Genomic DNA, 249,261 nt, shown 5'->3' with positions numbered 1-249,261 from the left:
TTGATCCAGTACCACTGTCAGGTAACAGGGCTACTCTTCATCTTCAAAATAAGGGAATTTGTTCAAGGTCTCATGACTCTTTGGGGGTAAAGTTAAGGACTTGATCCTCGTCCAGAATCCTTTTTCCTTCACCATTTTCAGTGTCTCAGTGAAGGGAAATTCCCCCCCAGATGCAAATACAACCTCAGGCCAGCAATGGATATTCTTAAGAACGGAGGAAGAATCTGAAATGGGCTGTCCCGTAATATATGTTATTTTAGTTAATCTTCGGGAGAAGGCAATGGCACCCCACTCCAGTATTTGCCTGGAGAGTCCCATGGATGGAGGAGCCTGGTAGGCTGCAGTCCATGGGGTCGCTAAGAGTCGGACACGACTGAGTGACTTCCCTTTCACTTTTCACTTTGATGCATTGGAGAAGGAAATGGCAACCTCAGCCCTATAAAGTAGGTCTTATCCCCATTTTCCGATGAGGAGTCTAAAGTTCATAGAGGTCCCATAAGTAGTAATTAATAGAGCAAGGATTTGTTATTAGACTCTAGAACTGGAGTTTGTCAGGTTCCAATATTGTCTGCTTTAACTTAGACCATGAGACATGCCCTTCTGTCTTGTCTTGTTGAGTTTTTTGTTGCTTTCCTATAATCCTCACTCGGTTAACACTTAACTCTGGCAGATGTCTCTGGTAACAAGTGGCCCTCTTGGACATCAAATAAAATAGTTGCCTTTCTTCATTTCAATTGGGTAGAAAGGAGTAAGCTGAGGAAGGGGATACTGAACTGTGTTCAGGAGTGTGAAGGGGCATTACTCAGTGTTTCTGAAGAGGGAGAAACAGGGTGGCTGAGATTTGGCTTAATTTACTTTTCTTATTCAGTAAATCTCAGTTTCTGGGTTCGATCCCTGGGTCGGGAAGATCCCCTGGAGAAGGAAATGGCAACCCACTCCAGTGTTCTTGCCTGGAGAATCCCATGGACAGAGGAGCCTGGTGGGCTACAGTCCACGGGGTCTCAAACAGTCGGACATGACTGAGCAACTTCAGTTCTTTGTCAAATATAGGACCTAGTGAATAGAAAGCATGTGAAGGTTATAGATGGATCTCATAGGGGCAGTTAAGTACAAATAACTGTAGAGTACCTTTAATTTATACCTAGTGGGTGGCAGAGATCAGAAGTGGCCTGTAGAACTTTTTAGAAGGAAGATATTCCTTCTACTTTGGGTGCTTAGGGAGAAGGCTTACAGGATTGTGACACCTGAGTGGCCTTAAAAAAAAAGTAGAAGGGAACATTATAAGCAAAGCAAAGGCTTTCCACTTCAGTATGACAGATTGAACACATGGGCTTTTTACTCCCTCCAAAACCCCTTTCAAATGTCAACAGAGGAATTTTTCGAAAAAGGCACGTGACTCGATGACAAGGAAAACAAGGTGACAGCAATGAATGAGAGACATCAACATTTTGGAAAAAAAGTAAATGGAAAGGTGAAAGTTGAGCTAGCAGAGCAGAATGAGATGGGCTGTACCTGCTGGGGTGGTTGTTAACAAGAAGCAAATCAGTGTGCCCTTCTGAACCCAGAAGAGGCTCAGGAGAGGGGGTACAGATTGGGGCTGAGAACTGGGGTTGGGGGAGAAGGGAATCAGAGATGTGTTTGAGAAAAAGCCCCCCAGGTCCTTTATCTGATCGAACCAAGTGATTACTCCTATTTTCTCTGCGAGAAATAGGAGCTTTAGTCTCTGGAGAAATGGTGTGGAGGCAATTTTCAAAGAACTACTTATAAATGTTTCCTAAACCCAAAGGTTGTGAATTTCTAGACTGACAAGAGTCAGTGAGTGCCCAGCACAATGAACAAAAATAGCACTGTGAAATCTCAGAACCTTAGGGAAAGTATAAACCTTTAGAACCACTGGATTTAGTAGGAGACATGGTGGGGATGAGGAGAGGGCAATGGCATCCCACTCCAGTACTCTTGCCTGGAGAATCCCATGGACGGAGGAGCCTGGTAGGCTGCAGTCCATGGGGTCGCTAAGAGTCGGATACGACTGAGCAACTTCACTTTCACTTTTCACTTTCATGCATTGGAGAAGGAAATGGCAACCCACTCCAGTGTTCTTGCCTGGAGAATCTCAGGGACGGGGGAGCCTGGTGGGCTGCCGTCTATGGGGTCGCACAGAGTCAGACACGACTGAAGTGACTTAGCATAGCACAGCATATGGTGGGGATGAGAGTGAGGGGCTAGATTGAAAATGAGGAATAAAGTGAAAGTATATGAGTGGCAGGGCTCTGAATGTCAGCACAACTGACATAGCCCCTAGGCCAAAACAATTGCAGACAAAAGGCCTACAAATACTTACATTTTTGTTTCAAAAAAAAAAGAGAAATCCATCTTTCCCCCACTCATAACCCTACAGTGATCACTTGGTTGGATCAGATAAAGGACCTGGGGGGCTTTTTTTCATACACATCTCTGGTTCCCTTCTCCCCCAACCCCAGTTCTCAGCCCCAATCTGTACCCCCTTCTCCTGAGCCTCTTCTGGGTTCAGAAGGGCACACTGATTTACTTCTTGTTAACAACCACCTCAGCAGGTAGAGCCCATCTCATTCTGCTCTGCTAGCTCAACTTTCACCTTTCCATTTAATAAGCCCTATACATGGACAGAATTTACAATTAGCCTTTTAGTATTTCACTCTTAAATGTGAATAGACCATTAAGGGCCACCGGACACAACTGAAGGGACTTAGCAGCAGCAGACATGGAAGAAACTTTGCAACATGAAAGAGATCAAAACAAACAGAAAATTGAAACCAAGGAATTCACAAAGTAGCTTTCTGAAAACTTTAGGGAGGAAAATGCTATAATTCTCAAAGCTCAGAGAAGATATTGTGTCTTTGAATAAATGCTATGAAAAGGAAAAGTTGGAGAATAAAAGAATTCTTAGAAATTAAAAAAATAGGTAAATGAATTTTTTCCTACTGGAAAACTGGAGGAGTACAAAGCCAAATAGGAGGGATATTATACTACTTCCATCCTTATATACTTACTGAGTTTTTAATTGTGACTATTTTACCTGTACGATTAGATAGGGGAAAGGTTAGAAATAAGAAATCTTGCAAAAAGGTGAAATCATTTAAAAATGGATGATAAAAAAGGATCAATCCAGAAGGTCCAGCATCTAACAGGAGTTGCAGAAACAACAGGAAAAAAATGGTAGTAATGTTACTAAATAATTTAAGAAAGTATTGTTGAACTTCTAGGTGGGAAATGCTCACCCAATGCCTAGCACAGTGAATAGCACCAAGGCATATCACCAAGAAATTTGAGAATCCCCAGGGATAAAGAGTACTTCCTAAAGACTTGCAAAGAGCGTTAAAAACAAGTCCTGTACAAATGCTTAAGAAAAGAGATCAAAGTGATCACTTATAGCAACACTGGAAGCTAGAAGACAATGGAGTGACTCAGAATTCTGAAGGAAAATTATTAATACTTGAAATGCAGAATCATACTCTCATCTTTTCAAGTTTCTCCCCAATTAAAAATCTTTTTTTCAAAACTTTTTATTGAAATATAGATGGTTTACAATGTTGTGTTAGTTTCAGGTGTACAGCAAAGTCATTCAGTTTTATACATATTAATATATATACTTTTTCAGATTCTTTTCCATAATAGTTCACCCCAAATTTTATTTCTCATGCTTTCAAGGGAAACTACCAAAGGATGTGTTTTAATACTATTGAGGAGCAAATTATTGAGCAAACGGATCCAACACAGAGGAGAGGTAAAGAGGGTTCAGAGAATGATGCAAAGAAGTCCAAGGCTGAGAGCTGTTCACAGACTGAGACAGCCAGCAGTGCGGACCAGAGCAATGGAATGGAAGGGTCCAGAAAAGAAAGCCAATGGGTTATCTAGTACATTTAACTGAATTAGTAAAATACGAATTGAGAAGCTATTAGATTATGTGGAAAGACTTAATGATAAGTACACTATATAAAAAAGCAAATGCAAGAGCAAGGCAATGATTAATGCCAGAAAGAAAAGTTGGAAACATTTATAGTCAAAATGTCAATGCTAAGTACTATATTTTCTTAACCAAAATCCTAAGAGGTTAGGGGAGGTGGAGCAAAGGTAAATCCATCCATCAAAATTGGAAATCAATAAACAATGTCTAGAATGCATAAATCAGGGCTTCCCTGGTGGTCCAGGGGTTAAGAATCCACCTGTCAATGCAGGGGACATGGATTCAGTCCCTGGCCCAGGAAGATCCCACATGCCTTGGAGCAACTAAGCCCATGTGTCACAACTACTGAGCCCATGTGCCTCAACTAGAGAAAGCCTGTGCACAGCAATGAAGATGCAGCACAGCCATAAATAAAACTTCTGAAAGACTCACAGAATGTATAAATCAAGAAGTAATATGAGCTTAAAAAATGTACACTAGGGTGGGGGTGGGGAGGGAAATGAAACGACTGCTGTTAAACGTTTTCTTAGTATTTGTCTATGCATGCATATTACTTTGATAAAAATTTAAAGGGAAGATGTGAAATGAAAATATATTCATTGTGTGAGCAGGGGCTGACAAGTAGGTTGAACAGATTTAAGTCAAAACTTTGTTAGGATACAATGAAAAAAAGGCTGTAGAGGTTAGATTATAGAGAGCTTTGAATATCATGCTAAGGATATTTGGAAAGTACTGCAAAATGTGGAGAGGTTTCTAAGCTGAAGAGGTATCTGAAAGGTCCTTAATCTTGAAATGTGTATTTGGCAACAGTATACAAAATGGAGTGGGAGGAGCCCACACTTGTTACTGTGGCCTAAAAGGACCTATGTGGTCTGGTCCCAGCCTACCTAATTGACACTCATCTACCACCATCATTGTAGTCACAATGACCTTCTTTTTGTTCTTCAAATTTGGCAAGTTTATTCTTGCCTTAGCCCTTATGCTTGTCTGTCCCTCTGCCTAGAATGCTCTTCCTCCGGACCAGACCTTCTTATAGCTGCTTCCTCACTAGTTCTACGTCTTCAGGCAAATGGAAGAGGCTTTGTCTGACTGCCCATATTACTGTTTCCCCTGTTACTATCACATCACTCTGTTTTACTCTTTTTCATAGCATTTGTCACTCTGAAGTTATTTATTTACAAGCCTGTATGCTGCTACAGTCCATGGGGTTGCAAAAAGTTAGACACTACTGAGCGACTAAACACTGTGCCTCCTTCCAAATAAGTGAAGAGCCTGAGAACAGCCTTATCTGCCTTGTTTTGCTCTTTCATGCAGTATGCCTTGCACATAGTAGGCATTCAGTATTTATTAAACAAGTTACCTAAAGCTTAGGCATGAGGAGATCTGTTAGAAACGATTATACTTAGCCCTGGCTTGAGACTTCATGTCCCAGTCAGGCAGGCATCTTCATACTTAAGCTCATTCTGCATTCAGTCCATTTATTAAATCACTACTTCACACTTAGGTACTGAGGTTACAAGAAGGAATCAGAACTCGATCTTGTTCTGTCCTTAAGCAGTTGTCGGGTAGACTCAATGACAGCAGCTATGCTTCTCAGCAGACCCTAAAAGGCCAGGTCGATGAGGTCTCTACCCTCCAGAGATACTTGGTCAGAACCCTTTCTCTGGGAAGCAAAGCAACCCCTACATTAACGCCTCCCTATCTGCAGAGGAGCAGCCGATCCCCTTGGGTCCAGAGCCAGGGCCTTGAAGAGTCCGGAAACCGGGCCATCCTGGAGAGAGCTATCCATCCAGCCCCTGGGGGCGTAGGCGACTGCCGCCACGCTCCCCCGGGCCTGGGACCGGAGCGCAGGAGCCGAGCACCGCCTGGTGGGTGGGCGGGTTGTCCGCGGGTCCGGCGGAGAGCCAGGCCATCTGCCGCGAGGCCAGAACGGCTCAGCGGCAGCCGGGGGCGGGGCCGCGCCGGGGCGGGGCGCGCTGGGGTCGGGGGCGGGGAGTGGACCGGACCGCGGCCCAGAGCCGGGAGGGCCGCTGCAACCGGAAGAGTCGCCGTAGCCAGCCGAGCCGGGAGAGTGGGGAGCGGAAGCGGCGGCCGCGACCGCGGCAGGCGGCGCTGGGACCCGGGAGCGGCCGGAGAACAAGGGAGCTGGCGCCGCGGCCGGCCGCGGAGCTGGGCTGAGCCGCTGGGCCGCGCCGAGCGCCGCTGCCGCCGCCCGAGAGGCCCGGCCCGGCCTCCCGAGCAGGCAGCGCGCGGGCCGCCGGGCCCAAGGCCGGAGCCATGGGCGAGACCAAGATCATCTACCACCTGGACGGGCAGGAGACGCCGTACCTGGTGAAGCTGCCCCTGCCCGCCGAGCGCGTCACCTTGGCGGACTTTAAGGGCGTTCTGCAACGACCCAGCTATAAGTTCTTCTTCAAGTCTATGGACGACGATTTCGGGTGAGGATGGCTCCGCCTCGCCTCCGGGGAACCCCGGCCACTCCGCTTCTAGGGGCCCACTCGACCAGTTTGGACGCCCCCCTCCCCCTTGCTACGCTGGCTTCTAGCCCCACTCTGGATTCTAGGGGCCACGCGGCCATTCGGCCCCCGTTGGCTTTTTCAGAGGCTGGACTTTCAGCCCCTCTAGGAGCTCCCCTTTCCCCTCTTGTTTGGGACCCTGGCCCCCTAGTTTAAAGGGGACGTTCAACTCCCTAAGAGCAGTCAGTTCCAGCTCAGTCAAGCTCCCTTACCTCCTCAGAAACCAGCGGCCTACACAAACAGACACACCCCCCCACCCCCACCCATTGCAGATCGCAGTCCCCAGCCCTCCTGCCAACGGAGCCACCTTTCTAGCAGAGACTCAGGGTGTTTGGCACTCGGCCTGCCTTCTCCATCTTTTCAGCTCCACAACTCCGAGCCATATTTGGAATATGGAGCATCTAGGGGCTATGCTGTGGGACCTTGAATTGGCTGGGGGTTGCTCAGGCTGTAAACTAAGGCCTGCAGCTCTGATGTTTACTTAGCTGTCTCCCCTGTCCCCTGTGGGCCATTCGGGATGTTGTCAGGGAGCAGGGCGCCTCACCCCCGAGGAAGAGTCCCCACTAGCCCAGGTGCAGATTCCCTTGCAGAACTGGGGCCTCTTTCCTCCAGATGGTGGCCAAGGAGGAGACCTTGGAAGAGGCCTCAGAGCCTGAACGGGCGAGCCAGGAAGGGTCTCTTGGTGTTCATCCTCCCCTCCCTGACGGAGTCTTCTTCCCCCAGCTGCTGGGCTTTGGACAGGCGGAGTTTGGAAGCAGTGACTTCCCCTTTAAGAGGGGATGGAATGTTGGAGCCGGATGGTTCTGTAGCAGCTGGCCTGGGAGGGGGAGCCTGGCTGATCCCCTCACTCCCCGCCCCCCACCCCCAACTCCCAGGGGACTGGGGAGGGGGCGGCCCCCACACTAGCCTGCCCCGCGGTAACTGGGCACTGGGCCTGAAGGCCTGCGGGAAGGCCTTCCTGGGCCCTCCAGGCCTAAAGGCCGCCTCTCCAGCCGTAGCCTGAGCCTACAGTGCTCTTTAGAGCCAAGGCCCAGAGCTGAGTAAGGGGAGACATTCTTCTCCCTGGTGTTCATCACCCTGGCTTCTCTCCAAGGCTCCTAGCCCTCCTGGCTCTGGGATGCTAGCACCTTCTCTGTCTTCTGCCTGGCATGTTTTAGTGTCACCTTTCCCCCTGGAACTCAGGGTTTGATGATCCCATGAGCTCATATGTGTGAAAGTGCTTTGTAAGGTGGGAAGTACTATGCAGCTTCTAACTGTTCTTGATTCTGTTGCTGTTCCTGCCTTGGGGTAGAGTATTCCTGGTGTAGTAATGATTATCTGGCTTCAGTCCAGAGACAGACACCCCTGATTGGAAGATGGTGAAGAAGGATCCATCTGCAAGGGGTGGGAGTGGTGAGGGGACTGGGGGAGATGCCTTGGTCTGTTAAGGGAAGAGTGGAGTTAGAAGAGACCAAGATACTGCCTCAGGGTATGGAATAGGGGAAAATCAGCTGGAGTCCAGTGGGGCCAGCCTGGGGCCAAGTGCCTTAAAGGACTAGGTTAGGCCTGTGTCTCTACCCCCCTATTCATCCCAGAATACACTAGGCCGAGCGCCCCCACCTCCTAAACCTAGACCTCTGTGGGCCACCTCCTACTGTCCTCAGGCTGCTGTCAAGCCAGGCCTAACTGAAGTCATAGAGGGCTCTCATTACATCTACTCATTGTTGACTTAATATCTTTGAGTCCACTGTCAGTCCACTCACTCTTAGTTTGACCCAATCAATAATATGGAACCACAGGTCTGATTTTCTATTTATATTTCTTTCTAAACTATGTTTAAAAATATTTAACTCTTGAGTTAAACATTCATTCAGATACTCCTGAAATCATCTTGCATTCATCAGTGGTACTTGAGCTTGAACCATCTTTTGCAAAATATTAGAGAAGGCCATTTTAGCAATGTTGAAAACAATGGTAAAAATGAAGTAGAGGAGATTGATCATGTTTATACCCAGAAGAATTAATGGTGAGGAGACCTGGTAGGGCTATCTTGTCACAGATAACTAATAGCTGATGAATGTGTATATCTATCAGAGCAGGCAATGGCACCCCACTCCAGTACTCTTGCCTGGAAAATCCCATGGACAGAGGAGCCTGGTAGGCTGCAGTCCATGGGGTCTCTGAGGGTCGGACATGGCTGAGCGACTTCACTTTCACTTTTCACTTTCATGCATTGGAGAAGGAAATGGCAACCCACTCCAGTGTTCTTGCCTGGAGAATCCCAGGCACGGGGGAGCCTGGTGGGCTGCCGTCTATGGGGTCGCACAGAGTCGGACACGACTGGAGTGACTTAGCAGCAGCAGTGTATATCTATATTTCATTTATTAAACTTTTTATGGTGCTTATAGTGTGCAGACACTGATCTAAATGACTTTCACATCTTTACTCATTCAGATCCTCTTAACAGTCCTGTGGAACAGGTAGTAATATCTTCAATTTATAGATGAGGAAAGTAGAGCACAGAAAACTTAAGTAACTTCCTTATCCTAGGTCACACAGCTAATAAGTGGCAGAGCTTATTAGGAACCTGGCTCCAAAGTCTAAGGCATTAATCACACAACTGTAGGTATTATTATCACCATCACTTAACAAATATATCCTCTCTGAGGAATATGCTGAGCCTCAGCAAACTGTGGAGGTGACAGGGCTGCCACCTATCCTAGCCCCATGATAAGGGGTCAGGCAGGGCCCTGTGACCCCTGCTGACAGATGGGGAAGTGGGTCAGGGAAGGAAGGCTGCTATCTCCTCCAGCTCTCCAGGGTCACTCAACCAGGTTCTGGTGTATAAGGTCTGAGGACTCCCAACCCCAATCTGGTCTTCAGAAATATTTGTCAAGCTCAGGGTAGGCCCGGTCCTCTTAAATTATTTGAGATATAGAAATAAACATTAAACATTTTCAGCACTGAGGAGATGGTGGATGGGAGAACAAGGTACCACCACTAGAGGAGCCGTGAGCCGTGGGAGGAACAGCATGGGCCACAGTGTTGCTCGTGTTGCTCCCGGCTCCACATCCCACACTGGCCCGTCTCTGGGCCTTCTACCTGGGGTACTTCTCTTCCCTGATCTTCTCCAGGTCCAAATTCTTTCCTCTGGGTTGTACTTTTGAAAGTTATATTCCTATTTATCCTTACACCTACTCTGGTCGTAGCCAGGATCCTATACTTAGTAATACTCAGCAGATGTCTGTCCAGTAAACACATCTGCTGTCTTTACAGCTCTGATCGCTTCCACTTGCAGTATACTCACATGAACTGTGTGCATTGGTCAGTTCCTCCAAGAACAGGGCAGGTTCCAGGTCTGATGCTTCTTGAGCACCATGCAATGGCGAGCACAAAACTTAAAGCCCACTGGGCTCTTGGCAAAGGCTTTTTACTCCATTGAACAATGAGTGATAAGCAGATGTTTGGTCCCTGCCCTTAGAAACTTACACCTATTTAGAAAGAGAGTATGGATCCTGCAAAAAATTGACAAAGTTATTAACTAGTTTTTAGTGTATGTCTGGCCTATGTCAGGCATTTACAAATCTCACTTACCAGGATGAGAAAAGGCTTGGAAAAGTTAAGAAAATTCTCTAAGAGAGGAGGGCTAATAAGTGGCGGAATTGGAATTTGAACCCAGATTTGTCTGATTCCACTTGGTATGTGTGTGTATGTGAGTGTATAAGTGCTGTGGAACCCTGAGCCATTCAGCTTCATGGTGGGAGGGGGAGGCCTGTCTGAAGTCCCCCAAGGCTGCTGAAGATCAGCTGATCATTGTGAGTCAGCAGAGCCTTGGTGACCTGTCGGTGACCCCCAGAAAGAGAGGAAACATCTGTAGTGTGGAGCTGTGTGGTGGGGCCTCCAGGGGGAGGGGGTGGTGGGGACCCAACAGCAGTTTCCCACCACAGGGGTGCTGAGACCCTCTCCAGAGAAGGTTGCAGTCCTTGCCCCATGGCCCACATACCTCCTTTCAATTTGAGCCCCAATTCCCATGGGGGCTACAATCTTGGGGTCCCCTGCAATCAGACTGGCTAGTGTGTCTGAGCTATGTCTGTGTCTCTGTTTTCTAGTCTGTTCTGTCTCCAGGCTTTCTGTCGTGCGCCTACGCAGGATGATTTGAGCTGATTTCTTGGGGTTGCTGTGGGGTTGGAAACGTCGGAGGAGTCAGAGCTGAATGGGAGGGAGGAGGGCATGCTCAGCCTTTGAACTTGGCTGTGAGTCCAGGAATGTGAGCATCACTAGGAGCCAAGCACGTCCCTAGCTCTGGGCAGGAGCTGCTTTAAGAACATGGGGGGACTGGGCTTCCCAGACTCCTTCCTGTCTTCCCTCTCTGCTTGGAGCTCCAGGCACATGTCTTCCTCTTGCCCTGGATCACAGCTTTCTAGTTCTGTGCTCCTGAGATGTCTGATGCAGTCTGGCAGGGGGTGGAGGGGAGGTGGGGGTCAAGCTTTTCTGTTCCCTTTCCTGGCCCCAAACTATAGTTATAATCTGACTTCTTGCCTCACTGATGCACCAGGCCAAACTGCACACCTGAGACTATATGCTGCCTGCCTCGCCTATACCCCGCATCACTGTCTCCCACACCCCCACCCTCCACACAGACCCACATCACCTCCATCACTGTATGGAAAATAATGTGGAATACCCTGGGAAGAATATAGGCTTTGGAGTCGGACGAGCTTAGAGTGGAATTCCAGCCCTGACATCTAGCTCTGTAACCTTGAACAAGTTTCTAATTCTTTCTATTTCCTTATTCATAAAATCAAGATCATATTGTCTATACAGTGAGGCTGATGTGAAGATTATACATTCTAACTGTAGGGGGATAAGATGGTATAATAGGTAAGAATAAAGGCTTTGGAATCAGGCTGACCAGGATTCATATTCCAGCTGTTCATTAATTATGTGACTGTAGGTGAATTTCTGAACCTGCCGAGCCTTGGTTTCCCCATCTGTATCTATTTTACAGCATTGCTGAGAATATTAAATGAAGTGATACTAGTAAACTGCTTAGCTTAGTGCTTGACCCATAGTACATGCTCAGTAAATGAAGGCGGTTGTTACCAGTGTCATAGTGGCAGTGGGGGATGTTTGGTAAATGCCTTCTCCCCTTCTCTTTTCTAATTTCCTTCAATTCCTCATCCACACCTCCCAGAAGAATGTCAGGATTCCCAACTGAGAAGAGGACAGTGATAAGGGTGTGTTTTTTCCTAATTTCGGTTCAGAGAGAAAGATAATATCTAGCACAGGAGAGCCATGTCGGGGGATGAGTACCACTCTTGAGATTCTAGGGGTGACTGCGCTCAATGGGGACAGAGATTTATCAGGTGTAATTTGCAGTCACTCGATGGCCAGGAGAATGCCCCAGGAAGGCAGCTGCCCTGGGCATGGCTGGTGTCCTTCTGGTGGTGATAGAGATCTGTTCCTGGGTCACCCCCCCGCTCCCATTTGAACAGGCTTATGCTGGTGGTTTGATTCCCAGTTCAGGGTAGAGGAGCCCCTGAGAACTGGGGTTGTATTTCCCACCCCAGAAAGCTCACTCTGACACCCTCCTTTCCCTGCAGAGTGGTGAAGGAGGAGATCTCGGATGACAATGCCAAGCTGCCCTGCTTCAATGGCCGGGTGGTGTCCTGGGTAAGGACCTCGCCTCAACCCTCTGTCCACCTGCATTCCTGCAGTGAGCTGGATGGAGGAAAGGCATTGCTGAGACCGTGGTTTGATGCTTCAGTATCTGAATCTTCCTTGAGTTTTCTAACTGAACTCTCTCACTGCAGATTCTATAGCCTTGGTGAAAAGTCAGAGAGTGGTGGGAAGGGGGGAAAGAGACAGAAGTACACACTGGAGACAAAAAGCGTCTCCTATGTCCTTTGTGGCACTTGTCACGTGCCGACGTCTACCTTGGACCTCTGACCCTTGTTCTCTGCCCCCATTCCATTTTGCTAGCCCATGTGTTTCAGCCTCCTCGTCATCTCAGCTGATCTTGCACAGTCCCGTCTCTTCTCCCTCCATGTCCCCACTTCATTCTTCCCAAGTCTTCATGCCCTGCCAAAAGCCAGCTAGCCCCTTTTCCCTGGGGCCTCTGTGCCCCAGTACCCAAGCATCTTCTCCCCATCAGCTGGTGTCGGCTGAAGGCTCACACCCAGAACCAGCACCCTTCTGTGCTGACAGCCCGGCAGAACTGCCACCGCCCATGGAGCGCACAGGAGGCATCGGCGACTCCCGGCCCCCATCCTTCCAGTGAGTGTGACCAGAGGGTGGGGAGAGCCCCTGGGGGAGGGCTGCCTCAGCTCAGCTTAGCTGGAGGAGGGGGCCCCCAGCCTGCACCCTCCCCCACCGAGTCCTCTCTTCCCTACAGCCCTCACGCTGGTGGGGGCAGCCAGGAGAACCTGGACAACGACACAGAGACTGACTCCTTGGTGTCTGCCCAGCGAGAGCGGCCACGCCGGAGGGACGGCCCAGAGCACAGTGCGTCCTCCCTGAACCCACACCTTCCCCACCCCCAACATCTCTCCCTGCCCCTTCCACCCAGCTACCCAACTCTCTGCCTTCCTTCCTGAGCTCTGGATAGGCCTGGCCCCAGTACAGCCCCTGGCTCGTCCCTCTCCCCTCCTTCTCTCCTTCATCAAGCACTGTGAGCCCAGCTGCCTCCATCCCCTGCAGCAACCCGGCTGAATGGAACTGCCAAGGGGGAGCGGCGACGAGAGCCAGGGGGTTATGACAGCTCCTCCACCCTGATGAGCAGCGAGTTGGAGACCACCAGCTTCTTTGATTCAGATGAGGATGATTCCACCAGCAGGTGGGGCTTTGGTATCCTGGGTACTATGGGATAGGTGACCCGTAGGAGCCCTGAACCCTGAGGATGCTGGGCCCCTGGGGGGGATGTGGGCTTTGTGGTGGGGACCCGGTCCCTGCGATGCCTCTTATGGGATAGGACTGGGCCAGCCTGGTGGGGAACGACTGTGGGCCCCACAGGTTCAGCAGCTCCACAGAGCAGAGCAGCGCCTCACGCCTGATGAGAAGACACAAGCGGCGGCGGCGGAAGCAGAAGGTTTCCCGGATTGAGCGGGTATGGGGCCAATATGCTGGGGTGGGTGGAGCAGACCGAGCCCCCCTGCCCGCAGCAAGATGAGAGTTTGTGCTTCCTTCCTTCGATCCCTTCCCTTGGGTCAGGGTATAGCATCCTAGAGGGGAGGTGGTGCTGAGGGCTAGCCTTGAGGAAGAGCTCGGTGGGAGCAGTGAGTTCCTGCCACCCCTGCCTGCTGCTCAGGGCCTCTGTCTATTCCAGTCTTCGTCCTTCAGCAGCATCACGGACTCCACCATGTCACTCAACATCATCACCGTCACTCTCAACATGGGTGAGTCTTGTGAAATGACACTTTCCAGCACCTGCTATGTGCCAGACACTGGGAGTGCAGAGAGACACATGATATGTTCCCTTCCCTCAAGGAGCTGTCTTTCATAAGCATTAACTGCTACATACACTGATCCGTTCAGTATCTCACGATCAGAGCTATGACAGAGATAAGCACTATGGAAGCAGAGAATGGCATCCAGGAAGGCTCCCTAAAGTGATTCTGATGCTTCCCCGCTTCCCGCTTTCCATCCCTTGCATTCTTGGTCTCTGATTTCTGCCCTAGGTGTTCTTCTTTAGGAGGTAGCAGGATGTAGTGAAAAGAGCCCCAACTTTGGAATTTAAATCTGAGTTTGAATCCTAACTCTGCCACTTCATGGCTTAGAAAAGTCGCTCAAATTCTCTGCACCTCAGTTGTCTGCTCTGTAAAACAGGATTGAGTCCCTGCCTCATAGCCAACAAGGATTAAGTGAAAGTATGTTTGAGTATGCAGAATACAGTGCCTGATTCAAGTTCAATAAATGTTAGTTCTTGTCCTTTTCTACCCTTTTCTAATGAAGGGCTTAGAATTTGGGTAGGAACGTTGTTCCTGTCTCAAGTTCTTATTACTCCCTGTAGAAAAGTATAACTTCTTGGGCATCTCCATTGTGGGCCAAAGCAACGAGCGTGGTGATGGAGGCATCTACATCGGCTCCATCATGAAGGGTGGGGCCGTGGCTGCTGATGGACGCATTGAGCCAGGAGACATGCTGTTACAGGTACCATTGCCCACCCTGGGTGGTGGTATGGATGGAGACGGGGAAATGTCCACACCCTCTGTATCCTGATTCTTGGTATGGGGAAGACCCCCAGCCCGCCAAATTTAGCTTCCCTACCATCTCCCCAACACAGCTGCATATTCCACTCCTGGTCCTTTTTCCCAGGTAAACGAGATCAACTTTGAGAACATGAGTAATGATGACGCGGTCCGAGTACTTCGGGAAATTGTGCACAAACCAGGGTATGGATGGCATTGGGGAGGAGAGGGCAGATATTTCTGGCTAACAGGGAAGGGGCTTGGTTTGGCCTCCACACATCCTGCTCTCACTAGGGACACCCTTGCTTTCAGGCCCATCACCTTGACTGTAGCCAAGTGCTGGGACCCAAGTCCACGTGGGTGCTTCACACTGCCCAGGAGTAAGTGGATGGGAGACTGGGCCCTAAAGCTGGTGCCTAGCATATGTGAACCCTGTCTCTCCTTCCTTCTGTGTTACCCTGAACCTCACCCCTACCCTATAGGGCCAGGCAGTGGGCAGGGCGGGTAGTCCCTGACTCCTCATCCTCCCCGCAGGTGAGCCCATCCGGCCCATTGACCCCGCGGCCTGGGTCTCCCACACCGCAGCCATGACCGGCACCTTCCCTGCCTACGGCATGAGCCCTTCCCTGAGCACCATCACTTCCACCAGCTCCTCCATCACCAGCTCCATCCCTGACACAGAGCGTGAGTGTCCAACCCTGACCCCTGGGCCCAGCACAGGACTAGCTGGAAGGGACCGATGAAGGCCCACCTGGAGACTCTTGCTTGAGCATCCCAGGGAGCTGGAGAGGAGAGTCGGTCTGTTCCAGCCACCTCACTCTCCAGTTTCCCTCAGTGGACACTGACCCTCACCAAACAGTTTGCTTCTGAGCCTGTACTGAGCACCCATAAGCCTCAGTTTCCTCTTGTAAAATGGGACTGATGATATGCACTTTACCAGGCTTCTGGGGTTTAATGAGAGGATACAAGTAAAACATCAAGCACAGTGTGTGGCATAAAGTAAGCGCTCAGTAAATGACTGCCTTTCTATTATCACAGCATACATTATACACTGGGCTAAGCACCTTCATTTACATTATTTAATTCTCCCTTCAAATATCCCTGTAAAATAGATATTAAAGTCCCTATTTTTACAGAAGCGGAAACTGGGTGTCCAAAATGTTGGTAGTTTGCCTGACATTGGTCCATGTTATTAGGCAGTAGTGCTGGAATGCAAACTCCTGTGTACTTGACTCCATAGCCCCTTTCTGCCTCACCATTCTACCTCCCACCCCCAGGCCTAGACGACTTCCACCTCTCCATCCACAGTGACATGGCTGCCATAGTAAAAGCCATGGCCTCCCCTGAATCCGGGCTAGAGGTCCGTGACCGAATGTGGCTCAAGATTACCATTCCCAACGCTTTCATCGGTGAGAGGGCCCCATGGTGGGATGAAGGATGGGGTGGAAAGTGGTGGGGCGGGGCAAGCCAGGACCCAAGAACTCCCTTGGGCCACCCCTTGGAGTTGGAATCAGCACCAGCCTCATGGCTCCTGTGAGGTCAGAAGAGCCCAGGTCTGGTGGGCCTCCCAATCAAGTGGCAGCCTTGCCCTCAGGCTCGGATGTGGTGGACTGGCTGTACCACAACGTGGAAGGCTTCACTGACCGGCGAGAGGCCCGCAAGTATGCCAGCAACCTGCTGAAAGCCGGCTTCATCCGCCACACTGTCAACAAGATCACCTTCTCCGAGCAGTGCTACTACATCTTCGGCGACCTCTGTGGCAGTACGTGCCTCCCCAACCTCCTTGCCCTGTCTCCTGGTTGAAAGTGGGAGTTGCCTGGTTGGATGTTGCAGCAGACTCTAGGGAACCCAGATTAGGGGGCAGCAGAGCTGGGGGAGCCTCAAGACCTGACAGTTCTGTGCGGTAGAGGCAGAGCCCAGACCAGTTCTTAGGCAGAGCCCAGACCAGTTCTTCTTCACTGCCCTGCCCAGCCCCCTTGGGGCTGGCATTTTCTGAGTACCTGCTCTGTGCCTGGCACCATGCTGGTTGTTTCTAAAGCATCATCTCACTCTCACTCAATCCTCACAACCTCCCTAAAGCCCTTGGGGAGATGATTCTGTTTTCAGATGAGGAAACTGAGACTTATATAAGGTAAGTAGTCCACTCCAGGTTTCACAGCTGGAAGCAGAGAAGTGAGACCTTGAGTCTAGGTCTTTCTGGCTCCAGAGCCTTTGTTCTTCCCACATCAAGGCTGTCCTAGGTGTATAGTGCTGCAGAAACATTGCCGCAACAAGGCCAGCCAGAGTTCCTAGCCTTGGTTCCTGCTCACCCTCACAGCAGATTCCACTAAGACAGGAACTGGAGCTGGCCTGAGGCCTCAAGTCCCCAGCTTCCTCAGACCCCTGAAGCTATGCCTCACACTGAAGCTGGAAAATCTGACAGGGCCAGCCTGTAGAGGACTGTGCAAGCTGTATCAAGGGATCTGGACTTGATCGTGAGACAGTACAAAGCCAGTGAGGGTTCTTAAGCAGGAGAAGTCTGCAGGGAAGCCCCATTCTCCAGAGCCAGTGGACAGCCTTTGGAGAAGGGAGTCCTTAAAACAGGACAGCAAGGCTCAAGATTGGGAGCTGAAGCCCAGCCTCAGAAGCCAGTTCTGCCTCTGCTTCAGCTTAGGTTCAAGGGACTAGAAAGGCTGTTCTTGTGGAGTACAGGTCCCTGCATGGGGGGTAGTGTCCCTGGCCCTCAGCAGCTCCAGCATGGCCCCATGGAAGAGGAGTAATAGATGCATAAGACTTTGGAATTAGACAGTTCTGAGTTCAAATTTTAGTTCCACCCTTACTATGTGAACATGAGTAAGTGACACAGCCTCTCAGTGCCTCAATTTCTTGATCTGTAAGATGGAGTTAATAGTAAAACATATCTCATAGGTTTGTTTTGAGAATGATATAAGCTTAATGTATATAATGTTTTTAGTGCCATGTTTGGCCCACAGTAATTGCTCTAAAAAAAAAAAAATAGCTTACCCATTTATCATATATTTAATTGATTCTAAGAAGAACATTTTTTCACATTTCAATATCTGAAATTGGAGTGCATCTTATAATCAGTGACTCCTTAGACTCAATCAAATATTATTATCATCATTTAGGAGAAGGCAGCCCTGGCCCCAAACCTTCAGAGGTACATAAAGCTTCTCAGGATAGCTGTGGCTTTTGCTTAGAGATACTGTGAGATACTGTCCATCCCAGGGGCATTCTGGTCTTCTACCCATGGACCAAGTCACCAGAAGCCGAGCTCAGGGAGATGCTGGCAGAACAGGCCTTTTCCTTTGTACTGGCCGAGGTCTCCTCAGCTGGGAATATGGCAAGCTCAAAGGGAAGAGCTGGGGACTTGGGTAGCCCAGGAGCACACAGTCACTGCCCATGGAACGACAGCCTCGTGGCTGAAGTAGTCACCAAGTCAGCTGCCTGCTTCCTCCCCCCACCACCACTCATGCTAGCTACTGGCCTTGACCAGTGGATGGTTTGGCTGGTAGACTTCATCAGCTGCCTCAGCTCCCTCTCCTGATTCCTCCTCCCATATAAGTTTGGGTCAGGTCCCTTAAGGGCTGGGATCAAAGAGCTCAGTCTGGATCCAACAACTGGCCCCTAGGGCAACTACAGCTCTCTCACAGCTCTGGAACCTGGTACAGATGGGGTGTGATCTTAGTCCTAAGTGAATGAGGAGGGCAAAATTTCACCTAAATTTCCCGAAACTACTCCTTTCTTACTAATGCCCTCATCTGGAAAGGTAAAGTTAGCAACTCTGAGCTTCTACAGTTCAGGTTGACCTCTTCTGGCTGGTCATTTAACCTCTCTGGACTTCACTGTACTCATCTGGGAAAAAAAAAATGTGACTAAACATACCTTCCTCATAGGGTTGTGGTAACATTTGCATAAGATAAAGTGCTTCATATTGTGCCTGATAAAGGCCAGGTGTGCAACACCTGGTGGCTATCTGGTATTTCAGCCTCCCATACTCCCCTCCCTACCTTTTACCCTCGAAGCGAACTGAAGAGAAAATTGCCAAATAAGAATTTTGCCCCTTCTTCCAGCCCACTGAGGAAGCAGGAGAAACTGGGCATCTGACCATCTGAAGTGGTGACTCGGGACCTTCCAAGGGATGGTTTTCTCTGGGCCTGTCTCTGCAGGGTCTCCCTTCCTACCACCTTTGGAGGGTGGCAGAGGGGGTCTGAAGGAGTGAGGATCTCTGGCCTATCCCTCCTCCCATTCTGGCAGCCACTGCTGTCGCTGTCTTCCCAAGCACATCCACCCGACCTAGGCGGGGGATCTCTCTGCTGACTAAGGGTGCGGAGGCATGGGACAGAACCGGCTCATGTGTCCTCGGCTTCCCTCCACAGACATGGCCAACCTCTCCCTCCACGATCACGACGGCTCCAGCGGCGCCTCCGACCAGGACACGCTGGCCCCTCTGCCGCACCCAGGGGCCGCTCCTTGGCCCATGGCTTTCCCTTACCAGTACCCGCCGCCCCCACACCCCTACAATCCGCACCCAGGCTTCCCAGAGCTGGGGTACAGCTATGGCGGGGGCAGCGCCAGTAGTCAGCACAGTGAAGGTAATGAGGAGAGGGCCACGGGCGAGCCCCAGGCTTCCTCCGCAAGCTCTGAGTGTCTCCCACCCCGTCCCTGCCTGTCCCCTGCAGGCAGCCGGAGCAGTGGGTCCAATCGTAGCGGCAGCGACCGGCGGAAGGAGAAGGACCCTAAGGCCGGGGACTCGAAGTCGGGCGGCAGTGGCAGCGAATCGGACCACACGACCCGCAGCAGTCTGCGGGGGCCGCGGGAGCGGGCGCCCAGCGAGCGCTCGGGTCCTGCCGCCAGCGAGCATAGCCACCGCAGCCACCACTCGCTGGCCAGCAGCCTGCGCAGCCATCACACGCACCCAAGCTACGGCCCCCCTGGGGTGCCCCCTCTCTACGGGCCCCCCATGTTGATGATGCCCCCACCGCCCGCGGCCATGGGGCCCCCGGGAGCCCCTCCGGGCCGCGACCTGGCCTCTGTGCCCCCCGAACTGACCGCCAGCAGACAGTCCTTCCGCATGGCCATGGGAAACCCCAGTGAGTTCTTCGTGGATGTGATGTGAGCAGGGCCCCTCCCCCACTACCATCCTACCCCGCCCCAGGCTGGCTGCGTTCCTCTCTCCGTCCGTCTTTTTTATTTTGTCTGGTACCTGAAAGGGAAATAAATGGAACTAAATCCAGGCGCGCTAACTGCTCGCTGGGTGCAGCGAGGGTGGGGTGCACCCACTGATCAGCAATGCAGCCCTTAACCTGCCACCGGCCCCAGCTTGTCCCTCTGCCCGCTAACTGCTGCGCAGGACTTCCCAGGATCGTTCATGTGCCCTGGGACTCAAATGGCTAGTGCTGCTCCTTACCCTCCCCCAACCCCCCTCCACACACATTTCAAGAATTGACCCCAGAGGTGCCCTTGAAGACCTGCACACCCCTCTTCCCAGTTCCTTTTCACCATTTAGCAGCATCATCCCTCTATTAATCTTGCATGCATGCCAGTTTCTTGATTTTTTCCCTTAATACTAACACCAAAAAAGACTTGCTTCATCTGCCCCTCCTCCTAACTGTCCCCACGTACTGCCTCAGCCCTGCACCCTAGAGCTGCAGTCCCCTCCAGTAACCATCCATACTAACCCTACCTGTGCTCAACCTTAGCAGAAGCCCAGAGGGCCCCCTCAGTTGCTTGAGCTGCTAGCAGATCCCAGGGAGCATCTCTGCTCTACACCCAAACCTATACCCACCCCATGCCTGCTCCGTGTGCTGGTTCCTTCAGACCCCTAACCCTACTAATCAGCAGGCTCATCTCACCTCTGGGCTGAAACATTTCTTTTCTTTTCTTTTTTCCTCTCCCAATTTTTCCTGGGCCTGGAGCAGCCAAGAATTTCGGGCTGTTTGACTTTCTGTGAGTCCCCAGCGAGAGGAGGCCCAGCCTCTGAGGAGACCAGGAACCTTGCTTCAGCAGCCCCTCAGGGCTTCCCAAGGATATTCAGCCCCCATACCCACACTTCAACAAACACGTCAAGTCACTAGACTTCTGAGAATCACCCCAGCCTCTCACCCACCTACGAGAGCCTCTGTTCCCCTATCCCCAGAGAATTCTCTGCTCTCTCATTCCCTCTCTCCCTTTTTCTCCCTCTGTGTCTGCCTGTGTCTGTCTGTCTCTCTCTCACACACACACGTGCCTATGCAAGTTCACTTAAGCCTCAGGGCTGGTCCCTGACCAGAGGGCTGGACCCTCTCTCCCAGTCCTCTCCCAGGTTGTGGGGCTGGTCCCCTGACTTTTTTCTCTTCATAGCCCTCACACCTCCCGCATATGTCCCCATCATCTTCCTATCTGAATAAAACCCATAAGCTGGACTCAGCACAAGATACCCCAGGCAACTAACAGATTGTTCTCATTCTGCCCTCCACACCCTTCTGTGTTTTCACAGTCATCATGATAATTCAGAGCAAGGTTGGGCAGGAGGACTTCTGGGACTTCAGATAGAGTGCCAAGTTTTGTGGGGTGGTTTTTTATGTATTTATTTTTTTCTTAACCTTATTCTCCCATTTAAACAAATCACAACTTTCTCTATGAGCCTCTTCTATAAATTCTGGCTTACCTAGGCTTCCATATTTTTAGACCTGGGGTGTCAAGAGTAAGATGAAGTCCTAAGCTCCCAAGTTTTGGTGTAAACCAGGGTAGGGGTATTTTGGCATTCATTCATTTAACAAATATTCCCGGGGTGGGGAGGGTGGGGCAGGGTTGGTGCATAAGGGCTGTGTTAGAAGTGTAACTCAGTCATGTCTTCCTTCTGGGAGCTCTAGGTTCGCTCCCAGCTCAGACCATGGTTGCCTCTAGCCACTACTATGGGGCTGCCTCCTGTACTTCTCTTCCTCCTCTGGTTCTGCCATCTCTGACTCTCTTGAGGATTCTTCCCTTATTGCTCATGCCTTCAGGGTCCCTGTATTCCATCATTGGTCCACTTCTCTTTCCTCTCTATTTGCTCCCAAAATAGAATCATCCATCCTGATGTCAACTGCCATTGATATGCTGGTGATTCCCAAATATATATCTCAAGCCCTAACTGCCCTTTATCTTTAGATCTGTATTTTTATCACCCGCTGGATATCTCCTTGGACATGTCCAGATGGACTCAACTCTTTCTGTCCCTACTGCCAAGTATGTTCCTCCTGAATTCCAACCCTGGTTACATTCATCACTCTTCATAGGCTCACCAGCTAGAAACATTTACGGGCTTAAATTCCTTCCCATATTTTACTAGTCAGTATATCATATCCATTCCACTCCAAGTTTTCTTGTTTTTGGCCCTTCTTCTCCCCTCTGCCTCTACTCTAGTTCACAGGAGCTTGGGATTTGGAGTCAGGTTATTCTGGGTTTGAATCCCAACTCTACTACTTTTTGGTTGTGTGATAAGAGAGTTATTTAATCTCTGAGCCTCAGTTTCCTCATATATAAAATGATAATAATACCTACCTCACAGGGTTGTTGTGAGGATTTAAATTAGATATTGTACGAAAAGTGCCTAGCACAGTGCCTGGCACACAGTAGAATAGGTGCTCAATAAATGGTAGCTATTATTATTACTACTACTATTATTATTATCATTATTACTTACTCTAAATTGGTAGAGGGGTAGGGTATGTACTGAGACTTCCCTGGTGTCTCAGACGGTAAAGCGTCTGCCTACAATGCGGGAGACCCAGGTTCAATCCCTGGGCTGGGAAGATCTCCTGGAGAAGGAAATGGCAACCCACTCCAGTATTCTTGCCTGGATAATCCCATGGACGGAAGAGCCTGTTAGGCTATAGTCTATGAGGTCGCAAAGAGTCGGACACGACTGACTTCACTTTCTTTAGGGTATGTATTGAGGACAAAGCTCCTAGAAAGGTAGGAGTAAGCCTTGAGTGCCGGTTCAAGAATTAGACGTGCCTGTATTCAGTCACTTAATGGCTTAAGACTGTGACCCTGATCTGTAGGAGGTCAGATTTTCATCCTGCCATATTCTGGTTTCTAGCAGGAGAATGCTAGGAATAGTAGGATATGCAACTAGTCTTGCCCTTTCTTGCCCTTGCTTCCTCTCATGATGGGCTCGGCCCTGCCTAAGGAAGGCAGAATGGTATCTCTCCCTACAGAAAGAGAAGAGCCAACAGATGTTCTTCAGGTCCTGCAAGAGCCAGGCAGGCCTTTCATGTGCTAGGATTGGCTCTGCCTCCTCTTAGCTTGGATGTGAAGGTTATTCATCAAAGAAGGGATTTCAAATACCATGTCCAGTTAAACTCAACTTGCCAACAGTTTTCTAAGCGACATATATGCCTGTCAGTAGAAGACACACAGGTCCTGACCTTGAGGACCTCATAGTCCCACAGGTATATAGTTGAGGTAGAACACAAACATATTTTGAAAAATTTTAGCTTTTCTTCTAAATATTTGATGCCTTACTCCCTGCCCCCTACCTTAAGTCTTGATTCCTGGGAAAAGGCTCATGTCTAGAACAAATATACGATGCAAAAAAGCTTGGGAAAATCAGAGGTGATGTTATAAAGCAGTTAACTCAGCACAAACACTTATACTGCCAGTCCTGTGTGTGTGTGTGTGTGTAAGTAAAATGACAATCAGTCCTCGGATTCTGTCGAGACTGAAAGGCCTACAGCAATCCAAGGCTTAACAGATGGGCTTCAACAAACGGCAGTAATCCTCTGAGGCTCTCACAAACTCTGAAAGAGGAACAAGAGGGATTGCAGAGACTACAATTCCCAGAACGCTCAATGAGGAAAAGGAAGTGAGCATAGCAGCGTATTGTGGATTGTGTATTTCGGGTGGGGCCGAATAAAGCCCCTCCTACTCCTCGCCCAAGGCACGCCTAGCCCCTCCTTCGAGTCTCGAAGGCTGTCGGTAGTTGTAGTTCTACCAAACCTAGGGGAGCGTAAAATTTTAAGAGATAAAGCCGAGAGACCTGTCGGGATTTGTAGTCTGCGCCGTCGGCGGATGCGCACGCGCAATTGAGGCCGGGGCGGGGCCGCAACACTGCAGTGAAAGCCGAGGCAGCGGGCAGGCGAGCAGGGGGCGGGCGGACATCTTGGGATCCGGAGAGTGGCCGGGCCGGCCGAGCAGAGGGCCGCGGACACTAGGTGAGCTCGGGATCTGGCCGTACGGGGTGAGGGAGGACGCCTCCCTGGCTGCCCAGCTTTGCCGTTCACTGCACTGCGCTACGCGGAAAGCAGCCCACACCCGGGAGTGGCCTCAGGCTTCAGATCAGAAAGGGAGCTGACGGCGGGGCGGGGGCGCCCTGGGCGCGGTTGCAGGACAGGCGTGGAGCGGTGCCCTCCACCTGACCCGCCCGGAGCTTCGCTTGAGAGGGAGACCCTCCTGGAATCCTCCCAGACAGAGACGCCGCGCGGCGGCCCCCTCCCTGAGATCGTGACAACCTCCTAGCCCTCGGCGCCTCCTCCTCCCGGGGCAAGGACAATTCCCCCATCCCCTAGGACAGTGACACCTCTTTGTGCCGCCTCCTTGGACTGTGACAAGCTCCCCACTCTGCGGCACCCTCTCCTTGCAGTCGAGTGACAGCCCCCGCATGCCGTGGAACCATCTTTACCCGTGATGTCCTCCTCCCCGGGGCGAAAAGCCCACCACCCGCGCATGCTTATACACCTGCATACCACAGCAAGCTACGTCTCCTCAGCTTTCCCTTATTCACCACTGTTAGTCTCACCCTGCTGTTTTTTCCTCTTCAAAGCCGTGACCTTTGCCATACTGGAAACTCTTTTCTCCAGGTGCCCCCACCAGCTCTGTTGCTGCTCTGGGCTCACCTGAGTACACTGCCTGGCTGTTGCTGCCAGTCTATCCCTTAACTAAATATTCCTTTCCTGACCTGGGCCCCATCTCTGCTTTGATGCCCTGAGCTCCCTACCACCTGATCCCTGTGAACTTCCTTCTTTGCCCAGGGCTCTACCTCCATTTTGCGCTTTCTCTCCTGGTCTCTGGGACTGAGGAATGGGAAGTGTCCACCACTTTGAGAGACTTCTCATTCTCTCAGCCTGGGACACCTTGACTGCTATAGTAATACACTTTATTTTCCAGTTTAGAAACTGAAAGTCTCCTAAACTGCCCCTCTTGTGAAATTAACACCAAGGCTAATCCAGGAAATCTAGAATTAAATTAACCCTTTTTCTCATTGCAAACAATCTAAATTAGTTGGACCCAAATAATTTAGATAGTTCCGGGATTCTGCCCCTTGTTTTTAGGCATTCAGGTCAGAAATGAATTATGTTGCAGGTCTGGAATCAGAATTTTCACTGGAAGGATCTCTTGATCTTATGAACCTGCTCTCCCCTTTCTCACAACACCCCTGTATTCTTATTTACTTGGGAGCTGAGGAGGAGCTTCTCTATTTAAAATAGAGGTGGTCAGAAATAACTAATAAGCTGCTTGGGTCACTGAAATGTAGTCTGTCAGGGCTGGGGCCTTTCTACTCTGCTGTTTTGCTTGTTTATTTGACTGCCTCCCAGGCTGGAGCAGCACTCCTGGGTTGATGTCAGGGCCTTAGGGCTCTCTTCTCTCCTCCCCAATCCCTGCACACCCTTTTCTAGAATGTTTAGACTTTTGTGAATTAGAGAGCCAGAGGTTCAGGCCCTGCTGCCTTCTCTGAAGGGTAGTGGAGCCTGAGAGACTAGCGCTCCTAAAGTTCTGCCTGGGGGCCCCAGGCCTGAACCAGCTGGAGTAATTCCTACCGCCATTCCTGCAGCCGCAGGCAGGCCTTTGCAGTGACTCACCAGCTAGAGCCTGATTGAGAGTCAGCACAGGAAGGGGCCTTGCTGAGCTCAGCGCTGTGAAAGGGGGAGGGGGCTACTCTGGGCTCAGTCCCAGGAAAGGGAGGGTCAGAATGGCCTTAGAATCCTGGGCCTAAGTCCCTCTCCTTTTCTCCCTTCCAGTATGGGATAAACAGGAACTGGGGCCTGGTGAAAGGGAGGGGCTTGGCTGAGAGGACTGTAGGGTCACTTGCTGTAGGGTTGAGTCAGGAAAAAGGCCCAGCCAGTGACTTGGACAGCCCCTTAGGGGACAGGGCTCAGATTCTGCCGCCTTCCCTTACACTGCCCCCATCTATCCTAGGTCTCTTCTCAGAGCGATGGGCTGCGAAGACTGAGCTGCCGCCATGATTGGAGGCTTATTCATCTATAATCACAAGGGGGAGGTGCTCATCTCCCGGGTCTACCGAGATGACATCGGGTGAGTGCCCTGGCTGAGCCAGCTGTGCCCCCACTCCCATCCCTCCTCTCCAGCATGCAGGGCCAGGTCTCTTTCTCCCAGAGGCTTGATCTGGACTATTCCCCACCCCTTGCTGCATCCTGGATGCTCAGCTATTACAGCCTGGTTCCCACTAGGTCTGGTGGTATTGGCCAAGCAGCCAGTTGCTGGCCACTCAGTGGGACGTGTGAAATGGCAAGACCCCCGCAGTCCTAGGAACTCCTACCCTTGCTGCCTCCTGTTCCCTGTAGTGACAGACCTAGTTGCTGGAGATGAGTGCTTTTGCTTGAAGGGTTGATCTCTCCCTTGAGAAGGGAGATCTGTCTCTAGCGGGTGGAATTAGTGGTCAGGCTGGCAGTACTAATCTAAGTCTTGCTCTCAAAAGCCCTTCTTGTGGTGAGAGCCTTCACTGGACTTGAAAGCCTCTTCAGGCTGCCGAATCTTCTCCCACTCCCTTTCTCAGGAGTCAGGCTGCTGACTCAGCTGTTTTCAGTTCCTCTGGGCCACTCCAGGAAGAGAGGTGCTGGGCAAGCCCGAGGCATTCTCTGGGTCACCAAGGGATGGGCAGGGAGGCTGTGCTGCTTTTCTGGTCTATCAGAGTAGACCAGGAACAGCTCCTTGTCTGTCGTCAGACCTCTACAAGGAGACACAGCCTCACTTTTTCTGCCCCACCTGCATGCCACTGACCTTCCCTGACAGAGGGGACTTGTCCTAGCCTCAGGAGCTCTGATGAGATTAGGTTCCTCTGGTTCATGCTGCCCTGTTTTTCTTCCTGGAATTGCTTAGACTAGACAGTCAGAGATGGGCCTGCTACAGTGGCTCCCAGCTTCGTGGCTAATGGGGATAGCCTGGCCTTTGTGCCTGTTTGTTGGCTGGTGGTGGGGCATGAGCTAGAGACATGGCAATGCCTGGCATGCCTGTACCCATCCACACCCCTCCTCTGGCCCTAGAGGGCCTGGCTGAGCCTACCAGGGCACACACTGTCTTGCATGCCTTGCTGTGCTCTGCACCCCTTGCCTGTTGCCCATCTGCTTCCGCCGCATGGTGTGTGCTGCCCACCCCAGTGTGTTGTGTCTCTAACCCTCTCTCTCGTTACTGTCACTCTCCTCTTCTCGGTGGCGTCATTTCTCTCATCCCATCTCATTGGCTGCTGTAGCAATAGGTAAGCGGCCTGTCAAGCTGCTGCCCAGGCACAGGTGGGTGGGGGGCCCTGCTCCCCCATCGCTGTTCTCTTCATTCTTTTTTTCATCCCTGAACTTGCCCTGGAATTAGATCCTGGACAAGCATGGGTGACCCAGCTCTGTGACCCCTTGGCTTTTCCCTCAGTATATTAGAGCCCTCTCTGAAGGCATGCTGGCTTTGCTACCTTCTGGAGGACTCAGCCTTCCCTGCTGGTGGAAAGACTGGAGAAGAAGCAGGGTCTCTCTCTTTTCTGGGCCTGGAGCTTACTGAGAAGCTATAGAGGTGGAAGCAGGGAAACTGCAGCCAGGCATGGGAGTCAGGAACATATTTCTCTAAATCCGATAGACCTTACTTTATTATCTGCCCTACTGTCATTGCCACTTGACTTCCTGTCTCTCATGGCCAGATGTCAGCCTGGCTCTGGCCCTTCTCTTGGGCCCCTGCTGGGAGGAGTCTTAGAAACTGGCCCGACAGTTAAGGCATTGGCTTTCGAGTATGTGTCAGGCTTCAGCAGAGAGGAGGGTGGCTATTTGTTAGCAGCTGTGGTTGATCCCCACGGAGTGAGGTTTGCCTGTACTGAGCAGCCTCTGTGCACTCTTTTCTCTCAGGAGGAATGCAGTGGACGCCTTTCGGGTCAATGTTATCCACGCCCGGCAGCAGGTGCGCAGCCCCGTCACCAACATCGCTCGCACCAGTTTCTTCCATGTTAAACGGTCCAACATCTGGCTGGCAGCTGTCACCAAGCAGAATGTCAATGCTGCCATGGTCTTCGAATTCCTCTATAAGATGTGTGACGTAATGGCTGCCTACTTTGGCAAGATCAGCGAAGAGAACATCAAGAACAATTTTGTGCTCATATATGAACTGCTGGATGGTGAGGCTGGTGGGGCAGTGGGTCCAGGGTGGGAATAAGCCTGGTGGGGCCTGGGCTGGAGGTGGGAGTAGGTCTGAGGCTCACTCCAGTGCCCTCTAAACTTTGTTTCCTATATGGTCTTTTGAGCCAGGAGGACAGTCCAAATCCAGACCTAAAGACTGATCTGAAGTGAATACAGAAATAGGCTAGCGAGTAGAGGTGGGGGAAGACCGAAAGGTCTTTTGGTGGCTGGTCCTCCTGCTGTTCAGTTAAGCACATTTCATTCTCTTAACCTTGTGGTTTGGGCCTTACTACACTGACTGTCCTACCAGCTTTCCATATCAAGAGCTGCCTCAGAGCCTGGATTAGGATGTGATATTGCAGGTTCCTCTGGATGCATTGTTTCCTCTGTAGGGTATGATTTAAGTGAACTGAGTCCTTCCACCTTCCCACATCAACTCTCTGTATTTTAAGGGCTTAGGGCTTCTGGACTTCTTACCCACTGGCCATGTGACTCTTCTGATTTTTTTTCTATTTGAAAAAAATGTAATGTTTTAACTGTTTTCTTATAAAGCATATATTCTAGAGTAAATGCTACAAAGCTAGAAAAACCTTGCTGTAGATGATGCTACAATGTCTTTTAGAGCTATGCTGGCCAGATGTATCCAGGCTGCGGGGATGGGAAGTAGGAGCCTTCAGCTTTTTCTAGGAGCTGATGAATCCCTTCCTTTTGCAGAAATCCTAGATTTTGGCTACCCACAGAACTCGGAGACAGGTGCACTGAAAACCTTCATCACCCAGCAGGGGATCAAAAGCCAGGTACTCATACTGTCCAGGCTATAGTCAAGGTGGAGCCCAGCCGCCCTTCACCCCGGCTGGCCCGCAGGCCTTTTCTGAGCTGACTCATGAGCCCATCCTTGATAGGAAGTGCTGGCCTGAGCCTTCTGCCCTGACTGCAGGCCTGTTCTGCTCTGTGTGGCCTTCTCCCACCCCTGGAGCTTGCCAACTCAGCGTCTCTGTTACTGGGAATACAGCGCAAGCAGTTTCCTTCTATGTTGCGGGGAGTGGGGTGTGGGCTGCTCTGGAGGCTTGATATTCCTCAGGAGGAGAGAGCCTGGGCCCCCATCTAGGATCCAGGCCTCATAGCCTTCTCCTTCTTTTCTGCCTGCCTCTTCACATCTGCACTCATCTGCTGCTTCCTGTGGGCACCGTGTTGGCTCTGTGTTCTCCAGCATCAGGTAAGCTGTTCCCTCAGCTTCCACCCTTGCAGCTTTGCTTAGTTTTCTCCAGGCCCTGCCCCATGGGGGAAGATGGGTCACACGGTGTGGACTAGAAGGCTGAGGGGATGAGGGTGGAGTGGGGATGGAGATAAGAGAATTGAAGGGGGCGAGGAGTGAGGCCTTGTTGTTTGTCTCTGTGCCCCATGTAGACAAAAGAAGAGCAGTCTCAGATCACCAGCCAGGTGACCGGGCAGATTGGCTGGCGGCGGGAGGGCATCAAGTATCGTCGGAATGAGCTCTTCCTGGATGTGCTGGAGAGTGTGAACCTCCTCATGTCCCCACAAGGTGAGGGCCCTCGCGTGATGAAGCTGGAGGGGAGCCAGGGCAGGATATTGGTCCTGACTCAGCTGCTTCTGGTTATCTGTCCATTACCAGGGCAGGTCCTGAGTGCCCATGTGTCAGGCCGGGTAGTGATGAAGAGCTATCTGAGTGGCATGCCTGAGTGCAAGTTTGGAATGAATGACAAGATCGTCATTGAGAAGCAAGGCAAAGGCACAGCTGATGAAACAAGCAAGAGGTGCCCGAAGCAGGGTAGCTGGTGGGAGAGGGTGGACCTTGGACAGCTAAGCAGAGCCTGGTGAATCACAGGTTCCTTCTAGATTGCATGTCTGCAGTAACGCAAACTCTCACTTCCCAAGGGTGTGCTTGGCTGGTTGCTCTTGGTATCTGTGTTGAAGAGATGAGGGGGTTGTCCTCACCCTACTCAGAGTAAGCCCCTTTTTTTGGTCCCAAGGACCAAGATTCTTCTGTACATACTGATGGCCTCTGCCCAGTGTGCCTGAAACTTTTGTGTTCCACACAGCAGAACTCGCAAAAGATAATGAGTTTGCAAAGCTTCCACTCATCCATAACTCTAGGAAAGGGACCCCCAAGTGAGAAACCTGCATTCTGGCAGCTTTCCATAGGTTACAGTGCAAGCCTTGTCCAGGCTGTTGCAGCCTTTGTGGGTGGGGTAGTCTCCCAGCCCGACTCACTGCTGCCATCCTCGTATACCAACAAGACCTTCTATCCCTGCTTGCAGCGGGAAGCAATCAATTGCCATTGATGACTGCACCTTCCACCAGTGTGTGCGACTCAGCAAGTTTGATTCTGAACGCAGCATCAGCTTTATCCCACCAGATGGAGAATTTGAACTCATGAGGTGCCAATGGGGTGTGAGGAGCAGGGGTTGCTATTGGCAGAGAGTGGGGAGAGGGGGGAGGACAGGCTCTGCTGTGCCAACCTAAAGCTGTCACACCCCTGAAGGTATCGCACCACCAAGGACATCATCCTTCCTTTTCGCGTGATCCCACTAGTTCGAGAAGTGGGACGCACCAAGCTGGAGGTCAAGGTGGTCATTAAGTCCAACTTCAAACCCTCACTACTGGCTCAGAAGATTGAGGTGAGGATAAGGGGCTTAGGGAGGAGGAAGCACTTGTCTCTAAGAATAAAGGCAGGTGATGTCAGGATTCAACAGAGCTCCCTGACACGTGTGTCACTTCCAGGTGCGGATCCCAACCCCACTGAACACTAGTGGGGTGCAGGTAATCTGCATGAAGGGGAAGGCCAAGTATAAGGCCAGTGAGAACGCCATCGTGTGGAAGTGAGTCTTTCCTTCATGAGGGCACAATAGGGCTCAAGAAGCCCTCGTGTACCCTCTTGTTAAGTGTCACCTTTTGTGCGCGTACCTGTGTGTGTGTGTGTATTGGGGGAGTGGGGGTGACTGCTTCTCCTGGAGCCCCTGGTTGTGTTCTCATCCCTTGTACCTCTGTGCAGTTGTGCACATGCCTGCACTGGGGTTCATGCATGCATGCTTTGTCACGATTCTTTAATGTTTCCCCATTTGCCCTTGTACCTTTGTGAAGTAGAGAGCAAGGGATAGCTTGGCCAGGTGTCTAAGCAGAAACTGCATGCAGCCCGCAGTGCTAAAGGAATAACAGACCCAAGGTTTCATAGCAAGAGGTTATCAGAGTCCTCACCACCTTGCCTTGCCCTGGCACCTCCCCTGAGCTTCTGGGTTCTTTTCCCCCCACAACCTCCTTAAAGGGGCATCAACCCCCCTTGAAGCTTTTCTTAGCTACCAGGGGCCCGTGCTGCCTGTTGACCCTGTGTTTCCAGGATCAAGCGCATGGCAGGCATGAAGGAATCGCAAATCAGCGCTGAGATTGAGCTGCTGCCCACCAACGACAAGAAGAAATGGGCTCGACCCCCCATTTCAATGAACTTTGAGGTACGGCAGAGAAGGGGCCTAGAGCAATGTGTGCTAGGAAAGACCTTAGAAATCCTTCCAGTCTACCTCTGCACCTACCACCTTGCTGATGATGAAACTGAGACCCCTGAGAGGTGATTTCAATTCACAGACCCATTCCTTCCCCTGCAGGCTTCCTCCTAGAAATTGATATTCACACTGACAAAAATCTTTGACTTCCTTTGGCTGGTCATAAAACAATTCTTAGGAAAAACTGAGATTGCTTGCATGCTCAGTAAGACACAAGACAGGAAAACGGGCTGACTTTGCTTTATGCACATTAAACATGTAATTTTTTCCACCTTACTGTTTAAGTCCATAAAACTGAGCAGGATAAGTATATTTTAAGGTAGGTCTTTGGTTGCTGTCACCTCCTGATTAAAGGAACTGATTCAGGTCATCACAGGCAGGGCGTGACTTCAAACCCAAATCATAGATTGCTAGTTACGCTTTCTTCTTTAGTAGCCTCTTAGAGGACCCCTCACCATCCCAGCTTCCCAGAGCTTCTTTCAGGGTCCCAGTCATTCAAACCCTTTTAGTAGAGAGATGAGGTAGGGCAGGGCTGTGGAACTTCCCCAAGGAGACTGGCTATGAAAGGAAGGCCACATCCCTAACTGGAGCTATCCCTTGCCCAGGTGCCATTCGCACCTTCTGGTCTCAAGGTGCGCTACTTGAAGGTGTTTGAACCGAAGCTGAACTACAGCGACCACGATGTCATCAAATGGGTGCGCTACATTGGCCGCAGCGGCATTTATGAGACCCGCTGCTAGCTGCCTGGTGGCCGCTAGCCCACCTCCCCACCCACCCTCTTCCACAGGTCTGGGTGCCCTTGGCCACCACACATCAGTGTCTCCTCCCTTCTGCTTTGCTGCCTGCCCTTTGCACTAGCCCCCGAGTCTAGGTCTGGACCAACCACATTGCAAGTGGGACTGGTGGAGCAGTCCCTGGACTCCCTGAACGGGGTGGTTTCAGAGGCTCCTGCTCCACCATCCATCTGCCTGCCCTAGCCCACTGCCAGGCTCTTGAGTTCTGTGACCAAAGCCAAGTGGGCTCCTTCTCCTCCCCTCTCCTATGGCCACATCTCTGGAGTGGGAGGGTTGGCTGCCCCTCACCTCGGAGCTCCCCCAAAGGCCAGTAACGGATCCCCAGCCCTCAATTCCTACTCTGCTTTGGGATAGTGTGAGCTTCATTTTGTACACGTGTGACTTCGTCCAGTTATAAACCTAATAAACTCTGTAGAACGGAGCTGCTGGCTAAGTGTTGAAGTGGGAGCTACAGTGGAGAGGGTTTGGTGGGACTGCCCCTCCCCTGTCTTAACTCAGCCTTGAGTGGAATTCTCTTCTAAACTCTTTTGTCATATCTTAATTGTTATGTCCCTCAGGGCCAACCAAGCCCTTACCCTGACAGGTATTTCCCCCAGAACGCCCTCTGATAGCCTCAAAGGCAAGCAGCCCCACCTGGCCCCAGTTCCCTGAAGGTAGAGATTCTTAACTAAAATCATCCTCAGTTTTAGGCAGGTATTTTTCTAATTAGCAGAGATTAAGGAAGGTGTACATTTGGTCTTCCCAGCCATCCTTAGAAACTGACTGACTTCTTAATTTTATCCTCTTCCCAGTTATTCAGGCTTCCCAGACCTAGGTGGGTATGTTGTAAAAAGGAAAAATTTCACTCTTCCCGGGCCTCTTACGGGCTGCCCCCGCCCCCCGTGGCTGAGGGGTTAAGAATTCACCTGCAATGCAGGAGACTAGGCTTTGATCCTGTGTCAGCAATATTCCCTGATGGAGGAAATGGCAACCCACTCCCAACCCACTTCCAAGCAAGAAAATCCCATGGACAGAGGAGCCTGGCAGGCTACATACAATCCATGGGGTCACTGAACAGGCAGGCAGGCCTCTTAGATAATTCCTCCCTCCATGCCTTCCCCTTGCCAAAGAATTGTGTGAACAGGACCCTGAGGGGAGTGCTCCATATTCTGCTAATGTGTTGGAGCAAAGATCTGCCATCCCCAGTTTTCCCTTGCTTGGTCTCTGCCTTTTTAAACCTAAGAAATCTATTAAGAGAAAATTTCAAACAAGTAGAAAATATATAATGAACTCCCATCATAGTGGTTCAACTTGTGATTAGCTCTTTAATGTCACATCCAATCTGTGTTCATGCTTAATCCAAGTGTCCTACAAAAAAACTGTCACAACTTACATCTGGATCCAAACAAGGTTCCTTGATTGGTGGATGCTTCTTAAATGTTAAAAGCCACAGGTTCTCCCTCAGCTTTTGCAGTGTTGAAGTAACCAGATAGTTCTGTAGTTTCCGTTAGAATTCCACTTTCCCTGTGTTTCAAATAAAATGGAAATCTTGTAATATTCCTCAATGACAAAACGATGAATGGGTGTGACTTTGACAATTTTGGAGCCAGTTTGGAAGAATATTCACATTAAATGTGAAGCGGTAGCATTTTGAGGAAATGCCTAACTTCTACCTGAGGGAAACACTGAAAGGCAATAGCCTTTTAGGGTCACTTACTGAGACTCAGGTTGCGGAGAAGTCTGCTTTGGGTGTAGGTTGGGAATAATAAATACTAATGAAATTACACAGACCTTGTCGATCTGGTTTTCTTGCCCACTGGCGGTCAGTGAGGTAGTGCCCGGGGGTGATGGAAGACCCAAAGGCCGTTATTCGCTTAAGTCTGTTGAGCTGTCAAGTGTGAGAGGTCGCGGGCGGGCTGGCTACCTGATCAAGACAAGCAGCCCGTAGGGCCTGAAAACCGAACAAAATCCGCGACTGCACAAAAAGGCGCCAGAGGCTTCTGAGAACTCAGGCACCAGCGTGAGTCAGCAATGCTCTCAGCGGGCTCCAAAATGGACAAGCACGCAGCGGCTGACGCGCTTCTGGGGAGCATACAGAATCTAGCAAGGCCAATGTGCTTTATCGACCGCCCTTCTCGGGAGGTTCCCTTCATGGCCTGATAAACCGCGAGTTTCCCTGCACCCCGCCCTCGCCGCCTGCAGGATCTCCACCTCCCAGAAGCCTGTGAGAACCGCACATGTGGCTAATTCTTTCGTGGAAAAAGAGTCGCGCAAGCGCAGAGAGTGCGTCTCGGCATAGACTCTGAGCGGCGCTTGCGTACGGTACCGCCAGCTCCGTTTGCCCCGCCCACCGGGCTCTGCGCACTCCGCGCCTTTCTTACGTCACCGTTTCGCATGCGCTTTTGAAGGAAGGGCGAGCTTTCGGGGGACCGGTAGGGGGCGGGCTTTGACCGGGGTCTCACAGCGACTGCGCGGACGGGAGCCCGACTGGAACATGGCGACTTGTGCTGAAATCCTGCGGAGCGAGTTCCCCGAAATTGATGGACAGGTCTTCGACTATGTGACGGGTGAGCCGAACCGAATCAACGCGCTGGGGATGCCGAAGTGGAAGTCAGGGCGGGGGGAAGTACTAAGGCAGAGCAGTGGCGGGGACCGCCGCTAGGCCTCTCCTCTGTGTGACCTCTTGTCCCGAGGACCAGTTGGGTCTGGAGCCCGGACTGGGGCCGCAGTACGGGGACCAAAACTACTTGTATGTCCACCTTACCTGGTATCTTCCTCGTGTCTTGACATGCCCTCCCTAGGCGTCTTGCACAGCGGCAGTGCGGACTTCGAGTCTGTGGATGACCTGGTGGAAGCTGTGGGGGAACTGTTGCAGGAGGTGTCCGGGGACAGCAAGGATGACGCGGGCATCAGGGCCGTGTGCCAGCGCATGTACAACACTCTGCGCCTGTACGTGCCAGGGCAGGGGGATTCGTGGGGGAGATGGGAGAGCGGACGGTCAGGTGACAAGACGTGAGAGAAGAAGGTCTGATGGCCATAGAGCTTTTTCCTCCTCTTCTAACCCATTGCCTTCTATCCCTACCCTCAAGGGCGGAACCACAGACGCAGGGAAACAGCCAGGTGCTGCTAGACGCCCCCATCCAGTTGTCAAAGATAACAGAGAACTACGGTGAGAGAGAGGGAAGATTGAACTAGCTGCCCTACGTCCTCCACCCCCTAGCCATCTGCCCTCTGGGGCTCAGGACTCTTGGTGCCTCTTTCCACAGGACAAGGTTGTAGGAGCTAGTTGATATCTTTACTGAGGGCAAATGAGCCATTAATAAAGAGATTAAGATTGGGGAGGTCTCCAAGCTCTTGGGTGTGGTAGGACCCATGGGTCTTGGAACTGGACAGTTTTAGGTTCACTTCCCAATTTTGCAGCTTACTAACCTACTGCATGATCTTGTAGGAGTTGCTTAACTGCTCCTAGCCACTGTATCCTTAATCTGTGAGTTGAGTTTTTAAGTGTTGAGAGAATTGATACCTATCTCCAGGATTTGTAAAGCTTTCCTTTAAATGTATGTGTCTGTGTCTGATTCACGTTAGCCACTGAAAATGTTAGTTTCCGTTCCCTTAGGGAGAAGGTGACTGCTTTTCTTATCGCTTACAGACTGTGGCACCAAACTTCCAGGTCTGCTAAAGAGGGAACAGTCCTCGGTGAGGAGGGAGAGGAAGAAGAAAGGGAGGGGTCTGTGTCTATGGTGGGGGTGAGAGTTGACTGTTTCTAAGTATTGGAGTATATTCCTGGGGCATTTCTGATTGACTTTCCCTGAGTCCTTGAGCCTACACCATATGATGAAATGCATTATGTTTGGACCCTTAGACGGTGAATGCAAAGAAGCTAGAGAAAGCTGAGGCTCGATTGAAGGCAAAGCAGGAGAAGCGCTCAGAGAAGGACACGCTCAAGACCAGCAACCCTCTGTGAGTTAGTGAAAAGGGCTGAGAAGAGAGCAGAGCAGTCCCTATTGAGATGGAAGGCTGCTTGGGAGTGCTAAAAGCCATCCATTTCTCCCTTTAAGAGTCTTGGAAGAGGCATCAGCCAGCCAGGCAGGCAGCCGAAAGGAAAGTCGGTTGGAATCATCTGGAAAGAACAAATCCTACGATGTGCGAATTGAGAACTTTGATGTGTCTTTTGGAGATAGGTGAGGGAGTGGCTGTGGGGGAGTGGGGCTGACTTTTTTTTTTTTTTTTTTTTCAGTTAAAGGAGAATTTGAGCGGTGAAATGGGGCTACAAATAGTTAGGTTTCTTGTGTTATACTTGCTGTGCAGCTATCTCTAGAGCCCCCTTTGTCGTCTTCCTGCTACCCGTGCAGGGTACTGCTGGCTGGAGCAGATGTGAACCTAGCATGGGGCCGCCGCTATGGCCTGGTGGGTCGGAATGGGCTGGGGAAGACGACGCTGCTAAAGATGCTGGCCACCAGGAGCCTGCGGGTTCCAGCCCACATTTCCCTGCTGCATGTGGAGCAAGAAGTTGCTGGAGATGACACCCCTGCCCTGCAGAGTGTGCTGGAGAGTGACACGGTGCGAGAAGACCTCCTGCGTCGGGAGCGGGAGCTCAACGCCCAGATTGCCGCTGGCAGGTGAGGGCTCCCTGGGACGGGCTGACCAGCAGCAGCTGTGCTTCGCAGAGTGCCTGCCATGCTGGCACAGTCCGCCATTCGAATACCCATCCTAGTAAGCAGCAGGGCTTAGAGTTTGGCTCAGTGGTGCTGTGCATTCCTTGTTCCTGGCATGGTGCCCATTGCCGTCACTGCTGTGAGCAAGTCCTTCCTGTGCTCTGTTCCTGTCCCAGCAACAGTGCAGCCAGTAGCCTGCTTTGCAGCTGTCCTGAGGTGCAGGATAAAGTAGTAAACTTCTCCCGCTCAGCCTGATGGCTCTTCCCCCCATTCCTAGGGCTGAGGGTTCACAAGCTACACAGCTGGCAGAAATCTATGCCAAGTTGGAGGAGATCGAGGCTGACAAAGCACCTGCCAGGTATTTAAAATTCCCTTCCTTCGTTCAGATTTTATCTTTCCTTTCTGTTACCTGTTCCAATCAGGTTCTTTGATTTCTTTACTCCTAGAGCATCAGTCATTCTTGCTGGGCTTGGCTTTACCCCCAAAATGCAGCAGCAGCCCACCCGGTGAGTGGCCCTTACCATTCTTGGCTCTGAACACTGTTGACTGTGCCTCTGCCTCTTCTCGTGAACACTCGCCCCTGATGCAGCTCTGTCTCTTTAGGGAGTTCTCAGGTGGCTGGAGGATGAGACTGGCCCTGGCCCGGGCTCTGTTTGCTAGGTGAGTCCCCTGGACCTGTATGTGGATACTATGGAAGATGAGCTTGTCTCTTGGGAGGTGGCGACAAGTCACTGACCTGAAACCTCAAACCATGCATTCTTATTTTCCATAGGCCAGATCTGCTGCTGTTAGATGGTGAGTTTGAAATGCGGCACCCTGACTTTGGGGTGCAGAAGGGTGGCGTTGTCCAAGTTTCCAGTTCTCCAGCCCTTCAATCCCAAACATGTCCTCCCCCGCTTTTCCAGAACCCACTAACATGCTGGATGTAAGGGCCATCCTGTGGCTGGAGAATTATTTGCAGGTGAGTGCCTCCAGGTGTGGAGCAGGTCTGGGGAGTGTCTGCCTCCAAGGCCTCTGGGGTTTGGGAGCTGATTGCCCTCCCAAACCGGGCCTGCCATCCTGTGACCCCCTCAGACGTGGCCCTCCACAATCCTGGTCGTCTCCCACGACCGCAACTTCCTGAATGCCATAGCCACAGACATCATCCACCTGCACAGCCAGCGGCTGGATGGTTACCGGGGAGACTTTGAGACCTTCATCAAGAGCAAGCAGGAGCGACTGCTCAATCAGCAGCGTGAATATGAGGCCCAGCAACAGTATCGCCAGCATATCCAGGTGGGAGAGCAGGCAGGACTGGGGACCCGCCCCATCCCATGGGTACTAGAGTCGTGGGGGGTGAGGGAGCTGAATATGCCTGAACTTGTCCACTTGCAGGTTTTTATTGACCGTTTTCGCTACAATGCCAACAGAGCCTCCCAAGTGCAGAGCAAACTCAAGATGCTGGAGAAACTGTGAGTACAGTGTCCCTGACTGGGCCCTGACTCCTCTCATTTTGTAGGGAATGCCTACAATTCTCATCTTAGCCTCCCCTTCTAGATCTCTCCTTTCCTACAAATCCACTTTAACTTCCTTCACTGCAGGAAGGCCCCTGTTACTGCTCTTGGAGAGCTCATCTTGCCTCCAGACCTTGGCAACCATCAGTCTACTTTCAGTCTGTATATATTTGCTAATTCTGAACATTTCATATAGACAGATTCGTCCCTGTGACCTTTTTTTTATGTCTGGCTTCTTTCGCATAATGTCATGTTTTTGAAGTTCATCATGCAGCCTGGATTAGTACTTCACTCCTTTTCCTGGCCAGATAATATTTCATTGTACAGTTACTCCACATTTTGTTTAATGATTCATCAGGTGGTGGACATTTGGATTGTTTCCCGTTTTGGGCTGTTAGGAATAATAATGCTGCTATGAACAAGTTTTTGTGTGGACATATGTTTTCTATTCTCCTGGGTACATAGCTAGGAGTGGAATTGCTGGGTTATGTAATAATTCTATGTTTAAGATTTTGAGGGATTGCCAAACTTTTTAACAGCAGCTGCACCATTTTACGTTCCTATCAGCAGTATATGAGGATTCCAATTTCTCCACCACTTTGCCAGCATTTATTATCTGTCTTTTGAAGTGTAGCCCTCCTAGTGGATATGAAGTGATATCTCTTTGAAATCTTGATTTGTATTTCCCTTGTGACTAATGATGTTGAGCTTTGGAGGCATTTTTTACTGAAGTATAGTTGATGTGCAATATTATGTGTTTCAAGTGTACAACATAGTGATTCACAATTTTTAAAGATCATGATCCATTTTTACTTATAAAATATTGACTATATTCTCTGTGTTGTGTAATAAGTATATCGTTGTAGCTTATTTTATACCTAGGAGTTTGTATCTCTTAATTCTTTACCCTAGTCTTGCCCCTCCCTCCCTCTCCTCTACCCACTGGTAACCACTGGTTTATTCACTGTATCTGTGAATCTGTTTTTTTAGATTTTATTTTTTTAGATTTCATATATAAGCGATATCATACAGTATTTCTTTTTCTCTGACTGATTTCACTTAGCATAGTCTTCAAGTCCATTTATTACAAATGGCAAAATTTCATTCTGTTTTTATGGTTGAGTTGTTGTTCAGTCACCAAGTCGTGTCTGACTCTTTGCAACCCCAGGGACTACAGCACCCCAGGCTTTTCTGTCCTTCACTGTCTCCCAGAGTTTGCTCAAATTGATGTTCGTGAGTTGTTGATGCTGTCTAACCATCTCATCCTCTACTGCCCCCTTCTTCTGTTGGCCTTCAGTCTTTCCCAGCATCAGGGTCTTTTCCAATGGATCGGCTTTTTGCATCAGGTGGCCAAAAGTATTGGAGCTTCAGCCTCAGCATCAGTCCTTCCAGTGAATATTCAGGCTTGATTTCCCTTAGGATTGACTGGTTTGATCTTAGTAGTCCAAGGACTCTCAAAAGTCTTCTCTAGCACCACAATTCAAAAGTATCAGTTCTTTGATGCTCAGCCTGTTTTATGATCCAACTCTCACATTCATACATGGCTACTGGAAAAACCATAGCTTTGACTCTACAGACCTTTGTCAACACATTGTATATGTGTGTGTATATGTATATCCATTCATCTGTGGATGGATGGACACTTAGGTTGTTTCTTTGTCTTGGCTATTGTAAACAATATGGCTGTAAACACAAGGATACGTGTATCTTTTCCAATCAGTATTTTTTTTTTTTTTTCCGGTTATATACCCAAAAGAGTATTGGAAGTTTAATCTTAAAGCAACATTTCTAGACATACAGGTTACGGTAGGGGAGCTTAAAATCGTAAGGCTTAGGATCTTGTGACATTGAAACATATAGTATATTAACTGGGAAAACAAAAACCTACCCCCCCAAAAAAACCTCTATTCTTTTCAGCATATGTATTACTTGTATGATAAGAACAAATCCATTTTTTAAAGTCACAAATCTAGTCTGTCTCCTCTCTCCTCAGACCAGAGCTGAAACCTGTGGATAAGGAGCTGGAGGTAGTGATGAAGTGAGTGTTGGGTCAGAGGGGCAGGTGGGGAAGCTCTTGTTTCTGGGGCTGCCCTCAGGCTCATCATCCCACCTCCTGCAGGTTCCCCGATGGATTTGAGAAGTTCTCACCACCAATCCTGCAACTGGATGAGGTGGACTTCTACTATGACCCAAAGCACGTCATATTCAGCCGTCTCTCTGTCTCTGCCGATCTTGAATCCCGCATCTGTGTGGTATGGCTACCATCTCTGTTCTGTGAGCTGGGACTGAACTCTCCCAGTGTGGAGATTGTGTTGTGGATTGGTCACGTGGGAGGGAAGGTCCACAGGAGTAGGAGTCAGAGCCTGGGCTGAGGACTTCACTGTACTTGTCCTGGTCCCTCTTCCAGCCTCACAGGGCCACTCTGCAGCATAGATAGAGAGCCTGGCCTGTGGTGTTTTATAAGTACTTAGAGCAGTACTTTATCTTACTGGTCTCAACTCTGAGTGTCCTCCTAACTGGAACATAGAGGAGAGAGCATGGCTCAGGGTCAGACTTCGGATGTTAACTCTGCTCTTTCTTAGCTTGGTTACTAAGCAGACTTCTCATTCTTAAAAGAGAGATAATATCCAGCTTGCTCTGCTATTGGGAGAATTAATTCCCTTGCACTTAGTGGGTACTTGGGTATTGGTCCCCTTCACAGCTTTACTGTTTCCTTCATTTTTTCTCTACAGTTACTTAAAAATATTTTTTTTTCGTTGTTGGAGTCATTGGGACTACCTGGGATCTATTCTCATCTCCTCTGCTTCTGTATCACACTCAGGGATGCTCTTTATATACTCATGTGTTATCTTACAGGTTGGGGAGAATGGGGCTGGGAAGTCTACCATGCTGAAGTTGCTTATGGGGGACCTGACACCTGTTCGGGGCATCAGACATGCTCACAGGTAGGGCCCACACCTCCGCTTTCCAACCCCTCCTGTGCTGTAGCTACACTCCTTTATGGTCATTGCCTTCCATTCCCTCTCCTCCTTCCCATCTGTCTGCAGGAATCTGAAGATTGGCTATTTCAGCCAGCACCACGTGGAGCAGCTGGACCTGAATGTCAGTGCTGTGGAACTGCTAGCACGCAAGTTCCCTGGTGCGTTAGGGATTTGAGCTGAGGAAAGAGGGCTGGACCTGACACCTCCCCCTAGGCTTACCTTGGGTTGCTGAGTTTGGGTATAAGGATGTGGGAATTGGGGGTGGGGCTGGGTGGATGGTGAAGGGAGGGAGTTGGGCCTGGTACCCATACGGTGGGGTGGGGCCTATTGCAGGACGGCCTGAGGAGGAGTACCGTCACCAACTGGGCCGGTATGGCATCTCTGGAGAACTGGCTGTGCGCCCTGTTGCCAGTTTGTCTGGGGGCCAGAAGAGCAGGGTGGCCTTTGCTCAGATGACCATGCCCTGGTGAGCCGCCTTGACTAGAGCTTTGCCCTCCACTTTCCTGCTCTTGCCCAATGGAAAATGATTGTCTTGCCTTGGTATCAGAGCTCATTTTCTCCCAGCCCCCTAACTTCCCACCTTTCTGGGTTCTGCCTTCCAGTCCCAACTTCTACATTCTGGATGAACCCACAAACCACCTGGATATGGAGACCATTGAGGCTCTGGGCCGTGCTCTCAACAACTTCAGGGTGAGTGTACCTTCACACTGCCCACTCTTTCCTGGGCCTAGCACGCCTTTGGGCCCCTCTGAGAGCCCCACGGTCTCTGTCTTTCAGGGTGGTGTGATTCTGGTGTCCCATGACGAGCGCTTCATCCGGTTGGTGTGCCGGGAGCTGTGGGTGTGCGAAGGAGGCGGCGTCACCCGGGTTGAGGGGGGATTTGATCAGTACCGAGCTCTTCTCCAGGAACAGTTCCGCCGTGAGGGCTTCCTCTAGGGCCACGAGGCTGAGGACTGTGCCCAGGACATGGACTGTCTTTCAGACCCCTGGGCCACCATGTAGGCAGCCATCTCCTGCCACGAACTTCCCCCAACTTTGGGGACAGCCTTATTCATAAATCTCTCTTTTTGACTGGAGCATCCTCTGCACAACCCGGGAGCCCCACCTAAGGGTCTTTGAGGACTGGTCCTCCAAGGGGAAGGGAGTGGGGGCGCTGCCCTCCCACTGCCCCAGCTGTGACTGGGCTCTGAGTGGCCACTGTGTAAATTAAATATCCCTGCATCTCTCTTGCTCACTCTGCTGCTCCTGGTGCAGGGCTGCAGTGTTCGCCCATGGTTAAGGAGTGCAGTCTCTGATTTGGCATTTTCCTGTGACATTTGCGTCCGTCGTTTGGAGGAGGCCATGGAAGCATCAATGTTGCCCCTGGGGGGAGATGTCATCAAAGCCGCTGGGGGTCGACCTTGCAGTGGACCAAGCTTATAATGAAGGGCAGTGTATTCCATCACTGCAGTGCTGTGCTTTCCAGCCAAGGCTTAGCTAAGGGGTCTGGGTTCTTCTGTCTCAGCCCCACTGCTTGAGCGAGTAAGCTGATTCTGCAACCTGGCCTCAGACATGGTTTGCCAGCTGCTTTCTCCAGTGATCTCTGGCCCAGGCTCACTCTGCTTCTCTGAACTGGACCATTTGGGGCCAAAGAGAAAAGTGAGAAACTGTCCCCATTTTGCTTGAGTGGTTTTGTGTTCCTTATTTTTTCTCTTAACCACATAGGAGAGGCCTGGGAAGTAGGGAATTGAGAATGGGGTCTAAGGCAAAGAAAATGAACATCTTGGTTTCAAATTAACCAGTGTTTAAATGGGGAGAGGGGGTTGTATAACAGAAGTAGTATGATTTATAAATATTATTTCCTGGATACTCAGCCACTGTATGTAATTGTCGTGCAGAAGACACTAAAATTGCTTTCCTCTTAATGACCGGAGAAACCAGCATCAACAGAAGGAACTTGTCAGCTTCGTGGAGAATTGTCATCACAAAGTTCAGCCAAGGGATCTTAACCCAGCCACTGCGGGTCGTGTGATACAGGTCACTGGGGAGGAGACACCTGTCTGGGGGTAAAGGAGAATAAAGCTGGAAGGCTCTGCACCAGTGGACTGCTGCACAGCCAGCAGGAAGGGTCACTAAATCTTCCTGCTTCCTCAGCCCCTGTCTCAGGAGTCCTCAAGAGGTGGTGTTCTAGGCATGTCTGTGGCCACATGCATGCTCACGGTTCCAAGGACCACAGGCCCCATCCCTCTCTTCCAACCTCAGACCTGCATGTGGGCCAGTTGGGTCCATCCGGGGTAGGGTCTGTGCATCCCTGTTCGTCAGCCCCTTCACCCCTCACCAGCTTGTGGTCCCTGTCTGAGTTTTCCCAGTTCTTTAGAGTCCCTGGAAATGCCGCCGAAGCTTCAGTGGCAGAGTGTTTCTTTGGAGGTGGCTGTGTGTGTGGAGAGCAGTGGAATTGGATCTGTGATCAGATCCCAGCACTATTACTGGTAATAGAAGGGCTCACTTATATTAATTAGCTGGGTAGCCATGACAAGTCGACCTTTGTACACCTCCATGGGGTCTACATAAGCACTCAGAGTGATTCCTCTCTGTCCAGTCTATGATTTGGAGGGCCATCATAAGAAAAAGCAGTACATTTTTTTCTGAGTGACTCCAGAGTAGACAGGTTTGGGTTCAAAGGAAGGAAAAACTTTAACAACTCAAACTGCCTTCTTACAGTTCCCAATCTCTGGAACTGTTCAGCCCCATGGCTACCTAAAGAAGGGCTCTTTCAAATAGGAGGCAACATTAGATGGCCTCTAGGCTGGCTCGCAGTTTTATGATTCTATTAAATAAGAGCCTGTATGTGTGACAAATACAGACCTACACTGCAGACCTTCAGAAAATTAAGATGAGTGAATTGCAGCAGTTGAGAAAGACCCTACAATAAGTATGTAAGGTGAATTTGGGGGAATTTGGGGCATTTGGGAGTTGGGTAGAAAATTTGGGCAGTGTCAGCCTGCTCTCCCAAGAAACACAGCAGAGAGAAGGGAGGAATCTGACACAGGGAAGCACCCCCTTCCACTCTAGAGAGCCTTTCCAACTTCTGCCCCTGGGAGGCTGGTTCTTCCACCAGAGCCTTAACATTCAGGAGCTGGCCAGGTTGAAAGGCCTCTGCAGTCCTGGCCTCCTTGCTTCTGCTGGCCTTACCACACTCCAGTCCCTCAGGCAGCCTCGCTGGTCCCGTGTGGGAGGGGGAATGCAGAGGGATCATAGATCCTTCCATACAAGTCTACACAGCAATTGAAGGTACCAGTCAGTTTATTTCAACATTGGAATTGCTGTCAAGATTTGTGGGATAGAGACAACTTTAGGTACGTTCTCACTGGTTTCCAGGCAAATGTAAGCCAAGAAGGGACCATTTACCCTCACTGGCCATTCTCCAGCCTAGTTTGTCATTTAGAACCTAACATCCTACTAAGAGGGCTTCCCTGGTAGCTCAGCTGGTAAAGAATCTGCCTACAATGCAGGAGACCTTATTTCAATTCCTGGGTTGGAACAATCCCCTGGAGAAGGGATAGGCTACCCACTCCAGTGTTCTTGGGCTTCCTTGTTAGTTCAGATGGTGAAGAATTTGCCTGCAGTGTGGGAGATCTGGGTTCAATCCCTGGGTTGGGAAGATCCCCTGGAGGAGGGCATGGCAACCCACTCCAGTATTCTTGCTTGGAGAATCCCCATGGACAGAGGAGCCTGGCAGGCTACAGTCCATGGGGTCATAAAGAGTCGGTCAGAACTGAGCGACTAAGCACAGCACAGCAGCAGCATCCTACCAAGAGCCACCTTCCAGGCCTGGGTCAGGCTCATCCTCAGATGGCAAACCAAACAACGCCAACATCAGAGCACTATGGCTTGTCACCAGCCTGAGCGTGTAGACTGAATGTCGGAGTCTGGGAAATCACAGGCTAGCAGGGTGGGCCCCAAACCTGGCTGAACCTGGAATGATGGATTCCCCTCAACCTGCCCACCTCCAGGCGGGTTTCCGTGCACTTTATGTGTCCCTTACTGTAAGCTGCTTGCCATTAGCCTTGTGGTTCCCACTTGCCTGGATATCTTTGAAGCCCAAACCCTGGCTTGCTCATATTTGCATCTTCTGTCCCTGTCACAGTTTGGGTTCCCTGGAAAGCAGCTTGAAGAGATTGCAATGTGCAGTGCTCCAGATTGAGCAGAAGGAGAAGTTGGGCTACAATGCAGGCCCAATGAAGGCTTCAGTCAACCCCACATGCTGGAGCTGGCAGAGGTGTTCTGAGTTGAGGCAATGGGTCCAGCCTTATTCCACCGAACTGAACAGTCTGAGTGTTGGCTGCCACTGGGAGGAGCAATGACATTGGAAGAGGACGTTTCATCAGCTGAGGCAGTTGCGCTTAAGGGGTGACAGCTGAGGACTCACTGCCATCGGTGTTCAGCACCCAGTGTGCCAAGTCTTTTATTCCTGGAAGCTCATCAGAGCAACCACTCCCATGCCCAGCACGTGAAGAAGTGCTCAGTAAATGCTTGAGCGGACTTCCTCGGCAGTCCAGCAGTTAAGACTCTGCTGCTACTGCAGGGGATGTGGGTTTGATTCCTTCTTGGGGAACTAAGATCCCACATGCAAAAGCTTGAGAAGTGAATATTTGGGGGAAATTGAGAAAAAGTAGGGAATGACATTGGAGAAGGAGAGCTTCCAGCCCTAAAGCCACAGGGTCAGAGCAGCAGAGAGGTGCACAGGCAAGGGCTTGTGGGCTCTGCCAGAATGAGGAAGGGCTCCTTTTTCTGGGCCAAGCCTTGATATGAAAGCTTTGGGACATGATATTATGGAGGTAAATTTTTGTTTTCTAATGTCTCCTTCTTTCAAGAGAATTGTTAAGAAAATGACAGTCGTTATTGAGCTCTTGTTACATAACTGGCACTGTAGTTGCTTTACCTACACTAAATCCTCACAACCCCCCGCACTGGGACATTTGTCCCCTTTTTTATAGATGAGGAAATGGAGTTGATACAGTGGGAGGATACAGGATCATCTGACTCCAGAGCATAGCTCTGAGTGGCCACACTGCCCTACTGCTCAGCTCCTAGTGTGACATGCTGAATAGTGAGGATTTATTAATTCTGTCACTTAAAACTCATCATTAATTGCATGGGACGGGAAGTGAGGGGTTTGAAGATGCTTCTCTCAGGAGAACAAGCTGATGAGTAAGGAATACCTCACACAATGGCTGACACAATCTAAGTGCTCAGTGATTGGTTCATTAAGTGATTCAAAATGTGTGGTATAGTGGGAAAGTCATGCACTGGGATTAGCCTAGCTCTCCCACCGACTGCATGTGTGCTAAGTCACTTCAGTCATGTCCAACTCTGCAACCTTATGGGCTGTAGCCTGCCAAGTGCTTCAGTCCATGGGATTCTCCAGGCAAGAATACTGGAGTGGGTTGTCATTTCCTCCTCCAAGGGATCTTTCTGAGCCAGGGATCGAACCTGCTTCTCTTGCATCTCCTGCACTGGCAGGTGGGTTCTTTACCACTAGCACTACCTGGCAAGCCCCACCACTGACTGCATCTTAGGCAAATCAGTGTCTCCAGAGTAAATTATCCTTATCCATAAAATGGGCATAATGCAGTTTATCTTGCCCATTTCATGGGTAGGAGAAAGGGTTAAATTAGATAAGTTCCTGTGTAAATGGAATAATTTTTTTTAATAAACTGTAAAATGTCATAGATCCAGAGGGTGTCATTTCATGGGAGGAGTGAGAAGACAGCAGCCTGGAGCCTCCTCTGGAGTCAGGCAGACTCTCACGAGCACAGACAAGCACTCCAGGCCATCATCAAGATGATGGCCCCAGGAGGCCCACCCCACAGTCCTCATCTGCTAAACCAAGAATCAGAAAGCCTGAATGCAGGAGCACAGCATGAAACTCTGCCTGGAACCCACTGAGTTGCATGGGGAGAGGCAGAAATCACCATGCAATTTCAGCCCATACTAATAATATGTGTAAGTCATACCCTGTTGGTAATTCTAGGTTTCTCTTTTCTTTTTGTTAAATAAATGGGTGGTTTGGAAGTGACTTCTGCTGCACTGTATAAAGGGAGACCTTTGAAACCCTAAATTAAAATAAATATTTGTCAACCCATGCTGCAGCATTTTTAACACCAAGGAATGCTTTCACAAATGTTCTCTTTCAGTCTTGTCTCCTCGATAATCTTGTTATATGTGACCCTTGCTGAGTTACTCCCATTTTATAGAACAGAAGCTTGAAGTAGAGAGATGTTACATGTCTTGCTTAGGTTCAGATACCTCTGTGCCTGCAGAGATGGGGTGGTAACCGAGGTATCCAGGTCTCCAGCCTTCTCACATCTTCCGGATCGGCTGTTCTCAACTTTGCTCTACAGCTATTCATACAGTGGGCGATCTCTTATCATGCATGCCGGTGAGTATGCCCAGGGTCGTGTGCCCTCCTGTCCTTTTAGGAAAATATTTTGAACCCAAAATGAGGGGGCCAACTGTGACCCTATTTTAATTTGCTTTAAAGTTATAAATTAGGGAGCAAGCTCTGGAGTCAGAACTACATTCAAGTCTGGATCCTATTATCTAATAGCTCTGTGACCTTGTCAAATTAAGCTTCTCTGTGCCTCAGTTTCCTCCTCTATAAAATGAGAGTAATAATCCTTTCAGGGCTTCCCAGTGGTTGGGAATCCATCTGCCAATGCAGGGCACAAGGGTTTGGTCCCTGGTCTGGGAAGATCCCACATGTCATGGAGGAACTAAACTTGTGCGCCACAACTACTGAGCCTGTGCTCTAGGGCTCCCAAGCCCCACACTGAGCACACTGAGCCTGTGTGCTGCAGCTACAGAAACCCACGTGCCTAGAGCCTGTGCTCTGCAACTAGAAAAGCCACCTCAGGGAGAAGCCCACGCACCACGATGAAGAGCACTTGCCACAACCAGAGAAAGCCGTGTGCAACAACAAAGACCCAGCACAGCCAAAAATAATTAAAAATTTTTAAAATGGTCCTTACATTGTAGGGTTATGGTGACTATTAAATCAGATAATATAAGCAAAACTCTCATCATGGCATTGCAGGCAGTTTCTTTATTCCTTGAGCCACCAGGGAAGCCCTCCATAATGGTTAGCCATTACGATGATTATTAGTGGCGACCTCCACCACTTTACTGACTTTTATTGAAATGTTGCTTACAGTGTCCTACAGCTAAAATCCTCTGTGTTTGGTCATGGTGCTTCAGTCAAAAAGACAGGTACCCATGCCTCCTGTTTTGTGTCCTTGAACCTAGAAGGACCTTTTCTTGGATTCTTCTTCCACTGAATAAATATTTTCTTTGGATTCTTCTGCACACACTCACATGCCCCTCTAGTTCATTCTGAATGTTCTATATTCAATTTGTTCCCTTACTCAATACTTGGTTCCAGGTTGGTGACTCCCCATCAGTGTAGGAGTCTAGGGGTTTTTATTTTGACTGATTGAGACCTTTGGGCATAGTCGTTCTGAAACTCTCACCACCAAGGATTTCTTCCTGTTTCTTCTGCATGAACTCTACTCTACCATGCGGTACACTCAACTTGGGAGTAGAGTTATCTTAGTGTAAAACTAGTAAGAGTCAACAAACAATGGTTGAGATGTAGAAGCCATTTAAGAGTTGGCAAATTGTGGTTTGCTGGTGTAGGTGTGTTTCAGGGTTGGGGGCACATTTAAGAACCATCAGGTTGATGAGTGTACATTAGCCAAGGAAGAACACAAGTGATTTGAAGAGCACATTAAATATGCTTCAAATCAAGAAGGCCAGAACCCTGCAATGGACAGACCAAGAATTGCTCAGTGGGGGTCCCCAGACCTGCCTGAGAAGAAGCAGGCTCTATCTTGTGGCTCTTCCCTCTGGCAGGTCTTGTCCTTCACAGACATTGAATGTCTTAGTCTGTCAGAGCTTGACACCACAGGCCTCTGAGCTCCATTTACTAACTCCACCACTCCATTCTAACTTTATCTGGTTTCTTTGGCTTGTGACTTAGTTTGCATGACCCTTCTCACCCACAGAGGATGTACTAACCAGTAAATATGGATTTTCAGGGCCCCTATTGACTGCGTTTCTAGTGATAAGTTAATAAACTGACACCTGGTTTATACTTCAGTCTCTTCTGAGTTTCAGTAGTGTGAGGCAGAAACCCTTGGCTTGATCCAACAATGATGATAATTTATCGGGCACTATGTTCCAAGCTTTATTCTAATCACTTTACATGAATTAACTTGTTTTATCCTCACAACAAACTAATAAGGTGTGGATTATCTGCATTTTATAAGCGAGTAAATGGAAATCCAGAAATGCTTTAAAAAACAAAACTAAATTAAACTTGCCTAGGTCTACCCAGCTCCTGAGTCTCTGAGCTGGGGTTTGCCCCGAGGTCAGAATGGGCCCAATGTCTAACACAGCAGGACACCCGACCATGTTGGCGTTTAGGATCTGAGTGATAAGGAGCAGCTCTGTGCCATGATAACCTCAGCAGGTACTGAGGCCCTAGGGTAGCCACACCTGCCAACCCACCTGGAGCATACCATTGCATTTGGAAAAAAATTTATTTGTGAAACAAACCTAGTTTGTTAAATAATTGTTTTCCCTTTAAAATTTAATCAAAGATGGGACTTCCCTGGTGGTCCAGGGGCTAGGACTCTACACTGGCAATGCAAGGGGCCCAGGTTCAGTCCCTGGTCAGGGAGCTAGATTCCACATGCTGCAACTAAGACCCTGTTCAGCCAAATAAATAAAATATTTTTTTAAATGTAATCAAAGACCTAATATGGTACTAATCACAGTTTCTGATAAGCCTTTGGTAATCACACTTGCTGACCTGAGTTATTTCATTCCAGCGCCAAGAAAGAAACACTCTGTTTAATTTAGCTTGGACACCCTTCAGTGACAAATCAAGGTAGACCGTACCAGGAAAATAAACAGAAATTAGAACAATTCCTGATAAAGGGAGAAGGAGCAACATAGTATGTCTCAAAGGAACTTTCTTTTTTTACTTACTTTTTTCTTTTTCTTCTTTCTGTATAAAAACCCTTTCCTTGAAATAATCTCTCATAATGTACTCTGCGTATAAGTTAAATAAGCAGGCTGACAATATACAGCCTTGACATACTCCTTTCCCAATTTGGAACCAGTCTGTTATTCCATGTCCAGTTCTAACTGTTGCCTCTTGACCTGATACAGATTTCTCAGGAGGCAGGTCAGGTAGTCTGGTATTCCTATCTCTTAAAGAATTTTCCACAGTTTATTGTGATCCAGACAGTCAAAGTGGTCCACACTTCACTGTAGTCAATAAAGCAGGAGTAGATATTTTTCTGGAAGTCTCTTGCTTTTTCAATGCTCTGATGGATGTTGGCAATATGATCTCTGATTCCTCTGCCCTTTCTAAATCCAGCTTGAAGTTCATGTACTGTTGAAGCCTGGCTTGGAGAATTTTGAGCAGTACTTTACTAGCGTGTGAGATGAGTACAATTGTGGGGTAGTTTGAACATTCTTTGGCATTGCCTTTCTTTGGGGTTGGAATGAAAACTGACCTTTTCCAGTCCTGTGGCCGCTGCTGAGTTTTCCAAATTTGCTGGCATATTGAATGCAGCACCTTCATAGCATCATCTTTTAGGATTTGAAATAGCTCAACTGGAATTCCATTACCTCCACTAGCTTTGTTCATAGTGATGCTTCCTAAGGCCCACTTGACTTCAAATTCCAGGATGTCTGGCTCTAGGTAGGTGATCACACCATTGTGGTTATCTAGGTCATGAAGATCTTTTTTATACAGTTCTTCTGTGGATTCTTGCCACCTCTTCTTAATATCTAATGCTTCTGTTAGGTCCAAACCATTTCTGTTCTTTATTGTGCCCATCTTTAAGAGATCTGTAGTCTTTCCCATTCTATTGTTTTCCTCTATTGCTTTGCATTGATCACTGAGCAAGGCTTTCTTATCTCTCCTTGCTATTCTTTGGAACTCTGCATTCAAATGGGTATATCTTTCCTTTTCTCCTTTGCCTTTAGCTTCTCTTCTCAGCAATTTGTAAGCCCTCCTCAGACAACCATTTTGCCTTTTTGCATTTCTTTTTATTGGGGATGACCTTGATTACTGCCTCCTGTACAATGTCACAAGCCTCCGTCCATAGTTCTTCAGGCACTGTGGCAGCCATTAACTCTCTCCTTAGTGTCTTTCACTAAACAGAAATCCTTAATTTTGTAACATTTTATTTTAGAGTAATTTCAACTTGGAGAAAAGTTGCAAAATACAACAAAGAATTCTGCTCTTTCCTTCAGCTGGATTCCTAAATTATAACACTTTGCTGCATTCTCTGTGTTGGGTGTATGTATGTATTTTTTCCTAAACCATTTATGAGTAAGTTGTAGACATAATGTTCCTTTATTTCTAAGTACCCAATATGTTGTTTTCTAGAAACAAGGACTTTACTTACATAACTACAGTATAATTATCAAAATTGGGAAATAAACTTTGATACAGTAATATTATCTACAGATTAGATACTAATTTATCCAAATGTTGCCATATATATCAACAATTTCCTTTATATAAAAAGAAAAAATTTATATGTTTGATTCAGGATCATACATTGCATTCAGCTGACCTATCTCTTTAGCCTCCTTCAATCTGAAGCAGTTCTGTAACCTTTCTGTATCTTTCATGACCTTAACATTTTGGAAGAGTACAGAATATTCATTTTGAGAATGTCCCTCAGTTTTGGCTAGTCTGGTGTTTCCTTGTGATTAGATTCAGGCTGTGCATTTTTGGCAGGAATATCACAGAAGTGAGGCTGTACCTTCTCAGTACATCTTATCAGGAGGCATGTGATGTCAATTTGTCCCATTACTGGTGATGTTAACTTTGATTACTTGGTTAAGGTGGTGTCTGCCAGGTTTCTATGCTTTAAATTGCTATTTTCCCCTCTGTAACTAATAAGTATCTTGTGGAGAATAAATACTTAATTTTTGTATAATCAAAATCATCAACGTTTTGCAACAGTGATTTGTTCTTTTGAAATGTTTTAGTCCTTCCCTACCACCCCTACGTAACAGATTTTCTGCAACATTGTTTTTCTATTAATTGTATAGTTTTATTTTTCATATTTATGTTGTGAATGGTCTAGAATTCACTATGTATGTATTGTATATGAACATGGTTTCACCTTTTTCTATGTAATGAACCAGTTTTTCCAACATTATCTACCAAAGAACCTGTCTTGTTTCCTGCTGTGGCTTCCACCTAACCATACAACAAGAAATATTTTTTGAGGGAATACTAATGAACTAAGCCATCTTCCAATTTGGATTTCAAACAGGGGCTGGGATTTTGGGTATTAAGCTTGAGATAGGCTATGCAGGTGGTGCAGTGGTAAAAGAATCTGCTTGCCAATGCAGGAGATGTGGGTTTGATCCCTGGGTTGGGAAGATCCCCTGGAGGAGGAAATGGCAACCCACTCCAGTATCCTTGCCTGGAGAATTCCATGGACACAGGAACCAAGCAGGCTACAGTTCACGGGGTAGCAAAGAGTCACACACGACTGAGCATGCACCACACAGGCAGGAAAAAACACTTTTTTTCTACACATAAGTCTCCTGAAACTCAAATATGAGTGTGTAGACACTTCTGAGGTTTGAGAAAACACATCTACTGGCCCCAAACACAGGGAGAAGGTAACTGAGTTGAGCTTTGCAACAAGTGACCTGGATGCAGAGCATTTTCTGAGATGCTTTCCCTTCAAATTTACCCTCTCCCCACCCCATACCACCACCTTCAATAAAGGTCTTTGGCACTTTGGGCCCTAACCTGGACAGTGTTCTCCTGACTTGGGGCGGGGGGAGGGACAAGTTCAGTCCTCCGTCCTGGGCCAGCTCAGAGGAAAAGCAAAAGCCTACGGGCTAGGTTGGTGGTGGCCAAGGTGAGCAGGTATTCTGGACAGGGACCTCAGTAGCCCAGCGGACTGCTTCACACAGAGATTAGAAGATAGGGTCAATTTCAGTAATAGAGTCAGTAAGTTTTCTCACGTTATCCCTCTAACTGAGTCAGCCAGCATTGGGCATCCACTGTATGCCAGGGCCCATGGTGGAAAGAGTGAGTCACTCCCAGAGGCTCTCATTGGCTCAAGAGGTGAATGTGAGCTATAGATTCAACCACTTGACCTGTCCCATTCCCTGCCTGGGCCCCGCTGGCTCCCACCCCTGCCCACTGGCTGGGCACAAGGTCTCCTGTTCTCCACCTGGTTCTCCACCTGTCCTTTTATTTCTTGAGGTCAGCCAAGACTGATGGGAATTTTCAAAAGGAGGTATATTAAGGGATTTAGGAAATTTAAGTGAATATTAACTAAACGTACTGTGATAATTGTTTTGCAATATGTAAATATATCAAATCATTGTGTTGTAGGACTTCCCTGGCCTGGTGGCTCAGTGGTAAAGAATCTGACTGCCAATGCAGGAGACAATGGTTCAATCCCTGGTCGGGGAGAATCCCATATGCTGTGGAGTAACTAAGCCCTTGCACTACAACTACTGAGGTCTGCGTGCCTTAGAGCCCCTGGTCCGCAACAAGAGAAGCCACCCCAACAAGAAGCCCAGCTACTGCGACAAAGAGTAGCCCCCCCGGTTGCCACAACTAAAGAAAAGCCCATGCAGCAACGAAGATGCAGCAGCACAGCCAAAGATACATAAATAAAATTATTTTTAAAAAATCATTGTTGTACACCTAAAACTAATCCATTGGTGTATGTCACTATATCTCTATTTATTTATTTTATTTGTGTGTGTGACTGTGCCACGAGGCATGCAAGATCTTAGTTCCCTGACCAGGGATCAAACCCATGCCCCCTGCAGTGGAAGCGCAGAGTGTCAACCACTGGACCTCAAGGGAAGTCCCTCAACTTTTTAAAAAATTCAGTATAAAAAAAGATTTAGGGAAAATCAAAGAGAAATAAACCACAAAATAAACATTAATAAATTTGTATTGTCTGTGGTAGCAACTGTATTGTCTATCACAGTAGTCTGTGGTCTGAGGGCAGACCATCTGAGTTCAGCATTCTGGCTCTACTGCTTTATTAGCTTATCATGAACAAGTTACTTGTCTGCATTTCGTTTTCCTCACATGTAAGTAATAGTACTTGTCTCTCGAGCTATTTTCATCATTAAAGTAGGTGACTGATTCATGCATAGTGCAGTGCTCGGCCAATAGTAAGTGCTTGACAAATATTAACCTAGAGAAAACAACAGCAGCAACAAAGCACTCTTACTTGCCCTTTCCTTAGTTTTTCTGACTTCATTTTTTGGTGAGCTGATCCCCCTGCTTCCTCTTCACTGCTTAACTCCCACTTAGGATTCCACTTACATGGCTTCCCCGCTCAACCACCAGGTTAGTTGCTGCTCCTAAAAGCTCCCAGCTAAAAGCTCTTATGATATCCCTGTAATGCAGCCCTCATCCTAGCCTATGGTAACTGTGTGTTTGCCTTCTTCACCAGAGTGTGAGCCTTCCAAGACAGGCTATGCCTTTGTAGCTCTCTATCCACCACGTCCTCCCCTACACCTGGCACACAGCAGAGCACTCAGGCTCCAAGCCATTGTGCCTAGAATCTCCTCCACCTCCTGAAACCGGGTTCTGGGACCCTCTGGGTCTGTGCTCCCCTTTCTGGTCCTCAGCCACCTGCCATGCTGCAGCCCCTCTATCAGCATGCCTCCCAGCTGGGCCTCAGAGCCCCTCCACAGAACCCCATCCTCTCCAGGGCCTGGCTGCCTGCACCCTTACCCCATCCTGCAGGACACTTTACACCTCTGGTTGAGCTGCAGACCCACTTCTCACTCCATTTGCCTCAGCTTAGACAGCCTCCCCAGCAGGAGGATCTTAGGGCCAGCCCAGCTTCCAAGCAAAGCTTGGCTTCTTCCAGAGTGTTTTCTAGTCTCTGACAGAGAAACCATCTTCCTGGGACACTGTTTTACAGTCAAGCTTTCCTCAGGAACCAAGACAAGGATGTCTTTTTCCATTTCTGTGTGTTTGAGGACCCTTAATGACTGTTCCCTGCAGCTTCATGTTTGTACATGTAGCTCTTGGCTTGTTCACAGAAGGGGCAAAGCACCAAACACCCATGAGGAGGTGGTCACTTGCCTGGACTTCCATGGAGCCCTCAAGGTCAAGGCTGGCACTGCCTAGGGACCTGGAGTCCCTGGAGGGCCCGTCCACCCAACCCGCACCATCTACCATTTCTCCCCAAGCCTGGTAGAGGAACATTCAACTCTGAATGAGGCTGGGAGAGGGTTCAATAGAGAAGGCAGAAGAAAGGACATGCAGTCAGGGCTTAGACAGTGTGGAAAGAATAGGGCTGCTACTCTGCTGGAGCTCCCAGTGAGCTAGGTCATTGTGATGTTGGCTATGCCTTCTGTATCATCCTTGTGCATTTCCACCCATGAAGTTCCCTGGGAAAAGGCTAAGCTGTTTCCACCATGCTAAGTGGTTTGAGCAAGTGAAAGGCTTGAAGTGAGGGGTTCAGTGCTCAAGAAGGCAGAGGATCTCCCCCTGGGACCAGTGTGGAATAAGTGACTAGAATCAGGATAGAGTAAATAGGGAGGAGTGAGAATGCCGAGCTTAACTTGAAAGCCCACTCCCCACTGACTGCCCCCCACCCCCAGGTCTCCCCAAGCTCTCTTTGCAGAAGTTGGGTGTGGCCGCTGCAAGAAAGTTTGCATGGGTGACACCAGACATGGTCACTTTCCCAGGGCTCTTGGGGGAAGATTTTATGGACTTTCCTAATCTTTTGCAGCATAACACTGTCAGTCCAGCCGATAACAAAGCAACCTGATTACAGGCTGCCGGGATGTTTTCTCCTGCAGGTGCTGCAGTGATGTGGTTGGGGTGGAGGTCATTTCTATGATGGGGGCAGTCTACAGCCACCAGAAGGCTCTGCAGGTTGAAAGGCTTCACTTCCAAGGTGGTGGGCAACTGAAGGTTCCTGGAAGTTATAGCCTGAGAGGGCAATCCGCCAACCCTCCCCATCCCCAGAAAAAAGTGAGGAGATGGCACTGCAGTGGTGGGAAGGTTGGCAGCTGGAGGGGGAAGAATCACTGCAGTGATGGGAATCACTGCATGGAATGGACTGAAGTGGTCACACGAGCTGAAGACACCTGCAGGATGGGGAAGGTTTCTGCAGTGATGAAGGAGCACTCTGCAAAGGAAAGGGTCGGGCTTTTGGGACGGGGGTCCTATGGTGATGCGGCCCTGGGGTTCGCTGCAGTGATTAGGGTCTCTGCAGTGATGAAAAGTTGAGCCATTGTGGGGGTGAGGGGTGAAGAGGGTAGAGGTGGGATAATCGGGGTAGCTGGAGTTGCTGCAGTGCTGGTTTGGGGGAGCCTGCAGCCCTTCTGCTGCACCTGCAGAACGCCTCATTTCCTGAAGGATAGAAAGGGAGGGGCCTCAAAGGCCCGGGTCTCTCACTGATGCTGGGCTGTGCGGCGGCGGGGATGCGGCTCCTGCACTGCGGTGCCGGGTCTGGCTGGAGCTGCAGGGGCTGGAGCGGCCGGGGCAGGCGCGGAGGCGGTACCGCGCTCGAAGGGGGCGGGGAGCAGCAGCCCCGCCGCAGCGGCGGGCGGGGCCGAGACCGGCTGGAGGGGCGGCCTTCCGAGCGGGGGCGGGACCTGCACCCTTAGGGCCGACGCCCCTGTGCGGACCCAGAGCGGTCGCAGCGGTAGTCCAGAGCGGGCGCCTCGCAGGTGTCCAGACTGAAGGAAGCCCGGGGCGCAGAGGCAGCACCACCCACCCCAGTCCTGTCGTGCCGCCCAGAACTCCGCAGATGACGCGACGGTGAGGCTAAGGCTGCCCGCGGGGAGGGGGACGATCCCTAGACCCAGCCCGCAGCATCCCCTGACAGTTCGGCTGTGGGGGCAGCGGCGACTGCAGCGCACACCCCACCCCCAACCCCCATCCCAGATCAGTTCTACCAGGATGGGGAAAGGTGCGCTGGACAGATCCTATGGAATCCCCCGATCACCTCTCCCGCTCTTGCTTTCGTAAGATCCCTTCCTTTCCCTTCCCACTTTGTTCTTCCCAACTGAACCCCCTCCACTCCGGCCTGCAGCCCGTCTCAGCGCCCCTCTCAGTTGAGGCGCCAGAGAAAGACTGCAGCCCTTTGGCTCCCCATCCCACTCCGCCCCTGCTAACCTTTACTGGACTAGGTGCATCCAGAAGGATGCTGGCCCTTTAAACCATTGCTCCCCACCCAGAGCATCTTCCGTATCTCCACCCGCGCCACTTCCAACAGCTGGCAGCCGCGGGGAGCCCCGGGGGGCCGGCAGGTACTGGGGTGGCGGTGAGGCCCGGGAGGGGGGTAATGGAACAACTGTGACACCCCACTCCCCCCACCCCCGCCGCCCCTCCAGGAGCCGGTGAAGGGACTGCTGCGCGCCCGGAGCTCCAGTTAAACATTAACCCTCCGCTCCCCGGTCTCCGTGCTGCCTGCAGCTGCGCTCCTCCCGGGCTTCCCAGGTAACCGGCGACGATGCCCATCTCGCCACCACCCCCACCCTCCATCCCCAGTTTCCCTCCCTTCGACACCTGTCCGCCAGGTCGAGCCCCAGGGCTCAGCCTCTCGCCCCCAGCAGGTCCTTGTCCCCGTGCCGGAGTTAAAAATCTCCCCGCCGGTTTTCAGGAGGGTGGGGCCGGGGGCCCCGAACTCACCCTGAGCACCCTTCATAGAGCGCTTCCTCCCCCAAGGGCACCATGCCCGGCCTGTACTGCCCCTCCAGCTGGACGCCGCTGCCCCTCACGGACTCCTGGGTCCGGGCCTGCGCCAACGGACCCTGCCTCAGCCTGCGGGCCCGGCTCACCTACCACAACCCGCAGCCGCAGCCGGTGGACGGTGAGGCCCGGGCGGGGGGCGGGGGGTGGTGGACAGCGCCGGCCTGGCAAGGTTCAACATCGCCTGTGCCCTCATCCCGCCCCAGGCGTGTTCGTGTATCCTCTGGCCGAGGCTGAAGTGGTTTCGGGCTTCGAGGCGGAGGCCGCGGGACGGCGCGTCTCCTTCCAGCTGCAGAGTCGGCGCCGCTCGCAGGCCGCCTGCTGCAGCGCTCTGGGCCCCGCGCTGGGGGCCTCAACGCCCCGCCGCTGCGCGCAGGGTGAGTCCCGGGAGCTCCCCGCCCCATCTCCTGAAAGCAGACGCACTGTGCATCCCACCCCTCTGCAAGCACCCGCTCTGCATCCCACCCCTCCCTGTCCCGTCTGCCCGCCCCTCTCTCCGTCACTGTTTTTTCATTGATTCACCCTTTCATTCGACCATAGAGGACTGGGCCCCTGACGCTGACCAGGTGCTGGTAGGATGTGAACCAAGCCTGATCCGAGGCTTGCAGCCAGGTGGACAGACACAGCAGGCAGTCCACAAGGCTCTTCCTCCCCTCTGGAGCTTTAGCTCCGGGGCCTGGGACGGGGGTTTTGGTCATCTCTGAGTCCCAGCATTTCTCAAAAAAAGTGACACAAAGGGGCTCAGAGAGTGCTGGGGGAGGAGATAGAAGCCCTCCCCTAGGATTCCTGGCTCACACTTCATTCTTTTATTTATTTGTGCATTCACTTGATTCCTGCACATGGGGTTTACCATCTGGCTAAGAAGAGGGACAGAATGTAGTGGTGCTGAGAGTTGGCACAAGCCCAGCAGGTAGTTGGAGGATAAAGGGAGCTCTGGGCTGAGGCCTCAGGAATATTTCAGAGGAGGTGAAGCCAGCATTTGACTGAAAGGAAGGGTGGGATGTATTAGGAAGGTTGAGAGGAGAGAAAAGGCACTCTACTCAGGGGCAACGGTGTAAGCAAAGGTTCAGAAGTAAGTTATACAGGGTAACGGTGATAAAATGCCTCATGTCTATAGTGACTCACGGTTTCAGTCACTGGTGTCACCTCCTTTGAATCCAGAGAGGAACGTAATGCAAGTGTTGTTCTCCTTCCCCCTCTAACAGATGACAAGAGAAACAGCAACAGCCTTTTACATAGTGGGTGCTTCCCGTACATTGTCTCATTCATTCCTCACCACAGTCATATAATTATGACCCCCATTTTATAAATGAGGAAACCAAGGCTCCTCTAAACAAGACAGTTACTAAACAAAAGACAGAAGTCACAGAGCAGAGACTCAAAACCTGACACTGTGTTCTCTTCACTGTATCAGGCTGTCCCAAGCCTCAGATGCTGGAGATAGAAGCCCCTTTCTTCCTTCTTACCTTCATTTTTTCCTTCCATTTTTTTCTCCCCTTCATTCATTCCGCAAGTATTTTTCAGAAGAATGGGTAAATGATCATCCTGGGGAAATGAGGCCCAGGAGGGCTGTAAAGGTAGGCTGGGGCCTGACCACGTAGGGTCTTGACTTCCACCTTAGACACCTGGCCATCTTCCCTTTAGCAGCAGCGATGCTGCCCATGATGTCACCAGTCCCCAAACAAACCCCTTGGTCTAAGTAAAATGGAATACTTGGTATGCAAATGTCCTCTAACCAGCTTCCAAATAGATTACTGTTCCTGAATTCCTCTTGGGCAGAAAATTCTGTAGCTACAAAAAAATAAATAAATAAAATTCTGGAGCCACAGCTAGTGGGCAGTGGGGAGTCCTCAACCCTCAACCATTCATGAGCAGGGTATTTGTGATCAGGGAGGGTCCCAGGCAATGGGAGATGTCAATAAGCATTCTTTAGGGAAATGAGGCCTACAGGTTGAACAGGCTGGAGCAGGTAAAGAAAGAGAGGCAGAGGGTATGGGTCCCACAGGACCTTGGGGGTGGTGTGGACATCCCCCTTCTCCTCCTCAGCTCTCCATCAGCAGTGATGTCACTTCTGCCTTTCCCAATGACAGCCAGATCCTCTGCCATCAACTTGCCTCTCCTTCTACCGCCATTCATCTCACGCCTCCATCTTACATCACCAATGCCCTGCATCCTTCCAACCTCACAAAGTTCTCCTTGCCCAAGCTCCCTGACTCTGTGCCTGCTCCCACCCTGTATTCCCCCATCTCCTCTGCTTCCAGCCCCCTCTGATCCCTTTCCTCACTCATAGGTCATCTTGTCTTGGATCTGGCCCAGGCCCGGTCCACGCTGGTGCTGCCCACAGGCCTCATCGCCGCGGCCGGCACCATGACAGTGACCCTGCGGAGCAGCCGGGAGCTGCCCTCCAGGCCTGACGGGGTGCTGCGCGTGGCTCTGCCCTCTGTGCTCACCCCTCTGGCCCCACCAGGCCCACCGGGGCCCCCCAGGCCTCCGGGGCTCTGTGACGACAGGTTGGGCCTATGGTGATTCTCTTCGTCCCTCCCTCGGCTTCTCTGGGTCTAGTGCGGGTGAGGGGGCCTTGGCAGGGTGTCCTGGGGGATTGGCAGGGTGGGGAAGGGCTGAAGCCAGTCAGCCAGAGGGGCTAGGGACCCTGGTAGTGGCCGAGTGACCCTCCTCATGTTCCTTTCCAGCCCCACCAGCTGCTTCGGAGTGAGCAGCCCTCAGGGTGAAGGGCCAGCCTGGGAGGAGTCAGCTGCTCCTCGGGATGTGTTCTTGGGCCCTGCCCGTTGCCCTGCTCCATACACCTTCTCTTTTGAGATGCTGGTGACTGGGCCGTGCCTGCTGGCAGGTGGGTATCCCTCCCAGCGTAGCCGACTGGGAAACAACTCAAGGCTCAGGGATGGGAGGAACACAGTACAAAAAAGATGGGGACCTAAGACCTAGGAACCTCTAGTCTCCCATTGGGATCATCCGCTGGCTACTTCCACACAACACTCACATCTGTAGGTTTAACGATGTCATTTCTTTACATTCCACTCCACTCACCAGTAAGAAGAGCGATGCTTACAATGAGACCAGTCCAAGTGATGAAGTTGAGTTTCCTTGTGAAAAGGTGGAGGAGGATGTTAAATCAGCAGTTGGTTGATATAGAACTGTTTGACCAGCCAGGAACACACCTGGGATTTCCCCTCCCAGTCCGTGAAATCAGGCAGACCCCACCTTGTCTACCCTATAGATTGGACTCTGAGAGCTGAGCTGAATCAGTCATGATCCTGCCCCCTGGCCCCCATTATTGTCTGGGAAGGTGATATTAGTGCTCTTGGGACTGGCTTAGGATGGCGTGGTCATCACCTCTTCCTGCCTCTACCTCCCTCAGGACTGGAGAGCCCCTCTCATGCTCTTCGGGCTGATGCCCCACCTCATGCCAGCTCTGCAGCCACCATCTGTGTCACACTGGCAGAGGGCCACCGCTGTGACCGGGCCTTGGAGATCCTGCTGCACCCCAGTGGTGAGAGACTGGGGCACATGGTGGGCCAGTGCTGCCTGCTTCAGGACCACCTGGGGAGCATTTTTCAATGATTTCTGGGCCCAAAGCTAAACAATTGAGTCACTGGTGAGGGTGGGCCCGGCAGTGCAGGGAGACTGAGCCTGCAAAGTTTTCCCAGGATGGTGGGGCTGAGTGCTTGGGATCTAAAGACGGGAGCTTCTCTGATGGAGCTGTGTCCCCTCCTCCCCAGAGCCTCACCAGCCCCACCTGATGCTGGAGGCCGGCAGTCTGAGCTCAGCAGAGTACGAGGCCCGGGTGAGAGCCCGCCGGGATTTCCAGAGGCTGCTGCGAAGGGACAGTGATGGGGACCGGCAGGTATAATGACCTGGGGTCCTGGCCTCACCTCTGGCTGCATTAATGCAGGAGGAGCAGGGGAGCAGGCTTAGGTTGGGATGGGCAGGAGGCCTCTACTCTCAGTGGGAGCTCTCAGTAGCTGCTACCACTGAGACAGGCTGATGAGTACTATCACAGGAGGCCCACACAAGTCTCCCTGGAACGTGTCTCAGAGGATGGGGCATAGGACTGTCACAGGCAGAGGACAGCCACCTGCTTCTGCCGTTGCCTTTATTCAGATGACGCAAAAGGGTGCCCCATCTGGGTGGATTGCATGGACAAAGGTCCCAGGGCTAGGTCCTGCTGCCAGCCCAGGTGGGAATTTCAGGAAGCCTGGCCCAGGATGACTCGGGGCTCCCGTGCTCAGGTGTGCTTCCTGCAGCGACGCTTCCACAAGGACATCCTGCTAAACCCCGTGCTGGTACTGAGCTTCTGCCCGGACCTGAGCTCCAAGCCCGGACACCTGGGCACAGCTACACGGGAGCTCCTCTTCCTGCTGGATGGCAGTAGTGTGGCACACAAGGCCTGTGGGGCAGGGTGTGGGTGGGCTGGGGGTTGGGTGAGGCAGTGGGTCTAGGTGGGCTGGGGGCTGCCTCTCAAAGACACACACACACACACACACACACACCTACCTCTCTCCTTCTCATACTCACACACATGTGTTTCTCCCAGATTACAAGACCCACCTCTCATACATAAAGTCTCACTAGGTCACACCCAATCCCAAACCCCAGGGTTCACATGCACCTCCATGGCCACGTGCCCAAATGTCTCTCACAGGAACTCAGAGTTTCCCTTGCACACTGGGGTCTCTCTCACAGTCACACACAGGGCCTTGCCCAGATTCCCTCATCTGGCCCCTCATCCCTTGTTGATCTTGATGCCAGTGGGGCCTGCCTCACCCTGCCCTCCCTGGCCCTCCCCAGGATGCCATCGTTTTGGCTGTGAAGTCACTCCCGCCCCAGACGCTCATCAACCTTGCCATGTTTGGCATCTCGGTGCAGCCCCTCTTCCCAGAGAGCCGGCCTTGCAGTGATGTGAGTGTGACCTAGGGATTTGGGGGTCAGTAGAGACATATCAGGGGTTTCCCAGGTGGCACAGTGGTCAAGAATCCACCTGCGAATGCAAGAGATGCAAGGGACGCAAGTTGGATCACTGGGTTGAAAAGATACCCTGGAGGAGGAAATGGCAACCCACTCTAATATTCTTGCCTGGGAAATCCCATGGACAGAGGAGCCTGGCAGGCTATAGTCCACAGGGTTCACAAAGAGTCAGAAACACCTGAGTAACTGGGCGTGCACACACAGAGTCCTCCCAGCCCGCTGTGCCCAGCCCAAACCTTCTTCCCCCAGGAAGCTGTGCAGCTGATCTGTGAGAGCGTTGAGACGCTACAGGCTGTAGACGGCACCCCGGACGTGTGGGCTGCTCTGGACTGGGCCCTGGGGCAGCCCCAGCAAAGGGCCCACCCTAGGCAGCTTTTCCTGCTCACCGCTGCCTCCCCCATGGCCGCTGTGACCCACCAGACCCTGGAGCTCATGAGGTGGCATAGAGGGGCAGCCAGGTAGGATGGAGTGGGCAGAGCCAGGCTCCTGAGATTGGCCCCCAGAGAGGGCTACTGAGGCCACAGCTGCTCCCCTTCTCTTGTCAGGTGCTTCTCCTTTGGATTGGGGCGTGCCTGCCGCCAGCTGCTCCAGGGTCTGTCTGCTCTCAGCCGGGGCCAGGCCTACTTCCTGAGACCTGGGGAGAGGCTGCAGCCCATGGTGAGCTTGAGCCTGGGCCCTGCTCCCTTCTCCTCAGGGTCCTTCTCCCAAGTGGCACTGAGTCTGAAACAGATCCTGGTCGGGTTGTGAGGTCTCCGGGCACCCTGCTGTGGGGTGCTGCAGGAGGCCAAAGGTGCGGGGGACATGGCCTCTGACTACTCCCCAAATCTTGTCCTAAGTTTTGTCCTGGTACTGAGCCATATCTTTGAAAAGCCTTGCCCCATCCACATGGCACAGGCCAGGAGGACAGTTCACACCAAGCCTTGAGGACTGAACACTCCATCTCCTTGCTTGTTCCTATCCCCATTCCTCCCCTTGACCCAGCCTGACCCTGCCCTGCTTGCCTCAGCAAGGCGCTGGGCGGATAGCGGCACCAGAAGGGTGGCCTCCCCACTCCACCGGCTGTGTGGCACCTCTTTCTCTTTCACGGGCTCCCTCTGGTCATTCCTCACAGCTGGTGCAGGCCCTGAGGAAGGCACTGGAGCCCGCGCTGAGTGACATCTCTGTGGACTGGTTTATTCCGGATGCAGTGGAGGCCCTGCTGACACCCCGGGAGATCCCCGCGCTCTATCCCGGGGACCAGCTTCTTGGTTACTGCTCACTCTTCAGGGTGGACAGCTTCCGGTCCCAACCCCCGGGGGTAGGCCTGGGTTGGGGGGCGGTGGGAGGTGGGCCTGGGATGGCTGAAGCCCCTGTGTCTCTTCAAAACCCATTTCCTCTTCCCAGTGCCTCTCTCTGCCAAACTCATCTACTGCTACCCCCTAGACTTCCCCAGGAGGGACCAAACTGGGTCCCTCAAGGTGACTCAGCCTGCCCCCCTCATAAGATCTGCCACTGAGCTGTCCTACAGAGTGATGCCTGTGGTCACTGAAGCACACAGAGAGCAGCACCAGCATTAGCTTTGAGGTTTTTGTTGAAACCTGATCATTGTTTCACACGGTGCCCTACAAAAAGCAACATCTAGGAGAAGGCAATGGCACCCCACTCCAGTACTCTTACCTGGAGAATCCCATGGATGGAGGAGCCTGGTAGGCTGCAGTCCATGGGGTCGCTGAGAGTCAGACATGACTGAGCGACTTCACTTTCACTTTTCTTGCCTGGAGAATCCCAGGGATGGGGGAGCCTGGTGGGCTGCCGTCCATGGGGTCACACAGAGTCGGACACGACTGAAGTGACTTAGCAGCAGCAGCAGATTATTTCCTGTAACACTCATTTCCTGTAACACTCAGGGCCACACAGAGCATCGTCTTGATGAAATCTCAGATCCCAATTCTTCTGTGTACTGACCATTTGATTTGGGGCAAGTCAGTCAACCTCTCTGAGCCCTTTACACTGACTTTTTTCATAGGGGTGTTTTAATTAGAAATTCATGACTTGCACGCTGTTGGTAGGATACTTGACGCAGAGGTGGAGTTGGATAAATGAGTTATTTTTATTAGGAAAAGCTTTATCTTTCTAGAAGAACCAATCATACTAGCTCCTTTTTGATTGGGAGAGCCATAAGATGGACTGTTTGCCTTTTTTTCCTGGCTGCCAGGAAGCTCAGGGCCAAACCTGAAGCCCAGTCATAGCAGCTCTAGTAACGCTCTGGTCAGCATGTATGTTTCCTTTCTTAGTACTGGGTTTTAATTTCTGCTTTATAATCTTTATTGCTTCTTGCAGTGAGCCATCTTAAATCCTGTTTGGAAAAAGATAGAGTGTATAACTATAATCAGCTTTTTTTTTCCCCCTCAATGTCTATCCCTCTCCAGGGCCAAGAGCCTGGCTGGCAGAGCTTGGGTGGCTCGGTGTTCCCATCCCCAGAGGAAGCACCATCTGCCACCAGCCCTGGCACTGAGCCCACTGGCACCTCAGAGCCACTGGGAACAGGCACTGTGTCAGCAGAGCTGTCCAGCCCGTGGGCTGCTGGGGACTCAGAGCGGAGTGAGTGCCTGGGGGTGTGTGTGTGTGTTAGAGGGGAAGTGGGTGGTGGAGAGCCCAGGGCTGGGATCTGCTCTCCTGCCTCTCCATAGGTACTGATGCTCTGACAGACCCAGTCACGGACCCCGGACCTAATCCCTCTTCTGACACAGCCATATGGCACCGCATCTTTCAGTCCTCATACATCCGGGAGCAGTATGTGCTCACCCACTGCTCTGCCAGCCCAGAGCCAGGCCCAGGCTCCACAGGCAGCAGCGCATCCCCTGTCTCCCAGGGCCCGGGCTCCCCTGAGGGCAACACTCCCCTGGATCCCCCTTCTCAGCAGGGCTGCCGAAGCCTAGCCTGGGGAGAATCTGCCAGCTCCCGCTCCTGCCCCCTGCCTCCATCTCCACTGGCTCCAGTCAAGGTGAGATTCAATCCACATCCCACCATGTATCCAGCAAACGTTTATTGACCGTTGGCTGTATGCCATAGATTGTGCAGTGGTTACTATTAAGTCTACTTGAAAAAACAGATAGGTAATGATGATATATAATGATGATACCATGTGACACATGTTGACAAGCACAGAAGCGTGACATTATGGGGGCTCAGAGTCAAGGTGACTAACCCTGTCTGAGGGAGTCAGGAAAGCAAGAGCCTCCTCTGGAAGAATGGGGCATAGAGTGAGATGACACAGGGAAGGGGGCCAGGGGCCAGAAGGAGCCTGGCCTCACCCCTAAGGGTGGTGAGCAGCCATCTAGGGCTTCAGACAAAAGGGCATGTGGCTACTCATGTATGTATGTCTGATCAGGCCAGGAGCTCTGCACTCCTTGACCAGTGGACTCCACTTCTCATGTGCAGACTGGGGCTTTGAGTGCTGAGGTGCTGGGCCGTCGACGCAGAGTGGCTCTGGTTGGCCGAAGCCTCTCATCCCCCCAAGGCCGGGTGAACCCAGTCCCAGGGCGCCCCCGGCACCCCTCTCTAGGTGTAGTACCTGATGGGCCAGGCCCTGAGCCAGGGCAGCAGCTGGGACAGGGCTTGGATGACTCAGGTAAGGGTTACGGGGGAGCTGGGTTTTGTCACCCAGGAGACTGTGGGGAGGTGGAGCCCAGGGCACCACGTGGCCCCTGCTCCTACCATTGTTTCTCCCCAGGAAACCTGCTCTCCCCAGCCCCCATGGACTGGGACATGTTGATGGAACCACCCTTCTTGTTCACCGCTGTTCCCCTCAATGGGGAGTTGGCCACTCCAGCAGCAGCACAGCCTCCCCAGGCTCCACGCTGCCATGTGGTGATCCGGGCCTTGTGTGGGGAGCAGCCCATGTGCTGGGAGGTGGGTGTTGGGTTGGAGACGCTGTGGGGGCCTCAGGATGATGGCTCCCTGCCTCCGTCACCCCCCGAAAGAGATAATGCTTGGGACCAAGCACTCCATCGACTGACAGCAGCTTCTGTGGTTCGGGACAATGAGCAGCTGGCTCTTCGAAGAGGGGGTGAGACCAGGGCTGACCGGGGTGAGTTCCTGGTGGGCGCAATCAGGGCTCAAGGAAACCGTTCGGGGCAGAGAGTGGCAGAGGCATAGGTCTGTGTGATCACTCACTGTACCTCACCTTGCTCACAAATGATTTGAGGCAGCTCACTCACATTATCAAGAAAAAAAAAATTAAGCAGGGTAATGTGGGGAGAAGGGATAATAAAAGGAACAGAAAATTAGGTTATATTAAAGATATACACTATGAGGTTATGTACCCTTGCAAGCAGGGGACCCAAAACTGGTCAAGTTTCCTAGCAGCCAACAGAAAGGGAATTTCATCTTGTAATGATTCACAGTGCCCATAATGTAAAAACAAATCTGTCATTTAGAAGATTATTAAAGTTAAAATGTCAGTTCTTCAGTTGCACTAGCCACGCTTCACATGCTTAGTGGAGACTCGAATAATACATACTGGATCCCGTGGCTACCACACTGGATCATGCAGATGCAGAATATTTCCATCATTACAGAAAATTCTACAGGGCAGTGCTGAAATGAGGGGATGGAAAAGGCACCACTCAATGCTTCCTTGGGGTTGTGTCCAGAATGTTGCATTTGTGGGTAGCCAAGGAGCCTAGCCTTGCTAATAGAAGGTGGTTGAGCATTTAGCCTAACTGCTTCTTGTCAAAGTTGAGGAGTCTGAGCTGGCCCCAAGAAGGAACTCCGTTCTGTTCAAAAGTGGAGAGAGGGCTGGGAATTCCCTGGCGGGCCAGTGGTTAGGACTCCATGCTTTCACTGCCAGGGTAAGGTTTGATCTCTGGTTAGGGAAGTAAGATTCTACAAGCCTGAAGGTGCTGCTAAAAAAAAAAAAAAAAAAAAAAAAAAAAAAGACAGAGGAAGAAACCATGGCATTATGGGAGTAGAGTTTTTTTTTCTGTGAGCCTCTTTGTAGAGAGTGGGTGGTGGGCATGCACCCCCTCCCAGCCCACATGCTGCTGCTTGGTTTCGTAGGTCATGCCCGGAGGTCCTGGCTCCGAGCCCTTCAGACAAGTAAGGTCAGCTCTGCCCCTTCTTGCTTCACCTGTCCTGTAGCTGTGGACGCTACCACCAGGGAGGTCCTACCCTCAGCCCTGCAGGTGCAGAGCTCAGGTAAGCAAAGGGTCTCCCAGGGGACCTCCCAGGAGCCAGTTCTCACCTCACTGGCCACCCTCCCAAACTTTTATCTTCTGTGCCCATACAGAGCCAGCTGAACCTGCAGGTACTCCTCCTATCTCTCAAAGCCATGTAGATGCAGCTCCTTTCCCCACAGTTGTCCACTCTAAAGGTAACACTCACATTTGAGGAAACAGAGTAGGGAGCAGCAGGCTTAGGGACCACCACTGAATGGCTCCAGTCAGGACTGAAGGAAGACTCTTTGGCAGGTGGCTGGGGCCCGGACCAAACTGGCAACTCCAGTTCTGCTTTGGGGGACCATGCAGCCCCCATAGGAGGGTCTCATCGCCCGCTTCCCCGGCCTCCCTCTCGGATCAGCCTAGGCCATTGGAAGTCCAGAGGCCCAGACAGCCACAGACCCTGCAGCCCCAACACGGGCCAAGTCAATGACAGCAACAGTGAAGGCAGCGGCCACGACTACCTGCCCTTGGTGAGGACTCGGGAGGTGGAGGGTGGCGCTGCCAGGGCCAGGGCACTGTCTCAGCTCGCTTCTCCCCCCACCTCCTCTCTCCTCAGGTGCGCTTGCAGGAGGCGCCCGGCTCCTTCCGCCTGGACGCTCTGTTCTGTGCAGCGGTGCGCATCTCGCAGGAGCGCCTGTGCCGTGCCTCACCCTTTGCTGCGCACCGGGCCAGCCTCAGCCCCACCTCGGCCTCCTCTCCCTGGGCACTTCTAGCCCCCAGCGTTGGCCAGGGTGGCAGCGCCACAGCCTCTTGCAGCCCGTCCCCCAGCTCGGGTTCCGAGGGTCCGGGCCAGGTGGACAGTGGGCGGGGATCAGACACTGAGGCCTCAGAGGGGTCGGAAGGGCCTGGTGGCGCTGACCTGAGGGGCCGGACTTGGGCCACGGCTGTGGCGCTTGCGTGGCTGGAGCACCGCTGTGCGGGGGCCTTTGGCGAGTGGGAACTGGCAGCTGCGAAGGCTGACTGTTGGCTGCGGGCGCAGCACCTGCCCGACGGCCTGGACCTGGCCAACCTCAAGGCTGCAGCCCGTGGTCTCTTCCTGCTGCTGCGTCACTGGGACCAGAACCTGCAGCTCCACTTGCTGTGCTACAGCCCCGCAAACATGTGACGGTCACCCACTGCTCCGGCTGGCACCCTCCCCAACCAACTCAAAGTCACTGCCACCCAGAGCCGGCCTCTCGGTGCTGGGAAGGGGTGGGCTGGCGACAGCCTGTCCCCACTGCTTCTCATTCCCTCCACAGAATCCTCCTGCCCCCACAAAAAGTGCCTGCCTGTGCTCTCTCTCGCCCCTCCCACCCTCTACCCCTTCCCCTCTGAGCTCTGTGCAGTTGCAGCAGAAGGGGAGAGAGCCACAGCCCCCAGATCCTATGCAATAAAGTGCCTCTTGGGACTGTCTTAATGAGTTCTTTATCTGCCACGTGCCTGTCCCTCACAGCTCGGTCCAGGCACCTCCACGGAGGCTGCAGAGGAGACTTGGTTTATTGGGAAGGGCAGAGTCCATCCCCATCCGGGGTCCCGAGAATGGACTGGAAGAGAACAGCTGGGTCTCAGTGGGCTTTCTTGCTGTGCGGGATGGTCTTGGGGAAGGGCTGGGGGCCCAGCCAGAGCTGCAGCAGGATGACTGCATGGCATGCATGCAGGGCAGCAGAGCTGCAAGACGTGGATGGGTATGTGTTCCAGGAGAGCTCGATGAGCCCCAGCACCAGCAACCTAGAAAGAAGGGAGAAGCTCTGGGTCTCATCCTGTCTCTAGACCTGCAGCTCTTCAGCTCCCCACTGCCCCTCCACGGTCATGGCCTTGGGATGAGGAGTTTCCCACCCCTGTCCTCTCCCCCAGGGTTGTCCCAGCCAGTACCTGAGCAGGTGAGTGAGCCAGCGGGCAGGCATGGCCCACAGGAGGTAGGGCAGTGTGTGGAAATACCAAACGTAGAACTGGTAGTGAAGGGAGCGGCTGAAGCAGATGCCAATGAAGTTGGAGGTGAAGAGGGTAGAAACAATCTGTAGGTGGTGGTCAAGGCCAAGGGCAGGAGCAGAGGGGTAGGGAGATTTCAAAGCAGGGGGGGACAAAAGTTTGGGGGGGGTCTAACAGCACCTGGCTCTGTAGTTCCTAGATACATACTTTTGGGCAAATTTCTGAACCTCTTTGGACCTGTTCCTCAGTCTGTGTGGAGGCAATAAAATCTAGAGGTGTAAGGCCTAGGGAGCCATCACTCACTAGCTGTGTGACTTTGGCAAATTACTTAACCTTTTAAAGCCCTAATTTTGTCATCTGTAAAATGAGGATAAAACAGAGTTTCTTGTGAGCTTTAAACATACGTAAAGCTCTTAAGACAGCGCTAAGCAGAGGGTGCTCCCTCATAATGGTAACTCAATGATATTTAGAATTAAGAATAAAAGATACTTAAATATGTAAAGTGCTCAGCACAGGGTTTGGTACAGAGTAGGAGTTCTACGAATGGACCCTGTAGCTATTACTGGAACCTCCTTTCCCTCTCCCAGAGCAGCAGCTGTCCAGGGTTAGTTGACCAGGACCCTATCTGCACCTGGAGAGGGCAAGACTTACCTTCCCATGACTTAAAGGATATGGTTGGGTGTGAGGGGCTGGGGTGGAACCTTCCTTTTGGAGGGATCCTTCAGCAGCGACAGGATACCTTCCCCTGTCCTGGGGAGAAACCATTGAGACAACTTATCAAACCGCCATAGTGGGCCACACGGAGCTCAACGTGTCCCCAGGCAGCCCCTAAGGCCTAGGCCTTTCACTCTTTCCCCCACGTCTGCCCAAGGAACTGCCCTGCTTTCTCACCTGTGCCACCTGCAGAGCGCAAAGAGCAAGAGCACGGTGAGGTGGGCAGTCAACAGTGCCAGGTGGAAGGCACGATGCAGGAAGAGGGCCTCGGGGAGAAAGCGCCAGTTCACTGTCCAGCGGAAGAGAAACTGGCGGCCAAGGTCAAAGGAGCGGGATAGGTAGCCGACGGGGTTCTTCAGCAGGAAGGGCAGCCCTAGCACCACCTGAGGATGAGTGTGACATCAGCAGAGCTGCCCAGGCTCACTCTCAGCTTCATGCTAATCACTGAGGGGAGGGGAGATAGGGTATAGATCCCAGAGGTTCCCTAATTGCCACTAGGAATAGCAAGAAAGCCAGCCCACCCAGGCAGACCAAAATCTTGGGCCAAAAAGGCCAAGGAAGGACATAATAACAGTGCTTTATATTTAAATTCATCTAGTCATAAATGTGCACAGCTAGAACGGTTCTCTGAGACCATCTAGTTCAACACCCTTGTTTTATAGCTAAAGAAACCAAAGTCTAGAGGTGGTGGCTGTCCAGATCAGAATCAACTCCAAAACTCTGTCCCCTGGCTTTGAAGATGTCTCAAAAACGAAAGGAGTCCAGACAGAGTGGCCGCCACTTCATCAGAAAGGGGACAGGGTAGGGAGGGAATACCTGAAGGACAGCACAGATGCCCAACTTGGGGAGGGCCCCACGGAGGCCAAATTTTGTGAGGAGAAGGAATAGTAATCCAGGGGCGAAGAGCAGCACACTCATCTTCACAGAGACTGCCAGGCTGGAGTGGATAGTGGGGAGGAAGAGTGAAGATCAGCTTCATCAGGGCCATGTACCCCTGACCATCACCACAGCAGCTCCCTGGTCCCTGCCAGCAAGCTCCAGGCAGAGGGTGAGCATTCATACTCAGAACCGCTGGAGGGGTTAAGGCAGCCTGGGAGGAGGCTGGGATAGGGAGATGATACATTGTCTCTACATTCAGGCTGAGCCGCAAATAATACATTGAGTACTTAGTAAGTGCAACTGACCAACTCCAACCACAGAAGCAGCCTGGAGGAAACAGGATAGGAAGAGGGTGGGGATAGGCGCCTGGGGATGGAGACTTTCTACACATCCTGGACTCGCAGGATTCGAGTGCGGCCCTTAACTGATCTACACTGTCTGGCCACTCCCTTACTCCTGCTGCTGCAGAAAACTGGGGAGAAAATGATGGAAATACAGAAAATGAAAGAAGGGTTCACAAGGGAGGGGTGTTGACCTGAAACAGCAGCAGCCCCAGCTCCAGCGCTGGGCCAGCAGGAGGTTGACACTGAGGAAGAGCAGCACCATGGCCACTGGATCATTGAAGAGCCGCAGCACAAAGATGGAGTGGACACGATAAGAGGCACAGCACATGAAGAAAAAGACGAAGGGAGGTACCTGAGAGGTGGGCACAGTGGGGGACAAGGTCAGCGCACCAACCCTGAACCGTCCCCACTCCCCAGCCCTCGAAGTTTGGGGGCCCCTGTTCCTGGTGGTGAGAACTCACCTTGCAGGTCTGGTGGTAAATCAAGAAGACAAGCAGCAAAGTGGCCAGGTAGAGCACAGCAAAGATGTGCTGGGCCATGCGGATGTCAGCGCCTCGGTCAGTGGCATAGTAAAGCCCCATAAAGATGTACACGAAGCCAGCTGGGTACCTGGAAGAGAGGGAACATGAGTCCAGGTCAAGCTACTCAGCCTGGCATCCAGTCAGCCCCTCCCATCCTCGCTGAACCTCCGATCCTACTCACACAAGAGGTCCAGTGTCACCTTGCAGTTGAGTGTAGTCATAGGTGCCATTTATGACGCCCTCTACCTCAGCCATGTAGGCTTTCCAGTCAATCTCTGTATCTGCAAAAGGACAGGAGGGTGTGGTTACTTTGTGGTCCAGAACTGCTCTGCCTTACTCCATCAAAGCACAGAGTTCCAGCTCATTCTTGGGATTTCTATCATAATCCCTTCTCTAACTGATCTATTCTCTGCATGAACCCAAGTATCTCAAAATCAAACATGTCTGTAATGGAACTCAGAACTTTCCACTCCAAATGTGGTCCCCTTCCTGGGTTCCATGAATGGCACCATTAACCTCTCACTTGCCCAAGCCACAAACCTGGGAAACATCCTTGATACTTCTCTTTCATTTCCAACCCTCAGTCACCAAGTCCTGCCTCTTCTTCATCCTAAATATTTGTCTCATCCTTCTCTGCTCAATTTGGGTGTAGCAATCTCTAGCCTCAATGGTGCAATAGCTCCCTAATTAGGCTCCCAGCTTCCACTTTCACTGCACTACATTTTATTGTCCACCCTGCAACCAGAGAGCTCATCCTATAATAGAAACATCACATTTCTCTGCTTAAAACCCTTCAGTGATTCCCCAAGGCTCTTCGATAAAGACCAAGTTTTTTTATTATTTCCATTTTTAAAGAGAAAATTATGAATCAACGAGGTTAAGTAACTAGCTCAAGATCAGTAAGCTAGGAAGGGAAGAGTTGAGATTGGCACATATGGAGCTCTAAATTCTTTTTCTTGAGCTCTAAATTCTTAATCATCATACTATCTCCTTAACACAGCTTAGAGATTCCTTCATGATGTGAAATCTCATCTCTTAGTACTACCCTCACTTGATTTGTGTTCCAACTCTAATTATTTCATTTCTTCAAAGGAAGTGGACTTTCTTTCAATGGGAGCTCTTTGGAACAAGATTCTCTCCTAGAGTATAATCTGCCCCCTACCCCTTTCTCTCTTTCCTCAAGGAACTAGCTCTTATTGTTGGAAAAGGACTCTAGGAAGCCTTCTCTGACTCCTCAAGTCTGGCTGAAGTGCCCACCTTTGTCCATTATAGAACTTTGTCTAGTACCATTATGATGAATATAATGTAATGTAATTTTCTGTTAACTTATCTTTGTCCAGGTCTGCATACACAAGTAGGAAATCTGTCTATCTTTTTCACCACTATACCCTTGGCACCTAGTATGGTGTTTAGCCATATAATAAGCACTCAGCAAATATGTAGTGAACTAACTGTCTTTAGCAAGTAAGCTTGAAATCCAGTGCTTTCTGCCTGGAAAGGAGTGACCAATAATGCCGAACTGACTGTAACAAAATGCAATCACAGAGAAAATACTTCGAGACCTCAGAATTCAACAGATGAGGAGACTGAGACCCAGCAAGGGATGTGACGTGTCCAAAGCCATAGAGACAAGCAGTTGTTGCTGCTGCTGCTGCTAAGTCGCTTCAGTCGTGTCCGACTCTGTGCGACCCCATAGACGGCCTCCCACCAGGCTCCCCCATCCCTGGGATTCTCCAGGCAAGAGCACTAGAGTGGGTTGCCATTTCCTTCTCCAATGCATGATACTGAAAAGTGAACGTGAAGTCGCTCAGTGGTGTCCGACTCTTAGCGACCTCATGGACTGCAGCCTACCAGGCTCCTCCGTCCATGGAATTTTCCAAGCAAGAGTACTGGAGTGGGGTGTCATTGCCTTTTCCGGAGACAAGCAGCAGCAGCCATTAATTTAGACCCAGGTTTTATGGAGGAGATTAAGATCGAGTTTGGTTTTCTGTGGAGCAGACTTTGGATTTGGGTAAAAGATATTGGTCTGCAATTGATGGCTGAATGGATCAGGGGTCTAAGTTTGAGTTCCGAATGTGGGTCCCAGTTTTGACTGGGGGTTCGGTCTCCCTCCCCCTCCTCCCCTCCCCCTCGGCGCACTCACATGCCACCCTGTGAATGACCCAGAAGGTGATGCCCACCTCCGCCAGGCAGAGGCAGGCGGCCACCAGCAGCGTGTAGCGCGGTTCCAGCAGCAGTAGGCGCCGCTCTTGCCAGGCGCGCCGCAGCCACTGCCCGCAGAGTCCTGCCGCCCGGGTTGCGGGACCCTCCCGGCCGCGTTTCCGCAGGCCTGCCGCCATCTTGCCGGTGCGCCGCTCTTGTGGGCCCGCTACCCCGGAAGCCCGACTCTTTGGTACTTAGGTTCCGCTCCCAGCGCCACGTGTCCCAACGGACTGAGCGCAGAGTTGTCTGAGTCCTTTTTTACGCCTCGAAAATTTCCTGCTTTCACATCTGTCTTCTCTGATGGAGTGCACATTCCATACGAGCAGGACTAGTCTTACTCCTCAGTACATACTTAGCCCTGGGCGCAAAGGCGCTAATGTGAATCGAACGTTTGCCCAGAACAGTAACGTTACGTTTCTTTCTGACCGCGCCATGGTCTTCCGCACCTCCCCTCCCCTGCCCAGCATAACACTTCGCCCGTGTTGATATCTGCGTTCATGCCCGTCTTCCCTGGAGAGCAAGACCCGTGTTCGCACTACTCCCGCCACCCCTCAGAGCCCTCCGGGTGCTCAAAACTGGGAAGAAATGAATCTTTTATTAACATTCAGGCTTCTTAATGCAGAGAGCTTGTCAAACTGAAAATGAGGTGGGTAGTGACGACCCGGAATGTGTGACACCATGAGTGTGACTCTCAGAAGTCAGTGAGCAGTGCATCCAGAGAATTCAGCGTATGGACGATACTACTTTCCCACCCGGAAGATTCTTTCCCGAACGCTTAGCAGAGGACGGAAGTTCCACGTGTTTATGTTGAGCAACTTCAGATGCCGGGCGGAGACACAAAGGCCACGCCTCCCACATGCCACCATTCTCATTGGCTACATTGGAGCACCACGCCCCGCCTAGAGGTGGGTGCCAGTTGCCCTCACTGTCCGGCAGCCACAAGCAATGGCTTGTCTGGGGCCTTCCGCACAGGTGCCGGAGTTACCGGAGAAGAACTGCGGGTACCGCGAGGTCCAGTACTGGGACCAGCGATACCAGGGCGCTGCCGACTCTGCCCCCTACGAGTGGTTCGGAGACTTTTCTTGCTTCCGTGACCTCCTAGAGCCGGAGTTGCGGCCGTTGGACCGTATCCTCGTGCTAGGTGGGTAGTTGCGGGGCTGCCCAGTCCAGGTGGAGATGGTTGGACGGGCCCCGCCCCTTGCTCTGCTTGCCGCTCTCCGAGGACACTCCAGTCAGAAGTCAGGATCCAGTACCTTTAGAATCTCGGCAGTATTTCACCGGGGCAAACAGGAGCCAAGAGATTCTTAGTCCCGGGACCTTCAGGGGAAAGACAGTCTCTCTGAGTCTGAAGGTGGTAGGTGACCCATGACCCCGTTACGAACCCTGGGGAGGCCGCCTCGAGCACTAGCGAGTTCAGAGGACCTAGTTCAAGTCCCAGCGCTAGTTGACTGTGTGATTTAAGACAAATCATAAACTCTGAGCCCTGAATTCACTTCTAGGGACTGCGAATTCAAGTTGGATAAGGCACGTGCGTTCACCTTGAGCGGAATGCCTAGCGCTTTTCTGTTTGCGCCACTGGGTCATTGTCTCCTAGAGAGTTCTCTCTTGACTCTCCAGACTAACTGAAACTTGGTCCTCTGTCGTCCCGCTCCCCCTCTTCCTCCCCCGCGCCGTGTGTAGTGAGGATGAGGATAGCGCCCTCTGACGGGAGAGTGCAATCAAGATTGGTGTGATTGCCCAGAAGGGGTAGGGCTTCCCTGGTGACTCAGACAGTAAAGAATCCGCCTGCAATGTGGGAAACCTGGGTTCGATCCCTGGGTTGGGTAAATCCCCTGGAGGAGGGCCTGGCAACCCGCTTCAGTATTTTGCCTGGAGAATCCCCATGGACAGAGGATCCGGGTGAGCTATAGTCCACGGGGTCTCAAAGAGTCGGACACGACTGAGAACAGGATGGGTCTCTGAGAGATCCAACTAACCCCGACCTTGGAATTCTCTTCCACTGCCAGCCTTGAGGGCTCCAGTGAAGTTTGATTAAGTAACGGATTTCCTCCCAAAATCTTGATATTTTTAAAAGCATGTGTATGATTAAGTGAAATATTTCACATATGTGAGATATTTATATGTAAATACATGTAAAGCATAAATAATAACTCGAATGTGTGTATATACCCTACTCAGTTTGAGAAACAGAGCATTCTTCAGACCAGAAAGCGCTTAAGAACTTGGACCCTGGAGGCAGCCAATTATGTAGGGATCTTGGCACATGTAATCTTAGCTGTGGAATCATGAACAAAATCATGGAATTGTAGCTGTGGATCCTGGACAAAATACTTAAATTTATGTGCCTCCATTTTCTCAGCCTTTAAAAAAAAAAAGAGTACATACTTACAGCTTTTAAGATGATTAAGTGAGTATGAAAGATACCTAGAAAAATGCCCAACAAAATTAAAAGCCTTGTATATTCAATGTTTTCTGTGTGGGCCCCTAAAGCTCTTCCCCCCAGAGGTTAAAAACTCTCTTGAATTTTGTGCCTTTAAACCATTACATTTATTTATAGATTTAACATAGATCTATGTTTTTCAAGCTTTAGTGTAATAACCTGGAAAACTGGACTCACTTTGATTTTCTAATTCTAGGGATGGTCTAAGGCTGGTCCCAGGGATTTGTATTTTCAACAAGCCTGCAGGCTGATTCTCATGCTGGTGATTGGCAGAGAAACACTGCCTTAAATTCTGCCTGACTAGGAGGTATCCTTTTCTGGATAGAGGAGGGAAATGTCTAAAGATCAAAAAGAAAAACTTTCCAGACAGAATTCCTAAGATCTAAGAACAGGACCCACAGCTTGGGGAGTACCCTATGTCACATTTCACCTAAAAAAACACATTGAACACCTGATGCTAGGGAATGTGGTGGGCCCTTCCTAATTTATTTAATCCTCATGACAATCCTTAGAAGTTAGTGAAAAATATTATGAGACCTATTCTAGCTTCAGATCTGATCAGATCAGTCACTCAGTCGTGTACGACTCTTTGCGATCCCGTGAATCGCAGCACGCCAGGCCTCCCTGTCCATCACCAACTCCCGGAGTTCTAGCTTAGGGTTCAGTAAATTTTTTCTGAAAACTGCCAAGTAGTAAATATGTTAGGCTTTCCAGGCTGTCACAACTGGAAAATGGTGATGGCTGCTGTAATAGTGTCTTCTCTATGGAGCTACTGGGAAAATAAACTGAGATAATCCTTATAAAGTACTTAGCGTGAGACCCAGTGTTCAAAAACTGTTAGCTATCATTATTATTATTGAAAACGGGAGTCAGAGAGGCACTTTCTCTGGGAATGCTCAGAGAAAGAGGACCTTGCCTGAACACTTGTGTGTCTAGTCCCTGTGGCTAGGTTCCTCATTGCAGATGAGTGTATGTGGCTGCCCAGTTTTGCTGTCATTATACTTCTCTGGTTCTCACTTCTGGCTTGACTCCAAGCTCTGTAGAATCTTCTGATTATATTTTTGTCTTAAGTGTGTATTTCCTATAGAGACACAAGGGACTGACCAGAGGATTGACTGTCCAGACCCCATGATGGCTATTTTTCCTGTTATAAATTAGTGAACTGGTAATCTGGTTTATACTTCAGTCGCTTGGTGTTGGGGATAGCATTCACATAGCTCTGGGCTCCCATATGATGCATTCTTGGATCTTGGATCCAGAGCTCTGCTTCCCTAAGGCCCCACCTAGGGAAACAGTAGCTGTTCCAAGCCTCATCTTAGTTGTTAGTCCCAAGTCACTGCTTTGTGGGCATAAAGTGGCTCTGTGGTCAAGTTTTGTTTTCCCTCCATCTTTAATAAAGTTGTCTTGGAAGATGCCATTCCTGTACCAAAGGGGACAATGGGTCTGTCCACAGTTTGACAGAGCACTGCAGGCATATGAGGTCAGGTGTTGGGTGATGAAGGCATTGTGGGTCAGAGAACTTAGTGGGATTTCAGCCTGAACTGAGTTAGGGTCTCCTGCTCAGTCATCCTCACCTCCTGTCCCAGAGCCTGTTGTGGTTCCAGTGTTGGGAGGCACACATTAGGTTTTCCCAGGCAAGACAGTACTCTTCCTGTTTCCCAGAGTCTGAGGAACACAACAAGGGCAGCTGAGGACCAGTCAGCAGTATCTGGCATCTGTCCAGGTGCCAAGCTCTGCCTGCTAGATTAGGGCTATCCCAGCAGCTTATTTTGTGATCCTCTTAGGGAGGCAAATGGGGATTAAAGGCAATCTGATCCCCAGATCTGGGGATCCCCATGTGAGGCCACCAAGAACTGTCATCCAGGCCTGTTCTTGGTGATACTGACCACAAGAGGGCCTAGAAGAGACCAATAGATCTTTGAGGAAGACCATGCCCATTGGGCAGTAGGTCCACATCCACTCCTCTAACCTCCACCCTCCCTCCATCCCTTTGGGACTGCTTCCCAGAAACTTCCCACCAGAGTGTTATGATTCTTCAAGACTCTTGATTGGTTGTCAGTTCACCTGAACCTGTTAGCCCACCCACCTAAGGTGGGGGGACAGGGACTCTCCCATGTGCTCCTGCAGCCTGTCCCTATTGAAACACTTATCACATTATGAGGCAGTTGCCTGATTACACATCTGCTGCCCTCACCAGAGCATCAGCTCCTTAATGACAGGAGCTCTGTTCGTCAAGAGAACAACAATATGTGGTGCTCAAGCGTACATGAAGAAATTATTGGGTTGGCCAAAAAGTTCGTTTGGGTTTTCCTATGTTATGGAAAAACCCAAACAAACTTTCTGGCCAATCTAATATAGGCAGTCATCTCCACTGTGTGTCCCCACTTAAGTTTCCCCTTCTACTTGTTGATTCTGCCTTAGAAACCCAAGTAAGATAAAAACCCCTAACATGAAGTCTTCCCATGGTTGATGTCATCAGAGGAGAGATTAGGAATTAGGATAATAGTAGCGTTATCCTGTTAATAATACTACATGCCAGTATTATCCCCAGGGCTTCCCTGGTAGCTCAGTTGGTAAAAAATCCACCTGCAATGCAGGAGACCCTGGTTCAATTCCTGGGTCGGGAAGATCCGCTGGAGAAGGGATAGGCTACTCACTCCAGTATTCTTGGGCTTCCCTTGTGGCTCAGCTGGTAAAGAATCTGCCTGCAATGCAGGAGACCTGGGTTTGATCCCTGGGTTGGGAAGATCCCCTGGAGAAGGGAAAGGCTACCTACTCCAGTATTCTGGCCTTGAGAATTCCATGGACTGTATAGGCCATGGAGTCACTAAGAGTCAGACATGACTGAGCAACTTTTATATTATAATATTGTCCCCATTCTGAGTCTGAGAAAACTGAAGTTGAGAGTTGAATGACTTACCAGGGCTTTATGACTAGGGATATCAGAACCCAAATCCTTGAACTTTTAAGTTCAGAGCTCCTACTCTTTGGGTGTTTTAGTTGTTAAATTTAGTGCATCACATCCTGTATGTAGGGTAGGTATTGTTGTCTTCATTTTTCTGGCAAGGAAATCCAAGTTCCTAGTATGTAAACAACTTGCCTTAGTCCACACAGCCAGGAGTGATAAAGCCAGGACATGTGCCCAGATCTGTACGACTCCCGGGTTCATGCTCTTGTACCATGCTGCTTCTCCCTCAGTACAGGAGCCTTTGGGCTTCAAGAAAACAGGCCAAGAGTGGATGGATAATTGCGGAGGTGAGAACCAAAGCTAACTAGACCTTTTGTCACCCACCCCTTCTCACCCCAGGCTGTGGAAACAGTGCCCTGAGCTACGAGCTATTCCTTGGGGGCTTCCCTGATGTGACCAGTGTGGACTACTCATCAGTAGTGGTGGCTGCCATGAGGGCTCGGTATGCCCACGTGCCCACGCTGCGATGGGAGACCATGGATGTGCGGGCACTGGGCTTCCCTAGTGGCTCTTTCGACGTGGTGCTTGAGAAGGGCACACTGGATGCCCTGTTGACTGGTGAACAGGATCCCTGGACTGTGTCCTCTGAAGGTGTCCACACTGTGGACCAGGTGCTAAATGAGGTGAGGGAGCAACAAGGGAAAGAGGGCTATTCAAGAGCTGGGGAGGGATTCCCTGATAGTCCAGTGGTTAAGATTCCTCGCTTCCACTGAAGGGGGCATAGGTTTGATCCCTGGTTGGGGAGCTAAGACCCCACAGGCCGCAAGGCCAAGAATAAATAAATAAATATATATATATATATATATATATTTTTTTTTTTAAAGAGCTGGGGATGAAGGGTTAAGGTTTTAGGAGACTTGAAGAACTTAGAAGCCAGAGGAGGCATGGTTTGGAGCAAGTAGTGGGTCACCTTCAGGATTCTGGTTACCTGAAGGAAGAGGATGTTAAGCTGGGTCAAGATTATAGGGGGCTGGAGTGGCCAGGCTCCCAGAGGTTGAGGACTGGATACTGAGTTATCACAGAGATGAGGTTGTGGCCAGACCCCAGATAGGGAAGGTCAGCAGTTGAGAGGAAAGCAGTGCCCCCTGCATCTGACATCATTCCCATGCTCCTACCTATCTAAGATGTAGCCTGACACCCATGGAACAGCCAGAGGCAGAGAGGGAGCCTCAGCCTTTTGCCATGGAAAGCCCTGAGCTACTGGATGCAGGGTATAACCTGAGGTCTCACTGGGAGGGGATCTGGTGCAGTACTGACCTTTAAGAACCTGGAGGTGGGCTTCTCACCAATGGCTTCTCTATCTGCCTTGCAGGTGAGCCGAGTGCTGGTCCCTACGGGCCGGTTCATCTCATTGACCTCTGCTGCCCCCCACTTTCGGACAAGACACTATGCTCAAGCTCATTATGGCTGGTCCTTGAGGCATGCAACCTATGGCAATGGTTTCCACTTTCATTTCTACCTCATGCAGAAGGGCAAAGAGCTCAGTGTGGCCCAGCTGGCCCTTGGGGCACAGATCCTCTCACCCCCTAGACCTCCCACCCCACCCTGCTTCCTCCAGGACTCAGATCATGAGGACTTCCTCAGTGCCATTCAGCTGTGAGGCCATAAACATGGTCCTTCAGCCTCCCTTTCTGCTCCAGGCTCAAGTATTTGGTATTCCTGACTCAGGGCGGTCAAGTCCAAGGTGCTCACACCCCAGGGGCATCATGTCTAATATAGAGCTGATGGAAGCAACCCCACATGAAAAAAATACAGGTTCAGACCTCTCTTGGATTCCCCAACTGCCTCCCCCACCATATTGAATCACCAGTAATTCATCTCCAGCACAACCCTTCTGCATGCCAGCCAGACTTGGACACTTACATCCCTGGGGCCTGTTATTGACCCCCATCCAACCTAGATTAATTGACAGAAGGCTGCAGACTTTGAATCTAGATTGCTTCTGACCCCAGCTCCAGCCCCAACTCTGGTGACCTATCCTGCTTAGGTTGTATTATTACCCAAGGAGACCACACTATTATGGTGTTTCCAGGCCAGACTGACCTGCCTTTTACTTGCCAACCCTTCTTTGCCAGTAACATGCACCTGAGATTCCCAAGTACCTTATCCCCTCCCTAAAAAGAACTGGAGCCGTTTGGGGCTGACTTCTTAGCAAACCAAAGCAGCAGCTACACACACACACACACACAGGGAGGTCTGTGTTTATTCACACACTCCTGGTACAGTGAGGATGGAGGAACATTTACAAAGGACACCCCCAGGGGTTGAGAACATCTCCAGGGCCACAGGTGTCATCCAAAGATGCAGTGCAGCCCCTGTTTGGAATCCTAGGGGCAGGACGCAAAGGTCCAAGGTAAAATCAGACCTGGGCCCTTGGAAGGTGATACCTTGAGGGGAGGAGGTTTGCCAGAGAGCCGCCTGGAATCAGGCATGGGCAGACTGGTCATGTGGTTGGTTACCATGTTGGGGGCTTGTCCCATCCCAGCCTCAACATCCATCCTTTCTGCCAGGCGCAGAAGAGCGTGGCCGAGACCATGGGGGGCAGGGCATGAACCATGAGGGGAATTAGTAAACAAAGAGTCGGATATAAAAATACAAATGTGCTGAGGAAGTCCCTTAGAAAGAGGCTGAGGCTGGGGTCACGCTAGACAGGGGTAGGGGTGAGGAGCGGCTGGGCTCAGAGGGGTGGGAAGCTCATGCAAATACGCAGCCAAACATCCCTGGCTGCGCGCGAGGTCCGACACCGGCAGGCAGTCGGTTTGCAGACCAGACCTGCCGGAGAGGGGCGGGGCAGGGGAGCCGTGCGGGAGGGGACGGGCCGGGGATTGAGGGCCGCGGGTCTCTGTCCGTTCCGGTGTGCGGGGTGGGGCTGCGGCCCGAGGTTCTAAAGTGCAAGAGCGCGGCGGCGGGCTCCGGGCCGGTCCGCGCCGCCGCTACCGCCGCCGCCGTGGTGCTGAAGCGGACAGCTCCGGAGTGCCTGGCGGCGGCGGCGGCAGCGACTGCAACCCAAAGGCGGCGCGGCCCTGCAGTCCCCGCCCGCGGGCGCCTGGGCCGGGGCGGGGGGCAACGGCAGCCGCATCGCCGGCCCGCGCTCCTGGCCGCCGCGGGGCTGGGCCCGGAGCCCGCCGCCTGAGCCGGCGCGTCTACACTCCGGACGGCGGCTTCTCCCCCATCCCCTTCAGCACGTCGTCTATCCGGTCATCCTCGATCACCACTGCGCAGGGAGAAAGCGCGTCAGCCGCGCGGCCTCGGGGGGCAGCGGCGAGAATTGGGCCCCGGGTCCTCGCGCCCCACTCAACTACTGCCCGTTGCCCAGAGACGCCCCAGGGACCACTGTGCTACAGTGCCCTGTCCATCTGCTCTTTCCTGCCGATTCAACCCAAGGCCGACCCCCAGCTCCCATAGACCCGCTCCTCTCTTTGCGGAGGAACGCCCCTCTTCCTAAGACTCCAGCCGTTCAACCTTCCAGTCCAAACCCTCCCGCTGCCTGAGCTCTCCTACTTCCGAGCTGATCGGAAAGCTTTTGCTCATGGGATCCCCCTCTTCCACCCTCCCTTCAACAGGATCCCCTCCTCAACTCGAATCTCCATCTATTCCAGCCCTCTCCCCAACCTAACCTTGTGGTTTCAACCCCTCTTCCGATCCTGGCACCAACAGAGCCCCTTCCCCATGCAAACAACCAGGACAACCGAACCCCCCGCCCCCCTGCCCACTCTCCAATGGGCATCCCTCCCCTCGCGAAGATTCTTCCGTAGCATACACCGACTCAGCGTTTGATCCTGTAGAAGCGGCCAGTCGCCCAACGTCCCCACTTCAGGCAGCCCCGAATGCCCTGGTCGGCCCCTCCCCCTCGCCCGTGTGCCAAGGCTCTACTTCCAGAGGTGGCGAGCATCGAATCCGGGGCACTGCGTTCCCAGGAGAGGGGAAGAGGGGGACACAACACTGCAGCAGGGACCACCCTCTACCCGCCACCCCCCTCCCCCAACCGCGGCTGGCTGCGCTGGTCTGCGGCAAGAGCTGAGGGCGCTTGGCGGGGAACTGCAGCCGGGGGGCGCCCGGGGAAGGATTTCTGGGTCAAGCGGCGACTTCGGGTCCCGGCCGTGTACCTCTCTTGGCTCGGCCGATCTGGCCCAGCTTGGGGGGTCGCTTGGCTTGGTTGCCCGCGAAGAAGGAGTTGGTGTCCTGCAGGCGACAGCTGAAAGAGAGGTCAGAGCCCTCGGGGTCGGCGCCGAAGCGGCCCATCTTGTCCTCGCTGTAGGGCAGGATCTCGGACATGGCGGGCGCGGGACTGCGGCGGGGCGCGGGCGGCGGGCTAGCTGCCGGACCGGCCCTCGCTCAGCAGGGGAGCCGGCGGAAGGATGAAGTCATGCAGCATCCGGGGCTGCGGAGCCAAGCGGGGCCTCCTCCCCCGCGCCTCCGCCTCCCCGGCCGCTGGGCAGGCGGCGGCGGCGGCGGTGGCGGCGGCGGGGACCGGGCGGGGGCGGTGCGCGGGGGGCGGGGGCGGCGGCGAGAGCGGAATGACGATGAGCGCCCTACTGCCGCAGAGCGGGGCGGGCGGGGCGCGGGGAAGGAGGGGCGGACACCGGCCAGGGGTGGGAGGCAGGGAGGCGGGCCGGGGGTGGGGTGGGGTGTGTGTTTGTGTGTGTGCCGGGACCCGAGCGCCTCCGGCTTTCTGCGGAGATACGGGATCGAAAATGGGAGGGTCCTGCCATTGGCGGGATTGGCGCCTGGGCGAACCGTATCGGCCACAACGGGTGCAGGATCTGGCGGGGAGAGGCGGGACTCGGGGGAAGGCAGGAGCGACCCCGGCATGCGAGGGGCGGGAGGAGAGTCTTGCAGACAAGCTCTGAGATGCTTCTAGAGGCACTGGGAATTGGGGAGCGGGTCGGGGCCGGAAGCAGGGCCAGCATTCGAAGCTGGGCGGACACCGGAAGCGTGGCGGGGGGAGAGTCGGATACGCGGGAAGGTGTGCGGGAACCCGCAGGACGCAGGAATAGCTCAGGCCAATGGATGGTGTCCCCACCTTTGGCGCGCTCTCGTGTGGGATTGCTCTTCGGGTCTGAAACTGTTCATCTGGAGTCTGTTTCTGTGACCGCCCTCTGTTTCTGTCTGTGCCTATTTATTTGTCAGTCTACCTCGACGTCTCTGTGTCTCTGCCTTGGTGACCCATTTCTTTTTGTGTCGTAGTCTTTGTCTACGTCTCTCTTTTTTAAAATTTAAGCTATAATATTTTGAGAAAGACCTTTGCCTTACACAGCAGTAAAAAATTATGTATTGTACATTGCATGAGTATGTGACCAACTCTTTGCGACACCAGTGACTACTGTAGCCCGCCACGCTCCGTCCTTGTAATTTTTCAGGCAAGAATACTGGAGTGGGTTGCCATTTCCTACTCCAGGTGTCTACGTCTATCTCTTAAGTGTCTCTGTTCTTTTATATCCATGCTTGGGCTCTTGTGTGCCCCTGGTGGTACTTGGGGACCTCAGGAGCTGGGAGAACCGCAGGGCGCGGCGGGCGCTTTGAGCCCGAGTTTCGGCGCCAGCAACAGGGCTGGGGGTGTAGGTCTGCCTTGGTGCGCGCGTGTCGGCCCAGTTACCGAGACTCCTCCAAGGAGAGAGCCGAGATTAGTGCCGAAACTCGGGCTCAAAGCGCGCGCTGCGCGCTGCGGTTCTCCCAGCCCCAGAGGCCCGCGCTGCGCTAGCAGTGTAGGAGGAATGAATGACGGCGTTTCGGTGGGGGGGGGGGGGGGGGGGCGCGCTGGCTGCAGGTGACGCGGGGAAGCCCGGAGCGCCTGAGGACGCGACGCGCGCCGGTGAGTCCGGAGGTAGAAGGGGAGGGATAGAGGGCGTCTCCGCCCTGGGTGCTGGGGATCACGTGACAGTTCTCGCCGCACCGAAGACCACGCACCCTCGTCTCCCTCCTCCTCTGGCAGTCAGCGGCGGCGTCACCTGCTTGCTGGCGGGCTGGGGCTCTGGCGCAATCTCTGGCCTTGGGGGAGGGAGGTGTCGCACATTCGGTGACAGTGACGACAGCGCTGATAAGGATAATAACCATCCGAATAATAATCCATACTCAAGGCGAAGGGTTCTCTACCGTCGCCGAAGCCCATTTCCTCTTTCCCTCTAAATCACATAGCTGGTGAGGAGCCTAGTGCTGGGTCTTCTTCCTCCAACAGTTGTTAGTTCCAAGGACACAAAGGCGAATGCCATCATGGCTGCTCTAGGACGAGGCTCGGGAGTGCCAGAATTGCCTCTGTACAGCCTCACTCAAGACCAAAGACTTGAATGAAATTAAAGTTGTTCAGTCGTGTCCTACTATTTTTGACCCCTATAGTCCATGGGGGAGAAGGCAATGGCACCCCACTCCAGTACTCTTGCCTGGAAAATCCCATGGACGGAGGAGCCTGATAGGCTACAGTCCATGGGGTCGCAAAGAGTCAGACACGACTGAGCGACTTCACTTTCATAGTCCATGGGATTCTCCAGACCAGAATACTGGAGTGGGTAGACTCGCTTCTCTAGGGATCTTCCCAACCTAGGGATTGAACCCAGGCCTCCCGCATTGCTGGTGGATTCTTTACCAGCTGAACCACCAGGGAAGCCACCTGTACAGCCTCACTCAAGACCAAAGACCAAAGGCCTGTCCCTATCAAACCCTGCTCTGCTGTGTCCTGGTCTCTGGGATGAGGGCTGGAGCTGGAGGTGGAAGCCCTGCTGGGTGAGCAGAGTTTCCAGACCTGTAAGGACAGGAGAAGCTGGAGCTCAAGGTTACTAGGGGAGAGGCCAAAGAATTCCATCCCTACTGGAGGTTGTTCAGCCCTGGGTTCCAATCCAAGCTCTACCACTTCCTATGTGACCTTGAGCAAATAGTTTTCTAATTGACCCCACAATTATTTTTTTTAATTAGTTAATTGGTACTCCTAACATTTTAGGGAGATATGGAAAATCACACAAAATATTTCATATATACCATTCCAATCTTTTTCTCATGTATTTGTATAACATGCATACATACTTCGCTGAGCCTCCATGTTCTAGTGTGAAGCCTAGAGATGATAGAGCCTACACTTACAGTTTTGTAGAAGAACTTGTTTTAAGGTGAAGTGACTTGTCTCAGGAGGTAATGCACTGCCCCTACCAAAAGTGATCAAGGGCCCCTCTGGGTTCTTGCCAAGAATAAGATGAGAGCACTGGGTGGGGAATTGAAACATTTCTGGTTTCTCCTCTCAGAATGAGAGAGAATGGAGGAATAGCAATTTTGGAGTTTATTTGGTTAGTTCCTTCTTAAATAATCTTACTTCTGTAAGACACATGCTGCATTGTGATTATGGCAAAAGACATAAGTGCAAAATTGTAAAGATATAGTAATACATGATTCAGCTATGTTGTGAAAATTTGGAGTGAGTTCATTTTTTTAAATAATTTTATTTATTTATGGCTGCACTGGATCTTCACTGCTGTGCGTGGGCTTTCTCTAGTGGTTACTCTCTAGTTCTGTTGCATGGACTTTTCATTGTGGTGGCTTCTCTTGTTGCAGAGCACTAACTCTAGGCACAGGGGCTTCATCAGTAGTTGTGGCACTTCTCAGCATGTGGAATCTTCCCAGAGCAGGAATTGAACCCGTGTCCCTTGCATTGGCAGGTGGATTTGTTAACTAATGGACCACTTGGGAAGTCCAGAGTGAGTTCTTTAAATTATGATACTCTACTTAAATCTGATGTTCTGCGTCCCTGTCCATGAGATGAAGATTCATTTTCACAGGTAAAGTGAAGTAAAGTTTGTTTGGATTGTTCTGACAATGCATTGAATTTCTTTTGAAAGCCCTTCAAAACCTACTAGTGGGGAATCCATACGTTCTCAGCAGAATAATATGCCTTTTGACAGTTGAGTATTAATGACACTTTTATTTAAGCGGAAACCGTAGGCCTGTGTAGTGAGCTGGACAGGGTCTCCCCTAAAACTTATGTCTACCTGCAACCTCGGAATAGACCTTATTTGAAAATAGGGTCTTTGCAGATGTTAATTAGTTAAATTAAGCTAAGGTCATACTAGATTAGGGTGCAGCCTTACTGGTGTCTTTGTAAGAAGATGACAAATGCACAAGACATATACACGCTTGGGAAGGCCTTGTGAGGAAGCAGAGATAGGACTGGTGTGGCTGCAAGCCAAGGAACACCTAGCATTGCTAGGAGCCACAAGAAGATGGAGGAGGCAAGGAAGGATTCTTCCTTAGGGCTTACTGAGGGAGCATGGCCCTGCCTAGATTTTGGACTTCTCACCTCCGGAACTGTGAGAGAGTAAGTTTCTGTTTTTCTTTTTAGTTTTTTCTTTGTTCTTTGTTTGTTTTCTGGCTGCACCCCAAGGCATTAGTTCCTTGACCAGGGATCAAACTTGCTCCTCCTCAACTGGAAGCACAGTGTCCTAACCATTGAACTGCCAGAAAATTCTAAGTTAAGTTTGTAAGTTACAAGTTTCTGTTTTAAGCCACCCAGTTTGTGGTACTTTGTTACAGCAGTCCTATTAAACAAGTACAATGTTACAAGTATTTTGGGGTCATCCTTTTACATCTCTCATGATCATGTCTCTCCTTCCTTAAGCTCTCTGGGGACCCTTTGCTCTCACCCTGTCCCTCAAAGAAAGCCTATACCACGAAGGTATTTCTGGGATTCTTCTTTTTAGCAGAGGCTGATAAATCACAAAAAAGAATGAAGCAGATCTGTGTGGATTGACATGGTAAGATCTCTAAGACCTGTCAAAATATCACCAAATAGCAAGTGTAGAGTGTGATTTCACATGTATGAAAAAGTATACACACATACCTATGCACACTTACACACACATACACAGTGTATTTAGATAAGTAAATACATGTAAAAGAAAGAAATATATACCAAACTGCTGCTGCTGCTACTTCTAAGTCACTTCAGTCATGTCTGACTCTGTGCGACCCCATAGAAGGCAGCCCACCAGGCTCCCCCATCCCTGGGATTCTCCAGGCAAGAACACTGAGTGGGTTGCCATTTCCTTCTCCAATGCGTGAAAGTGAAGTCGCTCAGTCGTGTCCGACTCTTAGTGACCCCATGGACTGCAGCCTACCAGGCTCCTCCATCCATGGGATTTTCCAGGCAAGAGTACGGGAGTGGGGTGCCATTACTTTCTCCACCAAACTGCTAATAATGGTTATCTCTGAGAATGGTACAGGGATCCTGGCAGAATGAACTTCATCTTTTATTCGATATACTTCTAGAGTATATTACATTTGCAATAAAAGAGTTTTAGTGATTTTTTTTTTAAAAACTTTTGAAACCAATGATATAGTCCATTTATCAAACATCACACTCTGACCTGAGACAAATCAGTTGACTTAAAAAGAGATTCGTGGTTAAGAGCATGGAGTTTAGATTCAAAGCAAGAATCTTCCTTCTCCTTGATGTGTGACCTTTTTAGGTATGTTATTAAGTTTCTCCCATCTGGACAATGATATTGGTAGACTCTATCTTACTGAGTCATCATGAGGATTGAGTAAGTTAACATTCATAAAGTGCTTTGGTAGTGCTAGATAATAGAATTGTTAGCTCTTATGCAGGAAAGCATAAAGAAGTTAAAAGTAACCTCATCATTAGATACATTGATTAACATTTTGTTGCATGTCCTTTCAATCTTTTTTTTAACCTATGCTTTTATACTTTTTTGCTTCACAAAAATGAGATTTTATAATTATTTCTCTCTCCCACTTAACTCTATATGGAGACCATTTCCTGATAGTATTAACTCTTTTCCATCATTTGTAAATGATGGAATGTTTGGATGTGTGTATGGATGTTTGATTTATTTAACAAGACCTCTACCTTTGGACATTGAATCCCCTCCCATTTTGTTATTATAGATGGTGCTGAGATGAACATATGGTATAGGAGAAAAACGGCCCAAATATTTTGTAGCTCTTCCAGTCAAGAAGTAGACTCTTTTTCTCCATCCCTAAATCTGGGTGTGATCATTTGACTTGCTTTTCTCAGTGGGGACCTTAGCAAATTTGATGCCAGTAGAGGCTTGAAAAGTGTTTATGTACTGGGGCTTGCATGTTTTTGGTTGCTAGGAATTCTGATACCACCATATGAAGAAGCCTGGGCTAGCCTCCTGGTGAAGGAGAGACCACACAGAGACTGGGCCCAGTCATCTCAGCTGAGGCCCAAATATGTAAATGAGGTCATTCAGCTAGGCCATTCAGCTCCTGGTGAGCTGACCCAGACCTGAAGAACCATGCAATCAACCTACTGAACATGAAAAGTAATAAATGTTTGCTATTTTAACCCATTAAGTTTGGGCAGTCTGTTATTCATTCAAAGCTAATTGATACAAACATGCTATAGATAACATGCTTATTCCTAGAACAATTTCCTAGAATTCGACTTTCTAGGTAAAAAATTATGTACACATACCTGTTGATTCATATTGCCAAAAAGACTATGTCAGTTTATAAGCCACCAGCAATATATGAAGAGGCTTACTTTCCCCATCTTTGTCAACACTGAGTACTAATGTGTGTGTTATCTTCATGACTATACGGTTCTTATAAGTTAACACATAAAACATTTTCCATTCCTTCTCAATTCACAATCAATTTAGAGAAAAACTGACCTCATAAAATTAAACTTATAGGAAAATAAGAGCAGAAAATAGAAAAATAATAGAATGAGAGGATAAAACAGTCAAATATTATAAACACAGAGGAAGTAAAATAGAGTTATATAAAATAGAAGAATCTCCAAGCCTATGATACATAAGGCACTTAACATGTAGTCAGGAATAGTTGTGAACCTGATGAACTATCTGGGTTATGAAAGAGGCATGGAAAGGAAATATCCATTTAGGCCAAACCTAGTGAAACTGGAAATACTGTATGTAGAAGTACCAGCCTCTTTCTTACGTGGTTGCATTTAATTTTCACAGCAATACACTGAGTAGAAACGATCCCACCTTGATGAAGAAGAATGAAAGGTCAGAGCTTTCAAATAAAGATTATATACCTGATAAAGAATGGAGCCCAGATTTGAATCCAGGTCTGTTTGGCTTGAAAACTATGTGCTTCCCCTTATTCTTCCAGAGAAGATGTAGCAGAAGACTAGCAACTAATGTTGGGAGGAAGTATGTCCTCCTTTTGATTCATATTGCCAAACTGCTCTCCAAAGAGGAGTCAGATTGCCTGGCTTTGAATTTGAATTTCAGCTCTACTACTCACTAGCTGTGTATCTCAGCCTCTCTATGCCTCGGTTTCCTCACCTACAAAATGGCTTCATAAGCCATTTTGTGTGCCATGAAGATAAATGAGTGTGTTGATGTAAAAATACCTGGAACAGTGGCTGGCCATGGCACAGTGCTATATAAGCTTGCTACTTACAGCATGGTATTACAACAGCCATGGGACTATTTCTATGAGTCTGTTGCTGGAAAGTCCTTATACAGAAGTTTGCTTCTACTCACATGGCCATGTCATGGTGGGATTTTCTATATGACAGGACTGACCCTGTGGCCATGTTTCCCTCCATCCAGGCTTGGAGGAAGTGGGAGAGGTCAGCAATGTGATGCCACATAGTCATCTTATTGAACATGAACTCCAGAGACTTGTCCCGTGTGGACAGGAGAAGGTTGTGCTGCTGCAGACCACAGTGCGGCTGGATGAGAAAGTTCCTTACTCAGGGAACCCTTGATTAACCTAGAACCCATGTTCCCATCTGGGAAACAGAACAGGCTTCCTCCAGCCATACAATTCTCATTTCCACCTATAGGATTTTAATAATAACTACACCAACAATAACAATAGCAGCGAGAGTACCCTTTATGTGCCAGAAATTGTCCTAAGAATTTTACAAGTATTGTTTCATTTAATTCTCACCACCATCCTTTGAAATAGGTACTATTCTTATTTCCATTTTACCAGAGAGGAAATTGAGCCTGGATCCAGAATCTTTCATCCTAACTATGACACTGTACTGCCTCTTATTTGAGAACATGCAGTTTTGGGGTGAAAAATGCCAAAAGAAAGAAATCCAGCAGTTTCTCAGTCGTACATCATCTACCCTTTCTTAGCCACAAGAGCATTTCAAAATTGTTCGAGATGCTCACAGCAAGATGTTTGAGAACTGAGGTTAGAGTCAAGACACGGGTGTGGATTTGCTGCCATTCCAAGCCTTCTCAGGTCAAATCCGAGAGAGGTGGGATGAGGATGAGGCACTTTTAAAAAATTTGTGTGTTTTTAAAAAAAAACAAAAACAAACGACCAGACACTCTTCAGTGAAGCAGACTGCAACACCACCAGGCCTGATTAAGGAATGACAATATGGAAGGCAGATGGCAGATGCATAGACGCCACACTATTGCCTTTCAGTTAAATATTGCTTGGTGTTTTTTTTTTTTCTTGTAAACCTCCCAAATAAAGTGGTTTGCTTTTCTCAAGTTAGAAGTGTTAGCTCGTCTTTTCTTTAAATATCTGTCATGGCTGCTTTTTTCCCTGCCGATTTGTCACCATCTGTAACCCTCCCTTTGTGAGATGATCTGATGACAACAATTATCTTGGAAAGTAAAAGTGCAGTCTTGAAGCAGCGTGTAAGGGTGGACTCAGAGTGTGCGCAGTGTGTGTATGCTGCCCAAGCACTGTGTGTGTGTGTGTGTGTGTGTGTGTGTGTGTGTGTTGACTGTGTGTCCGGAACCTCAGGGCAGAACACACGTTGTCTCTGGGTGCCTGGTAAGTGTATACCTTTTGTGTGAACATGCAGTCTGTGCGTGGTGTTGTGTGTGTGTGTGTTTGTGGACCGTGTGTTGGGCTGAGTGCCTGCCTGTGCACTTTGGGTCTATGTGCTCCCTGTATAGATACGGTGCTGACACCCTGAATGTGGGTCACCTCGGGCGTGCTGCTCTGTGTGTGTTGGCTGAAGAGGGGCAGTGCGGACAGCTGGGGGAAGACGTTCCCCTGAGAGCGTAATTTCTCAAAGGTGTTTGAAGGGGATGGGGAGGGCCTGCAATTTCGGGGATTGAGAAGGGTTTTCGGTCTGGGTCAAAGAAATGTAAATTAAGGGAGGCTTGCAAGAGGGTGTTGCTGGGATGGGGTGCTGACCACAAAGCGGGGAGGGAAACTCGGAGCTTCTGGAGGGCGGGTGGCTCTGGCTGGGTGCAGCTCTGTGGGGCGGGCCGCGGGAGCCAGGACCGGGCGCCGGACTGATGGCGGGGCGCGGCCGGCGCGCTCCTCCCCTCCCCCACCCCTACCCGGAGCGCCGCGCCGCGGGGGGAGGGGGGCGCCGGCAGGCGGGGGCGGTGGCGATGGCGGGCGGCGGCGGCGGGGGCCGGACCCGGGCCGAGGCCACGGCTTGGGCGAGAGCCAGCCGCCGGGAGCCCTAAGGTGCCGCCGGCCCCGACTCCAGCATGAGCGTCGCGCTGCAGGAGCTGGGCGGCGGCGACAACGTGAGTGCGGGCCCCGGGCTCCGGGGGAGAGGACCAGGGGTGGAAGGAGCGGAGGGGCCCGCGGCGTTGGGAAGCGGCTCCGGCTCGCGGACTAACTTGACGGGCGGGGGTCGGAGGGACCCAGGCTGGCTGGAGGGAAGGGGCCCCGCACTTGAGGCAGGAGGGGCCCGGCCGGGCGAGGGGCGCCGGGGCAGGGCCGTGGGCGCGCAGCCCTCTCTGCCTGACCTGGGTCGGCGCCCCGACTGTCTGGCAGATGGTGGAGTACAAACGCGCCACGCTGCGGGATGAAGACGCTCCCGAGACCCCCGTAGAGGGCGGGGCCTCCCCGGACGCCGTGGAGGTGGGCAAGGGGGTCTTCCCTGTCTCACCAGGCCCCCCAGCCCTGGCATGACGCCCGGCACACCCAGGAGCTCTCTGGGTTGCCCTGGAGGGTCACTTGCCCCCACCTCAGCTCCATCTCTGGCCTCTGCGCTAGGACTATGGGTGAGGCGACTCTAAGCCATGACGTTGCACAAAACAGGCTCAGGGCTCAACTCAGCCTGCCTCGTTGCCCCTGTGCCCCGAGTTAACCCTGTTAGCAGTCTTTGCTCCATGGCTCTGGAAACTGCCTGGGCCTTCACCCTCCAGGAGGACTTCTGTTGTCCGGTCACCCACCTGAAGCTTGCTACTCCAGGTCCTCCTCTGTTCCCCAGGCGGGATTCCGGAAGAGGACCAGTCGCCTCTTGGGGTTGCACACCCAGCTGGAGATGGTCTTGGCTGGTGTCTCTCTACTGCTGGCTGCCCTGCTTCTGGGTTGCTTGGTGGCCCTGGGGGTCCAGTACCACAGAGGTAGGTACTCCCACTCCTGTCACTAGCCCTCCTAGCTGTGGGGACTCTGGAGGCTGATGGGAGGAGACCTCTGCCAGCTGTCCTCTGGGCTCCCAACCTCCCTGTTGGGAGGGAGGGCCTCATGGCCCGTCGCAAAGCATTTGCCTCTCCCAGACCAACTGACTGTCCCCTACCCTCCCCACACCCCACCCCTCATGTCCCCTGCCACAGACCCATCCCATAGCACTTGCCTCACAGAGGCCTGCATTCGAGTGGCTGGAAAAATCCTGGAGTCCCTGGACCGTGGAGTGAGCCCCTGTGAGGACTTCTATCAGTTCTCCTGCGGAGGCTGGATTCGGAGAAACCCTCTACCTGATGGGCGTTCTCGCTGGAACACCTTCAACAGTCTCTGGGACCAGAATCAAGCCATCCTGAAGCACCTGCTTGGTGAGTGGGCCTACCAGGGAAGCGTTGTATCAGGTACGTGCTTCGTGCCAGCACAGGGCTCGGCACTTAGTAGGTACTCAATAAATGTCCAGGAATGAATAAGGGGATGACTGCCAGCCCTCCTGGGATAGGGATGCAGACACTGGGGGCTCCTGAATGGTGGAGTTGGGTTGAGGGAGCAGATCTCTGAGGACAGTGAAGGAACTCTCTGAGCACTGGAGCATCGCTGAGGGGTTGTAGACACCAGGGAATCTGTTGGGCTTTGAGATCTTTCAGAGTCTCCCTGGACAGGGGATAGGAAGCTCTGCTTTGCTGCGGTTGACAGTCTTCCCATGTCTACATTAGGAGCAGTGCCCCCTTGAGAAGACAAGGAGAGGGATCAAGCAAGGATCCAGACCCCTCTCAGCAGTTAGCATGGTTGCCACCCAGACCTGTGTTCTCTCTGACAGAAAACACCACCTTCAACTCCAGCAGTGAAGCTGAACGGAAGACGCAGCGCTTCTACCTCTCCTGCTTACAGGTGGAGCGCATCGAGGAGCTGGGTGCCCAGCCACTGCGAGACCTCATTGACAAGGTAGGCTCCTAGGGTAGGCTGTGGGTGGGGGAGCAAGACAGGCCTTGGGAGAGGATGTGGCCCCAGAGAGCTTTGGGGGCCTTGTGCCAGAGGTGCCACCATGGTCTCCACTTAGATTGGTGGCTGGAACGTTACGGGGCCTTGGGACCAGGACAACTTCATGGAGGTGCTGAAGGCAGTAGCAGGGACGTATAGGGCCACCCCCTTCTTTACTGTCTACGTCAGTGCCGACTCTAAGAGTTCCAACAGCAATATTATCCAGGTACTGGGCTGGGGAAGGGCGGGGAGGGACTTATGGACTATTTGCTGAGGCCACACTCCCTTCCCCTGTGATGGGCTGGCTGGGGTGGCCTCCCTGCACAAGAGTCCAGATTTCAGGGGGAGGGCTCACTGCTTATCTTACTATTGCAGGTGGACCAGTCTGGGCTCTTTCTACCCTCTCGAGATTACTACCTAAACAGGACCGCCAATGAGAAAGTAAGGAGGATTCTCAGAATATCCACCCGACACCCTTGTTGAGTTGGGCTGATCCCTGTTTACTTTTCCTTTTGCTCAGGGTCAGAGTGGGGAAGGTGAGCCCATCCTGTCTCCCAGCCAACCCCCTTTCTTTTTTTTTTTTTCTTTTCTTTTAATGTATTTATTTTTGGCTCCACTGTGTGGGCATGCAAGATCTTAGTTCCCCAACCAGGGACTGAACTCGTGCCCACTTCCCTCAATACCCTGACTCCCCCAACACCCCCACCCCACCCCGTGCAGTGGAAGCTCAGGGTCTTGACAACTGGACTGCCAGGGAAGTCCCCCCTTCCTTCTTCTTTCTCTCTTCATTCTCCTCTCCCTGCATTCTTCCCTCGCTCCTTTCTACCCTTTCCTTCCTCCTTTCTTCTTCTCTTCTTTCCTTCTTTCCTTTCTCTTCGTTTTCCAGGAAAACACTTACAGGTACCCATTGTGAGGTGTATACTTCAAAGCCTCTGTCACAGGATGCTTTCAGTGCAGATGGGTTCATGGGCCTGGATAGCTGAGAGCAAGGCTCACAAGAGGGGCCTCTAGGGCTCAGGCGAGATCCAGCAGCTGGAGAAGTTTTCCTCAGGAGGTTGCATTTGAGCCAGGCCCTGCAGAATATCTCAGGCTGGGTGAGGCATGCCGAGTTTAAACAAAAGTGTTAAAGAAGGAAAATCTAAGGTGTGTTTGAACAACAGGAAGGGGTCCAGTTTGGCAAAGTGTAGAGCTCAAAGCAGATGAGAGGGTGGAAAGGTGGGTAGGGACTAGTTATTGAGGGGACCTGCAGTGCTACACTGAGTTTACTGTATAGGCCCCAGAGAGCCACTGCATGCTCTGGGGCAAACCAGGACTGCCCCAGTGAGCAGTGCTTTGGGAAGGCAGTTTGGCTGGGTGTGAAAAGTAGATGCAAGAGAGGGAGCCTGGAGATCAGTTACTCAAAAGTGTCTGCAGTACTCCAGGCTCTGAGTCTCTGAAGACCCAAATGGAGGAAGTGGCAGAGGGAAAATCAGGAAGGGGAAGATGCAAGAGACATACGTGTGTGCTAAGTGGCTTCAGTCATGTCTGACTCTTTGTGACCTGGTGGACTGTAGCCCACCAGACTCCTCTGTTCATGGGATTCTCCAGGCAAGAATAGTGGAGTGCATAGCCATTTCCTTCTCTAGGGGATCTTCCCAACCGAGGGATCGAACCCTTAGTCTCCTGAATTGGCAGGCAGGTTCTTTACCACTAGTGCCATCTGGGAAGCCCCACAAGAGACATAATTAAGTCCAAATCATGAATTGTTAATGCCTGGATGTTAGAAGAGAGGAGATGAAAGAGGAAGAGATAAAGATAGTTGAGGCTGTATGCCAGAATAATGGTGGGATGGAGTGGTCCTTAGAGAATCTGGGGTATTTACAGGGACAACCAGTTTCAAGCACATTGTGGGTTGGGTGTTGCTATCACAGGAAAAGACAGACTTTGAAGTCAGACCTTGATTTTAATCCCAGCTTGGCAGCTTGGTGCAAGTTGATGAAGGTCTCTGAGGCTGTTTCTTCATTTGAAAAATGGGGATCATAGCATCTACTTCATTGCGTGCTTGGGGACAGTAGGAGGGTGCAGGTATATGATTCTGTATGTGGCAGACACTCGAAGTGGGAGCTGCCTGTTTCAGCGATGTGAGTGTGAGGGAGCTGGGCACCATCTCTCTGGAGAGGTCAGCGGGCAAGTATGAAAGTTGAGTGGGGTCCTGAAGAGAGTACAGGCCTGGAGGGAGCCAAAGGCTTGAGGGGCCTCTCCTTAAAAGCCTAGACAAAGGCTTAGGAGAAGTGAGAGAGAGGGCAAGACTGAGACTAGAAAGAAGGAGATCCTTGTATTTCAAGAGGCAGAGAGAGAAAGAGAGACTTCTGTGGAGCAAGGCAACCAGGAAGGGCTTTGTGCTTCTTCCATTCACCCCCAAACATTACTAAGCATCCCTCAGACAGACCCTCTGCTAGCATGTGGTGAACAAGACACTGCCATTCAGTGGAGAAGGCAGGAAACAGGACGCACGCAGCTGTCCTGTGAACAGTTGCTGTTAAAGGAGAAGTGTGGCAATCTGAGAGTCCTTTAACAGAGAGCCAGCCTGGTCCTAGGGTGAGGGTAGGCTGTGGAGAAGAGAGAGAGAGTCTGGGCAAAGGAAGCGGCTGATGCAAAAGCTCTGAGAGGGGACAGGGTATGTCTTGTTGACAGATTAGAGAGGGGAGTGGGAGGGGAGAGTGGACCAAGTCCTTCTGGACAGGTTGGTAGAGTCCTGTTATACATAAACACTATGGGTCAAGTTTAGCATTGATCCCAAAAGAAATGGAAAGAGAATCTCAAAAGTGGGGAGTGGTGTGGAACAGATTTGTGGTTTTCATGTCACCTGAGTCAGGGGAGGAAGGAATTTTGAGAATTCAGGAGAGAACCACATGGTCGACTCAGCTTTTAGTGTGATAGCAGTTTTCTTGAGTAGGAAGTCTGTGATTACATCTTGGGGAAGCTGCAGTGCCAGAGGTTTCTTATCCTATCTTATCTGCAGAGTTCAGGAAAGTCTCAAAAGTAAGTCTTGGGACTTCCCTGGTGATCCAGTGTTTAGGACTCCATGCTTCCAATGCCAGCGGCCCAGATAAGATCTTGAAAGCTGCATGGTGTAGCCAATAAATAAATAAACAAAAGTAAGTCTTAAGCAGAAAGTAAGGAGGTAGGGAGAGAGGGGTGAGTTGGGGAGGGGTTGGCAAGATCACTGGTTGAACCAAACATCCCCCTTAGTAGCTGGGATGACTGGAATTGGTACTCAGACTTCTTCTGACATCAGCAGCAAGGAAGAGGGGAGGTGGGATAAGGGAGATACTTTGAAGTGCAGAGAATGGAAGAAGAGATGGCCTTTGGCAGTTAAAGGAGCCCAGGGTGGGGCAAAAGTGGAAGTGGTCCCTGGGAGGTCCATAGGAAGTCAGTGCTGAGCAGGGCTGAGGGTCTGTGTACAGGATTTCATCCATCAGTCAACAATATTTATTGAGCACCTACGATGTGCTAGATGCTGTGCTAGAGCCTGAGAACACAGTGGAGAACAGAGCACACAGCCCCTGCTCCTGTGCAGCTCATGTGGCAGCAGGGGCTGAGGCGACATGAGTTTGTTCTGAGCCCAGGCAGTGCTGGGGCTGTGGCCCTGGAGTCATGGAGCCTGGGTCACATTTGGACTCTGCCATCTGCTCGTTGATGGTATGAGTCAAGAAGTCATGTTGTCTGTAAAACGGAACCTAGTACTCACTTTATGGGGTTGCCTGGGCTCTGGTGGTGGGGGAGGCGGGAGATATATGTAAAGCCCCAGCAGAGAATTTGATACATGTACATACATGGAGTCACTACATATTTTTTCTCTGTGTTTTCTTCCGCCTTGGAGGCCAGAGGGGAAGGCAGCAAGTCTGAAGTCTGGCAGGATGAGAGGTAGAAGGGAATGAAAGCCAAATGTAGACCAAATTCCTCCATGGGGCCCACCCAGCTGTTAAGTGAAGGCACGTGGTCACTGATGGGCTGGGAAAAGTAGAAGGGCTTCAGGAAATGAGAAGGGCAGAGGGATATGGGAAGCAGGGCCACCCACTGGACAGAGCCTATTCTGTGCTAGGCCCTTTTCCAGGCCTTTGGGATACAGTGGGAAATACTCCTCTATAACCTGGAATGGTGCTCTCCTGGAATTTACCTTTTCCTTGGGTAAACAGATGTTGAGCAAGGGCACAAATAAATAAAAAAAGATCCTAGCAGATGGTGATAAGCAGTATGGCAGAAACGATGAGGGTCATCTCAGAGAGCTTCTTTGAGGAAGGTCCACAGAAGAGACGGTGCGCAGGGGCAGCGGCCGGAACAGTCCTCTCGGCCTGCAGGACTTGTTGCTGGGCTCTGAGCATGACTCGGGGCCCCAACAGGTGCTTACTGCCTACCTGGACTACATGGAGGAGCTGGGGATGCTGCTGGGCGGACAGCCAACCTCCACGCGGGAGCAGATGCGGCAGGTGCTGGAGCTGGAGATACAACTGGCCAACATAACGGTGCCCCAGGACCAGCGGCGGGATGAGGAGAAGATCTACCACAAGATGAGCATCGCGGAGCTGCAGGTGGGGCAGGCAAGGAACTGACACCACTGGAAGGGGTCAGCCCCCAGCTCAGGCCACCCAGCTCCCCTTTGTGCTGTCTGCCTGAGACAGACAGTCCTCTCCTTGTTTCCCTGCTGTTTCTGAGCTTCCCGGCTGCACCATTGCTATCCTGGAAAGAAAAATAGTGTCCATTTTAGGGCACCCCCACTGGGCCACCCTTTGGTCCCTTTCATGTTGCCTGGGGTTGCATAGAGGGATTATGTTAAAAATCTGTAACAACTTGTACAAGATGCCCACAAAACAGTCAGAAGAGAAATGGAAGCATCCCCTGGAAGGCCCTTACTGCACCAGGTATCAACCTCTTAGTCTTTGGATTATGAAGAAGTTGAGTAAGGGGGGTTCTGGAGGAGAGGCCAGGTATGTAGGGACCCTGCATGGTGTCTGGGGAGTTGATCCAACTGTTTGAAAAATATTTGAAAATCTGTAGCCCAACTAACGGAGAAGGCAATGGCAACCCACTCCAGTACTCTTGCCTGGAAAATCCCATGGACAGAGGAGCCTGGTAGGCTGCAGTCCATGGGGTCGCTAAGAGTCAGGCACGACTAAGCGACTTCACTTTCACTTTTCACTTTCATGCATTGGAGAAGGAAATGGCAACCCACTCCAGTATTCTTGCCTGGAGAATCCCAGGGACAGAGGAGCCTAGTGGGCTGCCGTCTATGGGGTCGCACAGAGTCGGACACGACTGAAGTGACTTAGCAGCAGCAGCAGCCCAACTAAATATCACAGATGGTTGTTTTCCATGTATAATAAGTGACAGAGTTCCCAGATTGAAGCACACTTAGGCCTTAAAATGGGTTTACTTTAGGAAGGGGCCACCAAGCAGCTGGTAGCTGTTGCTGTGGTGATGGAAGGGGCTCCCAGCTCCAGTGTACCAGTGGGGAGGGGTCTGCCGAAAGCCAAGGGGCAGGGAGGCTTGAGACTTTTTGCTCACAGGCCCTGGCACCCTCCATGGACTGGCTGGAGTTTCTGTCCTTCTTGCTGTCACCGCTGGAGCTGGGTGATTCTGAGCCTGTGGTGGTGTATGGGACGGATTATTTGCAGCAGGTGTCGGAACTCATCAACCGCACAGAGCCAAGGTTGGGGGGAGCCCACAGTGTCTGGGGTGGGGTTCAGGGCTCTGGGCAGGCTATTCTCCTAAGCTGGGGCTTCAGGGGGCCCACTGTGGTCTCTGTTCCCATACCTTGCTCCACCCCAACTTTTACAGGCAGGTGTGTGGTCCCAGGATCAGAGAGAGGGATTCTGGGAGAACGCCCATGAATGACTCTAAGGGATTCCTGTTATCTGCATGTTGGTAGAGCTGGTTTTGTGGGGGCGGAAATGGTTCCTGCCTTTATCTTATGTTCTGGTCACTTATATACCAGTGTCCTGAACAATTATCTGATCTGGAACCTGGTACAGAAGACAACTTCAAGCCTGGACCACCGCTTTGAGTCTGCACAAGAAAAGCTGCTGGAGACCCTCTATGGCACCAAGAAGGTGGGTTTTCTAACTCTGCTCTCACCTTCCAATCCAGTCAGGCTGATGCTTCACAACCCCTGTGTGTCAGACACCATTTAATTTACATGTAGAGCACATGACTGAGATTCAAGCTAACTTAGGTTTCAGTCCAAACTCCTCCATTTTTTGGCCCATGGGACCTTGAGCATATCTCCACCACCATTTTGTCTCTTCATTTCTGGGTTGGAGAAACAGAAACTTCTTGTGGGGTTGTTATGAGGACTGAATTCACATAAGTGAAGTACTTACCAGTACACGCTATGTGTAGGCACTAACTTTGATAATGAGAGTGAAGAAGAAAATGAATAAGTGCCGTTCTCAGTTTCAAGAAGCCCTGTTAAGTGGGGGAAGGAGATACGTAAACAGACATTATATTCTGGGGTGCTCACGCTGAATGACCTTCTTTGTGATGTAGGACAGAGGTGGGGTAGCACATTTTACCTGGGGCGTGGAGTAATGGAGGGGAGAAGGGCATTCCGGGCTGAAGGAGTAGGATGTGCAGATCCCAGAGGCCAGGAGGAGTGTGGTGGTGTTGCCTGTGTTCTGGCATGACTTTGAGGAGAGGGCACCCGAGAGGCTGAGGGTGGTGAGGCTGGCCTGGGGTGATCCATAGAGGGACCTGAATGGGGGCCTAGGGAGCCTGGCCTTTCTTTCAGGGATGGAGAACCTGGGACAGTTTTAAGCAGGGGTGTAACTGGTTGGATTTATATATTAGGTCATCATTCTGCAGCTAAATGGAAGACAGATGGTGGGGAGTGACAGGGGAGGGGGATAAGAATGGAGTTGGACTGTCTAGTTAGGAGGCCACTGAAATCTTCAGACAAGAGATGATAGTGTTATAGGGCAGGGAAGTGGCAAAGGGTGGGTGGAGGAGATGATTAAGAAGCAGAGTTAGAATCTGGTGATAGACTGAATGTGGAGATGCAGGAACCTGTGACTCCCAGGTTTCTGGCATGTGGGACTGACTGGATGTAAGACTGAGATGTACAGCTGGGTAAGAAACATCTGGACCCCAGTGGGCCTCTGAGAAACCAAGAGGAGGAGAGTGCTGAGAACAGAGTGGGCAGCGTACATGTGCCTCCTGAGGTTTCACTGCTGGGGTTCGCATGCTTTGCAGTGTTGCTCTTCATTTTCCCTGGAGTCTGAGGGAGAGATGGCACCCCAAACCCAGGGCTCTGATGTGCGGAGCTGAGAGGGGCTGGCCCCAGAGACAGAGAAAGACCCTCAGACTGGAGGGCAGAGCCATCTCTAGGGACCCACTCTTTCCCCTTCCAGTCCTGCACACCGAGGTGGCAGACCTGCATCTCCAACACCGATGACGCTCTTGGCTTCGCTCTGGGCTCCCTCTTTGTGAAAGCCACATTTGACCGGCAGAGCAAGGAAATTGTGAGTCTTCAAGGTCCTTCCAACACTACCCTTCATTTTAGTTAAAATTCACTGCCTCTATTTGTATGTACATAAAGGGAAAAAAGGCTTCCCAGGTGGCTCAGTGATAAAAGAATCTACCTGCCAATACAGGGGATGCAGGTTTGATCCCTGGGTCAGAAAGATCCCCTGGAGAAGGAAGTAGCAGTCTACTCCATTATTCTTGCTTGAGAAATCCCATGCACAGAGGAGTCTGGCGGGTGTCCATGAGATCACAAAGAGTTGGATACGACTTCAGGACTAAACAACAACAGGGAAAAAACTGGGAGGGAATTTATGGTGATTACTTTCGGTGGTTGGGGTTATGAGGGATTTTTTTTTTCTTTTATAAGTTTTCTGTATTTTCCAAGTTTTCTACAATGAGTTATGTTACCTATATAATTAGAAAAATAATATTTATTTATTTATAAGGAGATGATAATGTTTGTGCTTCAGATATTACCTACAAGGATGTAAGTGGCAGTGTTGCTTATAATAGGCAAAAATGTATCCTTTGTCCCTGTCCACCCTAGTGCCCCATCCCTGTTCTTCCAGATTCTTGAAATAAGGCTGAGCATCTGGAGAGGGTGAAAAGGAAACATGATTTGTCTTTTATTACCTACAAAGATGTAAATGGCAGTGTTTATAATAGGCAAAAATGACAACAGCTTAAATGTCCAATATAGAGGACAGGAAGAACAAATTGTGACTAGGATGGATTATAAGGCAGCATTAAACTGATGATTGTTAAGTGAAAAAAAAGGTTTTATATATATATATATATATATATATATATATATATATATATATTGCACAACATAATTCTATATTATATATGAATATCCCATCAGGGAAAGACACTAGAAATAGGTAATCAAAACATTAGAGTTATCTCTGAGTGATAGGATTTTTTTTTTTTTTTTGGCCGTGCCGTGTCACGCAGGACAACCAGGGATCAAAACCTTGCCCTCTGCATTGGGAGTGCAGAGTCTTAACCACTTAGGCTGCCAGAGAAGTCCCTGAGGGATAGGGTTTTTAAATGATCTATTTTCTTCGACTCCTTTCAGTTTTCCAGTTTTCTGCTATTAATGCCTGCCTTTTATAATCAGATAAAAATCAAAGCACTATATTATGTTAATTCAGTTAACTTATTAGTTTTTTTGATTCATTTGGAGAAAAACCATGACAGTCCCAGTGCTTTCACGAATCACGTGTCTTTTTCATCCTCTTGGATGCTCAGCCTTATTTCAAGAGTCTGGAAGGACAGGGATGGAGCACCAGGGTGGACAGGGACAAGGATGCATTAATGTGTGTGGGAGGCCGACTTGTGCACCCTCCCTCCCAGGCAGAGGGGATGATCAGCGAGATCCGAGCCGCCTTTGAGGAGGCTCTGGGACACTTGGTTTGGATGGATGAGAAGACCCGCCAGGCAGCCAAGGAGAAAGTGAGCAGTGGCCGGGGTTGGGGCGCCATCTGGAGGTGAGGATGGAGAATACAGTTTTGGGGGGGGCCTGGGGAGGGAAATCCTTAACCTGGTCTCTTCAGGCAGATGCCATCTATGATATGATTGGTTTCCCGGACTTCATCCTGGAGCCCAAAGAGCTGGATGATGTTTATGATGGGGTGAGTACCTGCCTGTGAGTACTGAACCTTAGCTCTGTGGAGGTGGGGTGGGGCATAGGGCTCAAGCACTGCAAGGGCAAGAGGTGCTTGCTGGTTCCTTTCAGAGGCAAATGCTGGCTCTGTGCCAGGCTGCAGGCTGGACAGCAGCAGAATGCAGTGTTTACAAATAGAGTTTTGCAGTCAAACCTGTTTCTACCCAACTGTAACCTTGGACAAGTTATATAACCTCTCTGGGCCTCAGTTTCTTCATCTGTAAAAGGGGGTCCTGTTAGCACCTACCTGATAAGATTGTTGTGATAATCAAAGGAGACAGTATATAAAAAAATAAAGTGCCTGCAAAATAATATTGACAAGTTATTATTTGCTAGCTATTTTACACCCATTTTACAGCTGAAGAAACTGATGCTCAGAAAGCTGCTAACTAGTAGCCAAACTGGGACTATTACCTTCTCTAATGTGTTCTCTCACTTGTTTTCTACTTCTGACCATTCCCATAGTATGAAGTGTCTGAAGATTCCTTCTTCCAGAACATGTTGAATTTGTACAACTTCTCTGCTAAGGTGATGGCTGACCAGCTCCGCAAGCCTCCTAGCCGAGACCAGTAAGAATGGGAGCTGCTGATGCTTGGGGCAGCAGGAGAGGTGGGGGAAGTTTTCAGAGTAGACAGAGGGGGATGGCAAGATGGATCCCAAATGAGGCACCAGGTTCTGGTAGGATGTAGGTCAGGCTGCTGGACATCAGGAGAGTCAGGCTCCGTCTCAGCTTCTCCCTCCCCCAGGTGGAGCATGACCCCGCAGACAGTGAACGCCTACTACCTTCCAACCAAGAATGAAATTGTCTTCCCTGCTGGCATCCTGCAGGCCCCCTTCTACGCTTGCAACCACCCCAAGTGTGTCTGAGGCAGGAGGGACTGGGTGCTGGGGCCTGGGCCTGCGGGTGAGCTGGGAGCAGGGCTGGAGGTGAGATTGAGGTGTCCCTCCACCACGCCCTCACTCAACATTCCTCACCTCCCAGGGCCCTGAACTTTGGTGGCATCGGTGTGGTGATGGGCCACGAGTTGACACATGCCTTTGATGACCAAGGTAGAGGTCCACGCAATTGTGTCCTCCAGCCTAGAATTGCTCATGGCTCCTGTAAAACCTTGAGATGTTGGGAGCAGGCCCCATGGTCCCTAGCTGGGAGGTGGGGTGCGCAGGGGGAGGGGTCTGTGGATGAGAGGTAATGGGGGCACTGGTGCCCCCAAGGGTTGGGTTCTGGTCTCAGTAGGATGTAAAGGTTCATTTTCCTCAGGGCGCGAGTATGACAAGGAAGGGAACCTGCGGCCGTGGTGGCAGAATGAGTCATTGGCAGCCTTCCGGAACCACACGGCCTGCATAGAGGAGCAGTACAGCCAGTACCAGGTCAACGGGGAGAAGCTCAACGGGCGCCAGACACTGGGGGAGAACATTGCTGACAATGGGGGGCTTAAGGCTGCCTACAACGTGAGTGGCCCTCTGAGGGCTAAGGCTCACCTCTTCTGGGGGCGGGGGCAGGGCAGGCCCCAACACGCTTGCCACCCATGTTCCCAACCCCAGGCTTACAAAGCATGGCTAAGAAAGCATGGGGAGGAGCAGCAGCTGCCAGCTGTGGGACTCACCAACCACCAGCTCTTCTTTGTGGGATTTGCCCAGGTACTGTCCTTCTGGGAGGCCAGGGGTCTGCCCTTCTCCCACTACCTCCCAGGCATGTCATTAGAAGTCTGGGGCATGCAGGAAAAGGGACTGGGAAATGGGGCTGAAGTGGGAGTGTGGAAAGTGGTCTGGGAGGGCCTCATGGTCAGCCTCCTGTGGGGCCCACAAAAGCACGTGAGGAGGCTGGAGGAGGGAGGTTTCAGGAGGCTTTTGCAGATCTCAAAGGGCAGGGGGTAGGGAGCAGGACTGATCTTCATGATGCTCCTGTGAGGTGGCTGTGGAGGAGGAAGCTCGGGGACAGAGGTACCCAGGAAGACAGTAAGTGGCAGACTCAGCAAGGTCTCCAGGTACTTTGCACTATGGCAGGCAGTCTCCGGGGCTGGACTTCTTCCCCTCAGACACGTCCATCCTGGGCAGCCCTGTGTCCAGGCAGCTTTGAAAGGCCTTCGAGGAATTTCAGAGGGCAGGCGCCTTCTCCTCCCTTGGTGTTGATAGCAAGGCCTTGGGGCTGAGATGCTGGCTAAGCCCTCTTCTGCGTCCTGAGGCCTCCTGAGCCAAGAGGCTGGGGTGGTGGTGCCACGTGTCCCTGGGATAGCTCTGCTGCAGCTGGGGCAGGGGCCTCGCCCACACTAGACACTCTGTGTCCCCGTGTCTGTCCTGGCCTGCAGGTGTGGTGCTCGGTCCGCACACCCGAGAGCTCTCACGAGGGGCTGGTGACCGACCCCCACAGCCCTGCCCGCTTCCGCGTGCTGGGCACTCTCTCCAACTCCCGTGACTTCCTGCGGCACTTCGGCTGCCCTGTCGGCTCCCCCATGAACTCAGGGCAGCTTTGTGAGGTGTGGTAGACCTGGGTCGGGGGAGAAATGGCCAGCTCGGTTGCCGGAGCCTGGGGTAGCTTGCCCAGCCAGGCTGTCTGCTCTGGGGTTGAGGGAAGGCACATGCCAGCTGGGCTGTGTCCTGCCCCACCACACCATAGGTGTGACATGAGTCCTAGTCCCTCCTCGGCCTCCACATTGTGCCTCTGCTTTGGGGGTGCCCCTGCCTCCAGCAGAGTCCCCACCATTCACTGTGATGTTCTTTGCCACCCTGCCTGGAGGAGGCCTGGGCAGGGGCCACCAGCTCCCACAAGAAGGGGTCCACCTCTTTAGGTCCCCAGCTCAGTGGGTTTGGTGGCCACAGGGCCTGTTGTGCCTGCTGACCACGCAGGGCCCGGCAGATGTGCCTCCCACACATCTCCCCAAGGCTTACTCACTGCTCCCTTGGGCATAGACGGAGCTCCTTTCAGCCCTGCCCCCAGGGGCGACCTTTATTCCATGTTCCTCGTGCCACTGCTCCTAATACTGCTGCCAGCCCTCTCTGACGGACCCCCTGTGCTCAGCTCTTAGTGGAAGTCCAACAGCCTTTACAAACCTTCCTGTTGCCTCCCAGGGTCCCTGGGCTCAGCGGGGATGTGTGTACATGTCAGGGATGCTAGGCCCTGCATCTTGGGGTTACAAGTCTTAGGGGGTGACTGATTCTCCCTGGACCAAGCAGGAAAGCAGATAGAGTAGGAAGAGTGAAGGATAGAGTCTATTTTTACAGGAAAGTGTGTGGGGAGGGAGTGGTCTTGGCCCTGGAGGACCCTGTGCCAATAAATAGACGCGCATCAGTCAGTCTGTCTCTTCCTTCAGTCCTGTTTTCATTTACTCATTCCACCAGTATTTACTGAATACCTGCTGTATGCCAGGTGCTCTTCTAGGCACTCATTTATTCACTCACCAGACACAGGGGACTGAAAATAAAACCCCAGAGAGACAAAAAGGTAGGATGAGGAGTGGCACAAAGTTGAGCCTGGCGAGTGGAGCATGTTCTCCGCTCACTGGTGGCCATGTCCCATCCCTGGCTGACCTATAGCTGGAAGGGTCTGCCGTGGCCCCCATGGATGCATGTAGCTGGGCCTGACACTGATTCTGGGTAACAACTTGGCCAGGGTCAGCTTGGAAGGTGGGTGGCCCTTACCCTGCAGTGGAAGGCAGCCCTGGCCAAGGTAGCACTTCACTCCCTGCAGCTCGGAGCGCTAGCCTCTGCTTGTGATGAGAAGACATGCGTTTCTCCATGTCCTCAAAGGCTTAGCGTTCCTGAGAGCCCCTCATCCCACCTACACATACTCATCAAGCCCTACCAGGTGCCAGGCACAGAGCCCACAGGTTTGGTGGCCACAGAGCCTGCCACCCTCTAGAACAAGTGAGGGAAATGGAGCGTGCATGGAATACCTCTGTATTCCAGGCACTTCTGCTAGGAGACTCATTACTTTCTTCATTCATTCATTTGTAAATTTATAGATTTATAAGTATTGGGTTGACCAAAAAAGTTTGTTTGGATTTTTTGTGACATCTTACAGAAAAACCCAAATGAACTTTTTGGTCAACCCAATATATTGATTACCAGTAATGTGCCAGGCACTGGTGATGCCAAGATGAAGATGATTCCTTCCCTCAGGTGACTCTTCTGTTGGTACTTTCACCTTCATGAACTCATCTGATCCTCACAGCAACATATGCTATATGTGCTCCAGTTTCCATTTTATAGATCTAACCATAATCACTTCACTGCAGTCAGAGACCTGGATTGAAATTGAAGCTCTGACAGCTATATGAGCTTCAGCCTGTCCCCTAACCTCTAAGAGCCTGTTTCTTTATCTGTAAAATGAGAACCAGAGTAAAACAGTGGAAAGGGCCCAATCTTAATTCTCTTTATAATGTAGTGTCCCCTAAGGTTTAAGTACAGTTGGGTTTATTAAATTAGGAAGGGTAAGAGTGAAGTTTTGTTAATGATTGATGGGTTCCTGGTCACGTGTCCTGCATGCTGTATCCTGTCCCAACATCAGACTGTCCCCATAAAGAGCTGTCTCTATCAAGTGACTTGGATATGTGGCTGCCTGCCAAGGGAAGGAAATCGCTGGCTCCTTGGGGAAAGTGGGCTTGGGAACTCTTAATATCACGGGAAAGCATGGCTTGAGTCTCTGCTCTGAGAACACAACTCTAGGAGGGGCGGCAGAGTGTACTGGAAAGAGGAGGGCTGTCACATCTGCAAGCCTGGTTCTGGCTCCAGCTCTGCCGCCTGCAACTGTGACGCCAGGCACGGTTTATCCCGTCTTCAGATCTCAGTAACCTTGGCCGTCTGTAAAATAAGTGGGTTGGATGAGATGCTCTCAGAGGCCTAGATCAGCTTTAATGTTTCAATAAGTGGCTTCATGGGCTTAGCAAGTTCTAGAACCCAAAGAAAAGAACTGGCTTATGAAGTTTGGATGTTGCACAGAGAATGGGATTTATAATGTCAGTGTCATGATGGAGGAGAGAGGCTTGGTATCATAAAGCCTTGCCCTTCTCTTGACACTTGATTTCAAAGACCAGCTTAGAATACTGACCAGCTGGCCACTGTGGCATTAAAACTCCATATTTGCAAAAGGTCAACATGTCAAATAATGATAATAAGCAGAAGCCCTGATTTACCAAGTCTCTTTTTTGCTTCAGTCTGTACTAAACACTTTAAAAATATCACCTCGTTAAAGTCCCACAGCTTACAAGGAGGTTCTATCATTGTCTCTATCTTACAAGTAGAGAAACTAAAGGAAAAAATTATATAACTTCCAATGTCAGCTAAGACACACTGCATTAAAGTCAAATTTAGAATTCAGATGCTCTTAATCACCACCAGTTAGTCCTCTAAGTCATGACAGAGTTGAGACTCAAGCATATATATCTCTTCTGGGCAATTTCATCATGCTTCCAAGTGAGGCTGTTACCAGCAGGTGCATTTCCATGGCACCCAGCTCACTCAGGCCAGATACATATGACAACCAGGTAGCTACAGGAAACCTAAGCACATGTTGAAAGTAAGTGAGGCAGCACTGTTTGTTGAGCACTCTGCAGGTGCTTGGTTCCAGAGGCAAGGCAAGGTGAACATCAAGTGACAGATGTAACCTTCACCCTTAGTGGCCTGCCAAGCTGACAAATACCCATCTGTAATATGCTTTGGTGTGTTAAAGCAGAAGAAGGAATAAAGGATGGTGCTCCTCAGTGGGTACATGACAGCAGTTATTAGTTAAGGTGCTGGGCCATACCCTACACTGTCCCATGAAAGTTGGACTAATTCCGATGCACAGTACAGTAACATGCGAAACAACATAATTTCATACCTGGAGGTACTCTGGGAATGTCATGTTGGAAGAGAGTCGCCCATTAAATAAGCACAGTGTCGGTAGACCTATCCTGACTCACAAGTGGAGACTCCTGAGTTTCTCAGTGCTGAGCTCTGGGCTCCAAAGAGACTCCTCCTAGTGGGCCATTATCATATACAAAGATGACCTGAAGATGAATGCAAAGCCATTCGGTCACTCACTTATTTAACAAATACTTGTCAAGGCCTACCACAAGCCAGGTATTAGACTGGATGCTAGGGGTACAAAGATGAATAAGACATAGTTCCTGTTCTTCTAAGAGCTCAGAGTGGAGTGAGGGAGAGGTAGGTACCAAGCAACATAGGAACACAGGGAAAGGCTTCCTACATAGGTGATACTGAGCTGGAGTACAAAGGATGGGAAAATTTGCTAGCAAAAAACAGTAATGAGCAGGGGACTTCCCTGGTGGTCCAGTGGCTAAGAATCTTCATTCCAATGCAGGGGACACAGGTTCAACCTCTGGTCGGGGAACTAAGATCCCACACGCCGCTCGGCAACTAAGCCTGCATGCCACAACGAAGACCCAGCGCAGCTGAAAGTAAATAACTGAATACATTTTTAAAATAAAAAATGGTGACGGGTATTCCATACAGAAGGAACAGCAAAGTGAAAAGGCTGATCCAGCTCAAAGGGGCAGAGCATGTTAAGAAATAGTAAAATGTTTAGGCTGATCAGGAGGGAGGCGAAAGGGGCATAATAAAGAGGTTGTAACAGAAGAAAGGAAGTTGTAACAGTCATTATGAAAAAGAGGGGATTGTAACAACTCCTTTCAGTTCTGGGAATTAATGGTAGGAAGGGCCACAATGCAATCTGACTTTGAAAAATATCACACAAAGAAAGTAGCAGCCCAGTGGAAACAGTGCAGGTGTGTCCTGTCTGGAGCATTTCTAGTGTTACAGAAATGATGCTTTGGGTTGCATGATTTTCAGAGCCTCCATAAGAGGTGTAGTTCTACAGCTCAGGCCATAAGTTTGGGGGAAGCATGGCTGGTCAATGGGTGCAATTTGAAGGAAGGTGGTGAGAAGGGAAAGGTGATGGGCCTTGATTGGAGAGCAATTTGGTCACAAGGCTGGGAGTCCGGCCAAATGGTAGGAAGGAGTGCTTCTGAGAGAGCAATTTGACTGAAATGAAGCTTGAGGCAGGTCATCAATGTATCATCAAGCCTTGAGAATAAATGCGGGACATTTGCATTTGGCCAGAGAGGTTTGGGGCTTGAGTGCTTGGAGGTAGGGAGCAAGGGGCAGTCCTGCAAATCTGAGGAAGCTGGAAAATGATACTGTTTTTTTCTCCAGTTGCCAGGCAACTAGCCAGACACTTTATATACTCTTATTTTATTCTCATAAAAACTTATGAGGGAGATACTTAATTACTCACATTTCATAGAAGAAACCAAACAGAGAGGTTAGGAAGCTTGCCCAAATATCACAGCTGGTGAAGGGCAGAATTTGGTGTTTGTTCTTTTTTTTAAAGTCACAATATACTTTATTCAATGACCTAAGTTATTGGCTTATTTCCATGTTAGTACATGTTTTTGTGAAAGGCTGTATGTTCTTCCATTATATAGATGCACCATAATTAATGCACTAGTTCCCTATTGTTTTCCATTTTTTGCTTCTGACTGGGTCTTTTTTTTTTTTTAACTTTTTGTTTTATATTGGAATATAGCTGATGAACAATGTTGAGATAGTTTCAGGTGGATAGCAAAGGGACTCAGCCATATATGGTTTTATTATTTAAAAAAAATATTTATTTTTTTAGGCCATGCCACATGGCATGTGGGAGTCTACTTTCCCAGCCAGGGATCGAACCCACACCCCCTGCATTTGAAGCATGGAGTCTTAACCACTGAACCACCAAAGAAGTCCAGAATTTGGTTTTAAATACCAGGTCTGTCCTCTCTAAAGCTTATGTTCTCCTACTCATCCTCAAATGTTTAATTTTGAAACATTTTAAACAGAAAAAACAGTTGAAATAAAGTACAACAAACATTCCTATACTCTTCATCTGGAGTCACCAGCTGTTAACAGCCTGTGCTTTATACCACAACATTACCCCATCTCCTCTAAGGTAATGGTGGGGATATGATTGGTATAAAAGACAAAATTTGAGATCTGACAAAAGGAAGTCATGGAAATAGGAAAGATTTAGGAAAAATATCTCTATAGTGACTGAAGAAAGCATGTGTTTTGACACGGACATCTTGAAGCCACAGAATAGGCAGAATAGCTGTGCGTGTGTGTCTCTGTATCTGTGTGTCTCAGTCGCTCAGTCACGTCTGACTTTTTGCGGGCCCCATAGATTGTAGCCTGTCAATATTTCTGCCCATGGGATTTTCCAGGCAAGAATACTGGAATGGGTTGCCATTCCCTATTCCAGGAGATTTTCCCAAACCCAGGGATGAAACCCATGTCTCTTGCATATCCTGTTCTGGGAGTCAGATTCTTTACCACTATGTACCACCCAATATCTGTCAGCAGACTAGGGCTGGGGCAGTCACTGGTGATGGAAATGAAAGGTCATCCCCAGAATTCAAACACTGAGTGGAAAAGAACAGCTTTTAAAATGGGCATCACACCTTTACATCAACATCTATACAAATATTTAGCCAACCTTCATTCAACGCTAACTGTGCTGACCAGGTGTTTTTTGTTTTTTTGTTTTTTTAAACAAACACTTTCCGCTTTTTTTTAATGACTCAGAATCCATAAAATAGACTCCAGGCCAAATGGTGAGTGTTCCCACAAGATGAAGGGGAGCAGAGTTACTACTTCTTTTCTCACCTTCCAGATACATACACAGAGGCCTAAGAGAAGAACTTTTGAGATTTGCCTGAAACACTCAAGAATTTGGGAGACGGAAAGACTGAGTTTCATTCTGATTCTATTACTTACTATGATTTTCTCTGTAAAATGGGCACAATCCTACCAAACTCAAAAAGTTGTGAGAACAATATATATCATTTAAAATAAGACCTGACATAAACTACGTTGGTCATATCCCTCCTAAGTCATAACAGGGAGAGGAAGACCAAAAGACAGATGGAGGACAAAGACCTTATCTTCTTCCGTTTTTAGCTTCAGAACTTCGCCTTAGGGCGTAGGACTGGATGTATTTTTTTCTACTTCATCTGGCTCAGCAGGTGGATTTAAGGTGGTATCCACATCCTCACAGTAATATCACAGCACTCTTCTTCAACGGGTGGTGATGGTGATGGTGATTTAGTCGCTAAGTCCTGTCCGACTCTTGCGACCCCATGGGTAGCCCGCCAGGCTCCTCTGTCCATGGGATTTTCCAGGCAGTAATACTGGAGTGAGTTGCCATTTCCTTCTTCAACGGGAGAGGAATGTTATTAGGTGAATATACCACGGGGCTTGATTTATTACACAAACTTCACAAAGACTGCAATCAACAGTCCAGTACTTCAAGAATCTCGTCCATTTGTCCCAACACGCAGCTAACTGGGGTGTCACCGTGGGTACTACTCACACTGCGGCCTCGGCTCACAGCCAGTTCAACTCCTACTGCACCGAGCGCCCCCGAATCCCAAACAGCGTTCGGGAAACTCCAGGTCCGAGCCTCTGGGGCTCCTATAGCGCATGGGAAGCTGGGAATTGTAGTTTTCTCGTTGCTCTGATAGCGAAGTCAGCGGTTGCTCGGATAGCGAAGTCAGCGGATGGGGACTCCCAGGCCTCGAGGGTGGGTGGGTCGCCGCGGAGTTTCCGGTCGCAGGCGGGCTTTGGAGGGGGAGGTGCCGTGGACGATGCACGCAAAGACACCTGGGAAACGGGGCGGTGCGCGCGCAGCTGGCCCGCACTGGCGGTGGAGATGGAGGAGGGTGGCAGAGACAAGGCACCGCTGCAGCCCCAGCAGCCCCCAGCGACGTCTCCCGGCAGCGGGGACGAGAAGCCGAGCGGCAAGGAGCGGCGGGATGCCGGGGACAAGGACAAAGAGCAGGAGCTGGTGAGGCGCGGCCCTGGGAGCTGGCGGAGGAGGCGGCCATGGGCTGAGTCACGGCGGTCCCGCAGGCCTCGGACTCAACTCCCAACGGCCCCACCGGCCCCGGGAGAGGGCAGATAGGGCGATCCTCTGGGATCCCGGCACCCCGCCTCTCTGCCCCCTCTCCCATCATCCGTTCCGCGCTGTCATCTCCGCCGCCCCTACCAGCCCTCACCACCTTCCTCACCGCCTTCTCGTGAGGTGGGCTCGGGCTGGTAATTGTCACCCCCTTTTTTCAGAACGGCTTTCAAGCAGAGCCTGGCCCAGAAGTCAGGCTGCCTTCCACCAGGTCCTCTCACTCCCACTCTCCTTGTCCACCTGGTCCCCCCTAAGGAGGCAGGCTCACTCTCCTCCTGCCCCAGGGTGATTGGGAGGAGGATGTGTTTGAGATTCCTTCTCTTGATGGGCTTCTTCCTTCAACTCTCCAGTCTGAGGAGGACAAACAACTTCAGGATGAACTGGAGATGCTCGTGGAACGATTGGGGGTGAGTCACAGTGTTAACAAGAGCCGGTGCATATACGAATCTTTCTCACTTGCCTAATTCCAGTTTGGGCAGCAACTCTTATATGAGGTAGAGAGAAGGATGGAATGTATTTTAGAGTCATGTTGCGTATTTTAGAGTCATGTTGCAATCATGTTATGAGGGAGGGGAGTAAAAATAGATGAAACATTTTTGTGGCTTCGTTTAATGGGAGAAACAGTTCTTGAACTCTTAACTGGGGACATTTGTTTTTGTGCCAGGCAGTGTGTGTGTGTGTGTGTGTGTGTGTGCGCGCGCGCGCGCGCGCGCGCCGGAAGCTGGACAATCCAGATAGATGAGACACAGTTACTTTCCTAGGGGAGTTGTTAAACACTTCTGTATTATGACTTAAGGGATGAGATTTCTTTTATCTGAACCTTGATATCTCCGGGTCAGGAGAAGGACACTTCCCTGTACCGACCAGCCCTGGAGGAACTGCGGAGGCAGATTCGTTCTTCTACAACTTCCATGACTTCAGTACCCAAACCTCTCAAATTTCTGCGTCCACACTATGGCAAACTGAAGGAGATCTATGAGAACATGGCCCCTGGGGAGAATAAGGTAAAACTATTCCAGAAGCTGGTGGAGGCCTAGTTTGGGAATTCCTTTTCATCTAGACCATGGGGCTTATGGTGAATCAGGAAGCCTAGTAGACCTGAGATCCTGAGCAAGTTCAACAGAACTCATCATAATCAAAACACTTACGTAAGAGTGAGTTGATAGGAAGATTGTTTTTAGAAAGGATAATTTTTTATTCAGAAAGGATAATAGTTTCTGTTATTTATGTTGGACCTTGGGATTTTATTATCATGATTTTTATCAATTTACTTTTAACCTAAATTTTTTTCTATTCTTTACATCCCATGCACCTTTTCTATTTGTTTTATCTCTAGAATATTATCCCCAACTCAGTAACTTTTCTGCCTGTTGGTACAACCCTAATCCAAGAAATGTTCAGTTCTCACCTGAACTACTGCAGCAGCCTCCCAACTGACTGACTCTCTTCCTTTTTTCTGTGACCTCCTACACAGTTTGTCTTTCATAGAGCAGCCATAGTGATCTTTAGAGTGTGAATCTTTTCTGCTTAAAACTTTTAAATAGTTTACTATTGCAGTTGGAATAAAATTTAGAGTCTCCATCTTTCTCTGCTCTCCCCTGGCTAGCACCCTCCAGTCATGTTGGTTCAAAAGGGAGATTGCAGCAGGCTTAGGTAATATAAAATGTTTTAAGCTTTTAACATGAGATTGGTGATATAATTGACATTTACTTTGGGGGATAGTGACAGTGATCTTGATTCCATAATGTAACATTCCCCTTACCCTGAATTTGACTTCAAAGGACTGATTTCTTTGTAGCGTTTTGCTGCTGACATCATCTCTGTTTTGGCCATGACCATGAGCGGGGAGCGTGAGTGCCTCAAATATCGTCTTGTGGGCTCCCAGGAGGAATTGGCATCATGGGGTCATGAATACGTCAGGTAAGACCTTTTCTTCTTGGGAAGCTGAAGGGGTTCTGAGTTATAGTCCTGAGGTCTGTCTTAGAGTACCAGTGTATCGAGTTTCCCAGATAGTGAATTCTTTGACCCACAGGGAAGTGCTTCCCGTGAAGGTCTGTTTCTCTAATGGTCTGGGCCTGTCCATAGGCATCTCGCAGGAGAAGTGGCTAAGGAGTGGCAGGAGCTGGATGATGCGGAGAAGACACAGCGGGAGCCACTGCTGACCCTGGTAAAGGAGATTGTCCCCTATAACATGGCCCACAATGCAGAGCATGAGGCCTGCGACCTGCTCATGGAAATTGAACAGGTGGATATGCTGGAGAAAGACATTGATGAGAATGCCTATGCAAAGGTCTGCCTCTATCTCACCAGGTAAGTGAGCAAGGTAGCGAAGGGTGGCAGGCCTACCCTCTCCAGTATTTCTTTCTCAATTGTGACTCCGTTATTTTCAAAGAGTGTCTGCTTCAAAAATAGCAATCAAGCTGTAGTTAATTTGTTAACGTCTGTGAACTTCTTGAAGACAGAGACATCATGTCTCCTTAGTAGTCCCAATAACTAGTGTAATGTTTAGTGTATAATAGGCATCCAATACTTTGGCCACCTGATGTGAAGAGCTGACTCATTTGAAAAGACCCTGATGCTGGGAAAGATTGAAGGTGGGAGGAGAAGGGGAGAACAGAGGATGAGATGGTTGGATGGCATCGCCGACTCAATGGACACAAGTCTGAGTAAACTCTGGGAGTTGGTGATGGACAGGGAGGCTTGGCTTGCTGCAGTCCATAGGGTCTCAAAGAGTCAGACATGACTGAGCGACTAAACTGAACTGATAGTAGGCATCCAGTATCGGGTAAGTGAATTAAACAGGGTAAATGAATATCTGATTGCTGTATTATTTTTACTTTGGTAGTTGTGTGAATTACGTGCCCGAGCCTGAAAACTCTGCCCTACTGCGTTGTGCCCTGGGTGTGTTCCGGAAGTTCAGTCGCTTCCCTGAAGCTCTGAGATTGGCACTGATGCTCAATGACATGGAGCTGGTAGAAGATATTTTCACCTCCTGCAAAGACGTGTATGTAAGGGAAAAAGTGGGTGAAGTGATAAGCTGATGGATGGGACATGTGCATGAGGAAGGACATGTAGTTTCTGGTTAGGACTTGAAGGGCTATTCTAGTCGATGGGGGCTGAGCAGATGTGGCGGCTGTCTCCCACAGGGTTGTACAGAAACAAATGGCATTCATGTTGGGCCGGCATGGGGTGTTTTTGGAGCTGAGTGAAGATGTGGAGGAGTATGAAGACCTGACAGAGATCATGTCCAATGTGCAGCTCAACAGCAACTTCTTGGCTTTAGCCCGAGAGGTGAGATTCTTTGTCCTTACCCATCAAGGTTTTTTGGTTTTGATTCCACCTGGCATTTTACCTCCCTGATGCTTCTGACTAGACTCTCCTTGGTTAGAACTGCCATTCAGTGGGATAACAGAAGGGATGACTAAGGGAGGACTGGGGGAGCAGTTGTGACCCTCTGACTTCTCTTCAGCTGGACATCATGGAGCCCAAGGTGCCTGATGACATCTATAAAACCCACCTAGAGAACAACAGTGAGTGGACATCTCCATGTGTGTGGGGATTGGAGGATTGTTAACTGTGCTTCTTGTATTGAGTGTTGGCTTGGCCCAATATGCTTGTCCTATAGAGCTCAGAATTCCCACATGCTTTTTCCCTATGTCACTGTTGGGGGCCACAGATAGAGGATTCTAAGGGGCCAGCTCAGAATCAGCTGTCATGCTATGTTCCTTTCTTGTTCTACTCTAAACCTTCATTTTTTTCCCCTCCTTTGCAGGGTTTGGGGGCAGTGGCTCTCAGGTGGACTCTGCCCGTATGAACCTGGCCTCCTCTTTTGTGAACGGCTTTGTGAATGCAGCCTTTGGTCAAGACAAGCTGCTGACAGATGATGGCAACAAATGGCTTTATAAGAACAAGGACCATGGTATAATTCTGTTCCTCTTCTGTGTAATTTTGTTCAATCTTTTTGTCCTTCTAGGTGCATGTGTTATAAGGGATTCCCGAGGCAGTTCTTTATAACAGTTTTTCAAGGGTAGAGCCTAAAAGACTGATTGGTTTTTCCTTGGTATAGGAATGTTGAGTGCAGCTGCATCCCTTGGCATGATTCTGCTGTGGGATGTGGATGGTGGCCTTACCCAGATTGACAAGTACCTGTACTCTTCTGAGGACTACATCAAGGTTGGTCTGGGCACAACCCACTAATGCAGACATCCCCCTCCCATGTGCTAGGGCCCTCTTAGGGCCTCCTTTTCACTGGTAGGTCGGCCCAGTTTTTGACTCCAGTTAAGGCAGATGCTATAATGAGGCCCATGTGGCATCCTTTGTGGTGAGGAAGGTAGAGTAGCCCAGGTGAAGAATCTGTTTGCATTTTGTAGTCAGGAGCCCTCCTGGCCTGTGGCATTGTGAACTCTGGCGTCCGGAACGAGTGTGACCCTGCCCTGGCACTGCTCTCAGACTATGTCCTCCACAACAGCAACACCATGAGACTTGGTTCCATCTTTGGGTAAGGCTTCTTGCTTCTCCTTTTGATAGTACTCAGCCTGTAAGCTCTGTGAAAACAGAACCGGGCCCTTCCACCTTTGTATAGCCAAAGACTACCATTGTGCTTATTTGGCTCTTGGTGACTGTTGAAATGACCAGTTCTCATTTTGTTTCTTCCTTGTCTTATCCTCGGGTGTGTGTTGGGGACTGTCTCTCTTTGGCTTTTGTAGGCTTGGCTTGGCCTATGCTGGCTCCAATCGTGAAGATGTTCTCACCCTGCTGCTACCTGTGATGGGAGATTCCAAGTCCAGTATGGAGGTGAATAGAGGTTGTTGATCATTTAGGGGAGATAGGAAAGGTATTCTGAGTCCTTCCAGTCTCTCGTAAATAGTGGGGAAAAGAGTGTGTGTGTTGTGGGGTAGTGGGGGAGGGGAGAGAGTGGGGATGTGTATCATTTCAGTGAAATTGCTTGGAATTGGGTTTCTAAGCCTCAGGGGACATTGAGGCTAAAGAGTTAATGTTTTAGTATTGAGTTCCAGCCCTTGGGATCCATGAGGAAGTATCAGACTAGAGTGGGGAGGAACTTTATCCAGCTTGGGGTGGGTATGCTGTTTTAGTCATTAGCCAACCTTAAATTTTCTTACTTGTGTAGAATCATTTTCAGTTCAGTTCAGTTCAGTCGCTCAGTCGTGTCCGACTCTTCGCGACCCCATGAATCACAGCACGCCAGGCCTCCCTGTCCATCACCAACTCCTGGAATTCACTCAGACTCACGTCCATCGAGTCAGTGATGCCATCCAGCCATCTCATCCTCTGTCGTCCCCGTCTCCTCCTGCCCCCAATCCCTCCCAGCATCAGAGTCTTTTCCGATGAGTCAACTGTTCGCATGAGGTGGCCAAAGTACTGGAGTTTCAGCCTTAGCATCATTCCTTCCAAAGAAGTCCCAGGACTGATCTCCTTTAGGATGGACTGGTTGGCTCTCCTTGGAGTCCAAGGAACTCTCAAGAGTCTTCTCCAAAACCACAGTTCAAAAGCATCAATTCTTCGGCGCTCAGCTTTCTTCACAGTCCCAACTCTCACATCCATACATGACCACTGGAAAAACCATAGCCTTGACTAGACAGACCTTTGTTGGCAAAGTAATGTCTTTGCTTTTCAATATGCTATCTAGGTTGTTCATAACTTTTCTTTTAAGGAGTAAGCGTCTTTAGTGATGGATAAATAAAGTGTGGTGGCTAAAAGCATAGGTTTTAGTCAGACCTCAGTTCAAATCCTGCCGCCTCTGCTTACAGGTAGTGTGAACTTGGACTTGTGACTCAATCTCCTTAGGCATCCTTTTTCTTGTCAATACAAGGAATAACAGTAGAACCTGTTTCATGGGGTTTTTGTGAAGATTAAATGTTAATAGTATGCAAAGCAGTTGATGTAGTGGCTGCTTGATGCTCTCGTCATTTTGGCCTGTCATCAGAAGGGGGTTGTTACCTAATGTGGTTTCAGTGGACTCTAGGAGTTGGCTATCTTGAATCAAGATAGGTGAACAACTATTTTAACAACTTACTTAATATTTGATAACTTAATACTTCATGTTTAATAGCTTGATATTTAGTAATGCTAAGTATTGATTTTGCCATTTCTAGGTGGCAGGTGTGACAGCTCTGGCCTGTGGAATGATAGCAGTGGGCTCCTGCAATGGCGATGTCACTTCCACTATCCTTCAGACCATCATGGAGAAGTCAGAGACTGAGCTCAAGGACACTTACGCCCGTTGGCTTCCTCTTGGACTGGGCCTCAACCATCTGGGTGAGAGAATGTCTCTCTCTTTGGGCAAAAGACTGGTATTAACTGGATACAACAGGGAGAGTTTATGAGTCAGGCTGTGCTGGGAGAGAGTATCTGTCCTCTGACCCCTTGAACCTCTCCTTTAGGGAAGGGAGAGGCCATCGAGGCCATCCTGGCCGCTCTGGAGGTTGTGTCTGAGCCATTCCGCAGTTTCGCCAACACACTTGTGGACGTGTGTGCCTATGCAGGTCTGTGTGTTTGTTCCTCCTCAGGGACATGTCACTTCTTTCTTGGGCCTCCTTTCTTAGTCATCCTGAATTGCCTTAGATTCTTTAGCTTGTGTTCCTAGAGGAAGCTTTTCCTTGGTGCCTTCTCATCTCTTCCCTTTCTTTGTGTGACCACCCTGCCCCAGGCTCTGGGAATGTACTGAAGGTGCAGCAGCTACTCCACATTTGCAGTGAGCACTTTGACTCCAAGGAAAAAGAGGAAGACAAAGACAAGAAGGAAAAGAAGGACAAGGACAAGAAGGAAGCCCCTGCTGACATGGGAGCACATCAGGTTCTGTGGGCAGCTGAGCACACTCCAGGGAGGCTCTGGGAAAAGATAATATGGATTTGGATTTGTTTTAGAGCCTCTCTGGGCATTGCTGAGTGTTGAAATAGCACGAGACAAGGTTCCTGCATGAGGGGTCAGGGTGTGCCCCACAGGACAGCTTTTTCTTCTTAGATGGCTTGAGTCAGGGGTGAGTTTTCTGTTCCATGAGCTTACTGGGCTTTGCTGGCTCTTCTTTTGCAGGGAGTGGCTGTATTGGGGATCGCCCTTATTGCTATGGGGGAGGAGATTGGTGCAGAGATGGCACTACGAACCTTTGGCCACCTGGTGAGTATCACATGAAGATTGAAATGTATTGGTTTTGATGCCTAGAATTCCCCCAGGAGATTTCCCTGATGGGTTTTCTCAGTCGGGAAATGGTCTTTCTGCTGCACCCTTGCTACAAAACTTAAGGCCCCATCTACCCATCTGTCTGTTCTTGTAACTGAGCTTGTTGTTTCTGCTTTCTATGACACCCTTGTTATTTTATCACCAGCTGAGATACGGGGAGCCTACGCTCCGAAGGGCTGTGCCTTTAGCACTGGCCTTAATCTCTGTTTCAAATCCACGACTCAACATCCTGGATACCCTAAGCAAATTCTCTCATGATGCTGACCCAGAAGTGTCCTATAACTCCATCTTTGCCATGGGCATGGTGGGCAGTGGTAAGTATTGGTCAGAAAGAAATCTTAGGCATCTTGGGGGAAGGGTTGAAGCCCTTTTTTCAAGCCTCTGTAACACTTAATATTTCCAGGTACCAATAATGCCCGTCTGGCTGCGATGCTTCGCCAGTTAGCCCAGTATCATGCCAAGGACCCCAACAACCTCTTCATGGTGCGCTTGGCGCAGGTAAAGAATAGATCTGTTCTCCTTAGAGTGCGTGTGCCAGGGGAAGTGTCTGTGTGATGGAAGGGAGACATGACGCTGTGTGAAGGGAAACCTTAAATCTGGCCTGGAAAGGAGGATGTGAATGAGTTGTGAGATTTGTGTGGCCGAGTTAGGTGATTTCTCCTTAGACGTGACTTCCCCACCTCCACTTCTCTCTGTATTTTTTCTTCTCCCAGGGCCTGACACATTTAGGGAAAGGCACACTCACCCTCTGCCCCTACCACAGTGACCGGCAGCTTATGAGTCAAGTGGCTGTGGCTGGGCTGCTCACCGTGCTTGTCTCTTTCCTGGATGTCCGCAACAGTGAGTTCCCGTCAGGAATCTTCCCTGGTGGCACAGAGTGCCCTCTTTCCACCCCTAACCAGGGCCTCCTTGGTAATTTAGGAACAAGACTCAAGTTAACTGTGTACTCCTCTGGGTTTCTGAGGTTCTTTGGGCCTCATGAGACTTCAATCTCTCACACTTTTGATCTTAACCAAAGAGATTTCTTTTGAAGATGAACCAAGCCCATTTTCTGCCCTGAGGGGAAAAGTGATTATCCGAGTCAGGTGGTGGCATCTCCAGTTTGTAGTAGGATGTCTGTGGGGAGGGCTGTGGGTTCAGCTGTACAGCTGAGGGGTTAAAGAGTCAGGGCTGGAGTGGGGTCCCAAGATTTAGGCCTGCTCTGCTGCCTTTAACTGTATTTGTCCTGTGTGCTTCCCTCAGTCATCCTAGGCAAGTCACACTATGTATTATATGGACTGGTGGCTGCCATGCAGCCCCGAATGCTGGTCACATTCGATGAGGAGCTGCGGCCATTGCCGGTGTCTGTCCGTGTGGGCCAGGTGAGGGGCTGAGCAGAGGGGAGGGCCCAGGCTGTACTCCAGAGCTTGTAGAATGCATATATGCCATTTCTCTGAAACTGGGATGGGCACTGGGTTGCTGTTGCACTCCTATCAAGAGTCCTTCATCTCAGTTTTCTCACCCTACAGGCAGTGGATGTGGTGGGCCAGGCTGGCAAGCCTAAGACCATCACAGGGTTCCAGACACACACAACTCCAGTGTTGTTGGCTCACGGGGAGCGGGCAGAATTGGCCACTGAGGAGTTTCTTCCCGTCACCCCTATTCTAGAAGGTTTTGTTATCCTTCGGAAGAACCCCAACTATGACCTCTAAGTGGCCACCAGAGGCTCTGAGCTGCAGCTGATATGTCAGCAGGTCATGATTCCTGCTGCCAGGGGTGGACACTGCTCCAGACCTTTAGGGGAATCCAGACCTTCTTTTGTTACTGAGTGCGATAACTTTGTTGAATAAAGACCTTTATCCCCAGGTCCCTCTGTGTCTATTTTCTGGGATATTGTGGCTGGAGGCCACACTGGGGTGGAGAGGGGATATGAGAGGGTATTGTTTGTAGCAGCTCTGAGCCTGGGCTAGCAGGAAGGCTGCTGTGAATGGAAAAAGCCAAGCCCCTTTTCCTTCTCCCTTCTTTCCTAATCTTCTTAAAAAGTGGTTAATCTTTAAGGGGCATGAACTTTGAAAAGCTTATAAACGTCATGAATCTCCTTTTAGGAGAGATATGTATACCAATTTTTACGCAAACTCTTACAAATAACTTTCCAAGGGGTTTGTAGATCCCAAGCATCCCCCCTATTCCCACCTGCCAATGCACACCCACCTCAAGCCCGTCATTCCCTGGCTTTGGACTAAGGATCTCTGCTCTTACGAGGCAGCAAAGTTAGCTCCAGTCTTCCTAACTTGACTTCTGTGCTGCTGAATGAAATGGACATCTTTACCTCCTATAACCCTCTTGTCCTTTTGGTGAGGCTGCTAGTTGAGGGATTTGATCATGTTAACATTTACCTCTAGGCTGTTCTTGCAAAAATGGTGCAAGAAAGCTTGACCCTGACCTTCCTCTTTAGTAGAGCAATGGGAAAGAAATGGCCTCCTTCCTGGAATGTAATCACTCATGATCTGTAGTGCTCCTTCCTGGTGGGGCTGGTATGAGTATAGCTACAATACCAGTAGGGGCCTGGACCCCTATGGATGCAGTGGAGGAGAACAGATGGCCCTGTCAGATAATTGCTACCATTTATCCAACACTTGAACTGTGGTTTTACCCTCTGAATAGTAATCGGCACTTAATAGGTCATCAACAAATGGCCTAGTAAAACAACAACAAAAAGAGTACGTACTCTATATTTCTAGTGACAGCAGATCAATGGTTATCTATAGATGGGAATGGAGAGAAAGATGATTCTGAAGGAAGAAAACTGTTGAGAGCAATGGAATTGGTCAGTATCTTGATTGTAGTAGTGGTGGTGATCATATATCTGTCAAAATTAATCAAATTGTACTTATTTATTTTTTTGGCCACCCAGCTTGTGGGATCTTCATTCCCTGACCAGGGATTGAACCCAGGCCCTCAGCAGTGACAGCGCAGAGTCCTAACCACTATACCACCAGGGAATTAATTCCTTGTATATTTTAAATACGTGCAGTTTGTAACAAAGTTTTCAAACATGAAAAAAAAATAGTGATTGTAAAATGAAAACATAAAAGGTAATTCTCTTTCCAAGTCAGTGATTGTACTTTAAGAAATTTTCGTAATGGCTCTTAACCTTTCACATTTAATGTCATTCAGCAATAAATAAATGGAGACATTGTGCTTTAGACTTTCTAGTTTGTGGGTATATAAATAGAGAAAAACAAATCCTATCCTCACAAAGCTTACAAGAAGAAGAAAACAATTGTGTTAATGTTGCGATCAACTCTATACTGGAGTCTAAGCAAATACTCTGGGATCACTGAAATAGGGCCTAAGTGCCTAAATAGGTGAGGGAAGATTTTTCTTTTTTTGATGTGGACCATTTTTAAAGTTTTTCATTATTTTGCTAGGGGGCTGCTTTATTGTGTATGGGCTTTCTCTTATTGCAGAGAGTGGGGGTTACTCTTCCTTGTGGTGCTTGGACGTCTTATTGCCATGGCTTCTCTTGTTGCTTAGTGGGGCTCTGGAGTGTTTGGGCTTCAATGGTTGTGGCTCTCAGGCTTTAGAGCACACGCTCAGTCGATGTGGTGCACACGCTTAGTTGCCCCAAGGCATGTTGAATCTTCCCAGACCAGGGATTGAACCCTGCATTGACAGGCAGATTCTTAACCACTGGGAACCAGGCCGGTACTTTTAAGTCTTTACTGAGTTTGTTACAATATTGTTTCTGTGTTTGTGTTTTGGTTTTTTGGCCTCAAGGCATGTGGGATCTTAGTTCCCTGACCAGGGATTGAACCCCCTGCACTCTGCAATGGAAGGCAAAGTCTTAACTACTGGACTGCCAGGGAAGTCCTGAGGGGAGATTTTTGAGAAAACATTCTTGAAGAAAGATAAGTTTATCCAGAGGAAAAGAGGGCAGGATACAGCCAAAGGAGTAGCAAAAGCAAGAAGGCAGACAAGCTACTTGCTTTCAGAAACCATGGATAGTTTGATTCAGCTAAGTGTTACATAGAGTTAGGGGAAACTGTGCTAGGAGCTAGAGACACAGGCTTAGATCAGGTTTAGAAGAGCTTTGTTAAGAAATTGACAGTGTCTCTCTATGGGCACCAATGAATGATAACAGGAAAGGGACATTCTCAGCTAGCTATCTCGGTGAGAAAGCTCACCATGGAGGCCTGGAGACCAAGTAAGTGAAATGAACTGAATTAGGGCAGTAGAAATGGGGAGGGCGGAAGAATTTTCAAATACAAAAACAACAGGACTTGATTCTGATTCAAACACCAATAGGACCTGATGTCTGATGAGATGTAACATAGACAGGAAGGAATGTAAGATGAAATCCAAATTTCCTGCCTGGGCACTAATCACTGAGAAAGAATACATGCGCAAGACACATTTGGGGGCAAAAGGCGGACACTATTCAAGTAGGGAGAGATGACACATTTTTATCTAGACATACATAATTTAAGATGCCTGTACGGTGATCAGGCAGGCTACAGTCCATGGGGTCTCAGAGAGTCAGACACAACTGACTAAGCACACAGCAATGTTTTAGGTAGTACCTTGTTTTGATGGGAGTTTAAGATTAAAAAAAAAAATCTTAAAAGTATTGAACTTGTTACAATATTGCTTCTGTTTTACGTTTAGTTTTTTTTTTTAAAATACTGTGTTTTGGGGATGTTTGTATGAAGAATACTGAGAAGGGATCTATCATTTTTGACTTTTTAAATACTTTTTAAATTAAGTTTATTTTTAAGGATAATTGCTTTACAGTATTGTGTTGATTTCTACCAAAAATCATGTTTCGTTTTTTTGGCTGTGAGGTACGGGGGAATCTTAGCTCCCCAGCCAGGAAAGAACCCACACCCCTTGCACCGGAAGGTGAAGTCCTAACCACTGGACCACCAGGGAAGTCCCCTGACTGGAGTTTCAGAGTGATTTCTGAGCTAAGAAGGAATTGCCATGTAAGCAGTAATCGATTTTTATTTATTAGTTTTCGTAGAAAGAGAAATGAGAAGAGCAGAGAAGGGAGGCAACCATATACCATAACGTACAGAACTCCAAGAATGTTACAGAGAACAGCTACATGTGCATTTTCATTCTCCTTATGGTTCTTCCTGTGTGTCTATTTTTGCTCTTCTCTCTTTGGAGCTTAAGTTACTCTGATACAGTTCAGTTCAGTTCAGTTCAGTCGCTTAGTAGTCTCCGACTCTTTGCGACCCCATGAACTGCAGCACGCCAGGCCTCTATGTCCATCACCAACTCCCGGAGTTTACTCAAACTCATGTCCATCAAGTCGGTGATGCCATCCAGCCATCTCATCCTCTGTCGTCCCCTTCTCCGCCTGCCCCCAATCCCTCCCAGCATCAGGATCTTTTCCAATGAGTCAACCCTTCGCATGAGGTGGCCAAAGTATTGGAGTTTCAGCTTTAACATCAGTCCTTCCAATGAACACCCAGGACTGATCTCCTTTAGAATGGACTGGTTGGATTTCCTTGCAGTCCAAGGGACTCTCAAGAGTCTTCTCCAACACCACAGTTCAAAAGCATCAATTCTTCGGCGCTCAGCTTTCTTCACAGTCCAACGCTCAGATCCATATGTGACCACTGAAAAAACCATAGCTTTGACTAGACGGGCCTTTGTTGGCAAAGTAATGTCTCTGCTTTTCAATATGCTATCTAGGTTGGTCATAACTTTCCTTCCAAGGAGTAAGCATCTTTTAATTTCATGGCTGCAGTCACCATCTGCAGTGATTTTGGAGCCCCCAAAAATAAAGTCTGACACTGTTTCCCCATCTATTTGCCATGAAGTGATGGGACCAGATGCCATGATCTTCGTTTTCTGAATGTTGAGCTTTAAGCCAACTTTTTCACTCTCCACTTTCACTTTCATCAAGAGGCTTTTGAGTTCCTCTTCACTTTCTGCCATAAGGGTGCTGTCATCTGCATATCTGAGGTTATTGATATTTCTCCCGGTAATCTTGATTCCAGCTTGTGCTTCTTCCAGCCCAGCATTTCTCATGATGTACTCTGCATATAAGTTAAATAAGCAGGGTGACAATATATAGCCTTGATGAACTCCTTTTCCTATTTGGAACCAGTCTGTTGTTCCATGTCCAGTTCTAACTGTTGCTTCCTGACCTGCATATAGGTTTCTCAAGAGGCAGATCAGGTCGTCTGGTATTCCCATCTCTTTCAGAATTTTCCACAGTTGATTGTGATCCACACAGTCAAAGGCTTTGGCATAGTCAATAAAGCAGAAATAGATATTTTTCTGGAACTCTCTTGCTTTCTCAATGATCCAGCAGATGTTGGCAATTTGATCTCTGGTTCCTCTGCCTTTTCTAAAACCAGCTTGAACATTTGGAAGTACACGGTTCACATATTGCTGAAGCCTGGCTTGGAGAATTTTGAGCATTACTTTACTAGCATGTGAGATGAGTGCAATTGTGCGGTAGTTTGAGCATTCTTTGGCATTGCCTTTCTTTGGGATTGGAATGAAAAGTGACCTTTTCCAGTCCTGTGGCCATTGCTGAGTTTTCCAAATTTGCTGGCATATTGAGTGCAGCACTTTCACAGCATCATCTTTCAGGATTTGGAATAGCTCAACTGGAATTCCATCACCTCCACTAGCTTTGTTTGTAGTGATGCTTTCTAAGGCCCACTTGACTTCGCATTCCAGGATGTCTGGCTCTAGGTCAGTGATCACACCATTGTAATTATCTGGGTCGTGAACATCTTTTTTGTACAGTTCTTCTGTGTATTCTTGCCACCTCTTCTTAATATCTTCTGCTTCTGTTAGGTCCATACCATTTCTGTCCTTTATCGAGCCCATCTTTGCATGAAATGTTCCCTTGGTATCTCTAATTTTCTTGAAGAGATCTCTAGTCTTTCCCATTCTATTGTTTTCCTCTATTTCTTTGCATTGATCACTGAGGAAGGCTTTCTTATCTCTTCTTGCTATTCTTTGGAACTCTGCATTCAGATGCTTATATCTTTTCTTTTCTCTTTTGCTTTTCGCTTCTCTTCTTTTCACAGCTAGTTGTAAGGCCTCTTCAGACAGCCGTTTTGCTTTTTTGCATTTCTTTTCCAATGGGGATAATAATACAATGCATAGTAATACATTTTGTAGGATATTGTGAGGATTAAGTGAAATCACAAAGGTCATCATTGGTGCAACATGTTTTCTGAGATTATATGTGTTTGAATACAAAGAGTGGGGTGGGAAGGAGAGAGAGAAAATAGCTTTTGCTACATACCTAGGCACAGTTTTAAGCACTTTCACAAGAACTAACTTCTTTAAACCTCACAATCCAATAGGGTGAAAACAGGGTGGGTAAAAGCTCAGAATTGAGCCAGACTGCATAGTTTCAAATACTCCCATTTTACAAGTATTAAGTAGGTAAGTAGTAGGTACATCACTAGGAGAGTAAGTAGAGAAATTTGGATTAAAATCCAGGCTGACTCTAAGTAGCTTTGGCTTTAGTATGTCCCTTCAGGCAGTTCAAAATTTTTTGGCTGCCAGGGAGAGGTCTTGGATTTACTTATCCCATCACTATTTGAACTTTCTATGACTGATTTTAGTCCCTCCCTGGGAGTGGCTGATCTTTATAAAAGACAAATCTAACTCCCTACTTAGAATATTTCAATTCTTTTAGCGTAACACCCAGTTTAATAGTTCTATATCTAATTTACATTATTTTCAAAGGCTGCCTAATTTGTATTTTTTTCCGTTTTTGTCCATGGTTTACTTCGGCGGGACCGAGTCTTTAATGTCAGTATTCTCAACCCTCAGCCAGCACTTCGCCTGGCACTCAGTATGCACTCAATAAATGCTTGCTCAAAGTATGAATGAACCAAAGAATCGCGGAACACAGACGCGGAGCCGGGTCGGCCAGGGAGTTCCAAAGTTCGGGAGGGGACAAGAGGCGGGCAGTGGCTGTCACATGATAAGGCGGGGCAAATCCCATGTGCTCCGCGGCGCCGGGCGCTGCTCCGCCCTCTGCGCCGGTCACGTGGGGCCGCCGGCTGCGCCTGCGGAGAAGCGGTGGCCGCCGAGCGGGATCCGTGCGGGGAGCCGGAAATGGTTGTGGACTACGTCTGTGCGGCTGCGTGGGGCTCGGCCGCGCGGACTGAAGGAGACTGAAGGTAAAGCCGCCATGTCCGGGCCCGACCCGGCCCCCCCACCCCCTCCCCCCGCATCCGCCACCATCCGGGCCGGGACCGGCTACCCTGCGCCGCCGCCCCAGCGCCCTGGCCCCGCGGCCCAAGCCCGGGCCCCGGCCCGCCAGGGCCCGATCCCCGGCCCACGTGTGCCCGGCCTGGCTCGGCCTGGCTGCTGGGTGGGGGTGGGGGAGCGCGGGGCCGGAATATGCGGTCCCCGCAGGCCGGGAGGGCGCCGGGTTCCCCGGCTGCTAAGTGCCACCTCGGCCCGACCCGAGGAGGCCCCGCGGGCGCAGGCACCGCGGCTCCCGGCCCGCCGCCCCCTCCCCCCTTTGCGGCCCGGCCGCCGGGAAGTGACACGTTGTTCTTTGGCACTGGCCGGCGCTGCGCAGGGAGGGCGCAGGGGAGGGAGGCGGCGGCGGCGGGCAGGGAGGAGCCCCCGGCCCCGCCCGCCCTCCGGGCCGACCCTCACTTGCTTCAAATCGGCTCTTCTTCGGCCGCCGCCCGCCTGGCCTTTTACGGCCCGACTGCCGCCTTTCCTTGCCTCCACTGCCGGGCGGCGGCAGGCCTCGCCTCTGGCCCCGCGTGGGTGCCTCCGCTGCTACCCACGGCAGGCGTGCCTCGTGTGCCCCTGGGCCAGGCCCCGAACCCGGTGTCCCCTGGTGGGGGGTGGGGACACCACGGCCGAAGCTGCTAGCTCCGTTTGTGATCCGGGAGCCTGGTGCCAGCGAGACCTGGAATTTCCGGTCTGGTTGGTCTTGGGCCCCGCGGAGCCAGGTTGATACCCCTCACCTCCCAACCCCAGGCCCTCGGATGCCCAGAACCTGTAGGCCGCACCGTGGATTTGTTCTTAACCGAGGGGGTGAGTGAAGGGCTGTTTCAGCAGATCGGGGGGTGGTTGGAGGTGGTGAGGGTTTGACAGGGTGTTGGTGGGGACGTAAGCTGGGTCTTTAATGTTCCTTTACCCCCTTGGCGCCTCCCGGCCTCATTGTGGGACCCAGCCCTTGCTTTAACCCCTCCCCCACTCCATTTGCCTTAAGTTTGTGTCCCTTTCCTCTTCTGAGCCCCACTCTTTCCCAACAGGTGCTGGGGGGACCCTGATGTGGCACCAAATGAAATGAACAAAGCTCCACAGCCCACAGGCCCCCCACCTGCCCCATCCCCTGGACTCCCACAGGTAATTAGGAAGGAATTAACAGGGACTGGGGTGGGGGTTGGGGAGACCAGGCAGCCGGGTCAGGAACAGGTTCCAACCTCTGGATTTTCCCACCCCCTTCTGTGTCAGGGCAAAGTGCAGCTTCCTGCTGCCAAATTGAGACAGGGCCCCCAGGCTGTTCCCAGGGGCTGTCATGGGGAGGGTATATGTGGACTGTTGAGGCTCTTGCCACAGATCTGCTCCCCTTCACCAGCTTGAGTTTCTGCACCACCTGGGTTTCCCCTCTTGCTGAAATCTGGTCTCCCCCCTTCAGCCAGCGTTTCCCCCGGGGCAGACAGCACCGGTGGTGTTCAGTACGCCTCAAGCGACACAAATGAACACGCCTTCTCAGCCCCGCCAGGTGAGGGGCTGTGGGGAGGGGAGTAGGGGGCCTGGGTGGGAGCCATGTAAAGCTTAGGCCAGTTTGGGCCTAGGATGGAAACTCTGGAGGCCTGGTACCTGCCCCGGTTTCCTGACAGTTGCTATGTATTCTTTTATGCGGCTCTGCACTTTGTACTGTTGATTACTCACGGTGCCTGGCCCCTCGGGGAGTATGTTGTTGGTGGGGATGGCATTGCTAGGGGTTCTGGTGCCTTGAGAACTGGGGGCAGCGCTTTGGGCCCTGCTGCCAACTCCTGCTTTCCTATTTCCTCCTTTTACTAGGAGGTCGCCATTGCTCTGTTCCTCATCCCTTCTTTCTCTTTGGACTGTGGGAAGAGAAACATTCCAGCTGGTTCTTAGCTTTCTCTATTCCTAAATTCTTCTTCACTAAATGGGAGAGGATTCTTGTCCTGCCTCTTTCATTTTTTTCCCCCTCATCACCTTGGGGATAATTCTCTTCTTTCCTGTCCCCATGTGCTCTCAGGGAGGATTCAGGTCTCTGCAGGTAATACCCCTTTGCTAATCCTGGACTCTCTCCTGGTCTCACCCTTACCCTCCTCCCTAGTCAGGGGCTAGACACAGGGACTGGGGTTCCTCAGGGTGGGGACTTGTTGGTTGTCCAGGTCCTCAGTCTGAGGCTGACCAGTGCATGTTAGGGGCTAAATCTTGCATAGCGCGTATCTGGGAACTGGGAAACTTGCATGTTAGCAGTTAGCTCCTCAGTACCTTAGGATGGTGCAGTGCATGCTGGGGAGTATGCTGCTGAAAAAGGCTTTACTTAGGCATGATGCATCTGGGTGTTAGGAAGCCTCTGCTGAAGGATAGCGTGGAGGAGGTGACATGAGTATGCATGGCAGGGAGGGAGTAAATATACCGAGTGCAAAGTGTGTACCTGAGTTTGGAGGGCACACGTGAGTTCAAGAGGCCACTTAACCATCCAGTTGGTCAAGTGAGTCTTGGCAGTGTTGGTCCCATGTTCCAAAGCCCCTGATACTTCTCTCCAGACTAGAGACATAGTGGAATGGCCATTTTGCTGTCCACTTCCTCCCCTGCCCAGTGCCAACTGCCTTCCTCCCTCCTGACAGCACTTCTACCCTAGCCGGGCCCAGCCCCCGAGCAGTGCAGCCTCCCGAGTGCAGAGTGCAGCCCCTGCCCGCCCTGGCCCAGCTGCCCATGTCTACCCTGCTGGATCCCAAGTAATGATGATCCCTTCCCAGATCTCCTACCCAGCCTCCCAGGGGGCCTACTACATCCCTGGACAGGTGAGGCTGGAGGCTTGGGTGCTGAAGCCACACAACCTTGTCCCCGCTCCCCCACCTCCCCCCACCCTGATCCTCCAGTCCCATCTCTCCTCTAGAGGTGGGACTTTCTTCTGGTCATTGCCCAGAGTTGGCTTGTCCTGTCTTGCCCTGCATTCTCTTTGTAGTCTGATGTGGTATTCATAGCTCCCTCAACTCCTTCTCTCCCCTCCTTATCCCCCTTCCCCTCCATCAGGGCCGTTCCACATATGTTGTCCCGACACAGCAGTATCCTGTGCAGCCGGGAGCCCCAAGCTTCTACCCAGGTGCAAGCCCTACAGAGTTTGGGACCTACGGTAAGCGGGGTCTGAAGTCGGAGAGTGAGTCCCAGGGAGCATTTAAACTTGCCTAATTTCTAGGACCCTTCCCAGGCCTGTCTCTTGCTCTAAAAGTGATAGCGGTAGTCAGGATTGGTGCTAATATGTAACTAGTATTGGGGGGTGGTGGCGAGAGGATTTTACACTATTGTTGAGAGTTGTAGAGTCCTCCCCACATCAAGGAATATAGTTCAGGTGCTAGTTTGAGGACCTGTCAGTAAATATTCCCTGACACTTGTTCCATGGTTGGGGGGAGCCCATGTAACATGGATTTGGGAGGTTTCTGTAGCTGTTTTTCATTTATATTCTAGGAAAGGATTAGTCTGTTCTTTATGGCAGTGGTTTCCAAAATTTTTTGACCATCAGGAAAAATTTTGAGTATGTACTTCTAATACATGTATGTTTTTGTTTGTTATACGTATGCATAATTTAAACAAATAACACTTAATGTTGCTTGTCAAAAAACAAGTGGAGGTTATGGATGATATTAAAGAATGTATCCCATTTTGGAGACCATTGCTTTAAGGAATTTTCCTCATCCTGGGCCTGGTTCATAATGTTACTTTTTGTTTCCTTGCCCCTTAGCAGAGGGCTGGAGACTGGAATTGGACTCAGGTTGAATGGAACAGGGTTGGCAAATCTGTTTTTATCATTCCCAGCCAAAGACCTGATTCTGTTTCAGGTTAAGTAGTTGCTGCTCTCTCAGAGTGTATGTGTGTGTTTGCTGGGGGTGGGATGCACCCATGTTACCTTATGGGGTAGAAGAGGAACAGACATAGTAGCTGGTGTGTGGTGGGGAAGGAGTGCCTGCCTACAAGGGGTGTGTGTGTCAGTGTTAGGAATTCTTGTAAACGCAGTTCAGACTGGTTCCCCAGCTTTGACAGACACCTAATTCCCTTGGGGAGGAGGGTGGGGCAGGGTAAGGGGCCGGTTGTGGGTGATGAGAGGTTCTCCAGGGGCTGGGAGGCATTTGTGCTCCAGCAGGCATTTGTATGTGGTTGGGCCCTGACCCTGCCACTATTCTCCTTTCCTTGTTCCCCCCCTCCCCCAAGCTGGCGCTTACTACCCAGCCCAGGGTGTGCAGCAGTTTCCCACTGGTGTGGCTCCCCCACCTGTTTTGATGAACCAGCCACCCCAGATTGCTCCCAAGAGGGAGCGGAAGACGGTGAGTAGCAGCAAGGGGTTGTAGGACATCTGGGAAAGCAAGGATCAAGGTCAGGCACTTTGTGGGTCAGGGAGCCGGAAGTTGAGGGAGATCTTCACCTGAGAGGAGGCAGAGAATGGGGATGTGTGAAATGCTCAGGTTCTTTGTAAGGTACTACGATTTCAGTATAGAAGAAGCTCACTAGAAGATTGAAGTGTCTGGTAGGGAAATTCTTGAGAGACCTGGGTTCTCTGTCCATAACATCTAAGTTTGGTTTTGGGTTTCTGGTGGCTTGCCTTGAAAATGGTTTGTTTTCTGTGTCCCCACCCCCCAGTCCTGGAAGCTCTTGAGGCCTCCGCCTCTGCTCAGTCCTCAAGCCCTGGGCGTGGTGCCCAGAATAGGGTGCCAGGGCTGGGGAAGCCGCTGAGTCACCCTGGCTCCACCCACTGGATCTGGGCCCTGCCCCCAGAGATCAGGCAGACTAGCCACAAGTGAGCCGGATGGGTGCTAGATGGGGGTCCTGGGCCCCCAGGCATGCAGCCACTTCTTGGGGACTGGTGGGGCAGGGATAAGGGAGGGAGGGGCATTGTGATGTACGTATCTGCTCTGTGAGGTCAAGAGTGTCTTAGGGGTGGGGGCCAGGGCAGAGACTACAAGAGCAGCTGGATGGGTTGACAGTAGAACTCACAGGGTTTCTGGCGCCCACCCACCTGCTTTCCGGTGGGGGGTGGGGGGTTGGCTTGGAGTCTTAGGAGCGGGGCAGGGTGGAGAGGTGGGCTGCTTCTGTTTCCCACTTAGCCCGTAGCTTTTTTTCCCCAGATCCGAATTCGAGACCCAAACCAAGGAGGGAAGGATATCACGGAGGAGATCATGTCTGGGGCCCGCACTGCCTCCACACCCACACCTCCCCAGGTACTGTCTGGCTTTTGAGTGATGCCCTGACTGGGATGGCTGTTCTTCCCTGGATTCCCAGGTCCCTTGATCTTTTTCTTCAACTAAGGGACTTATTTCCCTGCTTTCCTGGATTTCTAGGCAGCTAAAGTAGAAATGGCTGTAGCAGGGTTGTGGGACTCTTCAGGGCAAACTTGGTAACCCTTTGTGTCCTGCAGACGGGAGGCGGTCTGGAGCCTCAGGCTAATGGGGAGACACCCCAGGTTGCTGTCGTCGTCCGGCCAGGTAAGTAAGCAGGTGGGGCATGGCTTTTAAGGGGAAAAGGAGTGTGGCTGTTGAAAATGTCTGAGAAGAATGACTTAGGTCTCAAGTAGTAGTATTTAAAGGCAGATGGATTTTGAGTGGGAATGAAAAAGACCTAGGGGAGAAGATTGGTATGTGTAGGAGAGGCTATTAGGTTGGGAATGCTTGGCTGGGAGGAGGAACAACAATCACGGGGAAGGACTTGCCTCTAATTACCTGTTCTTCCTATGGTGCAGATGACCGGTCGCAGGGAGCAATCATTGGGGAGCGGCCAGGGCTGCCTGGCCCAGAGCACAGCCCTTCAGAATCCCAGCCTTCATCACCTTCTCCAACCCCATCACCGCCCCCAGTCTTGGAACCAGGGTCTGAGCCTAATCTCGCAGTCCTCTCTGTTCCCGGGGACACAGTGACAACAGGGATGATGCAGACGTCTGTAGAAGAATCAACCCCCACGCCCCGTGAAAGTGGGGAGCCGTGTTGCCTCTCTCCAGAACCCACTCCCCTCGCTGAACCCATATTGGAAGTAGAAGTGACGCTGAGCAAACCAGTTCCAGAATCTGAGTTCTCTTCCAGTCCTCTCCAGGTTCCCAGCCCCCTGGCATCTCACAAGGTGGAAATTCTTCCTGAGCCTAATGGCACAGTCCCATCTGAGAATTTGGAACCAGAGGTGGAGTCAAGCCCAGAGCTTGCCCCTCTCCCTCCTCCAGCTTGTCCCTCTGAATCCCCCATGCCTGTTGCTCCAACTGCCCAACCTGAGGAACTACTCAACGGAGCCCCTTCACCACCACCTGTGGACTTAAGCCCAGTCAGTGAACCTGAGGAACAGGCCAAGGAGGCTGTAGTGTCGGTGACTCCCCCAACTGTCCTTCCTGCTGCCCCAGCTGTGGCTCCTCCAGTGGCTTCCCCTGCTCAGGAGGAGGACATGGAGGAGGAGGAAGAAGAGGAAGAGGAAGGAGAAGCTGAGGGTGAGAAGGGAGGAGATGAACCTCTCCCCCCAGAGAGCACCCCTGTCCCAGCCCACCTATCCCAGAATTTGGAGGTGGCAGTAGCCACCCAAGGTAAGGTGCTGCTGGATGGTGGAGGTGGGGCAGGCTGGGTGTGCTTTTTCCTTTTTTGATGGGTGACCTCTTGGGCCATTGTGTCTGGGTCATAGAAGCCCTGTAATGGAACTCTCAAGGGCTAGATTGAGGAATTATAAGTTGAGAGAGGATGTGACAAAAAAAGCGAATATTGTACAGTGGCCTCTTTTTATTTTTCCCAGAGGTTGGGGTTCTCCTTAAGTTATTCTCACTCCTCCCCCCCAAATAGTGGCAGTGTCTGTGCCAAAGAGGAGACGGAAAATTAAGGAGCTCAATAAGAAGGAGGCTGTAGGAGACCTTCTAGATGCCTTCAAGGAGGTAAGGGAGCAGAACGTGGAGGGAGCAGGGCAGAGTGTGGATGTGGAACAGTGGAGACAGTGCAACCAAAACGGAATGTGCAATGGTTCCAGGCGAACCCAGGGGTACCAGAGGTGGAAAATCAGCCTCCTGCAGGCAGCAATCCCAGCCCAGAGCCTGAGGGCAGCAGTGTGCCCCTGCGGCCTGAGGAAGGAGAGGAGACCTGGGACTCAAAGGAAGACAAGATTCAAAATGCAGAGAATATCCAGCCAGGGGAACAGAAGTATGAATATAAGTCAGGTATGTGGAAAGAAAGGGTGAGAAGGGTTGAGTATGCTTGTCAGGATCCAGGAGAGAGCAGTGTGATTGCTTCATCCTGTCTTCCTTGCAGATCAGTGGAAGCCTCTAAACCTTGAGGAGAAAAAGCGTTATGACCGAGAGTTCCTGCTTGGCTTTCAGTTCATCTTTGCCAGTATGCAGAAGCCTGAGGGATTGCCCCACATTAGTGATGTGGTGTTGGATAAGGTTGGTAGGCCTGAGAGAGAGAGTAAGTTTATGCTGGTTGGTTGACTGAGGAGGAGCCAGAGGTTCTGAAAGAGTGGTCAGTAGCTAGCCCTGTCCTGTTTCTGATACCTTCTCTGTCTTTTTCACAGGCCAATAAAACACCATTGCGACCGCTGGACCCCTCTAGACTTCAGGGCATAAATTGTGGCCCAGACTTCACTCCGTCTTTTGCCAACCTTGGCCGACCAGCCCTTAGCAACCGTGGGCCCCCGAGGGGTGGGCCAGGTGGGGAGCTGCCCCGAGGGCCGGTGAGTGGGTCTGGCAAGGGATGCGCTGGGGGTGTTGGCCCCTGTATCTCATTGAGGGGTGGGGAGAAGTCTGCCCTGGAGATGTGGGCGATGGTGGTAGTTGTGCTGACTAATTCCCTGTCTTTTGTCCCCGCTCCTTGCTTAGCAGGCTGGCCTGGGACCCCGGCGATCTCAGCAGGGCCCCCGAAAGGAACCACGCAAGATCATTGCCACAGTGTCAATGACCGAAGATATAAAGCTGAACAAAGCAGAAAAGGCCTGGAAACCCAGTAGCAAGCGGACGGCGGCTGATAAGGACCGAGGAGAAGAGGATGCTGATGGCAGCAAAACCCAGGTACCTGCAAGTTGTGCCTTGGTCTCCAGTTCTCTTCAGGGTCTACCCTCTGAGCCAGCCTTGACCTCTGCTTCTGGCCATTCTCATCACTAGCACCTATCCGAGTCCCCACGGCCCTCTCCCCCGCCTCCCGGCAGCCCCTGAACACGTCACTGGATTCTATGTCTTGTCTGTTCCCTCTCTCCTCCAGGACCTGTTCCGCAGGGTGCGCTCCATCTTGAATAAGCTGACACCCCAGATGTTCCAGCAGCTGATGAAGCAGGTGACGCAGCTAGCCATCGATACCGAGGAACGTCTCAAAGGGGTCATTGACCTCATCTTCGAGAAGGCCATTTCAGAACCCAACTTCTCCGTGGCCTATGCCAACATGTGCCGCTGCCTCATGGCGGTTAGTTTCCACCATTCTCTAAGCTTTGTGGTCTAGTTCTCACTTCTCTTCCTAAGCCTCTGAGTCCAGCTTTTTGGTTCTCCTCTATCCTATGCTGGTGGTGGCAGCCAGAAGGAGGCAGAGCCGGGCCAGAGGTCTTCAGGGGTCACGTAGTTGAAGACTTTTGGAGGGTTTTCCTTGCCCTGCCCTCGACTGGTCTGAATGTGACGTTCTCTTTGACGTACAGCTGAAAGTGCCCACTACAGAAAAGCCAACAGTGACTGTGAACTTCCGAAAACTGTTGTTAAATCGATGTCAGAAGGAGTTTGAAAAAGACAAAGATGATGATGAGGTTTTTGAGAAGAAGCAAAAAGAGATGGATGAAGCTGCTACGGTGAGAGAAACTCCCCTCCCAGTTCCACTACTTCACCCAGTCGCTCCTCAGCTGCAGAAGTGGGAGTGGGGATAGTGGTATTTGGAGGGTTCTCTGCCTTAGAATGTGAGTGCTTAGTGCTAGGTTTAGGAATCCAGGTAGTGGAGGGAAGGTTTTAACTGAGTGGCTGGTGTCTTTTTGACATGACCCCTGTCCTATGACCGGCAGGCAGAGGAACGGGGACGCCTGAAAGAAGAGCTGGAAGAGGCTCGAGACATAGCCCGGCGGCGCTCATTAGGGAATATCAAGTTTATCGGGGAGTTGTTCAAATTGAAGATGTTAACAGAGGCAATCATGCATGACTGTGTGGTTAAACTACTTAAGAACCACGATGAAGAGTCCCTTGAATGCCTTTGCCGTCTGCTCACCACCATTGGCAAAGACCTGGACTTTGAGAAGGCCAAGGTAGGGGTCCCGGGGTATGGGTGAGGCCAGGCTGAAGCACGTGGGGTCTGCCGCACACTGACCAGAACCCTTCCCAGCTGTTGCATCGGCATGGCACTGTGTGCCCCTGAGCTGCAGTGGTGGGGCTGAAAGCTTGAGGAGGGGCGGGGTCTGTAGCTGCAGGTGACCTTGATCTCTTTGCTTCTTGCTAGCCCCGGATGGATCAGTATTTCAACCAGATGGAAAAAATCATTAAGGAAAAGAAGACTTCATCCCGGATCCGCTTTATGCTGCAGGATGTGCTGGATCTGCGAAAGGTGTGTGTTCCCTCTTGCCCACTGTCAGTCTGCTGCCTCTGACCCCACAGCCCCTACTTCCTGCCACTGGTCTGGTCTTCTCTGATGTAATTACCCTGTGACTGGCCTATCCCACAGAGCAACTGGGTGCCACGCCGAGGGGACCAGGGGCCCAAGACAATTGACCAAATCCACAAGGAAGCTGAGATGGAGGAGCATCGGGAGCACATAAAAGTGCAGCAGCTAATGGCCAAGGGCAGCGACAAGCGTCGGGGTGGCCCTCCAGGCCCACCCATCAGTGAGTTTGAGGCTGGGACTGAGGGGGGACAGTGTGAGGGGTTGTGCTTTCCACTGATGACTTCTTATTAGTGCCACGTGTCTGGGCCACTGAGACCCCGTGATGGAACTGAGGATCTGAGGAAGGAAGGCTGGTGGCAGCTCTCCAGAACAGGGTTGCTGGGACTTAGTTATCATTCCACCATGCTTTCCTTGTTGTTCCAGGCCGTGGCCTTCCACTTGTGGATGATGGTGGCTGGAACACAGTACCCATCAGCAAGGGCAGCCGCCCTATTGACACTTCTCGACTCACTAAGATCACGAAGGTAGGGGTGTATATGTTGGAAGGGGTGTTGGTCAGTGATGGGAGAATAAAAGAGTGGTCAGACGGGCCTTAAGCATAGGCTTGGATCTTAGTCCCCTTGCTTTCTGAAGTTGGGAAGGTGACAACTTGAGTTTTCCCCCTTTGACCAACTAGTTCGATTACTGGGCAGGACTGTTGTCTCTAGGGAGTGAATTCACATTGGTCTGAACCAGTGATTAGCACCCTGACATGCATACCAAATCCAGCCATTCCCTGCTTCTATATACCCACAAGCTACAATTGAGAGTTTTCTACATTTTTTTTAATGGAGGAAAAAAGTGATACTTTGTGACAAGAATTTTTATAAAATGTAAATTTCAGTGTCTTTAAGGGTTTGGCACAGAACCACAGTCCTGCCTTGTAAGTGCTGTCTGCCACTGCTCCTGTGCTACAGTGGCAGTCAGCTAGTTGAAACGTATGGTCTGCGTAAGGCCTGAACTATTTACTGGTCTAGGCCGCTTGTGGCTCTGTGTGGTGGGGGCTGGCTGGGGGCTTTGACTGGATCAGACCCATGACTCTCCGCTCCCTTTCCTTCCTCAGCCTGGCTCCATTGATTCTAATAACCAGCTGTTTGCACCTGGAGGCCGATTGAGCTGGGGCAAGGGTAGCAGTGGAGGCTCAGGAGCCAAGCCCTCCGATGCAGGTATGGAGGCTACTGTCACTGTCAACAGCTGGGTGGTTTTTCAGCTCTTGAGGGCAGAGCCTTGTCTATATGGGAGGCTTTGACTGCAGAGTGGTTAGATCATACAGGTGGTGTGTACTCGGGACTAGGGACTGAACTACCTTCGTGCCAGAACTAGGACCAGGTGTCTTTAATCTGAGTTTTCTGCTTCCCCAGCATCAGAAGCTGCTCGTCCAGCTACTAGTACCTTGAATCGCTTCTCAGCCCTTCAACAAGCAGTACCAACAGAAAGCACAGACAACAGACGAGTGGTGCAGAGGTGAGGTTTCCTCGGTGTCTCTGTTCATCACACTGAGAATGCTCATTGGGTTTTGGCTGCTAACACAGGAATTCCTAACACCTGTAATGCTCAGAGCTCCTGACTGAGTTGGGGTGTATTCCTGCTGCCACGAACAAGGCCGGACAGTTGCTCAGCATGTTTGACAGTTAAAACAGGCGCGCACCTGGGCAGTACAGGTGAGAGACGATGTGCCTGTCTGTCTTCCAGGAGTAGCTTGAGCCGGGAACGAGGTGAGAAAGCTGGGGACCGGGGAGACCGCCTAGAGCGGAGTGAACGGGGAGGTGACCGTGGTGACCGGCTTGATCGCGCCCGGACACCCACCACCAAGCGGAGCTTCAGCAAGGAAGTGGAGGAACGGAGTAGAGAGCGGCCCTCTCAGCCTGATGGACTACGCAAGGCAGCTAGCCTCACGGAGGATCGGGACCGCGGGCGGGAAGCAGGTAAGGGGCCGGGGGAGGGGAAGAGAAGAGTGTGGGCTGGTTTGGGACCAACCAGTCCCCAGACAGTGTCTTCAGGGCTTCAGACCCTGTTTGCTAGGAAGACGGGAATTGATGAATCTGTGATATGTTTTTCTCCGCTCAGTGAAGCGAGAAGCTGCCCTCCCCCCGGTGAGTCCCCCGAAGGCTGCACTCTCTGAAGAGGAGCTGGAGAAGAAATCCAGGGCCATCATTGAGGAGTACCTCCATCTCAATGACATGAAGGTAAGCCGTGAGAGCGGTCTGAGTGAGGGATGACAAGGTGGATGGCCTGTGCTGACAGGCAGGGGTGGAGGGTCTGAGCCACACAGTGACTGGCCTCCCTTCTGTGCCCTGCGCCCCTGCAGGAGGCAGTGCAGTGCGTGCAGGAGCTGGCCTCGCCCTCCCTGCTCTTTATCTTTGTACGGCACGGCATCGAGTCCACGCTGGAGCGCAGCGCCATCACGCGGGAGCACATGGGCCGGCTGCTGCACCAGCTGCTCTGTGCCGGGCACCTCTCCACTGCTCAGTACTACCAAGGGTATGACTGGTCTCTGCAGGCCTCCCGTTCTTACCTTCTCATACCTTTCTCTCCTTCATAGGACCCATGAACCTTGAATAAGAGTGTAGGCTCCTCAGCCATTCTGGTCAACATAAGTTTTGGCATGGTTGGGGGTGAGCTCTAAGGAGAAGGTGGCCTTAGTGTGAGATAGGGCTTCCCTGATAGTTCAGATGGTAAAGAATCCACCTGCAATGCAGGAGACCCCAGTTTGATTCCTGGATCGGGAAGATCTGCTGGAGAAAGGGATAGGCTACCCACTCCAGTATTCTTGGGTTTACCTTGTGGCTTAACTGGTAAAGAATCTGCTGCAAAGCGAGAGACCTGGGTTCAGTCCCTGGGTTGGGAAGATCCCCTGGAGAAGGGAAAGGCTACCCACTCCAGGATTGTGGCCTGGAGAATTCCATGGACTGTATAGTCCATGGGGTCACAAAGAGTTGGACATGCCTGAGCGACTTTCACTTAGTGTGAGATAATTGCCCCGTGTTTAGGAAATGTTCCTGAGGAGGGTCCTGCAGTTGATCCTTTTAGCGATGCCTTTGTTGCCCCAAAAGGAGGGCAACAAAGGAGTGTAGGCTTGTCTTAGAAGGTCCTGACTTTGAATTCCCTATGCAGGCTATATGAAATTCTAGAGTTGGCTGAAGACATGGAAATTGACATCCCTCATGTGTGGCTCTACCTAGCAGAATTGATAACGCCCATTCTGCAGGAAGGTGGGGTGCCAATGGGGGAGCTGTTCAGGTAAGCCCCCTCTGGTGGAATTCAGGGGAGGTAAAGATAGGAAGGAGAGAGAAAGGAGGCGTGGTGGGTCAGAACCCTGGATTTAGGAACCGATGGGCTAGTATGTTGAGAGTGTGTGGGAGGCTAATTTAACAACGGAATGTTTATCTTATAGGGAAATAACAAAACCTCTGAGACCCCTGGGCAAGGCTGCTTCCCTGTTGCTGGAGATCCTGGGGCTCCTGTGCAAAAGCATGGTGAGTGAGCCTTTCAGAGGTGGTTTGTTTAGGACGTCTCTTCCCACCATGTGGTTTTGGTTGCTTGTGGTGACCCTGAAGCCTCATGGTCCTTTTTCAGGATGCATGGTGCTGGGTTGGTACCTGGGAGGGAAAATGGTGAGGCTGGCACTCTTGCTCAGACCAGTTCCTATAGTAGGTTCTGGCCAAGGCTGGAGGAGAATGAGAAATTTAAGGCCCTCTGGAGAAGGAAATGGCCATCCATTCCAGTATTCTTGCCTGGAAAATCCCATGGACAGAGGAGCCTGGCAGCTACAGTATGGGGTGGCAAAGAGTTGGACAGGACTGAGCAACTGAGCACAAGGTCCTAGGCCTTTGATTGATGAGTTAATTCATTCAGCTAGCCTCTTTTAGAACATTGACCACATACTGGGCAAAGTACTGTGAAATTGCAAAGGGGTGTCTGTTTGGTAATGTTCACGACAGAAACTGCTTTATTAAAGTTAACTGACTAGCAAATACAAAGGTGAAATGACTGGAAGGGCAAGTTGTCTGTGGTACTTAGTGGTGGTGAGATGTCGGGAAATACAGTTTTAAGAGAGTTCAGCTCTGGAACATGGAGGAATGAGTCTTTGAATCAGAGAGAAATTGTCCTTTCATATTCTTTTAGGTAAAAATGTATACCAGATAGTTTCTAAGAAGTATAGAATAATAATTCAAAAGAAAAAACGTATTGATCTAGTAGTATTTCATTGACTCCAAGGTGCCATGGATTTTGTGACATTTATGCACTGCTAAGAAAGAAAAAACTTACGGTCTTATTTTAAAAATGTATGTCAGCTGTGAGACAACTCGATTTTAATGGTGTTAAGAGGGACGTTTTTTAAAGTCCATGAAGTACTTTTGTCAAGAGTTGATGACATCATCCTGAATATGTTGCTGTAAAACTGCCATGGCTTCAGAATCTGTTGCCCCTTAGAGAAAATGAACTCAAAAGACTGCCGTTTTCTGATTTGTGTTGGGGTTACATCTGCTTCTAAATTTTTCTGGACTTCGAAGCTGAATACTTATTAGAGGTTGTTCTCTCCCATAAGCTTTGTTACTTGCAATAATGAAAAACTAAGCTATTTTAGAAAGAAATGTAGATGTGTGTGGAAGGCTTGGATGAGGTATTTTGATTTGGTTGTTTACCTTTTGTGGTCCAGTAATTCTTTGAGAGTCCTGTGACCTAGTTGACCTTTTCCTAGAGGCTCTCAGGCCATCTCCTGAGTCTCATAGCACTGTGGTAGGTAACTTCTCGTGACTGGATGGTTATTTGACTGATGTCTGTGCTTGGTACTAGACTGTGGCCATGGATGCACTGTTCCCATTCAGTATCTTAGCATCCTGAGCTGCTTGCAGGTGTCTGGTGAGATTACAGTATGCATTTGTTAGATGATATTTGTGAAGCTGTTAGATTCTTGGAGAGAATGAGAGTTGTCTAATGAGTTGGTCTAATGTTTTCCAGGGTCCTAAAAAGGTGGGGACGCTGTGGCAAGAGGCTGGACTCAGCTGGAAGGAATTTCTGCCTGAAGGCCAGGATGTCAGTGCCTTTGTCACTGCGCAGGTTTGTGGCTAGACTTGGGTGGACTCTAGCACTTGGGGCCGGCCAGTCTTCTTCTCTTCTGTTATCTCATGTGATGCGTTTACCTCCCGACTGTGGGCCTTTCTGCTTGCAGAAGGTGGAGTATACCCTGGGAGAGGAGTCAGAAGCCCCAGGCCAGAGGTTGTTCTCCTTTGAGGAGCTGCGCAGGCAGCTGGAGAAGCTGCTGCAGGAGGGCAGCAGTAACCAGCGGGTGTTGGACTGGATAGAGGTATGTTTCTCCTTGAGACTGGCGTGGAGAGAGCGAGCGAGAGAAGGTGGTGCTTGGTGGGGGCAATAAGAATGGAACCTTCCAGGCATAATTTAGAACTTTTGAGCCATTTGTTTCTCTTTCTCCTGCACAGGCCAACCTGAACGAGCAGCAGGTGACATCCAACACATTAGTTCGAGCCCTTATGACAACTGTCTGCTATTCTGCAATTATCTGTAAGAGGAGCCAGGGAGTTGGTGGGGCAAGGGTGGGTGGTTTGGTCTTTACCTCTGGTTCTGAACCAGGCTGAGGGTGCATTATTCTACTTACCCCTGTCTTTCTCCCTATAGTTGAGTCTTCTCTCCGAGTGGATGTTGCAGTGCTGAAAGCACGAGCGAAACTGCTACAGAAATACCTATGTGACGAGCAGAAGGAGCTGCAGGCGCTCTATGCCCTCCAGGCCCTTGTAGTGACCTTAGACCAGCCCCCTAGTAAGAGCCAGGCCACGGGGATGGTGAGGGTGGGTGGGCTGGAGGAACTACCAGACCGTAGCGGGGCAGTGGTGGAAAGGGTCTCAACCGAAGAAAAGTGGGTGGTCCCTGGAGAGCAAAATATTCTCATGATTGAGTCCTTTTCTCTCCAACACTGTTTCCTTACTGACAAGTGGAAGGAGTTAGACTTGGCCTTGAAGGTTAATTGACTGCCTGTTTTGTGCTTCCCCAGTGGCTCAGTAGGTAAAGAATTTGCCTAGCAATGCAGGAGACATGGGTTCGATCCCTGGGTGGGGAAGATCCCCTGGAGGAGGAAATGGCAACCACTCCAGTGTTCTTGCTGGGATAATCCCATGGCCAGGAGAGTCTGCAGGGCTACAGTGTGTGGTGTCACAAAGAGACACGACTTGCGTGACTGAGGATGTACTCCTGCCACGCACTGTGTGTCAGGGCATTGGGGTTGGGATATTAACAGTGATTAAGTCAAACATAGTTCCCATATGAGCATGGAGTTGGGTAAGTGTTGGAAGATGGGTCCTGCAGGATACTCTGGGAGAATTTACCTAGTCAGAGGGAATGAGTGGGAATTGATACATGGGGACTTAAATGACAAAGTAGAAGGGGAGACATATATGTATATGAACTGTATATGTAAAGGGAGGCCTTGAGGTTGAAAACATGATACAAGGTAAAAACTTAAAGGAAGGCCAGTGTGGAAGAGCACAGCAGCCAGTTGTATGTGAGGCAGGTAGGGTGGAGAGATGGATGTGGCCAGGTCATGCAGGACTCTGTAAACCATGGGATGAGTTTGGGGCTTTAGCCTAAGGACAGGAAAACCGGCCTTTGTGGAATTTTAAGCAAGGATTTTAAAAATTCTTTTTTAGTGTTTAGATCATCTTGGCCATTAGTGGGAAGAGTGATTTGGAGTGGGGTGAATGTGGCTAGATTGGCTGGCTGATTGGGGCGTATTGGTAGTGGCTCAGCCTCTCTGGTGGAAATGGGGATGGGAGAGGGGTGGGCAGATTCAAGACACACTGGCCTGGGGATAGAAAAGAAATTGGAAGTCATATATGACTCCCAGGATGGTTTTAACAGGTGAGATGATAGTGGGGATGTCATTTACTGGACAGTAGTGACCACTGGATCAAGTTGAGTTTGGTCATACTGAGTTTGTGGTCCTGGTGGGGATGATCAGAGATGTCAGGTAGGTAGGCAGCTACCTGGGTATCTGATTTGGAGAGGAAGAGGTCAGGGCTGAAGGCCCATTTCTGGAGGCACAGGGCATATTAGGAGAGGGAAATGGTCTATAATGCTAGATGCTGCTTGAACAGATCTGAAAATTAGGGCCTCTGGTATGTGAAAACATGGAGGCTACCCTGGCAGAAACAGTATTTGGTAAAGCAGGGGACAGGATCTGGATTGGAAAGGACAGGGTAATAATACTCCCCTGAATCAGGAAGAAAATAGCAAGTGCAGACAAATTTTTTTTTTTTCAGTACTTTGATTATTTGATTTGGCTGAGCCAAGTCTTAGTTATAGCTTGGTGGGATCTAGTTCCCTGGCCAAGGATTGAACCCAGGCTGACTGCATTGTGAGCATGGCAGTCTTAGCCTTTGGACCACCAGGGTAGTCCCTAGAAGAAATGTTTGAATTCAACTAATCTCTTGTCAAAAGACAGATCTTATTTTGTTTGGGTGTGAAGAGATAGTAGGTGTTAAAAGGAGGCTTTTAGTGTTTAGGTGGGAGAAGCTTGGGCTTAATAAATATGGGGCAGAGTGGTGGATAAATTGATTGTGTAGAGTCACTGGGATACGTATGCATGGGGTTTGGAAAACAAGTTTGGGATAAGTGATCAGTTGCTGCCATTGCTGAGGGATAGGGGTTGGAGGCTGTCCATAGCCTCGGTTGTGGCTTTGAGGGTGTGTGCCTGAGGAACATCCTGGCTTGGAGTTTCTCTTAGATGGCTCAGTTGGTGTTTCACTGAGGCCTGGACTCTAAATTCTATGCTGTATTCAAAAGAAATCAACTTCTCAACCTCCTTTTGCTTTTAAGAATGTACTGTTTTCTTTGGAAAGACTGGCAGTGCATGTGGGGAATGGAATAGATTATGTTCAGGGTTGTATAAGTGCTTTGGAAGGCTGACGGAAAGCTGGGGGTGAGGGAGCAGCAGAGCAGAGAGGGTGCTTGAGTTGAGCCTAAAGGAATTCACTAGGAAGGTGATAAAAGGTGACAAGAGAAACAATGTTCCTGGCAAAGGATACATCACACCTAAAAGTGTCAAGGCCAGAGACGGGGTGGATATATGTTCAGGAGATGTGTGGAAAGTAAGAGAAAATTAGGGTCAAGTTTGACAGAACCTGTAAAATGGGGCCGGGGTGGGGTCAGTGAATGTTCCAGGTTATACCCTTGACTTTTGTGGGAGATACGTCTCAGCCTTTTGTGATTCCTCAAATTCAGGAGTACCAATTCTGCAGTTTTCCCCATTAAATAAATATATCGTGAGTGGAGAAGCTTGAAGCTGCTGAGGTGAGGCTGGGCAGGTTTTACGTTTTGGCCAAGTGACTCATTCTCGCCAACCAGTGTTTTAGATCATGAGATTAGCATGGTGTCAGAGACCTAGTCACTCTGGAATGGCTAGACACACAAATGTCAGCATGTTGGGTCTGGGCCTTGTTTCAACAGTGGAGCTTAGGGGTGGGATTCCTGGGCGGTGGGATGGGGTGCTTATGGATAGCATGCCTCTAACTGCTGTTCTGCCTGCTTGCAGACCTGCTTGGGATGTTCTTCGATGCGCTGTATGACGAGGACGTGGTGAAGGAGGACGCCTTCTATAGCTGGGAGAGTAGCAAGGACCCTGCTGAGCAGCAGGGCAAGGGCGTGGCCCTAAAATCTGTCACGACTTTTTTCAAGTGGCTTCGTGAGGCGGAGGAGGAGGAGTCTGACCACAACTGAGGGCGGGTGGGGCCGGGGACTTGGAGCCCCATGGACACTCGGATGGCCAAGCCAGCCGCCTGGACTGCAAGGGGGGGCGGCAGCAGCGGCGGCGGTGGCAGTGGGTGCCTGTAGTGCGATGTTGTCTGAGCTAATAAAGTGGCTGAAGAGGCAGGATGGCTTGGGGCTGCCTGGGGCCCCCCCTCCAGATGCTGCCAGGTGTCCCTCTCCTCCCCCCCGGGGCACAGAGATATATTATATATAAAGTCTTGAAATTTGGTGTGTCTTGGGGGGGGCACCACCGCCTGCCCCTGGGGTCCTTTTTTATTTTCTGAAAATCACTCTTGGGACTGCCGTCCTCGCTGCTGGGGGCATATGCCCCAGCCCCTGCACCACCCCTGCTGCCTGGGCAGGGGGAAGGGGGGGCACGGTGCCTGTAATTATTAAACATGAATTCAATTACGCTCACTGCCTCTCTGCTTTATGGCCTGCTCCCTCTGGAGAAGGGGTCTGGATAGGTGGGCAGCCTCCTTTCCAGAGCTGGCACTGTAGCACAGTTCCCTCTAACTGGGCACCCCTCTTTCCTCTTCCCCTGTCTGCGATCTGGAGGGTTAGGAAGTCTTAGATGGTTGGCCCTCAAAAATGGACATGGTGGGGCTCCCTGTATATTAGAAGGGGAGAAAGGGGACATAGCCACGGGGTACTTAATGGGACACACTTGCTGGTCTTGATCTATGACAATGTGCTGTAAGACCCCTGTATGTGAAGACCCCGGGTTTCAGGCTGTTTTGAAGTTGGCACTTGCTATGGCTTCGAGGTCTCATCTGTGACCTGAGAGCCCAGGATAACAAAGAATGTCTTATGCCCCTATGCAGTATGACCAGCAGCCCCGGCCCAGTGAGTGAGCGTGACCCGTCCCACCAGACCCCACCCTTGATGCCTTGGGTCTGGGAGCACAGGACAAACCTTTTCTGACTTGGCCCCAGGCCGCCTCTACGTGGCTGTGACGTCGGCTTCGCCCCGCCCGCCTTGGGTGGTGACGCGGTGGCCACGCCCCCGCGCTTACGTCACCAGCCCGGTTCCCTCTCCCGGGAGCGTTGGCGGACGCGCGGCTCCCACCCCCTCCCTTCTCAACGGGCTCTCCCCTCCCCGGTGGCGGCCGCGGCCCGACCCTCTGCAGGGCGATGGCCCGGACCCCGAGCGCGGGCTAGCGTGGCTGGGTGCCCGGTCATGGGCTGTATCGGCTCCCGGAGCCCGGCGAGTCAGGGTAAGAGGCGGAGACCGGGCCCGGGTTGGGGAATCGGGCTGAGGCTACCCGGTGCGCGGGCCGCCGCGGGCGGGTGGGGACCTTGAGGAGGGGGCCGGTGTTGGGAGAGGGAGGAGCCTGCACTGGGGAGGCGGGCCCGGCAAGAGGAAGGAGCGGGCCGAGCCGGGAGGGGGGTAAACCGATTCAGGCTCGCTCCTAAGGCCTGCTACTGCCTCTGGGCTCTGCAGGGTGGACTCGTGGTCTTTCCGCTTGCATCCCCACCGCTGAGGGTGGCAGGAGGCGCACAGCCTAGAGAAGGGCTGCTCAACCCTCTCCAGCTCGTGGCGACTGACCTTGCATGCTCACTCACAGTCACCTCCCCCTCTGCCTACACCTCTCCTCTCACTGTCCTGGGAGTGGCCCTATGCTGGGAACCTGTCTTCTCCTAGCTGTGTCCCAACCCCCTTCAGGAGGTAGCCTGCAGACGCTGGCCAAGCATCCTACCTTGGAGTTTTTGACCAAACTTATTACCCACTTCAGACTCCGTAGGTTGATGAAGGGGACTGCAGCCCCATTTGGGGGCACCTGTGAACACCTGATCACCTCTCATCTGTAAAAAACTGTTTTAGTCCCCTGACCCCACTCCCAACAAAAACAGAACTCACTCTGCCCTGTGGAGGGAAACAGGAGCATAGAGGGAGGCTGTTGGGGCATCCTTTCCACAACTGCCGACCACTGCCTGGGCCTTGGTTCCCATAGATTGTGGTGCACACTAGGGCCTGGCCTTAGTTTAGTGTCTGAGGTAGGCCAGCCTACTTTACTCCCGTGTCATGGGTTTCCCCAGACCTAAAGCCAGGCAGTAACTTGTGACGTGTGTAGGGTTGGGTTTGGAATGAGTCCTGGGCTTTTAGGACAGGCGGTCAGGCACAGAGGCCTTAGTGTGGGTGTTACTTGAGGTTCTTTGGGACTAAGACTCTAGCTGAGACATGTATTTGACTGGGGTTCCCATGAGGAATTCTAGGATTTGTAGTCTTAAATTAATCTCATGACTTTTGAAGCTGAGAAGCAGCAGGCTGCTCTGATCCCTCTGGCCCTGCTAAGGTTTGGCGTTCAGGAAGTCATTCCCTCCTGCAGTCAGGAGAGTTTGGCTGACCCCATGACTGGCCTCGAGAGCCCTGATTAGGTACCAGCTGGGGGCCAGGGCTGGCCTGTAACCTTGTGTCTTCCTTCTGGTTGGTAGCGTTTCTGGGGACCACCAGCTGGCTGAGGCTCAGGGACAGAGACGGCTGCTCCAGCTAAAGGTCAGTTGTGATGTACAATTGCCTGTTGGCACTGTCTAGGGGATGGGCCTCAGCTCCTGAGCTCCAGAGAGCTCAGCTGGGCCCAGGCACTCCCACCTCCTCAAAGCCATGAGGCAGAGTGTTCTCCTTCTGTGACTAGGCACAGGTTCCAAGTGGGGAGGGGACTGGCTCAGCATCCGGAGCCAAAATAGGAATAGAACTGGGAGCTGAGCCTGGAGCGGTTCTGGGCTTTTGGTTCTCTGCATCAACACAGCCAGCATGCCTATGATTTCTGTGCTGGGCAAAATGTTTCTGTGGCAGCGTGAAGGGCCCGGAGGACGATGGACTTGTCAGACAAGTCGAAGAGGTGAGGCCAGGGACATAGATGTGATTTGGGAGGTGATGGGAAGCTGAGGAGTAGGATGCTCAGGCGGCAAGAGGAAAATTACTCTGGGTAGCTATTGGGAACCAGGCTGAGATAGGAACAGACAGGCTGGGGCCAGACAGGGCATCAGGAAAAAGCCTTAGGGGACTGGGACGAAAGTCAGAAAAATCACAGGTTTGTCAGAAAAGAAGAGTAAAGAGCTGCGCACAAGCTGAGGCTGGCCAGAGGAAAGAACTATAGGGAGCTTGTAAAGGGTCCAAGTTGGTGGTAGGGAGAGGGGGTGATGTTGGTGGAAGAATGTGGTGTGTTTTCCAAGAGGAATGGGTAGGTTGAGAAACCTGAGAAGGTTCAGAACTTATCAAAGTTGAGGTTTCATACCTAGGGTTTTGATAGAATATATCTTGAGGAAGATGGTGGGGAGTGTCTGCCACAAAATGGCCCCGGAAGCCTGAAGGTCAGGGCTGTGAGGATAGGGGCTTTCAGGCTTGTGGAGAGCACCAGGTGGATGCTCAGGTTCTAGGGGCTGGGGGATGGGGTACGGAGAAATGATAAGGGCAACACCCGATGAAAGTGGGGATCTCGGCAGAAGTAGGAGCCTAGCTGAAAGCCTTTCCCCCACCCCTCAGTGGCCTCGGACCCCGCGTGGGCTGTGGAGTGGATCGAACTTCCTCGAGGCCTCTCTCTGTCTTCCTTGGGATCTGCTCGGACTCTCCGAGGCTGGAGCCGGTCCTCCCGCCCTTCCTCAGTGGACAGCCAGGACTTGCCAGAGGTGCTGGGCCCCTGGTGTTGGTAGGGGGAAGGGGGCCCCTGCATCCACGTGAAGGGGATCTGTGTGCCCCACCCCCGCTTCGCCAGCCAGCCTTGCTTCTGGCTCCCTTTTCCTGCAAGCGGAGGCGCTATCCGGCCACCGGGGCCACAAGGCCGCCCCCGCGCGCCGGTCTGCTCTGCTCGGCGCTGTGCCAGCGGGCGGGCTTGCTTGCGCCTTGGGCCCTGACGTCAGCGCATCCCGGGCCGTATCCCGGGAGACCCTGTTGCATGGTGATGGGTTGCCAGGGAGACATACACCTTTTTCTCTGGGCCTGGGCCGCAGCTGCGCGAGCGCAGGCAAGGATGGCGATGGCTGGGGGGAGTGATGGGAGGGCGGGAGAGCGAACCAGGGAACACCCACCAGGTGCTCCCCGCCAGGCTGGGCCTGAAGCTGCCGGCGCCACCCTGGGGGCCCTGTCAGCCAGGTATTGAAGGGACGGGGTGGGCCTGAGGTCAAGGGGGCAGGTGGAGCCCGTCTTCTGAGGGGTGGGAATGTGTTGGAGGAGAGGTCAGCAGTGCCGGGGACGGGGCGTGTGCCTCTGACTTCATTCATTCATTGAGGGAGACGTTTCCCAGGGCTGCCAAGGAGCACCGAGCCAGGTGTAGGGTGGAGGTAGGAACCCAGGTGAATCAGACTGAGGCTTTGCCACCCCAAAATTCCTCAGGAAAGACGCAAGGACATTGCTGAGCTGGGGGTGCAGGCATACAAGAAGACAGAGAAACTGTGGACTGAAAACATAATTAGAAGGTGGTGGCACTTGAGAATTGGGCCTTAAATGATAGGGAGCGTTTTGTCAGGCAAGGATGGCATTCTTAGCCCAGGGGAAAGCTGCGTTCCTTTGCCTGGAGGGAAGGTGGGAAGGTGGGCTTTCACTGGGCAGAGGAAATCACTGGTGGATTCCAAGCAGGCCTGGAGGCAGCCTAGGGCCTCACAGAATGGATTCCTTCAGTGCTTGACCATGCAGCTTCCACTTCACTGGGCACTGGAAGAACCCAGGAAAGATTTTAAATAGGGACAAGTTGTGACCGGCTGCACTCCAGGAAAATTACTTGTTTATTTTTATACTTTGCCTAATTCATTCAGCCTATGTATTTTCAGAGCTACTCTGTACCAGGCCCTGTGTTAAACACAGGGTGGGTGCAGCAGTGACCAAGGGAGACCAAATTCCTCATAGAGCTGAAAACCAACAAGAAGTAAGGAGACACAGGAAACAGACCATAGTGACACACACAGGGTCTGTTGATAGAGGATGGCAACTGGCTGTAGGCTACAGAGGGAGCCTGGACTACTGCTAGGGTGGCCAGGAAGGCTCTCTGAGAGAGTGATATTTCAGCCAAGACCCTAAAGATGAGGAAGAACCAGTCATGGGAAGCGGGGTGGGGAACACTTACATACACAACATTCTGGGCTGAGAAAACGGTGTGGAATTGGAACTTGGGGGACCACCGCTTGCGCTAATCTGAGCAGGGGGCACTGAGGGTGCACCCTTGAGAAAGGGCTGTGGCAGTAGGAGTAGAAAGGATGACAGTAGTATAGAAGGCAGTTCGGAGATGGAGTCGTTAGGTGTTAATAACAGATCTAGGTAAGCAGGCTTAGGGGAGAGCTGATGGTAATGCTGAACTTTGGAGCCAGGTGGAGTGGGAGAATGGTGGGGTGGAACGAAGTCAGGAAGTCTGGTAGCAGGACCACATGTGAGGAGAAGGTGTTGGGCTTGGTTTTGATCATACTGAGTTTGTGGCCCTTGTAAGCTCGATAAACAGCTAGAATGGGAGATCTGAAGACCGAGATGGGCAAGGGGGAGAGAACCTGGAGAAGTCCCACTTGCCATGCATTTGGCCTCCCCTCTTTGCTATTCTGAAAGGCCCCACTCCATTTACTTGTCAACCTGCTTCCCTCCCTGCAAGCCAGGATGTGGCAGGTTAGCTGCAGTTCTATTCCCTTGGACCTGCTCATGTCTATGTTGTTTCCTGAGTGGACACAGTTTGCAGATCTTGGCCTCTTACTTTCTGACATATCCCAGCGTCAACTGGGACATCAGAGATGCTCTGGCATCTCTTCCGAGCTCCCACATCTCCTTGATGCCTTGGGTGGAGTATGGGCCTGTGGGGGACACTGCTATCAGAGGGGCACTCACCCTCTGATGCTGTCACCCAAGGTGAATGTTGGAGACACAATCGCAATGCTGCCCAAGTCCCGGAGAGCCCTAACTATCCAGGAGATTGCTGCGCTGGCCAGATCCTCGCTGCATGGTATGCACCCCCTTTGTCCTTTTGCACATGCCCTTGGGGACTGTATCCTGTGAGCTTTTGCTGGGCTCCCTCTTTCCTCTCTTTCTCAAATGAATCCCAGCTCCCTCCTCCCGGCCAAAGACACATGTGGACTCTTAACTACCATCACCTCTCCCCTCTCTTCCCAGATGCTCTCTGGTCTGTGTCCTTACCAGCTTTCCTCATTCTGCACCCCCTTCCAGGTATTTCCCAGGTGGTGAAGGACCACGTGACCAAGCCCACTGCCATGGCCCAGGGCCGAGTGGCTCACCTCATTGAGTGGAAGGGTTGGAGCAAGCCAAGTGACTCGCCTGCTGCCCTGGAATCAGCCTTTTCCTCCTATTCGGACCTCAGTGAGGGTGAACAGGAGGCTCGCTTTGCAGCAGGTGGGTACTGAAAGGGTTTATCGTAGGGATGCTCATGTTCATCTCCTCGGGCCTGATGTGGGGGTTGGAGTCTTTCTGTACCGCTGTGTCTTCCCTCTCCTGTGTCTAAGCTGAGCCCTCATCTCAGCTCACCTCTGCTAAACAAACTCTGTCCTTCCTGTCAGGAGTGGCTGAGCAATTCGCCATTGCAGAAGCCAAGCTCCGGGCATGGTCTTCGGTGGATGGCGAGGACTCCACTGATGAATCCTATGATGAAGACTTTGCTGGGGGAACTGACTCAGGTGAGGGAGATATCTCATGCCAGTGCTGCCAGCAGAGGTGGAACCGCCTGACAGGCCTTGTGGTTCAGAGCTCAGGCTTTGTTTTGGAAAGGGAGACCCAAAATGTCCTCAGCTTGCAGAAGGGGAGAGGAGAAGGACAAACTGTCCAGACAGTCCTTGACATTCCAAGGGCAGGATAGCTGGCTACCACTGGTGAGTGGGCAGTCAGCGGTTGGAAATGGGAGTGGTTCCTTTTCCATAGGTGCTGAGCCTTCTTTGCCTGTCTGTGCAGTTGGGCTTCACAATCCTTCAAGTGAAAGTCGCTCAGTTGTGTCCCACTCTTTGCGACCCCATGGACTATGCAGTCCATGGAATTCTCCAGGCCAGAATACTAGAATGGGTAGCCTTTCCCTTCTCCAGGGGATCTTCCCATTCCAGGGATTGAACCCAGGTCTCCTGCACTGCAGGCAGATTCTTTACCTGCAGAGCCACCTTCAAACAAACAAACAAACAAAAAGCCCAGAGACCTCACCGATGCATTCTGTGCAGCTGATCTCTGAGGGTCTGCTGTGTCCTGCCTTGCCCTCTCAAGGCAGCCTTCTGGCAGCTCAGAGGAGCTGCAGTGCAGCAGCACAGCTCCCTGCAGGGCTGGGGCCCCAGGAAAACAGGAAGGCTTGCTGGGCTGGGACCGCCCACAGGGCCTCTGGCTCCAGCTCGGGATCCTTGCCCTATCCCTCCAGCCGAGGCCTGCCTGTGGATCTTTCCCTGGGCCTGGGCTTGCAGAGGGGACCCTGCAGGAGCTGTGCAGCTGTGCAAAGGCCCTCCTTTCATCTTCCAGTCTCTAAACCACGTGGCTTACTTTCTCTGTAGCTTCTAGCCTCAAACCTCACAGGTCACCATCCCCCCACCCCTTTGCCTTTGAAGATTGCCTCTACCCATTGGCCCATCCCCTCCAGCTAATTAACAAGTTCTCCAGGGTGGGCAGTACATTAGAGCAGATTGGGGATTGCTGCTGTGGTCTTAAGGGGACTGATTGTGTTTTTGTTTGAGTTCCAGGCCTGTTTTGACCCCTGGTATAATGATAACGACCAACATTTATCCAAGGCCACTACTAGCCCGTGTGGAATCTGTGGAAGTTAGAAAAGGGGTCGCCTTTTTCTGGTGGGGATAGCCCCGTGCCTGGGCATGTTGCTTGGCGGGGACTGTGGGCTGAATTCAGCCTTGGACAGGCGCCCCTTGTGCAGTGAGCCACCTGCACCACGTATGGTATCCCTGTATTTATTGACTCTCACCAAGTTCCAGAGTCTGTTGTTCTCTCAAAAATCCCATAAAGTTATAACCTCCAGTTCACCGTTAAGGAAACTAAGGCACTGAGAGGTTAAGCAACTTGCTCCAAGTTACTCAGCTCCTGTGAGGCTGGGAGCCGGGAGGATGTGGCTTCTAGGTGGGCCAATTGAAATGGGGCTAGCAGGGCTGTCTTCTTTCTCTCCCCCTGCAGACCTGGCTGGGCAGCTGCCCCTGGGGCCCCACCTCCAGGACCTCTTCACTGGCCACAGATTCTCCCGGCCTGTGCGCCAGGGCTCCGTGGAACCTGAGAGCGACTGCTCGCAGACCGTGTCCCCAGAGACCCTGTGCTCTAGTCTGTGCAGCCTGGAGGACGGGTTGCTGGGCTCCCCAGCCCGCCTGGCTTCCCAGCTGCTGGGCGATGAGCTGCTCCTCGCCAAACTGCCCCCCAGCCGGGAAAGTGCCTTCCGCAGCCTGGGCCCACTGGAGGCCCAGGACTCGCTCTACAACTCCCCCCTCACAGAGTCCTGCCTTTCTCCTGCTGAGGAGGAGCCAGCCCCCTGCAAGGACTGCCAGCCGCTCTGCCTGCCACCAGTGAGCAGCTGGGAACGGCAGCGGCAAGCCTCTGACGTAGCTTCTTCTGGGGTGGTGTCCTTAGACGAGGACGAGGTGGAGCCGGAGGAACAGTGACCCAAATCATGCCTGGTGGTGGCATGTGTCCCCTGGCTGCTTCTGGGGACAGAGCCTCCATGCCCCAGCGTGGGCGAGGCTTCCAGCAGAGCTCCAAAGCCTGGAGGGCTTCTGGGAGCACTCACTCCTCCATTGTGTGTTTGCATGAAAGTGTTCAGAGGAGAGAGGGGCCAGGCTGGGGGCGCATGTCCTGCCCCCACTCCTGGGGTTTGCCGGGGGATGCCCGGGGCCCCTGGGGCATGGCTACAGCTGTGGCAGACGGTGATGTTCATGTTCTTAAATCAAAAATACCACGTACACATTTCCTCCTCGGGTGATGTGAACCCCTAAGGGGGTGGCTGTGACTGGGCTGTAGAGCAGGAGGGAGCCCCACCTCTCCCGCCCTCTACCCCTGCCTCTCCTCTGCTTCTCTTCTCACCTCCGAGTCCATGTGCAGTGCTTGATAGAACTGCCCCCGCCCGGGGGGGCTGGCTCCAAGCCTCCTGGAGCCTCTGGATCGAGCTGTCCCCCCAAGGGCCCCTTGCCCAGCTGGGCTTGTGCTGTGCTTCACCTCTCCATCGTCTCTAAATCTTCTTTTTCTTAAAGAGGGGTCTCGGTCTATTCTTTCAGTCGGATCTTCTCTGGGAGGCCATGGAATGACGAAAGCCTGTACCCTTGGCCCTCTTCCTGGCCCCTGTGATGGGGTCTAGGCCTTTCCCTAGCTACTTGAAGGACGTGTGGGCAGGGTACTGGTGGCTCGAAGCCCAAAGGCTGCCCCATTCACTCAGGAGTTCTCTTTAGGGTGGAGTTGGAAGAAGGGATGGCCCTGGTTGCCACGGAGCAGTGATCTGGATGTTCTTCCAGAGAGGGCCACAAGGGGGCCACATGAGTGGCCAGGCAGTTGTCTGTAGGAATTGTGCCAACAAAAGACAGTCATGAGGGAGCGTCTCTCCTTGGGGAGGAAAGAGGGTTGTGTCTTTCTTGGCTGAACAAAAGGGCAAAGCTACCTTCCTGGGGCCTGAGCCTCAGCTGGGGTCTGGATGAGCAAGCAGCGGCGGCCTCTGCAGGCCCGGCATTCCATGGACAGCGGGCTCTGGAGTTTACAGCTCTGGGGGCTGCGGGTGGCCGCTCAATTTGGAGCTTTGTAGACTTTGGCAGGTGAGAGGGCCCCAGGTAAGAACAGAGCCGAAGGGCACAGACATTCTATATATAAGTGGCTCATTAGGTGTTTATTTTGTTCTATTTAAGAATTTGTTTTATTAAATTAATATAAAAATCTTTGTAAATCTCTATATACATCTGGTCATTGTAGGTTCCAGTATAAACCCATCTTAGTTCTACCCCTTCCCTCTCAAAGAGGGAGCAGGGGTCAAGCGAACCCACCCCCTTCTGGCCAGGCCGGTGTTGACCTTCCTGCCCTGGGAACACTTGCTGCAGGTGGGCACTGGCTCAGATTTCAGGTAGGATGAGTTGGGAGAAGCTAGCACCCCAGGTCTGGAAGCGAGGCTGGAGCTCCTGTGTTCCCATGGTGGAGAGAACAGGAAAGCCGCAAGATCTGGGCCGACAGCCACGGCCACTGCTATCCCGGGTCACACCTGAGGGGATCACTGGCACTTGTCATCGCTGTCAGAAGGGCTGCCCTCCCGGGGGAGGCCGTGGCGGGAGCGAGGCCCCCAGAGCGCATGCACCTCGGTGGTCTCTGTGTCACTGCTACTGGTGGCACTGTCACGGAAGCTGGCGAGGGGCGGCCGGACTTTCACACCCTGCGCTGTGACAGAGCCCTCGATAGCCTTCCGGAGCTGGAAGGGTAAGAGGGTCAGACGAGTGGGCTCGGGGCTCCCTACTCAGATGCCTCCCCAGTGCTTCCCCAGGTGGGCTAGAGAGAAGCCTCTGAGCCTTTGTGGAAGTGGCTTTGATGGCCATCATCATCTCACCTCCTTCAGGGTGACAATTCCAATGAGTCTGCCAATACTGGTGACATACGCATGGTCTACTCCCAGCAGTGAGAAGATGGTGTGAGTCTGCAGGGTGGGGATAGAACACACTGGACTTGATATGTGACGGGACAGCTGTACATTACAGGCCAGAGGGACCCAGAACAAGGTGGCAGTGGGCACTAGAAGGGGTGTCATGGATGGTGAGGGGAAGGGGACAGGACCACCAGAGGAAAAACAACAATAATGAGAACGTTTCTGCAACCAAGCCTCAGAAACTTGATAGTGGGAATGTTTATGTTGCTTACGTTGATGGGGGAAGGAACAGGGGAAGGCTTCTTTATTCCATGTTAGAAAGGAGGACAGAGAACAACTGTTGAAATACCACATTAGATGACTGGCCGGGCACTGGGCTAGGTTTTTCCTATATAGGCATTTAATTTCGGTAGTGTCCTGAGAAGTAAGTATGGTACCCATTCTATAGGCGAGGAGCATGAGGCTCAGAGCTGAAGTGACTTGCTGAAGGTCATCAGTATGAAGTAGCCTTGCAGCCCCAGGCAACTTCTCGTCACACTATGCAGGAGGAAGCACAGCCCCTGTCGTCCTATGCCGCTGTCCAATTAGTTGTGGACCCAAGTTCCACACACACCCCACTCCCCCTAGGGGTACTGGCCCTGAATCCTCCACCTCTAACTCACTTCTGTGGCTGACATGCTTGCTGTGGGCCCTTGCGGGGCTGGCCAGCTTTGATACCTCTCTAAATTTGGCCTGCAGCACTCTACATCTCTCATACACTTTGCCTTTTCTGCTAGCCCAGCTAGCATCCCGGCTCCTTCTGAGATGTAGTTTGCAGTCCAGGGGGACAACAGTTACACCCATCCTCCCCATGTTTTTCTTGCTTTGGGCCCTCCCCCCAGGCCTTCTAATGTAATCAACAAGGGTTCAGAAATTGTCAGGCAGTTCCCCTCATGCCCTAAGTGGATTTTCTCAGGCCAGATGTCTTGAAAAACACTCTACTGATTCAGCAGTTCCTGGAATTTTTGGCCTATCATTTATCGCACTGTTCTGAGTTTACTTGTAAGCCTTTTGGCTTAACATTTGAGTCAAAATGGGCACTAATAACCCAGATTCTAGAGTACCAGTTACTCAGAACTCATTGTAATCATCTTAACAATTTAAAAATGTTGCTAAATTCTTTAAAAAAGGACTTCCAGGACTTTCCTAACTTTCTCCATCTGAGGCATGACAGTAATCATAAAGGGAGCTAGAAGTTCAGTTTTAGAATACGCTCTCCTGTGCTCCTTCCATGCCCTTGTCATAATTGTCCTGTGGTTAGTTAGCAAGTTCCTCCTCCTATCTAACCTGAATCCTGTGTGCTACAAGTTATCTTTAATTTCATCATCTGCCTTTGGAGGGAAACATTATAAGATTTCCTGTTTCAGTAATCCTTTAGTCTTGCCTTCTTATGGTTTAATAATCCTTTTCATCTCCCAAGGATCCTATTAAATAGTTCGCCTTGATTTTCAGTTCTCCACAATTCTAATCAGAGTGAGCTTCTGGCAGACAATATGCTTTTTAGATTTGCAAAACACTTGTCCAACTAAGCCTTACGGATTGACTTTCTGAACATCCTGGTGGTTCTCCCAAACTCCCTTAGCATCGTCACCAGGATAGGGCTGCCACATTGTAATGGGTTCTGCTTTCTGCCTCCTTTCCCCCCATGTTGGCTCTGCTATCCTAAGAGCTTTCCCAAACTTGAGTTAGACCCCAGACTCCCCAGAATGGCTCATAAGACCCTTCCCAAACCCGCCTCAGCCGGTCTTTCCAGTCTCAGATGCCATCAGGCACCCCAGCTTCAAGTCTCACATGATCACTCATCCTTTTCTGAGAACATCCATTTCTGCCACACTCAACCCTTCCCTCATGACACCATCTTTTAAAGTCTCCTGTTGGTTGTTTCTCAGTGTAAGTAGCAGCAGTAATTCCGAAAGGATATTGAATACTTACTATGTGCTAGGCACTGATATAAGTCGTGCCCGACTCTTTGCGACCCCATGGATAGTAGCCTGCACCAAGCTCCTCCGTCCATGGGATTTTCAAGGCAAGAAGTACTGGAGTGGGTTGCCATTTCCTTCTCCAGGGAATCTTCCCAACCCAGGAATTGAACCCAGGTCTCTCACATTGTAGACAGACACTTTACCATCTGAGCCACCAGGGAAGTCCATAAGTGCTTTACATGTTATTAACTTTAATCCTCAGAAAACCCTATTATGTAGGTACAATGATCCCATTTTATAGTTAAGGAAAGTGAAGCACAGAGAGGCTAAGAAATGTGACAGGGTTAAAAAGCTGGCTACAATACGGTAGGATTCAGGTTCAGCCCGCTGGCCTCTTGTTGGCACTCTAGCTCCTCCCCTCTACCCACTGGTGCTTTGCAGGTGGCCCTGAATGAACAAGGTACTCCACTGGTATGAGATGTCCATTTATTTGCACAGGTTCCTAACTAGTCTTCCATGTATTCCGCTCCCTTCTGAATATTCTCTTCCTGCACTTCATTGGACTACTTACTGATTCCTCAGGCCTAAAAGGGCAGTTTGAATTCTCATTTTTATGTTCTTATCACTTTCAGTTCTTTGTACTTTTGTTGGTTGGTTCCTCAAAGGCTTCTTTTCTTCCTCTGATTTTTAAATTTGTAACAAACATCTACTTGTTCCTTTTCATTTTAATTTAATTAGACACCAGGGAGCTCACTAAAAGGCCTGTACTTCTTAGGCTTAGGAACAGTGAATTGACAGGGAGAGGGACAGGGTGGCCTTCTGAAAGAATCCTGGAAGTAGGGCTGGGAAATCTGCCCTTGGGCCTGACTGCTTTACTGACTTGGGCAAGTGACCTACTCACTGCCTCAGTTTCTCCATGTATAAATATGGTTAAATCCACAGGCTTTTGGGCTCCAGGCCTAGTTCAGGCCTAGTTCTGCTACTTACTTAGGTGTGTGCTGCCGCCGCCGCTGCTAAGTCGCGTCAGTCGTGTCTGACTCTGTGCAACCCCACAGACGGCAGCCCACCAGGCTCCTCTGTCCCTGGGATTCTCCAGGCAAGAATACTGGAGTGGGTTGCCATTTCCTTCTCCACTAGGTGTGTGACTTGAACAAACTGCTTAACCTGTCTGAATTTCAATGTCCTCGTAAAAACTAGACTATCACAATATCCATCTTACAGCGTGGTTGTGAACATTGAACATGTGAAGAACTTAGCCCACTGCCTGGCCACGTAGCTGGCACTAAAAAATGTCAGCATTTTCACTATCATTGTGCGATGTTCGAAGATTAAGTAAGATGATGGAAAAGCTTTAGAGGTCTTAGGAAGAAAGGCTTTAAATAAAAACCAGATGTATTATTCACAGGCCTATCTTCTTTTTTCCTTGCAATTGCATGGCAATTTTGATCTGGGGTCTTTACCCAAAGGCTTATAAGTTCCTTTATTACCTTTTGCTTTTTTGTTTTTGTCCCCTGTTCTTCCTGCCCTCCTTGTCTGGCTGGCTGGCTAGGCTGGCTCTTGGGCAAAGCTGGTGTCTAAGCTAGCTGTCCAAGCTGCAGACCTTGGGAGTGTTCCTTCTCATCCCCTGTGCCTCAGAGGCTTGCACGTTAAATCTGTCAACAATTTAGCTAAACTCTCCTGGTGTCTGCCTGAGCAGCCTGCTGGTGTACCTGTGCTCCCTGCCTTCCCTGAGAGGCTGGAAGATGCCCAGTGATGCTGGCCACTTCACCCTGGGGAGCCTGAGGTAGTCCTGCAAAGAGAACCCCTGCCCTCCACGAGCATCAGCCTCACCCATCAACCTGTCTGCACTCTGGTTTTCTGCAGGCTGTTTTGCCCTTCTGCTTAGCTATCTTCCTGTGTCCCTGCCAGTTTTCCTCTGGCCTACATTAAGTCAGACTTTCTGGGGTCTGACATTCCAAGCCCCCTGCTAGGCACTTCTCATCTTTGTTTATCTCTTCTCTGCAGTGTCCCCAGTCCTACTTGGATGTTTGTTCACTTGTTTATTAGATTCTCTTCTGCCTGTTTCTCATCCATTTTTTCCCTTTGTGAGTGTATTAGCCTCCTCAGGCGCTGGCAGCCTCCTGCCTCACTCTGACCCTAGAGGGTCAGAGGCCTTCTGGCTTCCACTCAGCTCCAGCCCTGTCTTTGTTGCTGTTTTGGTGCAGAGTTCCCGCGGGCAAGGCTGAGCACAGAAAAAATGATGCCTGGCTCTACCATAGACAGGAAGGGGCTAAGGGGCCCTGGCTCTTGGCCTCCCAACATTTGAAGCGATGTGTCTGAAAAACATGTCAGCACAGAGCCCACTCTCTGCTGTCTCTTTTTCCTGTCGCTGGCTTGAGTCCAAGTTTGTAGGAGGACTTAGATCCCCACCCTGTGCTCCTGAGGGCCCAGGTAGCCCTAGGCCTCTGGCCCTACCTTGTGCAAAGAGGTCCGCTCCACCAGCTGGAAGGGTGCAGGGTCAATTTTGCAGTCACTGAAGTTGACAGGTTCATCTAGTTGCTGCTCTTCCCACTCCAGAATCTGAGGGGACAAGACTAGAAGGGTTAGGGAGGTGCCAACAGCTGCTCTCAGCTCCCTGAAACCTGCCTCTTTTCCTACCACACAGCCCCTCCCACGGGGACAGCAGCCAAGATGATGACTGAACACAGCCAGGAAGAAACAGAGTCTAGAGTCCAGTCACACCTTACCTCCTCAGGGGTCATCTCGCCTTCCAGGTCTGAGTCGCTCTAGGAGAGAGGAAGGAATGTTGACAGTTTGGGGGCTGGGGGAAGGGAGTGTCTCTCCCCAGCACAGGGAAGCTTGCCCCACCTACAGCCTGGCCCTCCCTGTCTCCTGCTCCGGAGGAGCCACAGGAGGAAAGGGAGCACTTACCGCCAAGGAGATTCGGACCCGCTTCAGCTTGCGCTTGTCACATTTCCCCGACTTCTCCAACTTTGTTAGAGCCAAACCAGAAAGAAGAGGACTTGATGTTATAGGGAGGAGGGAGGTGAGGGAAAGTGGTGGGGCTGGGAGGAAGGGCATACCGCAGGGACTGCTGACATCCAGGAGGACAGAAGGGCAGGGAGGATGGAGGCAGGCACTGCACGCTAATGGAGAGGTGGTCTCAGGGTCAGAGAGAGATGGAGAGAAAGTGCCAGATGGAGAAGCTCCGACCACTCACCTCTGAGGCGGGCTCGGCGGGTGGACTGCCACAGAAGAGGCTTCTGAGGGCGATGCCAGCCTGCTCCATGTTCCCTGTGTTCCCAAACACAAGGCCCTGAGGGCAGTGCCATCTTTGCTGGAGAGGACCAGGAGAGGTGAGGAGGGCAGGGGAGAGGCATCCTGCTGCTAGTCTGGTGCATCTGGGCAGGGACCTTGTGGGTCTCCGGGGCCGGTCTCTGGCTCCATCCTGCTAGCCAGTGGGCTCACCTGTGGGGCTCTCCTTGACATTCACAGTGTTGCTGGGGCTCCTCTTGAGAGCAGGCTTCAGGGGCTTGTGAGTCTCGCTCCGGCCTGCAGGGAAGCCCTGGTCCTCTGTGTTCACCTGCATAGGCGGGAAGGGGTTGGGGAGCCTGTGGTCCCTGACCACCTCTGTGTCGCCACCCTCTCATACAGTCTATACGATGGCATTTACGAAGTCTGGGTGGCCCTGCCATGACGCCTTCCCCCTCACCTGGAAGCGGACAGAGGTCTCAGGGCTGGGGGGACTCTCCTGATCGGAGGGTGAGGAGGTCTGGGCAGCTCGACGCTCTTGCATGTACCGCCGCCGGCGGGCTGGGCTCAGCTGTGCCCCCAGCAATGCCACCACTTGCGAGCGCTCGATGGACCCCAGGAGGATCATGGACTCTGGAGAGAACAGGTGGGAGGACTCAGGAGCCGGGGAGAGGCCCTCCTACCCACTGGCCTTCTCTTGCACCCAGTGGGGGGCCTTGGATACAGGCCACATACCCAAGGGAAATCCTGGCTGGGTTTGCTGGCTTACTGCCTTTGGAACCAAGGAGTCTGGTCCTGAGCTCCCGCCCCTCCCCCTTCCTGAGCAGCAACGCTGGGAGATGACCCTCATTCCTGGTACCCCTCCTGGCTCACCAGGGGACTCTACTAGGGCCAGCATGCGGCCCTTGGTCCTGTGTAGTGCCAGCCGCAGGTCCCGGAAGGTGCAGCTGAGTGCCACGTGGGGAACGTCCCGCACCATGATGTCCTCCACTCGCACCCGGTACTGCCTGAGGGCCGAGAGAGGCACTCTCTTTGTGGTCAGTATGGGGAGGGCAGCCAGGAGTACTACCATCCCAGGGCTACAGGGAAGGCCCCAGAGCTTATGGGGACAAGGGTGAAGGACCCAGGAGCACTCTCTGCCCTCGTTCTGATTAGGTGGGTCAGTCATAGTTCCCCATGGAGTGGACAAGGGCGGTGTTGGCCAGGAGGCAGCAGGGTGGCTGGTCTCCCAGCCTCACTTGCTGGAGGTGTGTGTGACGGAGTCCCAGGATGCCTTCTGCCCCTCACCCGCACCCCCCTCGTCACCCAGCCCTCCGTACTGGTGGCGGCCCCAGCCCAGCTCAGGCAGGTAAGGCAGCTTCTTCATTCGGATGATGCTGTCATAGAGTGAGGGCTGTAGGCTCTGGGCAACGGCATTGGCCAGAATGACGGCGATCATAACAGGCAGGATGTGGGCGATCTGGCCTGTGAGCTCGAACACAATCACGGCCGTGGACACAGTGTGCGTCACTGCTCCTGCCAGCGCAGCCGCCCCTGGGGACAGCCACTTTCAGTCTCCTCAGGGTGCCCAGGCCCCAGATGAACCCCCCACCCCTCAACTCTGGGCAGGACCCTCAGGGCTGCCCTGTGCAATCCTGGGGAGTGGGCCTGTGCGTCTGAGGGAAGCCTGGTTTCTGCCAGCAGGGGGCGCCAGAGCCTCAGGCCCTATGGCTCAGCCACAGGGGTTTTCCAAGACGGATAGACGCCTGGAGTACTCACCCACCACTGCATAGCCTCCAGGAACAATCCTGTAAGTGCTGCTGTCTGTGTGGATGCCGTCAGGGAACCAAGCAGCCATGCTTTCGCCCACTAGACGCCCAAATGCTGCTCCTTCAGGGAAGGGGGTGGGAAGAGAAACAGGTAGTGGAGGGGGAGGGCAGGGACACTAGGAAGAAAGAGGGTCAGAGGGTGGGGGAAGGGGCCGGTGGGTCATTCAGTGCAGGGGACTACCCTGCAGGGGTGGGGGTTGGGGCTGGGGCTGGACCAAACCCGCTCCCAGGCAGAGAGGGGACGGCCAAGGGGTGGCCAGAGGGTGCAGGTTGGAACAGGCAGCTGAGGACTCACCAATGACAAACACCGGCATGAAGGCCCCACAGGGCACTGGGATGGTGGTAGCCAGTGCAGACATCCAGAACTGCAGGCAGGAGGTCGTTCAAACAGGTAGAGGCACCACCTGGCCCCAGGCAGCCCCCAGCTCCACCCCAGAAGCCTACCTTGCTTATCAGTCAGACACAAATGTCCCAGTTATCTCAGAATCCCCCAGAGGTGAGGAAAAGGAGGACTTTGGAACAAGTTGGCTTAGGTTCAGCTCCTCACTTTGCTATCTAGCTGTGTGACTTTTGGGCCAGTTACTTTTAACCTCTTTGTGCCTGACTTTCCACCTCTAACGCAAGGGTACCAGTAGTACCTTTCTCATAGCATTGCTGTGAGGCTTAAAGGGGTTAATATACGGAAAGTGCTTAGAGCAGTGCCTGATACCTACTAAGCCTGTGTTGGCTATACATATGTAAGGAGCCCCACCTTCATGAGAATGAAGATGACCAGGGTGAGGAAGACGTTGGCCCGTGGTGGGTTCCAGGCCTGTGAGGTTCCAGGTGGCTCTAGTTCCTCCATCAGACCCTGGCGGACCCACGTCCGGTTGTCAAACAGGGTGACCAGTGTCTCTTTCTGTGAAAGCTGTAGGTGAATAGGGTGCCTCAGTCTGGGGAGACAGGATGGAAAGGGAAGGGGCCCATAGGCAAGCAAGGGCTATTGGCTTTCAAAGGGATACATCCCAAGAAAAGGTACATGTGCCTGTTCAGCCTGGGGTTACCTGTCCAGCCATGAACTGTCCAAAGCCAGGGGGGAAGGTCAGAGTAGAGATGAGTAGAGTCACCAGAGCCGGGAAGAGAAGGCGTCTAAGAGATGTAGGTTTCACAGCATCAAATACCAACCTCAGGCTGGTGATAGGCTTGGGTGCCCTCACATACCTTATAGCTAAGGTCACAGCAGAGCCTTGGCTCTTACATTAAAGCACACAGTTCTGAGAAAAGGCCCCCTTTGCCGCTCATGATACAATGGCCCTGAGGTGACGGCCATCCAGGCCATCTAATGTCTTTCTTTCGGCTCCTCACTCCCTAAGTAGGAGCAGCAGCGGAGAATCCATCCCCCCAGCCCTCTGTGGGCACCTCTAAAGCTGTGACTCCACCCTTTACGCTCAAGTTTCTGTCTCTGTCTCTCTGTGGTGACTTAAGAGTGAAGGTGTTGTTGGGGAAAACTAGGGTTACTCATGAAGGTGCCAAGGGAGCAGGTTGCCCTTTCCCTGAAGCGTGTCAGTCCCAAGAGAAATCATGTCTCAAGTCTCCCAGCTCCCAATCCTTGGGGTCTCAACTGCGAGAGCAGGAGGAAGAACTAAGACTCAAACATTCTTCAGGGGGCACTGCCATCTGGGCCAACTCAAAGGCCTACAGGAAGCCCTAGTCTTTGATCCAAAATGCCCTCTGCCACTGACTAAAAATTCAAAAGTGGCAATTTTAGGTAATTTAAATGAAAGTCAAAATGTTAAGTCTGGAAAACATTGGACAATTTCCTCCAGGGACTGCCCGTTTTTGACTGGGCCACTATTTGCTTCTCACTTGTTACTACGCCTCCCCTCCCCGCACCAAGGGAATGACCCTCATACAACCCAAAGAAGAATCAACTCACTTCTTCATGAGGAAACGGTTGATGGTCTTCTGCTTCCGCATCACCTGGACAATCTTCCGGTTCAGGTAGACAAAGAGTGCTCCCCCGAAGCCACTGGCGATACTGGAGAGAGAGAAGAAGCACCCTCGAAAAGGAGGTCTTCCTTCTCTCACCTCCTCCTCTCCCACACCTCAGCTCCTTCAGCTCCTCACCCAATAACAGCAAAGGCTGGCAGCTCCTGGAGGTCGAAGGGGAAGTCAAGCCGGAACCGGGTTTTGAACAGAGCCGTGATGGTCTCTGAAGGGAAGTGGAGCAGCAGAGGGAGGTGGGTGTAGCCTCGGAGGGCCCCACCTCATCTGAACCATTTCAGGGCTCGCCTCCCGAACCATGCTGCCCCACCTTCATCACGGTTCCAGACAGCCAAGACCCGGAAGATGAAGGCGCTGAAGGTGGCGGCAAAGAAGCCCCGCCAGTAGTTGCGCACCGCAAAGAAGGTGGAGGTGACCTCGATGCTGAATAGCACACCTGCGGGGGTGGGGGCAGGGAGGCCGCCCTTGAGGCCTGGGCCTGGCCCATGGCCTCTGACCCAAGGGCCGGGCTGGGGCTGACCCTCTCTGCCCACCTCCAATGGGAGCCGCAAAGCAGCAGCCCACCCCCACGGCACAGGCGGCAGCCAGCATCTCTGTGTTCCGGGATTCATTCTGGCGAAGAGTAGTGGGAAGGGGAGTCGGCATTAGCGTGGGCTCAGCGGTCCACCCCACCCCTAAACCTTCCCCCAACGTCCCCCTTACCTCGTAGATGCCCCCAAACAGCGAGAGGAACTTGCTGAGAAGGGCGGCACACATGCTTGCGATATGCACAAAAGGGCCCTGGGAGGTAGAGGCAGGTGGTGAGTGGGGCTGGGGCACACCCTGATGTTGGCCAGGCTTCGTCCTCCCCTGGGAGGGACTCCTTCATTCCCCAATCTGCACTGACCTCTTTGCCAAGGGGCATCCCACTGCCAAGGGCACAAGTCAGCCCGATGACCTTAGCTACGAAGGTCTTGAGCGTGAGGTATTCCTTCAGCACCACTCCCCGCAAGATGGTCTTCATCTCCGGGATGCCAGACCCTGGGGTGGGGGGTGAACAATCCTAGGAGAGTCACTGGATGTGCCTGTTTCAGGAGGCCCATCTCCGCCCTCTCTTTCTCTCCTATTGTACCGACAGCCTGAGGAGCCAGGATCTGTGTGAATCCGGCAGAGAAAGTGATGAGGACGACGGGGTAGGTGACCCAGGCCAGATACTGGAGTAACAGGTTAGTGTTCAAGCCCCGGGACATCCACTGCTGAGCTGTGGAGAGAGGACATATCATTGGCACCCCGGTGCACACACCCAGTCCCTGCCTGGCCGCTGGACACAGTTGTGTGACCAGCTGTTCCAGGGAGTACTGCACAGAGCCAGGGGAACAAAGGGTAGGGAGGGGGTTAGAGGGCATTCACTGAGACAAAGATCACTGTAGGTGATAGGGTCAGCTGGATAGGGAGGCAAGAAGTTGTGGCCTATGGGAGTGGCAGTGATTACGCCTGAAGACAGGGTGGTCAGGCCGGCCAGGGGAAGTGGTCAGTGGACAAGTGCGGCATGGAGAAAGCAGGCTTGTTCTCCCCCGCCCTTCCCCACCAGCCCTCGTCCTCACCCTGCAGACAGGCAGCGATGGCGTAGTCCATGGCCCAGCTGACCAGGGCCATGAGGAGCCCCAGCAGGACTAGGAAGATCCAGTCTTCACCAACCCTGGACACTAGGAACTTATGGCAGTGTACGGTACAGACTGGGAGTAGGCGAGGGAAGAAAGGGACGCTGGCACCAAAGCATACCTACCCCTGTCCACCCCCGCCCCTCCCCTCCCGGGCAGCTTGAGCGGCCTCTGTCCCCTTCAGCACAGCTCGGCCAAGTCCCCTGCCCCAACCCAGGTCTCACTGCGGCATCGGGCGCAACGGCTCTGTCCATACTCCAGGAGCTCTGGGGGAGCCCGAGGGGAAGGTGGACCCCGCCAGGGTTCAGGCCCTCCCAGGCGGATCCGAGCAGCTTCCTCTTTGGCAAAGGCCCCAAGGTCCTGAGTATAACGCCCGTACATCTGAGTAATAGAGGAGATAGGGGTTAGACATGGGCAGAGTGGGGAGGCAGGGAGGGCTCCTGGGGCCTCAACTCCCCTTCTCCCAGCCCCCACATTATGTACCCCTTTTTAAACCCATGTTTCCCACTTTGGCTTGGGGTGTGGGAACAATGCACACTGTGGATTGTGGGGGCTGTTCTGGCTGGAGTGATGGGGACAGCCAAGGTACAGGGACACAGCTCTGGGGGTGGCAAAATAATCGGTCCTCTTCTCACAAGCCTGGAGAGGCGGGGAGCAAAAGAGGAGGAGTGGGAGGGAAAGCCCCAGAGAAGGAAAAGATGGAAAAACCTAAAGCAGGGTGCAAGTGGGAGGAGGGAAGGTCAGAGAATAGAGGATGGTCAAGGGCACATGGGTAACAATAAGGGCCTCATGGAACTGGGGGCAGCTGAGCTGGGCCTAGGAACAGGCGGGGCCCCAATCCTTATCACGTTCCTGCTGGGCCTCTGGCCTGTGACCGACTCAGCTGCCCCCCTCCCACCCACCCTAATCCCCTTGTCCCCATTCTCCACTCCCACCCCAGCCTGTCAGCCCAGCTGGGAGTGGAAAGTCTCTCTGGGTGGGTAGAGAGTACTTGGTGACCTCAGCCCCACTCTGGAGCTGCCCTGAGACCCGTGGTGGGTTAGGGGCAGCAGAAGCTGATGGCTTGGCTGTGACTGTGGATGCTGGGGTGATGGGATGGGAGAGTGGCCGAGCAGTGGCTAGACCTGCCAAGCTGGGCGAGTGTTTGGGGGGTGGGGAGGAGTAGATTCCGGCTGCCACCCGCAGAGCTTCGGGACACAAAGGGCTCCTGTTGGGGCTTGGAGGGGAGAGTGGAGGGAGGGAAAGATAGAGATACACAGAGAGAGAGAGTGATAGAGAGCAGGAAAAGGAGGAGAGGGAACCAGAGAGGAGAAAGAGGTGGGTGGGTGGGGGAGTCTGGGAGGGGGCACAGAAGAGAAAGGAGACTAGAGGGGAAGAAGGGAGGAGGAGAAGAGAGAGAATAGAGTATAAGAGGCGGACAGCATAGGAGGGGGAGGTGAGTGTGTGAGAGAAAGACAAAGGGATCAGAAGGACCAGGGGGAGAGGCTGGAGCAGGGAGTGCCCAGGAGAGAGCCTGACCCTGAGAACTCTGTTCCAGAGATGAGATAGAGACCAGGCAAGGAGACGTGGCTGGTGCCTGGCTACCCTGACCAATGCCCCATTCTTGGCCCATGCAGACTGGCAGACACATCCCAGGCTGTGCAAAGGCTTACCCCTCTCCCCTTGCTTCACCCCAACCCTGCCACCTCTCCCTGTCATCCTGTTTCATCCAGTCACTCTTATAACTGGGCACCTCCCTGCCTCCGATACAGCCCAGGCCCCCTCCTCCTGGAGAAGTACCTTCCCTGCCTCCTTCCTGGGCAAATTCCAGCCCACACTGATAGAAACGAGCTACAGGACCCACTCCCTTCCCTAGAGTTTGGGTCCCCCACCCCAGTGACAAGCAGAGGCAAAAGGTTTCTCAAACACTGAAGTTACAGTGGTGGCTGTGAGTCAGCTCAGACCCCCAGGACCCCTGCTTCTAATGATGTTGAGGGCCCGCCCTGGGGTGGGTAGGGGCTGGACACCCAGAGTCAGCCTGGACAAAAGGCCCAACTCCCACACCCATTCCTGCTTGACCCATCCTCCTGTAAAGCTCCTGTCCCCCAGGGTAGCAGGTAACCTTTTTTTCCCCAAAGAATCAACTGAAGGATTCCTACCCATGCTGGGTTGCCAGCCACTCCAGCGGTAAGGGCCAGGGATGGGTTTGGGTCTGATCATCTTTCTAGCACGTGCCATGCACAAAGTAGAGACAGAAAGAACGTCTTTGGATGGTGGAGATACAGCGGAGAGAGAGAATGTTCAAGGGTGTGAGTAGTGCTGGGAAGGGGTAGTGGGGTGCTGAGCCCTGACCCCAGGTGGTGGTGGGGAGGAGCAAGGAAAACGTTGCTGGGGGGGAGTAGAGGGAAGGACAACTAGGACAAGCACCTGAAGTCCTTGTCCTGTGCAGGCCCCCAGTCTCAGCCAGAGACCTGCGTGCAGCTTCCCACCTTTTAGCCCTTCAGGCTCTCAGTTTCCCCAAGTCAGAGGGCGGGACGGGGTTAGGTTAGGCCCCCCAGACCTCGTCGCTTCCACAGGTAACTGGGAGCAGCGGTCTGGGAGCACATTCCTCAGGGTTCTGCTGGCTTCACTTACCAGGGTCTGCTCGTACTGCAGCGCCCGCGGCTCCATCCCTTCCTCCGCCGCCGGCCCCGCCGCCGCCGCCGCCATCTCCGCTCACAGCCCTCTGGCCTCCCGCCGCGGCTCGGGCTCTGGCCCGGCTCGATTCCCGGCCCGCGGAGCCCGCGCCCACAGCTGTCCCGTCCCCGCAGCCCGGGCGGCCGAGTGCAGAGTGCGGCGGGCCCCGGGCGGGCGCCGCTGGCACAGCCTCCCGCTCGCGTCCCCTCCTAGGCGGGCGGGCCGAGGGCGGTGCCCTCCGCGCTGCTCCGCCCGCCGGCCCCTCCGAGGGAGCGGGCCTTGCCTGGCCGGGGTCCGCGTAGGGGCCGCCTCCCGGGCTCTGGAGAGGCGGCAGGGGGCGCGGGCAACGCGCGAGCCCGCGACCCCACTCGGTGGAGGCCGGTGGCCGAGAGGGGCGTCCCGGGCCAGGGCGGGGGCGGGTCCGCTGGCACGTGGAGGGGCCGGACCACGGCTGCGGCTCTGCGCGCCGGGTCGGGAGGGGCTGGACAGGCCGGGGCTCGGTAGGGCCTGGGGCGGTGGGCTGCCGAGCCGTCTAAATCAGATTTCGGTCCCAGTTCCTCAGCGGCGGTCCCCTCTCTTGCTTCTCTGGAGGGGCCAACGGCTGACTGGCCAGGAAAGGTCCCTGTGCTCTGCTGGGGGATGAAAAACAACTAGTGGGGAACTCGGAGGGAGTCGCTAGACCCAGAAACGGGGGTGGCTTGGAACTAGGACCCTCGGTCTCTCTCATCCCCTTCCTTTCTCCTTCCCTTCTTTGCGGGTCCCCCAGGGGCACCCCCAAGGAGGTGCACTTTGAGCCACCTGGCCTTCGGGTAGTGCGGGGGTTGGGGTGGAGATGGGGAGGGAACGGGAATGGGTGAGGCCCGAGGGAAGGGAGGTCTAGGTGCCTGGGAGGCGGGCGTGGTGGGGACAGAGGTCGCTTCTCCCTGGCAGGGCCCAAAGAGAAACCGGAGTAGGTGCTGACGTCTATCAGCCATGAGGGAACACGGCCTGCTGGGGCTCTGCGTTCTCTATGAGGGTCCGGAGGACAGAGCAGAGGGGGTGAGCACTGGTGTATGAGCAGCGTCAGGGAGAGTGTCAGGAGAGGCCAGTGCCCAGGAAACAGGCAGTGTGCAGGAGGAGGCAGCGCCGGGGTGAAGGGGCGCGCGGGAGGTCGCAGGGGGCTCCCGGGTAAGGGAGCAGTGCCCAGGAGGGGGCCGATGTGAGAGCTGGCACCCTAGAGGAAGGGGCAATGTAAAGAAAGAGGTGGCATCTGTACGACAGGGTAGTGCCTGGATGAAGAAGCACGTAGAGCTTTCCTAGAAGGAGAGGACCGGGGTAGCGGAAAACAGAGCTTTAAGGGGCAGGGCTCGAGGAGGGCAGTGGGTTTGGGGTTAATGTCCTGCTGAAGGGGCGGTGTGAGAGAAGAGAGCAGGGAAGGGCACGGTGCAGGCTTTCCTCTTCCCCATGGTGACATCATGGCAAGTTCCCAAACTGGAGGGGCCCGGCTCAGGTGACATCCAGCTGGGACGAGCCGGCCCGGGCCGGCCTGGGTGCCCGCTGGAAGGGCTGGGTTTTGCGCCCAGTCAGGCCAGCGCCCTTGGGGCGGGGTGCTGCTCCCCTCGCTTTCCGTGCAGACGTGCCCTCGGCGGGCATGCAGACCGGCAGGGTAGGGCTCGGGCCGGGCTTCTCTGGGCCAAGGATCAAGGTCCCTGGCTGGGGCAGGCCCCTTGAGCATTCCAGCCTTCCAGACCCGGCTTCTGAAGAGGGCGCAGTAGAGCCTCGGGAGAGAGCCGGACGCGACGCCACCTCGGTCGGAGGTGGGACCCATCGTGTCGCCGCCCGGGGCGGGGTTTTCTGGACCCGAAACCAGCCCTCAATTCTGCAACCTCTGGGAAACCATCATTCGGGGCGGAAGTTAAGAAGCCCTGAGAGCTAGGCAGCGGAAGTGGCTGCGTTACAGCTCGTCTGTGCGCATGCGTTATTCTATTCCTTTGCTGCGGCCGTTCCAGCGCGGAGTCTTCTTAGCGCCTCTCTTTTCCTCCACGCAAGGGGGTGCGCTACCCCTAGTCGTCGTGGTCGCGCGCTCAGTCCCTCTACTACTCTCGTGGCCCCCTCACCATGGCGGGCATCCTGTTTGAGGATATTTTTGATGTAAAAGACATTGACCCGGAAGGCAAAAAGTTTGACCGAGGTAAGCAAGGTTTGGAGGGGCGGTTTCGGGGAAGGGGCTAATCTCCTCGGGTACACGCCCGTAGGCCGCTTGTCCACCCACTTTCGCGTGGCCTTTCCCTAGCGGCCAGTCCTGGTGTGGGGACCTCTCTCGAGAAATAATTTTATAGATAAGAAAACGGAGACTCCCGAGCTCTCCCTGGTTTCACACAAGCTGTGCTCGCTGCCTGGGTGGCCTTTTCTCCTGGTGCTGGTGGACTCCAGGCATCTTTTCTAATCGCTCCCCACTCTGGAGTAGGCGCTGTACTGTACACTTCACACACACTTTGTCTCACATTCTCTTCCAAGAGTAGGCGGTGTCTTACCCATTTTGCTCTGAGAGGCTAAGCAGCCCACCCAAGGTTGTGCAGTGAATAATCCGACTTCACATCCCATTCCTCAGAATCTTTAGCTGTTTGTAAAATCCTCTCAGAGTTTAAGAGTTGACTGCTTGGTATACACCTCTTTCTTCTGTCATTTATCAATAATTGACCTGGGTGTCTCTTCCTTTGCCTGAACACTGATATGTTCTTCGGGACAAACACCAGTTCTTACACATCTTGATAATCAATCCCCTTAGCACAGCACCTGACACAGGAATAGGAAACCTTAGGATGAATGAATACCTTGCCCCAAATCAGGTTGTTTCTTAATCACCTAGGTTGGTCTAGAACCTGGATATTATTTATTGCCAGAGGATGTTTGATTCTTTTCTGTGGATTCTGCCCACTGGCCACAGGTTGTCTCCCCTTTCCTTCTTGCACGTGTGATTCTGATTGAGCCTGCACTTCTGTGAGAGCAGATGAGAGGCCAGTGGATACAGACTGCATTAGACTGAGTATTCTATTGCATCCAGTCCCCTGAAGTACCTGTCTGCCCTGCCCTGTAGGGTCTGCTCTGGGCCACAGGCAATTAACTTCTGCCACTCTTCCCCTCCAGTGTCTCGGCTGCATTGTGAGAGTGAATCTTTCAAGATGGACCTCATCCTTGATGTAAACATTCAGATTTACCCTGTAGACTTGGGTAAGTATTGAACACAAACAGCAGGAGGCTTTTTGCCATCTCAGTTGTTCTTCACCCTCTGATACCGCTGTTATTTCAGGTGACAAGTTCCGGTTGGTCATAGCCAGTACCTTATATGAAGATGGTACTCTGGATGATGGTGAATACAACCCCACAGATGATAGGCCTTCCAGGTGAGGGGGTGGAAAAGGGAGCACCTGAAATGTGCCTGAGGACTAAGTAGATAGGCGTATAGAAAGACCCTTACTTAATTCATGAAATAAATGATTATCAGCAGACTCTGTGTTAGCTTAAGGAAACTGCAGCACTTGAGAATCCAGACATCCAGGTGTTTATCCAAGGCAGTGATTACAGTGTGAGTTGTCGCTTTTTGATAGTGGAGGAAATGAGCACTGAATGACCTAGGCTCTGTGGGCCTTGTGTCTTGGGAGGGAGTTTAGTGTGATGGAAAGGCTTCGGACGCCCACTCGGTTCACATCTCAGCTCTACCACTTATTTGTTGAATAACCTTAACTTCCTTCAACCTTAGTTTTTTCTCATCAGTAACAGTGATGGTCATACCTAGTTCACAGGTTGCCGTGAGGATTGAATGACATCACGTTTAGAAAGTACCTGGTGTTATGATGCTGGCATATAGTTACTAGTTACCATTGTTTTTAAAGGGCCTCTTACTTTTGTTAACTGTATTTAAGAATAACTGCCCCTGTTGTTCCACAGGGCTGACCAATTTGAGTATGTCATGTATGGGAAAGTGTACAGGATTGAGGGAGACGAAACTTCTACTGAAGCAGCAACACGCCTGTAAGTTCCGCGGTCTTGTGAGAGCCCTTTCCCTCCTCATTTTGTGAGAATTTGGGCTATGCTTTGAAAATCTGGACCATCCTCAGGCTCCCTGGATTTCTTTCTTCAAGCACCTCAGACCTAGCGGGACTCAGAAAGGAACTGTTTTGGGAACAGTTTCAGTCCGAAATGTAGGCTGCTCAGTTTGCCCTCTGTCAGGATCTTAAGGCCTGTGATCTAAATGAGAAACTGTTAATCTTGCTGAGTGAAATGCCAAGGAATGTTACTTCTCCAAGAACTAAATGCAGCATAAGTGATTAAACTGCTAGGCTTTTTTGTTTGTGTGTGTGTGTGTGTGTTTTGCTACTCTGCAATCCAATCCCTAGTTCTTTGGTTTCTCTGCCCAACTATTTTTTCCTTTTCTTTAAAACCTTATTAAAACAATATGTGCCCTTTGCAAGAAATTTGAAAAGCAGAAAAGTAATATGAAGAAGGAAAAAAGTCACCTATAATTCTATAACCAGAGGGAATCTTCTACGTAAACATTCTTGAATGTTCTAGGTTTTTTTCCTATGTACTTTTTTCTCTGAGATCATGTTATTTATTACAATGTTTTGTTCTGTTTCATTTGCTTAATGTTATGTAAAACATGTTTCCTCATGTCAATTTAAAGCTTTTCCTAAACTTTTTTTTTTTTTTAATTCCTAAACATTTTTATAGCTGTGTAACATTCCAGTAAATGGATGTATCTTATTGATTTGACCATTTACCTTATTCTGGGCATGGAGTATTTTCCACCTTTCTGATATAAAAAACACTGCCTTGCACATATCTGTGCCATCATCTTTGTCTGAAATTTGGTTCCTAATGACTGAACTCTAGAAGGGTGCCTTTTTTTCTTAGGCTGGCATGGAGAGTAGCTGAGTAGTTTTTGCTCTGGCACTCAGACTGACGGGACTGGGTCTTCTGTTTCAGCTCTGCCTACGTGTCCTATGGGGGCCTGCTCATGAGGCTGCAGGGTGATGCCAACAACCTGCATGGATTTGAAGTGGACTCCAGAGTGTACCTGCTCATGAAGAAACTGGCCTTCTGAACCACCCAGGAAGCTAGCCTTGCTGCTTAGTCACTCAGGTCCTGGATGTCAGTTCAAGCCCGAATAGCAGTTGCTGTTGTTCACCTGTTCAAAAGGGGCTGGCTCTCTGTCCACTGTGGGTGCATCTTTAGGAGGTTTGGACTCAGTGGGAAACTGACTTGCCTGTGAAAGACCCAGTGGGAGAGCTTAAGATGAATCAGTAGCTGTTTTATGTACATGATTTTTTAAATTAAACTTTACTTTTTCAGACTCTTTTTCCTTCCTTTTTAAAAAAGGTTTTCCCATTTTAAAATCATTTTTTTCAACTTGTTTGTGGTACATTATGTTTCTGGCCCACAGCCAGATGATCACGGGTCAAAACAGGATCTATCCCAACCTTTCAGTATCTGGGTTCAGGATTATCTCAGGCTCCTAGCTGACCATCCCCAACATTTCCCCTCCAAGGTGATTTTCTGTGTAGGAGAGAAAGTGTTGTGCTTTTGACTCCTGAGGGCACCACCCATTTGGCATAGAACTTTGAATAGGCAAGGAGCCTTGCTCGTGTTCTTCCAACATTTTCAGTCTCTCAGGAAGTCAGATCACGTTGACTTGAATGTGTTGCCTGCATAGCCTGGATGCATTCATCATTTTTGTGGAAGCTTTGAGATGAGGCTTTTAGACACAAACATGGGACACGACTCTGAAGAGGAGAGCCAGAACTATCTGGTGGTTGTGGAAGCAGGTGGATGAGCTAGCTCTGTTCTACATTCTAGTGGTGACCTGGAGGGAGGGTAAGTGGCAGTGGTTTTCACCAGTGACACGGAACAGAGAGCTGCCACACAGACCAGTGAAATGGACAGGGCAGCAATACCAATTAGGTTGGCAGTTCAGTGCCAGTGCCCTGGACAATACATTAGCCTGACTGCAGTCACTAATTTAACAGTAGGGGGGAGAGCAAAGTTGAGGCAGTGGTGATGCTTGCAAGGACTCCAGCATCTGAGCTCGGTCTTCAGCCTGGCATTTGTGGTCTCAGAAAGTACATGGGACCCTGATTTCCCCTGGGAAGTTCAGGGTAGCAATTCAGAAAGATTTTTGTGTATATTAAGCCGTTGTCTCTTTTGATTTCCCAGTTTTGCCATGGGAGCTGGTCGTCCTGCAGGGATTCCTGGGGTATTTCCTTCCCCATCTTTTTCAGGTCTTTACTGGAGGTGTTAGGAATAGTATTTAGATAAATGGGTTGAAAATGAATGGCCTCCGAAGGGGGGTGGGGGAGAAAAGATGTTTCTTTTGCTTTACTTTGGGGAGGGGGAGAGTGAGGGGAGAGGGAAATAGGACATGAATTGAGTTGGGGTGAATTTTTATGGAATCCTAGGACCTTTTCCATGCAGTCAAAAAAATTTTTTTTGTAGGGATTGGAGAAGGATGGATTTAGGTAAGAAAGGAACCTAATTACCAATAATGGTTTGTTGGGTAGCAGACTGTCCTAGCCGCCCTGGGGTGGCAGAAGAAAGACAGCTGGCATACAGTTGAATAGAGATAAGAGTGTCCTCGTTGTAACAGTTTTTTGTCTTTTCTGTAAAGGGAGAAAGGGACAGACCATCAGCCAGATAGAATGAAGGGTTAGATGTTCAATAGAGGCGAGTTAGTTTACACTGGAGCAGCCATGAGTTGTTTGCATTTGCCCCAGGGTAAGTCAGATGCCAGCCCTGGACGCCTGGAGCTTTCTGGCTATTTACTTTTTTGTAGTCTTGCCATCTTCATCTCTCAGCTGACTGTGCTGAAAACTTTTCTTTGTCTTCGGTCCCTTTCGCGTGTCATGTACTGGGTGCTGGCTTTCATGTACCATGAAGTGTTTCATTTGATCATTAGATTTAACCTCCTTTAATATTTCAGTAAATTAAAATTTCCACTCACCATTCCCTTGACTCCACATTGGAATTTGTAGTGTGGATAAATGGATTCTCTTCTATGCAGAAATTGTCACCATCTGAGATTTGGACAGCACTTTTGAGCTTTGTGCGTTTGTTGATTTTTTTCCTCCATTGCAACTGTTCTGTCCATGAAGTGGGCGGCGGGGTGGGGGACGGGGGTGTGGGGAACAACACCTGGAGATGCCTAAATTGGTCACCCCACCAAGAGCTTTGGTTTCTACTCAGAACTCGTTTTAACTGTTGATGTGTCCTCTCTAAGGACTTGGAAATTTCTTCCGATAGAGACACTGATACATTGGACAGTGCACCACACTGGGGAGCATTTGGGCTCCAGACTAAGTCAGCGTAGGGTGTTTCTTTTCCTGTTCACAGGCTATGAAACCACTGGGAACTTGCTCCTCATCTGTAAAGCAGAGATGTTAATAACCCACCTTATAGGGATGTGTGAGTGTTAAGGTCATGTGCATTAAGTTCCTGACATGGGGCTTTCACTCTGTTGTTTTGGAATGCCTTAATGACCCTGGGGTTTTTGTGGTGTTTGGAACCCTAGGTTTCTGGCTCCTCTACCTAATGGTAGCTTTTGCTGTCTTTTGGGGAGTTTGAAGTGGGAGGGGAAAAGCTTCCAATAGCTTTCCTACAGGAGCCTCTGGAGGTAGTGTTGACCTTTGCAGTGGAGTGTTTGGGGGCAAAGTAAACTTCTTCCTAAGTACCAAGGTGACATTTATTCAAAAAGCCCTGTAAGCTTAGCTTCTTTTCTAGACATCCCCAGGCAGAGTTTATGGTGGTCACACAGGTTTGCTTTTCAGATAGTATATACTTCTGGGAATTGGGAAATGAGCCTTCAACTTGTACTTGCCCCTCCTGCTGTGTGAGCCCTAGGAGACTGACTCAAGCCACTTCCTGCATTTCCCCCTGACCTCCACAGGAGGGAGGCAGGAACCTGCGCCTGGCGAAGCTTCCTGCTGAGCTGCTGAAGCGCTGGCTGTTTGCTCAGCTGTCACATCCAAGTCTCATCTCGTCTTGACTGACCCCATCTGTACAGCCTTACCTGGGGTGTAAGGCTGTCCAGAGCTTCCTGTTAGCATCTCTCAGGGTGGGGGGTTGGGGGGGAGGGATCTGTTGCCCATGAGAACATCTTCCCTTCGCTTTTCAGGTAGCTTTGGGTCCTCTCGTTTCTTCATTATTTAATCCCTTTCAGTTTTGTCTGTTATGGAGGAACTTTTCTGAGAGACCTCTCCTTCATTTCTCAAGAGTAAGGGTCTCCTAAGAAAAAGGGATGAGAGCTCCATTAAAAATGATAGTAAAGAGAGTAGAGAGACTAACCTTAGTTCTGAGCAGAAAACACAGGCTTTTTTTCTCTGAGATAAGTTCTACCTCTGTTCAGAAGCTAGGCCAGGTCAGGCCTTTGCAGAATTATCACATGAAAAATATATAGAGAATTAGTAAGCTGTAAATTTGTGCAGAAAATAGACCAGAGATAACTAACTGCTCTGGTGAATATTATTGATGGTTTAAAAAATAGCTTTTGAAGTTTTTTGGCATATAGTAAAAAATTATACGTTTTCTGTCCTGCATGTCCCCCTTCACCAGGACTTTGGGTGTCAGGTGAAAGCAGGAAATCTGATAAAGGCCTACCTCGTGGATCTTGTAGATTCAGTTCTAGACCACTACAATAAAGTGAATATCACAGGAAGCAAATCACACAATTTGTTTTTGGTTTCCTAGTGTATATAAACTTCATGTTTCCATGATACTGTGGTCTATTAAGTGTATAATAGCATCAAGTCTAAAAAAGTAATTCACATACCTTCATTAAAAAATACTTTATTGCTAAAAAATGCTAATCATCATCTGACAACACAGGGTTGCCACAAACCTTCAATCTGTAAAAAATAGGATATCTACAAAGAGCAATAAAATGAGGTATGCCTGTGTAGCTGCAGCTGTCTCCCAGGGCCTCTCCTACAAGTAAGGGGACTACGTGGAGGCTGACGTTGGCAGTGCTGAGTACCTTACTCTTCCTGAGACAGATTCCGGAAGTGAGAGTGGGCTGCAACTAGAAGAGAACTGGAAGAGTTGGGTGTGATGGCTGAGGGGTCAGGAAGCAGGGGTTGGAGCTGGACCGTGGGGATGGGTGAGGTTGGCAAAGGAGAGAAGAGTGTGTATTGTCCAGGGGGAGGATGGGCTGGGGAAGGAGAATCTCCAGGCTGGAGGTAGGGTGGCAGGGAGCCCATATCTGAAGTTCCCAGAGGAATATCCGGGGCTCCTAGGGCCCTGGGTGAGGGCCCAGGAAAGAGTCCATGAATTCCACTTAAGGGTCCTTGTGTCCCATTCAGGTGTCCAGGGATTTGGCCTAAGGACCTGGAGGTTTGGTTCAGCAGACCAGGAATCTTGGCTCTGAATCCTTGCAGCCTGTTCGGAAGTCCAAAGCCAGTAGTTCTGGCTGAGACACTGGAGTTGGTCTCCAACAATCCAGAAGTCCTGTTTGGGAGCTTGTTCAGTGTGAGCAATGGAGAGATGCTGCCCAGGACAGCTGTGGCGGGTGGGGCCCGCTTGGCACAGAGGCTGGGCCCCACTACAAGCAGCAGGAAGCGCACCTTTCCTCGGAGCAGCTGTTGGAAGCTCAGGAAGATGGCACTGGGATCCTTGTGAGCTGTGGTCCTGCCCTGTGGAGGAAGCTGAGGGCAGAGGATGGGCCTGAGGCCAGAGACCTGGGCTAGATATCATGCCTGCCTGTCTTCATGGGGACGATAAGGTGCCAGAACCCAGGCTTTGTGACTGGGAGGATGCACTCCTTAGCAGGTCAGCTCTTCCACCCTCAGGATTTCCAGAATTTTCTAAGGGGACTGAGTCAGAAAAGAAATATTCTCTTAATTCCTTTGACTGGGGACTTACCTGGGTTCCTAGGAGGCCCTGCAGGGCCCCAAGGAGGAGGCGGACCTGCCCAGAAAGCTGCACCAGGAGGGATGAGAGGCAAGTGGGGCCCAGCTGTCCCCGCGCTGCCATCACTGCTTCCAGCAGAAGGGTCGTGGTTCCCAGGACGTCCTGTGCTTTGGTCTGCTCCTGGGAAAGAGATGGAAGAGAGAAGCGGACAGCTTCAAAGGGTATTCGAATGGCGGGTGGGGAGCCTGTAAGAGCAGCCAGCAGAATGAATCATAGGAGCTGAGAATTGGACAGGACCTAGGTCCCACCCAGCACAGGAATTCCTTCAGTCTCCCGACAATTGGTCATCAGCCTCTGCTTGAATAACTCCAGTGTCCGGTAACCCAGCTGGCTCTTAACACGTAATTTCAGTAAGAAAAGCTCTTTTTATTTTTATTCCCGTTCTTGCATTATTCTGTAATCTGCCCTATTATAGCTTTTACCTCTTGGATCTAGTGCTGTAAATCCAGTCTTCCTTCTACAGAATGTTAGGATCATACGATTTTTAAAAAGTTAATGTAGATACGAGACCATCGTAAAAATTATAAAGATGAAGGGAAGGGACTTACTGATAAATGGCAGAACAGAATCTGCAAGGGATCACTAGCAATTGCCCCTCCTCCCTGGCCCGGTCCCCAGAAGACCTGAGGGAAGCGAGGGAATTCTAGGTGTCTTGAGGGCAGAGGAGCTGACCTGGTCAGCAGTACTCCCTTCTAGTAGGTTTCTTCAGTCTCAGACTAAAGCAGTTTGTGCTCTGCCATAAGACAGCTACTCTTCTCCAACCCCATCACATGAGCTTTATTATTTTTTTAAACAGTTCCTCACATAACATATTTTCCAACCTCTCACTGTTCAGGTTGCTTTGACATGCTAGTTTAATATGGGCCCCTGAGTACATGAGCATGCACCTAAAAGAGGATAGCTAGTACTCGGTGCAGTAGTTTAAGTGTAGTCCACAGACACAGAGAACAAACCTATGGATGCCGAGGGGGAGATGGGGGGTGGGGTGAACTCAGAGATTGGGATTAACACATATACACTATTGATGCCATGTATGAAATAGATAACTAATGAGAACCTACTGTATAGCACAGGGAGCTCTATTCAATGATCTGTGGTGACCTAAATGGGAAGGAAGTCCAAAAAACAGGGGATATGTATATGTGTAGCTGATTCACTTTGCTGTACAGCAGAAACTAACAAAACATTGTAAAGCAACTATGCTCCAATAAAATTTTTTTTAAATGTGCAGTCCACTCAGAATAGAGCTTTTTAGGAATGTTTCTACATAGTGGATGTTAAACATCTAAAGCCACCTAGGATCTCTAGCTTTTTAAGTAGCTGCTGCTTCGGTAATATTACAGTGGTAAGTTTGAGGCAATCCAACCCTCCCAGGTCTGTTTCATAGTAAGTACTAGGGCTAAAAATTTATGTGAGGGAAGCAGGGTCAACTATGGCCTGAAAGTTGGAAGCGGATTTTATTCAGTTACTTCACACATCCAGAGTTTTATACGCATCTGTTATATACATCTTTGTTTTTGACCTAGCCTTTTATCGGTTTGAACCTTCATTCTGTCTTTTGTTATTTTAGCTGTGCCTCCCAGTTTTGTGTCATCAGAGGATGATAGATCCGTCTTGCTTCTTCACACCAACTTAAGGTTGAACAGATTAAGATGAATAAGTTCTGGGGGTCTAATATACAGTGATTACAGTTCATAATACTGAATTATGTGCACTTGAAATGTGCTGCTGCTGCTGCTAAGTCACTTTAGTTGTGTCCGACTCTGTGACCCCATAGATGGCAGCCCACCAGTCTCTTCTGTCCCTGGGATTCTCTAGGCAAGAATACTGGAGTGGGTTGCCATTTCCTTCTCCAATGCATGCATGCATGCATGCTAAGTTGCTTCAGTTGTGTCCAACTCTGTGCGACCCTATGGACAGCAGCCCACCAGGCTCCTCTGTCCACGGGATTCTCTAGGCAAGAATACTGGAGGGGGTTGCCATTTCCTTCTCCATGAAATGTGCTAAGAGAGTAGATTTTAAATGTTCTCACCACAAAAAAGAAATATTAGGGCTTCCCCGGTAGTCCAGTGGTTAAGAATCCACCTGCCAATGCAGGGGACATGGGTTTGATCCCTGGTCCAGGCAGATCCTACATGCTGTGTGGCAACAAAGCCCATGAGCCACAACTACTGAGCTCCTGCTCTAGAGCCCTCGAGCTGCAGCTACCTAGGCCTGCATGCCCTACAGCCCGTGCTCCACAACAAGAGAAGCCATCACAATAAGTCTGTGTACCGCAACTAGAGAGCAGCCCCTGCTCTGTAACTAGAGAAAACCCATGTAGCAAAGATGACCCAGTGCAGCCAAAATAATAAATAAGAAATATTAATTATAGGATGTGATGCAGGTATTAGCTAATGTTAATCATTTCATAATATATGTATATTATATTAACACATTGTATACTACCTTAAACTTACACAATGTTATATGCCCATGATATCTCAATAAAGCTGAAAAAGGGGAAAAATCTGAATTTAAAGGTCAAGGAGACTAATAGTATGCTACAAAATAAATCGACTACTGTTTCTTGCCTTAGAAAAAGAAAGGTTGAATGGAAATAGGTCAAAGGCATGGCCATGAGAGACATCTATCCAGCTTTTCCTGGTCAGCCTTGACTCTATTTAACATATTGGGCCACAAGCCATCATCTTGTCCAGAAGATATCCCCATAGTAGAATGTATATTGGGTTAGGGTGGCCAAGTTGAAGTGGAGCTCTTTTTAAAAGAGAGCTCAGAAATTTTGAAAAATTCATGGGAATCAGTAGCAAACAGATGAAGACAGGATTAGGGAAACCAAGGGAAAGGATGGCTTTCTTACCGTCTGGGTTTTCCATTCTCCCAAGCTGAAGTCCACAGCAGGCAGAAGGACAGGTGTGGACAAAGGGTTAATGTCTGGACACTGGCTCTGTTGAAAAAGATTGGTGGGGTGGTGGAGAGGGCACATTATGGTGGCCCGATTACCAGGATAGGCTTCCATGCGTAATACAGCCAGACTAGAGCTTTTAAGAGAGCATTTGACTATAAACTATAATCCTTGTAAAGGGGTAGTAATTGGGTCAGGGGGTGTTGGTGGTGGTCTTACTAAGACAATATTGGAAGGGTAGTGATTGGATTGGGTCGTGAGAGGGAGTGGTGGGAGTGAGGGTATCTCTCTAGTTAAGTGGGCAGAAGGGAGAGTGCTTGGGGATTCTCACCAGTCTGCTGTGAAGGACATGGGAGTCACGAAGCAGTTTATTTAGGAGTCGAGGGTCACAGGCAGGAGGAGCCGGGCTGGACAGAGTTATTCTTGCAGTTAGGAGAAGGATGACCACGAGGAGCAATTCTTAGATGAGGAGAGGTGAAGTTGAAAGGGGTGGATAAGGAAGAAATCATTGTCGGTTGGCGGTCCAGAAATTCCTATTTAGGACCCAGACCTGCAATCCAGGGAATCTGCTGCTCAGAGGCCTTATTCCTGGGAGACTGGCCGCCTCCCCCTCATCCCACCACCACGGCACATTTCCTTTCTCTTTTCCCTCTACCAGGTTCTGATTTGGCCCTAGTTCTCCCAAGGGTTTTCTTACCAGTCAGCTCCATTCTGGCCAGGCTGTCTGCTTGGAGTGGCTCCCTGAATGGGGCCTCTCCCCTGAATCCGTCCTGGGGCCATGGAGGCGGCTTGGGCTCTTGCACTTTTGGGCAGAGTGGGGCGGGGCACAGGTGGGGCACAGGTGGGCCAAGGAGGAGGAGGATTTAGAACCTATCCTGCAAGTGACAGGAATGATGAACAATTAATGGAGTTTCAAGGAAATGAAACTCTGCCTGGCTGGGGGAACAGACGTTGGGAGGGTGTGAGATGCTGACCAGCCTGGAACTGCTAAAGCCCCGACTGTTCCAGTCATCTTGTGATTGTACCGTATGGTGTCTCCTCTTCGTCAGAGTACCTCAGTACCTCTGAGGTGGCTCTGGTGCCCCAGCCCCCCGCCAAGGGCAGCAGGGCAGAATTTGTACACACACATCTAACTGCCTCAAAATCTGAGCAACTCTGCTTGTTTGGTTGGAGAAAACCTGGAATGGGGATAGAGAATGGACGCACTGGGGCTCAAGCCTGGAGAAAAGATTGGAAATGGCTACAGGGCCAGGACCAGGAGCTAGCAAACATATACAATGAGCTCAGGGGTAGCTTGGGGAGTGGGGCTGAGGAGGGGAATTGGACCAAAATAAAAATGAACTACTAAAAGTCTGTGATTAAAAGGTTGAGAAGATGATGTGGGAGAAATTAACCTCTCATTCTTTTTCTATCTACTCCAACACATAAAGCCTCTTGGGGTTTTTCTTTGGTTATTTAAGGAGAAGAGATGGGCTAACAGTTCTGGAACTTCCTTCCTGAAGCAAGTTGCCCAGGAATGAGCACCTGCTGGGTGAGCTGATGCCTGCCTTACAGGGCTTACCTCACCTTAGACACCCACCATATCGGTCTCATAGCCCTCACCTTCCTCCCTGCCCCCTCTGCAGACCCCTTCCGGTTCCTTTGCAGGACCCCCCACATGGCTTCCTTCTTCTTTCACAAGTTGTGCAAAGAGGCCTGCACCTGATTCAATATTGGGATTTCCTGTAGGTCTGTCAACATTCATGAGCCCTCCTCCCATTACCCTCTCCTTGTGCCCTGGCTTGCCTGGCCCAGCTTCCCCAGCCCCAGGATTCAGAACCTCTTAAGCTCATTAGGAATGACTGGGTATGAATGGGGGTTGAGGCTGTGTCCACCTCGGTGCCATGTTCCCTAAGTCCGAAAAGCACCTTCTTTCTTGTTTTCTCCCTGGGTTCATGTCCCCTTTCTTGAGGGCCAGCCAGGACTGTGCTGTATTCCACTAAGTCTGTTATCAGTCCCTCAGAACCCAGCACCCCACCCCCTACCCCTGCTCTGTCCTGCTCCTCCCATTCTGGGAAGGCCACACTCTTCTCGACAAAGGTCAGTGCCTGTAGGTTCCAGTTTGCCTCCCCCTCCCCCAGCAGAGAGCCCAATTCCTCTTTCCAGTCCTTCCTACCCTCACTTAACTCCAAACCTGGCTTGCCACTCACCGGGTAGAGAAGGGCTCCAGGACTCAGGTCCAGAGAAGGCAGCACTCTGGGGAGCAGATGGGTAGGAAGACAGGTGGCTGTTGGGGCACAGCCCCTCTGGGGCACTGGGGTCACCCGCCTGCCCAGGCCAATTCTGCCCAATCAGAGAGCAGGGAGCCACTAGACACAAGCAATGGCCCCGGAAGTGACGCTTTCTCCTCCCACCTGCGTAGGACTTGGAGCCCCTGCCTGGACCATGGTTCACTAATGGAGCCCAGCTTTCCCACTCACGCATACCACACAGAGGATTTGAATAGGGGGATCTGTCTCTTCCTAGGAGCTGGAAAATCTGGGAGCCGGCTAGGGGAGAAGACGGGAGGGAAACAGTTTTTTTCCTAGGAGGAATCTGGCAGGACATTTTCACCCCTCAGGAAGAGGTACAGAGGTCTGGTTTTAGACTGGTGGGTCTCTCGGTTCCTGGCTGTCCAAATTTCTTTTCCCTGGACAACACACCTGCTGCTAAAATCTGTTAAGGCTCTTGCTTTCCTGCTTTCGTCATCAATAACACACTGGGGGTCATGTCTTGTTCCTCCTACTCCAGTGGGAATGTGGGTACTGCCTGTATTAGAGAAGATCCTGTCAAGGGTCAGCGTTTCCAGGAAGCAGTCTGGACAGTTTGAGAGGACTTCAAGGTGAGGGGGTGCATGTGCTGGATTAAGCTGGGTTCAGGTGTTGGGGCCCCATGGCTCTGATGGCTAAGCCCACTTATCTCTGTGCCAGGGCCCTGTTTGCCTGCCCTGTCTTTCTCCCTCTCCCATCTCTTACCACTCCACATGTGACAAGAGGAATAACCAGGCCCATGTGTCCCTGTCTTAGGAAAGACAGCTGCTGAACCTCCCCCGCAAATACCTCCTGCTGGCCCCCCTCTTCCACTGGCCTTGGCTCTAGTTCCTCTGCTTTCTCCTCAGTCCCACTCTCCCCACAGTCTGTCCTCAGGGGCCTCCTGGCCTGACCTTATTCCCACCTCCTCCCCCACCCCCCCACTTCATCCTCAGGCTCTCTCCTGCTCCTCCTCCCAAGAATGGGGCTCTCTGCTAAGGAGTATGGCCTAGATCCCGGAATTCTCCAGTTCAGCCAGACCAGATGCCTCCCAAGATTAAGAAGGAGGGTGCTGGGATGGTTGGGAGGATGGTGGGAGTGTGGGGGTGGGAATGTGGGGGTGGGAGGTGGCAGGGAGGCTGTCGTGGCAGGGAGGCTGTCATGCCTGGGAAAGCAAGACAAAAGAGGTTTGTGGGTAGGGTGGAGAGGCAGAGGGTCCCCCAGGTGAAGGAAGAGGGTGGGGAAGTGTGTCAGGCTGGGGAGGAGGATGGTTGGATGGGCCTGAGCACAGGTAATAGTAGGGAGAGAAACGCTGTCAGCAGACAGAAAGGGGAGACAGTCTGTTTCTGGCTAAGTTCCTATCCCAGGGACAGAGGAAAGAGGAGAGATCTCATAGGGGAAGTAGGGACACAGGCTGGGCAATGAGAGTGGTGTGGGGTTTGAGAGGTGCGGTGGGCCCAGAGACAGGCGAAGATGAGTTGATGGGCCCGTCCTGCCCGTTGTCATCCTTAAAGACAATTCTTCATCCTTCCGGCAGGAACTCAGTCTGAACGCAGTGGCCGGCCCAGGCCTCAGGCCGTCTCTGCCCCTCCGTGGCCTGGGGCTCCCATCCCGGGCCGGACACGCACCTCCTGGTCCAGTTGCCCTGTGGACGCCGGCAGCGGGTGGGTGGGTGGGGGGTGCTCCAGATCCGCCTCTCCTCCCCGCTTTGCGCCCCCTGGTCCCTCCCCTCCCCCTATCCCCTCCGCTCCCCCTTCCCCTACAGCCCCTCCCTCCTCCCCTGCCCGGTTCCAGCCCCTCCCTCCCCTCCCCCACTCGCGATCCGGGCCGCTGCTGCTGGGCCGGACCCCCCGGGCTCAGCCCGGCCCCTCGCCGAGCCGCCGCCGCCGCCCCGTTTGCTGAGGAGGAGGCCCCCGGCCGGGGCGCCGGGCGCGGGGCATAAAACGGGCCAGAGCCGGCGCCCGGGGCACTAGAGCCGCGTACGGCCCGGGTCAGCGCCCGCCCGCCCGCGCTCCTCCCGGCCGCTCCTCCCGCCCCGCCCGGCCCGGCGCCGACTCCGCGGCCGCCCGACGAGCCCCTCGCCGCACCGCTCGGGCCCTGGCCCCGGCCCCCTCCCGCCGCACCGCCCCCGGCCCGGCCCTCCTCGCGTCTCCCTCCTCCCTCTGCTGCTCCCTCCTCCCTCCCGCCTCCCCAGCTGTCCCGTTCGCGTCATGCCGAGCCTCCCGGCCCCGCCGGCCCCGCTGCTGCTCCTCGGGCTGCTGCTGCTCGGCTCCCGGCCGGCCCGCGGCGCCGGCCCCGAGCACCCCGCGCTGCCTATCCGGCCCGAGAAGGAGCCGCTGCCCATTCGGGGAGCAGCAGGTAGGTGGGCGCCCCGGGGGAGGCGCGGGTGGGGAGTCCGGCTCGGGGCAAGTCTGCTCCCGCCCGGAGGGGGCGCAGGGCGCAGGTGGCTCGGCGCGGCGGGCGGCCCGGAGGGGTGCCCAGGGTACCCGGGGCCCGGCCCGCAGCGCCCGGGGCGGGCACACGGCAGGAGCGGGACAGCCGCCGCCAGCCAAGCTCGTCCCCGCAGGCTGCTCCTTCGGCGGGAAGGTCTATGCCTTGGACGAGACGTGGCACCCGGACCTGGGGGAGCCCTTCGGGGTGATGCGCTGCGTGCTCTGCGCCTGCGAGGCGGTGAGTGGACCCAATGGCTGTGGCTGGGGGCCCTGTGGGTCGGGGAGCGCTGAGGTCTTGGGACGTCGGATGGACCCGGAGCTGCTGAAGAGAAAGAAGCCAGTCTGCAGATATTTGGGATAATTTTTTTTGGCGGAGGAGGCACGAGGGAGGATAGAGGAGAGGAAGCGCCCCCTTCAAGTCTCAGGTGTTGCCTATTATTGATCGTCCACTATGTGTCAGGCTCTTAGCCAACTCCATTTCATCTCTCGCTAAACTCCTAGTACAACCACGTTAGACAGAGACTATCATTACTCCCGTTTTCCAGATAGGGACCGCACAGCCCAGAGAGGTTAAGTAACTTGTCTAGAGTCGCGCAGCTTGTAGGTAGCAGAGCACTCTTGCCTCCGTGGGCCGACCTTGCCCTTGTCCGATGCCTTCCCGGCTTGCCTTTGATTCTCAACAATTGATGTCTTGCCCTTCCTCGGGTTTCCGTCTTCTCTGTGAGCAGCCTCAGTGGGGTCGCCGCGCAAGGGGCGCAGGCAGGGTCAGCTGCAAGAACATCAAACCCGAGTGCCCAACCCTGGCCTGCGGGCAGCCGCGCCAGCTGCCTGGACACTGCTGCCAGACCTGCCCCCAGGGTAAGGCCGGCTCCGCGGAGAGGGGAGGGCGGCAGGGCCGAGATGCGTGGCTGGGCGGAATGGAACGGTCAGCTGGCCCTCTCCTTGCCCACCTGAAACCCATGTCCCCCACCCCCGGTGCAGAGCACAGCAGTCCAGAAAAGCAGCCGACGGGCCTGGCCTTCGAGTATCCACGCGACCCAGAGCACCGAAGCTACAGCGACCGCGGGGAGCCAGGAGCTGAGGATCGGGGGCGTGGAGACGGCCACACGGGTAGGCAGGGGCCGGGTAGGAACTGGGGTTGTGACGGGCGCCGGGCCGCTGCAGCGGGTGATGGAACTAGGGACATCTTCCTCCCCTCGCAGACTTCGTGGCGCTGCTGACAGGGCCAAGGTCGCAAGCGGTGGCGCGGGCTCGAGTGTCGCTGCAGCGCTCCAGTCTGCGGTTCTCCATCTCCTACCGGCGGTGAGAAAGAGGAAGGAGGGAGGAGGGGTCAGCGGGGGCCAGGGAGGGAGAATTTGGAGAGGCTGGAGCAGCCTTCTGGCCCAGGCTCAGAGCTGGTGCTCAAGGGATGCTCATTACCAGGCTGGACCGCCCTACCCGAATCCGCTTCTCTGACTCCACTGGCAGCATCCTGTTTGAACACCCTGCAGCCCCCACCCAAGATGGCCTGGTGAGACGATGCCATTTATGAGTACTTATCCCATCTGGGCACTATGCTGAGAGCATGCTCTACATTGCCTCCTTGGGTCCTCACAACAGCCCAGTGGGAGAGAGGCACTGACATGATGATGCCCATTTTACAGATGAGGGAACTGAGGCTCACTAGCAGAATGTGATTTGTTCAAGGTCATACAGCTAGTTAGTGGAGGATCTGGGATTTGGACCCTGGCATCTGGTTCCAGGGCCCCTTCTTACATGTCCTAGGAGAGCCTGGGGGCAGCTTCCCATATTCCTTCCTCACCAGACATGGGCCTCTCAGCAGGCATGTCCTGTATACTGAGAGGGCCTCTTGTGTCTCTGCTCCAGGTCTGCGGGGTGTGGCGGGCAGTGCCTCGGTTGTCCCTGCGACTCCTTAGGGCAGAGCAGCTGTATGTGGCACTTGTGACACCCACTCAGCCTTCAGGGGAGGTCTGGGGACCTCTCATTCGGCACCGGGCCCTGGCTGCAGGTGAGGGGAGCCAACAGCTCCTGGACGTGAAGCTCAGAGTCTTTTTGGCCCCAGAAATGGAGTGAGCTGAGGGGGCACTTTCTGATGGGCTCTCATGGTCCTTTCTTCCCCAGAGACCTTCAGTGCCATCCTGACCCTGGAAGGCCCCCCACAGCCAGGCATAGGGGGCATCGCCCTACTCACTCTCAGTGACACAGAGGACTCCTTGCACTTTCTGCTGCTCTTCCGTGGGCTCCTGGAGTCCAGGAGTGGGGGTAAGCGGGATGGGGCAGACACGTGAGGAGGGTAGGGAGAGCACCCATCTTTCAGAGGTTCCATGTGTGCGCCTGTTGCAGGACCAGCCCAGGTTCCCCTGCGGCTCCAGATTCTACACCAGGGGAAGCTACTGCGAGAGCTCCAAGCCAATGCCTCAGCCCAGGTGAGTGAGGGTCTGGCTCTTACTGCCGCCTGCTCTAGCCTCTTGCTGTGCCCACCGCACCCTCCTCTGCCCCCAGGAACCGGGCTTTGCTGAAGTGCTGCCCAACCTGACAGCCCAGGAGATGGACTGGCTGGTGCTGGGGGAGCTGCAGATGGCCCTAGAGAGGGCAAGTGGGCCAGGGCTACGCATCAGTGGACACATTGCAGCCAGGCAGAGCTGCGATGGTGAGGCAGGGTCAAGCCGGGCACCCTGGGCACACACAATGAGAGGCACAGCAAAGTGCCAGAGGAGGGGCCAGGGTGGGTACAGGAAGGATCCTGGGGGCTGGGGTGTGAATGGCTGTGGGGCAAGCCTGCGTCCACCTGTCCCTCCCCTTTGCAGTCCTGCAAAGTGTCCTTTGCGGGGCGGATGCCCTGATCCCAGTTCAGACGGGTGCAGCGGGCTCAGCCAGCCTTACACTGCTAGGAAACGGCTCCCTGATCTACCAAGTAAGAGTCAGGGGTGGGGCAGGGGCGGTGCAGGAGGTGAGAAGGCAGCAGGGCAGGGCGGGGCTTTAGACTACAAAGGTTCAGGGCCCAGCCCTTCTCTGCTAGTCTCATTTGCCCTCCCCACTCCTGCCCTCCAGGTACAGGTGGTAGGTACAGGCAGTGAGGTGGTGGCCATGACGCTGGAGACCAAGCCTCAACAGAGGAACCAGCACACGGTCCTATGCCACATGGTTGGACTCCAGCCGGGAGGACACAGGGTGAGTACTTCAGGGAGACCAGGGCCGCAGGGCCCAGGCAACAGAGTTGACAGTGTTGGGGGGCCGTGGGAAGCCATGTTGGATGAGCAGGGACGTTTGGTATTATTCACTCACTTGCAGTCTCTCTCACTGATGCGTTGATTCACTGGACTCATTATATAGTGAGCCTTGGGCTAAGGACTGCAGTACAAAGAAAATCAGATGTGGCTCCTGTCTTCAGGAAGCTTGTATCCAGTGGAAGGAGTTACATAGGGAGGCCAGTGCAGCAGATCATATAATAATAAACATGATAGCAATGACTGCCATTTATTGAGCCTTTCTGTATGCCACAAACTGCACTGGTTGCCTTGCTTACATTATTTTTGGCCCTCACATTACTCATCTAACAGATGATGAAGAGAAGGATCAGAGAGCTTAAATAATTCCTCAAGGTGGGTTGCATAGGTAGGAAGCACCAGAGAAGGGACTTGAACCTGGGCCTGCCCGGTTCTTAGCCAGTTACTGGTGTATGGCAGTGTGTATGGGTTTACTGGGGATGCAAAGCAACATGGAAAGGGTTCAGAATCTTGGGCTCGTGTGAAAGCTGAGGAGGGTTCATCCAGGGCCTGGCAGGCTGCACTTAGGGCTCACTCTTCCCTGCCCCCTCAGGCTGTGGGTATCTGCCCTGGGCTGGGTGCCCGGGGGGCTCATATGCTGCTGCAGAATGAACTGTTCCTGAACGTGGGCACCAAGGACTTCCCAGATGGAGAGCTGCGGGGCCACGTGGCCGCCCTACCCTACAGTGGGCACAGCGCCCGCCATGACAGTGAGTGCTCCAGGGGTCTGCCCCACCTTTGGTGTCCTCTAATTCAAGCATGTGAGGGATGGTGCCAGAGGGCCAGAGCCTGGCACTTCTTTCTCTGCACCTGAGCTCCAGTTGGCATCTGGAGAAGGTGAGGATATTCAGGGTGGCCCTGCCGGGAGATGGTCCCTCTCACCACAGTGCAGGCCTCTCCCTTGCTGCTTCCCCAGCCCTGGGCCTGTGGACAGTGCCCGCTAGTTTGTGGAGTCTGTGCCGAGGGAGATGGGAAATGCTAGGGTTAAGTCGCTGCTCTCAGCCATCTTCTCATCAGCCATCTCTCCTCTGTCTGGATCCAGCACTGCCTGTGCCCCTGGCAGGAGCCCTGGTGTTGCCCCCGGTGCAGAGCCAGGCAGCAGGGCACGCCTGGCTCTCCCTGGACACCCACTGTCACCTGCACTATGAAGTGCTGCTGGCAGGGCTTGGTGGCTCAGAACAGGGCACCATCACTGCCCACCTCCTTGGGCCTCCTGGAATGCCAGGGCCCCGGCGGCTGCTGAAGGGATTCTATGGCCCGGAGGTGAGGAGGTGTTGGTGGGAGGCAGTTTGGAAAATAGCTGCTTTTTAGCATGAAAGGCTCTGTGGGCCTGGGCAGGGGAAACAGAGAGCAGGCAAGCCTCAGGAGTCAGGCAGACCTGGGTACGAATCTGGTTCAGCCTTTTAGTATCCCTTTACCCACCTGCATCCTACTCTGCTGGGATCTCGTGGGTAGGGTGTAATGTCCTGGACCTCCAAGGGGTGGGTGGGATGGACTAAGCTCCTGACACGGCTGGGTTGCCGTGGACCTGAGGCTTCTGAACTCTACACCATTGCTGATGGGCTTGCTTCTCTGGAGACCTTACTTAACTTTCCTGAGTCTCAGTTTCCTTACCTGAGAAACTGGGAATGGTAGGCTTAGTCCGAGAGTGCCTTGTTCTGTCCCTTCTTCTGTCTGCTGCCAGGCCCAGGGTGTGGTGAAGGACCTGGAGCCCGAGCTGCTGCGGCACCTGGCTCAGGGCTCTGCCTCCCTGCTGATCACCACCAAGGGGAGCCCCCAAGGGGAGCTGCGAGGGCAGGTAGGGAGGCAGTGCGGGCCAGTTGGGATGGGTCAGATTCGGGTGAGCACCGCGGTGCTCTTTGTTAGCCACTTGCCCTCTCCGAACCCTGGGGGCGGTAGAATTGTGCACACTCCCTAGCTCGCTGAGAGGATGAAGCCACACTAGGTACTTAATGAGGCGAGAAGCTGACCGCCTGTCCTTGGCAGCTGGGATGAGTGCTGTGGCTAAGAGCACCCTTCTGGGGCACAGTGGGTGCTCTGGGTGTCTTGGCTGCCACTGGTGGAGATGCAAGAGGGAGCCTGGGTGCTGCCTCAACCTGCCTCTCCTCTCAGGTGCACATTGCCAACCAATGCGAGGTGGGTGGCCTGCGCCTGGCGGCAGCGGGGGACAAAGAACTGCAGGCACCTGGGGCTCTGGAGGCAGTGGCGGCCATGGTGGCCCCACTGCCCGCTGTGCCGGGCCCAGACACCCCAGTGCAAGCCAGACCAGGTGGCCCCAGTCGGCTCCGAGACCCCAACACCTGCTTCTTTGAGGGGCAGCAGCGCCCCCACGGGGCTCGCTGGGCTCCTAACTATGACCCGCTCTGCTCGCTCTGCATCTGCCAGGTAGGAGGCCCTGGAAGGGCGCACTGGGGCCAGGGTTCTGGAGCCCCGGAACCAACCCTAAGTCTCTCCCTGCAGAGACGCACGGTGATTTGTGACCCCGTGGTGTGCCCGCCGCCCAGCTGTCCAAGCCCGGTGCAGGCACCAGACCAGTGCTGCCCTGTGTGCCCGGGTGAGTGCCCTGCAGGAGTGGAGAGGGTCATGGAGGGTCCACCATGGGAGGCGGTGAGGCCTCTGGGGAGGGAAGGAAGAAGGGGGCCATCCTCTGCCTTCATTATTTCTTTGGATCCACAGAGAAACAAGATGTCAAAGACCTCCCGGGGCTGCCAAGGAACAGGGACCCTGGCGAGGGTGAGTTGGAAGTGTGTGAATGCAGGGGTGGGGAGTCCAACGGAGCTGTTGGGTAGGATTGGGGGGGAGTGGGAGGGGGAGTATATTTACTGGGATGGAGGTGGTTGAGGGGCACAGGTTACAACTGACACCTGAGAGGCTTCATTAGAGTCCTTGGCCCACAAGTAGGCCCTGGGGTTAGACCACTGTGGGGTTGGCCTGAGGCTCAAGCCTGGGTTGTGGGCCTAGCTAATGAACTCAGCACTAATGGCTCTGGGCACTGTCTCCCACCAGGCTGCTATTTTGACGGTGACCGGAGCTGGCGGGCAGCAGGCACCCGGTGGCACCCTGTCGTGCCCCCATTTGGGTTAATTAAGTGTGCTGTCTGCACCTGCAAGGTATGGCAGCCCAGCTTTCTCTGATGCTGGAACCCCTAAGATCTGCAGAGTGGGAGAGGGGGCTTCTGGGAGAGGAAAGCCCAGTCTTGGTGATCAAAATAATAGAAGTCCTTTAAAAAAAAAAAAAAATAGAAGTCCTTTGCACAATCTTTTCGGGGGGTGGCCACACCATGGGACTTGGGCTTCCCTGGTGGCTCAGATGGTAAAGAATCTGCCTGCAATGCAGGAGATCTGAGTTTGATCCCTGGGTCAGGGAGATCCCCTGGAGGAGGGAATGGTAGCCCACTCCAGTATTCTTGCCTGGAGAATCCCATGGACAGAGGATCCTGGCAGGCTACAGTCCATGGGGTCGAAAAGAGTTGGACACGACTGAACAACTAAGCATAGACAGCACACACACTATGTGACTTGCAGGACCCCAGACTGAACGTGGACCCATGGCAGGAAAGTGCCAAGTCCTAACCACTAGGCCACAGGGAACTCTCAGTTCCTGGGCTTTGAAAGTTGGCTTCCTGTAGGAAAAGGTGAATTTGGGTGAATTCTGGCTCTCCCAGCTGACTAGCTCCATGTAACCCTGGGCACTTTCTGTATGACCCTGAATCTCACTTTGCTCGCCCAGAAGCAGAGATGGTAGCACCTACCTTGCAGGGCTACAATGAAGATTTGAGTTCAGGTATATAAAGCCCCAGGCTTCTCAGATGGTACTAGTAGTAAAGAACCTGCCTGCCAGTGCAGGAGATGCAAGATATGCAGATTTGATCTCTGGGTGAGGAAGATCCCTTGGAGCAGGAAATGGCAACCTATTTCAGTATTCTTGTCTGGAAAATCCCACGGACAGAGGAATCTGGAGGGCTACAGTCCATAGGGTTACAAAGAGTCGGACATGACTGAAGCGAATTGGCATGCATATAAAGCTGCAGTCCAAGCCCTCTGGGCTTCCCTGGTAGCTCAGCTGGTAAATAATCTGCCTGCAATGCAGGAGACGCTGCTTCAATTCCTGGGTTGGGAAGATTCCCTGGAGAAGGGACAGGCTACCCACTCCAGTATTCTTGGGCCTCCCTTGTGGTTCAGCTGGTAAAGAATCCACCTACAATGAGGGAGACCTGGGTTCAATCCCTGGGTTGGAAAGATCCCCTGGAGAAGGGAAAGGCTACCCATTCCAGTATTCTGGTCAGGAGAATTCCATGGACTATATAGTCCATGGGGTCACAAAGAGTTGGACACGACCGAGTGACTTTCACTACAAGACCTCTGGGTGAAAAAGGTCACGCGTCTGAGGTATGGGGGAGGAAAAGGAGGAGGCAGAAGGCTTGTGTGTTCTGCCTTTTTCCTGACACCCTTCACTTCGTGGGTCCCTGCAGGGGGGCACTGGGGAGGTGCACTGTGAGAAGGTGCAGTGTCCCCGGCTGGCCTGTGCCCAGCCCGTCCGCGCCAACCCCACTGACTGCTGTAAGCAGTGTCCAGGTAAGGGGGACGGGGCACTGAGGCCTCTAGGGGCAGACGAGGCTCTTCATGCCTTGTCCTGGGTGGGAGGGATGCGTGGCGAGGGGATGCCTTTTGAAGGTGGAGGGAAGGGATGTCTTAGCTAATTCAGCATTTGCCCAGGCTGCTCTCTGCTTAGCCTGAAGCCAGGGATCTACATGCAGCAAAAGAATGTGCATGTGTTAGTGGGCTGTGACGGGATCTGGTTCCTGTCCCACCCACCCATCCACCCACCCATCCATCCACCCATCTATCCAAATTTATCACCTACTAAGTGCCAGAAACTGCTAGGTGACAAATATGGCCTGGATGGTCCCCACAGAGCTCACATCTACTGATCTATTTCTCCTTTCCTCCTCTTGCTGCCCACAGTGGGGTCAGGGGGCCACCCCCAACTGGGGGACCCCATGCAGGCTGATGGGCCCCGAGGCTGCCGTTTTGCAGGGCAGTGGTTCCCAGAGAGCCAGAGCTGGCACCCTTCGGTGCCCCCCTTTGGGGAGATGAGCTGTATTACCTGCAGATGTGGGGTGAGTGGGGGCTTGTGTGAGGTAGGCATTGGGGACCTGGCCTGGGGGAGGGGAACTTCCTAGGGAGGGCAGGCGGGCTTTCCCTAGGAGGCTGAAGACCACTGTGCCCCAGCACCTCTGGGAACCCTCAGGATCTGGTCTGTCCTGCACCAGGCAGGGGTGCCCCACTGTGAGCGGGATGACTGTTCACCGCCACTGTCCTGCGGCCCAGGGAAGGAGAGCCGCTGCTGCTCCCACTGCACACCCCGGCGGAGGCGTAAGTGCGGCGTCTGGGGCGGCAGCTCTGGGATGCCTGGGGAGGGGAGGGAGCACCGACCACGTGCTGGGTGCAGTGCCCTCTGCTGCACAAGTGTTGTCCTGTCCCCTCCCACAGCAACCTTGTAGGCTTGGTCTCCATTGCCTTTTCTTCACCAAGGAACTTGCTGACCCTCAAAGGGATCAGGCAACTAGGCTAAAGGTACACAGCTGGTGTGTGCTGACTTGCTTCATGAATTCTGACCTTTCTGAGATCAGAACAGGGAAGCTCCACTGTGTCCTCTGTGTCCCCCCACCCCCTTGCTCCTCTTCTAAACTTCACTCTCTTCTGCCTCCAGCAGCCCCAGAGACCAGGACAGTCCCAGAGCTTGGGAAAGAAGACGAAGGCTCCTAGGGAGCAGCCAGAGGCCCTGCGACCAAGAGGATGGGGCCTGGGCCGAGGGAAGGAGGGGCACCGAGGACCCCGTGTTCTCCTGCGGGAAATCCAGTGCCTTTGGCCCCTCTCTTCTGCCTCTTCCCCCTCCCCCACTACCTCTGGGAACCACAACTGCACACGGGGGAGGGGCAGCCATGGCAGACCAAGGCCATGTCAGCTCCAACTCTGGCCTCGTCACCCTCCGGCTCCTGCCTTGGAAGCCCAACCCCTTTCCTTCTGTACATACTGTCACTGGCTTGTTGGGATTTTTAATTTATCCTCACTCAGCACCAAGGGTCCCCTTCCACTTCACTCCTGCTGCCCCTGAGCTGAGCAGAGTCATTACTGGAGATTTTTGTATTTATTAAAACTTCTTTTTTTCCAGTCTTTGGGCTAATGGTTGTTTCTTTGTGACCAGGGGCCTAAGTGGGCCCTAGTGGAGAAGGGTCTGAGGGGTGGTAGGGAGAGAGAGGGGCACTGGCTCCAGGGGCTTCGCTCTACCTTTGGGGAGCAGTAAAAGACCCGGGGAAGGGGGCAAGATGACACAATAGCCGGTGGTAGGACTAGATCCTGCAGAGGGGCCTAGGCTGTCTTTGAGATGGAACACAGCTTCAAGAACTCAGGCCACTGGAAGCAGTATTTGGACATTAGTTTCCACTGACCTGCCCAGGCCGGCATTTTTGCTAGTGTTATAGTGTCTCAGCCCTGGAGGAGGACATGGCAACCCATTCCAGTATTTTGCCTGGAGCATCCCATGGACAGAGGAGTCTGGCAGCTGCAGTCCATGGGTTCACAAAGAGTCAGATACGACTGAAGCAACTTAGCATGCACGCACGCACAGTGTCTCAAAATAGGTGCTGGCAGGATTTACAGTTTGATTTGTTACCCTGGGGTCAGTCAGGCCTTCTACTTTGTAGCAAGTTTGAGCCTCTGAGCTTCTCTAGCAGAAAAAGACAGAAGGTAATACACAGGGACCCTAACCAGAGGAGAAACTGGGGTGGTTCTGGTACACCTGGTTTTTGAAGAGAAACCTCTTTCACATAGAATCCTCCTCTTTGAGAATCACCGTTCCGCATTCTCTAGTGACTGCCCTGGGGTATCTTTTATACCACATCAGATTTTGGATCTGTCAGAGGAAGGACAGCCTCTCAGAGCCATCACTTGATGGCGCTGCTGGCAGCCAACAGTTCACTTTGGGCCAAGTCAGTGTCTGTGGAAAATTCTTAAAAAGATGGGAATACCAGACCACCTGACCAGCCTCCTGAGAAATCTTTATGCAGGTCAAGAAGCAACAGTTAGAACCGGACATGGAACAACAGACTGGTTCCAAAAGAAGTACGTCAAGGCTGTATATTGTCACCCTGCTTATTTAACTTATATGCAGAGTACATCATGAGAAACGCCGGGCTAGATGAAGCACAAGCTGGAATCAAGATTGCTGGGAGAAATATCAATAATCTCAGATATGCAGATAATACGACCCTTATGGCAGAAACCGAAGAACTAAAGAGCCTGTTGATGAAAGTGAAAGAGGACAGTGAAAAAGTTGGCTTAAAACTCAACATTCAGAAAACTAAAATCATGGCCTCCGATCCCATCACTTCATGGCAAATAGATGGGGAAACAATGGAAACAGTAAGAGACTATCTTTTTGGGCTTCAAAATCACTGCAGATGGTGACTGAAGCCATGAAATTAAAAGACACTTGCTTCTTGGAAGAAAATCTATGACCAATCTAGACAGTGTATTAAAAAGCAGAGACATTACTTTGCCAACAAAGGTCCATCTAGTCAAGGCTATGGTTTTTCCAGTGGTCATGTATGGATGTGAGAGTTGAACTATAAAGAAAGCTGAGCGCTGAAGAATTGATGCTTTTGAACTGTGGTGTTGGAGAAGACTCTTGAGAGTCCCTTGGACAGCAAGGAGATCCAACCGGTCCATCCTAAAGGAAATTAGTCCTGAATATTCATTGGAAGGACTGATGTTAAAGCAGCAGCTCCAATACTTTGGCCACCTGATGCGAGATGTTTGACTCTGATGTTGGGAACGATTGAAGGCAGGAGAAGGGGACGACAGAGGATGAGATGGCTGGATGGCATCACCAACTCAATGGACATGGGTTTGAGTAAACTCCGGGAGTTGGTGATGGACAGGGAGGCCTGGCGTGCTGCAGTCCGTGGGGTCGCAAAGCGTCAGACACGACTGAGCGACTGAGCTGAATGTCTGTGCAGGTATTTGAATAATGTATGACTACAGACTACAGAGGGTGCCTCTTCAGGACAGGGGGAGAAGTGAGGGCCGGAGAGGCAGCCCAGGCACTTCGTGGGAGTGTGGAGTCCGGGTTCCACCACTCTAATGCATGTCAGCTGCTCAACTTGTAGGATAGCCTGCATTCTAAACGAGAGTTGGTTGCTTTCAAAAAAGTTTCTGGATTATTTCATTGCATTTCACCCTTAGTCTTTTATGAAATAATGGGAACTAGAAAAACAAAGTGTGACACTTCTGACCCAACAAAAGTGGCTTCATAAAGTGACACAATTGGGATAAGGAGAGAGTTTGCCAGGCATGCTGGAGTGGGCACATTTTAGCTCACCAGATTTTAGGAAGTCAAAGAGGATGAGCGAAGGAAAAAAACACAGAGCACAGTCTGGAATACTGGAGATATATTGTTGTAGAGGACAAAAGGGGAAAAACTCAGGGATACTGAAATGATTATGGTGCCCTGAGAATGGTGCTGCCCCTTATAACATAGTTTGGCTTTGATATATGATCTCAAGAACAAAGGGAGCTGCCAGAATGATTTCTGCTCATCATCGTAAATCACTGTGAATGTGGTAATATACAAATGTATGAGAAAGAAAGAAAAATTCACCTGTTAGAAAGAATTCCAACCCCTAGATAACCGCTATTAAGAAATCATTGAGTATTTTTCTAGGTTTCTGTTTGCCTGGCCAGAGCCCCACTCGGGGTCCTGGCCCTATATTACCTTTGTTCCCATTTGTGGAGTGGCTGAACTGCTTTCCTTGACCCAGCTGAGGGTCAGCTGGGTTTGTATGATCAGCTCAGAGGCTGGAGCACATATAAATCTGCACAAATAAGCAAGGCAGGAGACTGCATTTCAGGGAAATCTGATCCTCTGCATTTAAAGTGGCAGAGGAGGCAAAATCCCAGACATTTTGAAAAAATGGTGAAAAAATCCTCACCAAATCAGGGCACTTGGCGAGTTGACATTCAGTGATTTGATTTCCAGGGGATGACTGGCGCCCACAAGTGGGGTTCCAGCTCCTCAGCTGATGGGTGTTGGGTAGGCCTTGAGCTGTCTCATCCTCTGGGGGCACCAGACGGCTGGTGGGGCTGTCTCCAGTACCCCAGGTGCCCCTGGAAGGAGTCACTCACCTCTCTTCTTGTCCATCTGCCTTGACTGGGCTGGATCCTGGGCTGAGACTCAGCCTCCTTGTGAGAAGCCAGGCCTTTTCCTCATCTTCTGGAGTCTGTCGTGCCTAGTTGAGCCCCTGATCCTACTGTGGGGACAGAGACTCCTTTACTATCCTCCTATCCACACTGCATCTGTTATTTACACCCATGTTTGTTACAATGTGAAGTTTTCAGTTTCCTTTATTTCTGTCTCATTCTCCCTTACAGGAATCTAAAAAACAAAGCCAATGGACTTGTTCTTTCTTTATTTTGTAAAGATTTACTTATTTCATTTTAGTTTTGGCTGAGCGGGGTCTTTGTTGCTGCTGCGCTCAGGCTTTCTCTAGTTGTGAAGAGCCAGGGCTACTCTCCAGCTGTGGTGTGCGGGCTTCTCAGTGTGGTGGCCTCTCTTGTTGCGGAGCACAGGCTGTAGGCTCATGAGCTTCAGTAGTTGTAGCACTCGGGCTCAGCAGTTGTGGCTCCTGGGCCCCAGAGCGTGCAGGCTTCAGTTGTTGAAGCTCATGTGCTTAGTTGCTCTGTGGCATGTAGAATCTTCCCAGACCGGGGAGCAAACCCGTGTCCCCTGCATTGGCAGGCGGATTCTTATCCACTGTACCACCATACTACGGAAGTCCTGAACTTGTTTTTTAAAACTCAAACCTTCTGTAGTCCTTTTTGCCTTCTAAGTGGGTAGCAGCGGAGTCATATTCGTTATACTGGTTGGCAGGGAGAGTTGGGGTGGCAGATAAAAGCAGCAAGACAAGAGGCAACAGGAAGAAGGTCAGAGAAACATTCCATGGAGAGACAGCAGAGGACCTTTTACTATGTACTATGTATCTCACAAGTAATCAATTTTATCACTAGCTGTGAAAGTGAAAGTGTGAGTCATTCAGTTGTGTCCGACTCTTTGTGACCCCATGGACTGGAGCCCACCAGGCTCCTCGGTCCATGAAATTCTCCAGGCTAGAATACTGCAGTGGGTAGCCATTCCATTCTCCAGAGGATCTTTGCAACCCAGGGATTGAACCCCAGTCTCCTGTATTGCAGGCAGATTTTTTGCCTTCTGAGCCACCAGGGATAGCTATTAATTGCATGCAAAAGACACAAGATAATTCCTAGGGAATAGTTTCTTTCTTCCATCTCTATCTCCTTGGCCATCCAGGTCTCCTCTCCAGAGACCCCCTATTACCTATTTCTTACATATAAGAAAATCTTTTAAGAACAGGATTGTCCAAGTTTAAGTTGTTTGCACGGCTATATAGATCAGTGCTTTTCAAACTTTGATCTGCATATGTCTTATCTGGGAGACTTGTTTAACTGCAGCCTCCGATTCAGAAGGTCTAGGGTCGGCCTGAGAGTTTGCATTGCTGACAGGCTCCTGGTGATGTGATGCTGTGGGCCCAGAAACACAGGGTGAGTAGCAGTCATTCTACGTTTTCAGCAAATGTGCCATGCCACTCTAAGTTTATTCACTCAACTAATATTTACTGAGCTTTTTTTTTGGTGCCAAGAACTGTTCTTGGTTATAGGGACTCAGCAGTGAATTAAACTGAAAGTCCTGCCTGTGTAGAGTTTATAATTTAGTGGAGGAGGACAGACAATACACACAATGAGTATATAGTGTGCCAGAAAAAGATGGAGCTATGGAAAAAAATAGAGCAGGAACATGGAACTGGGGGTTCTCGGGGAGGAGGATCTGAGTGTAGTTTTAATGAGGATGACCACAGAATGCTCTGGTGAGGAGACATTTAAATAAAGACTTGAAGGAGGGGTGGGAATGAACCATAGATAATGATTTAAAAAAATTGTGAGTGGGCTTAAGTTCCGTATCAGCAGAGAAGGGAAGAGACTTGCCATAATCTGAGATACATGTGAAATCAATATGTGAGTAGATAAGTAAACTCAGGAGAGCGGATTCTGAGAAAAGGAGCCCCTTGGTATATTAGGGAGAGAAGTGGATCTCCATAAGAACAGAGGATGAGGTCTTGATTGAATTGTATGAAATCCCTTCTTCTAACTGTTGAATTATATACTACATAAAGACGAAGGATGACTAGAGAAAGAGTTAAAGAAATATCTATTACCCAGTACAGTTAGGTCATATGCCTTACTGTGTCAGTTCTGCCTATAAGGTTTGCTTACAAGATACAGCCCATCCAGGCATTTCTGAGTCTGGAAAATGAAGAAGGAAAGAAGTGCTACTCACAACAGGGAAGGAACCTTATGGCAAAATCTCTACCAAGGAAGAGGTTGCAGCTTAAGTACATACTTTGTGGTTGGAAACATTAGAGGCCAAAATGCCACATGAAACGAAGACGTTTTCAGGTTGGCAGCCAAGGAAGGCTGTAGTTGGAAATCTCACTGAATGCCACCTAAAGAGGCACCATGCAAGAGAACTCTGAGGAAAGGAGTTAAAGAGAAAGGAGGGGAGCAGAGGGAAGACGATGGGGGTAGTACCTGGTCGACTCATCCTGGAAGGGTGGGTTCCAGAGACTGGAGGACCAAAGATGCCTGATTCTTCCCAAGTAGCTGGAATCAGACCAGCTTCAGCGTCTTCCAGAGAAGTGGGAAGCCTGCCTTGTGTGTGTGTGTGTGGGGGGCGGTTGGTGGGGAGGCCCAGCACCTCTCATTCTGACCACCCCACTAGGTCCCAGGAGGTCTAAATCCCATTTACTTCCAGGGCTCACCCCCTCCCCCAAGACAAACATAACTGCACCTGCTGGCTGATGCCTGAAATTCCTTTAGCAGATGTTTTCCCTTCCACAACTGGAAGACAGGAGTTTTAAAATGCAAATGACTGGTTAAGATATTAGGTCACCTGCTAAAGTAGAACTACCAGTCAACAAGTAAATGGTTAGCGTCATATCCTGTTACTTTTTGACAAGGAAAGAGTTAGAAAAAAGGTAGACTGAAAGGGAGGAGGTAAGGAAATAGGGATTTTTGCAGCCCAGCCTGCAGGCAGACAAGGGCTGGGCTATTTACCTTCAATAGCTCTGGGGAGGAATAGTCGCTGTGTGGAGAAGAATTCTGTCCTGCACATCTGTGTGTTCTCCCAGCTTAGTGGGAACTTGGCCACTCAGACATATGATTCACATCAACTGTGTTTTTCATAAGTTTTAGGGTTTTCTTTTTTTTTTTTTTTTTTAGCAAGATTGATGTCATTATGAAGGAACTTTTTCTCATAGGTTCCAACGGAGGTACCACTTAAAATGGCACCAGGGAAGGCCTTCAGAAGTAGCTTTTAAATTCTCCCTTCTCTCTTTCAGACTGAGAGGAATGAGAGGACTTCCTGACAGGAACAGAAAGAAGAAGGGTTTTATTTTTATCTGATCATAGATGTAATGATTCTTCAAGAGTGATTCTACATTCTTCAAAATGTAGCATTCTATTTTGGCAAACAGGACAGTATAAAATGAAGGAAATTCAATGTTAATTACTTAATAAAATAAAAATGTCAACTCAGAAAAAGTCCTCATTTACCTTTGATTTTTTCCCTTAAATTTTTTTTCTGCACATGAATAGACCATGATTTCCTTGAACACTTCAGATGGTATTTCTAGTGAACGATCTTTTTTTTTTTAATTACAAAAATAATATTTGCACGAAGTAGAAAATTTGGTTAGAGAAAAAACCCAGGATAAATTCTTTGCAAAGAAAACAAAGTTTTTTGAAGTATTTGCTTCCTTCTGCGGGTTTTGTTGAGTTTACCCTGTGTTTACTGTATTAAATCCCATTTTTCTTTACTTGGCCCCATTTTCACACATCTCCTGAGCTTTTGCGGTGGATGGTCGGGAGCTTGAAGAGAGACAGTGCCTGTTTTTGCCATATCTGGGTACAGCCAGAGACTGGGGCCAAGGGACCAGATGAAAATCCCGAAGATTTTCATCTGAATGCTTTCTCTTTGGGGTAAAGTCGGTCCTCTGGTCTGGCTTTAGCTAGAAAACGGGCCGGGCAGGTACTTGGCGCCTCGGATGAGGAAGGAATGCATTTGGACGCCTACAGTGGCGCAAGTCGGGGACAGCAGGAGCCGCGAGGGCGCTGGAATGGGGAGTGAGAGGGAGGCAGGGATGCGCCACCGGCGGGCTGGGCGGGGCGGGGCCGCTCCCCGGGGTCAGTCAAAGGCGGCTCCAAAGCTGAACTGAGTTCTCCCTGCGTAACTGTGGTCACCTTAATAGTTTGCAACGTTTGTATTCACTTTGGTTGCCAAGAAGACTCAGCTGAGCGGATTCGGGCTTAGTAGGTGACATTTTATGAGGAAAAGAGAAGCAGTTGAGAGGGCGGGGTGGGGATGCGGTAGGAGGGACCTGGGGAGCCAGAACAGCCCGCTTTACTAGTAACCCTTCTGGTCGCTTGACCCCCATCACCAACTTGCTTTGGGAAACTTCACAGTAGAGCTGCATTGAACTAACAGCAGCTTAGTGTCGTGGTGTGAAACCAAGGCCTGACGCTTTTTGATGATGTGATCCTGGGCAAGTCACTTGACGTATCTGAGCCTAAGTTTCCTGCAAAATGGTGAAATAATGGTTAGCTGCATGATTGTTATAAGGACTATAGAGAAGGTCTGTAAGGTGCTTGGCACAGAGCTGGCACTCAATGACTTCGCTGTAATTGGATCTGATGGGTGTGAGAGTCATTAAGAGGGTGGAAAATGCTAGGCATGCCCATGAAAGGATGAGGTTATGTTCTGGTAGAGGAAACTGAACACTCACGTCTCCACTGTGTGATGGGATGAAAATGACGACTGTGGGCATGACCACAGCCCTTCCACTGTCAGAGTCCTTCACAGCCAACCTCATCCTCCCTTTTCTTTCCCAGCCCAGAGGAAGCATTCTTTCTTGGTGGGAGTGAGGCTAAGCCCATCTACCTAATCAAGTGGTGAGAGAGTCGGGGCAGGTGTAAAAGTGAGCGTGGAGGATTGTGCAGAAGTGTATGTGGGGTGAGAGGGAAGTGGGCACCAGAGTGAAGAGATTCTAACATGTTGCTGTGGGCTGTGTTTATGGGTTTCCTTTAATATTTTTCAAGATAGGAATAAAGATGGAATTCTTTTTTTGTGGTAAAATATATATAACATGGACTTCCTAGGTGGCGCTAGTGGTAAAGAATCTACCTGCCAATGCAGGAGATGCAGGGTCATCCCTAGATCGGGAAGATTCTCTGGAGAAGGAAATGGCAACCCATTCCAGTATCCTTGCCTGGGAAATCCCAGAGGAGCTGGCAGGCTACAGTCCGTAGCGTCTCAAAGTGTTGGACGTGACTGAAGCGACTTAGCATGCATGCACATATAACATAAATTTTACCATTTTAACCATTTTTAAGTATACAATTCAATGGCATTAAGGACATGCACCGTGTTGTGCAACCATCATCACAGAACTTTTTCAAGATCCCAAACAGAAACTCTGCACCCATTAAACAAAAACCCCTGAATACCCCCAGCCCCTGGTAACCTTTATTTTGCTTTTTGTCTCTATGAATTTGTCTATTCTAGGTACATTATAGAAGTGGAATCATACAATATTTGCCCCCGTGTCAGTCTTATTTCACTTAACATAATGTTTTCAAGGTTCATCCATGTAGCAGCATGAATCAGAATTTCATTCCTTTTTAAGATTAATATTCCATTGTATGCATTGTTATAGTCTACATTTTGTTTATTCATTTACCTGATGATGGGTATTTGGGTTGTTTCTACTTTTTGGCTATTGTGGATTGTGCTGCTATCAACATCGGTGTACAGGTATCTGGCTGAGTTGCTGCTTTCAATCTTTGGGCATTTATCTAGAAATGGAATTGCCATATTTGACGGTTATATGATGATTCTAGTGTTTAACTTTGGAATGCCACTTTAAGTGCCTCTTTGTTCTTATTTTGTTTCTCAAATCCTCTCTCTCTGTTATAAGCCCCTCCCCTTCTTTATTTATGACATTTTGTTGTTGTTGTTGGAGCAACTGGATTTCTTGTCTTTAGAGAATGATTCACATTTTAGATTTATGTATTCCGTCCTTGCAGTGCTATTATTTTGCTCCTCCATCCCTGTATTTCCTGTAAACTGAAAGTTAAATATAGAGTCTTGATGAGATTCTGGATCATTTTCCGCAGGAACATTTCATAGAGGTGCTTTATATTTCCCATTTGATCATATCAGGAGGCACAGATTCTATTTCTTCAATATAAATATACTCTGACAAATAGTGTATCTTAAAGGTTATATATGGAATCTAGAAAAATGGTACTGATGAACCAATTTGCAGGGCAGGAATAGAGATGCAGACATAGAGAACAGATTTTTGGATATACAGGGGAAGGAGAGGGTGGGATGATTTGAGAGAGTAGCATTGAAACATATACTTTACCATATGTGGAATAGAGATGATTGAGATGATTGTGTGCTGTGTGCCAAGTCGCTTCAGTCAAGTCCAACTCTTTGTGACCCTATGTCTCCTCTGTCCATGGAATTCTCCAGGCAAGAGTACTGGAGTGGGCTAGTGGTAGAGAACCTTCACTACCAATGCAGGAGACGTGGGTTTGATCCCTGGGTTGGGAAGATCCCCTGGAGGAGGAAATGGCAACCCACTCCAGTATTTTTGACTGGTGAACCCCATGTACAAAGGAGCCTGGTGGGTTACAGTCCATGGGGTTGCCAAGAGTTGGACTCCACTGGGCGACTGAGCACTCAGATAAAACAGATAACTAGTGGGAAGTTCCATATAACACAGGAATCTCAACCTGGTCCTCTGTGACAACCTAGAGGGGTGGGATGGAGCGGAGATGGGAGAGAGGTGCAAGAGGGAGGGGACATACATATACTTATGACTGATTCATGTTGTATGGCAGAAACCAGCACAATATTTTAAAGCTTTATCCTCCAATTAAAAATAAATAAAAAATACTCCGAGAAGGAACAAGCCAGGCATCTGGTTTATTAGAACTAGAGTTCTTAGAGCCACATTTCATAGGAAAGGAGTGGGGTTAGGATGTAATGGTCAGCAGCTGCAGCACTCCTTCATAGCATCCCTGGAAAGTGTCCCCTCTCCCGCCCCTTTAACCTCAGATCTTTTCATTCTAGGAGGAGGTGATTTTGGAGTATTCAGGAGCTGCCTCCCAGGCACCTTGATCTCACTACTGCCTCTGACCCTCACACTGTGGTGTGGAGTCTGGTCCACTTCCTCTTTCAGGGTGATTACTTTTCTGGGTTTCAGGTGCCGCTCGTGTTATGAGTCTCCTTTGGACCTTCTCACCATCCACCCAACTGGTATTACCTCTGTCTTTACACGTGTGAACCTCAAACGTGATTAGAGTTCAAGTTATTTTCCATTGGTACAGAACACTACTTTAATGTCTCCAAATGTTTTGTGACAGCTTCAGTGGCATAAGAGTACCTGCAGAGTGGTGTCATTCAACTCCACAGGCCAAAATATGTGTGTTTGTGTGTCTAAGGTCAATAACAACAATCCCTGAGTGTCAAGATTCTTACTGAAAAACACTTATTTTTCTTTACAATTTCTGCTACATCAGGTATTTAGTACTTATATAATAAAAGTAAAATTAATATAATGTGAGGAAAAATTTTAAAGCATATAAAAAGCAAAACTAAAATAATCTGTCACCTCAATACCGAGAAATACCTACAATGAAGTTTTTGGTACAACCACCGAGACTTTTTCTTGTGCTTATGGATACACATGATTGGGGTCGTCTTGCTTTTCTGGTCACATGTAGCAGAAATCATCCTCAGGAACACTAACCAAAAAGGGAGAAATGTGTTTGGAGGTGCATGGCCTTTTGAGGCTGGAGCTGGGCACTGCTCTCTGCTCTGAACAGCTCTGTGGTCAGTGGACTTCTGGATGGCTCACCATACTTGCTCTGGGGGCCTCCTCCCCCAGCCCTCACCCCTGGTGCATGCAGATGTCCAGGGGAGAGCGTCTACCACCTTTGTTGGCTACCTCTTCCCTCAGGGCTGATGTATGGTTCAAGATCAGTTACTCTTCTCTGGGCAGAGCTGTGAACATGAGGGGAGGAATTCTTATTTCCCTGGCATTAAAAAAAATTTTTTTTAAATGAAGTATAGCTGATTTTTAATGTTGTGTTCATTTCTTTCCCAGCATTTCTAAAGTCCTCTATACCTAGGATGGGAAAGAAGTAGATCGAGTTGAGTCAAGAAGTGCAGAGAAGGACAAAGCTCTGTCACACGGACACAGCACTCTTGCATTTGGCAGCTCCTGATCAGATCCGTCCCTCTTTGCTCAAGCGGCTTTGATCTGGGATTCTGTCACTCGTTTCTAAATGAGACTGACCAGTATCTCTGATCGTGGCTCACCCGCTACAGTTCCCCGTTTTGGACACTGGTCTTTGCTGCCTTTCCAAGTACAAAGTGGTCTGTACTGTTGGGGCTGGGGGTTTGGATTATAGATCCTCAGTCTCAGCTGTGTTCAGAGATTCCCTGGCTGTGATCGAGCCCCACATCCCTGGAGAGGGGATTTGGCCAGAGAATGGAGTCACACAGGAGAACTGTGGCTGCCTGGGTCCCACCTGTGTGGGGGTGTGGGTAGGTAGTTTGCCAGAGGAATTCCCAGACAGAGAGAACCATTGTGAGCCAGGCAGGCACCCTGAGGCATTTCCTAAGGGCCAAAGTATGCTTGTGCAATGATCCATTCTTTTGTGGGCAGCAGTGGTGCTGGCGCTACTGAGAACTTGGTTTCTGTTGCTCTGCAAATGCAAGGACTGCCTTTTACTGTGGGCTCCTCCCATCTGTCTCCTCCTCTGGACCCTCGTGTTTCTTTCCTGGCTCCTCCTCCCCATCCTCAGCTCTAATTAATCAACGCCCTGCCCAGTGGAGACCTTGCCCTCCAGGTCACCGTCTGGTATGGAGACCTGACGTGCATGAACTCCAGTGACACTGAGCTGGGAGTGATGAGAACGATGCCTGAGTCCAGCAGAGACCTGGCAACAGACATGCTCCCAGCTGGGGTGGCAGAGCGGACCTCACAGAGGAGGTGGTATTTGAGCCCGGCTGTGGAGGATCCCTAAGATGTACATGATGCCCTAGGAGGGAAGACCCCAGGTCCTAGGGTGGGGGATTTCAAAGTGAGAGTGTGGGTTCAATGGAATGGGAGAAGGAGTATGAGGTGTGGGGGGATGAGGTTGGACAGAGCCCGGAGAAGTTCTTGGATATCATATGTATCTGTACCGAACAGCCAAGGGCCCCCAAAGTTCAGGGTTGAGAGGATGGCTCGGAAGTAAACTGTGTCCCTGGGCCAGTATAGTCCTTAGATGTGGGCAAGCAGGACTCTGCCCCAGGCAGGGCCTCAGAAGTCTCAGTGCTTCTGACCGCCCGCCTGTGAGTATTCGGAAAACCCACTTGGATGTCTGGGATGGGCTGGGCCGGGTGCCCAGAGCCTAAACTGGTCTTGTGAGGGTTATGGGCTCTAGAAGCCTGTTCCTCAAAATTTTCTGAGTCCCACTTGGATGACTGAGAGCCGGGCTACCCTCCCGGCAGAGCCTGTAGCCAGTCCCAGGACCCACGCGGGCCCTGGGCCCTGGCCCTCCCCTCCGCTGACTCTCTGCTCTGGGTATCGGGTGAACCAGATGCCCTGAGGAGATCTGGAACTCCTACCAATGGTGCCGTCCTGGGGCTTGTGCTGGGACCCCACTTCCTGGAGGGCCGCCTGTGAGTGGATTGCTCCTGCTGGCCGGCACTGTATGTTTGTGTGGGATCACATGAGTTTGAGTCACCCAGGACTCAGGACCAACTCAAGGCTCTGGGCTGCTGCCAGCCCTGGAGCCTGCCTGTGTGTGTCCACGGTCTGGCCTGGCGGGGCTCTAACCACGGGCTGCCCTGGGGCCACAGCGCCCGAGACGGGCGGGGGTGGCAGCGAGTATTCCCTGTGCCCCCTCCTCACCCTGATGGGGGTCTCTAGACACCTGTGGGGCATTCTCTGTGGTGGCCCACCCATCTCCTCCCAGGGCTTTCAGACCTGCTTAGCCACAAGGGACCTTTCCCCTGGGGGTCCGCACTTGCTGTGAGGTGATGGGGGACATGAACGAGACTGTTCCTTTTGCTCTGGCCGTGGGCATCTTCACCTTTCCTTCCATGGAGTGTGGAAGGCAGGGCTGTGGCCAACAGGGAAAGAGGTCACATTCTAAAAATACCACAATTATGGCCTAAAGCGTTCCAGAGGGGTCATGGTTGGAAGATGTGCTGTTCTATGTTCACACTGTAAAGTCCCCAGTGGCAAATTTAACATAATAGAAAAATAAATAATTGCTTTCCTGCCACCTCCCCAATACTTTGAGTAAGACTTGCATTTGTGATCATTATCAAGGAACCACCTTACAAGCTTTGAGAGAGTCACCAGAAGCCAACACTCAGGGCCGCACTGCAGATGATGCAGTGATGGAGCTGACATTAAATAAATAATATTAGAGAACCAGAGAGGCAGGGCGGTCTCTACTGTTTCAGTATAAACAGGTTCTGAAAAGCCACAGCACTCTGAGTAAACGGTAGCCTTGCTACCCTTTCCTCCCTGTGAGATTTATGAAGTTAGCTAAGAACGACAACCTTGGCCATAAACAGTGTGAAGAGATGGTTCCTGTATATTACAGAGAGTCTTCAGTGCTCTGACTGGACAATAAAGAAATACTGAAGTATCTCTTCAATCCATCGGTGTGGCTCCGGTGGGCCCATGAATTTTTGCAGTACATTATCAAATCAAATGGTTGATGTTGATGGGGCTCCACCAAAAATATTTGCCCGAGGTCTGCATTCCTGAGGGGAGGTCCTGCCATGGGCAGCGCTTGAAAGATTTCAGGCCCCAACCCCTCACCCCTTTGGACAGCACCATCCATCCTGGTCTTGAGGGAATGGACACTCCCCTCCCTTGGGACCAAGGCCTGCATCCTAGGCCTGAGAGCCTGCCTGGCCCTATGCACTGGGTGGACCCAGGAGACAAGGGACGTGTGATGATGGCATAAGAGACCTGGAGCAGGGGAGGAAAAGGTCACAGGCCAGGAGGAGGAAGTTCGTAACAGAAGGCACATGGGTCTGTCTCTTTTGGGACCAGGTGAACAGAAGCCAGTCCTCCTCTGAACGCCTCCCTCTCTCACCCTCTGTGGGGGTCACCGGGTCCGGCCAGTTTGCTGCAAGCTGTGTGGCAGGATGGGCTGGGCGGGGCGGGGCTGCTTCACAGGGACTGTGGCTCTCAGGATCTTTGGAGTGTTCTTCTTGGGCTGCTTGGACTCCTTCAGGTGGCCCTTCCAGTGTCGTGGCTGGGGGTGAGAACCCTGGCTGCTGGTGTTGGGGGAGCAGACAGATGAGGAGGCTGTGGATGGGTCATTGCTCAGTATTCAAATGTAACCCTGCATCTGACCCCATTTTCAGTGTGGGGCCCTGCCCTCACTCTGCTGGCATGCCAGTCCAGGGACACTCAATTTTACCCTTTCATATAAAAATGCCTTTGGTGTCGGAATAAGGGGAAGCAGGAGATGGGGTGGGGCAGGAAGCGATCTTTAGTTCTCCTGCTCTTGACTCCACCTTCACCGGCATTCTTCCCCTCTCTCCACTTTCACAGGGACCTGGTGGCCCTGATTTGTGAGCCATTGGGCAGCTCTGGGGTATAAAAAGGATTTTTTCTTTACTGCCCCACAGCTCAGGACTGAACTTGCTTGGTTCTGCTTCATTGGTTATCATTTGTCTAATTGCTTTCCAGCTTCCAAAATGTTGCTTTGGACATGTCTCCTGTTCTCTCTTTCCTTATGGGTTTTAATATTAAAAACATTAAAAAAAAAAAAAGAATTTCAGAAAGCAGTGGAGATGAATACGTGGGCCCACTCCACTGCCATTAAGCTACCAGAGTGATTCTTTTTTTTTTTTTTTTTTCTCCCTAGAGTGATTCTTCTAACATCTAAATGTGATATCTCCCTTCTGTTCAAAAACACTTCCATGGCTCCTGATTGGCAGCAGGGTAAGAAATAGAAATTGAGTACATGGTGTTTTTAAGGCTCTGCCCCAAGTCAGGGTTTACTCCTTTCATGGACCAGACTGCACTTGATTCTATTAATTTTAATGAAACAATTTTAGGATACATAGAGAAAGAAAGAGTTAAAACTTCACTTTTGGTTCTCTGTTCAATGCCAATTCTAAAACAGTACTTGGCAGTTACTTGCATAACTTTTTCTTGGGGAAACTTTAATTGCTGAGTGGTACTGAGTCCTGAGCTGACTGGGCTTGGGGGTCAGTGATGGTAGAGTGGTGTGTGTGTGTGTGTGTGTTCACACCTGCGGCCTGCAGCCCTTAGTTGGTGCGGGGAATTTCCGGTTTATGTTGCCAGCAATGAGAAGGCAAACTTTTTTTTTTGGTATTCTTTCCAGGGCATAAATTGCAGCTGGTGATAAAATTTGTTCAATCCACCTCACTCTTAAATCACATCAGACCACACAAATGCTGAGCCTACCTTATCCTATTAGACCTACACCAAAGGGCCAGACTTTCCTCTAGATGGCTTGAGAGTTATAACTCCACAGGTGAGTTGGCAGGATCGTCTAAAAGACGACAATCTCCCTTTGGATGCTGGTGCTCAAAGACAGTATCAATTTATTTACCTATTACCTTATCAAAGAAAAATACCATCATAAATGTGGCTTCAACAGAGTATAGGACCCCATGGTGACTTTGCTAAACATCTCTTTAAAAAGGCAATAAAGACTCTCCTCCCTCTTCCTCAAAACAAGGCTGCATGATCTGGCCAACCAAGACGCTGTTCTCTTGCTCTCTGTGTATCTCTGCTCTATCAGCACCTGTTTCACCAACACCCTACTCTTACCACAGAGAATCCTGCATACTTGCCCCTGCCCCAGTGAATGATCAAAACATCTCCACCAGCTTATCAAAGGAGTGGTGCGAGGTGTGCCCTTCTCCTGGTTTCCCTGGTAACTGATGGGTCAACCTGATGATCAGTTTCCCCATAACTGGTAACCTTTGCCTGCTCTTGGGAGTGAAGCTACCATATCAAGCCTTCCATCAGCTGCACACGGCAGAGTGTTGCTCCAGACCTTGCTTTAAACAAGTAAGCTCCCCATCCACTAGACCGCTGATGTTTTTGTCTCTGACTCCAGGCTCTTTCTTTGGTCTTGAAACTGGGCAAGCACAGAGCTCACAGGCCTGGCAGTGCAGCCCAGCAAAGACACATCGGTTTTCCTGTTCAACCACATAGAACTACCCATGCTATCCAGGCAAGGGCCTACTTTCTTTTTCATTACTTAGTTATTATTTTTAAAAATTAGAGTATAATTGCCTTACAATATTGGTTTCTGCTGTACAACATTAACCAGCTATATGTATACAACTGTATATTCCTCTTGAGCCCCGCTCCCACTGCTCCCCCCAACCCCATCCTTACCTCTAGGTCATCACAGAGCACTGAGCTGAGTTCCCTGTGCCATACAGCATCTTCCCCCCAGCTATTTTACACATGGTGGTGTATTTTTGTCAATCTTACTCTCTCAGTTTGTCCTGCCCTCTCCTTCCTCGCTGTGTCTACAAGTCTGTTCTCTGCATCTCTATTCCTGCCCTGCAAATAGGTTAGTTCATCAGGTTCTACTTTATTTTACATGAGGTTTTGTTCAGTCTTTTCCCCTCTGTCTGGAATACCTACTCTGATTTTTTTCTATTCCTGCTAGGTTGGCCTACTTGTTGCTTTCTAACACTTTTGTCATCTCACCTCAGAGCCTTGGCACTGGCTATTTATCTGCCTGGACTGTTCCTCCCCCATGTCTCCATGTGGCTTGCCCCTCATTTCATTGTCTCCACTAAAATCCTACCTCTTGGTCATCATTGTAACACCCTCCACCCAAAGACCACCAAGAACCTACCTGCAGTGGAGTCAGTTAGGTTTATTGCTCATTGCAGTAGAGGAGAACACACGCCATGGGGAGCTGCCAGGTCTCAGTACTGGGTGGGGGAGGGCATCAGAAAGGCCTTCCAAGGTTGGGGCTTGTTTCTATCTAGATCCATCTTGGTCACAGAGTGGCCTTGTCTGAAGTTGATGTTCTGTGGGATTGTTTATATTCTGCAGGAGAGTGCCAGAGTCCAGCTGTGAATGCTGGGCCAAGACCTGGATGGCTGTAATTGCTGTTCTCTTTAACATCATGGAATCCCCAGCACACAGGAGATGGTGGAGGAGAGGGTGGCAGACAGTGAAAGAAAATTTGTTGAACAAATGGATGAAGTTTGTCCTTGGCACATTCTTACTCCACATTCAAGGAACCTCTCTTCTGGAAAGTGTACCTGGTGGCCCTAGGCTGGCCCTGATCTGAGCCTCTCCTGTGCACTGCTCCTCTCCTTACAGCAGTCATCTGAGTCCAGCTGAGAGGGTCTGCAGTCAGGCTTCCCACCCTGTTGTGAACTCCTTGAGGGCAGGGGTTGCCTTCCCCTTAGGACCTCAGTGCAAGCACAGAGCAGGTGCCTCATAAGTCACTGACTGACCAGCTGAAAGCCCAGGTTGACTGCACTTGAGTTGAAGGCGTGAGTTGCACACTTTGGCAGTGTGTGTTCTGAGACTATAGTCTGCAGGCCACTGGATGGGAAATAGTTAAATAGGAGCCACCGGGGCACCAGCAGTGTGCACACAGAGGGTGTGTTTGTGAATTTGTGATTCTCAAAAACAGCTTTAGACTGGAGGACTTTGGCCCTCCTGTGGGGCCTCTGCTGTAACTCCCTCTGGGTTTGGTTCTTCCTCAAAAAAATCCTCCCATCTCGGCTACCCAAGACCCAGAAGAGGCTGACTGAAGCCTATAGGTCCCAGAAACAGGATAGGAAGGGGCTATGAGAGCCTACGGCTACTGCTGCTAAGTCGCTTTAGTCGCGTCCAACTCTGTGCGACCCCATAGACGGCAGCCCACCAGGCTTCCCATCCCTGGATTCTCCAGGCAAGAACACTGGAGTGGGTTGCCATTTCCTTCTCCAATGCATGAAAGTGAAAGGGAAGTCGCTCAGTCGTGTCTGACTCTAGCGACCCCATGGACTGCAGCCTACCAGGCTCCTCCGTCCATGGGATTTTCTAGGCAAAAGTACTGGAGTGGGGTGCCATCATGTCTAAAACAGGGACCATGTACATGGGAGATGGAGTTATCTGATTATCTGGTTCTATTCTCCTTTGTTGTTGCTGTTCAGTTTCTAAGTCATGTCTGACTCTGAGACACCATGGACTACAGCACTCCAGGCTTCCCTATCCCTCACTATCTCCTGGAGTTTGCTCAAACTCATGTCCATTGAGCTGGTGATGTTAATCTATCTTATCCTCTGCTGCCCCTTTCTCCTTTTGCCTTCCATCTTTCCCAGCATCAGAGTCTTTTCTAACGAGCTGGCTCTTCGCATCAAGTGGCCAAAATATTGGAACTTCAGCTTCAGCATCAGTCCTTCCAATAAATATTCAGGGTTGATTTCCTTTAGGATTGACTGGTTTGATCTCCTTGAAGTTCAAGGGACTTTCAAAAGCTTTCTCCAGCACCATAGTTTGAAAGCATCAATTCTTTGGCTTCAGCCTTCTTTTTGGTCCAGCTCTCACATCCATACTTCGACTATATGGGCTTTTGTTGGCAAAGTGATGTCTCTGCTTTTTAGTACATTGCCTGGGTTTGTCATAGGTTTTCTTTCAAGGAGCAAGTGTCTTTTAATTTCATGGCTGCAGTCACTGTCTGCAGTGATTTTGGAGCCCAAGAAAAGAAAATCTGTTATTGTTTCCACTTTTTCCCCATCTATTTGCCATGAAATGATGGGACCAGATGCCATGATCTTCATTTTTTGAATGTTGAGTTTTAAGCTTTTTCCACTCTCTTTTACCCTCATCAAGAGGCTTTTTAGTTTCTCTTCAGTTTCTGTCTTTAGAGTGGTATCACCTGCATATCTGAGGTTGTTGATATTTCTCCCACCAATCTTGATTCCAGCCTATAGTTCACCCAGCTTGGCATTTCACATGATGTACTCTGCATATAAGTTAAATAAGCAGGGTGATAATGTTCAGCCTTCTCGTACTCCTTTCCCAGTTTTGAACAAGGTGGGACTAGTGGTAAAGAATCCATTCTCATAGCAACTCACTAAAGTAAGAAAGTCTTACCATTATTTATAGATGAAGAAGCAGTGGCACAGAGGTTTGGTAACCTATCCAGAGACACACAACTAGTGAGTGACAGAGGTGGGATTCAGACTCATGTCTGTCTAATCTCCAAACCCATGTTCTGGACACCTGCATAGACTGTCTTCCCACAGGCCTTTGTGTGGTCTCAATGAAGGTGGGGGTGCTCTGACATTTGAATTAAGGAACCCATTCAAATAGCTCTCTGGACCAAGAAGTCCCTAGAAGCAAGGTTCTGATGCTCAGAAGTGCCAGGCAGGAAGTAGCTGCTGTCACAGAACTGGTACAGGTTGGGTGGACTAGGTCTGGCAAAGCAGAAGAGACAGCAGAGAGGACTCCATCCTGAGGCCTGGTGAGACCTTCAGGCTGCCTGTGCCATCTCCACAGGCCCTAGGTCAGCCAGGATTGGATGTGCATGAAAGTGAAAGTGAAATTGAAAGTCGCTCAGTTGTGTCCGACTCTTTGCGACAAAACCTTAACTCTGGTGGGCATTTCCTTGTCTGTGGGTGCTTCAGCTTCCTCTTGTGGCCACTATGGTCCCAGGCCCCCTTCCTGCTGTTATGCTCAGGCCTTGTTCTATTCTGAGAGAGGATTGGGTGCTACACTAAGATCATGGCATATGGTCCCATCACTTCATGGCAAATAGATGGAGAAACAGTGGAAACAGTGTCAGACTTTATTTTTTGGGGCTCCAAAATCACTGCAGATGGTGATTGCAGTCATGAAATTAAAAGATGCTTACTCCTTGGAAGGAAAGTTATGACCAACCTAGATAGCATATTCAAAAGCAGAGACATTACTTTGCCAACAAAGGTCTATCTAGTCAATGCTATGGTTTTCCCAGTGGTCATGTATGGATACGAAAGTTGGACCGTGAAGAAAGCTGAGTGCCGAAGAATTGATGGTTTTGAACTGTGGTGTTGAAGACTCTTGAGAGTCCCTTGGACTGCAAGGAGATCCAACCAGTCCATTCTAAAGGAGATCAGTCCTGGGTGTTCATTGTAAGGACTGATGCTAAAGCTGAAGCTCCAATACTTTGGCCACCTCATGTGAAGGGTTGACTCGGAAAAGACTCTGATGCTGGGAGGGATTGGGGGCAGGAGAAGAAGGGGACGACAGAGGATGAGATGGCTGGATGACATCACTGACTCGATGGACATGAGTTTGGGTGAACTCTGGGAGTTGGTGATGGACAGGGAGGCCTGGCGTGCTGCAATTCATGGAGTTGCAAAGAGTCAGACACAACAGAGCGACTAAACTGAACTGAAGGCCTTTTCTGCCTGTGGCCTCCCCTTTCAAAGAACAGCTCACAGTATTCCTAGCAAAACCCATGTATAAAAGCCTGCTGAAGTTTTAAAAAATGATCTCCTTTCACATTTAATAAAAGGAAACATGGGTCTTCTCTATAGGTATGGCAACCACACAATTCTGTTCCCAACTTCTAGCTGAGATGGCATAGTGAGTTCATGCTGTGGCCTATGCCCTCTGTTCCAAATACAGAGCAATAATAAATAAAATAGAGAAAATGATAAACAAAAGGACATAGTTGGGCCCTAAACCAAGATAGATATCTTTGTGCACCAGAAATGCAATGTGATGAGTAGGGCTGAGGGCCTGGTGGCCTCGGGGTCTAAAAGCAGCAGTAGCTGCCAAAGGCTTAGCTCCTGGTTACAAGTTCTGTGTAGGACAGGGGACAACAGCCAGGCTCCTTGAAGCCAGGGGTGGGGTGAAGCTCCCTCTGCTTGTGAAAAGAAGCAAGGAAAAAAATAAAGCCAATTGTCCATGTACAGCCTGGGGCTTAAAATGTGGAAAGATGAAGACAGACTCTTGGCTAGGAGCTGAGCCAAGCCACCCTCTGGCTACATGCCTGGGTCTATGATATCCTCATACCACAGCAGAGTGGGGGCCCTAAAGTGCTATTCTAGAACTTGGTTTTCAACTGGGACTGAGGGTCCCAGCTCAGGACGGAGACAAAGTGAAAAATAGATATTAAGACAAAATTTTAGAAATTCTCCAACTCACTGAGATTCAAATCAAAATACAAGAAAAATACTTAATGGTAAGAAAAACAGTCACAGAATCAATATTTGGAATTTGAATTTATTCCAAATTAATTTTCTGAAAATCTTGTAAAGAATTAAAAATAGTGTTTTGAATGCCTAAAGAGGCAAATTAAAGTTTAACATTAACAAGAAATGATTGGAGGCAGATAGAAATGAAATGAGAACAAGGAGATACAAAAAGAATTAATTAGAGCTCTTGGAAACAAAAACTTTGATCATTAAAAAATGTAGTAGACAGAATAAATGTAGACTAGATACAAAGAGAGAATTAGTGAATTAGAAGACATTACTTAGGAATTAACACTAATATAGTACATGGTGACAAAGATTAAAAAATGTGAGAGCAGTTATGAGATGTGAAGGATAGATTGTATGAAGGACAATGTATGTCCAATAAGAGTTTTGGAAGAAAAAAGTGAATAGAGCCACAGTGAAGTAATAAATGAGGGAGTAGTAGCAGAGAATATTTGGGGAGAAATTGCAGACTATCAGATGCAAAGAGAAAAAGACCTTATAGTAGACCCAAAAAGAGAGTATTTACAAAGGAACTTCTGGCCTCAGCAAAAGCCAAGACCAGAGATGGTGGAGTAGAAGCTTCAAAGTCCAACTGGACTTTTATACCAAGTTAACTTGCAGTTAAAATGAAAATAAAAAGAGGCATTTCCATATATACTCTCATTGAAAGAATTGTTATCGGATATACTTTGAGAAGATAAGATGAACCCAGAAAGAAATGGAAGGGTACAAGAAACAATGTTAACCAAAGAAAGTGATAAAGATATGTTGATAAAGCTAAATGAGCATTGACTATAAGCAAAATTCTAAAATTCTTATTTTTGTTAAAAGTAATACATATTTTTAAAAGTCGCTTAATTCTCAAAGGTTCTAAAGTTGGTCCCCGATGATCCTTGCCTTTTAGTCATACACTTGTGTTGTAACCCCCACACTGAACAGAGCTGACTTGCGCGACCAGTAGGATGTTGCAGAATGTAATGGAGTAGGACATCTGAGGTTACACGATGAAAGACATTCCAGCTTCCACCGGGTTTCCTCTAGGCTTCCTTCTTCTGGGGGAAGGAGACTGCCATGGGGTGAAGACACTCAAGTGGACCCAAGGAAAGGTCTGTGTGGCAAGGAACTGAGGCTTTGTGCTAATGATCAGCACTGATTGCCAGGCATGCCAGTGGATCACTTTGGAAAGGGGGCCTTCAGTCTTAGCCAAGCTTTCAGATGATTATGGCCCTGGCTGGGGTCTTGACTATGATCTCATGAGAGATTCTCTCATCTCCACCTAGCTAAACTCCTGAATTTCTGACTTACGTATATGAAATGAAGTAACAAACATTTATTGTTATTTTAAATTGATTAGTTTTAGGTGATTTGTTATACAATAGATAATTAATACAGATGTACCTCATTTTATTGCATTTTGCTTTATTATGCTTCACTGACACTGTGTTTTTTTGTTTTTGTTTTTTACAAATCAAAGGTTTGTGGCAATCCTGCATTGAAAAGTCTATCAGCGCCATTTTTCCCAGCAGCATTTGCTTGTTTTGTGTCTTTCTGTCACATTTTGGTTATTCTAGCAATATTTTAAGTTTTTTTTCATTATTAAGATGTCTGTCATGGTGATCTGTGATCAGTGATCTTTGATGTTACTATTGCTAAAAATTACAACTTCTTGAAGTTTCAGATGATAATATTTTTTGTGATCAAGTATTTTAAATTATGGATACATTATTTTTTATATATAGCGCCACTGCATGCTTAATAGACTACAGTATAGTGTAAGCATAACTTTTATATGTACTAGGAAACCAGAAATTCATGTGACTTGCTTTATTGCAATGTTTGTACTCCTGAGGTAGTCTGGAACCAAACCTGCACTATCTCCAAGGTACACCTATATAATTTAAATGAAAATTTGCAGCCCCTTGTTCCCTCTTACTCCATCCCAGTTCCCATCCACTAAAGGCAAACACTTTCAACTCCCTTTAGCTAGTGTGTTCTTGTTATTTGCCTCCATATTTTTACATGCCTTGTTTATATTTTTCTTATTTTTCATTAAGTATTATATATTGATTTCCTGTTTTGGAAAATGATGCTATTTTTCTCCTTCCCAAATTCTCCAGCACTTCCTTTTCAAAGTAATTATATCATATTTTCTAGTTATTCAGTGCTAATATTAGTATTACCACGTCAGTACTATTCACAGCAACTTGAATTGTGAGATGACTACATTTCCTTTCTTCTATCACTTTCTGTTTTCTCTGGTGATAAAAATGGTCTATCTTTTTTTGTTTGATTAGATTTCCATTCCTAGGAGTGACTCATTCTCAATATGTCTGAATGTGTTAGGTAATCTATTAATTTCATATTTTTCTTGGGGACATCGCCTCCTAGAACACTTAGTCCCCCTCTTTCTGAACAGGGTGGCGGCACCCAGGCCTACTGTCCAGCTGTCTTCCTGGGACATTCCTTCTCTGTCACCCTGGGGATTCCCTTTGCCTATAGCCTGTGTCTTATATCTTCTTCTTTCTTGATTTATTCCTTCATTTTGGAGTATATTCTCCAGCAGCTTCCTATGCAAGGGTGTGTAACACCTAGGCTCAATATTTTTTTAGCATTTTCACCCCTGAAAATGTATATTCTACCATCACATTTGAATGATAGTTAGGCTGTACAAGTAATTCTGAGTGAGAAATAATTTTCCCTCAGAATTTGAAGGCACTACTCTCTTATATTTTAGCTTCCAGTGTTACTCTTCAGAAGTTCATTGATATTTTGATTCCAGATCCTATATAAGCGTTCTTTCTTCTCCTGGAAAACTCTTGGCCTCTTTTATCCTTATTGTTCTGATATTTAATGATTATATGTTTTGGTGGGATCTTTTTAAAATTATTGTCCTGAGAATGTGGAGATTCTCTTACTCTAGGAAATTCATGTCCTTTATTAGAAGTCTTTCTTAAATTATTTTTTTTGATACTTTTCTCTCTCTGTTTTCTCTTTGTAGATTTTTTTATTATTTGAATGTTGGTCTTTCTGAGTTGATCACTTAAAGGTCTTACTTTTCTCAGCTATTTTTAATCTCTCTTAAGTTCAGATTCCTTGGTTTTATTTCTAAACCTTATTCTAAAATTCCATTTCTCTACTCATATTTTTATTATTCACATATTTCTACTTATCTCTCTGAGGATACTAATTACAGATTTTTAAAGCAATTTTTTTTCCTGTTCTCAAATTGCCTTTATTTCCTGAAAATTCCTTCTTATTCACTTGTTTATTTTTGTTTCTCCACACAGGAAATTCAAATGATTGATGATGTTTGTTTGTTAATATTTAGTATAAAATATGAAAAGCTGTCTGTCAGCTCTGTGTACATCAGTGGGGTTTGGCCAAGGTAGATTTCACTGTTGGACTGTCTAGCTGACCATTTTCTCATGGGTTCACAAATAGGATTCTGAGACTTAGAATGAACAAAAGAATGTAAACACAAGTAACAGTCATGAAATATTAATTGCATATTAGATGAAAAAGGATGTCAGTCAACACCATGCAAACTGTATTCTCTGACCACAAAACTCATAAATTGAAAATTAACAATAAAAATCACATTAAATCTTCCACATGTTTAGAACTGTAAGGAGTCACTCCTAAATAAACAAGTTACAAAAGATATCACAGTGGAAATTACCAACTATTTAGAACGGAATGATAACAAAAATACCATATATCACAACTTGTAGGATGAAGCCAAAACAAATCTGATTTTTCGGGCACTTATTACAAACAAGACAGGATTAAAATTAATTAAACAATCAATACAAAGAGCTAGAAAAAGCATAACAGAGCAAACCCAAGTAAAGTGTTGTTGTTACTGTTCAGTTGCTAAGTTGTGTCTGGCTCTTTGTGATGCCATGGACTGCACTACGCCAGCCTTCCCTGTCCGTCACTATCTCCCAGAGTTTCCTCAAATTCATGTCCATTGTGTCGGTATGCCATCTAACCATCTCATCCTCCGCCACTCCCTTCTCCTTTTGCCTTCAATCTTTCCTAGCATCAGGGTCTTTTCCAATAAGTAAACTCTTTGCATCAGGTATTCAAAATTATTGGAGCTTCAGTTTCAACATCAGTCCTTCCAATGAATATTCGGGGTTGATTTCCTTTAGGATTGACTATTTTCATCTCCTTGCTGTCCAAGGGACTCTGAAGAGTCTTCTCTAGCACCATGGTTCAAAAGCATCAATTCTTTGACACTCACATCTGTCCATGACTACTGGAAAAACCATAGCTTTGGCTATACAGACCTTTGATGGCAAAGTGAAAGTGAAAGTCACTCAGTCATGTCCAGCTGTTTGCAAGCCCATGGACTATAGAGTCTGTGGAATTGTCTAGGCCAGAATACTGGAATGGGTAGCCTTTCCCTTCTCCAGAGGATGTTCGCAACCCAGGAATTGAACCCAGGTCTCCCACATTGCGGGAGCTGAGCCACAAGGGAAGCTGGCAAAGTGAGGTCTCTGCTTTTTAATACACTGTCTAGGTTTGTCATAGCTTTTCTTCTGAGGAGCAAGTGTCTTTTAATTTCATGGCTGCACTCACCATTTGCAGTGATTTTGGAGCCCAAGAAAAGAAAATCTGTCACTGCTTCCACTTTTTCCCCTTCTATTTGTCATGTAATGATGGGACTGGATGCCATGATCTTAGTTTTTCAAATGTTGAATTTTAAGCCAGCTTTTTCATTCTCCTCTTTCACCTTCATCTAGATGTTATTTAGCTCCTCTTTGCTTTCAGCCACTAGGGCAGTATCATCTGCTTATCTGAGGTTGTTGATATTTCTCCCAACAATCTTGACTACAGCCTGTGATTCATCCAGCCTGGCATTGTGCATGATGTACTCTGCATATAAAGTAAGTAGGGGAGGAGATTAGTAAAAATAGTGAGGTTAGCAAAGTAGAACACAAAGAAAGAAAATGCAAAAGCAGTTTAGTGAAAAAACACAATACACAAGCTTTTTTTTTTAATTTATTTTAAAATTTTATTTTTTATTTACAGTTGTGCTGATTCTTTGTTATTGTACATGGGGTTTATCTAGTTGTGGCAAGCGGGGGCTATTCTCTAGTTGTGGTGTGTGGGCTTCTCATTGAGGTGGCATCTCTTGTGGAACACAGGCTCAAGGGTACTCAGACTTCATTAGCTGCAGCTCATGGGCTCCAGTTGGAGAAGGAAATGGCAACCCACTCCAGTGTTCTTGCCTGGAGAATCCCAGGGACAGAGGAGCCTGGTAGGAGGCCGTCTATGGGGTCGCACAGAGTCGGACACGACTGAAGCGACTTAGCAGCAGCAGCAGCAGCATGGGCTCCAGTAGTTGTGGCACACGGGCTTAGTGACTCAAGGCATGTGGAATCCAGGTCAGGGTTTGAACCTGTGTCTCCTGCATTGGCAAGTGGATTCTTAACTACTGGACCACCAGGGAGGTCCACAATACACAAACTTTCAGCAAGATTCATCAAGAAAAAAAAGAAGTCATGAATAAGCAATATTCAGTTCAGTTCAGTTCAGTTGCTCAGTCGTGTCCGACTCTTTGCGACCTCATGAATCGCAGCACGCCAGGCCTCCCTGTCCATCACCAACTCCCGGAGTTCACTCAGACTCACGTCCATCGAGTCAGTGATGCCATCCAGCCATCTCATCCTCTGTCGTCCCCTTCTCCTCCTGCCCCCAATCCCTCCCAGCATCAGAGTCTTTTCCAATGAGTCAACTCTTCGCATGAGGTGGCCAAAGTACTGGAGTTTCAGCTTTAGCATCATTCCTTCCAAAGAAACCCCAGGGCTGATCTCCTTCAGAATGGACTAGTTGGATCTCCTTGCAGTCCAAGGGACTCTCAAGAGTCTTCTCCAACACCACAGTTCAAAAGCATCAATTCTTCGGCGCTCAGCCTTCTTAGAAACAAAAAATAGACACAACTAGAAATAAGGTAGAAATTTAAAACAATATAGTAAGAGAATGATAGAGCAATTTCTAGTCAGTGAAATTAAAAACAGAGAAAATAGATATTTTTCTAAAAATATGAATAATCAGATGACCCAAGAATATACAAAAATTTTTGATTAGCCATTAATAATTGTACAATGAATCAAACATCTCTCTCTTCAAAATACATGAGTTTTAGCAGGAAGGTTTTATTGACCCTTCAAAGAACTACTTCATAGAATTGAACCAGGTAATTAATTTTTGAGGCTGGTAATTAATTCTTGATACAAACCAAACAAGATCGGCTCAAGAAAAGAAAATTATAAACCAATCTCACTGGTAGCCATCCTCTAAGATGGCCCCTAGTGATCCTCATCTCCTGATATTCACATCCTTATGTAGATTCCCACAGTGAATTGTGGCTTGTCTGTGTGTTCACTACTAGAGTGCTGCAGAAGCAACAGCATACGTCTGTGGAGGCCAATCCATAAAAGCCACTAGAGCTTCTCTGCCTTACCCTATGGACAGCTCGCTCTAGAGGAAGCCAGTTGCCATGTCATAAACACACTCAAGTATCCCTGTAGAGAGACCCATGTGATGAGGAACTGAGCCTTCTGCCCATAGGGAGCACTAGTTTGCCAGTCATATGAGTGGGTCACCTTAGATGTGTTTCCTCCAGTCATAGTTAAGCCTTTGGATGGCTGTTCTAATTGGCCATCTCATGAGAGACCCTAAGACAAAACCACCCAGCTACATTCCTCACATATTCCTGACCCACAGAAACTAAGATAGAACAGATGCTTATTGCTGTTTTTATTTACTTTTTAATTTTTGGCTATGCTGGGTCTTTGTTGCTATGTGGGCTTTTCTCTAGTTAGTGGAGAGTGGGGGCTCCTCTCTAGTTGTGGTACAAGGGCTTCTCGCTGGGGTGGCTTCTCTTGTTGCAGAGCACAAGCTCTAGGGTGCGGGCTTCAGTATGTGCAGCACGTGGGCTCAGTAGTTGCAGTTCCCAGGCTCTAGAGCACAGGCTCAATAGCTGTGGCACACAGACTTATTTATTCCATGACATGTGGAATCTTCCCAGATCAGGCATCAAACCTGTGTCTCTTGCATTGGTGCGCGAATTCTTTACCACTGAGCCACAGGGAAGTCCTATTGTTTTAATCAATAAGTTTAGGACAATTATTATTGCAGTAGAGAACTGATACACACACTTGAGCTTCTAGATGCAAAAGTTATAAACAAAAATACTAGCAAAATGAAATAAGTGGTGTATAATTAGAGTTTGCACCAGAGTGCGAGAATATTTAGCTTAGAAAAATTTATAAATGTGATTCACCATATCAAAAAATCAAAGGAGAATATGTATGTTCATTTAACAGATTCAGAGAAAACATTTGATGAAATTTTAAATTCATTCATGACAAACCTTACCAGTTTGGGTTAGAAGGAAACTTTTTGAACATAACGAAGGTTACCCATCAATAATCCACAGCAAGCATATATAGCCCAATTTCAGCAGCATTTCTTTTAAACTTAGGAGTAAGACAAGGATGCCTGCTATCATGACTTATTTTCCCCACTGGAGAACCTTGCCAATGCAGGAAAATAAGGGGTTTGAGAATTGGAAAGGAGGAAATTCAGGTGTTCTTCTGGCAGATTATATTTGCCTATATAGGTATTCAAAAGAATTTATACATAAAATTCATCTATCTGACAGGCCTGGAGCTCTTACTGTCTGCTAAGGTTTCCACTATAGATGCAAGAAAAATGTGTCCTTGTGATTTCAGTCTGTCTGATTGTGGCAGCCCAGATTGAATGGGGGAATACAGGGAAAAAATTTTGCAACTCCCAAATAACCTTGTGAACAGTAAAAGCCTGATTAATTAAAAAACAAACAAACCAAACAAAAACAAAAACAAATTTCAGTTCAGTTCAGTTCAGTCACTCAGTCGTGTCCGACTCTTTGCGACCTCATGAATCGCAGCACGCCAGGCCTCCCTGTCCATCACCAACTCCCGGAGTTCACTCAGACTCACGTCCATCGAGTCAGTGATGCCATCCAGCCATCTCATCCTCTGTCATCCCCTTCTCCTCCTGCCCCCAATCCCTCCCAGCATCAGAGTCTTTTCCAATGAGTCAACTCTTCGCATGAGGTGGCCAAAGTACTGGAGTTTCAGCTTTAGCATCATTCCTTCCAAAGAAATCCCAGGGCTGATCTCCTTCAGAATGGACTGGTTGGATCTCCTTGCAGTCCAAGGGACTCTCAAGAGTCTTCTCCAACACCACAGTTCAAAAGCATCAATTCTTCAGCGCCCAGCTTTCTTCACAGTCCAACTCTCACATCCATACATGACCACTGGAAAAACCATAGCCTTGACTAGGACCTTTGTTGGCAAAGTAATGTCTCTGCTTTTCAATATGCTATCTAGGTTGGTCATAACTTTTCTTCCAAGAAGTTAAGTGTCTTTTAATTTCATGGCTGCAGTCACCATCTGCAGTGATTTTGGAGCCCAGAAAAAACAAAGTCTGACACTGTTTCCACTGTTTCCCCATCTATTTCCCATTAAGTGATGGGACCAGATGCCACGATCTTCGTTTTCTGAATGTTGAACTTAAAGCCAACTTTTTCACTCTCCAGATAGACTATTAAAGTATTTAATTCAATTCAGCTATATTTCAGGACACAAGGTCAACACAGAAAAAATTACTAGTTTTCCTACTCATCAATCATGACCAGTTAGGAAATGTAATAGGAAAAATAAAGATCTCATTCATAATGGCAAGATAAAATGTGAAGTGCCCAGTGATTAATCTAACAGAAGATAGGAAAATTTTTATGGAGAAGATGACAAAGCATGGTGGGAAGAATACAAAGAAAGATTTGAAAATGAATGAAGAGACATATGTTCATGGATCAGAAGACTCAATGTTCATGCCAGTTTCTCCCAAATCATCTATAAATTTAATTAAACTTCAATGAAAATTGCAATGAAGTTTTTTTGATGGAGTTTGACAAAATGATTTAAAAACTCATAGGGAGGAGCAAGAGCTAGATAATTTTGGAAAAGAACACAAGGAGGTAGGATGGAAGGAAGACTTAACCTACAAGATAAGAAGACTTAGTGGCGTTGTAAAGGAATAGTAATTAGAGAGTAGGGTAGTGATACAGAACAGAGAGCCCAGGAAGAGACCCACGCACATATGGAAAAGATACACAACAGCTGATATTTCAAATCAGTAAGGGAAACAAATTACTTTTAAAAATAAATGATGCTTGAAAAATTGGTTATCCACATGGAAGAATATCAAATTAGGCTGCTAGTTCCATACTTCAAAATAAAGGACTAAAAAGCTAATCTTTAAAGCTTTTAGAATAAATATAGAGAGAAGACTTTTGGGCAAGTAATGATTTCTTAAACAGAACACAAAAATAGATCATAAAAGGAATGAATGACATCTTACTTGTTTTAAATGAGCAGCTTCTGTTCAAAAAAGACATCTTAAAGAAACTTGAAGATGAAACTCAGACTACGGGAAGGTATTTGCTACTTAGAGAACTGACAAAAGATTAATATCTACAATTTGTAAAAAAAATTCTACAAGTGAAATAGGAAAGAGATAAATAACACAATAGAAAAATATGAAAGGGTGATTAAGACAAAAAGAAATCTGAAAGAGCAACTACTTTAATAATCAAGGAAAAAATTTAGATTATATGAGATAGGGACTTCCCTAGTGGTCCAATGGCTAGAACTCTGCACTCCCAATGCAGGGGGCCCAGGTTCCATCCTTGGTCAAGGAACTAGATCCCACATGCTGCAACTAAGACCCTAAGACCCAGTGCTGACAAATAAATATTTAAAAAAAAAAGAATATATGAGATACCATTTCACATCCATCATATGGGTGAAGTAATTAAAAAGGGCTACTACCAAGTATTTATAAGGATGTAGAGTAGATAACCAGGCAGCTGGTGGGAAAATAAATTGGTACAATCACTTTGAAGAGCAATCTGGCAAGGTCTGATAAAGCTCAGATGTGCATGTCCTTCAACTCTGCAGTTGACTTCTGGAGAAATCCTCGCACGAGCACTAGACGGTACACATCATCAAATTCCACTTGAAAGCACTCCTGCTACCAGAATAAACAATGAATAAAGTCCTGTGACAATCATAAAAAAAAAGAGCCCAATATAACATTGCTTATAATAGGGAAAAACTGGAAATCATCTACATATCCACCAACAAGAGAATGAATAAATAAATAGAATACTATAATGCAGTGAAAGTGTGCATATATAAATATGGATAAATCTCAAAAGCATAATGTTGAGAAAAAAATCACTTTGTGAAATGATATGTAGAGTGTGATACATTTTGCATGAAATTTGAAAACATGAATATTATATATAGTTACATATATATATGCATGTAGGATACAGTGTAAACACACTGGGGAAAGATAAATACCAAAATCCCCAGAGCAGGGTGTTGGGTATTTAGATGTAAGGTAGTGAGCATCTCTGCTTGTTTGTTTGAAATGTTGTAGTCAAAATCATCATAACCCGGATCTACATAACTGTTAGTTCAGACAGGACTCCTGAGATCCCTGTGTGTCCATATGTCATGACACTGGGGTTGATGGTGGCCTCTCCCAGTGAATCCTGAGCTCCCTCAGGGGCATGGTCTTTTTGCTTGCCACATTCCTAGAGTTTGGCAGAGTGTTCAACCCATCCTTGTTGGTTGACTGACTGGCTGACGAAGTGGAAAAAGAGGGAAATGTGAAAGGAGCAAAATGAGGAGGAGGAAGGAGAGACTGAGACAGGCCTCCAGTGTCTGCCTCTGACAGGGACTGTGGAGAGATGTAGATAGGCTTGAGCAAAGCTAGAGAGATGAGCTGTGCTGGAGGAGCTGTGATTAGAGGGAGAAGCCTAGGAGGTTCGCTGAGCCTCTCACTGGTAATGGTGGAGTGGTCACCTGACATTTTATCTCTTTAGGTAAGAGCCCTGAAGGGCATGTAGGTCGAAGAAGTCCATGAGTTTAATTTTTTTAATGTTATATGTTCTTTTAAAAAGTATTTATTTATTATTTATTTATTTATCTATTTATTTTTGGCTGTGCTGAATCTTTGTTGCTGTGCGGGCTTTCTCTGACTGTGATGAGCAGGGGCTACTCTTGAGTTGTGGTGTGCGGGTTTCTCATTGTGGTGGTTTCTCTTGCTGTGGAGTGAGGGCTCTAGGGTGCAAAGGCTTCAGTCACTGTGGCTCCTGGGCTCTTGAGCACATGCCCAGTAGTTGCGGCTCATGGGCTTGGTTGCTCCTTGGCATGTGTGATCTTCCCAGACCAGGGATTGGACCATGTCCCCTGCGTTGGCAGGCGGATTCTTTACCACTGAGCCACTGAGTTTAATTTCAGACAGTGATGTGAGCCCTCCAGGTGTGAGTATCCAGTGTGTACTAGGACATGTGGTCTAGAGCGTAGGGGAAATGCCAGAGCTAGGAGTGTAGACTTGGTTGTTTCAGGAGAAGGATATGAGTGTTGAATCTGTGATGAGCTTTCCCAGGGAGGCAGGTGGCTATAGACAGGCCCTGGGGAATATCAGTGTTTAAGGAAGGAGGACAGAGAAAGGACCCAGGCAAAGAGGCCGCGTCCAGAGGAGGAGGCAAACAGGAGCAGCAAGATAAAGTTTCAGGAAAGAGTCCCTTTTGGTGAGGTCAGATAAGGAAGAAACGTCCAGAAAGATAAAAACTGAATAGTGTCCTTTGAGTTTGGCAGAGGAAGGCTATTTATGATCTTCGCTGAAGGAGTCTCATTGGAGAGGTGAGAAGGAAGAAGATTGTGTTGTGTCATGGGCAATGGGGAGCTGCATATGAGCACACGTGGAAGAGTGAATCTCCAAACCTGCTTTTTTCAGATTCCTGGACTTGAAGGGTAGACACAGATAGGTCAGTAATATTGTGGTGTGAATTTAGGGGATGGGACATAGTTGACTCTGAAGAAAGTAAGGGAAGGAAATTTGAAGTCTCCCACATAAAATATGGGAGACAGGGAGAGATAACTAATGAGTCAAGGTTTTGGCAGAAATGGAGGAATGCAGTAATATTCACAACGCTAATCAGTACCAGTAACACCATTACTAGCACACACTAATAGAGCCCTCACTACGTACAAGCGCTCTTCTAAGTGCTTAACAAGTATTTAACTCTTTTAATCATTACAACAAACCTATGAGGTCAGTATTCTACCCCCTTTTACAGATGAGGTAAACTGAGGTACTGAGTCAAAACAATGATCATCATTATCATTTATTGGGCTCATACTTACTTATTTAATTTCTTGGCTGCACTGGGTCTTTGTTGCTGCATGGGCTTTTTCTCTAGTTGTGGACAGTGGGGGCTATTCTCTAGTTGCGGTGTGCGGGCTTCTCATTGTGGTGGCTTCTCGTTGTGGAGCACCAGCCCTAGGACATGTGGACTCAGTAGCTGTGGTGCACAGGCTTCACTGCTCCTAGGCATGTGGAATCCTCCCAGACTAGGCATTAAATCCGAGTTCCCTGCATTGACAGATGAATTCTCAACTCCTGGACTACCAGTTCAGTTCAGTTCAGTTGAGTTGCTTAGTCGTGTCCAACTCTTTGCGACCCCATGAATTGCAGCACACCAGGTCTCCCTGTCCATCACCAACTCCTGGAGTTCACCCAAACTTATGTCCATCGAGTCGGTGATGCCCTCCAGCCATCTCATCCTCTGTCATCCCCTTCTCCTGCCCCCAATCCCTCCCAGCATCAGAGTCTTTTCCAATGAGTCAGCTCTTCACATGAGGTGGCCAAAGTATTGGAATTTCAGCTTTAGCATCGGTCCTTTCAATGAACACCCAGGACTGATCTCCTTCAGAATGGACTGGTTGGATCTCCTTGCAGTTCAAGGGACTCTCGAGAGCTCTTTTTATTTATCAGGAGTATGATTCTTGACAACACCTCTATAATGTGTTAATAGATCAGTTTACATATTAGGCATAGTAAGAAGACAGTCAGAGGCAGTCAGGACACAGAAAGAAAGTCTACCTTGGTCTCTAGTTTTGGAGGGAAGGATGAATGTGGACATAGAGGTGGGTACAGAAATAAGGAAGGGGTGGAGAGAAGGCTTACTTTGAGGCAGTTCAAGACAATGGCTTTGGCTTCTATGGCAAATAGAGAAGGAACATTTATTATGGAAAACACAGGTAACAATAAAAGAAAATAAGAATAATTCTAAGCCTTTTCCATAATCACTTTTTACATCTTGTGTTTCCTACTAGAGTTTTCTGTAAGCATACATATACAGGTATTTATACATACATAACATGAGAAGTCAGTCCTTTGTTCTGATTGAAAGAATAAGAACAAACAAATCCAATAGAATCTACACCTTGCAATTTTGGAGCTACAAGCAGAACAGTTCTCAGTGTCAGGAGATAGCGCCCCCTTGTTCTGAGCAATCACCCTCCCTCTATAGTTGTGCAAACCTTGCAAAGACCCTCTTCTGGCACACAGAGGTTTGAGGCGCTGTGACCTGGAGAAGCCAGACTGTTTTGCACAACATATTGAAAGATCACCATTGTAGTGGGGCAGCGGAGTTGCCTCTCCGACAGACTGTTCTTGGAGAAGTGTTTCAGACCTACATATGAATTTAGCTCAATCCTAGAGGCAGAAAATATACTTACTATGAACCAATTACATATAAGAACAAAACAACATTTATATGTGTGTTTGTGTTTTTGTTGCAAGGGAGATTGTCCTAGATTAAATGTGGGGGTGTATGTGTGTGTGTTCTTCACTGAAAAGTGCCAAAAATACATTCTGGCCTCAGGGATGCAGCCCCCATCAGAAATTGGGGGTAGGATTGGGTGAAGCTTCCTGGAATCATTGAAGGGTTCATTCAACAGATGGGTTCCCAATGAGTGGCCCAATTGTCTGGGGAAGTGACATGGGGGTATGACAACTCCCTTGGTTTACAGAGGGTGTAGAATACCGGCAAACAGACACTTGAGAGGGGCTGTAGGAGAGATGGAGGTGAGTGGCTCTGACCGTAGGAAGTGGAAGGGACTGGACCCTGTACTGACCCCAAGCCTTTGGCTGCAACCTAAGGATAGATAAGGAATTTATTTGAAGAGATGTTATCTCAGGACCCACAGTGATCAATGGAGTCAAGAACTCAGACAGCACCTTTTAGGCTTGTCTTCTAGGAAAACTTGTTCAAGCAACAGCACTGCTTTTATAAATATAGAATTCTGTTTCACATGAAGAAAGTGAAAGTTACTCAGTTGTGTCTGGCTCTTTGAAACCCCATGGACTATAGCCTGCTAGGCTCCTCTGTCTGTGGGATTTCTCAGGCAAGAGTACTGGAGTGGGTTGCCCTTCCCTTCTCCAGGGGATCCTCCTGACCTAGGGATTGAACCCAGGTCTCCTGCATTGCAGGCAGATTCTTTCCACATAGTTTTTATTAAACAATATTGTAAATATCTCTTCATATAATTAAGCATACTATGCTATGATGTTCAGTGGTCACTGCATTGTGAATAGAACATGGCTTATTTTTTTTTATTGGAGGATAATTGCTTTATTGTGTTGGTTTCTGCCGTTCAGCAACTCGAATTAGTCATAACTGTGTGTCTGTGTTCAGTCATTCAGTTGTGTCTGACTCTGCAGCCCCATGGACTGTAGCCCGCCAGGTTCCTCTGTCGATGGAATTTTCCAGGCAAGACTACTAGAGTGGGTTGTCATTTCCTATTCCAGGGGATCTTCCTAACACAGGGATCAAACTCAAGTCTCTTGAGTCTCCTGCATTGGCAGGCAGATTCTTTACCACTAGCGCCACCTGGGAAGCCCCCCAGTCATAATTATTTATATGTATATATGTATCTCCTCCCTCCTGTACCTCCTTCCCGCCTCCCATCCCACCTGGAACATGGCTTAATAACTACTGTGTTGGAACTGTCCACCGGACTGGACCTCATCAGCGACAAAACTAAGCCCCTCTTGTTGTCTGGCCAGTGCCATATGCTTGCCCTCCTCCAAGGACCAGGTAAGTCAGTTCCTCCATCTCTTACCTCTCAGCACCTTCCTGCGGTAGTTGTGGATCACCTGCTGAAGTCCCAGCATGCCTTGTTCCCAAGCTCACGGAAGTCATGGAGAATAGAAGGTCCAAATACATCGAGGAAATACTGAGGCAAAGACATGGCTGGGATCCCAGCACAGATTCCCCGTCCTCCTGCAGTTATAGTCTTGGCTGAGTTGAGCCCTTTCCTCACAGTGTTTGGATTGGATGTTGGACTAGGTGAGTCAGGCCTCTTGGCACCCTCCTCTGAGTCGAAAATCACATTGAGATGGGGTTGTTGGCAGATCAGTAGAATAATCGGTCCTGTGCACAACCCAAGTCCTCCCATCCCTCTCTCTGAAACTAGGTCCCACTGTGTCTTGTGAGGGTGTAGGCTGGACCAAGTCACAGGAGCTGACCTACATCAACCCTGTAGTAGCCCAGAGCCTCTTGTGGTGACCTGGGTCCTGGGTCCCAAACGAAGGAGGCACTTCCCTCTGGGCCTTCAGCTTCTTTCTGTGGCCAGTGAGCTCACCCCTCCCAGGCAACCCTAGACAGACCTGGTTGGAATCCCAACTCCATCACTGACTGGTTGGGCGACCTTGGCTTCACCTCTGTGTTGGGATCCCTGCCATGGCTTTGCCTCAGTGTTTCCTCAGTACGTTTGGGCCTCCATGCTTCTGTGAGCTTGGGAACAAGTCCTCAGAGATGAGTTTTCCTCATCCTTAAAAATGAAAAAAATGTTATCTGTTCCTATGAATGTAAAAAGTGTCAATGCATATAAATGTAACAGGACCTTAAAACTAGATTTTCCACCAGGCATTAACATGTATTATAGATGTGAAAATCCAAAGTGCGATGCCAAGTCACCTTCTGGAGATTTTCTAAGGAAATGCCAACATCTGTTCCAAGACTTTTGAAACCCCTTGCCCGCTTTGAGACTCTGAAAAAGTAGAAATAGAGGAGGCAGAAGGATATTGTGAGGAAGATTTCTTTGAAGAAATCTGTGCTGTGAGTCCTGTCTTGGGGCTGGTGTGAGTGCCTGCTCCCTCATCTCAGACCTAGTGAGAGTGAGTGTCTGGGGGTGGAGAGGGCTACTCCAAGTGCTTAACATATGAACCCTGGATCTGGGACCTGGGGGCCTGGCCCTCACCCACTTAGGGAGTCTGGAAGATAAGAGAAGGGCTCACTAGCTGCTCTTGTTGGGGGGCTGCCATCATCCTGGGACCAACTTCCTCTCCCAGAGTTTTTTTGGGATACAAGAAGCATGGGAGTTTCTGCTGGTCAGATGTGGACCTCACAGCAGAGAGCCTATGAGGGCTCCATGTCTTGGGTCCTGTGTGGAGGGACCCCGCTAGCTAAAGGTTAGTGCTGAGGAACCCCCAGATGACCAGCTGAAACGAGATTGGACTTGAGATGCAACCACAGGTTAGGGAGAACTCGGGAAGAAAGGGGCTGAGTGGGAAGCCTGTGGAGAGGGTATTAAAGCACTCCATGAGAAAGAGGCAGAATTCAACATCTGCCTGGCAAGGAAGCTTGAAGTCAACTGCCAGCTGTTGCTGCCCCTTCACTGCCTGCTCCCATGGAGTAGCAGAGTTGTAGCCATGGCAACTGGCTGGGGAGACCCAGTGGAAAACCATAGAAGAAGCCAAGTTCTCTCCACTGTCGCCACTGCGGGGTCCAGCTGGGCAGGCCAGGCTGGGGGGAAAGAGAGGATTTAAGGTAAAAAGAAGTCCTGAGTTTTGATGAAAGCCTTGTATTTGCATTCCAAGTACTGAATCCAGACTGTGTTTGCAACCCCAAGAGACTGCAGACCCTATTCTAAAAATGAGCAGAAAATCTCGGGTCTGCTAAGGATGTCATCCAGGCCTGGAGGCTTTCCTCCTGGAATACTGCAGGTGCAGGGAAACAGCATATGGTTGCTTAGGGTTCTGAACAGAGCGTTTAGCAGCTGCGACACATACTGCAATCATTTTTTCTTCCCTACCCACCTGATCATCTCTGATATATAGTCCGCGCTTGCTCTGACACATGTTCCTCCAGTTCATATGTTATACCTGAAGCATGTTGTCTGTCTGAATGCCAAGGCCAAGGTTTGTGGGCAAAAGCCCTTTTTTTTTTTTTTTTTTGCTCCTGATTATCTTGAGCCTAATCTCCCTAGAGGGAGAAGGCAATGGCACCCCACTCCAGTACTCTTGCCTGGAAAATCCCATGGACGGAGGAGCCTGGTAGACTGCAGTCCATGGGGTCGCCAAGAGTCGGACATGACTGAGCGACTTCACTTTCACTTTTCACTTTCATGCATTGGAGGAGGAAACGGCAACTCACTCCAGTGTTCTTGCCTAGAGAATCCCAGGGACCGCGGGGCCTGGTGGGCTGCCGTCTATGGGGTCGCACAGAGTTGGACACGACTGAAGCGACTTAGCAGCAGCAGCAGCAGCAGCAGCAATCTCCCTAGAAGACAGATGAGCTCTATGACAGGCACGATCTTCCTGTGGGGAGAGGGGATCATGCAGTGTGTTTCCCATTTCTCAGATGGAGGAAGCACTACCCAAATCAGGCAGGGAAATGGAGCCAGGCAGACTACCACCTCCCCACCATTTAGCCGTCTTAAAGCCCCCGTCCGTGGTCTTAAGCTTCCTGCCCCACTGGCTGCTCCTCTGTTAAAAAAAAAGTTGATAATAATAGGGCAAATCTCACAGAGTTAAAACTATGAAATGAAATCATGTATGAGGTTGAATTCTAGGAAACTGCCAGTATTCAATGGTCTTTTCACTCTCAGAAATGGCAATTTAAGATGGTTTAGCCTAATGTGTAAACAATGCTTTGTGAACTCTAAATTGTTAGTTATTGTGTTAAAAAACCAAAATAACAGTAACAACAAAATCCTTCCATCCCTAATGAGTCTCCAGAATTCTGTTTGCAGGAATGTCCTGAGGCACTGAGGATTTGTAAAGCGGCTACACAGAACAGCCTGAGACCAGAGAGTATGCGAGACCTCAGTTCTGTGCTTGTTTCTCCCAGGACCTAGACAGCTCCCCCTCTCCCTTCCGGTTCCATTGCAAACACTTGCACAAATGACAATTCTCCCCCACCACAAATGTCTGAAGTTTCACTACTTTGGGTCTAGATGGGCATCTATTATGTTCACTCTGCTCGACACTCAGTATTCTCTCAATTCTGAGGACTCAAGTTTTTTAGGTTCAAGAAATACTCATTGAAGTAAGTCAGACCGAGAAGGAAAAAGATCATATGACATCCCTTATATACAAAATCTGAAAATAAATGATACAAATGAACTTATTTATGACATAGAAACAGACTCACAGACTTAGAGAATTAACTTATGGTTGCCAGCGGGGAAGAATGGGGTAAAGAGACAATTAGGGAATTTTGGATCGACATGTTCATGTATATTTGAAATCGATAGCCAACAAGGTCCTACTGTAGGTCCTTCTGTTTAATATTATGTGGCAGCCTGGATGTGAGGGGAGTTTGGGAGAGAATGGATACATGTATATGTATGACTGAGCCTCTTTGCTGTCCACCTGAAACTATCATAATGTTGTTAATCAGCTATACTCCAATATAAAACAAAACAGAAAAATAAAATAAAATACTGCCTTAAAAACTCTTTCAGCTTTGGAACTATAAAAAAAGAAATACTCATTCTTTAAAAAGATATATCTCCCACCAGAGGATAAATTTGACTATGTAAAAATTTAAAACATTTGCATGATAAAATACTATAAATGCAACTGAAAAAAGGATTCAGGAGGTGGAGGGGCTGAGTGAAATGGGTGAAGGGGGTCAAAAGTATAAACTTCCAGTCATTAGATAAATAATTCCTGGGGATATAATATATAGCTAGTGACCATACTTAATACTGTATTGTATATTTGAAAGTTGCTAAAATAGCAGATCTTAAAAATACCCAACAAAAGAAAAATTATATAGTTAATGTGTGTGGATGAATATTAACTAGACTTTTTGTGGTGATCATTTTGCAATATATTGAATCATTATGCTATACACCTGAAACGAATATAATGTTATATGTCAATTATATCAATTTTAAAAACGGCAAAGAGGGAGAGGGTGGGAAGATTTGGGAGAATGGCATTGAAACATGTAAAATATCATGTATGAAACGAGTTGCCAGTCCAGGTTCAATGCACGATACTGGATGCTTGGGGCTAGTGCACTGGGACGACCCAGAGGGATGGTATGGGGAAGGAGGAGGGAGGAGGGTTCAGGATGGGGAACACATGTATACCTGTGGTGGATTCATTTTGATATTTGGCAAAACTAATACAATTTTGTAAAGTTTAAAATAAAATAAAATTGTAGTTGGAAAAAAAAATACAAAGAGAAATTAAAAAAAAAAAAAAAATGACAAAGAGAAAATTCACAGGAAAGGAACCCCAAATGGCCAGTAAACTATCAAAGGGTGGTCAAACTGACTAGAAATCAAGGTCATACAAATAAAAATTATAATGAGGTATAATTTCTTATCCATCGGTCTGGCAAAATTAAAAAGTATGAAAATATTAAGTCTTGGTGAAGTTGAGGAAAAGTGGGGACAGGTATATACTACTTGTTGGAGTATAAATTGAAGAGCAGTTTTCCAGAATATAGTAAAATTGGAAATGTGGATATCCTATCACTCTGCAACTCTACTTTTAGATATGTACTTGGAAAAGCTTCACCCAATTGCCTAAAGCACATATTTTTATATTGTTTCATTGTTTATGATAGTAAAAAAAATTGAACTGTTGCATAAATCTATCTATAGATAAAGTACTATATAAAAATGCGGTATAGTCAGTAATACAATGAGATGTTCTATAGCAGTCCAGAGAAATTAACTGGTTTACTCTCTGTAAATGTGGAGAAAGCTAAAACTTACACTCTGATGTGAAAACCCCAAGTTATAACAACATATGTGCAGTATATTACTACTTAAGTAAACTTTATTTATTTTTTTTTTTTTTTATTTTTTTTTTTTTTTATATTTATGTATTTAATTTTATTTGGTATACACCACTATGACCTTATTGTAACTGAAATCCAATACAGGATTTTTTTATGATTAGTCAACTCCACAAAGACAATAATACTGCTGTGGAAGACCAAAGGGGGGAAAACTGATATATTTATTTACAGTTCCCTATATTGTAAACATTTAATCTATACACTGTTAGTAACTTTTAATGAGAGCTTTACATAGACAAAGAAACGATGCCCTGCATTTCTATTCATATTCAGCAATAGCATATTAAATAGAATATCAGAAAGTAAACTTTAAAGGTACATGCAACGGCATTGTATTTGTTCAATTGTTTAGTTGCTAAGTCGTATGTGACTCTTTGTGATCCCATGAACTGTAGCCCGCCAGGCTCCTCTGCCCATGGGATTTCCCAGGCAAGAATACTGGAGTGGGTTGTCATTTTTTACTCCAGGGGATCTTCCTGAACCAGGGATCGAACCCGCATCTCGTGCTTGCAGGCAGGTTCTTTACTGCTGAGCCACTGGGGAAGCCTGTTTATTGTACAGTACACATGTGTATTATGTAACAAATGGGCTTCCCCATATATATGTGTGTGTGTATATATATAAAATGGACTTGGAAAGATCCATAAATTCATTATAGTGGTATTGCCTCAGAAGAACCATCAGTTTTATCTGTAGTTTTATTTCTCTGAAAATATTACTTGAAGCACATCCAGTAAAACATTATAAATTATTAGTACTGATTAGTGGGAACACATTACATTATTTTCTAATTTTTTAGTTTTAACATTTCTTTAAAAATTCCCTCTCTGTTCTATTTTTCTTTTTCTGGAACACCTGTTAGAAGGAGATTGGAACTTTAGACTTTATTTTCCACATCTCTTAAATTAATTCATACTTTCCTCTTCTTGTGCTGCATTCCAGAAGAATCCTTCAGCTCAATTTTCCAACTCAGTAATTCTTACAAACTGTCATTACTTTGTTATCAGCTCATCAGCTTAATTTTTAAATTTCCTTTATGGTATTTCTTATTTTCAAGCGTTCTCATTGGTTCTTTTTCGGCACAGCCTGCTTCTTGTTTCTTGGATGCCAGACCCTCACTTACCAGTCTGAGCATTTGGATTATGTTTAGGTCTTGCTGAGAATAAACTTTGCTTCTGACTGCTCCTTTTTGTTGTCTGCTCCACTTTTTCATGGTGTTAGCCTTACGCAAGAGTGTGCTGACTGTTGACTCTGCTCATCACTGGAGCTGAGTGGTGCTCTCTAGTATCTGCTTCTGCTACTTGCTCAGGAAAACAGCAGGATGGGGGTGAGTGGGGAAGGAGAGGGTGGGCAGGTGGGAGCAGGGGGGTGGCCCTGGCTGGTCTTGTGGCATGGATGCTCCAGTTTCTGGTGTGTACCGCAGCCTGCCTTATCTCTCTGAAGATAAGGCAGGGTGTCTTATCTAGGCAGGTTGTGGCTTGTTCCAGCCCACAACCACCCTGTTGGGGAGGGAGATGTCCCGGTCGCTTCTGACTGGCTGGTGTCTGAGTGAGTGTGGGCAGGGGTTGGTTTTTGGAGACCAAACACTGCTCCCCTTGGCGGTTCTCTGTTTGGGTTGCCTTGGTCCCCCTCCAGCTCCCGGGCACGCCTTCCTCTGGGCCTGGTGCTGTCCCGTCCACATTTTGGATTGTGTTATTGTGTTTTCTTAAACCCAATACCCATCAGCACTTCACCAGCATTTCATCTTTAGAAGTTCTTTATGGTTGCTAATCCATCAAGGGACCTCTTCATAATTTTGAGTTGCAGATTTAAAAATTATCTTTTTTTTTTTTTTCATTTGTTAGTGATCTTTCTTATTTATAGGCTACCATCTGTGAATCTCGAGCTTGGAGAAAGAGCTTAGGGCTAGCCACATAGATTTGGAAGTCATTTGAATAAAATAAAACCTGAAGCACGGAAGGGTAAAAGAAAGTCAGAGAGAGCCTGTGCACGGAGAGAGGAAAAGGAAACCAAGGATGGAAATTAGGAAATTACCCGTGCTTAACAGGTTGGGATAAAACAAGGAGCCAGTGGGCTGGAATGGTGGGAGAAGCAACAGGAGACTTGCGGAAAAGTGGGAGAGAGAGGAACAGCACGCACAGAGACATCAGAAAAGGCCAGGAGGGCAACACTGAGGTTGCTGGGAGCCCTTGGGAGTTGCCTCACCTGAGCACTGGGTTCAAAGCCAAACAGTGAAGAGTTAAGCGCCGGGTGATGAGAAGAAAGCTGAGGCAGGCATTGTCCTGCTATGACCTGGTGTAGAAGTGGAGGGGGCCGTGGAGGCAAAACGCCAGCCAGGATGGGGTTCTGGGAGACCCTGGCTAAATCCCGTCCATTTATTTGAGGCTTCCTGACACCCACATGTAAGGAATTTTTCCTTGATATAGGAAGCAGATAGAATTAACAGCTTTGATTATTATTTCTGTTTGTAATATGTACAGCAAGAGGTATTTTAGAAACACTTGTAATTCCCCGTTATAAATCCATCTTTGTTAAGAAACCTTCTTAACTTTCTTTTCATGAATTTTTTTCCATTTTTCATTTCCATTTCATGATTTTTTTCCATGTCATTGATGCAAGGCATATACCATTAGGTGTCATATTTTTTACACAGGGGAAAATAATAAAAGGTGCAGTCACAGCTTCTGCCCTTGAAACAGGTCATGGCCATGCTCCTCAGAAAAGCCTCCTCTCTGTTTACTCTGTTTACACCAGGAGAGCCACCCCAGCTCTCAGATCCATAACTGCCTAGACCAGCGAAGAATTTGGATCTTTGGCAAAGGGCCAAATCAGTGGGGTAAATATCTGTGAGTTGCTTGGCACCAGAGAGGAAATATGATGTAGGTTAATGCTGTGAATGGACTCTGATTAGTTGAGACCTGAGGCTTCCATCATGAGGTGGAAAAGACAGGGCTGGGTCCAAGGACAGACTCCTCATGTATAGGCATTGGGCAAGAGGCAAAGCCACCTTCTTCTTTTGCACTTAATGAAGCCATGATGCATGGAGGAATGGCATCTAAAACAGAAACTTTTTAGCATCTGAGCAAGAAATGCTGACCATGAAAACCATGAAAGTGAAAATATTAGTCACTCTGTCATGTCTGACTCTTTGTGACCCCATGGACTGTAGACTGCCAGGCTCCTCTGTCCATGGAATTCTCCAGGCAAGAACACTGGAGTGGGTAGCCATTTCCTTCTCCAGGGAATCTTCCAGACCCAGGGATCCAATCCAGGTTTCTGGCATCGCAGGCAGATTCTTTACCATCTGAGCCACCATGGAGCATGTGCAATAAAAATGCGTAAGTTGCTGATGACCCTGTGTGACCTTCCACATGTGGCACTCAACTAGTGAGGGCAAATTTAAGAGAAAACAGTACTTAGAGTGCATGTCCAGTGGCTTCAGGAGACAGATGCATGGGACCAGAAGCTGACCTGGTTGCAAGCTGGGTTGCAATCTGGTGCAACCCAGGCCACAACTCAACCCTCTCCTCGGTGAATATTCCACCCCTAATCAAAAAGACCCCCACCTATTTAAAGGGCTAAAAGTAAGATAAAATGGGGAGCAAAAATCTCTGGGATGTGCCCCTCACTCTCAAGGATGCCAGCACCCTTCTCTGCATGTTCCTCTGCTTTTGCCTTAGTAAACTGCTTCTTTGCAGCACAGGAGTGAGCCTTCTAATAAAGGAGTTGCTAAAGGGGAGGTGGAGGGTCTACCCTCCTCTCTCCTCACAGCCACCGGCCTTTCTTAGTGAGTGTGCACAGCTCTCCTCTTCTTGCTGCTCTCCGGAGGTGGAGAAGTCCCAGCACCCTGGGCACATCCAGTCTGCTCTCTCCCTGCCCATGATCACCTCCCTAAAACACCACAGGATGCCATTTTTGTGGCCTCCAAATCTTTGGTGTTTCCCCCCAACCCTCTCTCCATGCTCTGACCCTTTTTTTCCACTCTCAATCACTCCACACTTTTCGGTGGAGCCTCTGAGAAGAGCTGGGCACTGTGTCGGGTGTTGACAAGTGTAAAAATGAACTGATAGCTTGCGGCCTGGCAGTGGGGCGCTGGGGTCTCCTTGGAGCACATGGTGCAATAGTTCCAGCATCGAGACTTACTTGTTCCAGAGCCACACAGCACCTAAGGAGGGAGAGTGTACTGGATACAGATGATCCAAAAAAACGTTTTCAGGAGAAGAACTGGGGAGGGCATCCTGGACAGGGGGACCAGCACATGTGACGACCCAGAAAGACGCTGTGGTACGTTTGGTAAAGGTGGGTGGTTTTGTTGCCTAGACTCTGGAGAAGGAGGGGGTGACATGGAGGGAAAGGTGGACTGTGAAGGGCTTTGTACCAGCGCTCGGTGGAGAGGCAGCAGGCAGGTGGAGGTTATAGGGTGACCACACCTACATTCCCTGGAGCTGGCTCTGGGACCTGTGCTGGGTGTATTCTGAAGGGAACACTGTGGTGGGGGCAGGAGGACCGTTTAGGAGACTTGTACTGGCCAGACAGGTGGTGCTGAGGGACTAGGCTCTGTCAGCAGTGGGGGAGCTAGAGAGACGGTTCCCACTCTAGAAGGTGAAGGGTGGTGAGGGGCAAGGGTGTGGCTGGCATTTCTGTACAGAATTCCTGGTCAGGTGATGGGGACTGGAAACGTGAGCTGGGGAGCGGAGTCGGGGAGGTCGCTGGAGTCTCATCCTCCATCCTACTCCCAGGGCCCAAGATCCCAGCAGTGTACTTTCCAGCCCCACAGATGGGTCTCTGTCTCTAACACACCTCGTCTGGTCAAGCCTTCGCTAATGGTGTTCTTTCTGCCCGACGCGCCCTCACTGTTCACCTGTCTTCACCCAGTAAATAGTAATCATGGCTCATAACATAAACATAATTAGAATCACTTTTGAGCCCTCACCTTGAGTCCAGATAGGATGCTGACCTCTCTGTCTTTAACCTGTAAATACTCACAACAAACCTACGAGATAGGCATCGTTACTGAAGTTGTAAGATGAAGAAATTGAAGCCAAGAAGTGGTTAGGTTGTTGATAATCACAGTAAGTGGCAGAGCCAAGATTCGATTTCATGCTCTTAAAAACTAGTCCCTCATGCTAGAGAGACTCCAAGGTCCAGCTTCTGTAACACCTTCCACATGGAACTAGCCTGTACCCAGCCTCTTCTCCACCAAGTGGGATTCCCCTCTTTGGGGCTCCCTGTTGCCTCTCTGGGGCTCCCAAGCTCTGTGCTGATGACTCTGGGCTCTGACCCTAGGCACTTGTGAAATTGGGGGATGCTAGGACCAATTCCTACCAGTCCCAGGAAACTGGGGCTCAGAAAGGGCAAGTAATTTTCATACTGACACACAGTTAGAAAGTAGCAAGACTTTGATAGGAGAATGAGCAAAGACTGCTTGAATTACTGGACTGTAGTGAAATAGGCATGACATGAGCACAGATCCTGAGAAGGTCCCAACACCTTTGATCAGCCACTTCCACCCATCACAGATAACCAAACCCTTCCCAGGGTTCAGTGGTCATGCTCAAAGATTTTTGAAGAGCATCATTGCTTATGAAACCTTCTAATGATCTGATTGGGTGGGGTGTGGGGGTGAGCGTGAAGGGTCATAGGTTCAGAATGATGTTTTCCCAAGAAAAACAAGCAAGAAAGAAGAAGCCCAGACCCAGAAGGATGTGTTCAGGGTGGAGACACTGCCGGAGAGGGAGGGAACCACAGCAGCAGATAACATCCACCTTTCTTCTTTAGAGGAGGGTCAGAATTTTGGGGGCTTGCTAAGACAATGGCATCTCTTTCGTAGGCGCTTTAAAGAGCAGCCTGGGCTGCCCAGTCTCTGGAGTGGAGAGGCTTACAGCTCTGGTTCTGGGCACAGTCCGTTGCTGCTTCTCTCTGGCTCCTGCCTGATCCCCCTGGGGGTTTTAACCTCTCTCACGCCTCTACCTTTGACACAAATACTGAGCCTCAGCTCCCTTTGAGTCTGACACAAGGTGGCCCATCTCTCTGAGACTTGACTCTGGGCATTTAGGACGTATTACTTGGGTCCAACTCTCTCAGTAGTAACATGTTGCCTGGAGAGTCCAGGGTCATCCAGACAGGGCGGCACCTGGGTTTTTCTGAAGGCCTTTTCCTGCAAAAGCGGAAATGGTAGCCTCCGGTACTTTCTCAAAACCCTGACCATCATGGGGTTTATGAAGGAGAGACTCAGGAGAAGAGAAGCAGTATTCCCTAGTGTGAATACTATGTGGGTTGACAATTGACACAGGAGAGAAATGTGACACAGAAGGATGATTCTGGGTGTATGACTGTGGGAGATTTGTCTTGTCTCTACTTTTCCATATGCTCTAGATTTTCTATAATGAACAAATATTACTTTTTTAAGAAAAGAAATGATTTAAAAATGTTTATCTGAAAGCTTGCAACCAATTATAAGAATGTTAACATATATTTAAAAGATTGGAAGGAAAACGCTCTCAAAATTCTCTTTGCTTCTTTCTGGGTAGAATGTCATCCGATCCTCTAAATATGAAGTTCCTACCGCGCCCACCCCCAGTCTCCCTGCTCTCCTTGCCCTGTTTATTCTTCATGCTGTTTATTATGACCTGATGTATTTTATACTTGTTGAATTGTCTCTTTTCTGCTTTCCCCACTAGCATAGAAACAACACAGGAGCAAGTGCTCTATCAGTTCTGTTCGTCTCTGCTGCACAACGCAGACCTGGCATTAAGAAAGTCTGAGCCAGTATGTGTTTGTTGACTGAATGAATGGTCAGCCTTGTGAGCGATTTTAATTTTCTTCTTCATACATTTCTGAGATTCCTGCTGTTTTCCAATGAACTTTTATTACTTTATGAGCAGAAAAAAATGAATCAGTATTATTTTTTCCTCCATGGAAATAGCACAATGGAGTGACATCTCAATTATGATATCTGAGAGTAAGCTCCTTTTATAAGGAAGCTGGCATTCTTTTAAGTCTCAAAAACACTTGAGAAATCTGTGGGTGTGAGTCATATGTCTGCCTGGCCGGACTCCTGCTGAGCTGGGTGAGAGCACAGATGTGTAGAGAAAGCTGCTCATTGTCGGCAGGGCCCCCAAAGGTACACAGGGCCAACTGTGAGAATTTGCTCTGCAGGAGGCTAGCTGGAAGCCTGTGCTCCGTGTATCTTTCCTCATCTGCTCACCCTTGGATCTTTGGTTAGAAGGTGTAGAGACATGTTTGCCAACAGGGCTCTTGAAATTTGATCTAGTCCACCTGAATTAGATCTCCAGAATTAGATGCCTGCTCTCTCCTCGGTGGGATCCCTGCTTTCCTGAGAAGATAAACAGGGGCTGGTCTGGTTCCAGCTGTTGAAGCTTCTGGGGAGGAATGAGGCATCTTTTGTCCTCAGGCATCTGGGGCCTGTCCTCCAGGATGGGTCTGCCAGGCTCTTCCTGTTCCCTGTTCCTTCCCTTGCTGCCCTTCTTCCTCTAACTTAATTATTTGCCATGCAGTTCCCATAGCCTGTTTTCTATGCTCAGGGACACGGCTTCATCTTTTTTTTTTTTTTTTGGCTGCACTGTGCTGATTGTGGGATCTTAGTTCCCAACCAGGGATCGAACTTGGGCCCACAGCAGTGAAAGTGCTGAGTCCTAACCACTGGATGGCCAGGGAATTCTCAAGAACACGGCTTCTTTAGATGATGTTCCGTGATAACCTCAAACCACAGCTCAACTTGCCTGCCCTCTTGGAAAACCTCTCTATGCTCTTTGAAGATTTCCAGCCTCTGATGACAGCATTTCTGACCACACAATCCATCATGGAATTGCAGCATTCTCACTAGTGGGATTTCAATTTGCAATCCTCTCTGCAATCCTTTTTGCATGCCTTTCTACGATGGGCATATTCTCCTTTCTCTCTGTCTCTCCAGACTCCCAAATGTTGTGTTTATACAACCCATGCAAAGAGGTTCATTCCAGTAGAAGCAGTGGCCTCTTAGTTGGGCTAAGGGATACTTATTTCTATAGAGCTTGCTTGAGCTGTATTTCATTTCATCTACATAATGTGTCAGTTGACATCCTGGTTTATTTGCACCTCCTCTCCTCATTTTGAGAGAAGTCCCAGGCTCTGAAAATTCCTGTGGACTCTAGGGTACTGACACTCTGAGGTTCCCTTTAGCTCTGAATCCCTTCCTGCATCTTTGGTACCACTGAGATCGTTTGCATCCCACCAACTCAGATATGTGCCTTGACTTTGTTTTCCCCTAGAATCAATTACACAAAACATTTATTTGATATATATTTATTTATTTGGCTGCACCAGATCTTATTTGCAGCACAGGATCTTCAATCTTCCTTGCAGTGTGTGGATCTTTTAGTTATGGCAAGTGGGATCTAGCTCCTTGAGCAGGAATCAAACCCAGGTCCCCTGCATTGGGAACGTGGAGTCTTAACCACTGGGCCACCAGGGAAGTCCCCAAAATATTTATTTGAGAAGCTGACTTTATTGAAAACGGTAGATTAAAAATATTTTTATTCCTAACTCACCTCAAAAATTGCTGTACAATCACAACTTTGATCCCTGTTTGGCTAACATCTGTTGAAGAAGATAAATCTAGATTTTTAACAACTTCTGCCATTAATTCTGAAAAGGCTGGATTTTTTACATCGCAGGACAAATGGTTTTAGCATTAGTTATTAGATATCCCTGCCCACCACCAGTTTT

The 249,261-nt window shown here is 50.1% G+C and overlaps 14 protein-coding genes, 1 long non-coding RNA gene and 2 other non-coding genes across 46 annotated transcripts; 13 read left to right on the top strand and 4 right to left on the bottom strand.

Moving 5' to 3' along the window:
• The first annotated feature begins 5,978 nt into the window (after positions 1–5,978).
• On the top strand, positions 5,979–22,263 carry DVL3 (dishevelled segment polarity protein 3). Of its 2 annotated transcripts, XM_055568898.1 has the most exons (16): positions 5,979–6,381; positions 12,042–12,111; positions 12,593–12,714; positions 12,833–12,942; positions 13,138–13,273; positions 13,450–13,543; positions 13,763–13,832; positions 14,447–14,586; positions 14,752–14,828; positions 14,937–15,004; positions 15,159–15,308; positions 15,902–16,033; positions 16,219–16,386; positions 19,004–19,219; positions 19,307–19,717; positions 20,546–22,263. In XM_055568898.1, exons 1-16 carry the CDS (start codon positions 6,221–6,223, stop codon positions 20,575–20,577), a joined length of 2,157 nt encoding a protein of 718 aa, XP_055424873.1. In that variant the 5' UTR covers positions 5,979–6,220; the 3' UTR covers positions 20,578–22,263. The 2 variants fall into 2 exon arrangements, with proteins under 2 accessions (XP_055424873.1, XP_055424874.1); XM_055568899.1 differs by lacking the exon at positions 20,546–22,263 and having other exon boundaries at positions 5,981–6,381; positions 19,307–19,862.
• Positions 22,264–23,649: 1,386 nt separating this feature from the next.
• Positions 23,650–32,706, top strand: AP2M1 (adaptor related protein complex 2 subunit mu 1). The gene is made up of 11 exons (XM_055568897.1): positions 23,650–23,803; positions 25,785–25,901; positions 27,710–27,975; positions 28,691–28,773; positions 29,384–29,519; positions 29,610–29,751; positions 30,256–30,375; positions 30,480–30,615; positions 30,719–30,816; positions 31,332–31,443; positions 32,097–32,706. Exons 2-11 carry the CDS (start codon positions 25,828–25,830, stop codon positions 32,229–32,231), a joined length of 1,302 nt encoding a protein of 433 aa, XP_055424872.1. The 5' UTR covers positions 23,650–23,803; positions 25,785–25,827; the 3' UTR covers positions 32,232–32,706.
• A 1,944-nt stretch (positions 32,707–34,650) lies between these two features.
• On the top strand, positions 34,651–54,157 carry ABCF3 (ATP binding cassette subfamily F member 3). 7 transcript variants are annotated; one of them, XR_008710512.1, is made up of 23 exons: positions 34,651–34,831; positions 35,066–35,213; positions 35,354–35,433; positions 35,914–35,960; positions 36,127–36,224; positions 36,323–36,445; positions 36,617–36,883; positions 37,197–37,277; positions 37,366–37,425; positions 37,523–37,579; positions 37,692–37,714; positions 37,825–37,880; positions 37,994–38,194; positions 38,294–38,370; positions 40,406–40,450; positions 40,532–40,664; positions 41,269–41,357; positions 41,460–41,551; positions 41,727–41,859; positions 41,996–42,083; positions 42,171–42,211; positions 45,520–46,210; positions 47,106–47,516. XR_008710512.1 is itself a non-coding variant. In XM_055568890.1 (22 exons), the coding sequence occupies exons 1-22, from the start codon at positions 34,759–34,761 to the stop codon at positions 45,734–45,736; spliced, it is 2,229 nt and encodes a 742-aa protein (XP_055424865.1). In that variant the 5' UTR covers positions 34,651–34,758; the 3' UTR covers positions 45,737–47,516. The 7 variants fall into 7 exon arrangements, 6 of the variants coding, with proteins under 6 accessions (XP_055424865.1, XP_055424867.1, XP_055424869.1 ...); XM_055568890.1 differs by having other exon boundaries at positions 45,520–47,516; XM_055568892.1 differs by lacking the exons at positions 45,520–46,210; positions 47,106–47,516 and adding an exon at positions 53,821–54,155 and having other exon boundaries at positions 34,652–34,831.
• A 3,992-nt stretch (positions 54,158–58,149) lies between these two features.
• VWA5B2 (von Willebrand factor A domain containing 5B2) lies at positions 58,150–69,456 on the top strand. Of its 5 annotated transcripts, none has more exons than XM_055568879.1 (19): positions 58,150–58,288; positions 58,374–58,544; positions 60,458–60,677; positions 60,858–61,015; positions 61,544–61,675; positions 61,905–62,029; positions 62,415–62,570; positions 62,974–63,084; positions 63,400–63,608; positions 63,696–63,807; positions 64,262–64,447; positions 65,559–65,730; positions 65,820–66,133; positions 66,571–66,760; positions 66,863–67,219; positions 68,191–68,328; positions 68,420–68,503; positions 68,577–68,821; positions 68,908–69,456. In XM_055568879.1, the coding sequence occupies exons 1-19, from the start codon at positions 58,150–58,152 to the stop codon at positions 69,454–69,456; spliced, it is 3,768 nt and encodes a 1,255-aa protein (XP_055424854.1). The 5 variants fall into 5 exon arrangements, with proteins under 5 accessions (XP_055424854.1, XP_055424851.1, XP_055424852.1 ...); XM_055568876.1 differs by having other exon boundaries at positions 65,784–66,133; XM_055568877.1 differs by having other exon boundaries at positions 60,825–61,015.
• A 280-nt stretch (positions 69,457–69,736) lies between these two features.
• On the bottom strand, positions 69,737–75,114 carry ALG3 (ALG3 alpha-1,3- mannosyltransferase). 2 transcript variants are annotated; one of them, XM_055568887.1, is made up of 9 exons: positions 74,861–75,114; positions 72,899–72,998; positions 72,658–72,805; positions 72,388–72,548; positions 71,790–71,910; positions 71,151–71,356; positions 70,933–71,009; positions 70,203–70,345; positions 69,737–70,058 (listed from the first exon to the last, which is right to left on the bottom strand). In XM_055568887.1, the coding sequence occupies exons 1-9, from the start codon at positions 75,054–75,056 to the stop codon at positions 69,756–69,758; spliced, it is 1,455 nt and encodes a 484-aa protein (XP_055424862.1). In that variant the 5' UTR covers positions 75,057–75,114; the 3' UTR covers positions 69,737–69,755. The 2 variants fall into 2 exon arrangements, with proteins under 2 accessions (XP_055424862.1, XP_055424863.1); XM_055568888.1 differs by having other exon boundaries at positions 70,203–70,348; positions 70,934–71,009; positions 74,861–75,113.
• A 38-nt stretch (positions 75,115–75,152) lies between these two features.
• ECE2 (endothelin converting enzyme 2) lies at positions 75,153–107,314 on the top strand. Of its 5 annotated transcripts, XM_055568882.1 has the most exons (20): positions 75,153–76,060; positions 80,667–80,950; positions 94,035–94,121; positions 94,474–94,609; positions 94,820–95,035; positions 95,485–95,609; positions 95,725–95,871; positions 96,021–96,086; positions 100,028–100,216; positions 101,192–101,334; positions 101,620–101,734; positions 103,031–103,141; positions 104,505–104,603; positions 104,705–104,782; positions 105,280–105,383; positions 105,561–105,671; positions 105,797–105,864; positions 106,073–106,263; positions 106,357–106,452; positions 107,121–107,314. In XM_055568882.1, the coding sequence occupies exons 1-20, from the start codon at positions 75,865–75,867 to the stop codon at positions 107,295–107,297; spliced, it is 2,739 nt and encodes a 912-aa protein (XP_055424857.1). In that variant the 5' UTR covers positions 75,153–75,864; the 3' UTR covers positions 107,298–107,314. The 5 variants fall into 5 exon arrangements, with proteins under 5 accessions (XP_055424857.1, XP_055424858.1, XP_055424861.1 ...); XM_055568883.1 differs by lacking the exon at positions 94,035–94,121; XM_055568884.1 differs by lacking the exons at positions 75,153–76,060; positions 80,667–80,950 and adding an exon at positions 93,743–93,781.
• CAMK2N2 (calcium/calmodulin dependent protein kinase II inhibitor 2) lies at positions 82,808–84,602 on the bottom strand. Its single transcript, XM_055568889.1, has 2 exons — positions 84,434–84,602; positions 82,808–83,541 (listed from the first exon to the last, which is right to left on the bottom strand). Exons 1-2 carry the CDS (start codon positions 84,600–84,602, stop codon positions 83,471–83,473), a joined length of 240 nt encoding a protein of 79 aa, XP_055424864.1. The 3' UTR covers positions 82,808–83,470.
• Positions 107,315–114,451: 7,137 nt separating the features above from the next.
• Positions 114,452–123,788, top strand: PSMD2 (proteasome 26S subunit ubiquitin receptor, non-ATPase 2). Its single transcript, XM_055568881.1, has 21 exons — positions 114,452–114,631; positions 115,096–115,152; positions 115,585–115,749; positions 116,544–116,665; positions 116,831–117,055; positions 117,591–117,749; positions 117,892–118,036; positions 118,215–118,275; positions 118,518–118,664; positions 118,812–118,918; positions 119,116–119,243; positions 119,452–119,539; positions 120,859–121,021; positions 121,147–121,248; positions 121,413–121,558; positions 121,796–121,879; positions 122,088–122,256; positions 122,346–122,440; positions 122,656–122,782; positions 123,185–123,303; positions 123,451–123,788. Exons 1-21 carry the CDS (start codon positions 114,497–114,499, stop codon positions 123,631–123,633), a joined length of 2,727 nt encoding a protein of 908 aa, XP_055424856.1. The 5' UTR covers positions 114,452–114,496; the 3' UTR covers positions 123,634–123,788.
• Positions 123,789–129,906: 6,118 nt separating this feature from the next.
• EIF4G1 (eukaryotic translation initiation factor 4 gamma 1) lies at positions 129,907–148,929 on the top strand. Of its 8 annotated transcripts, none has more exons than XM_055568863.1 (33): positions 129,908–130,089; positions 130,910–130,966; positions 131,188–131,281; positions 131,574–131,660; positions 132,766–132,942; positions 133,175–133,274; positions 134,348–134,460; positions 135,259–135,351; positions 135,549–135,615; positions 135,870–136,691; positions 136,942–137,030; positions 137,123–137,309; positions 137,401–137,534; positions 137,663–137,821; positions 137,970–138,155; positions 138,346–138,543; positions 138,770–138,916; positions 139,124–139,360; positions 139,552–139,656; positions 139,774–139,933; positions 140,137–140,237; positions 140,816–140,918; positions 141,114–141,216; positions 141,445–141,677; positions 141,820–141,938; positions 142,061–142,233; positions 142,867–142,992; positions 143,147–143,228; positions 144,715–144,813; positions 144,926–145,060; positions 145,194–145,275; positions 145,390–145,530; positions 148,298–148,929. In XM_055568863.1, exons 3-33 carry the CDS (start codon positions 131,222–131,224, stop codon positions 148,480–148,482), a joined length of 4,803 nt encoding a protein of 1,600 aa, XP_055424838.1. In that variant the 5' UTR covers positions 129,908–130,089; positions 130,910–130,966; positions 131,188–131,221; the 3' UTR covers positions 148,483–148,929. The 8 variants fall into 8 exon arrangements, with proteins under 8 accessions (XP_055424839.1, XP_055424838.1, XP_055424837.1 ...); XM_055568862.1 differs by having other exon boundaries at positions 137,967–138,155; XM_055568864.1 differs by lacking the exon at positions 131,574–131,660 and having other exon boundaries at positions 129,907–130,089; positions 137,967–138,155.
• On the top strand, positions 139,982–140,057 carry LOC129645174 (small nucleolar RNA SNORD66). The gene has a single exon (XR_008711262.1). It is a non-coding gene; the product is annotated as a small nucleolar RNA SNORD66 (small nucleolar RNA).
• Positions 148,930–149,034: 105 nt separating the features above from the next.
• FAM131A (family with sequence similarity 131 member A) lies at positions 149,035–162,423 on the top strand. Of its 3 annotated transcripts, none has more exons than XM_055568870.1 (6): positions 149,035–149,728; positions 151,999–152,141; positions 154,336–154,429; positions 154,651–154,833; positions 154,998–155,114; positions 156,592–162,423. In XM_055568870.1, the coding sequence occupies exons 1-6, from the start codon at positions 149,692–149,694 to the stop codon at positions 157,065–157,067; spliced, it is 1,050 nt and encodes a 349-aa protein (XP_055424845.1). In that variant the 5' UTR covers positions 149,035–149,691; the 3' UTR covers positions 157,068–162,423. The 3 variants fall into 3 exon arrangements, with proteins under 3 accessions (XP_055424845.1, XP_055424846.1, XP_055424847.1); XM_055568872.1 differs by lacking the exon at positions 149,035–149,728 and adding an exon at positions 151,267–151,354; XM_055568871.1 differs by lacking the exon at positions 151,999–152,141.
• Positions 158,651–172,464, bottom strand: CLCN2 (chloride voltage-gated channel 2). The gene is made up of 24 exons (XM_055568874.1): positions 172,253–172,464; positions 169,864–170,020; positions 169,583–169,714; positions 169,111–169,239; positions 168,886–169,019; positions 168,702–168,779; positions 168,533–168,611; positions 168,310–168,435; positions 168,123–168,207; positions 167,932–168,033; positions 167,060–167,144; positions 166,768–166,923; positions 166,312–166,381; positions 165,967–166,077; positions 165,528–165,741; positions 165,082–165,215; positions 164,669–164,841; positions 164,425–164,539; positions 164,177–164,250; positions 163,888–163,947; positions 163,704–163,742; positions 163,432–163,536; positions 158,981–159,067; positions 158,651–158,845 (listed from the first exon to the last, which is right to left on the bottom strand). The coding sequence occupies exons 1-24, from the start codon at positions 172,325–172,327 to the stop codon at positions 158,651–158,653; spliced, it is 2,715 nt and encodes a 904-aa protein (XP_055424849.1). The 5' UTR covers positions 172,328–172,464.
• A 1,718-nt stretch (positions 172,465–174,182) lies between these two features.
• On the top strand, positions 174,183–177,626 carry POLR2H (RNA polymerase II, I and III subunit H). Its single transcript, XM_055568873.1, has 5 exons — positions 174,183–174,464; positions 175,421–175,504; positions 175,584–175,677; positions 176,222–176,305; positions 177,260–177,626. Exons 1-5 carry the CDS (start codon positions 174,392–174,394, stop codon positions 177,375–177,377), a joined length of 453 nt encoding a protein of 150 aa, XP_055424848.1. The 5' UTR covers positions 174,183–174,391; the 3' UTR covers positions 177,378–177,626.
• A 3,465-nt stretch (positions 177,627–181,091) lies between these two features.
• On the bottom strand, positions 181,092–187,457 carry THPO (thrombopoietin). 3 transcript variants are annotated; one of them, XM_055570325.1, is made up of 6 exons: positions 187,325–187,457; positions 185,833–186,010; positions 185,467–185,594; positions 185,091–185,177; positions 182,183–182,350; positions 181,092–181,948 (listed from the first exon to the last, which is right to left on the bottom strand). In XM_055570325.1, exons 2-6 carry the CDS (start codon positions 185,843–185,845, stop codon positions 181,385–181,387), a joined length of 960 nt encoding a protein of 319 aa, XP_055426300.1. In that variant the 5' UTR covers positions 185,846–186,010; positions 187,325–187,457; the 3' UTR covers positions 181,092–181,384. The 3 variants fall into 3 exon arrangements, with proteins under 3 accessions (XP_055426300.1, XP_055426298.1, XP_055426299.1); XM_055570323.1 differs by having other exon boundaries at positions 181,092–181,965; positions 187,325–187,455; XM_055570324.1 differs by having other exon boundaries at positions 181,092–181,953; positions 187,325–187,455.
• Positions 187,458–187,552: 95 nt separating this feature from the next.
• Positions 187,553–188,455, top strand: LOC129644905 (uncharacterized). The gene is made up of 3 exons (XR_008711041.1): positions 187,553–187,740; positions 187,905–187,995; positions 188,359–188,455. It is a non-coding gene; the product is annotated as an uncharacterized LOC129644905 (long non-coding RNA).
• Positions 188,456–189,474: 1,019 nt separating this feature from the next.
• Positions 189,475–199,273, top strand: CHRD (chordin). 3 transcript variants are annotated; one of them, XM_055570322.1, is made up of 23 exons: positions 189,475–189,760; positions 189,969–190,072; positions 190,563–190,692; positions 190,816–190,944; positions 191,037–191,136; positions 191,257–191,344; positions 191,701–191,842; positions 191,956–192,096; positions 192,178–192,260; positions 192,337–192,484; positions 192,642–192,748; positions 192,886–193,005; positions 193,654–193,810; positions 194,143–194,363; positions 194,785–194,898; positions 195,213–195,485; positions 195,561–195,654; positions 195,777–195,833; positions 196,107–196,210; positions 197,572–197,674; positions 198,065–198,219; positions 198,373–198,475; positions 198,816–199,016. In XM_055570322.1, the coding sequence occupies exons 1-23, from the start codon at positions 189,613–189,615 to the stop codon at positions 198,866–198,868; spliced, it is 2,874 nt and encodes a 957-aa protein (XP_055426297.1). In that variant the 5' UTR covers positions 189,475–189,612; the 3' UTR covers positions 198,869–199,016. The 3 variants fall into 3 exon arrangements, with proteins under 3 accessions (XP_055426297.1, XP_055426296.1, XP_055426295.1); XM_055570321.1 differs by having other exon boundaries at positions 189,477–189,760; positions 198,813–199,016; XM_055570320.1 differs by lacking the exon at positions 198,373–198,475 and having other exon boundaries at positions 189,481–189,760; positions 198,813–199,273.
• A 28,893-nt stretch (positions 199,274–228,166) lies between these two features.
• LOC129645154 (small nucleolar RNA SNORA31) lies at positions 228,167–228,297 on the top strand. Its single transcript, XR_008711242.1, has one exon. It is a non-coding gene; the product is annotated as a small nucleolar RNA SNORA31 (small nucleolar RNA).
• Positions 228,298–249,261: the final 20,964 nt, after the last annotated feature.

Source organism: Bubalus kerabau, chromosome 2, assembly GCF_029407905.1.
Source record: "Bubalus kerabau isolate K-KA32 ecotype Philippines breed swamp buffalo chromosome 2, PCC_UOA_SB_1v2, whole genome shotgun sequence".
NCBI lineage: Eukaryota > Metazoa > Chordata > Mammalia > Artiodactyla > Bovidae > Bubalus > Bubalus kerabau.
The sequence above is the reverse complement of the archived record's forward strand: the minus strand, read 5'-3'. Positions and strand labels throughout refer to the sequence as shown.

Coding starts and splice junctions, on each gene's coding strand:
- CLCN2 (XM_055568874.1), bottom strand. CDS start 172,327: ATGGCGGCGGCGGCGGCGGGGCCGGCGGCGGAGGAAGGGATGGAGCCG. Junction 168,034..168,122: donor CCAGCCTTTGCTGTTATTGG/GTGAGGAGCTGA, acceptor CTCTCTCTCCAG/TATCGCCAGTGGCTTCGGGG. Junction 166,924..167,059: donor GACAGTTCATGGCTGGACAG/GTAACCCCAGGC, acceptor ATTCACCTACAG/CTTTCACAGAAAGAGACACT.
- EIF4G1 (XM_055568862.1), top strand. CDS start 131,222: ATGAACAAAGCTCCACAGCCCACAGGCCCCCCACCTGCCCCATCCCCT. Junction 133,275..134,347: donor TACAGAGTTTGGGACCTACG/GTAAGCGGGGTC, acceptor CCCTCCCCCAAG/CTGGCGCTTACTACCCAGCC. Junction 141,217..141,444: donor AACAGACGAGTGGTGCAGAG/GTGAGGTTTCCT, acceptor TCTGTCTTCCAG/GAGTAGCTTGAGCCGGGAAC.
- VWA5B2 (XM_055568875.1), top strand. CDS start 58,150: ATGCCCGGCCTGTACTGCCCCTCCAGCTGGACGCCGCTGCCCCTCACG. Junction 61,676..61,904: donor GATCCTGCTGCACCCCAGTG/GTGAGAGACTGG, acceptor CCTCCTCCCCAG/AGCCTCACCAGCCCCACCTG. Junction 67,220..68,190: donor TGAGACCAGGGCTGACCGGG/GTGAGTTCCTGG, acceptor TTGGTTTCGTAG/GTCATGCCCGGAGGTCCTGG.
- CHRD (XM_055570320.1), top strand. CDS start 189,613: ATGCCGAGCCTCCCGGCCCCGCCGGCCCCGCTGCTGCTCCTCGGGCTG. Junction 191,137..191,256: donor TTCTCCATCTCCTACCGGCG/GTGAGAAAGAGG, acceptor GCTCATTACCAG/GCTGGACCGCCCTACCCGAA. Junction 195,655..195,776: donor GTGCTGCCCTGTGTGCCCGG/GTGAGTGCCCTG, acceptor TTGGATCCACAG/AGAAACAAGATGTCAAAGAC.
- FAM131A (XM_055568872.1), top strand. CDS start 151,267: ATGCCTATGATTTCTGTGCTGGGCAAAATGTTTCTGTGGCAGCGTGAA. Junction 152,142..154,335: donor ACAGCCAGGACTTGCCAGAG/GTGCTGGGCCCC, acceptor CTGTCACCCAAG/GTGAATGTTGGAGACACAAT. Junction 154,834..154,997: donor GGAGGCTCGCTTTGCAGCAG/GTGGGTACTGAA, acceptor CCTTCCTGTCAG/GAGTGGCTGAGCAATTCGCC.
- PSMD2 (XM_055568881.1), top strand. CDS start 114,497: ATGGAGGAGGGTGGCAGAGACAAGGCACCGCTGCAGCCCCAGCAGCCC. Junction 119,540..120,858: donor ATTCCAAGTCCAGTATGGAG/GTGAATAGAGGT, acceptor TGCCATTTCTAG/GTGGCAGGTGTGACAGCTCT. Junction 121,022..121,146: donor ACTGGGCCTCAACCATCTGG/GTGAGAGAATGT, acceptor CCTCTCCTTTAG/GGAAGGGAGAGGCCATCGAG.
- CAMK2N2 (XM_055568889.1), bottom strand. CDS start 84,602: ATGTCCGAGATCCTGCCCTACAGCGAGGACAAGATGGGCCGCTTCGGC. Junction 83,542..84,433: donor GATCGGCCGAGCCAAGAGAG/GTACACGGCCGG, acceptor CTCCCTGCGCAG/TGGTGATCGAGGATGACCGG.
- AP2M1 (XM_055568897.1), top strand. CDS start 25,828: ATGATTGGAGGCTTATTCATCTATAATCACAAGGGGGAGGTGCTCATC. Junction 29,520..29,609: donor CCTCCTCATGTCCCCACAAG/GTGAGGGCCCTC, acceptor GTCCATTACCAG/GGCAGGTCCTGAGTGCCCAT. Junction 31,444..32,096: donor CCATTTCAATGAACTTTGAG/GTACGGCAGAGA, acceptor TCCCTTGCCCAG/GTGCCATTCGCACCTTCTGG.
- THPO (XM_055570323.1), bottom strand. Junction 185,178..185,466: donor ATGTCCTTCACAGCAGACTG/GTGAGAATCCCC, acceptor CTTTTTCAACAG/AGCCAGTGTCCAGACATTAA. Junction 182,351..185,090: donor GAGAATGGAAAACCCAGACG/GTAAGAAAGCCA, acceptor TCTCTTTCCCAG/GAGCAGACCAAAGCACAGGA.
- ECE2 (XM_055568882.1), top strand. CDS start 75,865: ATGGCTTGTCTGGGGCCTTCCGCACAGGTGCCGGAGTTACCGGAGAAG. Junction 76,061..80,666: donor GGACCGTATCCTCGTGCTAG/GTGGGTAGTTGC, acceptor TTCTCACCCCAG/GCTGTGGAAACAGTGCCCTG. Junction 96,087..100,027: donor ACAGGACCGCCAATGAGAAA/GTAAGGAGGATT, acceptor GGGCCCCAACAG/GTGCTTACTGCCTACCTGGA.
- DVL3 (XM_055568898.1), top strand. CDS start 6,221: ATGGGCGAGACCAAGATCATCTACCACCTGGACGGGCAGGAGACGCCG. Junction 12,943..13,137: donor GAGGGACGGCCCAGAGCACA/GTGCGTCCTCCC, acceptor CATCCCCTGCAG/CAACCCGGCTGAATGGAACT. Junction 13,544..13,762: donor AGGTTTCCCGGATTGAGCGG/GTATGGGGCCAA, acceptor TGTCTATTCCAG/TCTTCGTCCTTCAGCAGCAT.
- ABCF3 (XM_055568890.1), top strand. CDS start 34,759: ATGGCGACTTGTGCTGAAATCCTGCGGAGCGAGTTCCCCGAAATTGAT. Junction 38,195..38,293: donor AGTATCGCCAGCATATCCAG/GTGGGAGAGCAG, acceptor GTCCACTTGCAG/GTTTTTATTGACCGTTTTCG. Junction 41,358..41,459: donor GGCATCAGACATGCTCACAG/GTAGGGCCCACA, acceptor ATCTGTCTGCAG/GAATCTGAAGATTGGCTATT.
- POLR2H (XM_055568873.1), top strand. CDS start 174,392: ATGGCGGGCATCCTGTTTGAGGATATTTTTGATGTAAAAGACATTGAC. Junction 175,505..175,583: donor GATTTACCCTGTAGACTTGG/GTAAGTATTGAA, acceptor CTGTTATTTCAG/GTGACAAGTTCCGGTTGGTC. Junction 175,678..176,221: donor ACAGATGATAGGCCTTCCAG/GTGAGGGGGTGG, acceptor GTTGTTCCACAG/GGCTGACCAATTTGAGTATG.
- ALG3 (XM_055568887.1), bottom strand. CDS start 75,056: ATGGCGGCAGGCCTGCGGAAACGCGGCCGGGAGGGTCCCGCAACCCGG. Junction 72,806..72,898: donor GGTGACACTGGACCTCTTGT/GTGAGTAGGATC, acceptor CCTCTCTTCCAG/GTACCCAGCTGGCTTCGTGT. Junction 70,059..70,202: donor TGGCTCACTCACCTGCTCAG/GTACTGGCTGGG, acceptor CCTTCTTTCTAG/GTTGCTGGTGCTGGGGCTCA.